Source organism: Hylobates moloch, unplaced genomic scaffold (assembly GCF_009828535.3).
Source record: "Hylobates moloch isolate HMO894 unplaced genomic scaffold, HMol_V3 SCAFFOLD_5, whole genome shotgun sequence".
In the NCBI taxonomy this organism is placed as follows: Eukaryota; Metazoa; Chordata; class Mammalia; order Primates; family Hylobatidae; genus Hylobates; species Hylobates moloch.
In genome coordinates this window covers 80296652-80576859 of record NW_026652280.1, presented here as the reverse complement: position 1 = coordinate 80576859, position 280208 = coordinate 80296652, and the positions used below count along the sequence as shown (strand labels likewise).

At 55.1% G+C, this 280208-nt stretch overlaps 4 protein-coding genes, 4 long non-coding RNA genes and 1 pseudogene across 31 annotated transcripts in view; 3 read left to right on the top strand and 6 right to left on the bottom strand.

The window, feature by feature from the left end:
* MYRF (myelin regulatory factor) overlaps nt 1–19453 on the bottom strand; it is a 35998-nt gene extending 16545 nt beyond the window's left edge. For 6 of the 9 annotated variants that reach the window (XM_032153046.2, XM_032153048.2, XM_032153049.2 and 3 more), the window contains exons 1-7: nt 19301–19446; nt 6245–6332; nt 5733–5996; nt 2636–2697; nt 1433–1712; nt 183–433; nt 1–104 (exon numbers count right to left, since the gene is read on the bottom strand). The exon at nt 1–104 is cut by the window's left edge and continues 20 nt beyond it. In XM_032153046.2, the coding sequence (XP_032008937.1) occupies nt 1–104; nt 183–433; nt 1433–1712; nt 2636–2697; nt 5733–5996; nt 6245–6332; nt 19301–19346 (1095 nt within the window). In that variant the 5' untranslated portion in view covers nt 19347–19446. Of the gene's footprint in view, nt 105–182; nt 434–1432; nt 1713–2635; nt 2698–5732; nt 5997–6244; nt 6333–19300 lie in introns of those variants that run through there. The other 3 variants (XM_032153047.2, XM_032153053.2, XM_058438785.1) reach the window with 3 other exon arrangements.
* LOC116468864 (uncharacterized) lies at nt 14322–18059 on the top strand. Its single transcript, XR_004248157.2, has 4 exons — nt 14322–14496; nt 14622–14889; nt 16392–16453; nt 17645–18059. It is a non-coding gene; the product is annotated as an uncharacterized LOC116468864 (long non-coding RNA).
* Nucleotides 19454–25061: 5608 nt separating the features above from the next.
* DAGLA (diacylglycerol lipase alpha) lies at nt 25062–91717 on the bottom strand. 2 transcript variants are annotated; one of them, XM_032153044.2, is made up of 20 exons: nt 91604–91717; nt 51796–51934; nt 51157–51368; nt 49086–49187; nt 48474–48612; nt 45956–46043; nt 43750–43884; nt 43029–43106; nt 40627–40751; nt 37063–37216; nt 36421–36504; nt 36249–36326; nt 35715–35795; nt 34741–34883; nt 34310–34378; nt 33857–33929; nt 32404–32600; nt 31470–31599; nt 30716–30903; nt 25062–28534 (listed from the first exon to the last, which is right to left on the bottom strand). In XM_032153044.2, exons 2-20 carry the CDS (start codon nt 51888–51890, stop codon nt 27574–27576), a joined length of 3132 nt encoding a protein of 1043 aa, XP_032008935.1. In that variant the 5' UTR covers nt 51891–51934; nt 91604–91717; the 3' UTR covers nt 25062–27573. The 2 variants fall into 2 exon arrangements, with proteins under 2 accessions (XP_032008935.1, XP_032008936.1); XM_032153045.2 differs by lacking the exon at nt 91604–91717 and adding an exon at nt 53055–53114.
* Nucleotides 91718–134712: 42995 nt separating this feature from the next.
* On the bottom strand, nt 134713–135729 carry LOC116468230 (large ribosomal subunit protein uL10-like; annotated as a pseudogene).
* A 28628-nt stretch (nt 135730–164357) lies between these two features.
* LOC116468229 (uncharacterized) lies at nt 164358–183184 on the bottom strand. The gene is made up of 4 exons (XR_004248011.1): nt 183063–183184; nt 174671–174757; nt 169100–169183; nt 164358–166420 (listed from the first exon to the last, which is right to left on the bottom strand). It is a non-coding gene; the product is annotated as an uncharacterized LOC116468229 (long non-coding RNA).
* Nucleotides 183185–186141: 2957 nt separating this feature from the next.
* LOC131383610 (uncharacterized) lies at nt 186142–187248 on the top strand. Its single transcript, XR_009213764.1, has 2 exons — nt 186142–186345; nt 186916–187248. It is a non-coding gene; the product is annotated as an uncharacterized LOC131383610 (long non-coding RNA).
* A 3399-nt stretch (nt 187249–190647) lies between these two features.
* Nucleotides 190648–257181, top strand: SYT7 (synaptotagmin 7). Of its 15 annotated transcripts, none has more exons than XM_032153035.2 (13): nt 190648–190816; nt 215237–215340; nt 219979–220058; nt 224093–224224; nt 225148–225372; nt 228818–229186; nt 233102–233224; nt 238256–238391; nt 243219–243489; nt 246914–247083; nt 247505–247619; nt 248172–248371; nt 252948–257181. In XM_032153035.2, exons 1-13 carry the CDS (start codon nt 190786–190788, stop codon nt 253050–253052), a joined length of 2061 nt encoding a protein of 686 aa, XP_032008926.1. In that variant the 5' UTR covers nt 190648–190785; the 3' UTR covers nt 253053–257181. The 15 variants fall into 15 exon arrangements, with proteins under 15 accessions (XP_032008926.1, XP_032008923.1, XP_032008927.1 ...); XM_032153032.2 differs by lacking the exon at nt 252948–257181 and adding an exon at nt 250436–251210; XM_032153036.2 differs by lacking the exon at nt 224093–224224 and having other exon boundaries at nt 252948–254062.
* A 3463-nt stretch (nt 257182–260644) lies between these two features.
* LRRC10B (leucine rich repeat containing 10B) lies at nt 260645–262903 on the bottom strand. The gene has a single exon (XM_032151835.2). The coding sequence runs from the start codon at nt 262661–262663 to the stop codon at nt 261785–261787; it is 879 nt and encodes a 292-aa protein (XP_032007726.1). The 5' UTR covers nt 262664–262903; the 3' UTR covers nt 260645–261784.
* A 1919-nt stretch (nt 262904–264822) lies between these two features.
* LOC131383609 (uncharacterized) lies at nt 264823–268747 on the bottom strand. The gene is made up of 3 exons (XR_009213763.1): nt 268627–268747; nt 266402–266479; nt 264823–265878 (listed from the first exon to the last, which is right to left on the bottom strand). It is a non-coding gene; the product is annotated as an uncharacterized LOC131383609 (long non-coding RNA).
* Between the last annotated feature and the right edge of the window lie 11461 nt (nt 268748–280208).

Below are 280208 nucleotides of genomic sequence, written 5' to 3'. Positions count from 1 at the left end.
GTACAGGGTCGCCCACTTGTTCTGCTGATGGGGCTGCCACTTGATGGACTGGTAGTTGGGGTCCAGGTAGGAGCCACTGAGGCTGTCACTGTCCTGCAGGAGGCCTGGAGGGAGGGAACGCCCATGTGGGCCCTGCACCTTGGGTCCCACACCCCATCTTGAAGAGTTAGCCAGCCATGTACCTGGGGAGGGGGCACCTGGCGGGTGCCAAGGCGGTGTCTGGACACGGGCAATGCTGAGAGGCAAGGAACCAGGGCCCGGGGAGAGTGGACCCTGGGGAGGCCAGGGTGGCGATGGGGCTCGAGTGGGGTGCAGAGGCAGGGCTGTCACGGTCCCGGGCTCCTGTTTGATCATTCCATTCAGCATCTGGGCATTAAGCGTGCTGGGGGGGGATTCAGAGTGCTTCCTCTTCTTGGAGGGATGTGTGGGGAGCCTGGGGAAACAGCAGTGTGCGCCGTGGGGGCTGGCTCTCCCTGGGCCCCTCCCACTGGATATCCACCTCTCTCCCCTCTCTAGCCTGTTTGGGCCATGATATGCCCCGCCCAGAGGACACCTCCTGCAGGAAGCCCTCAGGCTTTGCCTCCTCCTAATCCCCATTGCTTCATGCTGTCATTTTCTGCTTCCATCACTCTTCGCTTCCCCCAGACTGTGGACAGGAGCCACACCTGACTTGGTGTCTCCATCATGCCCAGCAACATGGCTGGCTCACAGAATCACAGCAATCGCTTGAGGAATGAATGAGTTTGTCCCTGCCTGCAGTGTCACACTCAAGGTCACCCTTTATAGTGGGGGCTCTATGGAGAGCAGGCCCTGTGATCAGAAACAAGCCACAGATGGCCTTGGCCACAAAAACCAGGGAAGGGGAGCTTCCTGGGGTGGTGAGTTTAAAGGGGACTGCACAGCACCCCTTCCCCTTCTGGTTTACAAAATGTTTTGACAGCAGAACCTTCCTGTGAACTAAACCTTTCGTGGAATCCCCACATGTAAAACAGATGAAAAGACAATCCTGCAGGTTGAGTCAGAGTGGGGGGCTTGGGTCTAGGAAGAAGACTCCTCAGAAACCTGAGGGTTCCATGAGACAGCTGCAAAATCACTGGGGTCTGGGTAAGAGCACAGCCCCGGGCCCCGTCCTGGCTCTGCCCCTGGCTCATGATCTGGGCGGGACATTTCCCCCATTAGAACCTCAGTTTACCTATACCTGTGCCCACCAGATAAGGTAGTTGTGAGCAATTAGCCATGGCTGTAAACCCCTCAAGGTATTGCTGGGTAAACATGTGTAAATATGTTGACCCCCATCTGCCCTGCAGAGCCTTCTGCCCTCCCTGGGTGCATCCCGGTCCCTACCTCCCTCTCTGGCCTGCCCGCTGCCCTGCCCACCCTGGTCCCTGCACCCCACCTTCCCACCCCAGGGAGCCAGCCACCCACGTCTTACTCAGCTCCGTGCTGCTGCAGGAGCTGGTGCAGCATCTGGGACTGCTGGGTGTGGTGGAGATCAGTGGGCACCAGCCCCTGCCCCATGGCAGCATAGGGGGGAATCGGGGGCTCGGCCTTCATGTACAGATCCCGCTGCAGGACAGGGTAGTGAGGTGGGGGTGGTGGGGGTGGCGGGGGACCTGGCAAGTGGGCTGGAGGTGGGGGCGGATGCTCCAGGCGGGAGGGCACTCCCACGTGGCACAGCGTCTCAGGGGTTATCGTGCGCAGGAGATGGGGCTCTGCAGGAGAGACGGGGGAGCGGGCATCTGAGACCAACCTCACTCAGGCTCCTGGGCACCGTCCTCCCCAAGCCAGAGTCTCCTGCTTCCACCCCGTCCTAAGCCAAGCCCGGGGGCTGCCCCCCACCTACCCTAGGTGGGAGGGCCGTTGGTCAGCCACCTACTAGAGGCCTGGGCAAAGAGGCACAAACCTGCCCAAGGAGGGGCAGCCTTTCACCTCATCCTAGCCACCTCCTGCCCCCAGGCTGGGCCAGGAGAATCCAAGCCAAATCTAAAGGTCCCCCTCCATCCCCATCTCCTCTGAGGCCTGCTCCTCCTCTGGGCCTCAGGAAGGCGTCTCCGGAGACCCCCAGCCCAGGCCTGCCCAGTGCTCCCCCCTCCAGCAGGCAGCCCCTCTTCTGGGCTCTCAGGGGCCAACCCCCCAGCCTGAGTGGGGAGGCCCCAGCTCCCTTTGTTCCCCAGGAGGCATTCCAGGGATGTTTTTGGTAAGATAAACAGAACTCTTGACCCCAATCCGGACTGCGGGGAGCCTGCTCCCGCGGTGGTTCTGCTCTTGGCCACCCGGGGGCCGGGGCACCCCTGAGCACCTCTAAGGTGAGGTGGGCCCGGCCTGGGAAGCCTGCGCCCAGGCTGCACCCACGGCCTTCCCCAGCCACCCACTTACCGCCGAAGGGTGCGTCCATGATGGCGCAGGCGGGCAGGCGGGTGGCATCACCACGGGGATACTTGCTCAGAGGCAGGGCCAGGCTCCCCACCCGCCCGTGGGGAAACAATAGCCAAGCGCCAGGGAGTATTTGACCAGCGATAATCTCGGCCCGTTGGGCAGCCGCTGGCCCCCTCCCTCCTCCCCTACCTCCCTGATAAGGCCGCCCCAACCACTTGCCCAAACCCTGGAGCAGGAGGGCGGTGCCCGCTGGACTCACCATTCACCTGCTGGGGGGAGTAGGCCTCGGAGCCCGAGTCTGGGGGAGAGTCCGGCAGTGTGCTGCGAGAGCCAAGGGAAGGGGCCGGGGGGTGAGCAGCTGAGCCTCTGCCTTCCAGCTGGGCAGCAACTCTGCATGGTAGGGTCCCACAGCCCCCCAGAAGCTGGGGACACTGAGGTTTCGTCACATCCACCCTTAGGGGCATTTCTCTGTACCACCCACATTGGGGTGCCTGGCAGGGCCTGGGGCCCAATTGTGGGTAGGGGGCCGCCCAGGATCCCCTCAGACCTACAGGGCACTTGGGGGACAGTTACTAGTGTCCTTGATGATGGCACAGGAACTCAAAGACTCCTGCCCCAGACCGAGGGCCAGGCCTTCTTCTCTCTTCCTGCACCCACTGAAGCCCCACAGCTTCCTGGAAATGCAGGGCCCTAGGGGGCTGGGCCTCAGGGCTTTCAGCAGGTCATGGGGGGCTGCCCTACCAGAGGCAGGTGTGGACTGGGAAGGGAGCCAGCACCACCGGGCCTGGGTTTATTTTTTTCTTGCAGGTTTCACTTTTATCAGTGTTCAGGAAAAAGAACAAACTCAACCCAAGAGGTCAACACGTCCTGCGTGAACCCTGTGCTCACCCAGCAAGTGGGAGGCTGTGGCCACATGGGATCCAGCTCTTTGGCCATCCCTGGTCCCCACATCTGGAGCAACTCCCCATTCCCGTGCCCAGGGAACTGCCAGAGAGGCCATGGCCCTGTTGTGGACACAGCCCCGGGGCTGGCTCCAGAGTCCCCCTGCATGCCTGTGCCAGCCGCCCACCCACCTTCGGGGCCTCATGTAGAGACCTACACAATGATTCAAGAACACAGACCCTGCAGGTTTTGTGTGAATGATACAAAAACGTGTATGGGGACTCAAACCCATACTCCTTGCCACAGCCTCAGGCCCCCTGGGCTGCCACTCCGTCCTGCACTTCCCTGACAATGGCCCGGCCTTCTGTAATGTGTTAAGGTCTTTCACACCCCGCAGTCCCTGCAGTCCCATGCCCCAAGTCCACAGCACCTTGTGTTCTCTCCTCTCAACTTCCTCTGGCATCTGATTATTCCTCTACTTGGAGATGTATTGGTGAATACCTCTCCCCAGTTAGGCTTCAGGAGCCACTGCAGAGCCGTGTGTCTGTTTTTGTTTTGTTTTTGTGTGTGTGTGTGTGAGACAGAGTCTCGCTCTGTCGCCCAGGCTGGAGTCCAGTGGCACAATCACCGCTCACTGTCACCTCCACCTCCCAGGTTCAAGCAATTCTTGTGCCTCAGCCCCTCAAGTAGCTGGGATTACAGGCATGCGCCACCACACCCGGCTAATTTTTGTATTTTTAGTACAGGTGGGGTTTCACCATATTGCCCAGGCTGGTCTCGAACTCCAGGTCTCAAGTGATCTGCTCGCCTCAGCCTGCCAAAGTGCTGGCATTACAGGCGTGAGCCACCGCGCCTGGCCTTTTTTTTTTTTTTTTTTTTTCGAGACAGGGTCTTATTCTGTCCCCAGCAGTGGCATGATCACAGCTCACTGTAGCCTCGACCTCCCTGGCTCAAACTATTCTCTCACCTCAGCCTCTTGAGTAGCTGGGACTATAGGCACACGCCACCACACCCAGCTAATTTTTGTATTTTCTGTAGAGACGGGGTTTCATCATGTTGCAAGCTGGTCTTGAACTCCTGGGCTCAAGCAATCTACCTACCTTGGCCTTCCAAAGTGCTGGGATTACAGGTGTGTGCCACCACGCCCAGCCTCATGTCTGTCTTGTTTATCACCTAGACCCAGGCCTGGCCCTGGGTCCCTCCCTGGAGTGGCCCTGGCCACAGAGTCCCTGTGTGGCTCTGGACAAGCCCCTTTCCCTCTCTGAGCCTCAGTGTGCCATTAAAATCCTGACGGGAGCAGCGGCCAGGGCTCCTTGTGGGGTCTCCCAGGAGCTGGATACCCGGGAAAGCTGATGAGCTCACACAATCATAGGCACGTGATACAGCAGCGGGCACCAGCAGGCGCTTACCAAATGTTAGTTCTCCTCCCTCTGCCCCCAGGGGCCTGTAGTTTAGGAACAGCCTCACAACCTCAAGCAAACAGTTTGCCTTCTGCAGCATAGGTTCACCCATGGCACCCCAAGCCTGGCTTCCACTCCCTTCTCCCCAGAAGCCAGGGAGCTCAGGAAGCATGGCTGGCCGTGTGTCCGTGGCCACCATGCACCCAGGGCTTCCTCTGTGCCCCTGCTTGCTTCCCACGATAATCTTAAGGGGTAAGCATTTGAGGGCTCACTTCACAGAAGAAACTGAGGCCATGGGTTACGGAGGCAGAGGGCTGATAAATGGGGAAGCTGAAGCTGGAGCCAGGCTGTCTGAACACAGAGTTCATGCACCTAGCATTTTAATGCTCTTCCACCCAGAGACAGGGGCCCCTACATTTGCCCTGAGCTCCCCTGCAGACCCACACTCCTAGCCTCCCTCTGTGAGCATGTGCCCCGGGGGCTGCCCTGCAGTCTGGCTGGCCGGGTGGCTGCTTGGAACCTTTGGTCAAAGCCAGGCCCAAAGTTCAGCCCTGGGTCAGGTCCCTGGTGTGGACTCCTCAGAAAGATGGGGGGAAGGGCCTGGGTTCTGGGCTCCATGAGGCTTGCTTGGGTAGTGGGGAACTGAGGTGCCACATCTGAGCCATGGGCCAACTCCTGTGGCCACAGTACACGTCAGCTGGATGCGTGAGTGGGTGGGCCCGGCGTGCGTGCACGGGTACGCAGGTGTTCCCATGAAGGTAAACAGTCACAGCCTCCAGTCCCGCCGCCTCCTGTCCACTCTCCACACAGCGTCAAGATTTTTCTAGCACTTACGTCAGCCCTCATCACTCCCCTGCTTAGAAGCTTCGTGGCTGCCCACTGCCTCAGAACAAAGCCCAGGAGTCCCCCCTTGGCCTGGACTCATCCTCCCTTCCCTCATCTGCCCACGCACAGCCAGTCACCCAGCCCATCCCATGCCAGGCCAGTGTCTAGCACCTTCCAGGTCACGGCCACAGCCCTGCTCCCTGCCTGCCCCTATGCCGCTGTATCCCCCTACTCCCTGCCCTCACTCACCCTGGGGCATAGGGAGCCTTGGGCTCGGCCTTGATGGGGGGCCCGGCGCCCACCGGGAAGGGCTTGGGGGCAGCGCCCATGCCGTTGTTGTTGTTGCAGTTCAGCGGGGTACCGTAGCTTGGGGGTGGGAGGGGACCATGGCGCCCCGGGGAGGGTCCACCCCCAGGGGGGCTCAGGTGGTGGACCCCGCTGGAGCCGGGCATCGCGGGCTGCCCATGGGAGTAGGAGGCCGAGCTGGCTGGAGCAGAGATGTCAGGGAAGCAGCTGCGGGGAAGGGGGCGCGGCTCAGCTCCAGCCAGGACCCCAGCCCCAGCAGGGAAGTAGCCGCCCCCCTCCCCGCAGGGAACTATGGAGATTTCGGAGGAGTCAGTGGCTGGGAAGGGACGAGGAGCAGCTTTCAGAGGTGGGACCACAGCAGATCCCAGGTCTGGCCCTCAGACCTCCCTGGTGACAGAAGGGAGGGGAAGGGCTACGGGCTGCGTGGGTGCAGGCCGGGCAAGAGGGCCACTCACAGGTCGGAGGCATCCTCCTTGCTGATGTACTCCTCCAGGATGCTGGTGTCTATGTTGGAGGGCTCCAGGGCACCGTTGATGTCGTGGCCTGCAGGGCAGGAGAGGTGGGCTAGGGAAGGGGCCCAGCTCCCTGCAGACCCTGGGCTTCCAGGCCCAGCCCTCCATCCCTGCCCAGGCTGGCCCTCCAAAACAGATGTCCCTGCTCCTTCCCACCCAGGTATCCATGTGGGGGCCGGCTCTCACCCTCCACTGCCTGGCACCCCTCCAGGAAGCACTGATAATGCCCCCGCCCCACCACAAGGCCACCTTGAATCTCAGAGGAGGAGAGGGGCCCAGGGCATGGATCTGGGTACAGAGAGGCCGATCTTGCCATGCCCCTTTCTAGCTGTGTGACAGGGAGCAAGTCCTTTCCGCTCATCTGTCAAATGGGGTCACTGTGCCTCTGTCTTATGGGGTGCCGTGAGGCACAAATGAGGTGCTTACTGAGTCGAGATCCCCGTGGGTGCCCACTGCCCTCGATGGGATGGCTTGGACCCAACAGGCACTGTCCTGCCCTGTCCTCCAGGGGTCAGTCCAGATGGCCCAGCTCCAGGCACACAGGGGCATGAGGCCTGGCTGAGTGGGACCATATATCCTGGGGGCCCACAGGGCTGTGGGAGCCTCCTGCACCCAGGCCTTGGCTGCGGGGGGGGGGGGGGGGGGGGGGGGAGTGGGGATCAGAATCAGGAGAGCTCCCTGCACCCTCATTGGATATGCCCATCACCCTCTGGGGCACAGGCTGGGGAACTTAGCCCCCTTTTTCCAGAGGAGGCAGAAGCTTAGAGAAGGAAGGTCTTGCCCCGGCCTCCCAGCAGGGGATGATGGCCGCCAGAGCTCCACTCCTCTGCCTGCCGCCCTCTCCTGGGCCCTCTGCGCTGGCCCCGGCCCCACCAAGGGGAGGGGCCCCTAGAGGAAAGGCAGCCAGGGCTCTTGGGCATCATGAGGGAGGACGGGGGAGGTGCCGGCCTTTCCCCTCCCAGGGTCACCTTGCAGGGGGAGCCAGAGGGCGGGGTGATAAGGGGGCTGACGTGGGAGATGCGTCAACCCTGATAATGGAGGACAGCCCCACCCACACGGCTGACCCAGGCTGGCCAGCCCCACTGAGGCAGGAGGGCCCCTCCCACAGGCCTCTGGAGCCTGAGTCTGGGGTCTGCCCTTTCCTGTTGAGCTCAGACAGGTCCAGGAACAAATCCTGGCTCAGCCACTCCCTGCTGAGTGACCCTGGGCAGGTGACATGCACTCTCTGCACCTCAGTCTCCTCATTCATGCAATGGGGACATGTACAGCTGTGGCTTCACGGGGCTGTTTTGAGTATGAAACGAGATGAGGTGTGTGAAGTGCCGGCCACTTAGTGGGTGCTCGGCGGTCGGAATAGCCGTCCTCACTTCCCAGCCCCAGAGCCCTGGGGTCCCCGGGAGCCCCCCGCCCAGGCCCCTCCCTGGCCTCACCCGGCATTTCAAGAATGCTGAGCCCCGCTTAGGTGATTAATGAGCGGCTAAGCCCTCCTAGGAGTCACGCGCTGCCTGCGACAGGCCAGGGCCCTCCTGCTGACCCCCACCCCCAGCTCGCCCAGCTAGGAACAAGGGACACCCACCACGCACCACCAATGGCCATCCAGGGCAGTGCGGCCAGGGCAAGAGCAGCTTCTCGAGCTGGGCGTGGCGAGTCTGCGTGCCTGGGTTCCAGGACCCTGCCTCTGCTCAGGCCCTACCCTGCCGTAACCATGGGTCCCATTTATTGAGTGCCTACTGTGTGCCAGGCACTGTGTGAGTCAAATACATTAATAATCACAGGAGTTTCTTTACTTTTTCTTTTTTTTTTTTGAGACGGACTCTTGCTGGGTCTCCCAGGCTGGAGTGCAGTGGTGCAATCTTGGTTCACTGCAACTGCCACCTCCCAGGTTCCAGCGATTCTCCCACCTCAGCCTCCCGAGTAGCTGGGATTACAGGCGCCCGCCACCACACACGGCTAATTTTTTGTATTTTTAGTAGAGATGGGGTTTCACCATGTTGGCCAGGCTGGTCTCGAACTCCTGACCTCAGGTGATCTGCCTGCCTCAGCCTCCCAAAGTGCTGGGATTACAGGCGTGAGCCACCGCACCCGGCCTAATCACAGGAGTTTCTTATGCGCGAGGCATCCTGCAGGCTCTTCACCTGCGGTGTGTTACTCAATCCTCCCAGCCCAGAATGGTGACCATGACAGAGACAGTGACTTGACAGTGGCTCATAGTGAGTATCTCCCAGTGCTTCTCAACTCATCATGGTGATGATGACAAAGACAGTGGCAGTGACAGTGACTGCAGCTCACACTGACTGCCTACCAGGCCCGGCACAATTCTAAGTGCTTTATGTATTTTCCCTCTCTAAACAGTGGGGATATTCAGACAGGTAACATGATCACCATCCCCACTGTTCAGAGAGGTCAAGTCTCTTACCCAAGGCAACACAGCAAGGAGGATTCCAGCCAGGTGCAGGGGCCTGACTCCAAGGGGGAGAGTGTGGCTGGCGGTTGCTGTGCCTTCCCCACCCCACCTGGAGAGTCGCCCCCACCCTGACCGCTGAAGCTGCAAGTTTTTGAGCCTGAACTTGGAATCTATAGTGAATGATGGGCTGATGCAGTCATGGTGTTGCTATTTATAACAGACCCAGCCCCCTCCTCTCCTGGCCAGGAGCACTCCTAATCACCCCTAATCCTCCTGCCCACCTCCCTCGGGATAGGGGGCCTCAGGCAGAGGCATCCTGGGAGACCCTAACGAGAACCAGATGTGCTTTGGGGGAGGAGGGACCCTCCCGTGCCAGGGTCCGGGCGGACGGAGGAAGGAGGTGGGAGGAGGAAGCTGATGGGGCAGCGTTGGGGGGAGGCCAGTGGGTGGGGAAGAAGTTTGAGGGTTGGGGGCTCGGAGGGCCTCCTGAGGAACGCTGACCCCACACCTTCTCCTGGAAGCCCTGGAGGCCGCGTCATCTCTTCCCCACGCCGCTCGGCCCCCAGCCTGCCCATGAACCACACTGGAGATTTCTAACAGACATTCCAGGTGGACAAGACGAGGGTGGGGGCTTACCAAAGCCCAGGGATTGCTGAGGCTGGGATAGAGCCCCCAAGAACCCAGGACGGGGGCAGGGTCCCATGGGCACACTCTTGGGAGCGCCCCTCCCCACTGCTCCCAACAGAGCCCCAGAACATCACTGGAGCCCAACCAGGGGTACCTGCCAGGCAGAAAGCAGAACATGGGCCATATGGCTCATTCTGATCCTCAAGACCTCTCTGAGAGAAGGGAAGTCGGGCCCGCCAGAGGCTGCCCGAGGCTGCCCAGGGCCCAATAACCTGAAAACAGCACCATGAGCTCACAAACCAGCATCTCTGTCCTTCCCTTCTCAAACCCTTCAACAACTTCCCACTGCTGGGGAGAAATCCGGAGCCCTCTGGCAGTCCAAGGCCTGACATGGTCCCCTGCCTGCCCCCGACAGCCTTTTCTCCTTCCCCAGGTCCCCTGCCTCCCCTCCTCTCCATGGTCAGCCCCTGCCTCCTTTCCATCTTCCATCCCACATCAGGCCTTCACACATGCCGTTCCATGCTGTTCCCTAAGCCTGAGAAAGCCGGGTCCTATTCAGGCTTTAGGTTTTGTCTTAAATGTAAATTCCCCCAAGAGGCCATCTCTGAGTCTCCCATTCTCTTTAGCAGGGGATGGGCAGGGGCGTTGTAATTCCTCATCAGCTCTTTACCTTCCCGCCTACACACACCTCGCTGGGCAGGATGAGTGTCTGTCCACCACCCGCCCACCACCCACAGCTCACTCACCCAGTGGCCACTCTGTGCCCAGCCCTGTGCCATGCACTTTACATGGTTCATCTTGAATTCTCATCCCAACCCTACAAGGTAGGTGATTTTCTTTTTCTTCATTTTACAGACGAGGAAACTGAGGCTCAGAAAGGATGGGCATGTGCCCATAGCTTACAGGGGCAGGCGCTGGGCTATGAGCGCTGCCCTGTTCTGTCTCTCTCGGATACAGTATCCCAGCACATAGCAGGCACCCAGGAAATGTTCACGGAGTGGATGAGCCAAGTGGCCAGCGAGGGACCTCGGCCAGGCCATGCTATGGCCAGGGCCGGGGCTACCTGGGGCCCCTCCAGGTCCTGCCCCTGCCCTGCTGAGCTGTGTGCCTCACCTGCTCCTCATTAATTAGGCCCTTTATTACCTGCCTGGAACAGGAACCAGACACTGCCCCTTCCCAGGAAGGCTGCGATCCAGACTATGGGAAGGCAGCCCCCTCCCCTCCCCTCCGCTCTTCTCTCCTCATCTCCTTAAGTCCACCCAGCTGGCCAGGAAAAGAACCGAGGGCACCCAAGCCAGGTGCAGGATGAGAGCAGGCAGGGGCCCAGGTGGTCCCTCCACCCAGGACCCCTCCCTTCCGCCCCTCCTTGTGCTCATGTGCCCCCCCACCCGCCCCCCACCAGCTGTGGCCGTTGGCTGAGTCTCGGCCATTGTCCCAGGGAACGGGGGAGGGTGGGGACACGGCACAGTGGGAGGCTTGTGCCCTGCCCACCCCCTCCCCTGCCCCGTCAATGGGGCACTTGTCAATTCATGCCCCAAACATGGCGGAAATCCCGTCAGCCACGTGGCTGTGGGTAGGGTGGGCCGGGGCCCGAGGATGCTGGCCAGGCTTGGTGGATCTGAACCTGGGGTGCAGAGGACACTAGGGCCCAGGCCTATTTCCGAGAACCCCAGTTGCTCTGAGTGTCCACTCGGGGCATCTGAACCTGAGGAGTGCCCTAGCTTCAGGCAGCAGCTGAGGGCCAGGGTGGTAGCAGTCAAGGGACAGCCCACCTGGGCATAACCACGATGCCCAGAGAGACCCCCAGAGTCAAAGAGGCCTGGTTTCTAACGTGGACTTCCCACTTCATGGCTGTGACCCTCAGCAAGTGACCTGAGCCCTGGCTTCCTTCTCCATCAGATGGAGCACGAATCCCTGCCATGGAGTGAGCCTTAAACGAGGTGACCCCCAGGAGGCCATTTCACAGTCAGGGTGAACCACCCTGTTTCCATCTCTCTTGGGACTCCCATCTCCTTTCCTGCCCTCACGCCCCTGCCCAGGCTGTCCCCTCTCTCCCAGGCCTCTCCGCCTTGCTGCAAACCTGCTCTAGAGACTCTGAGGGACCTCCTCGCCTTCTCCTAAGTCCCTCTGAGGCACGGTCAGCACTCTGCTGCTATTCTTACACATGCACAGCACAGTCCAGCCTCGGGGCCTTGGCCCCAGCCATCCCTTCCAGTGGGTCAGCCTTCTGTGACTGCCTCCCTGCCTGCCCTGGCAGCCCCTCCCCATCGCCCCAGTCACAGAGGGCCCCCAGTGCTGTGGCTCATCTCCCAACCAGTTTACTTGGGGGCAAGGCACAGTGGGCCTCACCTCCTTTGGTTTGGGCTTTCTGTCTTTATTAATATGATCTATAGCCAGGTGAGGTGGCTCACACCTGTAATCCCAGCACTTTGGGAGGCCAAGGTGGGCAGATCACTAGGTCAGGAGTCCGAGACCAGCTTGATCAACATGGTGAAACCCTGCCTCTACTAAAAATACAAAAATTAGCCAGGCATGGTGGCACGTGCCTGTAATCCCAGCTACTCAGGAGGCTGAGGCAGGAGAATCACTTGAACGCGGGAGGCGGAGGTTGCAGTGAGCCGAGATCGTGCCACTACACTCCAGCCTGGGCGACAGAGCGAGACTCTGTCTCAAAAAAAAGATCTATAACTGCTAGCTGTCCTGCTTCAGGCTTCAACTTGTGACCAGAGTCTTCTTAGTCAAAATGCCATCAGGTCAGATGTTTGCTTGTGCAAGCAACCCTTTGCCTCTCTGCATCAAATCTCAGTTAGCTTGGTCCCAGCAGCCACACCTGACAAAGATGGGGCTCTTGAGCCATTTTTCTGTCAGGTTCTTCAATCTGAGTCACAGTAGTCTTTGTTCTCTCCCAACTTCTTATCCAAAATGCAGAAGAACCCCCACAGGCTGCCTACAGATACCCCTCTCTTTTTTTACCTTTTTTTTTTTGAGACAAAGTTTCACTCTGCTGCCCAGGATGGAGTGCAGTGGCACAATCTTGGCTCACTGCAACTTCTGCCTCCTGAGTTCAAGTGATTCTCCCACCTCAGCCTCCCAAGGAGCTGGGATTACAGGTGCCTGCCGCCGCGCCTGGCTAATTGTTGTATTTTTTGTAGAGACAGGATTTCACTATGTTGGCCAGGCTGGTCTCGAACTCCTGACCTCAGGTGATCCACCTGCCTGGGCCTCCCAAAGTGCTGGGATTACAGGCATGAGCCACTGGCCCAGCCAGAGAACCCTCTTCTAGGAGACCCAGAATCTTTAGTCACCCTTAGGCTATGGCTATATCCACTCCAAGTCCCCACGAAGCTGCCATCCTGTCCTCAGGTCAACACAAGGCTAAACTCACAGCCCCAAGATGCTCCAAAGCCAGGTCCAATAGCACCGAGGCCAGCAGCTGCTACCTGTCCCTTCTCTCTCCCACAGGGACCAGGGCAGGCAGGCCACCAGGTGCCAGGTAGAGACCCTGCAGCTTGGGGTGGACACAGGTCTCCACCAGCGTCACCTGTACCCATCTGTGCCTACACACCGGTGTGGCCCCACGCAGGCACACTGCCAACACACACACATATACGTAAGGACACACCCCACAGTCAGGTATCCAACTGACATGCGCGTGATCACGTACCACATGCCCCCTACTCACGCATACACAGTACTGACACACACAGTGGCACGCCCCACACACATATCCACACACGTGCACACACCAGCGTTCATCTGTGTGCCTTCATTCATTCAGCAGTTATTTACTGAGCACCTGTTATGTGTCAGGCAAGCATAGTGCCCAGCTTTGGGGCTACAGCAGTGAGCAAGAGGGACAAAAGCCTTGCCCACATGGAGCTGACATTCTAGGGAGCAGAGTCAGATGAGGAGAGCAGCAAAATGCCTAGCATTCTAGAAGGTTCCAGATGGTGGGGACAGCCGGTGCAAAAGCCCTGAGGTACGAGCATGCCTGTGCATGTTCACACCTCAGCACACTTCACAGGTGTATATGCCAGGACACGCATGTACACAAATGCTCACTGACCCGACGGCGGGCCCAGGCCCACAGGCACAGCGTCACATGCGTGGGTTAGGTTAGTGGCCACCCAGGAAGAGCTCCCGCCTCCTCTTCCTCCCTCCAAGCCCCCTCCCCACCTGCTGTCAGACCCTCCCTAAGCAGCCCCACTGACTGAACTCAGTGTCCCAGGTGCAACTTCCCTCCCTAAAGGCAGCCCCCTGCCTCCAAGCTAGCAGGGCAGGGGATGGGGATCCCCTTGCCCCAGCCATGGAGGGAGAAGAGAGGGGAGTGAGGGAGGCCGGAGGGAGACAGGATCCTCAAACTCCACAAAGGAGAGACAGAGGCTGTGGTTGTGCACTCCGGGGACTGCAGGGACCTGGGTCAGCTGGAGGGAGAACTTCCCTCACTGATGTGACCTGGGGCACAGGGAGGACAGAATGTCCGGAGCCCCCTCCATAATCTAGGCCGGCAGGGGGCTCCGGACCCAACTGTACTCCCCACCCAGGGGCTTTGCCCGTCCCCCCTCACTCCAGGCCTTGGCACTCCTGGGGTCTAACTGCTCATGTCATGCAACCTTGACCATGTGAGTGAGGGCTCTGAGGTCTAGAGGTCAAGGAGGCTGCACGGACATCACCTGGCATGGTCACCTGTGCTGGAGCCACCCCTCAGCATGTCAGGAGGAGAGGCCCCTTCCCTGCCCACCCCAGGCTGGCACCCAGCTGAGACCCAGGCTCCAGTCCCAGCTCTGTTGTGGCCACCTTGAGGGAGCCTGACACATCATCGCCTTCCTCTCCTGCCTCACAGTCCCCCTCAGAAATGAGAGGCCATCACCCACGCTTCCACTGCATCCCAGGACTCCAGGAAGACAACGCGCAAAGAGCCTGGGTGCGGCAGATGAAGCCACAATACAGCCAAGCCCCTCCCCCTTGCTGGCAGCAAGAACAGAACCCAAATCTCAGAGGGGGAGGTGGGGAGGGCCCACTGGATGTGCCAGGGACCAAGACCAGGCCATGCTGGGCCAGAGCTGTCATGGTGCAGGCCCTGTGCACAGAACCACAGAACATGCTCAACAAGCCCCCTAAGCTTAGGGGCACTGACCTACCCTGGGGACCAGTAATCTTCAAGGTAGGGTGCAGAACACCTGCCATGGACCCATGGAGTGTTCACTAGGCCAGGCACTATCTTACCTAATCACCCCAGAAACCCTGGAACAGAGATCCTGCCATTACAACTGCATTCCCATGTTACAGATGAGAAAGCAGAGGCACAGCTGTGCCCTGATACAGTCAAGAGAAGGACTGTGGGTAAGCAGGAAAGCTAGGAACAGACCCCAGCTGCCCTCGCTGGCGAATGCACAGAACCATTACATCATCCCACCCTGAGACCCAACCAAGAGGTATCCACACCCGGTGGCAGCAGGGGTGGAGATAGGAGAGGAGGCCCCACATACTCCAGCACCCAAGGCAATGAGAGAAACTGAGGCCCAGGAAGGTGCTAGGTCCCCAGGAAGGTGGGAAGGTAAGGCAGGCTGCCTGGGTAGGGCGGGGCCACCCAGTTAATGATTCAGTTAATAATTTCTGCTCCCAGTTCCTTATCAGGAAGGGCAAAGTCCAAGGGTGGCAGCCAATCAGCAGCTCTGCTGGGCTGTTACCCAGCAGCCTCTGCTGCCAGGGCCCTCCAGTCTGTAACCCCTTGGGAGTTGGTAATTGGGGAGCCAGGCCCCCAGGGAAAAGGCCATTCTGCCCTCAAATGCCCTCCTTGGCTCTATTTAAGACCCCAAGGAGCACTCTGTCCAGCCTTCCAGTCTCAGGAGAGTCCCTGAGGCCAAAGGGTTGGTAACTGCCTGCTTCTCACCCCTGCACTGACCCCAGGCCCTCCAGAGAGGTGCTTTCTGGGGTGCGTCCCCCACCCCCGCTGCCTGTGTTCACATACCCATTGTTGTCTCCATTGACCCTGAGAACACTTCCTGCCCACCCCCACCCCTGCCCTGCACTGGGTGCTGGGGACATGGGGATGAGTCAGACCCCCCACTACCATTTCCTCCCCTGCCTGGGCTCAGGGCCTGGGGTGGGTCTGGCAATCAGCTCCATGCACTGGGGCTAGGACAGGAGTCCTCAGGGGGGCTCTGGATGGACCCAGGAGGCAGGTCCTCTTCCTGGGAGTCAGGGGTCAGGAAACCCTGTGCCTGGCCACCCTTCCCATCTACTTACTCCCTGGGTGCACCAGGGACAGACAGAGACACACAGGCTGACACGGCCACAGTGCCACCCCCATCACAAAGCCCAGCTCAGCCCCTGGATTCCTGTCCAGGTGGGGGTCCTCTCTTCCAAATCGTCAGGTAGTCTCTACCTGGGACCTCCTCCTGCCCTCTGGAGGCAGAGATGTTGGTCCCTGACAGGTAGCACCCCCACCCCAAGGCACTGGTGGCAGAGTAGGGAGCTAGGGGCTAGGTGTCCACTCTGGCTAACTCTGGCCAACTCCCTTCTCTCTGAGCCTCAGCCAGCGCCATTCCCCTCCCCTCACCCATCCCACAGCCGGGAAGGGTGGCTTTCAAACCAGTATCCTGGTGCTCGGGGGGCTGTGAGGAGCCCAGCCCCCATTATCAACTGTATCTGTCCTATCAGGAGACTATGAGTTTGTTTGATGGTTAAAAAATCACATTGGAAGCCCCTGCTCTGGTCCAACCCACTTACTTACCCTGGGAGGGGAATGAGGCCAGAGAAGGAAGTCACCAGTCCAGGCCACCCATCAGCTCCAGAAGGGGTGAAATCCCAGGCCTCCCTCCTCCAGCCCTGGTAGGGCTCCAGAGGCCGGGCAGAGGCCCACTAAACTCCAAGTGGTCTTTCCAGCACCTGCTGGAAGGCAACTTCCCTCCATCCTCCAAGGCTCCCTGCACACCCACCTGCTTTCTAGGGGGCACTGGCTGCTCACTCGAGCCTGATGTGCCCCTAGAATCTGGGGCCAGCAGGCACCCCTTCCAGGCTCAGCCATTCATACTCTAACATGTCTCTCCTCCCCAGGGCTGGGCAGTGAGCTTCTTCAGAGCTGAGGTTCTTCTCTGCCACCCCGTCCTGTCTTGCAGGTGAGGAAAAAGGATTTAAAGAGGGCAAGAGCTCTTTGGGGGTTCCCTGCCAGGCACAGACAGTCACCCCACTCTCAGTGGTCCAGCCTGCACCAGAACTCTGAAGTCCTGGCAGGATTCTCAGATGCTGCCCTGTCCTGTGCCTGCCCTGGCTCTGGAGTCCAAAGCCCCCTTACACTGTGGCCCGGTTACCTGCTGGAAGCCAGTGCATCCTGCCCGGTGGGTCCCCTTTCTGCAGGCCCTGTGCCCGCCGATCTGGGCTGCCTTGCCTCTCTCTAGGGGATTAGCCGGGCGGTCACGGGGGCCCGGCTGTACCAGCCTCGAGGGGGCCGCCCTGTCCCGGCCTCCCACCTGAGGTCCAAAGCGCCTTAGCCCCCAGCCCACCACCGGCACAGGGCAGGACCTAGCACCTATGCTTGGTGTGCCCAGGGAGGGGCACCACGTCAGGTGAGTGGGCGTGCTGTGATGCAGCCCCTTCAGTAAAACCCTTTCCCAGCCTCCCAGCCCAGAGCCAAGAGCACAGGGTCTGCTACCCACTGTCCAGAGGGATAACCAAGGCCAAGTGGGGACCAGGATGAGAGCTCAGGTGTCCCCAGCCCCAGCCCCAAGTGTGACAGCACTCAAGAGTGATGCAGCCACGGCTCAAAAGCACAGCTTCCCGCTCCCTCGCACTTCACACTCACACTCACAAGCACACCAGGCCCTGCTGCTCCCAGGCCTTCTCTCACACCTACAGTGGGTCCCCCACATGGGCCTTCCCCTCCCAAGTGGCCTGCAGACCCTAGCCCTCAGGGCCCACCCACACCTTCCCCCATTGCAGGGGCTGGGAGCTGTTTCCAGCCCAGCCCTCCTAGGCGGGCAGCCTCACACCCCTCCCCTGCTCCCCACAGACATTCTTGAGTCTCCTCTTATCTCTCTGGAGGGAGCAGCACAGCCTCCCCCCTCCAGGCTGCTGCATGGCTAAGCCGTGGCGTCAGCCCCCGCCCCCCAACCCATGGTCAGGAGGGAGCCAGGGAGTCCAGGCCAGCCAGACCCACCCCTCTGCTCTCTGTCCGGGCCCAGCGTCCTGGGGCAGGCAGTGTGGAGGTCAAGGGAGCCTGGCCTACGGGTCCTCTGGGTACCTAGCAGGCTCAAGGCACCCCAGACAGTAACCCAAGCAAGCACGAATGTTTGGTCCCCTCTTCCCCGAAGGTCTCAAACTGCGTCAGGCTCCTCGAGAGCTCCAATGGATCAAGTGTCTGGGGAGAGCCAGAGCCCTGGGAGAGATGCGGGGCTGCCTAAGACCCTCAGGTGGCCCAGCTGACGCAGAGTCAAGCATTCAATCTAGTCCAAGCCTGAATTCTTGGGGTCCGGGTCTGTGGGGTGTCCAGAATCCTGGACTGGGATGACTGAGGCTTGGGGGTGCCCCTGCCTGGGCTGCTCAGCCAGCAGGTGTGAACAAGGGTTCCTGCCTCCCAAGTCACAGAGGGAGAGAAACTGAGGCACCAGAAGACCTGCTTCTCTCCTCCACAGGACTCCACAGGAATCTGGGTCTTGAAACTTGGGCCTTGGTTCCCTGCCCTGTAGCCCTGATAGGTTCACACATGAAGGGAAGGTTCTCAATGCATGAAGGAGCAGGATGTGGCCTTAGGGACTAGAGGGAGCTCGGGGCAGGGGCTGGGCTCGCTACATTGGTAGACAGGGGCACAAAAGGGGGCCAAAGGGTCTGGCTAGATGTTCCAGGGAGGTTCTGAGAAGTGGAGTGGGCTGGGAGGCGTCAGCCTGAACTTCCCCTCCCCCTCCCACTGCCGTCCCATCCCTCCAGAACCCAGCACCAGGAGGAGTGGTGGCCCTGTCGCAGGGGCAGGGGCTGTCCAGGAAAAGACAGGGAGTTGGTTAGATGTAGGAACAGACCTCCAAAACCAATGTACAGGTGGGGGCAGAAGAAGACATTATGGGGTGTATGTCAATTCCACCCCTGAGGGCTCCTTTCAGGGTCAAGGGGGGGTGAGGTCACTCTTTCAGGGGGCGAGGTCAGAGAGGCACAGCTCCAGGGTTGGGGGGACATAGTGCTGAGGAGCCTCAGAGGGCTGGTGGGATGCAGTTCACAGCACTAGAAGGGTCCCAGAGAGCAGAGGTGACCGGTGGCAGGGATGTCAGCTTCAAGAAGGTTCCAGCCCTAGGAGAGCATGCTAGGGAGGGGGGTCCCAGCCCCAAACAGGAGAGGAGTCACTAGGGGCAGCATTGTGGAAAGCAGGTGGCAGTCTCCAAGGGGGTCCGGTCTCAAAAGTGGTCCTACCCTCATGGAAGCACAGTGGGGAGGTCCCAGCTCCTAGAAGTCAGGGGGGATGGCGCCAACCTGAAGGGCACACAGGGGGTCTTGGTCTCTAGGCGGGGGCCACAGATTCTGGGAAGCAGGCTGGGGTCCAGCCTCAAGAGGTATGGAAGGTCCTAGAAGGCACGCTGGGGGTCTGGGCCTTGAAGGGAGTTCTATCCCGCTTGGGATTCTGGGGAAGCACAGTAGAGGGTCCCCAGACTCGGGAAGTTTGCTGGGGGCGGGAGTGTCACAATTTAGGGAAAGTTCCGGGTCCTGGAAGGCTCAAAGGAGTCCGGACCTGGAAGGGGACACAGTCCCAAGGAAGCTGCGAGTTGAGGAGCGGGGAGGGGGAGCCCAACTTCAGCGGCGGTGGGTGGTAACCGTCAGAGGACTCCCAGCCCTGGGAGCCTGTCTCGGCGGGCTGGTGCCAGCCTGAAGGAGGGCCCCAGCCAGAGGAGGCGGAAACACAGCGGCGGTCCCCAGACTCCGGAGAGATCAGCCGGGGGTTCCCAGCGCCAGAGGGTCGCCGCCGCCAGCCCGCGGTCTCTCACCTTCGAAGAAGCGCTGCAGCGCCTCCGTCTCGTCCACCACCTCCATGTCCCGCCTGCCCGGCGCACACTCCGGCCGCGGCCCCGCTACAGCCCGGCCCGGGGGCGCGGCATCGCCGGCGCGGCCCGCGCGACAGTCCCGGCTGGGCTTCGGCTGCGGTCCCGCCCGGTCCGCCGCCGCGCTCGTCCCCCGCGCGGTCCTGGCCCGGCCCCTGCCCGCCCCACGCGCCCCGCCCGCCGCGCCCAGCGCCCCCTGCCGGCCCGCGCCGCGCCCAGCCCGGCCGCGGGCACCACGCCCCCGACTCCTGCAGGCGGCGCTCAGCGCTGGGCCGTCCTAGGCTTGCGGGGCGCGGGGCCTTCCCGGATCGGGGTGGCGCGGGGTAGTCCCAGGTTTGCGGGGCGCGGGGCCGTCTCGGGCCGGAGGAGCGGGACCATCCCAGGTTTGCGGGGCGTTGGGCCTTCCCGGGTCGGGGTAGGAGCGAAGGGCCGCCTGGCCTCTGTGGGGTCGGGACGGGAATGGTGTGCCCTCGCCGTCCTCGCCTTCGTCTTGCACAGGACAAGATGTCACGATTCCGCATCTAAACCTCAGAGGCAGCCCCCATCCCTCTCGTTAGCCACCCACCCAGCTCAGCAACAATAACAACCCGCATTTAGGGAACGTGTGTTATATGCCAGGCCACACAGGCGTTATCTCATGTCATCCTCACAGGCACCCTATCGAGGAGATGCTGTTACCTGCATTTTACAGATGGGGAAACTGAGGCTCAATACATTAAGGAATGCCAGGAAGCCCTGTCCTGTGGCTGTGATGATGGAAATGCTCCCTGTGTTGTCCCGTATGGTAGTCAAGTGAGCACTGGAAATGTGCCTATTGAGACTGAGGAACTGAGTTTTTCATTTTGTTTCATTGTAATTAAACAGTTACGTGTGGCTGTGGTATTAGACAATGCAGGTCTAAAAGCTCCTTTATTTTTGAGACGGAGTTCCACTCTGTTGCCCAGGCTGGAGTACAATGGTGCTATCTCAGCTCACTGCAACTTCCACTTCCTGGGTTCAAGCGATTCTCCTGCCTCAGCCTCCTGAGTAACTGGGATTACAGGCACCCGCCACCACACCGGGCTAACTTTTGTATTTTTAGTAGAGACGGGGTTTCCTCATGTTGGCCAGGCTGGTCTCGAACTCCTGACCTCAGGTGATCCGCCCACGTTGGCCTCCCAAACTGCTGGGATTACAGGCATGAGCCACCACTCCCGGCCCTGGCTAAGAGTTTCAAGGTCATTAAAGTTCAGAGCCAAATCCTGGCTGCCCCGGGAATCCGAGCTCTCCTTTGCCATGGCCCTGTCTGGTATAATGAAACCTGGAGGTTCTAACTCTAAGCCGTTGTCCTTGTGCCCCTGCCTTCACCCTTATGACTGACTGCCTCCGAATCTCTGTCCTGCCCAACTTGCACAGCCTCTCTTCTCACTGATTTCCCCTTCAGTTCTCCCAAATCACCCTTTCTGAAGCATACATCCGATCATGTCATTCCTTTGCAAAACTAAGTTTCCCTTTGCACTCAAAACAACATCTGAATGTCTTGCTCTGGTTTCTCAGGCCCCACCTCTACCACTGACCTCAGCTCTTCCCCTTTCTCCATTGCTCACTGAATAACAGCCACCAAGGCCTCCTTGCCATTGCTCAAACATGCGAGGCCTACACCTGCCACAGGGCCTTGGCACATGCTATTCCATCCGTTTACAATGCTTGTCTCTACATGGCTAGTTCTTTGTAGCAGTTGGTCTCAGCTCAAATGTCATGTCCCCAACCACCCTACCTAAAGCAGTTCTCCCTACCTAGGCCTTTCTTGCTCACCATGTAAAAGATTCCTATTTAGTTTCTGTTATTGTCCTTCTTGCTCTAGAATGGAAGCCCTACAAGGGCAAGATATTTTTCTGTATCGGTTACTGCTATAGCTTCAACACCAAGAACATGACCTGGCACACAGTAGGTGCTCAATAAATGTGTTGAATGAATGTATGGTGGCATCTTCAAACTACCGAATCCAGTCAGGCTCTAGTGGCTCACACCTGTAATCCCAGCACTTTAGGAGGTTGAGGCAGGAGGATCACTTGAGGCCAGGAGTTCGGGACAAGCCTGGGCAACATGGCAAGACCCTGTCTCTACAAAAAATTAAAAAATTAGCTAGGCATGGTGGCACATGCCTGTGATCCCAGCTACTGGGGAAGCTCAGGAAGGAGGATCGCTTGAGCCCAGGAGGTTGAGGCTGCAGTGAGCCATGTTTGCACCACTGCACTCCAGCCTGGGGGACAGAGCAAAACCCTGTCTCCAAACACAAACAAACAAACAAAAATCTACAGAATCCCAGACCTCTGAAACCTTGGGAGCAGATAATTCTGGAATCCCAGACCTAGAGAATCATCCCGCTTCAGAGTGGCTCAACTTGAAGGCAGCACATAAAAGCTGGAAAAACCTACCCCATCCAACCACTGTTTGACAAGCCAGAGGTGTGGGGGACTGCTGGCAGATCAAGATGCCAACGTAGCCAGCTTCGGACTCTCACCTCTGCCTTGCAGCATCCCTGGGGAGGGCGGGGCACAAGCCAGGCCACCCCGTGGGGATGGGGTGAGAGGCCTGGAAGCCGCTCCCACCCCAGCCTCCCTATCAGTTCTCAGTGGCCAGCCGTGGGGGAGGGGCAGCCAATGCTTGAGCCCCAGATGTGGCCCAGTCAGCAGGCCCGTGGTGGCCCGCCGAAGAGGGTCAATGCCACGACAGTTCTGGGGTTGGGGGAGGGGGTGCTGAGGCCGGCGGGTGCCTCACAATGAGGTTTTGTCCCTCTGGGGGCCGCTCTCGGAGCTGTTGCTCTTAGATATATAGAATGGGATTTTGCTGGAGGCCCCAGCTGTGTGTGCTGACCACAGCTCCCCCACCGCCCCCGCAGGGGCTGGGCTGAGAGGGGGGAGAGGGGCCACACTGAGACTCCTATTCTTTTCCAGCTAATACACCCCAGAGGTTTTTCTCCCTCCGCAGACTCCCTTAAGACAATTGTTATTCTCCACCCTGCCCCTCCTCCACCCGGGGTCAGGCCTGCCTGCGGACAAAGTAGACACCTGCCTACACCATGCGATTCTTAAAAATGGATTTACATTATGAGTTGCCTGGGACCAGCCACAGAACCAGCTTCTCTATAAGCCTCCACGTACCCATGGATCTTTCCTCCGTATCCCGCGTGCTGCATAACTGACCATCATCTAAGGTCTCACCACCATCCGTTGAGCTACACATTGTCCCTGTCCTGGTCAGCAAGGGCTGGAGGTAGAAGGGAAGACTCGTACTTTGTCCCTAACGCCCCAACTCCACTGCATTATAATCAATTAAAAGTATAGATTATTCAGTCTCTGGGGTAGCCTTGAAGTTGGAAGGGGTGGAATGGAGCCCCCTGTTAACCCTGTAGGAGCCGACCTGGCTAAGGGAGCTCAGGCCCTGCCATCTCCCCTGTTACACTAGGTCACTGAGCAAAGGAGCAACTGTCCCCAGGGATGTTCATCGCTGGACTGGAAGAAAGAGGTGGCTGAAATGTCCCAGACTCAAGGGCTCAGCCAAGAGTCGAGGCTCCCATCTGCCAACTCCATAATGAAGTTGGGTCCCAAGCAGCGCTGGGGCAGAGGCTGGGGCGGAAAGGTGACTGGACCGGTGAAAGTAGCCCAGGGGACTTGCATACCAGGACCTAGGGGGGCCCATCAATGGAGATGAGTCCTCATATGTGCCCCTGGCTTCTCCACCGAGCCACAATGAGTGAGGGGCTGAGATTTCAGCCCTAGCCCGGCAGACATGGCTGTCCCCTGTGGCCAGCTCCACTTGGTCCCCAAGGCCTGCCCTCTGTCCTCAGAGGCCTCATCTATAAAGCACACTCAGTATCCCTGCCTTACAGTGGAGGTAAAGTGCCAGGTCAGTGATCAGTAAATGGTGCCCTCTCCAGTTCCAATCAGCTCCCAGCACCCATCACTGGCCCTTGAGTGGGAGCAGGGCCAGGAGGAGGTGGCAGACAGAAGGCAGCACTGGGGAGAGGGATGCTGGCACCTGAGCGTTAATGGGTAATGGGCGTAGAGGCCAGCCCAGGAGAAGGTAGAGCCCTGTCCTCCCCACCCTGGGACTCTCCTGGCCTCCTGTGGACCCACACAGCACTGGCATCAAGCCATTTCGCAGAGGAAGAGGAGGGCTCAAAGTGGGGTGAGTGTCAATCCAGCAAGCCAGTGAGGCTGGTGGTCCAGCTTCCCTGGACTAGGGCCCAAGGGCGCACCTGAGTGTAGTGGCCTGCAGGGTAGACCTCCTTCCTGACTGCAGGGGCACCGGGACAGGAGAGGGCTGCTGCAGGTACTGAGTGGAGCTTCAGGCAGAGTGCCTCTCTAGCCCTTCCCAGCACTGCCCTCTCAAGACCCTCCCCAGTGCCACACCCTGGCTGCAGCCCTGGGCAAGCCACAGAGCCTCTCTGGCCTTCAGTTTCTTCTGCCTGTGCTGTGCTCACTGGACAGGATAATTTGCAGACCAATGAGACCACTGAGGGCAAAGAACCTCTGAAAGCCATCAGGTGTGGTGGAGGCCAGAGTCCTAGGCTGGAAGGCCCTGATTCTGGTCCCCAGTCTGTCCCCACCTCCCATGCGACCTTGGGCAGGTCTTCACCCTTGTTTGGCCCGTTTCTGCTTCTGTTCAGTGGCTGTGGGTGAAGACAGGCTCTAAGGCCGAGGGCATTCTTCTACCACCCTCCTCAGCCCCTCACCAAGTAGGGCCACTGGACACTGGGGGCCGAGATGGGGGCAGGGTGGGGGGAAGGGAAAGGTCCGGTCAGCTTGGCTGGTTCAGTGCCGAGGCCGGACTCTGCAGCCAAGGCGGGACTGGCTGGCTGAACAGCGCCACCTGCTGTGTGGAGGGGGCAGGCCCCACCACCTGGGCCTTCCAGCCACTCCTCAGGCCTCCCTGCCCCGAAGCTAGGCTGGCCTGGGGTTCCGGGGCTGCACTGGGCCTGGCCAGGTATTTTGCGCCCTCTTAGGAAAGCCCTCAGCAAAGACTTCTAGTGGCCCCTGCATTTCAATGCTGTCCCACTGGGATCTTCTACCCCTGCCTGCCCTAGCTGTCTGCATTGTTGGGGAGGGAGGTGGGCATGGTCAGACTAGCCTGGTCCCCCAATCGCTGGCTTGGCAGTCTTGGGCAGCTAATCCTCTCTGAGCCTCAGACCCCTCAGGGAGGAAGGGGTGGCCAGCAAGCTGTATCTTTCCAGGCTGTAGTATGAACGTGCACCCGCTGGTACATCTCTCACACAGGCAAGTGGCTGCCCTCATTCACAGGGGGCTTCGAGGGTCTTCTACTCCCTCCCTGCAACTCAAAGTGTGGCCCTGGGCCAGGGCACTAGCCGAGCAGGAGCAGGTAAGAAATCTATACCTGGGCCCCACCCCAGACCACTGAACCCACACCTGCATTTAGCAAGCGCCCCAGTGAGTCATGAGCACCGTGAACTTTGAGAAACAAAGTTCTAACCCAGTACAAAGGGCTGGACCTGAACCACCCAAACACACCTTGTGTCTTGGCGGTGAAACGGGCTCTGGTCCCAAGGAATCTGTTTCCCCCTTAGGCTTTCTGTTCCATTCAGGGAACAGTGGCAGAGGCCCCCATGGCCCCCTGCCCCATGCCGACCCCCTGCTCTGCTGCAACCTCGACATCAAGTTTCTACTACCCAGTCCCCACCTGATGCAAAGACATTCGAGGCAGCCAGCGTGCTTCTACATCCAGTTTATACACAGCTCTATACAATATACAGAAACCTTTATATACAGATATATTTATAGAATAAGCTATATTAATTTGTCTCTCCTTTTTACAGCAATATTAGTTTGGATCTTTCATACATTAAGTACAAAAAAAGTCTGGGGAGAATGGCACGTAGAGAGTGCGTGAGGGTCTGTGGGGCCCGGCTGCTCGCTACTGATTGCATATGGAGTCGCCCAGGCCCCTGGGAGGACAGGCCCACGCACTTGTGTTGCAGGTCTAGGGATGGAGTGGGGGTCGGTCTGAGCCGAACCGGGCTGAGGGGGGTGGCTCAGACCCCCCAGTGTGGTATGGGGTGGAGGAGGGAGACGTGCAGCAGGCCCATCCTTCAGGGGCGAGGTGGGTAGGAGCCAGGTTAGGGGTGGGCTGCCCCTGGGTGCCCAGGATTGAGCCCAAGCCTGCCCCAGCCCCAAGCCTGAAACATGGTGTGGCTGCAGCCTTGGGGATGGGGAGTCTGTCCCTGATGGCTCAGTCCCGGGGTGGACGACAAGCCCACATTAGAGGTCCCAGGACCCACCCTGGCAGAGGAGGAATTAAAAGGCCAGACATCAAGTCTCTCCCTGTGACTGGCTGGGGTGCTTGTCAGATCTTTCCTCTGAGAGTCTGTCTTGTTTTCTAAACTCTAAGGGCCACTGATTTTGTCTTGCTTCGGTGCTGGGCTGAAGCTATGTATGCCTCAGCCGGGCCAGGGTGTCCTTGAGTCTGGTGAAGGCGGGAGTTACAGAGGATGAGAGGAGGCCCAGCTCCCTCTGTCAGGGTGGGCAGGGGTTCCCAGGACAGCCATCCAGACCAATCCCAGCTGTGTGGGGAGCCGGGGGCCAGAATTCAGGCCCCCAGGTACCAGTGATCATGAGATGGGGGTCTCTTGGTCAGGGGAGCCTAGGCCACCCAAGGAGGCTGCGGGTGGGGCCAGAGTGGGAGGGACCATGCCACCGCAGAATGAAGGCACGAGCAGGCGGTCAGCCGTGCAGTCAGCGCCTCGGTACACACCAGTTTTCCAAAACGGGTCACAGCAGCAGGCGTGATGGGAACAGACGGTGTCTAAAGCTGAGCTTGTCCCTGCGACCCTGCCTCAAAGGCCCCATCATGCTCCCCTACCGTTTTCTTGGCAGGCTGGGAGGGGCAGCAGGCAGGCAGGGCAGGTAGGGTGGGCAGCCCCAGGGGCCCCTTCCTCAGGAATGGTGCACACTCATGCACATGCACACGTGCCAACACTAGCATGCACACCCTCCCACCCCGCTTCTGGGGAAACTCCGGGTCGCTATCTCCCTAACTGCTTCCCAAACCCAGCAGGGGAGGAAGCCCTATGGGGACCTCAGGCTAAACCCGGACTGCTCCCAGCCCCAGGCCCCTCCCTGGGCAGTGGACAGAGGTCTCCAGCCAAGGCCCACCATACCCCACTCTTGGCCCCACCTCCTACCAACAGGACATTGGGGGTGGGAGGGAGGAAGGCCTGCTCCCAGGAGGGTGCCCAGGCCAGCGAGGAGGGAAAGCTGAGGGCAACAGGGGTGTGTTGGTTCCAGATCCCAGGGCCCAGAGCTGCCTAGGCGTGGTGGGGGTGACACCAAGGGGTCAGGTGGGGCCCTCAGAGGAAGGGGGCTCTCAGTGCCTTCCTTCCACCCAGGGCACTGACTCTGCAGCTGGGGTGGTCACAGCAGTGCCCACCACCCTTTGGGTGGCGAGGATCCTTGGGGGTGGAAGGTAAGCCAGGAAGTAGCCAGCAGGCAGGGCAGGCCTGGGTGCCCAGGACCCATGGGCAGAGGAGGCAGCATGAGAGGCACAAGGCAAAGAAGGGGCGGCCCTGACCCCACCCTCCTCTGGCCCCTCCAGGCCCCTGGCTGCCTTGGGCCCTGCTTGGTGGACGGCTACTGAACACGATTGGGCGGGGGACTTGCAAGCCCAGAACACATCCTGAGCCAAGCCCAGCAGCTTCTGTAAACATGTACAGCACTGCAGGCCACCTCGGCAGGGGCACCCCAGGGGGCTGGCCAGCAGGCACCAGATCTGGGGGGTGGCCAGGGCAGATGCCGGCCTGGACCACAGATGAGAATACATGTGTTGGGGGGCACTGCTCTCCACCTGGCCCCTGGGAGAGCAGCCAGCAGGCAGTGATGGGAGGCAGCTTGCCCATGGCCTGTCCTGGAGCAGGGGGTGCCAGAATGCCCCATAGAGGGCAGTCAGGCTGAGTGTGGCCCACCCAGCAGGCTGCCCAGGCTCCTCCCCACTCCACACCCTTCCCCATCTTTCCCCATCTGTGGGGCCAGATCCCAGCCACCTTGGCTCTGGGGGTCCTAAGCTGAGGTAGGGATGCAGACCCCCAGCTCAGCAGCGATGCCTGTGCCTGAGGCTAAACTGCCCCTGGCAGTCTGTCCTCAAAACTGCCCGGCAGGGGGCAGGCACCAGGTGCCCACAGGGCCACCTGCTTCTGCCTGGGCCCGGCTGGCCACGCAACTGGGGTGCTAGCGTGCTGAGATGACCAGCTCATCTTGCTTGGCAGGGCTGGCTCCGCGGCCAGTGGGGGTAGAAGTCCGGATCTTGTCAGCCGCCAGGCATTCCTGGCTACTGAGGCCCATGGGCGTCAGGTCCATAAGCTCACCCGAGGAGCTGAGAGGGAAGGAGGGCGAGAGTGAGATGCCCGAGGACGGGTCGGCCGAGCCGGCAAAGAGCCGTGGGGGCTTGGGCACCAGGTTGGGCTCGAACTGGGCACGGAGCAGGATCTCTTGCTGGCTGGGGGACTTGGGGCCCTCGGCGTAGTCGCTGGTGGGGCTCTCGGGCACCACCATGCAGTAGAGGTCCTGGAAGGAGCTGCTCTTGCTGTCCAGGTTGAAGAGGCTGTCGATGAACTCGGCGAATTCCAGCACCTGAGGACTGGGTGAGTCCCCCAGGCGCCCATTGTGCAGCGCCAGCTCCCCATGGGAGGCTGGCCCGCCACCCCTACCGCCAACCTCTTCCTCCTCGTCATTGGCCGCGGCACTGGGGGGCCGCTCAGGAGTGACGCCGCCGCTGCCCAGGGCCGCCTCCAGGGGCTGCGTGTCCTGTGAGTGCTTGGACAGGCTGTCGGCCGCCAGCAGCTCAGTGCGCGAGCTCAGGGACGGGTTTTCCTCGGGGATGGCAGGGTCAATGTAGAAGAGGTGGCCTTCATCACGCTCCAGCACAGCGTGGAGGCTGGGGGAGCCCCGGATGCTGCGGAAGCCCGAGGAGCGGCGCGAGTCGAAGCTGTACAGGGACTCAGTGTCTGAGAGGCTCTCCATGGTGGCCAGTGGTGCCCGCCGGGCCTGCAGCTCTGCCGCCAGCCGCTCCTGGGTGGACAGCAGCAGCAGCTCCACCGGGTCCTGGCGGGCCGCCGCCGCTGCAACCACTGGCGACAGTAGCCGCCCCTCCGAGAAGCCCTCCAGGCTCATCTCAGACTGGGACTTGCTCCTGCAGAGGGAGGGGAGAGCAGGGGGTATGAGACTCAGAAGGGAGAGGGGACTGAACCCCAGCTCCCTGGCTAAAAGGAACTTGCGGGGAATAAAGGGTACGGTTCGTTTAGCAGTTGTTGATGGTTTGCGGCAGGGAATGCTTATTTTATTTATTTATTTTTTTTAAGACGGAGTCTCGCTCTGTTGCCCAGGCTGGAGTGCAGTGGCTCGATCTCGGCTCACTGCAAGCTCCGCCTCCCGGGTTCACACCATTCTCCTGCCTCAGCCTCCCGAGTAGCTGGGACTACAGGCGCCTGCCACCATGCCTGGCTAATTTTTTGTATTTTTAGTAGAGATGGGGTTTCACCATGTTAGCCAGGATGGTCTCGATCTCCTGACCTGGTGATCCGCCTGCCTCAGCCTCCCAAAGTGCTGGGATTACAGGCATGAGCCACTGCGCCCAGCCAGGAATGATTATTTTTTAAAAACAACTCACAAGAACCCAAAATAGAAGACAAAAGAGTTGATGCTGGGTTGAGCCGCGGTGGGGGGGGTCCCTGAGGGGCTAAGGCCCTGCTGGCAGCACTAGGACTTCAGGAGTGCTGCTGGGGTTCTCTGCACCAGAACCCCTGTCATTGTACCAATGCGAGAATGAGGCTCCGAGAGACGGGCTGCCCCAGATCACTCATGAGGCTGCCCCAGGTCACTCATGAGGCCACAGTAGAATGAGAGAGACAGAGGGAGGGAAAGAGGGAGGGAGGGAGGGAGGGACAGAGGGCAGCAGGGAGACAGGGAAGGGAGAGAGCCCTGCCCAGAGCTGCCCAACTGGTTCTACCCCAATCTCAGAGCCAGCAACCCTGGGTGCCACTCCCAGGGATCTCATCACTTCCTTCCTCATCCGGGTCTCCTCCTGTCTCTCCCATGGGCCACAGCCCTCTGCTGGGTGGGAAGCCTGGTGCCCCTGGCTCCGCAGACCAGCCTGCAGGGAGTGAGTGATGGGGCAGGGAGTGGGTGGCTTGCAGCAGTCACCGCAGCCGGAAATGGACACTGGCTTCTTCATCTGTTTGTGCAGCTGCCACAGGAAATGCACAAATGGCAGGGAGAGACGTCCAGGTGTCCCTACCAAGGGCCAGGAAGCAGCCTCTTGACCAGATCTGTGACCAAGCACACAGGGCCTGTGTGGGAAGGTCCTAGAATTCTAGGCAGGACAATCCTCCCCTGGAAGGACTACCACTTAAGAGCCTCGCACCCCTCAAAGAGTGTGTGAATAGCAAGGGCGCTGCGGCCCACATGTGCGTGCCTCTGTGAGCATGTGTGCACGCCCCTGTGAGCATGTGTGCACGCCTCTGTTCATGTGTATGAGTGTGTAGACCAGATGTCTGTGTATGTCAGCTGGCTTGTGTGTCTGGGTCTGCACACAGGTGTATTCATGCATTTCCATGAGCGGCTGCCTGTCCACATGTGTCCTTGTATATGTGTCTCCACCTTTGTCTTGGTGTGTGTCTTGTACATGTGCATGTCTGTAGGGGGTGACCTGTGTACTTATAACTGATAATTGTGTGCACATGTATGTGTAAGCTTCAATACAAATATGTAAGTAAATGGGTGTCCATCTGTTTGGGTCTAAGTGTGCAAGAAATGAATCTGTGCAGGCCGGGCACGGTGGTTCACCCCTATAATCTCAGCACTTTGGGAGGCTAAGGCGGGCAGATCCCCTGAGGTCAGGAGTTCAAGACCAGCCTGGCCAACATGGTGAAATCCCATCTCTACTAAAAATACAAAAATTAGCTGGGCATGGTGGCAGGTGCCTGTAACCCCAGCTACTTGGGAGGCTGAGGCAGGATAATTGCTTGAACCTGGGAGGCAGAGGTTGCAGTGAGCCAAGATCACGCCATTGCACTCCGGCCTGGGGGAAAAGAGTGAGACTTCGTCTCAAAAAAAAGAGTGAATCTGTGCTTTCGTGGCCCGGGGTTTGTGGGTCTGTATGCCTCCCCTGGCTCATGTGGGATTCAGGGACAGCAGTCTGGGGAACAGCTGGAGCACAGCAAGAGAGCCCTAGAGCACAGAGGGTGAGTTTGACCCCTCCTGTGCACGTGTGCAGAGCTGAGCCCAATGCATGCACTAAATGCACATGCACACAAGTTTATGTGCTCTGAACCACACTCACCCTGGGGTGGGGCTGGGAGTGGCCAAGGCTCACCTGACACTGCTATTGCGGTGGTCTGCAGTCGGCAGCTCCAGGGCAAGGCCAGTCGGCATGGGTGGCCCCGTGGGGAGTGGCTGCTGCTGGAAGATTAGCTCAGGAGTCAGGTCCACCTCAGTAGGGCTCACCATGACCTTGGCAGCAGAGAGCAGAGCGGTCTTCCCCTTGTTGTAGTTCTCCAGCACCTGAGGACAGACAGAGGAGGCTGGGGGTGGTGGAGGGACATCAGGCCCTATCCTGGGGCCGATATGTAGCCAGGGCCCAGGCCTCTCAGGCCAAGCAGAGCCTCATGGAGTCACTTGGGTCCACTCTCCTCCTCCTGAGGTCACCACTCCCTAAGGCCTGAGACTTGCCCATCTGGTCACAACTTACCCCACAGCCCAGCGAGCGCTCCTGCCCTGCCTGCCTTCAGCCTTTCCGCAGCCAGGGGATGGCTGTGGCTGTCGCTGCTTGCCCATGCATCTGTTAAGGGCCAGTGGCCTTCTAGGCCTCTGAGCTGGGCCTGCCTCAGGGACAGGCCCCTGGGAGTCTCCTTATCTCCTCCCCACCATGGGGCAACGTGGTGATGTGGATAGAGCCAGGGGTGTGAGGTTGAAGTATTTGAGTGGGGCTCTCTGGCCCAGCTACCTACTTCTCTGAGCCCCAGCACCCTTGTCTGTAAAATCGGGCAGTGATCTGATGGTGCTTACGGGGTTCTGATGGGGTGACAGTGCCTTGTTCCCTGGTGATACCCTGCTGGGAGCTGCCTCACCTTGTTGAGCCCCTCCATGACCACATAGGGCAGGTGCTCGTGCAGCATGGCTGGGGAGATGATCACCTCATTGAAGGCCTTGTTGTCACCCCAGATGGCAAAGTACGTGGGTTCCTCCTGCTCACAGCAGCTGAGAGGGACATGGACAGAGGGGAGTTAAGGGTGGGGCGATGGCCTGGCCCTCGGTGCCAGGGCCTCCTGGCTCTGTTCTCTGCCCTGCTCAGCACAGCTCGCATGGTTTGGAGGCCCCTGGCCTGCCTGGCAGCAGGGCTCTGTTCCCTGGCCTGGCTCCTGCCCTGCCCTCAGCCTGGGAAAGGCTGATCTTGAGCCTCAGCCATGGTCCCTCCACAGCCTTCGACCTGCTTTTGGCCTGGGCCACACCTGCTCCACCTGCTGCACGGCCCAGCTCACCAGCTTTGTGTCAGGGGAGGAAGCCGACCCTGGAGGGAGGAGCCAGGGCCCAGCTGTCTGAAGGAGCACAGTGGGAAAGGTCTACCCACTTGCCTGCTCCTGTTCTCTCTCTCTGGTGCAGCCCCCTCCTTGCTCACAGCTGTCTTCGAGGAATTCCCTTGGTGAAGCCAAGTGACAACTGAGGTGTGAGCTGGCCAGGGCCTGAGGGGGGAGCCCTCCAGGGCACCTACTTTTAAATGGACCACGAGTCGGGAGCGCTGCCCTGGGGGACACCAGGGAAGGGCTGACACTGGAGGCAAAGCCAAACTTTGGAGAGAGACGCCTGGAGTCCTGCTCAGGGCTGGCCTTTTGTTCCATTTCCGGAGCCCGACGCTGGGGAAACTCCTCCATGGAGGCCCTGGGCCATCTTCTCCCAGCCTCCACCCCCAGCCCTGAGGGGTGACTGAGCCAAGGCTGGCCCTGCTCTCCACTGCCCCTGCCCTGGCCACTACCCCCCGCAGCAGCAGACCCTGGCAGAACCTACCAGCACTGCTCTGCAGGGTGGTTGTGGACCACGTGGATGATGCGGCCGGGTGGGTAGAGTGGAGTGCTGGCTGAGAGGGCGATAGTTAGGTCGCTGGGGTGGGTCCAGAGCCGCGTGCTTGCCAGGGTGGTCACCTCTGCCTCCTCAGGCAGCTCCGACTTGGGGATGCATTTGGTGGCCCCCACGATGATCCGCCACTGTGTGGAGTGGAGTGGGACAGATGGAGACAGAGCTAAGTGGCACTGGCTGGGGGGCAGGGGCAGGGGGACTGAGAAGGAGGGCTCAGCAGGTGAGAGTGGGCGGTGAGATGGCAAAGGGGAAGGGGAAGGGCAGTGGCCGGAGTATTAAAGGTCGGTGCCCACCTGAAGAGGCAGTGGCTGAGGTGCATGGTGGCCAGATGGCCAATAAGGTGCCAAGGACAGATGACATGGAATTGTTGAATTTCAGGGCTGGCAAGGGGCTGGAAGCCCAGCCAACCCCTCATCTAGTAGATGGGGAGACAGGCCTAGTGAGGGGAAGGGACTTATTCTGGGTCACTCCACAAGTTCAAGGCCAAACACACCCTGGAGTTGAGTCCAGCTGGACCTGCCAGGCCTGGCCTGACAAAAGCCCAGGACTAATCTGGTGGGAGCAGTTCCACCTCCCCAGAACCAGGCTCCTCCAGGCAGGCACAGTCCCACAAAGCTTTGCTGCCCTGCTCACCGCCTGGCACCTGGTACCTGGCCCAGGGCCCTGCCTGCCACAGGGTCTAGGGCACCAAAGCTGGGAACGGTCCAGACGGGGCTGAGACGGTGAATGGGCTGAGGGCCCACCCAGAGCAGGGGGTGGGGGGCAGGGGGCGAGGAGGGGTGACCACACAGAGGACCCTCTCCTCCTGCGCGGGCCTGCCTCAGTGTGCCTGGCCACCACGTCCCCACCCCCACCGGGCCAACCCGCCCGCCAGTGTCCTCCAGAGACCTGATGCGGATTAGGAAGGGCTGACCCTCTCCTCTTGGTCACAGCAGAAAATCAGAACAAACTGTACCCAAATCCTCTCCACAGGTCATTCCCAGCCCTCCCTGAGCCTGGGGAATCTCAGAGGCTTCGGCAGAGGCCTTTCCTCACCGCTCAAAGTCTCCGGATCGCTTTCTCCTGACTGTGGGCAGCTCCCAGCTCTGTGTGATGGGAGCTTCTCGGTTCCTGTCCTGATTCTGTTCTAACTTGTTATGTGAGCAAATGCAATTCCCTCCCACTCTGGGTCTCGGTTTCCCCATCTGCACAATGACAGGGGTTGGATGGGTTGAGCTTGGGGATGCTGAGGGTCTGACTTCCTGAAGTTCCCACGACACCAGCCACACCCTGCCCTGGCCTCCCATGGCAGGGCCTCTTGTGCTTTGTCCCAAGAAACCGGTGGGGGTCAAGGGCAGGGACAGATGAGGCTGCACAGAGGCAGGGTGCCCAGGCCGGGGCTCACTTTGGGCTTGGTGCTTCGCTGCAGGACATCCAGGAGCTGTCTGCGGAAGCCTTCCAGCTGGGAGAGGCCGATCCTGGGGAGGGAATGAGACAGGGCCGTCAGCTAGGCCTGGTCAGGGGCTATGAGAGGTATGGGGCCAGGGGTGGAGGGGCAGGCACACGCCTAGCCCCTGGAACACGAAGACACGTCAGCCAGGGTCATGGGGTGGAGAGGCATCCACAGAGCAGCTCCCCAGAGCAGAGCCGAGGAGTGAGAGGACAGGCAGGGCGGGCGCCAGCACGTGCGTTCACCTGGGCTTCTCACCACTGGGCAACTAAGGGTGGGGAGGGGCATGGGGTCCCTTGAGAGACAGGAATCGGAGTGAGAGAGACGCGGGGGCTAGGGGGTGGGGAGAGGCCTGGAGGAGGGAGGAACAGCCTGGCAAGGGACCATGGAGCAGGGCCAAGGACTCACCTGGGGACGAGGTCTTTGCCCAGAACCACAGCAGTCACAAACTCCTTGGAATACTCCATCGCATCCTCACTGCAAGGGAAGCCAAAGCAGAAGCTAAGACCAAGGGGGAGGGGTGGTGGTGTTCCGGAATCGGGGGGCCCAGCTACAAGCAAGCCCTGCTCCTGCACTCCTGGGATGGCTCCCGGGGAGCTGGCTGGTGGCAGGCTGGGCTGCCAGCTCCCTGCTCTGTCTTTCCCGCTGGTAAGGCTTTGCTGGGTAGATCCTGGGGGGCGCATGGCATTTCAGAGCCCCCACGCTCCACCCTCCAGGCCACTCCCAGACCTCCACGTGACCAGAAGTCAGACTCCCAGTCCAGCCCCTAGCACCAGCCAACCCTCAGCCTCCACGGGTCCCAACTGCCCCAGCCAACTCTGAGGCCCCAGATGGCTCACCTCAGCAGGCCCCCTGGTGGGGAGTAGGCAAAGCACTTGAGGGTTGGATACTGTGGGCGCAGAAGGAAGGAGAGGATGGCAGCGGTGCCCGCGCCCAGGGAGTGGCCCACCACAATCAGGCCATAGTGTTTGGTTCCGCGGCCCTGGAGACCGAGAGAAGCCTGAGAGCCCTGCCCCACTGCCTGCCAAGCGACTGTCTTAGCCAACCCAAGGGAGGCAGAGGGTCTTCCCATCTTCCCAGAGTCCTGGGACCATGTCTGTGCTGTGTGAATGCTGGGGCACAGAGAACCAAGCTAGGTCCCCACAGAGTAACTGCTTAGGCAGACTGTTCTAATAAACTCTTATTTACGCTTCCAAACCTTGCTCAGAGGTTATGTCCTTGGGGAAGCCCTCCTGACTTTCCAGGAGTGGCTCACTCCCTCTAGTCATTGCATCTGTACCTGGGATGGAGCTTTTTATCACTATAAACATGTGGTTACCTGACCCCATCTCTCTACCCTCACCACTAGACTGAAGTCTCCTAAGGCCAGAGCCTGCTTTGCTTTGGAAAGGGCAGCTGGTGGCACCTCAGGAGCTACCTGCACAGACCGTGGCCAGTGGGCAGGACTCAGTTCCCCACTAGGCAGAACAGCACCCCTTCTCTCTGCTCTGTATTTTGAGCCTCTCCATGTTTCCTTCTGACAAACAGTTCTGCAACTATGAGGCTTAAAAGCCGCCTGCCCTGAATCATCTTTGTGCCTCTAGTGTCTGGCATGAATCAGGTGCCCAATGACTGTAGGTAGGGAGGAGCAGGACGCCCACAGGACCTGGCACAAAAGAGGAGGGGTTGGGAGCCAGGCTCGAAGGGGTTGCAGGAGCCTGGCTTGTGTGGGAGGTGCAAGGCTCCATCACCCATCCATCCTCTCCTCTCTCTGCTGCGTTGGAGGAGGGGGACCCAGGTGTGAAAGGGCTTGGTGCCATGGAAAATGCCTCACCAGGTCTCGCCCAAAGGCCTGGGACAGGACCATCTCCTGCTCCAGTTTCTTCTTGATGTACTCAGCCGAGAGGACCATTCCCTGGGTGGGCAGGAACAGAAGCAGGTGTTGGTGGGAGGCCTCCCAGTGACCAGCAAACCCACAGTGACCTGCAGCTCAGGAATCCTGCCCCATCCATTTTTCCCTTTGGGCCTCGTGACAACTCAGCTGCGGGGGCTGGCAGACACACTGATCATGTCACTTCCATTTCACAAGTGGGAACTGAGGCTCAGAGGGGCAGTGTGGCTAATGAAGCTGGTATGATCTCTCCCCAGCTGCCTCTCAGGTTCTTCCATGGTCAGGCTCTGGGCTGCGCAGGGCAGTGGGGTCGCAGCAGTGGGCTGCAATGGGCCTTCCAGACTAATCCATGCCTCTCTGACCAATCTCTTCCAGTGAGTCCAGCGAGCGGGGAGGAACCCCCAACCATACACGCCTCTGTACACTGGCAGGGCAGGAAAGAAGCCCAGGGGCCCTGGGGTCCATGACGTGGGTTACCTTGTGGCCCAGCCAGGTGCCGTGGTGCCCCTCCACGGGAAGGCGCTCAGCATCACCTGTCAGGTCAGTCAGGGCATCCTTGGGGAGAGAGGAGACAGGTGAGGGGTGGGCTAAAGAGGACAGGAAGAGGGAGGCAGGCACCCCCAGGGGCTGGGAGCCATGGGCAGCGTACCTTGGGGGACAGGGTCCCCCGGATACTGATCACCACTTTCTTCTTGTCATGGTCCACCGCCACGTAGAAGGGCGTTTCGTAGACCTAGGAGGCGGGCAGCTCGTGAGCCTGAGCGGCCCTTGTGGGGCCAGACTCAGGGAAAGTGACCTAGGCAGGTCTCCTTCCTGGCCAGGAACTCTGGCTCCACCAGCCACGGGGCCTCTGCCGCCAGAAAGGCTGACGGGCTCCCAGGGTCACTGGGGATCTCCTCCCGACCCCAGCCATAGGCCTTCCCTGCCCTCCCAGCTCCTTGCTGGCTCTGGCAGCCCTGAGTGCCACCACTTGCCCCTGAGTCCAGGTGATGGCTGTCCCTCCCTGCTTCTGCCCTCAATTCCTTTCCCCAAAGGGCTAGGGCTCAGCAACCCAAACACTGGGTGTGGGGTTGATGTCTGCTTTCCCAGCCCCAGAGGTGGTATAGGCAGGCCAGGGTCTGGGGAAGAGGAGGGGGCCACCTCTAGTCTGCCCAGCTAGGGATGCCTGGAAGCTGCAACCAGCCAGCGCCAGCCAAGCGAGGGCTCCTGCCAGCCCAGAAGGACAGCCTCGGCACCCTAGGCCCTCAGCTGCCTGCTCCTGACACCAGGCCCGAGCCCTGCCTGGCCTCACCGCATCGTGGCAGGAGGTATAGACGATGTCCACCGCGGTCATGTTCTCGTCCAGGAAGTGGCGCCGGATGGCAATGGCATTACAGCCACAGCAGTTGTCTTCCTCGATGGTGACTCCAGGGGCGAACCGCGGCCTCGCAGGACAGAGGCAACACCTGGGGTGTGGTGACAAGAGAGTTCAGGGCCAGGGAGTCCCCGAGGGAACAACTGTCTCCTGCCACCGTCCCTGGAACCAGTTTCAGTTGGGCATTCAGCCCCACTGCCTCTACCAAATCGCCCTTGCTAAGTCCTGGTGACCCCCACGTCATCAAATCCACTGGCCATTCTTAGGCTTCCTCTTAACTGAGCTCTTGGCAGCACCTGACCCTGTGGGCCCTTCCCTCTCCCCACCTGGCTGGGGCCCCCTCCTCTCTGGGATCTCCTCTCCGGGCAGGGCCTACTCAGCGATGCACCCAACACTGAGGCCCTGGGGTCCCTCTGGGGGCACTGGCTCCTCCATGCACTCATGTGGTCTTGTGTTTTAGACACCATCTGCACGCTCAGGAATCCACCCCAGGCCTGCCCCAATACCCAGATGCTTCCATCCAATGGCCTAGCCAGCACCACTCTTGGACACCTGACACCCTGCCAGCTCTCAAACCCCTTCCCTGCTTGTGTACCCCAACCCTCCTGAGGTCTTCCCAAGGCCCCTCGGTGGCTTGGCCTCTGGCTTGCAGCTGTCTGTGGCTCCTCGGCCCTCACCCCAACAGCCATGCCACTCAGTCAGTACACGTGCTCAGCTTCCCTTCAGACTCAGAGCTGGACTCCAGGCGCTCCCTCACCTCCCCTACCCCTGCCCTGGCAACTCTGCCTGGGACTGCCATGGTGGCCTTGACTGGCCTCCTTGCACTTGCCCCTACGCTCTCAGCTCAGCAACAGAGTGGCCCTTTTAAGATAAGTCAAGCCACATCATTTTCTTTTTAAGACCCTACGGCAACGCCCCGTCTACCCCACCTGGCTCTGGTCTCTCTGACCTGCTGCCGGCATGTTCAGCAGCACTTGAGACAGCGTGGCCTGGCCCTTGCTCCTCTGGGCCTCTGTTCAAATGTCCTGTCACAGTGAGGTCTCTCTTGCCACCTCATCTAACAGCCAGGGCTCCCCAGGCCCCCAGCACTCACCATCCCAGGCACCTGGCTTTATGTGGGTCCAAAGTGCCCATCCGCTCCACCATGTGCCCTATTTGCCTTGTCAATGTGCTGTCCGCCTCCTCGCTGGGCAGTGAGCACCGCAGAGAGGTCCACAGCTGTATCCCCAGCACCCAAACAGGGCCAGGCACACAGTAGCCTCCCCACAGAAATGAATGAGGCAGCGTGGGAGCTGGGCACCCAGCTAGGTGCAGCTGCACCTCAGGCCACCAGAGGGAGCCAGCATCCAACCGCTAGGGCACCAGGCGCTGGAGCCCACGTGACTGGGCCTGCCAGGTGTCACGGGATGACAGCTGAGATTTTATTAAGAAGCTTGGGTTCTGGTGATGCTGGGAGGTTTGTCTTCACTCGGAGCATCACCTGAGTGACTATTACACACTTTCCAATGGGGAGAGACTTTGCTGAGAAAGCCACGGTGCTTGCTGGGGGGACAATGCTAATGTACAATGGGAGAGCATGGTCCCCCACACTGCAGGTCAAGTGGTGACGGGCCAGGGTCTAGGGGCTGAGCTCCTGTGCTCGGCAGCTGTTCCCTCTCCAGCCTCAGCTGAGCATGAGGCTGTAACAGTGTGGCCTTTGGAGACTGGAGGCTTGAGTTTGAACCCTTGCTGTGTCACTTCCTGACCGTAAGGGCCTGGAGGTCACTCAGCCATTCTAAGCCTCAGTTTCCTCTTGTGTAAGAGCAGGTGGTGACAGCTACTTCACAAGGCTGGTGTGAGATCAAGGGTCCAAGATGCAGAAATGGTCTGGCCTATAATAGGTTCTTAATAACGAGTGGCTCCTCGCTTCTCTGGTGACAGGGCTGCCTCTGAGTCAGTGATCTGTGGGCCAGGGGGACCAGTCAGGGGAGCACCCTGGATGGGAGGGCCCTGGGGCTCATCCAGGGCAGGGCTGGGGCTAAGCCAGAAGAAGGCCTGGCTCGCTGTGCTCTGCATGGGCTGAGAACTGCTGCCGGGGGAGAGGCCTGGGCCTGAGGCAGATGGGCAGCCCTTCTCCCTCTGGCCAGGCTGTTATGGACAGGCTGGGGCACTGAGAAGGGCACTGGACTCTGGCCTCCCCCCGACATCCTGGACTGCAGGCCTGCCTCTCTCTGCCCCACAGGCACCTGGTTCTTCCAGGCAGGGGCCTGGCTGGGCCCTCAAGAGGTCTAGGGACTCTGCTCTCTCTGCAGCACTAAGGCACCTAATGCAAATGCCAGCACCCCTCCTGTCTGCAGAGCACCAAAGAGCCCTGCCTGCCAGTGACACCCTGGGTTCTGAAACACCCTATGGGCAGGCAGGACAGATACCACCTGTTACAATTGAGGAAACTAAGGCTCCAAGAGATGCCCCCACACTGCCAGTGAGTAATGGAGCCTAGTGCTCATTTTGAAAAGTTCTCTGCCATGGCTGGGACTCCCAGGGATGCAGGCAAGAATGCCAGGCACATGCAGCTGACAAAGATGGGAAGGGGGCATGAGGGGCTCTAGTCCTCTCTGATCAGTCGCTGGAGGGATGGTGAGAATAAGGCCCCGAGAGCCACCCAGCTTTCTGAGGACAGGGAGGGCGCTGCAGAGTGGGTGTGGCTGCTGTGGGTCCCAAGGGCAGGGGTGTCAAGGAAAGAAGCTGCTGCCCAGCATGCCAGCCTTTCCAGAACGGGAGCCCAGGGAGCTGTCCTCCTTCTGCCTGGCATGAGCTGAGGGCGGAGACACCTAGGACAGGGAGGGGTTCCTCCTGGAGCAGGCACCCTTCTCTGGCCCACTTAGGAGAGCAGAGTCCACCCAGCCCCCAAGCGGTGGGCTGAGCGCAGAGCCAGGCTGCAGGCCAGGTCTGGGGCTAAGGCCTTTCCTAGATCCCTACGAAGAAGGTTGGAGCCTTTAACTAACAGGCCTTCTTGGTGCCTTTTCAGAGACCTCTATGGATTGGGCCTCCCTACTAGGAAAGTCCTTTCTTCTAGAAAGGCAGAGCACATGAGGGGAGCCGAGAGAAGGGAAGATGTGGGCAGAAGGGAATGGCTGAGGGGGCAGAGAGAGAACACCAGAAGGGGAGGGGAGGCAGCAGTGTGGGTGTTATGCAATATCTCATCTAGCCCTCTCCAAAAAATTCCACGAGGTATGTATCAACATCTCCACTTCGCAGATAAAGAAACCGAGGCTCAGAGAGGTGGACCCACTTGCCCCAGGCTGCAAGTGACAACATCTGGATTCGAACCCATAACTGTGTGACTCCGAAGCCTACAACTTCACTGCCCAGGGATGACACAGATCTAGAAAGGTTGAGGCCCAGAGAAGGTGTAGAAAAGAAGCCATTCAGGGCAAAGCAGTGGGCGCAGCCCGGTAGCCCTTCCTCACACACCACCCGGGAGGAGAGGTGCGATCGCTGGGGGATGGGACGGGTACTCACGAGCAAGACCGAGCCAGTTGGCAGAGGCCGCAGGCGGGCTTCCGCATCAGGTACATGGGCCACCCGTAGGCAGCCAGGGCAAAGAGCATGTAGTAGCAGACCTCTTTGTAGCGGAGCATCTCTTGCTAGAAGAGAAGAGGCAGAGGGCGGTCACCTCCTGCCCTTCCTGCCTACAGCCTCAGGGCCCAGCAGTTCCCCAGGGTGGGAGCCTGTGGACCCACCCCCTGGCAGGGATGGGCTGCTGGTCCCCTGTTGAGGTGTGGGGCCCAGGCCTTGGAGGAAGGACACTCCTCCAGGTGATAATTGCATTTCCCTAATTATCTCCATGCAACCAGGACATGAATCCTCAGAGACCTGTCCTGTTGCTCCAGTCTCAGAATTAATGATTTGGGGACAGAAAATCACTTGGTCCATTTCCTTGCCTGTTTTCCAGAGAAGGGAAGAGTTGAGGGACATGAGTAGTAATCCCCCCACCTCAGCAATCAGCCCTGAGAAGGGCCCTTGATGCTGGGAAAATGTAGCCCTGAGAGGCCCCAGCCCTCCAGCTGGGCGGGGTGTGTGGGCCTTGGGCAACAGGGCAGCCACACTGGGCCAGGAGACCAGTCACCAAATCTCTGGCCCTTGGGTTCTTTGACTGCAAATATTGGGAGCCTTCAACTTGACTCAGCCAGCTGCAGGCTCCCAGGGCTCCAGGCAGGGGCTGCATTGGTGGGAGATTGGGATCTCTTGGGAGAAAGGTGCCAGTGTGAAAGCCAGTGTGTCTGAGGCCCAGTGGCCACTGTTGACGCTGAGGAGGTTATTGGCTGCTGGGGTAGAGGGAGGAAGAGGCAGGGGTGTCCCAGCAAAGTGTCTGCCAGCTTCCAGTCTTTCCCAAGTGCCCCAGGCACCGGGAGAGGGAATTAGTCACCTTGTAAAAGTTAAGGAGGGTGATTAGTCACCTTGTGAAGTGAAATAGGTGGCACCTTGATCAGGGCCCGGAGGGGTGGAAACATCCCTGGCCAGCTCGGCTGCTCTTCAGGAACGAGAGTGGAGAGGTAATTATCCTCTCCCTGTCAGGAGCTCCCTGCAGCCCCGGGGGCGGGGTGGGCCCTGGCAGCCCCTGCCAGGTGGCAGGTGTGACCCTGGCACCTTGATGGGAGTCACTTGATGGGAGTCACAGCTGTCTGCCCTCCCTGCTCCCTGTGAGGAGTGGGAGGGAGAGGGTGGTGAGAACAGCCAGGGCAGAGCCTGGCAAGCAGAAATAGGCTGGTTTGGGGCACTTACTATGGATGTGGCTATTTTCAGAGAGGATACAAATGCCTGCTTTAGTGGGGAGTAGGGACAGGCAGCAAGGACTGAGGCTTTTCTAGAGGACTGAGTGTTGGTTTTTTTTTTCTTCTTTTTAAGGGACAGTGCAGCTGGAGTGCAGTGGCAATCATAGCTCACTGCTGCCCTGATCTCCTGGGCTCAAGAAATCCTACCTCAGCCTCCCAAGTAGCTGGGGTCACAGGCATGTGCCACCATGCTTGGCTTTTTTTTTTTTTTTTTTTTTTTTGTAGAGACAGGGTCTCACTATGTTGCCCAGGCTGGTCTCAAACTCCTGGCCTCAAGCAATCCTCCCACCTCGGCCTCCCAAAGTGCTGGGATTGCAGGTACAAGACAGCACACGTGGCCTAAAGGACTGAGATTTCTAAGAGACGGAATCCTTTCCATCAGCATCCTGGCTGGCACTGAGGCTTCCTGGCACTGTGATGGGAATGGCTCGTGTCCTCTCAGCACAGCTGTGGTAGAAGGTGTGCCCAGTGTCATTTCACAGATTCAGGATCCGGCTCAGAGGGGATGAGGAGCCCGCTGGAGGTCGCAGTGACAGGCATCAGAGCAGATGCACGCTCCAGTCGTTTGCTTCCTGAGGCAGGGCCTGTTTCTCCCGGCTGCCAGCTTGGTTTCAGCCTGGACTATGCTGGGCCCTGGGCTGTGTTGGGCCCTGGGCTGGGGCTCTCCCACCATGGTACTGGCACCACTTTTCCCTATTACACACTGGATTTCTACGAAAGGCGATTGAGAAAAGGTTCCACTACTGAAAAAGCTTGGAAACCAAGTACTATGCCCGTTGCGTTTCATTAACAGCAGCAGCAGCAGCAAAAATGCTAGCAGCTCACCCTGGTGAAGCACTCTGTCATCTCAAGAGGCCAGGACCAGACACTTCTGAACTTGGTAAAGGAATTCAGGGGATTTGTTTGTAGAACCGGTGTGAAGTGGGTGGTTCTTGTGAGGGGCATGATCTGAGCAGAGAGGCTCTCCGGAGAGCGGGGGGAGACTGGGCAGGGGCAATGTGGCTGGCACTGGGAGGAGTTTGCTTAGGTCATTGTGGCAGAGTGGGAGGGATGGGGACGGGGTGGGGTGAGAGTTGATGTCTGACTCACCGAATTCTTGAGGTCGAGGTACTTGGTGTTTCTGGTCACCGGCATCCCAGACAGGAAGGCCAAGATGTCATTGTTTGCCTGTAAGACGGGCAGGTGAAGAGGGACAATCACTGGCCCAGGCCCAGTTGCATGACTGGGAAAGGGGGCCCAGGCCCTGGCGTCCGCCTGCTTCCCAAAGGCCGAGAAGCCCAAACGAGCATGCAGCTTCTAGTTCTTCCAAGATTCAGCCACTTTTCCAAAATCTGAGGTTTCCCCATATTTCCAGATGCTCCCCTTCTACCCAAAACATCAAGCCCCTGAGGACATTCCTGACCCACAGCAGGTGAAAGGTATTTTGTATGAGACACTGAGAAACCCTAACTGGGGTTGGTGTGCTAGTGGGGATGTGGGGTGGGCGGAGGGGCCATGCAGAAGACCGACTCGGGAGCTCGCCACATCCAATAAGCCTGCGGTTAGAAGTCCTTTGAGGGCCAGCCCCAGAGGTAGCCATGCATGGCCCAGAAAGTCCCTCGAGTAGTAGTCACGGAAAGCCTGGCCAAAGGACAAGCTCAGGAAGGCAGGGGGAGCCAGAGGTAAAGGTGACCTCCAGGGTCCAAGAGGGTGCGTGGTCACTGGGGAGCTGCGTGGGAGCCGAGCCCTCTGCTGCAGGGGCCACAGGGAAGGGGCCTGAAAGGAGGGTGGTGTAGAGAGGTGACCTGGAGAAGGGGCTGGCGGTGCTCACCTCGTCTAGCACGGCGTTGCGCTTGGCCCGCTGCCGCTGCCGGAGCAGCACCAGGCCAGCAATGATGTCGGACGGCACAATGTCAAGGTCCCGGAAGAACTCCGCGAAGAGGTAGGCGATTTCTGAGTAGGCATCCTATGAGGTCCAGGAAGGCAGGAGGCAGTGGCAGGGGAGCAGGAGAGAGGACGAGAGGCCAGGAGTAAATCCCCCAGGGCTGGGAGGCTGCAGAAGCAGGTGTCTGCTCGGGGTCCCCTGGGCAGGTTCTCCCCGGCATCTCCACTGCACCCGCTGAGCCTGACCCCATGCAGCCCTGTGACCCTGAGGGCCCTGCCCAGGGCTCTGGGCTCCTAGACCTGGCAGTAGCCACCCAGTCCTCTCCTCTCCTTGGAATTCACACGGTGCCCACTGTCTACCAAGAGCAGGCGCCAACTTGAGCCACTCCTTTCTGCTTTCCCAGACGCTAGGATCAAGGCCAAGTGGCTCTGGCTCATTTCTCCTCTAGCCATTCTCTCCAGCACAGAAACAAACTAAGCTCCTGGCTGCCTCCGCCCCACCAGCTGGGACCTTGGAAGTCCCTCCTAAGGCCTCTGTGGAGCCTGCCAGGTCTCAGGCACCATCACCCAGCTACCCACAGGCTGCTGGCTCAGTGACCCCCACAATGTGCCCTAGAAGGGGGTGTACTCTCTGGCCCAGTGGCCCCCCATGGCTTCTCTCCAGGCCCTTGGCCTGAGGACAGTGCATGTCTGGGCCTCAGGGCAGGAGGCGAGCCCTGCTGCTAGTGCACTCCTAGTCTTCCCTTCCTGGCCCCACGCTGCAGCCCAGAGCCTCTTCCCTGACCTGTCAGGAGACGCTGAGGTGGGAACAACCACATGGCAATGAAGTCTGTCTCACTGGGTCTCGCCCCAGAGTGTTTGGCACTCGTAAGTGAATAAATCAAGGGCCGCAAATTCAAATGCCGAATGGGGCCAAATGGAGCCAGCTACTGCTCGGCTCCAGCTGACCCGAGGCCCTCCAGGGCCCACTTCACCAGATTCGGAAATACAGAAGTTTATGGAAACACCCCTGATTTTTAAATGCTGGCATCCAATTAAAATGTGTAAGCAACACAACACACACTGATCAAAACGTGCTTGGGACCGGACCTGGCCCCTGAGGCCATCAGTGTCTAACGGGACCTTTGCCCTGGGGCTCCACTGTGATGTGCTATCTTTTCGCCAGACTCTGACAACAGCCCCAGCTCTGCCCGTGCACCTGGAGGGCGGGTGTGCCCTCCACACAGCAGCCCCAGCCTCCATCCGCCAGGGGCCGGCTCTCGGCCCTCTGCATGGCCTGCCTGCAGCCCAGACCCTCAGACCGCCCCAGAGAGACCCAAGGGGGTGCTCCCCGCCCACCAGGGAACCTCGGGGGCTTTCTTACACTTGATTACTCACTCTACGGCTCACCAGGGGATGCTGGTGGGCAGGAGCCACTCGAGGCTTCCCGGTGGCTTCCGTGGAAGGCACTTTGCTGTCTGCCTCAGGGAGGAGTGGTCTCCTGACCTCACTGGCTCTGCTACTAACTAGCTGTGGGACGCTGAGCAAGTCACTCCACCTCTCTGGGCCTCAGCTGCCTGATCTGTAAAATGAGGGGTGGGACTAGATGATCTCTAAGGTCCCTGCCCGCTGCGTGGCGCCCCTGGGTGATCCCGGGGCCTGCCTCCCTTCCCTCCCCTTGGGGGCCGCCCCCAGCTGGCCCTGTCTTCCTTCTGCAGTGCCCTGGCATTAAGTCCGGCCCTCTGGTCACTCTTCTGAGCTCCCAGGTGCTGAAGGCTATGTGTCCCCATCTAGGTCTGTGCTAAATGCCTATCGGCTTTGCCAGGCCTTCTTGATTAATTTGCTGCTGGTGAAACGCTACTTTTCTTTGTCTTCAGGTCACCCTGACTTTGCGTATTTCTTCTCCTAAACTAGAGTGTAAGTTCCAAGGGAGTCGATGCAGTCTTCACAGCTTTCTGTTCCCTTGACAAAGCAAGTGGACGTGGTCTTGCGTGCTGGAGCGAGTGGCTCAGTGAATATCAGGCCCTGTGTGAGCAGGCCGTACTTGCTCACGCTGGAAACCCAGCTCCTTCCCACCAGCCCTGCCCCATCCTGCTTTGCCAAAGGAGCAAACAGCCCCTTAATCACCTGACCACAGGATGTGAGCCAGAGGGGAGCGACCTCCCAGTACTTACTGACTGGGAGTCCTTCGTCCGCGTGCAGCAGAGGAACACTTTGAGCCGGCGCGACCAGCTGGTGGCTTGACCCTCCTCTAAGCGGTGCCTGCAAAACAGGAGAGGCGGTATGTGTGAGGTCAGAGGGCTGGACCAGAAGAGCTGGGACCCAGACGTTATGGAAACAGGGCAGCCTGTTCCCAGGACCCTACCAAAGGGTTCCCACAGTGGGTTCGGGGGGAGAACAGGGCCCAGGCCCTGCCAGAGCTGGTGGCCAGTGGCCTTGCTGCTGGCCAGCAGGGGCACTCCCTGACAGACTCCTGCTAGCCTAAGATGGTGTGTGCCGTTGGCCAAGGGTGGGTGGGTGGAAGAGGGACGTGGGGAGCGGTGGAGAGGCTCCCTGGCTTTTGGAAGACTGAACACAGGCAGGCTCTGGGGCTTCAGAGCTGGGAGCTCAATGTGGGGGCTACCCTGCAGCTCAGGTGTCCAAAGGCTCAAACCCTGGGAGAGGTCAGCAGGGTGTTGGGCCTCTCTGTCGTCTCGTTCTAAGGCCTGCAACAGACCTTCCAGAAAGACCTGCTTTTCCCCAGAAAGGATTTCAGACACTTACATACTTACATACTCTACTTACAGGAAATTTATGGGGCTGAATAAGGCTCTGCATTTCCCAATTCCTTGAATCTGATACCTAGGTAGGGAGAGGGCTCTACCCCTCGCCCACATGGTTGCCCTTGTCTATTCTCACCCCCCAACCCCACCCCCAGTGGGTCTGGCTGCTCGGATGGAGAATCAGGGTCTCTCCAGGAGTCTGTACCCAAAGGCAGAGCAATGGGCCAGTTATTCATAGAGGTTCCTCCTAGCCTGGATGTCTGCAGTGAGTGTGTTTTGAGCATAAAGATAACAGATCCAACATTAAAAGTGCAGACCTCCAAACCGAGCAAGAAGGGGCTAGCTTGCTTTTGTGCCATGTGCTGGCCCCTTAAAAGCCTGATGCTGGGTGGTCAGGAGAGGAAGGCAAGGGTGGCCCTCAGATGCATTCAAGGCACTTAACATCCATCTGGAGTGACAGGCCAGGCCCTTTTTGAGCCTCTTGGCTCCTCCGTGTGTCTAAGGACCACTTCCCGCTCTCGAACCTTGGCTTCATAAGGCAAATGGCCACGAGGAGAAGGAGGGCAACAGGGTCTTCCAGGGCTACAGGAGGCGGGTAGGGAAGGGTGCAGGGAATTGCTACTCTGGGGACCCGCTGGCTCTTAGGGACTTGGACAGCTGTACATCCTAAACCAATGTCCCACCTTCCAGGGGCATGAAGGGACAGTGTGCTGGCCAAGCAGGGTTCCCAGAGCACTGTGGGATGGGTGGTGGTGGCCAGCTGGGCTGGGAGGGAAAATGGGCTTTGGGGCCTTGGCTCCCAGACCTGACATTTTGGGCTGGGACGTGGCCAGAGCAGGCACGGGTGTGGCTCTGGCTGCAGTGCTGAGCTGACGTGGAAGGTCCACGGGGAGCCGAACACAGCAGCGCAGGAGGGTGGGATGGTGAGAATTACTGCTGGGCAGCGGGGGTCCAGACAGCCTGCTCCCCAGGTGAGGGTGCTTGAGCCAGCTGCTCTGGGCTGCAGGTGTGGTGTCAGTTCTGCACGACCCGGGGCAGGTGACCTGCCCTCTCAGGGACTTGGATTCCTCATCTGTAGAATGGATCTCACAACCATGCCGGGGTTCACAAAGGGATTAAATGGATGAATTGTGTAAAGGGCTCGGCATGAGGAGCTCCTTACATAATGCACTGTAGAAGCCCCATTAACAGGAGGTACTGGGACCTACCCTGGAAGCCTCTCTCTTTTTCTTTCAACAAACAGAAATTACTGTGACACTGCCTGGATGCCCTCCCTCATTTTGTCTGCCATGGCACACTTTACCCCATCTTTAAAACATCATGCAAAACTTATCCCCTCTAGGAAGCTTTCCTTGACTCGCCTCTCCCAATCTCTGAATCCTAGAGGCAGCCTAGCCTAATTTAATAGCTAGTTAACCAAGGACTCTAAGGCCAGACTGCCTGGGCTAGTTCCCAGCCTTACCATTTTCTAGCTGCGTAACCTCAGGCAAGTCCCATCATCTCTCTGTACCTCAGTTTCTCCACCCATATTACGGGGAAGATGACAGCTGCCTGGTGGACTTGTAACTTACTACACGCAATGCTTGGCTTCACTGTTATTACCATTGTTATTATCAGCAGTGGACAATGATGACAACAGCTACTATTAACCGAGCACTTACCCAGTATGAGCACTGTGTTAGTCACTCTGCAGGTATTATCTCAGTTAAATCTCACAACAACATCATGAGACAAGAATTGTTATTATTCCCACTTTATAGACAAGGAAACTGAGGCAGGGAGCAGTTAGGCCCTTTGACTAATGCCCACGGCTCACACGAGGTTGGCATGCAGTCTGGGAGGCCTGGGGTAGCCTCCTGGAGAATGGAGACCTCTGCCCACCAGACAGCAAAGCCCACCCTGGGACTGCCCACCCAGCCCACTGACTGACCGCAGGTTATAGGTCCGCAGATTACGCTGCCTCCTCTTGGTGGCTCTCAGCTTGACAAAGGTGCGGCCCGTGGGGTCGAAGACGCAGAGGACAGTGATGCACACACTGAGGATGACTACCCAGTTGCAGACAACCATTCCTGCGGGCAGCAGTGGGAGGTAATAGGTAGAGACGCTGGGGACACCTCTCTGGCTCATGTGCTCTGAAGAAAGGGGCATTGGAGCCTCCCTAACCCCAAATGCTTCTGGGGACAAAAGCCAGGCTCCAAAGACCCTGGTCCCAGTCTCTGGCCACATACGTGGCCACCCTCTTGCCCACCCACAACCCCAAGGGCCACTCTTGGCTCAGAGCAGGCAGCTCTGTGGGTTTCCAAGGAGGTACTGAGGAGCCTCGGCTTGACGTGAGCAGCTCTGTGCCTGCCGCAGCCCACCCCAGACCAGGTAGCTGGCAGGCCTCAAGGGTGAGGGAAGCAGCCTCGCCCAGCCAACCTGCTGGTGCCCTCACAGGAGGCACTGCCCTCTGGCAATGCCCAAGCTTCTTCCTCTCTAAACTGATCCCATCCCCTGTGCCCCTGGGGCTGCTGAGGCTCCAGCAGGCCTCACCCAGACGTACCGAGGGTGACATTCTTGGCAGTGAGGTCGTTGCAGGAGGTGTAGTACTGAGTGAGCCAGACGATGCCCACGATGGCGTAGATGAACTCGATCACCAGGATGGCTGCAAGGAGAGCAGGCCTGGCTGAAGGATGGCTGCCACTTGCCCACCAGGGAAGGGCCTAGAACCCCGGCCTGGCCTTTCCTATCGCTGGGCTTTCAGCCAGCTCAGTAGCAAAGGCAGAGGCAGCGGGCCAGCAGCAGACCCCCCACCCCCCCGCCTCCCAGGCTTCAAGCCTGTCCTGTCACCATTTGGTCCTGTTGGCCCCTGACTGACCGCTTGGATTGTGCCACCACCTCTCCTAGCTTCTGTGCTCTCAAGTCCCCAGGGCCTCCCTGATGGAGTTTTGCTCTTGTTGTCCAGGGTGGAGTGCAATGGTGCGATCTTGACTCACTGCAACCTCTGCCTCCTGGGTTCAAGCGATTCTCCTGCTTCAGCCCCTAGGGTAGATGGGGTTGCACATACCCACCACCAGGCTCAGCTAATATTTGTGTTTTCAGTAGAGATGGGGTTTCACCATGTTGGCCAGGCTGGTCTTGAACTCCGACCTCAAGTGATCCACCCACCTCAGCCTCCGAAAGTGCTGGGATTACAGGCGTGAGCCACTGCGCCTGGCCCGTTTCCTCATTCTATCAGGATTTCAGAATCATGTCTGAACTGTGGAATCAGACACATCTTAGGCAAGTTACCTAATCTCTCTGAGCCTCCATTTCCTCATCTGTAAAATGGGAGTGACAACATTTATGTCATAGGACTGTGCAAAAATTAGATGAGAGCATGTTCACTTCATGGAAACTATTTCCCAGCAAGAGGCCTCTGGAACCTGATGGAGGAGAGAGGAAGGGCCCAGCAGCTGGTCTGCATCCAGCTCAGGCCCCTCAGGGGCTGAGACTGGAGGGGAGGAGTATGGAGTGGTAGCTGAGAAGATCTGCTGGCCTCATGGGGGCAGCCTGGAAAGCCCCAGCTCCACGGGCAGTAGTGTGGCAGCTCAGAGACCAGACTTTGGAGCCAGACAGCGTGGGTTCAAATCCCAGCTCCGACATTTACATGCTTACTAGTTGTGTGAGGGCTAGGCCTGAGCCCCAGTTTCCTCATCTATAAACGGAGACCAATAACACCCACTCCCTGTGAGTTAACACAGGAAAAAGGGCTTAGCCCAGTGCACAGAAGCACAAGAGCAGTGATCACTAGAAATGACCAGAAGAAGGGGCTGCAACCTGAGCCCAAGAAGATGACACAGGCTGGTCCTCTGGGGAGCTGGCCCAGACTCCTGAGGGGGTTCCCAGGCAGCAGGGGGCCTGTTTTGAGAAGGATCACAAGGAAGATGTGCTTTGAAGAGATGCACATGGTTTAGGATAGGGGTCAGCATCTTTTTCTGTAAAGGGCCAGAGAGCAAATATCTTAGACTCTGGGAGTCCTACAGTCACTGTAGTAACTACTCAACTCGGCTATTGTAAGGGCAAAGCAGCTGGAGACAATACCTAACTGAATGGATATGTTCCAATAAAACCTTATTTTCTTTTTTTTTTGAGACGGAGACTTGCTCTGTCACCCAGGCTGGAGTACAGTGGCGCGATCTCGGCTCAATGCAACCTCCGCCTCCTGGGTTCAAGTGATTCTCCTGCATCAGCCTCCCAAGTAGCTGGGATTACAGGCGTGTGCCACCACACCTGGCTAATTTTTGTATTTTTAGTAGAGACGGGGTTTCCCCATGTTCACCGGGCTGGTCTCGAACTCCTGACCTTGTGATCCACCTGCCTCGGCCTCCCAAAGTGCTGGGATTACAGGCATGAGCCACCGCACCTAGCCTAAAACTTTATTTAATAACACATACAGCAGGTTGGATTTGGCCCTCAGGCTGCAGTTTGCTGGTCCCTAGTCTAGAATGTAAGCTATAGAAGGCCTTAGTTCACTGCTGTACCCCAGTGCTAAAACAGGGCCTGGCTCGCAACATGTGCCCAGTAAATAATGGCTGAGTGAATGGAGAGGTGGGAGTCGTCCGGGGCAGCACCCCAGGGTGGGTGGCCCTTACCCAGGCGCACGTAGAGCACGTACTGCATGGAGTCGCGGGGCTCCGTGTAGAGGATGCCCCCGCGCATGCTCAGCCAGATGATGGCCATCTCAGCGATCATGCAGCTCAGCAGGATGCCCAGGTAGCCGCGGCCGTGGTCCACCAGGTTCAGGGAGCAGGCCTCGTGCGGGTTATAGACCAGGCCGAAGAGCACCACGGACAGGATCACAAACCTGTCACAAGAATGCCCGTGTGAGCAAGGCCAGGCGGCCCCTGCACCTCGAGAAGCCACTAGCAGGCAGGCCCTTCCCCAGCCCAATTCAGTGCAAGGAGGGGTGGCAGCAGGCGCCTCCTCCATAAGACCATTGTCCACCTGGCATCAAATGCCTAGAAGGGCACGGGCGGCCAGTAAAAGACTCAGGGTCAGCCATGGGGAGACAGCGGCAGCAACTCCCCCCAGTGTTGGGGTCAGGTCCAGCAATGGTAGCAGGGGTCTCATTGCCCTAAGGGGCTAGATGTTTCAGGCACCTCCTCCGGGCAGCTGGGGGCATGACAGGGTCGGGACTTGGGCCCAAGCAGGGAGGAACAAATGGCCAAAAAGCTTCCTTCCAGGATTTTCTCTCCAAACCCAGGCCTGTGGCCCCGGGCCTGGGGACTCACCAGGTCGTATGCAGGAGAAAGAGGAAGATGGCTGGTAGGACGAGGTCATCACTGCCCACAGACCAGCGCCGCCGGAACACCACGATCCCGGGCATGGCTGGTGGCTCTGCAGAGGCTCAGCGGGCCTGGTGCTCACCTCCTGAAAGAAAGCAGAGGACCTTGTAGCTGCCTGAGGAGATGAAGGCACCCAGGGCCACTGCATTCCTTGGGCCACGGGACCAGTCCCTGGTGTGGCCAGAAGCACAGGCATTTTTGGAGCTGGCCACTGGAAGTGCTGACCCATCTCCGGGCAGGGGCCAGCACAAAGGACCTTAGCAGCAGGACACAGACTTCAGCCTTCCCCCTGGGGTCTCTCCTGTCCCCCGAGACTGGCACTGGCCACTAGGGATCGGCTTCTACCTGGGGTTACCCCAGCAGTCACTGTTCAGCTCTATTAAAGACCCCCTGTTTCTTCCTTCATGGGATCAGTGGGACCATCAGCCCAGCCCTCAAACCCTATAATCTTTAGACCTGGCCCAGTGCACACTGTCCTTGGAGTCAAGGGAGGGGCTTCCCAGACCAAGAACAAGCCCACCCAACAGCACAAAGCCCAGCAGGGCAGGAGGAAGGCTGAAGGCCTTGGGAAGGTGGGGGCAAGGGACCCTGTATGGTTGGCAGCTGGGACTGACAAACATGGAAGGTGAGGAGTGCCCGGCTTAGAGCAGGTGCTCAGTAAGTCTTGAATGAGGGCTTCAGTTTCCTGCTTTGCTGGAAGCCAAGAGCATGCTCTGTGACTTGGTTTTGAACCCATCAGACAGAAGTCCCCACCACAGCTATGCCTCCAGGGAGGGAAGGGCACGGTTGAGGTGCAGGGTCAGGAGTAGGACTTGGGACACCTTCCACCCCACACTGCTGGAAGGATGGGGTAAGCCCTGCAGGGTAACGCCCCTCCTGGCAACCATACCTCCCAAGCCTACCCTGAGCCATGCAGCTTTTACAGCTGGATTTTCAACTCTCTGAAGTAGCTGAATTCAAATCAGCCCCAAGCAAGCTCAGGAAAGAGTGCCCAGAAACTCAGGGCCCTCACTCCTCAGCACCCCAAAGAGAAAGGAAGCAGCATGGGTGAGAGGTGACCCCACAGGGAGTTAGGTCCCCAGAGATACCCATAAAGGGCTCCAGGGTAGCCCTGCACTAAACTGTGCAGAGGGAGCCCTGCCGCAGGGGATTGGGGACCAAGTTGGTGGGCAGCTGCCCCACCCCCGAGACCAGTAGAGGCTTACATGGCACCTGGTCCGGGGCAGGCGGCAGATCCTCCTCTCCCCAGTGGCGGCTCCAGGGAAAATGTGTGTCCGAGGAGCCCGGCATCATTCGGGGAGGAAGCAGCCAAGTCTCCCTTGGCCAGTGGGCATAGCCCTCAGGGTGGGCGAGAGGGCGTGGGGCCAGGTGGCCAGCCCGCATGTCCGCCCGGCCCGCCTCCCTACCCCCGGTGCAGCCACTTGGCGAGCTGTGGCCTGGCGGGCTGGCGGGCTAGCCTGCCGGGGTCGTGCCTACTCCTCCCCCCACCCTCAGGAAGTGACATCATCCCACTCTCTCTCCTAGGAGGAGTCGGAGCTCAGCTTCTGGGAAGCGGGGAGAAGGGTGGAGAGTGAGGGAGCGTGGTGGTGGGGTGGCTGGGCTTTGGGGGTGGGGGGTGGTCTGTGGACTGCAGGGGTCCGGGGCGTCAGCAGTGCCTGTGACATGTGGCTGACAGCACCAGCTTCAAATTAGGGTTGGACATGATAGGACAGGAGGGGGGCTGGGGCACCGCGGGTGGCAGTTGGGCTGGGGCAGAACAGAGCTGCCAACAGCTGGTATTGCCGCCCCCCTCCCTTCTCCAGGTGGCTCACAGAGGGTAAGGTGCAGCGCTGGGTCGGGCTCAGGGGGCTGTCAGGGCTGCCAGGAGCCCCTCACATGAATGGAACGGAATGAAATGGAATGAATCTAGAGGTTGGGGAGGGCAGCACGCCCCCACAGGTGCTGTAGAGCCGCATCCTGCTTTGATCTGGCCAGACCAGGGGAGGAGGGAGCAGTGCTGTCCCAGAGGGGCTGGCTGGAGGGCTAGGGTCTGGCCCTACCCAGCCTGCCCCCAGGCCTGCCTCTGCCAGCAGCCCAGAATATCTCCTTCTCAGGTCCACCCCATGGATGGCCCCTCTCGGTCACCCTGCGAGGTCCCTCCTCTCACTCCCACCCTTGGCCCCATGGAACCCAGGATAGCTAACACTCCTCGAGATCACACACCATCCACCCAACACACACACTCACTCTGCACTCCCCTCCTCTGCCCGAACAATGCCTGCTCACCCCAGCTCTCAGGCTGGAAGGAGTGAGCCGAACCTGGCACTGGGCCCTGCAAAGGTGGCTGCAGGACTGTCAAGACGCTGGAGGGATATGACCAGTGGTAACCACTGCCCCCACCTCAGGGTGACCAGCCTGAGGCCAATTGCCATGGTCAACGCCAGTACCTACCTAGAGCATGAGGTGGTGCTCCTGGGGGCCAACCCTGCTGGGTACCCAGTGACAGGCCTGCACCAGTGGCCGGCCCACCACCATAGAGTCCGAGGCACAGAGGCTGGGACGCAAGTGCCAGCTGGCTGGTTTTGAACCTGGGCTCTACCACATACCCACTGTGTGACTTATTAGTTGTGCCTCAGTTTCCTCAACTGTAAAATGTCAATTTGTAAAATGTCGATTATCCCTACCTCCTAAAGTCCTGGTGAGAATCACATGAGAGAAGGTCTGCAGAGGCCCTAGCTGTCTTAGCTGGGGCGGGCGAGGCAGAGGGAGTGCAGGGAACCCCTTGCTGGACCAGCCACCCCTGCCGCCTGGGCTGGTGGAATCTCCAGTTGGTCACCAAGTCAAGGTCTGGGGTGGGGGTGGCAGAGCCTGTGCTGCATGAGGGTTGGGGGTGGGCTGCACCACTCTCCAGGCCAATTCATACATCTCTTGGGGCTGCTATTTTTAAGGGCCTGAATGGTGCCCTTTCTCTAGAGACCCCGGCCCATCACAATAAGGGCCTGTTCCCCTGCTGGGGATGTGATTTCATCTGGAGGAAATGTCTCAGGAGCAGGGAGGGCAGAGGCTACTTCCTGGTCTGGGGCTGCCACAAAGCACCTCTTCTGGCTCTCCTCCCCTGGGGCACAGGGTCCTCCCCTCTAACAGTCACAGTGGGGCAGGGGTAGGCGCTGCCTGCCCTTCCTATCCCACACTAGTGGGGCTTCCAGGGCAGGCACGGCATACCTTCCAGCAGGGGCCACAGGGGCATTGCTGGGGGCTCCTCCTGAGGCAGGAGGAGCCCCCAGCACAGGCAAGTGTGAATGGGGTGCCAGGACCCCTCTCACATGGATGGAATGACTTAAGCAGCCCAAGGAAGCCTCCTTCTTCCCCCACCCACACAGCCCAATTTTCCTGCTGGTGATTCAGGCCCCTGGACTAAGTACTAACCATTCTGGGAGTTCCTCTTTCTAAAAATGCAAACTCTGTTTAAAAATGCACATGCTGCCCCCTACTTTAAAAACCTTCCTGGCTTCCCATGGCCTGCAGGACAAAGTCCAAGCCCCTCGGGCGACAGCTGAAGGCTTCTGTTACCCTTGCACTGACAGGCGGTGCAAGCTCAGGCATATGCCTTGCCCTCTCTGAATCCATGCATTCCCTTATCCCCTGAGCAGAAAGGGATCCCGGTGCAGACAGACTCCAGCACAGAGCCTACCCTCAGCTGACAAATCCTTCTGGCTGGGGAGGCTCTCCAGCACCTTCTTACACTGCCACATCCTTCTTTCTCGACACCCCCCAAACATGCTGCTCCCCAGAAACACATCACTGGAAGGGTCCATGCTTTGCTTACTCCAGTTCTGATGGATGAAATCCAACTCATCTCTCTAGGTCAGCTAAAAGTCACCTCCTCTTTGAAGCCCTCCCTGACAGTCCTCATGCACCCCACTCTGCTCCTGGGAAACAGGCCGCTCCCTTATGGGAACCCTAGACCCCTTCCCCCAGCGTGGCCCTGGTCACAATGTGTTACAGTTAACCTGCTGACTCCTTGCTGCCCATCCCCACCCCAGCTCAATAGACAGTCCCCGGGGCCAGGGTCTCACAGTACCCATCGCCACACCTCCGGGTGCCAGCTGCAGTGCGTGGCTCCAGCTCCTCAGTCCCACCCCATGGCCTCTTCAGCACAGCTCCCCTCCCAGTCACAAGGGCTGAGACAGTGGCTCCTTCCCCCTCTGAGCTCACACCCTTCCCTTCTGGGGAAACGTCCCTCCCTTCCTGACTGCCAGGCTGGGCTCCCACCCCAGTGCCTTCCCTGACAGCTCAGGGAGAACCCTCTCCCCCTCCTCTGGCTAGACGAACTGTTCTGGGACCTCAGTTTCTTCTCTTGTAAAATGAGGCTAACAACATCCCTCTCAAGGCCGTGGTCAGAACAGACTGCGGTGACATCACTACGGACACTGCACAGGCCCTGCACGCCCCAAGGATCTGCTGATGGCTACTGTTGCATTAGCAGACACCTGAGGGGCTTTGTGGGGACCTCCTGTGATGTGACCTGTGACTGGGTGCTGGGGTCTGGAAGGTGCTGCTGGTGCCCAGCTGGTCGGAAAGGGCTGGAGTGAGCAAACAGAAGCCCTGACCGAGGAGCCTGCCCTGACTGAGGAGCCTGCCCCCACCGTGAGTGCTCTGGTGCTGCTGGTAAAAGCACCCCAGGCTGGGATTCGCCCCCTCGTCCTAAGGTACCCTGTGGGCTTGGCCCTGGGAGCAGATTTTAGGGAGCAGAGTCCTTGGCAGCAAGACTCCCAGCAGATGGGGCTCCAAGAGCTCCCAGGGGGATGCGGGGGAAGAAGGTACCGGTTTAGCCCCCTGGAGTGTCCACAGGAAACTGGACAATGAGCTTGGGAACCCCCTCGAGTGCCACCTCCAGCCCATGAGATTTCCCATCTGGCCAGAGATGGCTTTGGTCATTGGCCTGGGGATGTGATAGACGTTGTGCCTGAAGGAGGGGATGACAGCCGGGTCCAGCCATAGGGATCCATCTGACATTAGCTGAGCACCTTCTGTGGCCCAAGTCCTAGACTAACCGCCTTCTGTCCTCACAGCAGTAACACAGGGTCGCAGTGTCGCTCTCATTCCACATTGTGTGCAAGGGGTGGTTAAGACCCTGCACTCTAAAACAGGCTGCATCTGAGTCTTGGCTCTGCCACTTACTGGCTGTGTGACCTTGGACAAGGTACTTAAACTCTCTGTGCTTCAGTCTCCTCACTTCTAAACCAGGGATAAGAAGAGTACCTACCTCTGAATTATCAGGAGGGTTAAATCAGTCAACACTTCAAACAGCGCCTGTCATCTGGTAACTGCTCAGCAAATGCTGCCACTGCCATTACTATTACTATTGAAGAATGAGACTGAGATGCAGAGACTGCCTGACACTATCTGAGGATCAAGAGGCCAGGCAGGCAGGAGGTGCAGGTCATTCCTGCTGCCATCCAAAGCCCACACCTAACAAAGGTCAGAGTTAAAAGGAGTCTCAGAACAGTCCCACTGTCCCCTTTTATGGGCGAGGAACCTGAGGTTCAGAAAGAACACAGAGGCCCTAGCTCTTCCCATGATATCCATCCCTGCAGCGTCACTGCTGGGTGCTGGACACACAACCTGAGCCCCCAAGCCAGCCTGCTCCCTTCTACCTCACTACATACCCCACTCAAACTCCCCAGTGACAACAACATTAACAGCATGTCACCACAGGGAGCCTGGGCTGAGATCCTCTCTTTCACGCTCTTGGAGATGCCTAACCCTCCTAGAAGCCAGCAAAATCCGCAGAAGCTCCCTCACAGGAGATAAATCTGCAGGGAGGCATCAACCATGTGCCTACTTCAGTCACCTGCGGCTGGCTCTCCTGCCTCCAGTGGTGGAGTCCCTGTTGCTCTGCAGCAGCTGTGGTGACAGAGAGGAGACTCTCAGACAGATCCAGAGAGCCACCTTCCCTGGGCCCCCATTTTACTCCTGTCTCCTGGGGCTGGTGATGGGGACCAGGTCCAGCCACATCCTAGAGTTGCCTAGTGCTGAACGAAGAGCAGTGTCCCCAGGACAGAAAGTCCCGACCCCTCTAGGCCCCAGTAAATCAAAATAGAGGGCCGGGAGGATGAGTCCATTGCAACATGTGAGACATAAGGGCCCCCACGGTTGCTATACGTAAAACTAGCACTGGACGCCACACTTCCTGGTGGCCAAAGTAAATGTGGAAACTGGCAAGTCTGTAAGGGCTCTTTTTTGCTCTGCGGGGTTTTTTGACCCTTGGTGTCCTGAAGGGAGAGCCCAGGACTCCCATTTCCATGATGAATGGGATTCCTGTGTGAAAGGGCTTTGAAATTGGAAGGTGGTCCAGAATAGTTGAGAGGAACTGATGCCTGCTGCCTGCTATGCTCTCATGGTCCATCCGATTCTGAATGTGCCTTGTTGGGCACTGGAGCTTATCTGGTCTGGGGGTGGGCATCTGATCTGGGGGACTCAGCACAGTGAGGCTGGGACCCCGGTTGCCCCCCGCAGGACACTGGTGGCCCGCCTCCCAGCAGAGGCGTTGTGTTCAGAGGCTCCACCCTAGCTAGGGGGTGCTCACCAGCAGGTCGCTGTCTGGCTTCGCTGGGCTGGCAGACAGGTCCTGCTCTCTTTAGCACAGGCTTTGGTCATGGTGAGATTCCAGCTGTTCACTGCAGCTGCAGGACTGTGGTAGTGAGTTAACCTCTCTGCACTGGTGAAACTGCAGGCTCCAGGATCCTGGGTGGTGACAGGGACAGAATGATCTCAGCCACCTATAAGTCGGGGACTGGGCTGCTTCGGTTCTCCTAACATTTATGAATTCCCTACAAGGTCTCGGCGCACATCTATGCCCTTTACAAACATGAACTCACCTAGTCCTCATAACAGCTCTGTGAGGTAGGTACTACTACCCTTCCCCTTATTTGACAGATGAGCTGAAGTGACTTGCCCACAGCCACACAGCCTAGGCCCAGAACCCAGGTCTTTACGTCTGCATGCTGCTTCCGAGAAGCAGGATTCAGCTAAATGCCTGTTTCCGAACTCAAAAGCTGGCTCTAAACCTCTTCTTACAGACTGAGGAGCTCTCTGGGTCTTCATCTAGCTTCAGACTCACAATCATGTGGGATAGCACGGGACCCACTCTGCAGATGAGGAAAACTGAGCCCAGGGGAATTCCACGGAGCAGGCTGTGGAGTCGGGAGAGGGCACGGCACTAGAAACACTATGTGTCATCCAACTCCAGCCTCATCAGGCCACAGGGTATTACCCAAGCTTTGCAGATGAAGAAACCAAGGCTCAGAGAGGCAAAATGGTTTGTCCGAAGATCCCTCCACGAGGACGTCACAGAGCTGGGATTTCAAGTAGCCTCCTTGAATTACTTGCAAGAAAAAAATACCCTCTCTGCCTGTCAGTCTGACTCATTTTCACAAACACAGAGACAGTAGGACCCACAGGTCCTACCCCGGGGCTACAGTACCTTCCCCTTCTTCCCAGTGGCCGAGAGGCTGGCCTCTGAAAGCACAGGAGGGGGAAGGTGACAAGGGAGACGATGGAGAGAAAGCACGTGTGGGCTGGGGGCCGCGTGCACCACCAGCCTGTACCCGGCTGTGTGCAACCCAAGTTAGGGGCCTGAAAGCTGTTGCTTTTCACACGTCAGCTGTGCTAGAGCAGAAGGCAGAGTGGAGCCTGCCCAGGGCTGGGGCCAGATTTCAGCATGAGATAGGTCGTCACACGCCCAGGCCTAGGGATGAAAACAGTGTGCCTGGTGCAGCCGGGGGCAGGAGTGGGAGGCCACTGACATTTGTCCCCTCCTACCCGCCGCCCAGGGTCTTAGGCTAACAGACGCCTTTCCCACTCTTCCCCAGGATGGCCTGGAAGGACCAGAAGAGGCACCTCCTCCACCCCTCGCCATGTGCCAGCCACATAACCATCCTCACTACAACCCCAGTGGTGGGTCTAGCTGTTCACATGCCGTGGATCGGGAAACTGAGGCTCCAAGAATTTAAAGAAGCTAGCAAGTGAGTGGCCAAGTCAGGCTCTGAAGCCAGGTCTACCTGCTGTGTTCTCTCTGTGCCCTCCTCGTGCTTCTTGGCCAGAGACCCCTCCCTATAAAACAGCAGTCAGGGAGCTGGGCACAGAGTTCAGGGAGGAGGACGGAAAGAGAAGCTCCAATGACTTGGGGGCAATGCCATCCTGGGCCAGACCCAGAAATAGTTCCAACAGTTATTCGATCGTGTTTATTTAAAAACAAACTCTTATATAGCATTTACTACGTGCTGGTTACTTTAACAAGCAGTTCACAAAAATTACCTCCTTTAATGTAATCCTTTTAACAACCTCTTATGCCCTGTATTATGGATGAAGAAATGGAGGCCCAGAGAGGCTAAATAAGTTGCCCAAGGCCACTCAGCTCTTCAGCAGCACAGCCAGGCCTGAGGTTGCAGAGCCTGTGCTCCAGGCCTCTCCCCAGAAGGCTTCACCAGGGCTCCATTTATTACCAAGGCTCCAGCTACTTGTTCTCACGCTAATTATTTTCTACTCGTCTACAATGAGCAGAATTTGCCATCTGCCACCAGCCCTGCTACTGACACCAGCCAACTCCCTGGGAATCAATTGGGGCCTTTCGTTTCCTGCTGGTTGTTTTGGAAGGATGGCTGGCTGCTGGAGAGCGGGGAGTGAAGGCCAGGAGGGCAGCAGGACCCTTCCCTGGCAGCCAGGCTGGGCCCTCCTCCTGCCCCCAGCCTTCCTCTGACCTCTCCTCCCAGGGGAATTCACACCAGAGCCCACTCAGTCCTGTGCTCCGACGATGTTTTCCAATAGTGGAAGGAGTCCCCCAGGCTCTGGCCAGGCCAGGTCTGACTTCTGGATTCTTCCTTGGAGATTATTCATTTTTCTGAAACTCGGAACAAGCCCACGTCCCACACGTCCACATCCCCTCTGGAGAGGCCCAGACAGGCGGGCTCTGCTGGCCTCTGTGATGGGTGCAGCCAGGCAGCCTGGATCTCCAAGCCCTCACGCAAAGGCCGACACCGCCCCACACTGGGTAGCACCAGGCTGTTTTCTCCTGCCTGTCTGTGGGGAAGGGTGTCTGTGGTTTGCATCCTTTCTACCTGCCCCTGTGGTCTTCTCAGTCAGTCCCCTCATGCCCTAACACATCTTCACCCCACTCTCCCAGGAACGCGACTCTCTCAAAGGCATTGACTTGGAGGGGGTGGCCATCCAATGAGCTGACCGAGGCCTGCCTTCTGGCCCCGGAGCGGGGCAGCCCTGAATTTGAATCTTAGTTCCACCACTTCTAGTTGTCTATGACTGTCACTTCTCTGAGCGTCAGTCTCCATGATCATCTGTAAGATGGAATAATGAAGGTACTCACTTCATAGGGAGTGAGTCATGAGGAGTTAACGAAATAACGCACATGAAGTGCTCAGCTCTTAGAAAACAGGAGCTGCCATCATTGTGATTTAGTAACCATCTCTCCCCAGTGTGCGCAGAACCTTTTCCTCACCTTGCATGGTGGGGGCAATAACTCTCCGCAATCTAAGTCAACCCTCCCAGACAGGTGAGCAGGCTGACCTGCACCTGCCCTCACCCTTCCAGCCTGCGTAATCCTCTGACCTGCCTTCTTGGAAAGGGAGGGCTCCAACTCCTAGGAGCCCAGCACAGCCACACTGGCACTGCCTCCTTTAATCCACAACCACCCAGGGAGAGGAGACCCAACACCCCGGGACAGCTTGAACCACAGAGCTCTCGCCGAAGGCCACAAGACTCTAGAACACTCCAAAGCCTGAGATCCTGCCAGGATGCCCCGCATCTATCTGCTTGCATGTCTGAGTTTCAGCGTGTCTCATTGCAGGCCCCTTCCCAGCTCAAACGCAGGGTGCCCTGAGAGGTAGCAGTCCCCCCTCCCTTTAAGCCCTTCTGCCCTTCTAGCTTTCCACTGGCCCCACCCTCTGCTCCTTCCCCCAGAGTCACCCCCTCTCCTAGGAGCCACTTCCTGGGAGCTCACTCCCCAGATGGCCCCCCTGCCAGGCAGTTCATCAGCTCCCAGCACGAATCCCAGTGCTCTGGCTTCTCAGAACTTCCTCAAGAGGAGACTCCGTCTGGGTGCTGGCAATGCCTCAGTGAAGAATTGGCACCTTCCACTTCATTAGGGGCGCCCTAATGAAGCTGTTAATGATATGCTAAATGGGCACACCTAGCCTGACACCTCCCCTCTTGGGGCCCCCGCCCCCTTGCCCAGCCTACCCCGAGCCCTGGTCCTGCCGCCTCCTCTCCTCAGGCTGTGGGTTGGCCCTCGGGGTCTGGCTGGCGTGGGTGCATGCTGCTCGAAGGTGGGGAGGCTTCATGGGACCTCCCTAAGCTGCATGGCCATCTAGGGCACAGGCTGGCCGCTTGGGCTATTGGGTTTCCCTTCGACTGTACCCCAGGCATCTCGGAAGCAAGCAGGGATCAAGTGACTTTGTAACAGGAGCTCTTTCCCCAGGGGAAGAGGTCTGCAGAGCTCTAGTATGTGACAGGAAGGGCCAACATCCCCTGACCCCATGGAGACTGGAGAGGGAGGTGGCACCTGCCACCACCAATGGCACACAGGCTGCGGCCCTGTCCCCTCCCTCTGTCACCCTCCTCTCCTTCTGTGCTCAATGAGGGGGATCTCAGTGCTCTTCAGTGGGTTTCCGGAAGTCCTTAAGGACCCCAGGTGAGGGGAGGTGGCCATAGTGGGCAGGCTTCAGCGGGCTTGCAGGCAGCTGAAAGCTGCTCTGGATCACCTGAGGTCAGGAGTTCGAGACCAGCCTAGCCAGCATGGTGAAACCCCGTCTCTACAAAAAATTAGCCGGGCGTGGTGGCGCACGCCTGTAATCCCAGCTACTTGGGAGGCTGTGGCAGGAGAATTGCTTGAACCCAGGAGGCGGAGGTTGCAGTGAGCGAAGATCGCGCCATTGCACTCCAGCCAGCCTCGGCCTCCCAAAGTAGCTCTGGGCAACAGAACTAGACTCTGTCTCAAAAAACAAACAAATAAAAAAAAAAGTTTGAAAGCCACTAAACAGGATGTGCTCTCAGGTCCATTCTAGTCTTGACTTTTAGAGTTTTACTTGCAGAATGGCCAAGGAGAGAGCCTGGGGGCTCCATACAGGTGCCTGAGCTCACACAATGATCACAGCATTTCCTCCCCTGGCCTGAGCCAGGAGGGCAAAAGGGGCCACAGAAAAAAGTCACTGACCCAGCTTAGAGACCTGGGCCTATAGCTGACTATTCTGTCCTTCAGACCTCCTTATTCCCTCCTATCACCCTAGGCAGGGCAAAGCCGGACCCAAGCACAAGGCCTCCATGAAGCGGCGGGGGCTCAGAAGGCCCCCTGCTGCTGGGTGGAGGACAGGACTGGACCCGGCTTTGGTCTCAGTGCCTTGATTTACTCAAATGGCCACAGAGTTGTGACCTTCGATATACAATGCAGTCCTCTCCTCGTCTATAAAATAGGATGAGGATGATGACAGTGCCTCCCTCTTGGGGTGGCTGACAGGACAAAGCGAGTTAAAAGTTGTAAAGTGTTAGGCCGGGCGTGGTGGCTCACGCCTGTAATCCCAGCACTTTGGGAGGCTGAGGCAGGTGGATCATGAGGTCAGGAGACAAGACCATCCTGGCTAAATTGGTGAAACCCCGTATCTACTAAAAAATACAAAAAAAAATTAGCCGGGCGTGGTGGCGGGCGCCTGTAGTCCCAGCTACTCGAGAGGCTGAGGCAGGAGAATGGCGTGAACCCGGCAGGCGGAGCTTGCAGTGAGCCGAGATCACGCCACTGCACTCAAGCCTGGGCAACAGAGTGAGACTCGTCTCAAATAAAAAAAAAAAAAAGTTGTAAAGTGTTGAAAGCAGGCTATCGCTCAGAGGAGGCAATTGGTGACATAGAGCTTTAATTAAATCAACCCCCAAGCCGGGCACGGTGGCTCATGCCTGTAATCCCAACACTTTGGGAGGCCTAAGCGGGCAGATGACTTGAGGCCAGGAGATCAAGACCAGCCTGGCCAACATGGCGAAACTCCATCTCTACTAAAAATACAAAAATTAGCCAGGCGTGGTGGGGGGCACCTGTAGTCCTAGCTACTTGGGAGGCTAAAGCAGGAGAATCGCTTGAACCAGGGAGGCAGAGGTTGCAGTGAGCCGAGACTGCGTGACTGCACTCCAGTCTGGGCAACAGAGCAAGACTCAGTCTCAAAATGGTAAAAAAATAAAATAAATACATAAATTCCCTTCTCAAGAGCGTATTATGACTCCTAAATGCCCTTTAAATAAAATTAAAACTCCCAACCATTAGCTATAAAGCTCTCCACCAACTGCACCCCTACCCCGCCCTGCCCAGCCCTGCCACAAGCACCCATACCCTCCACCTTGTCTGACTCTGTCCCTGCCAGCCGGGCACGCCCACTCCCAGCTCCTATCTTTCCACCTGCTCAGCCACTGAGTGCGCCCCATTCCCGGGCATTTCCTCCTCTCCAGATGGCCCCGCTTGCTTTGGGCACTCCGCCCCGACATGGCCTCCATAGCCTGTGAGGCCTGCTTGGTGCCTGTCCCAGCTGGCCTTCAGCCTCAGCCCTGGCAAACCAGCCCACAAATGACCAGGTAAGCCCGTGACCCACTTTCCTGCATGCTTCTGGTGTGTCTGCCTCGCCTCCTCCATCACACTGTAGGTCCCAAGAAGACCCTGGCCTCCATCTGCCTTTCTCCCAGCCTGTGGGGGAATAGGCCAGAAGGCTCTGGGCAACATAGAGACTGGAAAGGAGAGGGGAGAACAGGCCTCCACGATGAGGGGAACCCCATCAGGCCCCTGACAAGTGCCAGCCCCTGCCTGCCCATGCCTGAGCAGGGCCATTGACCAACTCTGTTCTGGGTAGGTAAGGGTCCATCTGCTCGACCTCTGACCCCAGAGTTTGGCATCACTTTCCTTCCCAAGAGACTCGCCTAGCCTGGTCATGCTGTCACTACTGTGGCCTCTGCTTCCCGACCTGCTTAGGGTGTGGTGGGAGTTGGAGCTGGGGCCACATGCTCGGCACAGCCCCTCTGGCCCCAGTGGCACTCCACTCCCACTTCATGAGGACATGGCAGGGAGGTGGCAGGAGTTTGGCAGGGCTTCATCCCTGTCAACCAGGGGCTGGTTCCCTCGGCCCCCTTAACTATCTGCAGTGGGGAGGAAGCAGGCTCCCACTAACCCCTGCTGGCCCAGAGGAGGTCAGTGAAGCTGCTGTAACTCCAAGGGATGAACCTTTCCATGAAGGAGCTGACGGCAACGTCTGAGAGAGACCAGCAGTGCTAATGGGATGCCCAGCTGGGGCTGTCAAGCCAGACAAGGTCCTGGTGAGACCGGCAGAGGCCAAGGCTCCTGCCAGGCAGAAAGTGGCACCTCGTCTCCTCCAGGGTTTAGGGAGGCAATCTGACAATGCCTGCTTCCTCAGCAGGCTCAGGCCTAGGAAGACTCTGGGGTGGGGGTGGCGGTAAGGGAGTCAGCAAGAGCTAGGGGACCTCGACGGGGTCAGCCCGCATCACAGCTCATGCTGACTCCTCCACCTTCAGTGGCCGCCGGCTGCTATAAATACCACTCCTATCTCTGGATGTTGTAGGAGGTGACCTAGAATCACGGGCTCTGAGGCCTCCTGGGTGCACCCCCCGCCTGTTTTAGAGCCTGCCTGACCAGAAAATCCTCGCAGGTTAGAGCCCACCCCCAACCACGAGCAGGGCCCTTGGCCAGGAGATAAAACCCCAACGCTGAGGAAGATGGCTTCCAAACCTAGAGCTTCCTCCAACTTGCACCTCGACATGTTCATGGGCAGGGTGCAGATACCAGGTCCCTGCGAGCAGAGCCCTGGCCAGCCTAAGACCCGAAAGAGACATGGCACCCAGGGCCACTGGCTCAGCCTGAGACCTGCTGCCATTCATTCTCCTCCATACCCACCCTCCTCTGGAGCCCAGCTCAAGGGTGAAGGCTCCAAAGCCATTTGATCCTGAGTCCCTTCCCCGCCCCCAACTTCTCAGTCCTACGGTTGTCCTCGATTCTTGATTCAGCCTGGTTTCCGAACTTGTCACCACCCTGGAAGCCTCCCTGGGGTGTACTCTACTTCGAAAAGGGCCCTGTTAGACTGTTCTGCAGTTGCTCAGATGAGTCCTTGACAATTTCATTCTTCCATTTGGTAGCACGCTTCTGAGTGAGCCCTTCCCTCCTCCAGAGATCCCAGACAGGCCCAGGCCTCAAACCCCAGGCTGGGCTGGCCCAGGAGCAAGGACAGGAGGTGGTCCTGGCTCCGGCAGGTGTGAAGACACCAACACCCACAGATGGCCAGGGCTTGGTTCCAGGCTCCCTGGTTTAGGGCAGGGGCAGGCTCTCAGAGTAGAAAAGGCTGGAAACAGCTCTGGGGGTGGGCCCTGGGTGGTGTGAACACAGGTGAAATCTGGTTAAAGTCAAGTTAGTGCATGCAGCCATTCTCCATCCATCCACAAATCACCAGAGTGCCCACTATGTGCCAGGGATTGGGTGGATGGTGACAAATAAAAGCCGACATGGTGCCAGCCCTTATGGAGCCTGCAGACCAGAAGGAAAGAGACTTCAAGTGAACCTTCACATACAACAAAGAAAAATCCTCTGACACGTGCTCAGACGGGGAGGCTGCCTACAGAACTAAGAGCTGGAGCTGTTTCTGAAAGACTAGCAGAGGGAAGCGACCACAGGAGAGAGCGGCGGGGAACAAGCACTGGAGGATACCCTCGGCAGCAGGGCCCGGATGTGAGGACAGTGGAGGCCTGGAGGATGGAGCCAAGGCCAGGGCCAGGCCAGCAGAGAGGAGGCCAAAGCAGGCAGACTGGCAGGGCCAGGCCCTGGGCTCTGAGCCTGGGAACAACAAGCCAAGGTGGGTGCGAGGGTGAAGAGAAGTGGGTGGCCCAGATGGAAATTCAGCAGACAAAATGGGGACAGACAGGGAGGGTATTAAGGATGTTTACTGCTCGCTATAACACTGGCGCTGTCAAAGACGACCCCAGCTGTCTGGCCCGTGCAATTGGGTGGGCAAAGGGGGCACCGGATCCCAGAGGAACGCCTTGAGAACGGAGGCCTGGGGCTGCCCACCCCACCCTCAGAGCAACAGCTCCGGGAGTCAGCCCTGGGCTCTGTGAACACAGGTGAAGTCTGTGTCCTCCCCCTCCCCCGAGTCTCAGCTCAGCCCAGTCCCGAGCTCAGGCGAGCCCGGGCACAGCAGGTCAGGACATCAGTCCAGGAGTCCCACTCAGGAGCAGTCAGTGGGCTCTGCTCCCACAGCCAAGGGTTCCCAATCATGTGCTTGCGGGGGTTTGAGGCATTTCTCCTGAACATTCAGCTCCCCACTCTTCCTGCCATCCGGCCCCGACCACAAATAGGACTACACAGAGGAGCTCTCAGTGCTAATTCAACCTACTACAGGAGGGGAATGGAAAGAGGGTCTCTGTATGCCAGTCACCCACTCTCCCAACCATGTGTTGGGGCTCAGAAAATGGTACCCCAAAGTGAAGGCCTCACAAACAGCCTCAGAAGCAAAGCTTTTCTCTGACCTTCTCCTGCTTTCCCATCTCTATCCCTCACTCTCCCGACACAAACCACAGAAACTAGAATTCTCTTCCCCGCCCCTCACTCTCCCCAGAGGCAAGCCATAGAAACTAGAATTCCTCTTTCCCAAGGCAGGTCATAGAAACCAGAACTCCTTTCCCCTAAAGCCACCCATAAAACCTAAAAGTATTAGCCTTCTCCTGCCTTTCTGTGTAAGAGCTGGCCATAAAGAAATCCTCTGGTTGGGCAGGGCACAGTGGCTCACGCCTGTAATCCCAGCACTTTGGGAGGCCGAGGCAGGCAGATCACTTGAGGTCAGGAGTTCGAGACCAGCCTGGCTAACATGGTGAAACCCCCTATCAAAAATATAAAAAATTAGTTGGGCATGGTGGCATGCGCCTGTAATCCCAGCTACTTGGGAGGCTGAGGGAGAAGAATCTGTTGAACCCGGGAGGCAGAGGTGCCGTGAGCCGAGATTGCGCCATTGCACTCCAGCTTGGGTGACAGAGTGAGACTCCACCTCAAAAAAAAAAAAAAAGAAAAGAAAAAAAGAAATTCTCTGACTTACTTTGTTTGATAGTAGATTATAAGACCCCCACTCAGAATCCTGCCCCATACCCTGAAGGAAGGAATGCAGCACAGAGAGGCCAAGAAGGATCTGAGAGCAGGCCTTGCTGGGTTTCCCCACTCAGTCTGCTCCCACGGGGTCTTACTCTTTGTGTCCAATCACAGCTCTTCATGGTTGTCCATTCCTCCTCAAACTTAAGCATAAAAATGGAGTTTTCCCTGCATCTTTGGATCTTCATTCTGAAGGCTCCCATGTCACGCAAAACTTTGATTAAATACATTTGTTATGCTTTCCTCTTGTTAACCTGTCTTTTGTTACAGGAGTGTTGGCTATGACCCTCATGATGGGGAGAAAAGGGATCACCCCATAGCTGCACCTACAATCCATTCATCCATCCATCCATCCATCCATCCATCCATCCATCCATTCCTCCATCCATCCATCCATCCATCCATCCATCCATCCATCCATCCATTCCTCCATCCACCCACTCACCATTTCCAGTCATTCTACACTGCTCATCACACTTAGCCCTCTCCCTCTCACGCTGGCCTGCCAGCCCTGTGGCCTGGCCTCTGCCTGCCCTCACCCGTCTCCCAGGCACCCTGGCCTTCTCTCTGTTCTTGCAACAGGGCAGGTGTGCCGAACACCTTTGTCCTCACTCCTCCTCTAGCCTGGAGAGAACCCCAACCCTACTCCCACCCCCAGAGCTTTGCGTGACTGGCTCCCTCCTGTCATTCAGCTCCTAGCTCAAACATCCCCTACTGGGACCTGCCTGCCAAATCTCAGGTACCCCAAGTGCCCCCATCATAGGACTCTGTTTTCCTATCAGCACTTCTCACCAGCTAAAGTTCTGGTTAATGTGTTTACCGTCTGGCTCCCTCCACCAGGGTGTGGCTTCTCAGGGGAGGGGTCTCGCCTGTTTTCTTCCTTGCCAGGTTCCCTGAACTGAGTAAAGGTTTGGCAGGTTTGGGGAGCTCACCACGTCCCTGCCGCCTGAAAGAGAAACCATTTCGGAGCATGGCCTGAGAAGGACAGAAACAGGAGACTGTAGGAGCTACGGCAGAGCTGCACCCAGAACCCAGGGCTCCTGACTCCCAGCCCTGGCCTCTTTCCACACCATCTGCTGGCCATGCCTGGGATCCAAAGCCCTATCCTGAACTGCCCACATGTGCGACTTCACTGGCTACCAACGACCACGCTGTGGGCGAGGCAGGGAGGAAATGTAGCATCTTCATTTTACTGATGAGGCAACTGTGGCAGGAAGGGGCTGTGGGGTGATCTGCCTGTGGTAATGCAGTGAGTGGTCCTGCTACTGGAGGGCTCCCTAGCATTGACAAGCCTGGCTCCCCTCCACCTCCCTGTGCATCTGGGTGAGTGTGACTTGCGTCCACCTCTGTACAGCATCCTGTGGGAGGGAGGGCGCACCTCCAGGAAAGAGCACAGAAAGCTACGTTCTCAGGATGCAGCCAGGAGACTCAAGCCCTCTCCCAACTGGGGGCCCGGAGGGCGCCTCAGCCATGGCCTGGCTGCAAATGAGAAGGGGAAGGACCTGGAGAAATGACTTCTCAGAGACTCAGTGTCTTCATCTGGAAGATGAGGGGGTTGACCAGATGATCTCTAATTTCCCTAGGATCCACTTTTCCCCCCACCCCCCAGTGCTCAGTTTATAAGGGTCTGCAGCCTCTGGCTCAGGAATATAATCCCACGGAAGACTCGGAGCGTTAAGGTGCTATCATCTTTCTCACCCACTTTCTTCTGGGCCCCAACATTGTCCTGGAGGTAGAAAGGCCAGGAATTTCCACACCATGGCCCAGTGCTTCAATGATCCCCACTTTTGAAATCTGTCAGAACTAAGTTCGAAACCTAACATGTTCAGCTTGTAATTATCAGAGTTAAAGAGAGAGAGAGAGAGAGAGAGAGAAAACCTAACATGGGCTAGGTGTGGGGGCTCACACCTGTAATCCCAATGCTTTGGGAGGCCAAGGCTGGTGGATCACTGAGGCCAGGAGTTCGAAACCAGCCTGGGTAACTAGTAAGAACCCATTTCTACAAAAAAAAAAATTTTTAATTTAGCCAGATGTGGTGGTGCATGCTTATAGTCCCAGCTACTCAGGAGGCTTACTTGAGGCCAGGAGTTTGAGACTAGTTTGGGCAACATACGGGGAATCTGTCTTTATTAAAAAAAAAAATTATCTGGGCATGGTGGCACGTGCCTGTAGTCCTAGCTACTCAGGAGGCTGAGGCAGGAGGATCACTTGAGCTGGGGAGTTCCAGGCTGCTGTGAGCTGTGATTGCACAACTACTGAAGCCTGGGTGACACAGCAAAACCCTGTCTCTAACAAAACAAGAAAACCTAACCCCCCACTGACTGCCACTGTGCGACCTCAGCAGGCTCGGGGGTGAGACTCGGTAAAGGGCAGGTTCTCGGGGTCCTCATCCACCCCCTTCCTTGTGACACAGAACTGCCCTTTGCCAGCTTCCCTCGAATGTGAGAACAAACAAGATATACTGAGGGTTCCTTAGAGGAAGGCACTAGAACAAGCCTCAGCAATACTCCTTCCCTTTAAGCAGAGCCTTGGGCTCCTGCGCGCACACATCCCCACCACATGGGGGCTCATCGAATCCCGGCTGCTTTCCTCCTCCGGGTTCGTGCAATCCAGGAGACCAGACGAAGACAGCAGGTGCCTGAGACGTGCCCGAGCCTCGGCAGCTTCCCTACCCAGAGCAGAGGGAGAGGCGGGCAGCGGGCATGTGGTAGGGCTGGGCCTGGCAGCGGAGAGGCTGGCTCCTAGTCCCCGTGGCCCCTCGGAGTCCAGCCTCCTCTCTGCTCTTCTGGGGCCTTGGCAGGACACATGAGATCATGTCTGGGCGGTGCTCAGGGCGTCTGAGAGAGAAAAGTCCTGAGGGATGGAGGTGGGATTAATTATGTATTAACATTCTTCTTTATTAGCACTTCTGTTTACTGCAGGGCACAGTGGAAAACACATGGGGCTTGGTGTCAGAGAATCCAGGTTGGACATGTGGCCCAGCCATTCAAGACGTGTGGGCAAGTCACAACCTCTTTGAGCCCCAATTCCTGGAAAAAGGGGATGAACAACATCTGAGCGATGTTGGAGAAAGCGTGACACAAATCAGATTTCCTCACCTGTCAGTAGGATTGCAAGAACACCAGCCTCCCAGCATTGCTCACTGTGAGGTGGCCAAGTGCCTGGCTCGAGGCCACATGTGAGTGACATGCAGGGAGTCTCGTTATTGCTGCTGGAGGAGCAGGGAGGTGCAGGGTGAAAGGCCTGAGGATTGGGCTATTGGCAGTGCCATTCAGGCTGCCATTCTCTAGGTGTGTCCCAGGTGGGTATGCTGGGCAAGCTCTCCTTAGGCAGATCCCCACAGCAGCAAGAGAAGGAAGGGGCTGTATGGGACTGCAGGGAGGGAGGCACCCGGCTCCTTGCCTGGCTAATGCAAGCCCCTCTTTGGGGTCCCAGCTGTGGGAGAGAAAGGGCTCCCTTTTCCCTAGGATGCCAGATCCATCAGCAGCTAATTATCTAATCTGTTCCCCTTGGCCTAAGGACCATGATCACAGGCTCAAGGAGTCACTGGCCATGAGCTGAGTCTGACAGAAAAGGACGCTTGGAGGCCACACCCTCAGGAGGACAGGTGTTGGGGAGGCAGGTCCAGGGCTTCTGCCTCCAGGGCCAGTCCAGACGCTGGAGAAGTCCAAGTTCAAGTTCCTGGGGCTGACTCATCAGAAAGAGGGTGAAGAGAAGGTCAGGGCAGGGACTGGTTGAATCAAGACAGGCTCTCCTTGCAGGAGGGCCTGCAGACAGGCTGCTGCAGAAAAGAAAGGCGCAGATGTGTCCATAAATACTCCTAGATTCAATCATGTGCTCCTCTGCCTTCTGCCATACAAAAGTCTCATTGATGCATCCCCTCACCCCCACAAACCAGGACCAGTGACCCAACAGGAGGGCTCTGGGGCCTCTCCAGCTCCTTACTGACAGTCCAGCTGCTGCTGCCGCTGCGCTGGCACGCCAGGCATGCCAGGCCCAGGCACTGCCAAGTCACATGCTCTGCGCAGGCGAGGCCAGGCACTGCTGGGGCAGCCTTGGGGATGCAGGGTGGTGTGGCATTTGCAGGCAGTGTGGGTCTGCAGAAAAACTGGGTGCCCAGAGGCAGCCGGCCACCTGCCTGCCACCCTCCCCAGCCCCACCCTCCTTCCAGGGGAGAAATCTTTGGGCAAACAGTCAGCCAGGTGTGAGCAGCACAGCTAATGCAAGGCTGAGAAAAGCAAACACGGAAGGCCCCCATGCTGCGGGCCCGCTGCCCTATGGGGTGGCATTCGGATGGCCCTGCCCACAGCTGCCACTGGTGTCCCCAGCACTCTGCCCACAGTATTTGGAGGGTCTTCCAGGATGAATGTTTTGGCCTTCCCTCCACTGTACTCCCCAGAGGGGCCCGACTGTGAGGTGACAGAGGCAGCGCAGGGAAGAACAGGCAAGGCACGAGTCTGCAGAGGGTGAGGCGGACCTAGGCCTGGAGTCTCTGCTGGGCCACGCCTTGGCTGGGTGACTTGCAGCAAGTCAAAGGACCTCAGGGCCAGGGATGCCCACCGTACATGGCCTTTATGAAGGTTAAATGGGATGAGGCCTGTGTGGGACCACTGAGAAAGGATTTGGCACAGAAGAGGGTCTGGATACGTGGGTGCTCAGCTTAGTGCCACCTGTGGGTGGGCGGTGGAGCCAGGGTGGGTCGCAGCAGGAGAGGCAGTGCCATGGCGGTCTGGCCCACACACTCTCCCAGGGCATGCTCACCTGGCTGATCTGTGACCCCCTGGCCTTAGCTCCAGGGCAGTAAGGCCAACACCAGACTTCTGGACTGTGGCTGCAGGGCCAGCCGGGAGGGAAGGATGGTCCAGTTCTATTCTACCAGCAGGGCTGCTGCGTCTACTGGCCCCAAACTCAGGGCAGAATTCCCCCCAGCTGAGAAAGGCCTGTTCCCCCAGTGGCTCCCATCCAGGGCTTCAGCTTCAGGCTGGCCCCCACCCATACGCAGCCAGAGGAGGCCCTGTCTTTCTGAGGGTGCGTAGCATGTCCTGCTTTCTCTGCTCTGCTGCGCACCACAGTTGAGTGTGCTCTGCAGGCGGTCTGCATGCCTCTGTGCCCTTGCACAGTCTGTTCTCTTTGCCCAAAAGGCCTTTTCCAATCTTGCTCCCCTGGGAACTCCTCAGTGTTCCAAAGCTCAACCTAATCACAACCTCCTCTGTGAAGCTGCCAGGGCCCGCCAACCCCCAAGGGCAGACCTAATCAGTGCCCCCTCCATTCCGGGCTCCCCACTGGGCTGGGAGCTCCAGGAGGGCAGGGCTACACTCTGCATCTCTGTGTCCTTGGCACCCAGCACCACGCCTGGTGCCTAGCAGCTGCTCAAGAAATGTCAGACAAGGCCCCCGGCCCAGCTCCCTTGCTCCTCTCAGATCACGCTGCCAGCACATTTGGCCAAAGAGACTCAGAGATGGCATGTGGGAAGCAGGGCAAGAGTGAGCTTCCCCAGGGAAGCAGGTGGGGTACAAGGTTTCTTTTCCTTTGGAAACTGTCCGTGCTACGTGCACCAAGCTTCACCCACTATCAGAAGTGGCTCTGGAGGCTTGCAGGCTGCCTCCCCATCTCCAAAAGCAGAAACCAAAGTTAGCAGGGGGGTGAGCAAAGGAAAGGGAAGTGCACCGGAACTGCAGAGAGAAAGGCAGTTGTGGCTGCCATCTGCTGTGAGCAAGATGTTTGCAGAACATGCGCTCCTCATTCTGAGGTCTCCCAGCCAACTTGCAGAGAGCTGGGCCGCCCCTCTGCAGATGGGAGCCTGCAGCTCAGCCAAGCTGCAGAGGCCCCACAGGAGAGATGTCAGGGACCCTGCCTGCCTGCCCTGACCCTCTGGCTGGCCCAGTCTGACCTTCTGATTCTTGAGCAGACTGGGGGCCAGGATGCCAGCCCAGGACACGAGTCACACTGCCTTTTCCAGGGAGCCCCCAACAGGCTCTGAGAAGGCAACTCCACAATAAGGCTGATGATAATATAAACATAAGGGTGATAAGGGCAGTAGTACCAGCCATTGCTCACTGAGAGCCCAACTAGCTGCCAGAAGACCTGGTACTGGGAAGTTCCAGTCATTATCTCACTTCGCCCCATGACTCCCAGGGGAGGAGGAAATGGAGGGTCCAAGAAAGGGCCCTCACTGCTCCTCACTGCAGAGACACCTGGCTACCAGGGCCATCACAGGAGGAAATTAGCTGGGCATGGCAGGGCATGCCTATAGTCCCAGCTGCTTGGGAGGCTGAGATGGGAGGATCACTTGAACCCAGTAATTCGAGGCTGCAGTGAGTGCAGTGAGCTATGATTGCACCATGGCACTCCAGGCTGGGTGACAGAGCAAGACCCTAAAAAAAAAAAAAAAAAAAAAACAGGAGAATATCTGAGTGGGAAGGAACCTCTGAGCCACTGAGTCACAAATGCTTATTTGAGGGAGGAAGGTGAGGAAGGATGTAGACAGCTGCCCCAGGCCACACCAAGGTCAGCAGCAGGCTGGGAGGAGAACCTGGAACCCTGCTCCACAGCCCAGGCTCCTGGGGCCTTGGTGCGCTCCTGCGCAGGAATGGCTGCTGTCCTCCTGTCCTTGGCACCACCTAGGGGCTCAGCCACGTGGGGCCATTCCCCCAAGCAGAGCGACGCATTTCCAAGGACTGAGGTAATGCTGGCCTTGCCTGGAGGGCCCGTCTCAGTTTAGGCCAGGCCTTCCCTCGCCCTGGCCCGGCTTCTATGCTCCTGACCACAGCAGCAGGCTAAGCTCAGGAGGCTGGGTAGGGCTGGGCCTACCAACCACATTCCTTTCCAGTGCCACCCTACCGTGGGGCTACCCACAGAGGAATTAGCACAGCCAACAGCCTCATCAGAGTCACTGGAGCTGTCCATGGCACTGGGGCACAGAAACCGCTTCATTTCTCACTGGCCAGGCGAGCAGGTAGGGGGCTGAGAAGTCTGCCTGCCAAGACCGAAGCATGCCAGGATCCTGAATGTCACCCTGTGCCCTCAGCCCTGGCAGACAAGTCTCCAGAGGCTACCATCCCCTGCTATGCCATCCCAGGGAAGTCAGGGGTGACCTCCCTCCCCTTGGCGATAGGAAGGTGAGGATCTTGGGGCGAACCACCCAGATATGCACCTCCCATCCCACCCCACGTGGCTCTGCTGCCACTGCCCCCACAGGCCAGCTCACAAGCCGCACACTCTACATTTCTGTCTGCTCAGTCCTCCCCCAGCCCCCTACACACCGTAATTGCAACACCTCCACCCCACTGACAGCGCCTGCCGTTGCCTGCTCGCTGCCAAGGGGGCTGGGATGGCCCAAAGATGTGCTTCATGCAAACCTTACTAGGGGAAGGGACTACAGTTTTCCCCTTTTCTCCAAGGGGTCTTTGGATCCGGGTGCTGACCCCACTTCCTGCCTCTCTCACAGCTCCCCACCCCACCCCACCCCCAACCCTGGGTCGCCCAGTCTGTGAAATGCCTCTTACTCTGGGAGGGATGGAGGGAATCAATGGCTTCCCTATTCTCCTGCCTCTCCCACAGGGGAAGGGGAGGGGAGGCATGTGGCCCCTGGGGGGATCTTTCAGGGAGCGCCCCGGCCCCACTGCTCCTCCCCACTGGGAAGTCGGGGTAGTGTGCTTGACGGACAGGACAGCTGGGCGTCAGGTCCACCCGGAGTGGAAGGCAGGCAGCCAGGGTGGTGGGCACCTCCACCTCCACTCTCCCGCTCCCAGGACTCCATGGGAATCGCTGTCACTATCCAGACACCTTCACAAAGAACTCATGCCTAGGCTGAGGCACAGCCAGGCCGAGGGTGAGTCAGCCAGGGAAATCCCGGCATTGGCGCCCACCGCTGGTGACGGTTCCGCCGACACCTACGGAACGGGGTGCCCAGCCCCTCCCGCAGAGGGTGAGAGGAACACCCGGGCTCCCCCACTCCCATTTCCTGCTCCCTGAGAGCGAGCCTGGTGGTGGGGGCAGGGAGGAGTCTCAGTGGGGGCGGAGTCCTGGAGCGAGGCCTCCGCAGGCTGCTGCCGTCTTGTCTTTGGGCCTCTGGTCCCTCATCCTTGAACATCAGCCGGGGAGGAGCTGGGAGAACAGTCACCACAGCCCCTGGGCTCTGGCCTGGAGCCTGTCACCCACACTCTGGGTATCTGGCTTTCCAGGGTCTCACCGGGGCACGCAGGGATACACACCCTACCTCATTCCTGAAGGGCCCTGCCCCTGCCCTCCTTCCAGGCAAGGCGACTGTTCTGCCTGAGCCCAGCACCTCCACTATATGCTGTCCTGGACCCCAAAAAGGCAGGATGGAGAGCAGAGTTAAGCCAGAAGTCAGTACCCTCCCTGGGATGAGACAGAGAGAGGAGGAGCAAAGAGGAGCCAAGAAGAACAGAAAGCCAGGCACAAAGCCTCCTTACAGCAGGACATCCTGTCCCTGGAGAAGCGCCTGTGGCCAGGTCCCCACAAACTCGCCAGACCGGTTGGCTGGAGGCGGGTGGGAGGCTCAGACCGTGGCCTGAGAGCAGACCTAGGACCTGGAAGCTCCCAGACAAGAAGCTCCGACTGCTCCTCCCCACTGGGAAGTGGGGGTGGGTTGGACTCAGCAGGCCCTTAGGCAGGAGCTTCTGGGGACATGAACTCGAGGATGCCAAGCCCTATCCTCAAGTAGCTCACAGTGCAGAATAACAAGGAAACTGGGGCGGATCAGTGAGCACAGAGCTCCGACACTGATGCCCGGACCACTGCTCAGCCCCAGGCAGACAGAGAAAGCTTCCTAGAGGTGCCTGATGGTTGAACAGAAAGAGCAGGGAAAGCAAAGCTAGTTACTCTCCTCTTCCCCCTCCTCCCACCCAGTTCCCCAGAGCCTGTGGGCAGATTCACCTTGTGCAGGGCCAGATTCCAGCCAGCAGAGAGGCTGGGCACCACTTTAGCTCCCAACCCTGCCTCTCAGTTGCTGGCAAAGGTAGTTTCTGCAGGCTCCTTGGGCTAGGAAAAACATGCTTGCGAGTACACAGAGAGGGCCCATGGGGCTGCTTCCTGGCATCACCAGAACACAGGTGCTTGGTGCTCCCCAGGCAGAGCCCCTCCACTGGCGGGGAGACGTGCACATGTTCGGGTTTTGCCAGGCCCCCAGCTTTTAACTTCCAGGCTTCCCCTCTCCACGGTTCTTCCTGAAGACCAGGCCTCTTGCTCTTCCCAGGCAGGGAAGTAGGTAATGCGAGCGATCCAGAAACCCAACTATTACTTTGAAAGAAGACGGAAAACATGTGACCGCATGAATCCCATGGGTTTACTTCAATGTCTTTAAAACAAATGACTTGAATGGATTTCTCCCACCCTTCCTCCCCACGGAGCCACTCAATGGAAAACAGCAGCCCAAAGGGCCACAGACTCAGGGCTGCCGGAAATGGGGTATCGGACACAAAGCCTGGCAGGGGGCACTTGAATAAAGGCAGCTTTGGCCAGGAGAGGATGAAAGGCAGATACCTGACAACCGACAGGCAGCCAGCGCAGAGGCACAAAGGGTGCACGCGAGGCCGATGTCAGGTCCAAACACACCCAGGCACCCCGACCCTCTGCTATGGGTGGTGGATCGCTCTCATGTCCCAGCATTGGTCTCCCTTCCTCCTGCCACAGCATGGAAGCCTGGCTGTGGGGACAGCAGTGGCCTTGCTCAGGCCCTTGCCTGGAGAGCCCTGCCCTGAGCAGCCATTTACGCGCAAACTCACTGGACTGGAACACGCAGGTGAGGTCTTCTTGGGCAGCAAAAATTGCTTAGAAAAAAACAGGCAAGGAAGTAAGACTGAAGACATGTGACAGCCCCCAGAAGTTCAGAGCTGGAGAGGCCTGGGGAACTCAGATGCCATGCTTCCCTGATTCCCCAAATCCTACAGATGAGTACCCTAAGCTCATAGAGGAATGCTGACATGCCAAGGTCACACAGCTTTGGGCCTCTGCCCCATCCTTGGCTGCCTTCCCAGCCTCATTCATGCAGCCATTACTCTCTGAGCATATCCTATGTGCCTAGACTCTGGAATTTAGATTTAGTCGCCTAGGTGATGCCAAACTAAACTTGGCCTCAGAGGTTTGCAAGCTGGGGGCTTCCCACCTCTCAGCTGTCCCCTCCCCACCCTCTCCTCTTATGTAAAATGGGAGGAGTGCTGGGCATCATCAGGGAAGACTCAAAGCAGAGAGGAAGTCAGAAAGCAGGATAAGCACTGTGAAGCCCTGGGGATCATCGGCCATACCCTGGAGGTGAGGGAGGCCATGGTGAAAGTCACCCCAGTGGGGGAGTCTGGGCTGCCCCTGGCTGCAGGAGGCCTCACCTCAGGCAGGGCAGGTGCACTGTGACCGGGGACCCCAGACCAGACATGCTGACTTATGCATAAGAAAAAGACTTATCTTTGGCCGGGCATGGTGGCTCATGCCTGTAATCCCAGCACTTTGGGAGGCCGAGGCAGGTGGACCACAAGGTCAGGAGATCGAGACCAGCCTGGCCAATATGGTAAAACCCGGTCTCCACTAAAAATATAAAAATTAGCCGGGCGTGGTGGCGGGTGCCTGTAGTCCCAGCTACTCTGGAGGCTGAGGCAGGAGAATCGCTTAAACCCAGGAGGCAGAGGTTGCAGTGAGCCGAGATTGCGCCACTGTACTCTGGCTTGGGCGACAAAGTGAGACTCCATCTCAAAAAAAAAAAAAGACTTATCTTTTTCTTATTAAAAAATACATGTTCTCTATAGAAAATAGAAACTAGCTGGGCGCAGTGGCTCACACCTGTAATCCCAGTACTTTGGGAGGCTGGATCACCTGAGGTCCAGGAGTTCGAGACCAGCCTGGCCAACATGGTGAAACCCCATCTCTACTAAAAATACAAAAATTAGCCAGATGTGGTGGCGGGCATCTATAGTCCCAGATACTTGGGAGGCTAAGGCAGGAGAATGGCTTGAACTGAGAAGGCAGACCACACCACTGCACTCCAGTCTGGGCAACAGAGTGAGACCCAATCTCAAAAAAAAAAAAAAAAAAAAAAAGAAGAAACCAAAAAGAAGAAAATATAAATCACCCATGATCCCTCTAGGAAAACGATCAACTATTAACATCCTTCTAGTCTTTTTTTTCCTCTATCTAATTGTGGGACCATTCGGCACCTACCACTTTTTTTACTGAACTAAAAGGTGAGTACTTCTCCTCAAACATTTTTCTACCACCATCTTCCTCATTATTGTGGAGTAGTCCACATACAAGATGTACGGAAGTTCATTCAACCAGCTCTCTACTGCGGGATGTTAGGTTGTTTCCCTCTTCTCGGTGTGAGAAAACCCCACAGCTGGGCCCCAGGCAGAGTGGCTCTGGGGTCCTGGGCTTTGGTGACAGGATCCTGCAGGAACCCGGAACTCCTGATCCCAGCCTGGTGTTCCTTCTCCCCCCTGGCAGAGGCAAAGGTTTATGCATAAAGGGTGGGAGTGGGGAGTGGGGATTCTGCCCTTCTTCTCATCTCTCAGGCAGTGAGTGGTCCCCAGTGACTCTCAAACTTATGCAGACTCCCAGGCCCCACCCAGCAATTCTGAATCAGTAAGCCCAAGGCAGGGCTCAGGAACCTATATTTTTAGGTTCCAAGTTCTACCATGGCCAACCCCAGGAGACTCGGAGGCTGGAGTTAACCCATCTGCACTCAGAAATCCTGCTCTGAAGGATGAGTCCTGGCCAGGACTGCTCAAGTGTGCATAAGTAGAACTTCCAGAGCTGGCTGCAGGCTCCCCTCCCAGCGATTCTGATGTGGAGGAGGGTGATGGTGAAGGGATGCTGAGATGCTGCATTTCTAACCTGGTCCCAGGTGATGCTGAAGCTGCCGGCTCATGGGCCACATGGGCACCTGTGCAGGCCCTGGGTTCTGCCTGGACGTATGTTCACAGCAGGCTCTAACACACTGACTATGGGTCAAACACTCTGCCCTCCAGACTCAAAGTGAGGTGTGCTCCAGGGCCTGCAGCAGCAGCATTATTAGGAGTTGTTAGAAATGCACATCTGGGCCCAGCCAGCCTAAACTGGAATCTGCGTTAGCAAGCTCCCCAGTGATCTTGTGCCCATCAAAGAAGCACGATGTTGAGTCTGTCACGAGCCAGCATCATCTCATGTCACCTCCTAACACTCCTCAGAGGCCAATTATTCCCTGATTTTACAGGTGGAAACTGCAGCTGAGAGGTGAAAGGACCTGGTTAAGGACTCAAGACTACCCCAGCAGGAGCTGCAACAGGAAGCCAGACCGTCTGGCCTGAGCTCTCAACCCTACATCCCAACACCCCCTGCGGTTTCCCATTCAATCACCACCAGCACTCCAAGGTGGGTTCACTCCACTTTGTGGAGACTCGAGGAGGTCAAATCAACTGCTCCAAAGCACTCCCTGGAGCATGGTGGAGCCTGCCCCTGTGGCTGTGTTTGTCCCCTCTCAGCCCACTCTGTCTGCGGGCACAGAGCCAGAGCACAGGGCCAGGTTGGAGCGGGGGGTCCCACCTCCAAAGGCTGCAGGCTCTGCAGACACAGTTGGAGGCAGGAAGTGGGAACCGGGGCGGAAGAACCAGGAGCTCGATTTGGGCTGAGGACATTCTTTCTTCACAGCCAGACTCAGTTTTGTGTGCCTTTTGAAAGGAGACAGAGAATAGCTGTGCTTGGCCCAAAGAGGCCAGCCACTTTCAACCTTCTTGTTGCTGCCATTTCCAATTACAATTTCAGAGGGTTCCTATAATTTATACATCCCAGGATGCACTGCTCCAGCTGCTTTATGATGGGAGTTCATTACACCATTAAGGTTAAACTTTTATAAAGTACGGAGCAGCTGGTGGGCTGGGCGCCCAGCTTCTTTATTGCTGCCGGAAGCCTGCTGAATAGGGTTCACCTGGGGAAGGGAGGGGTTAAAGGGGCGAAGAAATGGAGAAGGCAGCTGCTCCGGTGCCCCGAGCCCTCCATTAGGCTGTGTTCTAAACTGCATGGTGTAGCAGGCAGGCAGCAAAGAGAACAATCTGGAGTGGCACTGGCAGGGGCGTGTGGGGTGAGAGGAGCCATGCTGTGCGAGCCTGAAAGCCGCCTGCCACGGCCGGTGAGGTACAGGGTAGTTGAAGGTCAGTTTGACAGTGGGAGTAACAAGGTGGTGCAAGCCACAGACGGGTCTACACATGGGGGCTTCCTGGGAGCGGGGCCTGGCCTTCGCAGCAAGAGGATAGCCAAAGGGGGCCTTCCTTTTGTGGGAGGCTGTTCCTCCCATGGCTCACAGGATCCCCAAACCCCATGCCAGGTGAGGGGAATGAGAACACCCTGAAAGCAGGGGCCAGACAGACGGGACCTAAGTCCCAGCTACAAACACGCAGCCTCTAACAGATTCCCTCAATTCCCCAAGGAAGCTGACGTCCTAGACCTGGACCCCTGCTATGAAATGAGTGCTTCCTCCATGGGTGCCATGGGACTGTCCTGAGCACAGAGCCTAGAGGGGTGAGTGTCTAGAAAATGGAAGCCGTCACTGTTCATTGCATTAAATGTGTCCCTACACATAAAGCACTGTGTAGCAGAGAGGACTCACCACATAGCGCTTGCCATTGTGGCTGCTGGTAGAGTGGTAGTGTCCGCTTATGCCAACCCAGGAACTCCCTCAGGACGAAGTGATACCATTATTCCCAGCTCCGGGCACAAGGCTTAGCAAGTAGGTGCTCAATAAATGTCCTTGAATAAATGGGGAGATGGGAGACTACACATGGCAAAACTATTCTCTGCTCCACGGTCTGGCCCCAGTCCCAGCGAAGGTGTCAGAGGAGAACCAAGTTCTTTTCAAAGGTATGAAACTGAAACAACTCTTAAGAAAAATTCCTTAAGTTCCTAGGGGGAAAGAGACTTGGATACGGCTGGTGTTCTGGCCCTGGGGGTGCACTGGGGCTGACTCTGGCCTTGCAGCCCAGGAGAGTTTGCAGTGCCTGGAAGCTCAGGCCTCAGCTGGGGCTCTGCAGACCCGGTGGGCTGGGCTCCCATTGCCCTGGAGAGGCTGCCCAGACCAGAGAGGATGGCATGGAATTCTGTGAGGCCAAGTCATGACCCCCCAACTCTTAGGAGGGCAGCTGAAGGAGCTGAGGGGCTTTGTGCGCAGAGACTCAGAGAGTCTGAGGAAGAAACTGGCTTCCCCCAAAGGCCTCAGAGAGGAAAAGTTAGACAAAGAAAAGGCAGTGGATAGAAGCGGTACCAAAAGAGGCTGGGCACAGTGGCTCACGCCTGTAATCCCAGCACTTTGGGAGGCCAAGGTGGATGGATCACGAGGTCAGGAGATCGAGACCATCCTGGCTAACACGGTGAAACCCTGTCTCTACTAAAAATACAAAAAATTAGCCGGGCGTGGTGGCAGGCGCCTGTAGTCCCAGCTACTTGGGAGTCTGAGGCAGGAGAATGGCGTGAACCCAGGAGGTGGAGCTTGCAGTGAGCCCAGATCGCACCACTGCACTCCAGCCTGGGCGACAGAGCGAGACTCCGTCTCAAAAAAAAAAAAAAAAAAGAGAGAGATGAGGAAACAGGCTCAAACAGGTCAAGTGACTTGCACAAGTAATAGTGGTCTCAAATAAAGCTCTGTCTTTATGCTAAAGCCCGTGTCTGAAGGCCTATGCTATGCTGAATTTAAAGAGGGAGAGAGAATGAATCAGAAGTGAATAATCTTGGAGACCAGGCAGACTCGAGTGGGTGAAGTGGGCAGGTGCTAACTGGGAGGCAGGGCACTGGGAGTTCCCAGCCCCTGCAGCTGAGGCTGAAAAGGCCAGGACAGTCCCCTTAGCCACTGGGCCTAGGGCTGCCCAGTGATTCTGCGGCCTGCGCCAAAACTGCAGCGGGGCAGCTGTCTCAGGGCAGTGGAGGAGCTTGGATGAAGTGGGAGTTGGCTAAAGGGCGTGCCAGGGGAGCTTGATGTAATCCCGGCCCGCAGAAGGCGGAAACTTAGGAAGCGAAACAAAACATCCCCTAACGGTAGCCTGGCCACAATTTCCAATGAGCGATGGCAGGCATGCCTTACCCCCACCCACAAGTCTAAGGGCTCTGCCCTTTTCTTCAGGGCCTGGCAGCACGTGTCATCTTCCCCAGCCCCAGCCCAGCACTGAAATGCGCTCTGAGTAAAGCTGATGAGAAAGCAGAGGATTCCCAGCCAGCGCCCCGGGAGCCTTGCCACTGTGAGGCTGGTGGCCCCACCGCTTTCCGGAACAAACACAGGGCTCACCTCCTCACAAGGCTTTCCGCATGTGTTGAGGGGTGATGGGAGGTCTGGGCGGCTGCCTGGCGAGCTATCCTCCTTCCTCCCCACACCCAGCCTGAACTGACCTAGTTAGGCTGCATGTGGGAGATGGGAGAGGAAGCAGGGCCCAGAACCCCCCGCAGGCCCCCTGCACTTCCACAAAATCCAGGCGCCCAGAGTGGGAGGGACCGCCTCCAAGGACCCAGGCACTGCTCATCCAGCCAGGACAGCAGACCAGGGCCTGGCAGCCACTCTAAGGATCTCCTGCCCCTCTCCTGGCCACACAGGTTCCTCAAGCAAGTTCTTGGCAGCTGGCAAGCTGCAGAATTCATCTGCCAGGCTGGGGTGGCTTGGAGGGTGGGTGCAGATGCCTTGGCTTGGGTTTATGTGCCCAGCCTTAAGTATTCCCAGCCTTCATGCCGGCTCTTAAATCTCATATACGAGCAATCCTAATCCTTTTTTTTTTTTTTTTTTTTTTCCTGAGATGGAGTCTTGCTCTGTCGCCCAGGCTGGAGTGCAGTGGCGCCATCTCGGCTCACTGCAAGCTCTGCCTCCCGGATTCACGCCATTCTCCTGCCTCGGCCTCCCGAGTAGCTGGGACTATAGGCACCCACCACCATGCCCGGCTAATTTTTTGTATTTTTAGTGAGACGGGGTTTCACCACGTTAGCCAGGATGGTCTCGATCTCCTGACCTCGTGATCCGCCCGCCTCGGCCTCCCAAAGTGCTGGGACTACAGGCGTGAGCCACCGCACCCGGCCATCCCTAATCCTTTGTTAGCACAGTGTCTTTCCCAAAGGCCTTTCCCATCCAGTGTCACCTTTGAACAGTGAGGGAGACAGGACAAATATCATTGCTGCTATTATACAGACAGGGCAACTGAGGCTAACAAAAGAAAAGTGACTTGTTCACAGCTGCCCAGCAAAGCCAGAACACTCCAGGCCCAGCAGTCCCATGCTCCTTGTTATGGTCATGAGGATTAAATGAGAGAAGATACAAAAAGTGCTGAGCTTGGTGCCTGGCACCTGTGCTCTCTAAATGTTATTTTGCCATGATTGTTATGCTTCAATGAGGACACAGATCAGTGAGGGGAACACACATGCTCTCTCTGAGGGGCGCCAGCGCTATTCAGATAAGAGAGTGCTAGAAGATGCCTTTGTTTGGCCAGGCGCGGTGGCTCATGCCTGTAAGCCCAACACTTTGGGAGGCCGAGTGAGGCAGGTGGATCACCTGAGGTCAGGAGTTTCAGACCAGCCTGGCCAACATGGTGAAACCCCGTCTGTACTAAAATAAAAATTAGCTGGACGTGGTGGCAGGTGCCTGTAATCCTAGCTACTGGGGAGGCTGAGGCACGAGAATTGCTTGAACCAGGAGGCGGAGTTTGCAGTGAGCTGGGATCACACCACTGCACTCCAGCCTGAGTGACAGGGCAAGACTCCTTCTCAAAAAAAAAAAAAAAAAAAAAAAAAGAGTGCTAGAGTCAGTGGAGCATGGAGAAAGGCCTCACGGAGGAGGTGGGCTTGTGTGGGACCTGAGGGAGAGGTGGGGTATGGACAGGGACACCAAAAAGAACCCATCCTGGGTTCAAACCCTGGCTCCCTGCCTCGCTGAGTGTCCCTGAGCAGGTGATGCAAGCTCCCTAAGCTGCCTGTAAGACGGAGGTTGGAGGCACGGGAGTGTGCAGGGAGTTGCTGTTGCAAGGAGTAAATGACATCCTCTATACACTCTCCTGGGTTCAGTTCATCCACATTCAGAAAATGGAAGTTATTGTTATTACTATTATTTTGTGGCTGAGCAAAGCCTCCTAAAGACATGCCCTGGTGCCCTCCCTGAACCCAAACCTGAAAGGCTTCGAGAAAGCTAAGTGCAGGGCCCTGTCCCCAGGAGACAGAGGTGCAGCCCCAGGGAGCCCACTCCACTGTGTGGCCTGCCCATCAGGAGCAGCCAGGGGCTGGGAGGTGCAGGGAATGTTATATTAACGAAGGGACATCAATAATAGATTAACCTCAAGGAAGTCCAGGAACATTAATCATCAATTAATTAAATGGCTCCAGGAGAGACAATGACGAGGGGCCCATTAGGGATGAATTCGAGGCAGCATCCTGTCTCACCTTACACAGTGGAGGGCCACCGTCCCGACCTCCCCCCCAGAGCCGCAGGCTCCCTGGCCAGGACCGTCTCCAGGTGTAGGACTGGTTAGCAGGAGCAGCCCACAAACACAGGTGAGGGCAAGCCCTGTTCTCCTCCATCCTCCTCCAGGCTCAGAGAACTCCCAAACACTGAAAGGGTTTTGATGAAACTTCCCAGAATAGTAACCTCCTGGGCTGAACTCAGGCAGGCGAAATTTCAAGGGGTAATTTGGTGAGCAAATGATCAAATGCCTGGAAATAAGTGCTGTGAACACTGGAACCCCCTCAGTGGATCCTCGGGGATGGGAACGGCCTCAAGGGCAGCCCTGAAAGCCTGTCGTTCGCGCTCCCCCCCCAGCACTGACGGGAGTCAGACCCGCTGAAAGTCAAGTGAAGGCAACACATTCCAGGCAGTGATTCTGAGGCCCAGCTCAGCTTCCCGGCCCCACTTCCCACCCCTTCCCCTCCTAGTGACCACACTGACCAATCTCATGGCTTCTGTCTCCCTTCCATAATCAACCAGGCTTTGTCTCTCCCCTTTCCCCTGCAGAGTGGCCACTGCCCTGGTTCAAGCCCTCTGTACCTGGGCACCCCCTACTCCTGTCCCTCAGTACCCTGGCACCTGCTGCCACACCACTCTTCCTGGTGAGTGGCACCAGCCCCCAAACTCTTGCTCAGAACATTTCAGTGAATGCCCATGCGTTCACAGATTGGAGACTAAACCTTCAGCCCTGCCGTCGTGGCTCCCAGGGACCCAGCTCCAGCTCATTTTTCCAACCTTAGCTTTCACCACTTCTGTTGTATGCGCCCTACAGCATATAACAGACGGGCAGCAGTTTCCCCTCCCAGCCACCAGTCACCCCCCCAACCCGCCCCTGTTGCTGCCAGTTCCTCTACAACCACCTTCCTTTGTTCACTCCCACCGGTCCCCATGGCCCACATAAAAAGGCCGTGGCCACCCAAGTCTCCCTGACCTCCCTGGCTCGAGTCACTCTCCCTCCTTTGACCTCTGGCGTCACTCATTTCTAGAAATTAATTATATCTTCTCAACAGATTTTAAGCAACTTGAGGTCAGAATCCACACCTTACAGGCTCTGGTATGCCCACCTCATCTGCATGCCCTCACTAACCCCCAACTCACAGCAGGTGCTCAAGAAATAACTATCGACTATGTCCAAGTGGAAACATTCCTCAAGGCTAAGATATACTCTTGCTGATGACACTGTTAACAGATATGCAAGATTCTGTCTATCCCAAGGATGTGGGGAGCTAACTTCTTATCAAGTAATGAGACCCATTACATCTTCCCTGCTGCTAATATATGCAGATCACGACATAACCAGTTCTCTATGGAAAGGATTCCAGCCACAAGAGCAAAAACATTTTTTCAGTGCGTGTTTTCATCATCATCTCTCTACGCACCAGGCATTACCTGGGAGAATTCTTGCCATTCGGCCCTCGGAGGTTTTACTGTCCCCATCTTACAGATTAGGAAACTGAGGTGTGCCAGCATCCAATCTGGGTCCGTGAGGTTCCAGAGTCTGAAGTCTTTACCACCCATGGGCTACAATGCTATCTTCTGTCATGGGGGGGAGGGGACTGTCCCCAGCTGACTTCTAGGTGGCTTAAGGAGGAGCATGGAAGCAGGCGTGTGAGACGCCCCCAGGTAGCGCACAGAAGGGTGTGTGAGAGCCCCGCCTGCAGCCCAGCTTCCTTCTAAGGACTACTGAGAAAGCACTTGGCTCCTCAAGTTAAGAGTCATAACATGAGGTATGAAACCCACCCTCTGCCCTCCCACAGCCTGAAGGCAGCCTCCTCCAACTCCCACTGTTCCCTCCTGCTGTGAAGAGCCCGGCAACCCCCGGCCCCGCACACCCACCAACACCAGGCCAGCCAGACACGGGAGCCTGCGCGCTCCCACACCACCAGGCGCTCCACACCCCCTCCGCCCTCACTTCCCACAGAAACACTTACGGGCACAAGCGACTTTACACACGTGCACTCCCCGGGCAGCCCCGCGGTGGTAACAGCCCCATCCCCATCTAGAGGACTTGGGCGTTCCTGCCAAACGCCCCATGAAAACAACACCCTTACCCCTGGTCACACCGATCCCCTCCACGGCATCTCCCTGGACTCCTTCCTCAGCAGCAAAGAGGTCCTCACAGATAAGGCAGTTTCCTGGGTCTTTCCTGCCCACACACACAACCCACGTCCACACCCACACTCATGCTTCCCATCCAACCCAGAAAGACCACGCCCAGCCCAAGTCAGTATCAGAAACAAAAAAAGAAAATCAAAATAAACCATTTTCAGCCCTGCCCGCTGGGGAGGTAACCGCATCCTGCAATGTCCTGGGCTCCGCGGTTCTAAAAGATTTATCTTCCTCTGACCACATGCTCATTGATATTTCCCCCAGAGCTACTTGCCCAGTCCACTGGAGTGTAATGTAAAGCTATTCTGGTGAGAAATTGAAGTCACGGAGTGATGGGCCAACAGGTGATTAAACACTGAGGTTCCCCTCTGGTCTTGAGGAGAGGGACTGGGGGAGGAGTGGCTTCCAGCGACAAGCTGTGCCTTCAGCTGCAGCCTTCTGGCCTGCTGCTGTCAGCTCTGGTCCAGCATCCTCTGGCCACAGATGCCTGGCTCCCCGGCACCCCTAAAGCACAGCAGCCAGGCACTGTGATTTATGGGGCAGCTGAGGAATTGCCAGGAGCTGAGTAAAGCAACTTTTAGAGAAACACGGACAAGGAAAATGGGAATATGACTGGGGACCAGAGCTGAAATACTGCAGCTCCAGGGAGCTGCTTGCCCTCGAGGTCCACTCCTAAGTGACTGGCCCCCTGCCTCGGCTGGAACTTACTCGAAATCAGCATCAGCATCTGTGCACAATGACAAGGGTGCTAACCTGGCTGGGCTCCCTGTTGCCCCAAAACCCCAGGACTGGGAAGAAAGCTCAGCTCTCCTTTTGGGAAACAGAGGCCAACTCCTCCTCTTAGTGTCTTCAGATCTGCCCTGCCTGCCACCCAGCTCTGCTGTGCAGTCCCGGCATCCCAAGCAGAAGGCAAAGGGTGGCTGAAAAGGGCTCCTGGAGCCACAAACCATAAGGCTGAGCCACAAATCAGAACAAACAGGAGGAGGTGTGGAGGGTGAGCTGAGGAGACTTGAATACTGAATATTCACAACAGGGAGGCTGGAGGCTTCCTCCTTAATGGACTCTGCACTTAAGAGAGCTTTCCAGAGCCGAAGTGCCCAGCAACTCCTCAGGGGAGGTATGAAGGCACTGCAGGGAGCAGGTGAGACGGGCCATGGACACCCCTCAGACCAACATGGGAATGACCAGGGAAGCACCTGCAATGCTGGACAGTGACTGGGTGGCAGCTACGGGGACAGGGCAAGTCCATAGCATGGAAAAGTCAGCTCACAACCCTGGGTCTGGGAGGGCCGTGTCCTCCTTCCACCCACGTGGCTTGACATTGCAGCCTGGGCACAGGGCAAAAACCTTCCTCAGGGAGCAAGGATGTGAAACAGGTTGCCGGCTAAGGCAGACACGTGCATGGAATGCCGGAGAAATGGCCTGGGTGAGAGAAAAACAGGACTTCCAGTGCCATGGGGCAGGGTCTGCAACTCAGGCTCTGCAGCTTGTTGTCGGGAATTAGGCTCCTGGTGGCAGAGAGCAAAGCACTGTGCAGCCACCCTCATCCTCCCCACCTGGGAAGGCACTTCAGCCAGAAGTGGGGCCACATTGGGAGAGGTGCCACACCTGTCTGCCCTCAGAGGTGCCTGTAGCCCCCTTTCCTTTCCCCCATGTGTCTGAGGACATCCTCCACACCCCCCGGTCCCCCTGCCATCGAGCCTCAACCTCCCGCAGAACCATCCAGACCTGAGCCACATCAATCTCTGGATGGTCTGACCCACTTCATTTCCTTCAGGCCACAGCCCAAAAGACGCTGATGTGACTGCTCCCCACCCCCGTTCTCAGAACCCAGAGCCAAAGGAAATTCTCAAGAGAAAACACACACACTTCCCAAGTCTTCCTCCCACACAGGTACCCTAGATCTGTCAGCCACAGACACCTCCCAGACCTGCCCTGGCAATGAGGCACATCTGCCACCCAAAGTGCTTCCTCCTGCTTGGGCCACTCCTGCAGGACTTCACAGCTGCCGGGGCCATGCTCAGGACCGTCCTCGTCCTCGGGAGACTGGGGGCCTGGTTCCAGCTCAGCAGCTGACTCACAGTGTCAACAGATCCCACTTGCTCCCACTGGGAGCATGTGCGCTCAGGGCCTCTAATTCCCTATGACAGGCCCTCAACCTTCCAGCTCCCTTCCTCCCAATCACATCCCGCGCCACCATTTCCTATGGCTCCTGCCTCCAGCCCTGGTCTCTTTACTTGATGAGACTCTCTGACCTTTGTACAGTCTTTCGCTGTTTGCAAAGTGTTTCCACGTGCACCATTTCCTTTCATTCTTTACTACCAGACCACCATGTGACATGCCTTGATTGGTGAAGTCACCTGCTGAAGGTCACACAGCCAACACTGGAATTAAAGTGATATGGCTCCAAAGGCATTGGACAGTACTCCGGTTATAGGGAACTCAGCATCTCCAAGCACCCACCTTGGCAATTTGGCGACCACCTGCCACCCTAGTCTCCAATATCCTCAACATCATCTTTTTGGACTCACAAGTGCCTTCCCCAGCACAAGCTCAACCCTGTGATTCTTCTACCACTGATCCCACTCCCCCAAGAGATCCACAAAGAACTGAAGATTTCCCCTACACTGTAAGACTTCTCTAGGAGAAGCTGGAAATTGCTCCTCTGTAAAGTAAGGCACTAGGTGATGCTGAGTGAGACCTTCACCCAAAGCTTCCCAAAGGACTGGTGAGAGCAAACACAATCTCAGCGCAGATGGAGGGGTTTTTAACATAGGAGCTAAGCAGAGAAGACAGACAGAGCCCTAGGAAAGGAATTTAAGCCTAGGGGTGGGAGTCCCGGTGGCCCCAGCAGATTCCCAGTGGCTGCAGAATCATCTTTCAAGCATACCCCAATCGATCCAATCCTCTGGACCCAAAGGTTCCCAAGCATCAAAGAAGAGAGGCAACTCCCAGATACCCTGGAGTGAACCCATCAACCCAGGGAAAAGGCAGGACCCCGTGACTACAGATAGACGGTGTGCCATACCACTCCCTCACCCGCTGACCCGGGTTACCTCTCGGTCCTGCTTGCTTCTCAGGACATATTCTGGGACACTGATCACCACTGAAAATCATCCACCCCTCCCTTCGTTCCCAAAGCTAGATGAAAAGCTAGATGAATGGTTCTCTCTACCTTAGCCCAGGACAACGGTAGTGCCTGGAAGGTCTCTATCTGGGTTACCATCAGGGCCCTTGTGGTAGAAGCTTCTCCTGGCATCTCTTGTTTATGCCCATTATAAAGGACACCAACCTTCTCCCAGCCTTCTGCCCTCCTCAGTCCAGTGTACACAACAGGCATTAAAACTGGACCTCCATGACAGAGGCAGTGTCCCCTTCATCGCCCGTGAGGAAGGATGGGCATTTGCCCTTCCCATTCATCAGGATGCGAAGGCCACGGACTCCCCCCGCGGCAGTGCCGGGTAGCCCCCCGCACCACACCGTGCCAAGGCCCTTTCTCACAGTCACGCCAGGAACTCTTGCCATGCTGAGGACACCAGTTCTTCAAGCCCCCAGTGCTATCACTCCAGACCATGTCAAGCCCAAGGCCAGAACCATCCCAACACCCAAGCAATGGCAGCACTTCCTCACACCCATGCCAGCGGCACCACCATGCCGGCATGAGCTGGCCACCTACCCAAGAACCAGTCCAAAGGCCGTGCCCATCACCTACCTGGGCAGACAGCTGCACCACCTCACACCTGGGCAGCCACCACCGCACCAAGGTGGAGGCGAGTCTTCTGAGACTCGTGCCAGGAAAACCACGCTGCCTGTGCCGGACCCACGATGCCCACGCCCATGCCACGCGTGTCACCATCCCCACGCCGGTGCCAGGGGCTCCACAGACCTCACACCTGCCACGGGCGCGCGTGGCAGCTGCAACTCCGCCCTCCGACCCGTCGGGCCAGCCACCGCGCACCCTGGACACTGCCCAGCCCGCCGCGCCGCTCGCACCGCGCCCGCGACCAGGACCGGCCCGCCGCGCCGGAGGCCCCCCTTACCTCCCGCCCGCCGCAGGGCTCGGCCCGTCGCCGCGACCGCCACCTCCATCCTGGGCTCCCCAAGGCCCCAATTCACTAACGCCGCTTCCGCAGGGCGCCGGCGCCGGCGCGAAGGCCGCCTCCGCCCTCCGGGGGACGCTGCGTCCTTTACGTAAACCCCTCTCCGCCGCCAGCGGTGACCATGGCGACGGTCGTGGGGCGGCAGCGCCCCCTGGCGCCAGGGAGGGGAGCGGCGTCTAGGCCCGAGCGAGCCGAGTCTTCCGCGGGCACCGGCCCTGCGCGTGGGGGCGGTGGGCGCGTGGGGGCGGTGGGCGCCCGGCTCAGGCCGCGGCGGGGGCCCCGTGGGCGGCCTGGAGGGGCTGGACTGGCCGCGCTGCATGCGGGGAAGGGAGCCGCCTGGGTGCCTGCCCCTCCTTTAGGTCCCTCGTGACCAGTTAGCGTGGGAGAGGGAAAAAAGGAAGTAGGATCACTGGAGAACTGGTTCATTTGTGGGGAGGAGAGAGACGGGTCCCACCTCCTCGGGGTGACTGAACTGTGCTTGAGAAGTCGGAGCATGGCTAGAGTTCCTGGCGTGACTGTGAAAAAGAGCCTTGGCATGGTGTGGTGCAGGGGGCTACCTGGCACTGCCGTGGGGGGAGTCCGTGGCCCTCCAATCCTGATGAATGGGAAGGGTAAATGCCCATCCTTCCCCATGGGCGACAGAGCCCGTGGGTACCCTGGGTACCCCCTCCTCCCTACCACCCCCCCACCCCCCACCCGCACCCCCGTTCCCAGTGCCCAGCATCGTGCCTGGCCTCCAAAGGGGGTTGCTTGGTCAATTTTGAACTTCTGGTAAATGAAGAAAACCGCCCCTCCAGTTCCCCTTCACGCCCATTCATTCACCGTAAGTCGCTTACACCTCCCTGGGAGCGCTGTGCTGAACTGGGGGAGTGGAGGACAGAGAGGAGCAGAAGGCGGGCCCTGACTTCAAGGAGCTCATTCTGCTGGGGAGGAGACGCAGATGGAGGGGGTTTTAACATAGGAGCTAAGCAGAGAGGACAGACAGAGCCCTTGGAAAGGAATTTAAGCCTGGGGGTGGGAGTCCGGTCTGCAGGTCGGGATGACTCAGCTGGGTCCCAAAGATCCAGTAAAGATTCATCAGAGACAAAAAGGGGAAGAACGTTTTCTTTCAGGCAAGAGAAGTGCCTCTAAAATGTTTCCTAGGCCCTGTTGCCATCCCCAAAATCACAGTGATCGCGCAGTTCAGTACAAGTGGGAGCCATAGGTGAACAAGGAGGTGTGGGTAGTGGGGTGCCCGGCTTGAGCAGAAGTCTCGGTCGGAAAATTACCTGGACATTTGGGTTGGAAATGAGGCTGTGAGTCCAGGACTGCCTTTTATTGAAGCAGATGGAGCCACTTCTGGAAGGAGTTCTGTGTTACCTGTGATTATTTAGAAAGCAAACTCACGTAGGTAACAAGGAAAATGAGGAGTGGACACATATACCCAGTGGGGCACCTCAGGGGATTCAAGGAGGAGTTGAATTCCTCAAGGCTCAGGAAGGACAGAGATCAGGGGAGGTTTTAAGGGCGAACTGTAGCAGTATCAGTTTAGGGATCTTCTTTCTAGATCATTGCCATTAATCAGAATCAAAACTGCCAGACTGAATATCTCTTGGTTCAAAGTTCCAGATTCCCAGAAAAAAAGGAATCTTATTAGTCCAGATCAGGCCACGGTCAATCAGCTATGGCCAGGGCAGAAAGTGCTTTGTGATACAAACATGTCAGTCCACTTTTCCCTGTTGAGAGACATTCCCAGAGGAGGAGAATCATGACCTGAACAGCCAGTCCAAAGACTGTCGGCCAGGGGCGGTGGCTCATGCCTGTAATCCCAGCACTTTGGGAGGCAGAGGCAGGCGGATCACCTGAGGTCAGGAGTTCGAGACCAGTCTGACCAACATGGTGAAATCCCATCTCTACCAAAGTACAAAAATTAGCCTGGCATGATGGTGGGTGCCTGCAATCCCAGCTACTCGGGAGGCTGACGCAGAAGAATCACTTGAACCGGGGGGGCAGAGGTTGCAGTGAGCCGAGATCATGCCATTGCACTCTAGCCTGGGCAAGAGAGCGAGACTCCATCTCAAAAAAAAAAAAAAAAAAAAAAAAAAGACTGTCTACTACAATCCACCCCTTAGCTGCCCCATGTACACAAACTCACATGTGTCCATGTGCACACATGTGTCCCCACACACGCCAGTCCTTCCCATTCCTCCAAAGTTGTCTTCACCAGACAAGTTCCAACAGTCACCTTCACACTTGATGTCATGAGGCTACTATTATTTCAAGATCTTCAAGGTGATTGATCCCATCTGGTCATTTAACTGAATTAAAGGGTAACTTTTACCATCACCAAATCCTTTGAACTCTTGCTACTCAGAGTGAGACATTGGCACCACCCAGAAGCTTAATGGGAATGCATAATCTCAGGCCCAAGAATCTCAGCTTGGCAACAAGATTCCCAGGTGATTTGAATGCACATGAAAGGCCGAGAAACACTACTATTATAAATGTTAGGCAACCGGGTGCGGTGGCTGGCACCTGTAATCCCAGCACTTTGGGAGGCTGAGGCGGGAGGATCACCTGAGGTCAGGAGTTCAAGACCAGCCCGACCAACATGGTGAAACCCCATCTCTACTAAAAATACAAAAATCAGCTGGGCATGGTGATGGGCACCTGTAATCCCAGCTATTCGGGAGACTAAGGCAGGAGAATCGCTTGAATCCAGGAGGCGGAGGTTGCAGTGAGCCGAGATCCCACTACTGCACTCCAGCCTGGGCAACAGAGTGAGACTCCGTTTCAAAAAAAATAAAAATAAAAATAGGCCAGGCGTGGGGCTCACGCCTGTAATCCCAGCACTTTGGGAGCCCGAGGCGAGCAGATCACAAGGTCAGGAGTTCGAGGCCAGCCTGATCAACATGGTGAAACCCCGTCTCTACTAAAAATATAAAAATTAGCCGGGTATGGGGTCACGTGCCTATAATCCAAGCTACTCAGGAGGCTGAGGCAGGAGAATTGCTTGAACCTGGGAGGCGGAGGTTGCAGTGAGCCGAGATCATGCCACTGCACTCCAGCGACAGAGCAAGACTCCCTCTCAAAAAAATACATACATACATACATACATACAAAAATGTTAGGTGAAAGGAAAAGGAAAGATAAGAAAAACATGTTCAAATTGTGATTCATATTTTCTTGAAGGGGGAAATGGTTAACTGTTAAATCTTCAACAACTCTAGTAACCAGCAAGGAAAGACAGGGAGGGACTGCAGTCTTTATTTTTGCAATTGGTCACAAACTCCTAGAAGGTACTAGCGAATTCCATCCTCTAATGCCTTGTTTCTGTGTTCTGCAGGTCTCCTGCCCGCATCTTATTCGGTCAGGATTCTTTGCCTGACAGACTGAGCCGTGGCTGTAAGGCATCTCAGCAGGCTTCCAGCGACAATGACCACTGGGCACAATGATGTGAGAGGTCCTTCACGGGGTTGTGGGTTCTACCCATGGTGTGTGTGTGTGTGTGTCTGTGTATGTCAAAGATCCCCAAATGGCCAGTCCCAATTTCCAGTGGAACCACAATGATGCCTCCTGATGGATTTGTTCCTCCCTTCCATTCTAAAACCACCAAACACAATCAAAACCCAGAGCCGCCTGCACAGGAAACAGGCATTTTGATGAGAGAGAGAGGCACCCTCATCACTTCTATTTCCAGTTCCAAGACGCTTTGGAAGAAACATATCAGAAAGGGTGGCTGTTCCAGAGCACACACTCCCCACAGGCCTGACCTGATCCAGCTACTGGAGCTGCATCCTCTCCACGCCAAAGCCATGCCTGGCCTTCTCTCTGAGCACCTTCAGGCCCAGTTCTGACAGCATTTGGCCAGGTGTCTTTGGAGATAGTCACCAGCACTGTGAGCAGACAGGAGCTGGGGCAGAGGACAAGAGCGAGGGCACCAGAACAGACAAGTCATAGACTGGTCCCAGTCCAGCTGTCAGGCTGTGCTCCCTCCACTCTGTGCCAAGTTCCCACTCTGGCCTCAGTTTCCCTCTGAGTCCCAGTGGGGATAATAACATGACTCTTCCTCCCAGGGGGGCTGTGCAGATTAACTAATTAATGAGTGTGACAGCGTCTGCATCCACAAAGGGGCTGATTAAATGCTGAGTGTTGTTATTAGTAGCTGTGGCAGTTGTGTGAGAGGCAGTTGGCTGCAGACAGATCTGCCCCCTGCCTTCTCCCCATGGAAGACCCAGATGGAAGGGTCCTCCATCTGCCCCATGCTCCGCAAGTCGAACATCTTGCAAGACAAAGCCAGGATGACTTTTAGCACCCCAAAGACAGCATAGAACTTTTGCGCATTTCCCCTGTGCTGGAATGTGAGTCACAGCCGAGCTTCATAGGGTAATCTATCTCTGACAGCTGGCACAGCTGTACCCTGCCCCGACTCAGCTTCCAGCAGCTGCAGGATGGGATGGCTTGGTCAGTAACTGCAGTAGGGTAGAGCTGCCTGCAGAAAGACAGCTGCGGAATTCCTAAGCTAAGCACCACCCCCTGACTGCATTGCCCTATGGAGGCAGGGATTGAGTGACCACCTTTCCTTACTGCCTGAGATAGGGGGAGCCAATATGACACCTTGGCTAAGCAGTCAGGGGAATTCAAAGTATGCAGGATTTTAAAGTATAAAGTATCTGCTCATGGCCGAGGGAGATACAGTGACTATATTTTAGCTTGGATGCAGGGTATAGGATAACTGGATGAAATCACAGCTCTGGGGCATGATAGCTTCAGCCTAGCTTATTCCCAGACGTAGAAAGTCCAGAGAGACCTTCGAGCTAAACAGTGAATGTGACTTTGCAATACACAGCCCTAGATCCTGTAGGCTGTGTGAGGTCTGTCGCCCACCCCTCCAATGCTGGGTCTTCCACCCTTGAATGTGATGAGTGCTGGTTCCCACCCTGAGTCCTGATGCGTCTGACGAGGTGGGTAGGAAGGAACTGCTGCTACCAGGTAAATAAGTCTGTCTCTGACAACCACAGGGAATGTTGTCTACCCAAATAGCACAAACTCAGCCTGTCTGGGGAGGCCAGAGAAAAGCTCTGGAGGCTGGGCTGCAGACTCCCACAGAGGGAGAAATTAGCCAGTTGCAAAGTCTAGGAAATCTATGTGAAATGGACCTCGGGACACCTGGAGCCAGCTCTGGATCACTAGGGTTTCTCCTGGTAGGATTTCAGAACTTCTTGCTTCTGAAAGCAGCAACTATCCCTGCACTGCCAGAACTTTTCTCACCCTGACTTCCTTGTCCCTCCTGCTATAAGGTAACATGAATGGATCACAGGACCAAACAGGCTGGAAGTGGGAGCTGGACCACATGGCTTTGCTGGTAGCCCAGGGGTTAAAATGTTACCCACCACCAAGAGATAAATTGTTCTCTCTTGCCAGAGGGGTGCCTACGAGCCCCTATCTTTTACCTGGTAAACACAATTTGCAGTCAGAATCTCAAAAATCTGTGTGGTAGTGGTTATAATGGGGGTGGTGACAGAGGAGATGCTGGAGGTGGTGACAATGATAGCAGTTTGGTGGTCATGACAAGAGGGAAGAAAACAAGGACTGATGGCTTCCTAGGGGAAGTTCTGGGAGTTTTTTCCACCTCTGCCTAATCCCCATTAGCTTGGGTATCACCAGCACTTCCCCTGAAATGCCCAGAGGATTGGGGGATCCTTGCATCTCATTAAACCAGCCTATTTGTGTCTGCTCGCTGATGGGTATGGTAGCAAATAGTTTTTCTCCTTGGGGCACTGGGGAGCTATGGGAGAGTAAACACAGATGTCTCAAAGGAAAACAGGGGTATTTACTGACTAGTGTGATTCATCTGCACTTTCTGGACACCAACAACCAGCGGAGAGAGTCTGTTCTCTTGAAGGTGTTCCATCCCACATACTCATTCTCCCCCCTACCTTTTCACTCACCTACCCATCTACACACCTGCACACCCACTCACCCATCTGCCCAACCAACCATCCACTCACCTATTCATCCACCCAGTCTGTTCATTCACCCATGCACCTACGCATCCACTCATTCACCCATCCATCCGTCCATCCATTCATTCACCTATCCATCCATCCATCCATTCACTTATCCATCCATCCACTCATCCATCCATCCATCCATCCACTCGCCTATCCATCCATCCACTCACCTATCCATCCATCCATTTATCCATCCATCCATCCATCCATCATCCCCTATCCATCCATCCATCCATCCATCCATCCATCCATCCATCCACCTCTCACCTGTCCATCCATCCATCCATTTATCCACCCATCCATCCATCCTTCCATCCATCCATCCATCCATCCATTAACCTATCCATCCATCCATCCATTCACCTATCCATCCATCCATCCATCCATCCATCCACGCATCCATCCGTCCATTCACCTATCCATCCGTCCATCCATCCATCTGTCCACCTCTCAACCTGTCCATCCATCTATTCAACTACTGTATCTCCTAAATCATGTCCTATTGACTCTTCCTCCTAAATATACTTGAAACCACCAACTTCTGTCCATTTCCCTCAGTACCTCCTAAGCCTAGGGCACCTTTGTCTTCAGGGCAACAGCAGCTGCTCTCACTTCTCATCTGTTTTCTACCCAACAGAGAGAGTGACCTCTTTTTTTTTTTTTTTTTTGAGATGGAGTCTCACTCTGTCACCAAGGCTGGAGTGCAGTGGTGCGATCTCGGCTCACTGCAAGCTCCACCTCCCGGGTTCACGCCATTCTCCTGCCTCAGCCTCTCCGAGTAGCTGGGACTACAGGCGCCCGCCACCACGCCCGGCTAATTTTTTGTATTTTTTTTAGTAGAGACAGGGTTTCACCGTGGTCTCGATCTCCTGACCTCGTGATCCACCCGCCTCGGCCTCCCAAAGTGCTGGGATTACAAGTGTGAGCCACCGTGCCCGGCCGAGAGTGGCCTTTTATAAGTGAACACCAGATTATGTCACGTCACTGCTTGAAACCCTGCTGTGATCTCCCATTGTTTTGAAATACAGACTTCAACCGGGCGCAGTGGCTCACGCCTGTAATCCCAACACTTTGGGAGGCTGAGGTGGGCAGATCATGAGATCAGGAGATCAAGACCATCCTGGCCAACATGGTGAAACCCCATCTCTACTAAAAAAAGAAATACAGACTTCAATTTTTCTTAGTTATAACTCACTGACAGTAAAGCATGCAGCATGACAAACTTTTATATATGTGCATACCTGTGACCACACCCAAATGAAGATGCAGATCATTTCCAGCCCTTTGTGCCCTTCAGAGTCAGTTTCCACCCCCAAGTAGTAACCACTATTTGGATTTCTGTGCTATGCATTGGCTTTGCTGTTCCTGAACTTCCTATAAATGGCATCGTCTAGTACGCAGTCTTTTGTGTCTAGCTTCTATAGCTCAACATTATGTATGTGAGATTCATCCATGTTATTGTGTGTATCAGTAGTACATTCTTTTTATTGCTGTATAATATTTCATGAGATGAATACACCATAATTTGATAATCTATTCTGCTGTTGGTGGATTTCGGAGCTTTTTCCAATTTGGGGCTCTTATGAATAAAGCTTTGCTATGGTTTGAATGTATGTGTCCCTCCAAAGTTTGTACATTGGAACTTAACCCCCAAAGTGATAGTATTAAGAGATGAGGCCCTTGGGAGGTAATTGGGCCATAAGGGCAGGTGGCATTAGTACCCTTATAAAAGGGTACAAGGGAACTTCTGTCCCTTCTGCCATGTGAGGACACAAGAGACACCATCTCGAAAACAGCAAACTAGCCTTCCCCAGACACCAGTCCTGCCAGCGCCTTGATCTTGTACTTCCCAGGCTCCAGCACTGTAAGAAATAAATTTCTATTACTTGTGAATTACCCAGTCTAAGGTATTTAGTTATAGCAGCAGGAACAGACTAAGACAGCCTGCTATGGACATTCTTGTACAAGTCTTTTGGTAGATATTATACTTATTTCTCTTGAGTTAGTGTGGTAGGCAGAATAATGGTTCCCCAAAGATGACTGTGTCCTAACTGCCAGAAGCCATGAATGTGTTAGGTTACATGGCATCGGGAATTTTTTTAATTAATTAATTAATTTCTTAGACAGAGTCTCGCTGTATTGCCCAGGCTGGAGTGCAGTGGCACAATCTCAACTCACTGCAACTTCTGTCTCCCGGTTTCAAGCAATTCTCGTGCCTCAGCCTCCCAAGTAGCTGGCATTAAAGGTGCATGCCACTACACCTGGCTAATTTTGGGGGTGTTTTTTTGTTTTGTTGTTTTTGTTTTTGATATGGAGTCTCCCTCTGTTGCCCAGGCCAGACTGCCATGGCACAATCTCGGCTCACTGCAACCTCCACCTTCCGGGTTCAAGTGATTTTCCCTGACTCAGCCTCCTGAGTAGCTGGGATTACAGGTGCCCACCACCACGCCTGGCTAATTTTTGTATTTTTAGTAGAGATAGGGTTTCACCATGTTGGCCAGGCTGGTCTCAAACTCCTGACCTCTGGTAATCTACCTGCCTCGGCCTCCCAAAGTGCTGGGATTGCAGGCATGAGCTGCCACGCCTGGTCGGCATAGGGAAATTAAGGTTGCAGATGGAATTAGAGCTGCTAATAGGCTGACCTCGAGATGATGTATTATCCTGGATTATCTGGATGGGCCCCATGTAATCATGGGATCTCTATAAGTGGAAGAGGGCAGCAGAGTGAGAGGACCAGAGAGATGGCAGCGTGAGAAAGACTCAGCCGGCCATTGCTGGCTTTGAGGATAAGCCAGGGAGCACAGGCAGCCTCAGGGAGCTGGCAGAGGCAAGGAAACAGGTCCTCCCCCTAGAGCCTCCAGAGGGAGCAGTCCTGCTGCCACCATGATGACAGCCCAGTGACACCCAGTTTCCGACTTCTGACCTTCGAAACCGTAGGATAGTAGATTTGTTTTATGCCACGAAGTTTGCAGCAATTTGTTATGACAGCGATAGGAAACTGAAACAGGAAGAAGCCTAGGAGTAGGATTGCTGGGTCCTGGGAGGGGCTAAAGACTCCTTTTTTTTTTTTTTTTTTTTTTTGAGATGGAGTCTCACTCTGTTGCCCAGGCTGGAGTACAATGGCATGATCTCTGCTTATTGCAACCTCTGCCTCCCGGGTTCAAGCAATTCTCTTGCCTCAGCTTCCTGAGTAGCTGGGACTACAGGCATGTGCCACCACGCCCAGCTAATTTTTGTCTTTTTAGTAGAGACGGGGTTTCACCATGTTGGCCAGGATGGTCTTGATCTCCTGATCTCGTGATCTGCCTGCCTCGGCCTCCCAAAGTACCGGGATTACAGGCGTGAGCCACAGCATCTGGCCAAAATTCTAATTCTTTCCATGGTCTCCACCACCCAGCACGGCCAGCCCTGCCAACATGTCCACCCTATCTCCTGCCACTCTCTGCCCCACCCTCCGCACTCCCACCATGCCAGCCTTCTCGCCATTCCTCAAAGGTCTCCTTTGCATGTGAGTGCCATCTGCTGAGTGCCTTTTCCCCTTCCTGCCCTTCAATTATCAGTTCAAAGGATATTCCCTCAAGGGATCAAGGCCAGGTTCTCTGTTTTGGCCAGGTTCTCTGTTTTGTACTCTCTCAGTGCTCTGTTCTTTTCCTTCAGGGCACTTGCCAAGGTTTGCCATGCCATCTTCACTTCAGTGATTATTTAAATTTATCCCCTCACACTCCACCCTCAGACTAGAAGCTTCATGTGGGTAGGGACTGAGCCACCATGGTATCCTCAGCACTTAGTAGGCTGTGTGCCTGGCACATAGTAGGCCCACCACAGCCACTTGCTCGATGTAAGGTGAACTCTTTCTGTTTGGTAGGGAGGGGGAGTTGTCAACTGGATGCATGAGGATGTCAGAGAGCGTGAGAATAGGAGAGAGGAAAAGGAAGGAAGGGGAGAGGAGAAGGGAGAAAGAGAGAGAAACTTACACCCTGGAGGCCAGGCGCGGTGGCTCATGCCTGTAATCCCAGCACTTTGGGAGGCCGAGGCGGGCGGATCACGAGGTCATGAGATTGAGACCATCCTGGCTAACACGGTGAAACCCCATCTCTACTAAAAATACAAAAAATTAGCCCGGTGTGGTGGCGGGCACCTGTAGTCCCAGCTACTCAGGAGGCTGAGGCAGGAGAATAGTGTGAACCTGGGAGGCGGAGCTTGCAGTGAGCCGAGATCGCGCCACTGCACTCCAACCTGGGCGACAGAGTGAGACATTGTCTCAAAAAAAAAAAAAGAAACTTACACCCTGGAGATCACCTCTGCCCTCAGCTTTAGTCTCAGGTCAGCATCCCCAGGACAAGAAGATTCTTGAAAACCATTCAAGAATCTTGAGTGGGTGGGTGGATGGATGGATGGATGGATGGATGGACAGATGGGATCAAACCACAGAAGGAAAATGCTGATTTCTTAGTGAGAAAGGCCCCGTATTCCTTTATAGACAACTCGATGCCTTTCCAGGGATCTTGTGATCCATGCTTACTGCCCTTCGGAACAGCTGGCCCTGTCCCTGAGGCAGGAGGGACATCATAAGTAGGTGAGGTGACCAAGACTCAGAGAGGGGCAGTGAGTTGCCCAAGGTCACCAACATGTTAGAATCAGAGGGCTGGGACCCGCAACTGGGACTCTTGACTCCCCGCTCAGGGAGGGGGTGAGGTAGGGTTGCCAGATTCAGCAAATCAAAAAACAGGACACACAATTAAATTTGAATTTCAGATAAACAACAAATAATTGTTTAATATAAGTACCCCTAAAGATCGCAAGGGACATACTTATACTAAAAATTTACCTGTCCATCCAATATTCAAATTTCCCTGGGCATTCTGTATTTTATCTGGGGTTGGGGTAGGGCTTCAGGGTGGTGGTGGGGATAATCCTTGCTACACTACCAAGCAGTCCTTTCTAGGGACCCTGCCCATGCTACCCACAACACAGCCTGTTTGTTCCCTGGACTGAGCTGGCCATCCTCTGACCTGTTTGGCCTCCTTCCTTCTTGGCCTCTGAGGACACTCCAGCCTTCATGCAGGCCACTGTTCCCAACTTAACACATTAGAATGCCCTGCCCCGGCTGCACCCCAGGCCAATTACCTCAGAAACTCTGGGGGTTAGATATCAGGAGTTTTAAAACTCTTGATTCCAGCATCCAGCTGAGGTTGAAAACCACTGTGCTGGAAGTGTTACCAGAAAGGAGTCCCAATCCAGGCCCCAAGAGAGGGTTCTTGGATCTCGTGCAAGAAAGAATTCAGAATGAGGCCACAGTGCAAAGTGAAATCAAGTTTATTAAGAAAGTAAAGGCCAGGCATGGTGGCTCACGCCTGTAACCCCAGCACTTTGGGAGGCCAAGGCGGGCAGATCGCCTGAGGTCAAGAGTTCAAGACCAGCCTGGCCAACTTGGTGAAATCCTATCTCTACTAAAAATCCAAAAATCAGCCAGGCGTGGTGGTGGGCACCTGTAATCCCAGCTACTGGGGAGGCTGAGGTAGGAGAATTTGCTTTAACCCAGGAGGCAGAGGTTGCAGTGAGCCGAGATCATGCCCCTGCACTCCAGCCTGGGCTACAGAGCGAGACTCCGCTCAAAAAAAAAAGAAAGAAAGAAAGAAAGTAAAGTGGTGAAAGAACAGCTACTCCATTGACAGAATAGGGAGTTCCCGAAAGTAAGAAGAGGAATGTGTCCACCCTAGGTATAATACTCATTTACATATAGGATTAAAAAAAGATCATGGGGAGATATGCTCTGCTACAAGGGTTTGTGATAAAGGATTACTTTTCTTAATTACTGTATTTTGCAAGAATCGATATTATTATCTTCAAAGCAAAATTAGGAATGCTTCTGTTCTCAAGGCATCAGGATATCAGGACACTCCTCTAAGTCTGGGTCTGTTTAGTAAACGTTATCAATCTGTTTCCTTAACCGTAACATCTAGAGGCTAGGAATAGCTAACTTTCTGGGAATGCAGCCCAGCAAATCCCAGCCTCATTTTCCTAGCCCTCAATCAAGATGGAGTCGCTCTGGTTCGAACGCCTCTGACAGAAGACTTGCTTTTCTGCTGTTAATGTGGAATGGGCTCTGCCTTCGCCTGTTGGAGGAGCCTCAGGAAGCTCTGCAGTCTGTCCCAGCTCTCCCATTTGCAAACCTCCATGGGATGGACCCTTCTGCCTTTGACCTTCTCACCCCTTTCTGGTTGATTTGAGGAGTTTCCGGTTCCGAGGATGACAGTTTATGTCTACCTTCAGACTCATCGGGAAAGCAGGGGTGGGAGCCGCCCACTCAGGATCTGAGCCCCTGATGTACTGACCCCAGGTAGTGGGGATCTGGAGCATTGGGGAACAAAGAGCTATGTGGGGCTCCAAGGCAAAGCCCAGGCAAAAGCTGAGTTGTTCTTTGAGCTGCTGCTTTGTTCTAAGCCTAAGGCTGGGTTGGATCTGTCAGCTGTGGGCCCCTGCAGTGCCCTAGACTTCTCTCCAGAGTGCAGTGCCTTTGTGATTGCTTGTCAGTATCTGTCTTCCCTACTAGAATCAACTTCTGGAGCAAGGGACAGGTCAGTCTTGCTCCCAACTGTATCCCCAGAGCTTGGCTGCTGGCTGAAGTAGGGGCTTAATCAATATTTATGTAACCAGTACATGAACACTTAGCAACCATGAACTCCAATCCTACCGTTGTACAGATAAGAAAACAGAGACACTGAGAAGGAACAGGACCTGTCTCAGGTTGCACAGCATAGTGGGGGTTGAGTTAGGAATAAAAGCCACTCCAGGGCTCTTTCCACTCAAGAGCACTAGGAGTGCCCTGGCTCCTATGCCCACCCTCCCCACCCCTCTCACCCAGTCCTGAGCCATCAACTTCTCCAATCCAGATAGCTCCCCAGAGGCCAGGCATGGTGGATCACTCCTGTAGTCCCAGCACTTTGGGAGGTCAAGGCGGTAGATTGCTTGAAGTCAGGAGTTCGAGACCAGCCTGGCCAACATGGTGAAACCCCGTCTCCACTAAAAATACAAAAACTAGCCGGGTGTGATGGTAGGTGCCTGTAATCCCAGCTACTAGGGAGGCTGAGGCAGGAGAACCGCTTGAGCCAGAGAGGCAGAGGTTGCAGTGAGCTGAGATCACACCACTGCACTACAGCCTGGATGACAGAGCAAGACTTCATCTTAAAAAAAAAAAAGATAAAAAAGATATGCTCACCACCCCAACACACATACATTCTCTCTTCCCAAGGCTTCCCTTTCTGTAAAGGCTCAGGGTGACCCTGGCTGTTGGCAAGGAGGTAGGCAAAAAGGAGAGGAGAACTGTATTCTGTGGGAGACACAGAAGTCCCTCTAGCCAGAAGCCTCCTCTAACTGAAAGATTCCTGGGTGAAGAGACCCTGCCAGAAATGCAGGGAGCCAGGGCTTCTATTTTGATAGGCCTCGCAGAGGGGGCCGAGAGTGGACTTTGCCCTCTCTCTACTGCCTCTTATCTCTGAGAAAGGGCTGCTGTTGCCTCTAAGCTCAGAGAGCCTGCTGCACCCCGCAAGGCCAGCCATGAGTCTGGAAGGTCCCTAACTGGGATTTAGAGCTGGCTCTAAAGTGTGAATCCTTCATTTTCTGGTTGTGGGACTCTTTATGAGGCTCAGGTTCCTAATTAGGGAAATGGGTTCAATAATGTCCTCCTTGGGTGCTCCTAAGGATTCTAGGTGTGGTGCTTGGTGCACAGTAGGTGCTCAGTCGAGGTGCTTTCCCTGAGCTTTTGCCCTGGGGTACTGGCAACATTCAAGGCTGAGCTTGAGCAGTTAGCAGAAACTCAAGGCTGATCCCTTGATTGGGCAAACTGATGTCATCCCATCCTCTCCTGAGGTGTCAGCCAGTAGGTGGCCTTTTTGGTAAATTCATGAATAATGGTGGCTTCCTAATGGGCCCCCAAAGGGGCCAAAGCACCTTTCAGATACTTTTCTGCCTTGGGAAGTTGATGTCAAGAAGGATCCGCAAGCCCTTGAACTCCAGGGCACTGAAGGCAGGTTTGTGATGGGGTCTCAAAGAACAGGAAGGGCTAGAGGAGGAGGGAGAAATCCAGGAAATCTCAGGGCAGCGTCGGCTGTCAGAATCTTTTTCTTAGTAGCTTTAAAAAAGAAATTGAGGCCAGGCATGATGGCTCACACCTGTAATCCCAGCACTTTGGGAGGCCGAGGCAGGTGGATCACCTGAGGTCAGAAGCTCGAGACCAGCCTGGCCAACATGGTGAAACCCTGTCTCTACTAAAAATACAAAAAATTAGCCGGGTGTGGTGGCGGGTGCCTGTAATCCCAGCTACTCATGAGGTTGAGGCAGGAGAATCGCTTGAACCCAGGAGGTGGAGGTTGCAGTGAGCTGAGATCGCACCATTGCACTCCAGTCTGTGCAACCGGGGGAGACTCCATCTTGAAAAAAAAAAAAAAGAAAAAAAAATTGATCATGCTAAAATATACATAACATTAAATTTGCCATTTTAACCTTTTTAAAAAAAAAAAAAAATTGACAGGGTGTCCCTGTGTAGCCCAGGCTGGAGTGCAGTGATGTCATCATAGCTCACTGCAGCCTTGAAATCCTGGGCTCAAGGGATCTTCCTGCCTCAGCCTTCAGAGTAGCTGGGACTACAGAGTGTGCCACCATACCTTGGCTACATTTTTATTTTTGTACAGATATGGTCTTGCCATGTTCCCCAGGCTGGCCTCAAACTCCTGGCCTCAAGTAATTCTCCTGCCTTGGCCCCACAAAGTGCTGGGATTACAGGTGTGAGCCATCGCACCTGGCCCATTTAAACGTTTTTAAGTGTAGAGTTCGGGCTGGGTGCAGTGGCTCATGCCTGTAATCCCAGTATTTTAGGAAGCTGAGGTGGGAGGGTCCCTTGAGCCCAGGAGTTTGATACCAGCCTGGGCAACATGGTGGGACACTGTATCTACAAAAAAAAATACAAAAATTGTCCAGGCATGGTGATGCACACCTGTAGTCCCAGCTACTTGGGAGGCCGAGGTGGGAAGACAGCTTGATCCCAGGAGGTTGAGGCTACAGTGACCCAAGATCACACCACTGCACTCCAGCCTGAGTGACAGAGCAAGACCCTGTCTCAAAAACACATTGTTGTGCTATCATTACCACCATACACGACCAGAATTTTCCAACTTCACAGACTGAAACTCTGTTCCCATTAAACACTAACTCCCATTCCTCTCTCCCCGCAGCCTCAGCCACTAGGATTCTACTTTCTGTGTCCATGAATTTGACTATTCTAGATATTCCACAGAAGTGGAATCATATTATTTTTATATATATATATAATATATATATATATTTTTTGAGACAGAGTTTCTCTTTGTCACTCAGGCTGATGTGATCTTGGCTCACTGCAAACTCCACCTCTTGGGTTCAACTGAATCTCCTGCCTCAGCCTCCCGAGTAGCTGGGATTACAGGTGCCTGCCACCATGCCCAGCAAATTTTTGTATTTTTAGTAGAGACGGGGTTTCATCATGTTGGCCAGGCTGGTCTCGAACTCCTAACCTCAGGCAATCCACCTGCCTCGGCCTCCCAAAGAGCTGGAATTACAGGCATGAGCCACCGCGCCCGGCCTGGAATCATATAATATTTATCCTTTGTGACTGGTTTATTTCACTTAGCATAATGTCTTCAAGATTCATCCATGTAATAGCATGTATCAGAATTTCATTCCTTTTTAAGTCTGAATAACATTCCATTGTATGTATCATATTTTCTTTTTTTTTCTTTTTTCTTTTGTTTTTTGGGATGCAGTCTTGCTGTGTTGCCCAGGCTGGAGTGCAATGGCGCAATCTCGGCTCACTGTAAACTCCGCCTTCTGGGTTCAAGTGATTCTCCCACCTCCGCCTCCCTGAGTAGCTGGGATTACAGGCACCCACCATCATGCCTGGCTAAGTTTTGTATTTTTGTAGAGATGCGGTTTCACCATGTTGGCCAGGGTGGTCTTGAACTCCTGACCTCAGGTGATCTGCTCGCCTTGGCCTCCCAAAATGCTGGGATTATAGGCGTGAGCCACTGCCCCCAGCCGTATGTATCGTATTTTCATCCATGTCTGAAAGCCACATTTCATTCACTGATGGACGTTTAGGTTGTTTCCACCCTTTGGCTATTGCGATTAATGCTACTATAAACATACGTGTACAAATGCCTGTTCAAGTCCCTGCTTTCAATTCTTTTGGATATATACTCAGAAGTGGAATTGCTGTATCTTATGATAATTCTATGTTTAATTTTCTAAGGAATATCTCTACCATTTTCCACAGAGGCTACGTCATTTTATATTCCCACTGACGGGTACAAAGTTTCCAATTTCTCCATATTGTTAGGTAACTAGAGCACCCTAATGGCGCTGGTTCCGGGTTCTTCTTCCTCAATGCAAGCCCACCAAAGGAAAAACCAATCAGAGAGAGGTGTTTTTCCCACCTCGCTCTAAGCCCCGCCCCAACCAATCACAAACATCCACACAGCCCTCCTGGGCATAAAAGAAGCAAACCCCCCACCGCTCTCTCTCTCTCTCTCTCCTGCCCAGCCCAGCCTGCTGCCTCCAATAAAGATCTCTTGGCCGAGCCGGTGTGCCGTGGTCTTAAGTCTGAGCGTCACTCTTTCACATATCCTTGCCAACATTTGTTATTTCCTGTTTTTTGTTTTGTTTTGCTTTGTTTTCTTTTTTTTAAATTTTATTTATTTATTTATTTATTTTTTGAAACAGAGTCTTGCTCTGTCTCCCAGGCTGAAGTGCAGTGGCTCGATCTCGGCTCACTGCAAGCTCCACCTCCCGGGTTCACGCCATTCTCCTGCCTCAGCCTCCCGAGTAGCTGGGACTACAGGCGACCACCACCACGCCCAGCTAATTTTTTTTGTATTTTTGGTAGAGACGAGGTTTCACCGTGTTAGCCAGGATGGTCTCGATCTCCTCACCTCATGATCTGCCCACCCCTGTCTCCCAAAGTGCTGGGATTACAGGCGTGAGCCACCGTGCCCGGCCTTAATTATGTTTAGTTATTTATTTATTTTTTGAGACGGAGTCTCGCTCTGTCGCCCAGGCTGCAGTGCAGTGGTGCCATCTCAGCTCACTGCAACCTTTGCCTCCCAGGCTCAAGCGATTCCCCTGCCTTAGCCTCCTGAGTAGCTGGGATTACAGGCACCCGCCACTACGCCAGCTAATTTTTGTATTTTTAGTAGAGATGGGGTTTCACCATGTTGCCCAGGCTGGTCTCAAACTCCTGACCTCAGGTGATCCACCCACCTTGGCGACCCAAAGTGCTCGGATTACAGGCGTGAGCTACCACGAAGGCCTGCTTTGTTTTCTAATAGACATCCTGATGGGTATGAAGTGGTGTCTCATTGTGGTTTTGATTTGCATTTCTCTAATGATTAATGATGTTGAACATTTTTCCTGTACTTATTGGCCACTTGTAAGAAAGATTTTTTCTTAGGCCGGGCGCGGTGGCCCACGCTTGTAATCCCAGCACTTTGGGAGGCTGAGGCGGGCGGATCACGAGGTCAGGAGATCGAGACCACGGTGAAACCCCGTCTCTACTAAAAAAAAAAAATTAGCTGGGCGTGGTGGTGGGCGCCTGTAGTCCTAGCTACTTGGAGAGGCTGAGGCAGGAGAACGGCGTGAACCCGGGAGGTACAGCTTGCAGTGAGCCGAGATTGCACCACTGCACTCCAGCCTGGGTGACAGAGCGAGACTCCGTCTCAAAAAAAAAAAAAAAGATTTTTTCTTTTTTTATTAAAGTTACATACTAATCCTAAGTGAAAGGCTTGATTAATTAATTTTATTTTATTTTATTTATTTATTTTGAGATGGAGTCTTGCTCTGTTGCCCAGGCTGGAGTGCAGTGGCATGATCTTGACTCACTGCAACCTCCGCCTCCCAGGTTCAAGTGATTCTTCTGCCTCAGCCTCCCAAGTAGCTAGAACTACAGGCGCACACCACCACACCCAGCTAATTTTTTTTGTAGTTTTAGTAGAGACGGGGTTTCACCATGTTGGACAGGCTGGTCTCAAACTCCTGACCTCACGTGATCGGTCTGCCTTGGCTTCCCAAAGTGCTGGGATTACAGGCGTGAGCCACCGCGCCTGGCCAGTGAATTTATTTCACATATGTATACACCCAGATATTCAGATCTTTCCCTCCTTCCTTCTTTCTTTCTCTCTCTCTCTTTCTTTCTTTCTCTCTCTCTCTCTTTCTTTCTCTCTCTCTCTTTCTTTCTTTCTCTCTCTCTCTTTCTTTCTTTCCTTTTTTCTTTCTTTTCTGAGACAGAGTCTCGCTCTGTCACCCAGGCTGGAGTGCAGTGGCGCAATCTGGGCTCACTGCAACCTTTGCCGCCCAGGTTCAACTGATTCTTCTGCCTCAGCCTCCCAAGTAGCTGGGATTACAGGTGCCCACCACCACACCCGGCTAATTTTTGTATTTTTAGTAGAGATGGGGTTTCACCATGTTGGCCAGGCTGATCTCAAACTCTTGACCTTGTGATCTGCCCACTTTGGCCTCCCAAAAGTGCTGGGATTACAGGCGTAAACCACCATGCCCGGCCACACCAGATATTTCTCAGGAAACACACACACAAGTGTTTTTCTGCCTTCTCCCTCAACACAACCACAATCAACACCACAGAATATTTCTGTGACCAAATGCGTGTTTTTTTCCCCCACACACCAAGCAGCAGACACCGGCTGGGTGTCCTCTCATTCAGTTCAATTCTGATGCTGTTTACCTGGAGATAGCATCACATCCCACAAGGTTAGAACTCAGTCCCATCAGACTGTCCCCACTTCAGACACCTGCAAGTCCAAGCCTCCAGAACTTCTGACCGACTGGTTTCAAGTTGGGGTTCCCCAACCTCCTCGATTAATTTGCTAGAGCGGCTCGCAGAACTCAGGGAAACTTATGTTAACCAGTTTATTATAGAGGATTACAAAGGACGCAGATAAAGGGATGCATTGGGCGAGGTATGGGCTCTGAGTTTCCACGCTTTCCCCTAGGCGCCACTCTACAGGAACATGCAGGTGTTCAACTGTCCGAAATCCTGTCCTTTTGGCCTTTTGTAGGAGCCATGGAAAAAGTTCCCCTTCACCCACTGAAGGTTTGCTGAAAAATCACCTGACAAAAGGGTGATTAATAAGAGAAAAGGCAGCCAGGTGGAGTGGCTCACGACTGTAATCCCAGCACTCTGGGAGGCCAAGGCGTGTGGATCACCCGAGGTCATGAGTTTGAGACCAGCCTGGCCAACATAGTGAAACCCCCATCTCTACTAAAAATACAAAAATTAGCCCGGTGTGGTGGCACACACCCGTAATCCCAGCTACTCCAGAGACTGAGGCAGGAGAATCGCTTGAACCCAGGAGGTAGAGGTTGCAGTGAGCCAAGATCACGGCCACTACACTCCAGCATGGGCAACAGAGCCAGACTACTCCATCTCAAAAAAAAAAAAAAAGGAATGTAATCCCCAATGTTGGAGGTGGGGTCTGGTGGGACATGCTTGGGTGGATCCCTCATGGCTTGCTTCTGTCCTCTCGATAGTGAGTGAGTTCCCCCAAAATCTGTTTTTTTGTTTTCTTTTGTCTTGTTTTTTTTAGGGGGACAGAGTCTTGCTCTCTTGCCCAGTCTGGAGTGCAGTGGCACTATCTCAGCTCACTGCAACCCCCACCTCCTGGGTTCAAGAGAGTCTCCTGGCTCAGCCTCCCAAGTAGCTGGAACTACAGGCACCTGCCACCACGCCTGGCTAATTTTTGTATTTTTGTAGAGATGGGGTTTCACTATGTTGCCCAGGCTGGCTTCGAACTCCTCACCTCAAGTGATTTACCTGCCTTGGTCTCCCAAAGTGCTGGGATTATAGGCGTGGGCCACTGCACTTGGCCTCTGTTCTTTCATAATGTGTGGCAACTCCTTTCCCACATGCTCCCCTTCTGGCCATGTGATGTGCCTGCTCCCACTTCACCTTCCACCATGAGAAAACCTCCCTGAAGCCTCATGAGAAGCTGAGCGGGTGCCAGCACCATGCTTCCTGTAAAGTCTGCAGAACCACAAGCCAATTAAACCTCTTTTCTTTATCAACTATGCAGCATCAGGTATTTCTTTACAGCAATGCAATAACGGCCTAACACACTCCCCAACCATGTGTGAGGGTTTCAGTTGCTGTACGTCCTTGCCAACAGTTGGTATTGTCATTCCTTTCAATTTTGCCAATTTTCCAGCCACTCTTTGAAGACTGTAGCCCCAACCTGATCCTTTTGTTACCGGAAAGGGGCCCAGGTCCAGACCCCAAGGCAGGGTTCTTGGATTTTGTGCAAGAAAAAATCTGAGGCGAATCCATAGAGTAAAGTGAAGGCAAGTTGATTAGAAAAATAACAGAACAAAAAGGCTGCCGGTTAACCATTTTTATGGCTCTTTTTCTTTTTCTTTTTTTTTTTTGAGACAGAGTCTTGCTCTGTCGCCCAAGCTGGAGTGCAGTGGTGCGATCTCGGCTCACTGCAAGCTCTGCCTCCTGGGTTCACACCATTCTCCTGCCTCAGCCTCCCGAATAGCTGGGACTACAGGCGCCCGTCACCACGCCCGGCTAATGTTTTGTATTTCTTTAGTAGACTTGGGGTTTCACCATGTTAGCCAGGATGGTCTCGATCTCCTGAGCTCGTGATCCTCCTGCCTCGGCCACCCAAAGTCCTGGGATTACAGGCGTGAGCCACCGCGCCCAGCCTCTTTATTTTTTTTGAGATGGAGTTTCGCTCTTGTTGCCCAGGCTGGAGTGCAATGCTGCAATCTCACTCACCGTAACCTCTGCCTCCCGGGTGCAGGAGATTCTCCTGCCTCAGCTTCCAGAGTAGCTGGGATAACAGGCACCCGCCACCACACAAGGCTAATTTTTTGTATTTTTAGGAGAGACAGCGTTTCGCCATGTTGGCCAGGCTGGTCTCGAACTTCTGACCTCAGGTGATCCATCCACCTCAGCCTTCCAAAGTGCTGGGATTAGAGGAGTGAGCCACCATGCCCAACCGGTTATTTCTTGAAGATATGCTAAATAAGGGGTGGATTATTCATGCCTCCCCTTTTTAGACCATATAGGGTAACTTCCTGACATTGCCATGGCATTTGTAAACTGTTTACCAGTGAGGGCCACCAGAGGTCAGCCTCATTGCCATCTTGGTTTTAGTGGGTTTTAGCGGGCTTCTTTACTGCAGACCGTGTTATCAGCAAGGTCTTTATGACCTGCATCTTGTGTCAACCTATCTCATCCTATAACTTAGAATGCCTAACCATCTGGGAATGCAGCCCAGTAGATCTCAGCCTCATTTTATCCAGCCCCTATTCAAGATGGAGTTGCTGTGGTTCAAACGCCTCGACACTTCATCCATCCCTTGCAACGGCCCCACCGGGCACAGGTGATTGCCCTGGACTGACCTCCAATCTGTCCAGCGCCTCCATTTGGGCTGGACAGGAGGTCAGCTAGCCCCTTGGTGGGGGCTGGCCTAAGCTGTGCCCCATAGAGTTGCTCCATAATGAGTGGCACTAGGACGGCCCCATCAAAGCCTTTTCTCGGCACATATACCAGCAGGGAGCAGGTGACATGGATCAGGACTGTAGTAGTGACCCTGAGCCACCCCAGGGGGTTGATCTGGGGCCTGGGGAATTGTGGCACTGGTGCATCAGTCACTTCTTTCTTGCCTTTTCCTAGTTCCCGCCTATGCCTTTTACTCAGCATCGGCCGTAAGTGGCCCAAGCACTGTCGCTGGAAAGCATTTGGCTTCTACAGATGTAATGTTTTTCAAATGAATGTGGATGCCACTGTGATTAATAACATTCAAATTCACTGAAAGTATTTCTGAATTCAAAGTAGTCTTTTGTGCTGTATTTTCTCAGCCAATGAATACATTAAAATACAGCTATTAACAAATGGAATGGAAATAGGTGAAGCTGTTGAAATTTAAGAGTTCAGAAACAAACAGAGTTCAGATGGGCCCTGGATGTAAACCAACATGGCCATTTTGGGGTTTCCACTGGGACACAATGCTTCCGATCTTCCACCTCCCTGGAGTCACCCTTCCTTGTAAGATCCAGTGAAAATGGCTGTCTCTGTCCTTCATACCAGGGAAGGCTAGCATCCTTCTCAATGTTTTTGAGAATCTCCAGTGAATGCCTATGATCTCCTGTTACCTCTTAGCCCAGATTTCTTCAACCCCGCCCCAGCTCCCTGCATACTGCTGCGATTTCCCTTCGCAGTGCTTCACTAGAGCACAGGCCTGGCCCTTGCTAGTGGGGTGATCAAACAGGGGCCACAGGAGCCAGACTGCCTGGGTTCAAAGCCTTGCTCTGCAACTGATGAGCTGATTGGCCTTCGGCAATGGTCTCCATCTCTCTGGGCTTTGGTTTTCTCAATATAAACTGGGGGTAAGTGTGGCCCCTACCTCTTAGGCCTTGCTGCAGGTCACATGAGTTAGTGTGAGTAAAGCATCAGCAGTTAGTTAGAGAATATGAGCCATCATTTTTATTGATCCCCCTCCAAGCACTATAGTGTGTAACTGACTTTTTTTTTTTGAGACCGAATCTGGCTCTGTCACCCAGGCTGTAGTGCAGTGGTGCAATCTCGGATCACTGCAACCTCTGTCTACCAGGTTCAAGCAATTCTCCTGTTTCGCTAATTTTTGTATTTTTAGTAGAGACAGGGTTTCACCATATTGGTCAGGCTGGTCTTGAACTCCTGACCTCAGGTGATCCATCCGTGTCGGCCTCTCAAAGCAGTGGGGTTACAGGCATTAGCCAACGCACCCAGCCTGTGTAACTGACTTTTATGGATGAATTGGGAACAGCAGAGGGGGATTACAGATTTACAGTTTAGCACCTCTTGTCTGTCCCCACCCCAGGAAGCATCTCAGCAGCCTGCCATCTCCTCTGGCCTTGGCCTGTTGCCATTTCTTGGGGGCTGCTCAGTTCCCACCTCTCTGGACCCTTCTCCCAACTGTTCTCTAAGTTCCACAGCCTCCCGCCTGCCTCTCAGCCACCAGAAGAAGATGCAAATTGGTTTTACAGGGCATCTGCATTCTGGTCTCAGCTGCTGTAATTACAGAAAAGGCTCTAAGACAATGACACCCAATGAGGCCAAGACGGCCTCTCAGAGTCTGGGAAATCTGTGAGGGCATTTTTCTTTGTCAAAATGGGAGACAGAGACCTGTTTTTATATAAACACAAAATAAATAATTTTTGCATGCTTTCAACATACACAGAATTTTCTAGGAACATGACTATTGTGTACACAAAGAGAAGATTGTCCTTTGTTTTGCTTGGAATTTGGCCAAGACTCATTGCCCATTTCATGTCACTGGCAACAGCACCGCCTGTGGGGTCTGAATCACCATCACAACTACCTGTGTCTATCTGCCTTGTGGCCACCATGGTCTCTGTGGCCCCACCTCTAGGAGCAAGTGTGGGGCCACCTCATCTCCGGCTGTAGTCAGCCTGCAGATTTTCTTTCTTCTTCTTTTTTTTTTTTTTTTTTTTTTTTTGAGATGGCGTCTCACTCTGTTGCCCAGGCTGGAGTGCAGTAGCACAATCTTGGCTCACTGCAACCTCCACCTCCCAGGTTCCAGTGATTCTCCTGCCTCAGCCTCCCAGGTAGCTGGAATTACAGGCGCCCACCACCACGCCCAGCTAATTTTTGTAGTTTTAGTAGAGACAGGGTTTCACCATGTTGGCCAGGCTGGTCTCGAATTCCTGACCTCAGGTGATCCGCCCACCTCAGACTTCCAAAGTGCTAGGATTACAGGCATGAGCCACCACGCCCAGCCTGCCTGCAGATTTTCATCCTGAAATTTACATTATTTTATTAGAAATTACCCTTTTATTTCTCCTTCATATTATAGTTAGGATATCATTGATTTTTTTTTAAAGCATGTGTGAGGGTAGGTTAGTTTATTTATGAATTTCATTTCAGCTTGGTGAAGGGAACATTACAAAATATTTGTAATTGGGGGGTGGGGGTTGGGTCTGACTTCTCTACCTTTGCATAATTCAAGAAATCCATTTCTGAGCTCTCGGCAACCGGGAGTGATTTGCTTCTGAGATGAAGTGCCCAGAGGTGCAGGCCGCTGCTGCCCTTTAGTCTTTGGAGTCTCTTTTTCCTCTTCCCTGTAAGTGTTCTGGGTTCACGACCTCATTGCTAATCTCTTGCTCCCAGGCCTCTCCCCTGGACCTGTCCTCCACAGAGTGGCCCCAGGAGATGCTCCCAGCATATCAACACTTCTCAGCTTGAAACACTCATGTGGCCCCACGTCCCCCATGATTTATGTTTGTCCCTTGAGCTATGTGCAGGGCACAGCCTCAGCTCAGCTCACTCCTCCCCTCTCATTTTGCATCCAGCCTCCGCTCCTTTGCCCATGCTGTTCCCTCTGAATGGAATGCTGCCTCACCACCCTGCACCCCTGCACCCTCATCTCCCTGCACCCCCTGCACCTTCGCCACCCTGCACCCCCTGCACCCTCACCACCCCGCATCCCCCTCACTCCCTGCACCCTCACCACCCCGCACCCCCTGCACCCTCACCACCCCGCACCCCCTGCACCCTCACCACCCCGCACCCCCTGCATTCTCACCATCCCTCACTCCCTGCACCCTCACCACCCCATGCCCCTGCACCCTCACCACCCCGCACCCCCTGCACCCTCACCACCCCGCACCCCCTGCATTCTCACCATCCCTCACTCCCTGCACCCTCACCACCCCATCTCCCTGCACCCTCACCACCCCACAACCCTGCACCCTCACCTCCCTGCATCCCCTGCACCCTCACCACCCCGCACCCCTGCACCCTCACCACCCCACACCCCCTGCACCTTCATCTCCATTTCTGACTGTCCCTAAGGACTTCCTATTCTTCTCTTCATTAGAAACTCAGTCCTGAAGTTCCTGGGTCTTGAAGATGCCTCTAGAAAATCAGCTTCTAGACCAGGCGCGGTGGCTCATACCTGTAATCCCAGCACTTTGGGAGGCCGAGATGGGCAGATCACCTGAAGTCAGGAGTTCAAAACCAGCCTGGCCAACATGGTGAAACCCCGTCTCTACAAAAATACAAAAATTAGCCTGGCGTGGTAGTGTGCGCCTGTAATCCCAGCTACTCGGGAGGCTGAGGTGGAAGAATCGCTTGAACCTGGGAGGCGGATGTTGCAGTGAGCTGACCAAGATCATGCCACTGCACTCCAGCCTGGGCAAGAGAGTGAGACTCTGTCTCAAATAAAAAGAGAGTGGAGTTGAACAGGGGAGAAGGGGCCACTGGGGCAGGGAAGAGACAGATGTTGGATTTTAGAGGATCCAGTAAAGGACGCTCCCTCTTCTCCATCCAAGTTTGAAAGCGACTGAGAGAGACACATAACAGTCAGACAGAGAGAGATCAAAATATTTTCCTGTGACTTAACAGCAATGGCCAAGTTGGCTTCCTGCTATCCTACCCTTGAACTTGACATTCACCCATAGAAAATGCCCAGTCCCTGGCACAGTGGGGATACCAGAGGCTGCTAACTGCCAGGCAGCAACAGACCAATAAAGGCTTCCAAAAGAGATGGCGCACTGGGCTGGGCATGCCCAGGAGCTCCTCCCAAGCTTGGCCATCAGGTAAGTCACTTCTTTGCAGGGGAGAAGGAGGGAGTGAACACACGGCATTGCTATAATTCAATGGACACTTCCCCATGGAAGCACCATGATGTCGGGGAGGGAGGGGAGGAAGGAAGGGCGGTGCTCAGAGGGGAGGAAAGCTGTGACCCGAGATGCCATTGCCTGGTTAACGTTCTTGGCAAGTCCTGGATGGGGCAGGAGCTGGAAGAGGAAGCTGAGGCCACAGGAAACCGTCAGAGCCCGGGGCTATGCCAAGAACTTCTCTACTTTAAAGTAACTTTTGGCTGGGTGTGATAGCTCATGCGTATAACCCCAACACTTTGGGAGGCTGAGGCAGGCAGATTGCTTAAGGTCAGGAGTTTGAGACCAGCCTGACTGACATGGTGAAACTCTGTCTCTACTAAAAATGCAAAAATTAGCCGGGCATGGTGGCACGCACATGTAGTCCCAGCTACTCGGGAGGCTGAGGCACGAGAATGGCTTGAACCCAGGAGGTGGTGGTTGCAGTGAGCCGAGACTGCACCACTGAACTCCAGCCTGGGTGACAGAGAGAGAATCCATCTCGAAAAATAGTAAAATAAAATAACTTTTATTATTAGCAAAGCTGTGTAGGGGTGGAAAAGTGTGCTAACTTTCTTTCCTCATTCATCATGAAGGTCATGGCTGACACTCCTATAACAAAAGACTACATAACAAGAGGAAAGTATAATAAATTTATTTTAATCAAAGTTTTACAAGACACAGGAGCCTTCAGAATGAAGACCCAAGGATTCAGGGAAACCTGTCTATTTTTATGCTTAGATTCTATGCAAAGCAGACAGCCGCGTAGAAAGGTGATTGGACAAAAGAGCATGACTCATGGGAATAGACTGAGCGATGACACCCAGCAAGCCCTGTCTATTGAGATGCTTCTTGGCCTCTCTGTACAGCACTCCTTCCTGCAGGTATGGGGCAGGACCCTTTCTGGAATAGGGGTCTTCAGGGGAGAAGGGAGAGAGTGACCCTTTCTAGGTTTTATGGCTTGCTTTAGGGGAGAGGGGTTCTAGTTTCTATGACTGGGGAAAAAGAATTCTGGTGTCTATGGATTCCTCTGGGGGTGAAAGCGGGGCAGGAGACAGGAGGATGGGAGAATGTCAGAGAGAGACTTGGCTTTTGAGACCTTCCGATTTCCTTTAGTTTAAAGTACTCAGCCTGCCATAGTGCCATACTTTGGAGTACTGTTTTCTGAGCCCCAACTGCTGTGCACATACATTGGGGAAAGTTGGAAGTTGCAGATGAGCAAAACAAGAAAACAAAACCACTGTATTCCTACCATCTAGGGAGTATCCTCATTTCTATCCTCTCATCTCTCTTCTTAAGATTTTTTTTTTTTTTTTTTTTTTTTTGTGAGACAGAGTCTTCTCTGTCACCCAGGCTGGAGTACAGTGGCGTGATCCTGGCTCACTGAAACCTCCACCTCCTAGGTTCAAGCAATTCTCCTGCCTCAGCCTCCCAAGTCGTTGGGATTACAGGCGCATGCCACCACGCCCAGCTAATTTTTGTATTTTTTTAATAGAGACGGGGTTTCACCATGTTGGGCAGGCTGGTCTCCAACTCTTGACTTCAAGTGATCTGCCCACCTCAGCCTCCCAAAGTGCTGGGGATTAGAGGCATGAGCCACCACACCCGGCCCCGAATCTCTTTTTATGCCTATGTAATTTTTTATTATTCTTTTTTAGAGGCAGGATCTCACTATGTTGCCCAGGCTGGTCTCAAACTCCTGGGCTCAAGTGATCTACTTGCCTCAGCTTCCCAAACTGTTGGAATTACAGGCATGAGCCTCGGCGCCCAGCCCTGCGCCTCGGCGCCCAGCCCTGCATATGTAAATTTTTTGTGTTTTGTTTGTTTTTCTGAGGCAGAGTCTCGCTCTGTTGCCCAGGCTAGAGTGCAGTGGCTCCATCTTGGCTCAGTGAAACCTCCACTTCCCAGGTTCCAGTGATTCTCCTGCCTCAGCCTCCCTAGTAGCTGGGACTACAGGCCTTTGCCACGATGCCCGGCTAATTTTTGTATTTTAGCAGAGACGGGGTTTTACCGTGTTGGCCAGGCTGGTCTTGAACTCCTGACCTCAAGAGATCCACTTGCCTCAGCCTCCCAGAGTGCTGGGATTACAGACATGGGCCACTGTGCCTAGCCATATGTAATTTTTAAAATAAAAATGAGATCATGCTGTCCTTGTCAGTTATCTCAGCCTCTCCCTGTCAATACATCTCCATCTTTCTAATGCTCAGCCCACATTCAAATTCTCTCATTGCTCCTAAAATGTCCTTTATGCTGGCACCTGAAAACGGGAGTGCAGTCAAGGACCCTGCAAAGCCTGTGGTTGGATGCCCTTAAGTCTCTTTTAGTCTGGCAAGTCCTTTTTTATGACAATGACATGTCATAAAACTGGACTTGTTTGCAAAATGTCCCACCTTCAGGGTTTATTGTGTTGTTTTTCTCTTGTTTCATTTCTTCGTTAGTCTCCTGTATTTCTGGTAAACTGGAAATTATTGGACCCAAGTTAGGCATTTTGGGCAAAAAGACATCATGGGTGATGGTGGTATGCCATGCAGCATGACAGCAGAAGCACCTTCACATCATGAGTGATACTGCGCTAGGGGGATGGTTTCCTAAAGGACTGGATTGGAGGCCTTCCTGGCTAGAAGGCCCCTGCAAGCTCCTTGCTCTTATTTTACAGACATGGAAACGGAGGCCCGAGAGCAGCCTCCTGGAGCACAAGCCTTTGCAGTTTATAGAGGGTCTTCTTGAACCTGCAGGGGCTTCTCCACAGGCCCAAGATGCAGTTGTGATTTCTTTTTTCCTTTCTTTTCTTTTTTTTGTTTTGAGATGGAGTTTCGCTCTTGTTGCCCAGGCTGGAGTGCAATGGTGCGATCTCGGCTCACTGCAACCTCCGCCTCCCAGGTTCAAGCGATTCTCCTGCATCAGCCTCCCAAGAAGCTGGGATTATAAGCATATACCACCACACCCGACTAATTTTGTGTTTTTAGTAGAGACAGGGTTTCTCCGTGTTGGTCAGGCTGGTCTCGAACACCCAACCTCACGCCCACCTCAGCCTCCCAAAGTGTTGGGATTATAGGCGTGAGCCACTGCGCCTGGCCGAGGAGTTTTGATTTCTATGTTAAGGAAACTGACACTCCAAGGGGTGAAGTTACCAGAGCTGGGACATGTTTTCTGTTTCCCCGGGGCTCTGCCTGACCTTCTGCATCAGGAGAGGCCTAGTGTATCTGGCTCTTGGGTTATCAGGGCGTGCTCTGGCTCCAAGGAAGCCCAGCACCTGTCCTTGCCTTTCAGAGGGATGGGTCTTCGCTCTGCGCTGGGGGGCGGGGAGGGGACACAGCTGTCTGGGCCCCCAAATCTGCTGACTCAGCCGGTCTCAGGTTTCCTTCTGAGAGGGAGGCGGCCTTTTTGCAGGCAGCAGAGGACACAGTGGGAGGCTCTGGGGCTCGGCAGGTGGCCCCGGCTTTGTCTGTCCTGCTGCTTCCTGGTTCTGCTCCCTGACTCGGGAGTAAACTGAGTCTCAGAAAGCCTGGAAAGCAACTGGCCCTGGACACACAGCCAGATATGGCAGAGCTGGTTGTGCCCAAGTCATATGGCTTGACTTCACATCGCAACCCAGGGCAGCTTCCATTGTGCCCCTGCCCCACAAACCAACCTGGGGGAGGTCCCCTCTGGCCAACCAGTCCCCAGCCCAGTAAGAAGCCAGGTGAAGTAGGAGGGGGTGCGGTGGCTCACGCCTGTAATTCCAGCACTTTGGGAGGTGGAGGCGGGCAGGGGAGTTCGAGACCAGCCTGACCAACATGGAGAAACCCCGTCTCTACTAAAAATACAAAAAAAAAAAATTAGCCGGGCATTGTGGGGCAGCTTGTAATCTCAGCTACTTGGGAGACTGAAGCAGGAGAATCGCTTGAATCCAGGAGGCGTAGGTTGCGGTGAGCCAAGATTGCGCCATTGCATTCCAGCCTGAGCAACAAGAGTGAAACTCAGTCTCAAAAATAAAAAATAAAAATAAAAAAAAGAAGCCAGGTGAAGTAAAGAGGGCAACTGGTGAACTCCAAGCACAACCCAGCCTGCGTTCCACCTAGCCAGGCCTGTTCACGCAGGTATTCATTGACATTCATTGCTGCCCAATGTGGGCCAAGCTCCCACTAAACGTGCAGGATATACAGATAACTAAATGTGGGGGATATACAGCCAGGCGCAGTGGCTCACGTCTAATCCCAGGACTTTGGGAGGCTGAGGCGGGTGGATCACAAGGTCAGGAGTTGGAGATCAACCTGACCAACATGGTGAAACCCCGTCTCTACTAAAGATACAAAAAATTAGCCAGGCGTGGTGGTGTGCGCCTGTAATCCCAGCTACTCGGGAGGCTGAGGCAGGAGAATTGCTTGAACCCGGCCGGCGGAGGTTGCGGTGAGTTGAGATCACGCCACTGCACTCCAGCCTGGGCAACAGAGTGAAACTTTGTCTCAAAAAAATAACAAATAAAAATAAAAATAAAAAGATTTAGAATCAGAATTGTTTTCATACTTGGCTCAGTGACTCACGTATTGTGTGACCTTGGACAAGTCATTTGACCTCTCTTAATCTCAGTTCTATTATCCAAAAATAGTGATTAAACTTGCTGGTTGGTTTGTTGAGAGAGGTAAATACATGTAGAATACTTAATAACAGAAGCTCTTGGTTATATGATGCTTACTATGTGCCAGGCACTGTTCTATGCATTACACAAAGATTTATTTAATCTGTACAACAGAGGTAGGTACAATTATCATCATTCTCATTTTACAGATTAGGATCCTGAGGCCCGGAGAAGTTAAGCAACCTGTCCAAGTTCACACAGCATATAAGTGGTGGAGCTGGGCTTCAAATTCAGCAGGCAGTCTGGTTTCAAAAGAAAGTAATGTTTGTGGGCCCAGGCATGGTGGCTCATGCATGTAATCCCAGTGTTTTGGGAGGCTGAGGCAGGAGGATCACTTGAGGGCTGAAATTTGAGACCAGCTTGGGCAACACAGCAACACCTTGTCTCTACAAAATATTTAAAAATTAGCTAGGCTCGGTGGCACACACCTGTAATCCCAGCTAATCAGGGGGCTGAGGTGGGAGGATCCCTTGAGCCCAGGAGCCCAAGGCTGCAATGAGCTATGATCACACCCCTGCCCTCCAGCCTGGGAGACAGAGTGATAAGACCCTGTCTCAATTTTTTTTTTTTTTTTTTTTTTAAAAGAACAATGCTTGTACGTCCAGGCACGGAGGCTCACGCTTGTAATCCCAGCACTTTGGGAGGCCGAGGCAGGTGGATTACTTGAAGTCAGGAGTTTGAGACCAGCCTGTCTAACATGGCAAAACCCCATCTCTATTAAAAATACAAAAATTAGCCAGGGCCGTGTGCGGTGGCTCACGCCTGTAATTCTAGCACTTTGGGAGGTCAAGGCAGGTGGATCACCTGAGGTCAGGAGTTCAAGACCAGCCTGGCCAACATGGTGAAACTTTGTCTCCACTAAAAATACAAAAATTAGCCAAGCGTAGTGGCAGGTGCCTGTAATCCCAGCTACTTGGGAGGCTGAGGCAGGAGAATCGCTTGAACCCGGGAGGCGGAGATTGCAGTGAGCCGAGATTGTGCCACTGCACTCCAGCCTGGGTGACACAGTGAGACTCTGTCTCAAAAAAAAAAAGAAAAAAGAAAAATGCTTGTAATCACTGTGCTTAGACTATGGCCTGGCCATAACCCTTATAAAGGCTAGATGCTAACATCGGGTTCCAAAAGGGAAACGTTCCCTGTCCACTCATTCTCCTCCATTGTGCTAGGCCCCTTAAGTTCTCTGAGGTCAAAGGGCTGATATATCTGTGCACAGCACAGTTTGAGAAGGTATATTAGGTAACTAATGCTGTGATAATGCTGTACAGCACCCCAAAGCTCAGTGGCTTAGATCAGCAATCATCTATTCGCAGGCCCACAGGCCTGCAACTTGGTCGGACTTGGCTGTGTGGCTCTGCTGCAGATGGTAGGTCCAGCTCAGCCCAGCTGCGTGTCTCACCCTGGGGCCCGATAATAGTCAAGGATCTCCAGAGAAACAGAACCGATAGTGTGCATGTGTATACAGATGAGGAGATTTATTATGAAAATTGGCTCACATGATGATAGAGGCCAAGAAGTCTCACGATCTGCCGTCTGCAAGCTGAGAACCAGGAAAGCTCGTCATATATATAAGTCAGTCTGAATCTGAAGGCCCAAGAATCAGGAGCACATGGATGTCCCAGCTCAAGAAGAGAGAGAGAGACTTCTCCCTTCCTCTGCCTTTCTGTTGTATTCAGGCATTTAATGGGACTGGGTGCTGCCACGCCTTTTGGCGAGAACAACCTTCTTTTATTTATTTATTTATTTATTTGAAATGGAATCTCGCTCTGTCACCCAGGCTGGAGTGCAGTGGCGCGATCTTGGCTCACTGCAATCTTTGCCTCCCAGGTTCAAGCGATTCTCCTTCATCAGCCCCCCAGGTAGCTAGGATTACAGGCATGCACCACCACGCCCTGCTAATCTTTGTATTTTTAGTAGAGATGGGGTTTTGCCATACTGGCCAGGCTAGTCTCCAACTCCTGACCTCAAGTGATCCACCTGCCACAGCCTTCCAAAGTGCTGGGATCACAGATGTGAGCCACCACGCCTGGCCTAAGAGCAACCTTCTTTACTCAGTCCATTGATTAAAATGCTATTCTTTTCCAGAAACACTCTCACAGACACGCCCAGAAATAATACCAGCTATCTGGATACCCTTAGCCCAGTTAAGCTGGTCCATAAAATTAACCATCACAGGCCTGGACTGAAGGGGCAGCATCAGCCATCTGGGAGGTATTTATTCTTCCAGTGGCTACAGCAAAAGCACAAGGAACCAGGAAAGCTAGTTCCAGCTTCTGTTCATGTCCGAACAGCAAGTCCTGGCAAGCCACATGATCAAGCTCAAAGTCTAGAAGAAGAGAGTACACTCCACCCACAAGGAGGCCATGGTTGATGGGTAAAATGCTAAACACCGCTACAGGGTAATGAAGAATTGGGATCAAGAACTCAAACTTTCACAGAAGGGAAGGGCCCAGGGCTGGGCAACCAGCCTGTGGCCAGATATCAGGGTGGGAACTCTCTAGAAGCCAAGAGTGGTCCCGAGCTCCTTCCAGTTTTGGAAACTCCTGGGTTTTTTTTTTTTTTTTTTTTTTGGAGTCTCACTCTGTTGCCCAGGTTGGAGTGCAATGGCGTGACCTCTGCTCACCGCAACCTCCTCCTCCGAGGTTCAAGGGATTCTCCTGCCTCACCTTCCCGAGTAGCTGGGACTACAGGCACGCACCACCACACCCGGCTAATTTTTGTATTTTTAGTAGAGACGGGGTTTCACCATGTTGGCCAGGATGGTCTCGATCTCCTGACATCGTGATCTGCCCACCTCGGCCTCCCAAAGTGCTGGGACTACAGGCGTGAGTCACCGTGCCCCACCGCTCCTGGTTTTTTAAAAAAATCAAGACATGCTAATATGGCTTACGATGATTGTGGCATATTTTAGATGTTTACATTTAACAAATTAATGCTTTTAGCACACACACAAATTGCCAAGCAATATAATTATGCTATTCACAAGAAAATTATAGGATTTATTAGAATTATTAATTGCCGGTACACTTCGGGCAGTGGGCCGCAGGTGTGAAGCTTCCTAATGAATGTTGTCATCAGTCGGGCCAGGTTCCCTGTCACTGAGCAGATGACCTCTTTTGTAGACAATGCCCAAGGTCTAACCCTGAGGCACTCACTGAGCATTAGAAATACCTGGGAAGGGCCAGGCGCGGTGGTTTGGCCCATAATCCCAGCACTTTGGGGGACCGAGACAGGCAGATCACCTGAGGTCAGGAGTTTGAGACCAGCCTGGCTAACATGGTGAAACCCCGTCTCTACTAAAAATACAAAAATTAGCCGGGCATGGTGGCAGGCGCCTGTAATTCCAGCTACTCGGGAGGCTGAGACATGAGAATCGCTTGAACCAAGGAGAGGTGGAGGTTGCAGTGGACTGAGATCATGCCACTGCACTCCAACCTGGGCGATAGAGCAAGACTCTGTCTCAAAAAAAAAAAAAGAAGAAAAGAAATACCTGGGAAGTTTTTAAAAATGTTGAGGCCTGGGCTTCACCCACAAAGTTTCTGATTTGATAGGGCCAGGGTGGTGGTGCCTAGGCATCAATATTTTTTCGAAAACTTCCTTTGAATTCTGACGAGTAGTCAGGGTTAAGAATTACTGGAGTCTGGGCGCGGTGGCTCATGCCTGTAATCCCAGCACTTTGGGAGGCCCAGGCAGGCGGATCACAAGGTCAGGAGATCGAGACCATCCTGAGTAACACGGTGAAACCTTGTCTGTACTAAAAACACAAAGAATTACCCAGGCGTGGCATGTGCCGGTAGTCTCAGCTACTCGGGAGGCTGAGGCAGGAGAGTCGCTTGAACCCACGAGGCAGAGGTTGAAGTGAGCCGAGATCACACCACTGCACTCCAGCCTGGGTGACAGAGCGAGACTCCGTCTAAAATTTAAAAAAAAGAATTACTGGATTATGGGATGGGCAGATCTAAGCCAATTTGGGCTAACCAGATGAGATGTAAAGGGAGGCTTACTTTCAGCTTTTGGGAAGGCATCTTCCTCATTCTGGAAAGCAAGCCCTGGGAAGCTCAGTCTCTCTCCTGCTGGACAGGAATAGGAAGCATTCTGTCCGGCTGCTCCTGGCTGCCATCTCGCAGCCATGAGGGAAGCCTGTGTGAAAAAGAAAGTCAGAGAAACAGTCAGAGCTTTGATCCTACCATACCTGAGGCTTACTAACCTGCGGTTGTGTGACCCAATAGAATCTCCTCTTGCTTAAGCCAGTTTGGGTCTTGTTTCTGTTGCTTGCACCTGCACATGTCTAATCACGAAAGCACTTGTGAAGATTGAGTGAGACATTGTGTATGGAGTGCTCGGCACAGGGCCTGGCACTTGTGAGTGCTCCGCAAATGTTAGCTGCCACTTGTCACCCCCACAGAGGGAATGCACAGAGCAAAGGGAGTGCCCTGGCACAGGTAGTCCGAGGCATGCTGCGTTGCAGAGCCTAGACCCACGGCTTAGGTTCTTGATACATTTATTTTTTAGCGGGTACTTGATAAATTTCTGCCCAATGGGACGGATGCTTCGTGCTTTGATTTCCCTTTGCTCAGTGCACTGATCTCTGCCAGATGCAAAGAGGAAGTAATCTGATGATCTGATTATGATAATATGGTCCCTTGTACCAGCAACTCTGAGGCTTAAGCCACAGGGGCAGATTTGTGTAAGAGGCTTACCACCCGAAGGGTGAAACAACCAGGCAGGTGGGGGAGCAGTTAATTAAACAAAGGCTTACTAAGTGCCTACTATGTGCTGGACATTGTACTAAGGCAGCTGAGGAAGCTCCAGGGTCTTTGCCCCCAATAGAAAGCTTGAGGAGTCTTTGAGGAGGGAAGAAGCACCCTGTCCCTTACCCTGTGTCATCTTCTATATACCTCGGCTAATATAATGGAGGTCAACGCCCCCAGAGACGGTCTGAGGCTTCACCCCTGAGCTGGAGTACCGGACAGATAGATTGACAGACGTAGCCGAAGTGTTGCAGGAACACACAGACCTCACTGCCGTCCACCAAACTTTCTCCTCTTCCAAGGCCTCCCCGTGCCGCTGTGATGTGGGGAACAGGGAAGGAAAGCTACTCTTCCATGTGCAGTGCTTTTTAAAAGAATGATGATTTTTGCACCAGGCAATACAGTCACATGGTCCAAACATCAAAACAGGATAAAAAAGCAGGGACTGGGCCAGGCGTGGTGTCTCACGCCTGTAATCCCAGCACTTTGGGAGGCCAAGGCGGGTGGGTCACGCGGTCAGGAGATTGAGACCATCCTGGCTAACATGGTGAAACCCTGTAACTACTAAAATACAAAAAAAAAAAATTAGCAAGGCATTGTGGCACATGCCTGTAGTCCTAGCTACTCTGGAAGCTGAGGCAGGGGAATTGCTTAAACCCAGGAGGCAGAGGTTGCAGTGAGCTGAGGCCGAGATCACGCCAGTACACTCCAGCCTGGTGACAGAGCGAGACTCCGTCTAAAAAAACAATGCAGGGACTGAGAAGTCTTGCTTCCATCCCATCCTGTTCGCTTGTCTCCCGTCTCTGAGATGACCCCTTTTTCCGTTCCTTGGAAGTGCCTCTCTCAGAGCTGCTGCTGCTGCGGTCTGCTCTCCATTGGTTGTTAAATATTTTGATTATCACCCTGCCTTCCCGCGTCTCTGAGACAAAGAACAAGGAGATGCAAAAATAGATTTTTTCCTTGCCTCCTACCATGGGCTAGATGTTTGTGTCTCCTCTGTCCCCCACATGTCTATGTTCCTAACCCCCCAAATTCCTATGGTGTAATCTCCACCCTCAATGTGATGGTATCGGGAGGAGGGGACTCTGGGAGGTAAGTGGGTCATGAGAGTGTAGCCCTCATGAATGGGATCAGCATCCTTATAAAAGAGACCCCAGAGAGCTCTCTGGTCCTCTTCCTGCCATGTGAGGACACAGTGGCAAGTTGGCAGTCTGCAACCTAGAAGGGGCCCTCACCAGACCCAACCATGCTGGCACCTGGTCTTGAACTTCCAGCTTCCAGAACTTTGAGAAATACATTTCTATAGTTTCCAAGCCACCCAGTTGATAGTATTCTGTTATAACATCTCAGACTGACTAAGATAACGCCCTTCTTTCTCACACAGAAGTAACATTATAAACACTCTGTTCTGTATCTGGCCTTTTTAATTAAACTATCCTGGGGTCCTTCCTCTCAGTATAAGGAGCTCCTTTGTTCTTTTTTGATATTGTTGAATAGTATTCTTTCCATACTTTGTTTATTCAGACCCTGGTAAAATGCACACTTATATTGTCTCCAATCTTTTTTTTTCTTTTTTTTTGAGACAAGTTCTCGCTCTGACACCCACGCAGGCTAAAGCAGTGGCACAATCATGGCTTGTTGCAACCTCGACCTCCCAGGCTCAAGCAACCCTCCCACCTCAGCCTCCGGAGTAGCTGGGACAACAGGCATGCGCCACCATACCTGGCTAATTTCTTTTTGTTTTTCATAGAGACGGGGGGGGGGTCTCACTATGTTTCCCAGGTTGGTCTCGAACTCCTGAGCTCAAGCAATCATTCTGCCTCAGCCTCCCAAAGTGCCTGCACCTGACTCCAATCTTTTCTTTTTTTTTTTTTTTTTGAGATGGAGTTTCACTCTTGTTGCCCAGGCTGCAGTGCAGTGGCACGATCAAGGCTCACTGCAACCTCCGCCTCCCAGGTTCAAGTGATTCTCCTGCCTCAGCCTCCCAAGTAGCTGGGATTACAGGCGCACACCACCAGGCCCAGTTAATTTTTGTATATTTAGTAGAGACGGGGTTTCGCCATGTTGGCCAGGCTGGTCTTGAACTCCTCACTTCAGGTGACCCACCTGCCTTGACCTCCCAAAGTGCTGGGATTACAGGTGTGAGCCACCGCGCCCGGCCTCCAATTTTTTGTTATTAGAAGCCATGCTGCCATGAATAACCTGGTACATTATTCTTGCTCGGCTCTACCTATAAGAATAAAATGTAGACTGAGGACTGCTGACTCAGAGGGCAAACACATTTACAACTTTGATAAATATTGCAGAATTGCCCTCCGTAGGGAATATAACACGTTGAATCCCCACTGGCAACATACGAAGGTTTATTTTTTTTAAGGGAATCAAATAAAATACTTTTCTTATTGAAAACAAAAACACAGTCCTCATGGAGGATGGGGAAATACAATCACAGAGCAGAAAGTAAAAATTACTCAGAATCAGAATGTGCGGAGACCTCCCGGATTTGCAATCTGGCGTATTTCCCTCAAGTCTTGATTCATACCCTGCATACTGTTCCAGAACCCGATTTATTCACTCCACCAATATTTTGTGAACAGCGTTGTCTCATGTCAGTAAATATTTTTTTATTATACCTTCAGAGACAGGACGGAACAGAGATATTAATTAAGCAAATGGACCCTGGTTCAAATCTCGGCTCTATTGCTGTCTATCTGTGCAATGTTGGGCAAATTATATAAGTATTCCCAGCTTTGATTTCCTCTTTGTGAAATGAGGATCATAAAAGCACTTACCCGTAGAATTATTGTGAGAGTTGAGTGCATCAGAATACATGAAATGCGCAAACAGGACTTGGCACAATAAACACTATAAATAATCCCAGCACTTTGGGAGGCCCAGGCAGATGGATCACCTGCGGTCAGGGGTTTGAGATCAGCCTGGCCAACATGGTGAAACCCCATCTCTACTAAAAATACAAAAATTCGCCAGGTGTGGTGGTGGGAGCCTGTAATCTCATCTACTCTGGAGGCTGAGCCAGGAAAATCGCTTGAACCCGGGAGGCAGAGGTTGCAGTGAGCCAAGATCGCGCCACTGCACTCCAGCCTTGGCAACAAGAACAAAACTCCATCTAAACACACACACACACACACACACACACACGCACACACACACACACACACACACACACGACAAATGTTAGCCGATTCTGCATCATTTTTGACTGCCTGGTAGTCCCATGGATGGACACACCATAGTTTGTTAGATAAATTCCTTGTTGTTAGACATTTAGGTTATTTCTGTGTTTTCGGCGATACTTCGATGATGCAGCTTGGTGGATATAGCCTTATCCAGATCCCTGGTTTACCTTTGCTGAGGGAGGTAAGGGGGCAATTGTGGCCCGTCCCTCATGGCTGCTCAGGGTCTACCTTGATGTGTTCCTTTGGAACTCCCTGGAGTAGGTTTCCACATCCCTTCTCCTCTGGATTTTCCTTCCTGCAGGGTCGAGAGGCAGGATCTGGGCTTTCTGATGCCTCTCTCAGCCCTACCACCTGTGTTAACTCAGTCACTTCTCTTGTCTAAGAAAATGCCAGAGTCTTAAAGCCATCTATCTACCTATGAATAGATTTTAAACATGTGGTCCAGCCATACAATGCAATATTATTCAGCAGTAAACAGGAATGAAGTCCTAATGCATACTATGACATGGATGAAGTGTGACAATATTATGCCAAATGGAAGAATACAAAAGAGCAAAAATGAAACACAAAAAGGCCAGATATTGTATGATTCCATTTATATGAAATGCCCACAATAGGCGAATCCAGAGAGATAGAAAGTAGGTTAGGGTTGCCAAGGGCTTGGGGGAGGGGAAATGGGAAGTGACTGCTTATCACTACAGGGTTGCTTTTTTTTTTTTTCTTTTTCTTTTTTCTTCTTCTTCTTTTTTTTTTTTTTTGTTTTGTTTGAGACGGAATCTCCCTCTGTCACCCAGGCTGGAATGCAGTGATGCGATCTCGGCTCACTGCAACCTCCACCTCCCAGGTTCAAGAGATTCTCCTGCCTCAGCCTCCTGAGTAGCTGGGATTTCAGGTGTGTGCCACCATGACCGGCTAATTTTTTTGTATTTTTAGTAGAGATGGGGTTTCTCCATCTTAGCCAAGATGGTCTCAATCTCCTGACCTCATGATCCACCAGCCTCGGTCTCCCAAAGTGCTGGGATTACAGGCGTGAGCCACTGTGCCCGGCCGCTACAGGGTTTCTTCATAGGGGGATGGAATGTTCTGGAATCTGATGGTAATGGTTGTACAACCTTGTGAATATACTAACCCCCCCACTGAATTATTTACTTCCAAGGGGTCAATTTTATCTAATAAATAAATAGCAAAGGGCAACTGAGTAGACCTAGGGCTGGGTGGACATGAGAAGCCACCACTGCAGAATAAAGTTTCATCTCTGTACCATGGCCTGCGAGGCCCTTTGCAAATCTTGCTGCTCATTAGAACCACCTGGGAAGCTTAAGAAACTCCCAGTGTCCAGGATACACTCAGACCAAGTAAACTTAATGAATCCAATGGGCATCCAGGGCTGGGAACTAGCCCCCACACGGTCTTAAAACAACAACAACAAAACAAATAAAACTAAACTAAATATCTGACCTGAATGGGGAGGACCCCAAGGCCCAGAGAGGTGAGTGCATTTGCTTAGTAAGTCATGGGCTACCCCATTGTTACTGGAAAGGGGTCCTGATCCAGACCCCAAGAGAGGCTTTTTGGGGCTCACGTAAGAAAGGATTCGGGGTGAGTCCATACAGTAAAGTAAAGGCAAGTTTATTAAGAAAGTAAATGAATAAAGAATGGTTACTCCACAGGCAGAGGAGTCCTGAAGGCTGCTGGTTGGCTATTTTTTTGGTTATTTCTTGCTTATATGCTAAACAAGGGGTGGGTTATTCATGAGTTTTCCCAGAAAGGGGTGGGCAGTTCCTGGAACTGAGGGTTTCTCGCACTTTTAGACCATATAGGGTAACTTCCTAATGTTGCCATGGCATTTGTAAACTGTGATGGCGCTGGTGGGAGCGTCTTTTCGTATGCTAATGCATTATAATTAGCATATAGTGAGCAGTGAGGAGGACCAGAGGTCACTTTCGTAGCCATCTTGGTTTTGGTGGGGTTTGGCTGGCTTCTTTACTGCCTCTTGTTTTATCAGCAAGGTCTTTGTGATCTGTACCATGTGCCGACCTAGCTCATCCTGTGACTAAGAATGCCTCACCTCCTGGGAATGCAGCCCAGTGGGTCTCAGCCTCATTTTACCCAGCCCCTACTCAAGATGGAGTTGCTCTGGCTCAAACACTTCTGACACTGCTAGGCAGACTCACTGCTTTGTGCACCAAAGCTTGGGCTCTGAAGCCACGTGGGCCTGGGTTCAAATTCCGAATCTACCACTTTAGCCTAATCGCCTAAACCTCTCTGGGCATCAGCTTCCTCATCCAGGCTAATAGTACCTGCTCCTCAGGGATCAGATGAGGTACTACATGCAAAGGGCTTCTCCTAGTGTCTGGCACATCATGAGCCTTGTTTTAAGCATTTTATTAGCAATTTCTTTTTTTTTTTTTTTTCTTGAGATGCAGTCTCGCTCTGTCGCCCAGGCTGGAGTGCGGTGGCGCAATCTCAGCTCACTGCAAGCTCCGCCTCCCGGGTTCACGCCATTCTCCTGCCTCAGCCTCTCCGAGTAGCTGGGACTACAGGCGCCCGCCACCACGCCCAGCTAATTTTTTTGTATTTTTAGTAGAGATGGGGTTTCACCGTGGTCTTGATCTCCTGACCTCGTGATCCGCCCGCCTCGGCCTCCCAAAGTGCTGGGATTACAAGCGTGAGCCACCGCGCCCGGCCTTCATTAGCAATTTCTACTGCTTGGAGGGGAGCAAGGGAGCATGAGTCTGACCCAATTTACCTGCCCCCACCGGTCTCACTCTGTCACCCAGGCTGGAGTTCAGTGACGGGATCCTAGCTCACTGTAGCCTCAGAACTCCTGGGCTCAGGCAATTCTCCCGCCTCAGCCTCCTACAGGTGGGTGCCACCACACCCAGTTAATTTTTTAATTTTAATTTTTTGTAGAGATGGGGTCTCATTATGTTGCCCAGGCTGGTCTTGAACTCCTGGGATCAATCCATCCTCCTACTTTGGCCTCCCAAAGTGCTGGGATTGCAGGTATAAGCCACTGCACTTGGCTTCAATTTACCTGTCCTTTTATACCTTTAATAATCATAAAAATTTTTGAGTTCTGGACTATTCCAGGTACTTTACAGGGTACCACTCCCATAAGGCCAATATGGGGAGCAAGGCATGGGAAAATGGGTGTCTTGCTCTAGGTCCCCTGATAGAACCCTGAGTTCTCTTCTATATGGATGTATACAGGGGTGGGAGGTAGGAATAGGGCGGCCCAGCCTCTGTAACTCTCCCAGTGGTAGATTCTCTAGGATGGGAATCACCTCCTTTCTTTGTCCATAACACCAAGCATAAACCCTGGCACCTTAAAAGGAGCTCAAGTAGCCGGGTGCAGTGGCTCACGCCTGTAATCCCAGCACTTTGGGAGGCCGAGGTGGGTGGATCACTTGAGGTCAGGAGTTTGAGACCAGCCTGGCCAACATGGCAAAAACCCGTGTCTACTAAAAATACAAAACTTAGCCGGGTGTCGTGGCGCACATCTGTAATCCCAGCTACTCAGGAGGCTGAGGCAGGAGAATTGCTTGAACTCTGGAGGCGGAGGTTGCAGTGAGCTGAGATTGTGCCACTGCACTCCAGCCTGGGAGAGAGTGAGATCCTGTCTCAAAAAATGAAAATAAAATAAAAAAGAGCTCAAGCAATGTTTGCAGAGCTCTCCCAGGGCTGTAGAGCAGCCCCACTGCTGGCGAGAGGTCACACGCTGAGAGCTGCAGTCCTCCCTGTGGCCACGAGGGGTCTCCACGCTCCACCGAATGGCTAGAGGGTCTCTCCTAAGGCTACGCGCCAGGCCACGGCTAACTCGGAGGCCCTGGACACTAGGCACGAGGGTGACAGGGTGGGACGCCAGGCCCTGGCCTCCCAGGGTGCCATCCTTCCTCCCTCCTGTCCTCCCCTGGGGTCAGGTTAGAGATCACCATGAGGTCCTGCCTCAGGCTGTCATGGCCTGAGGCTGGGGGCCTGCTTCATGAGGGCTGAATGCCTACTGTGTGCTCCTTCTTCCTGCTCTGAGGCTGTCGTAACCTGTCAGGGGCTGGGGGCTTCACGCTGGCTGAACACCCACTGTGTGCTCCTTCTTCCTGCTCTGAGGCTGTCGTAACCTGTCAGGGGCTGGGAGTTTCATGCTGGCTGAACACCTACTGTGTGCTCCTTCTGCCTGCTCTGAGGCTGTTGTGGCCTCTAAGAGGCTGGGGGTGTGCTTCACACTGGTTGAACACCTACTGTGTGCTCTTTCTGCCTGCTCCTTTTCTTTTCTTTCTTTTTTTTTTTTTTTTTTTTTTGAGACAGAGTCTGGCTCAGTCACCCAGACTGGAGTGCAGTGGCGCGATCTCGACTCACTGCAAGCTCCGCCTCCTGGGTTCATGCCATTCTCCCGCCTCAGCCTCCCGAGCAGCTGGGACTACAGGCACCCGCCACCCCCCGGCTAATTTTTTGTATTTTTAGTAGAGACAGGGTTTCACGATGCTAGCCAGGATGGTCTCGATCTCCTGACCTCGTGTTCCGCCCGCCTCGGCCTCCCAAAGTGCTGGGATTACAAGCAGGAGCCACCACGCCCGGCGCCTGCTCGTTTTCTTTAAACCCCACTGTCACAACCGTGGGAGCAGGTGTTGTTTTATTTTCTTTTTTCTTTTTTCTTTCTTTCTTTCTCTTTCTTTCTTTCTTCCTTTCTTTCTTTCTTTCTTTCTCTTTCTTTCTTTCTTTCTTTCTTCCTTCTTTCTTTCTTTTCTTTCTCTTTCTTTCTTTATCTTTTTTCTCTTTTTAAAGAAGTAAGCCTTTATTTCCTTGTTTTGCAAATAAAGCTGGCTAAGTTGGTTGCTTTTTGGTGATTAGTCAAAGAGACCAAATCCCATATCCTCGTCTGACTCCTCCCTCCAACTCTTCCTTGACTTCAACCTGAGCTGGGGCTGCTGCAGCAGCAGCAGGAGCAGCTGTGGTAGCAGCAGCCACAAGGGCTGCAGCCACAAAGTCAGATGGATCAGCCAAGAGGGCCTTGACCTTTTCAGCAAGCAGGAAGGTGTCATCAGTCTCCACAGACAGGGCCAGGACTCGTTTGTACCCGTTGATGATAGAATGGGGCACTGATGCAACAGTTGGGTAGTGGATCTGCAGACAGACACTGGAAACATTGCAGACACCCTCCAGGAAGCGAGGATGCAGGTTCCTCTGTGATGTCAAGCACTTCAGGGTTGTAGATGCTGCCACTGTCGAACACGTGCTGGATGACCAGCCCAGAGGAGAAGGGGGAGATGTTGAGCATGGTCAGCAGCGTGGCTTCGCTGGCTCCCACTTTGACTCCTGTCTTGATCAGCTGCACATCACTCAGGATTTCAATGGTGCCCCTGGAGATTTTAGTGGTGATACCTAAAGCCTGGAAAAAGGAGGTCTTCTCGGGCCCCAGACCAGTGTTCTGGGCTGGCATAGAGACTTCACATGGGGTAATGGCACCAGCACAGGTGGCAGCTGGCACCTTATTGGCCAGCAGCATGTCCCTGATCTCAGTGAGGTCCTCCTTGGTGAACACAAAGCCCACATTCCCCCAGATACGAGGCAGCAGTTTCTCCAGAGCTGGGCTGTTTTCCTGGTGCCCTCGGATGGCCTTGCGCATCATGGCATTCTTGCCCATCAGCACCACGGCCTTCCCGCAGAGGGACATGCGGATCTGCTGCATCTGCTTGGAGCCCACAATGTCTGCTCCCACGATGAAACATTTCAGATAATCATCCAATAGTTGGATGATCTTAAGGAAGTAGTTGGGTTTCCAGGTCACCCTGTCTTCCCTGGGCATCACGGCGGTGCATCAGGGATTGCCACACAGGTTTTTTTTTTTTTTTTTTTTGAGACGGAGTCTCGCTCTGTCGCCCAGGCTGGAGTGCAGTGGCGCAATCTTGGCTCACTGCAAGCTCCGCCTCCCGAGTTCACGCCATTCTCCTGCCTCAGCCTCTCCGAGTAGCTGGGACTACAGGCGCCCGCCACCACGCCCGGCTAATTTTTTGTATTTTTAGTAGAGACGGGGTTTCACCGTGGTCTCGATCTCCTGACCTCGTGATCCGCCCGCCTCGGCCTCCCAAAGTGCTGGGATTACAAGCGTGAGCCACCGCGCCCGGCCTCCACACAGGTTTAAAGACGATGTCACTTCCACCAGGACGCCTGGCAAGAGGCAGGCATTGTTTTCTATGCTGCCTGGGGAGTGAAGAGAGGTGGAGTTAGTGGGGTTAGGACTCCAACTCAATTCTGCCTCATTTCAAAGCCTGTGTTCCTTTGGCATCTCTCTACCTCTCCTGGCACCCCCAGGGCATCTCAGGCCCGGCTTCTGGACAAGCCGACTGGGCCTGAACCTCACACACCCAGTTGCTCACACAATCGCACCCACGCACACTGACACACACGGGCCCCACACCCCATCCAAATCTGGAACCTCAGAGCTCAGCAGGGATTTGATACTCAGTCCTTCAAACCAGCTTCTCATCAAGGGGGTGGGCGGGGAGGAGTTACAAGAGCAATTGCTGTAATCCAATCGTCTCTTCTTTTCTTGTTTTCTTCTCTCTGAATACATTTTGCATTAAGGGCTTGTCTTCTTGGTTCCCATGAGAACGCTGTGCTTTTTCTTAAATGAAGGTTCGTTGATCGTTTTTTCCTGTTATTACAAAAGCAATTTGTGCCACTGCAAAAAAACACAGAGAAGCCAAGAGAACAAAAACTCCTCCCTCCCCTCCTCCAGGGACAGCTCAGGCTGACAGGTGTGGCACTGTCCTCCCCAGCACACCCTCCTGCTGCCATGGATCCCTGGCGTCCTCATCAGGCCTAAGCTGCTTCTTCCAGATGGGGCTCCCAGGCTGGGAGTCAGAGGCTGGGTCTTTGTCCTGCCCTGTCATTGGGTCCCACATGTCCTTGGCAGGTCCTCACCATTTTGGGGTGGGAAGGGGATGATCTCAAAGGGTCTTCTGCCCTCACACTCAAGGATCCTGTTCTCTTATTCCAGACAGATGAATCTGGGGCTGGGCCAAGCAGCAGCTATTAGGAGTTCCTAGGTAACAAGGGGTTCTCCTAGAATAATCTGGAGACCAGGGGAGGCATGGAACCCAAAGCCTCACTCATCGCCAGCATTGAGCAGACAGGCAACCCTCCCAAGGACAGACAGCTGAGCCCATTATAAAGATTCTGGTGTCCTGTGTCCCAGTCCCAGCCAGCTTCATGGTTGTGCAGCCTTTGCAACTGCAGAGGGCCCTACATTCCAAAGGGCTAGAGCTTGATTTAATGCTCTGCTGTCGACACCTTGAAATTCTTCATGATGTGTGAGCAAGGGCACCACATGTTCATTTTGCACTGGGCTCTGCAAAGTATGTAGCTGTCCCTGTTCCTAAAAATAATAACACCTGTTACTGACATACAGCTTGCTGTATAGCCGGCACTGAATATTTTTCCTGTATACTGTATAATTCACCTGTCCCTCACAGGAGCCAGGTGTAAATTGCCTCTCTCAGATTTGGCCAGCCCATGTGATAATGTGAACTGGGTGCTAGGCACTTTAGATATGTGACGCTCTGAAAGCTCTCAGCACTACCCGGAGCCATTGTAAGCCAGGCACCGTGGCTCACACCTGTGATCGCAGCACTTTGGGAGGCTGAGGCAGGTGGATCACCTGAGGTCAGGAATTCGAGACCAGCCCTGGCCAACATGGGGAAACCCTGTCTCTACTAAAAATACAAAAATTAGCTGGGCGTGGTGGCGGGTACCCGTAATCCCAGCTACTAGGGAGGCTGAGGCAGGAGAATTGCTTGAACCCAGGAGGCAGAGGTTGCGGTGAGCCAAGATTGTGCCACTGCACTACAGCCTGAGCAACAGAGCAAGCCTCCGTCTCAAAAAAAAAAAATTATAGATGAGGCATATTATAGATGACGCATGAAGTCTGGGGAGGTTAAGTAACTCGCCTGCAGTTGCAGAGCTAGTGAGGAGCCCACAGACCCTCCCATCCCTGCCCGGCTGGCCAAGGGCCACCCCAGGAGCTCTGCAGCCCTCATCCTGCCCTAGCCACCATCCCAGCTGTGGTGGGCACCTGGCAGTGCCTAGGGGGGTGAGAAGCTCCACCCACACTATCAGTTCCCATTTCCACCACCTCCTGATCCGCCAGCAGTTGCTGCACTTCGCCACCTCCTGTGCCCAGGTGTGCAGTCGGCTTCCTACATGGGGCACGGAGCTGTGGGGCCAAGAGGTGTCAGTCTCCATTTCTCCGCACTGTGCTGAGCAACCAAGCATTCTTTTTTTTTTTTTTTTTTTTGAGATGGAGTCTCGCTCTGTCACCCAGGCCGGAGTGTGGTGGCGCAATCTTCGGCTCACTGCCACCTCTGCTTCCTGGGTTCAAGTGATTCTCCTGCCTCAGCCTCCCGAGTAGCTGGGACTACAGGCACGTGACACCACGCCTGGCTAATTTTTCTATTTTTAGTACAGACGGGGTTTCACTATATTGGCCAGGCGGGTCTCGAACTCCTAACCTCGTGATCTGCCTGCCTCAGCCTCTTAAAGTGTTGGGATTACAGGCGTGAGCCACCGTGCCTGGCCTGCTCCTGAGCATTCCATGCTACAGGTGTGGCTCCAGGAACTCTGGTTCATCAAAGCTGGTTTCATTTATTTATTTATTGAGACAGGGTCTCACTCTGTCACCCAGTGCAGTAGCACCATCACGGCTCACTGCAGCCTCAACCGCCCAGACTCAGGCCATCCTCCCACCTCAGCCTCCCAAGTAGCTGGGACCACAGGTACACATCACTACGCCTGGCTAATTTTTGTATTTTTTGTAGAGACGAGGTCTTGCTATGTTGCCCAGACTGGTCTTGAACTCCTAGACTCAAAGGATCCTCCTGCCTCAGCCTCCCACAGGGCAGGGATTACTCAGCCCCCAGTGCCGGTTATTGCTGAGGTAGCCCAGACAGAGAGGGGTGATGCCAGAGTGAGCCCAGGCCGCCGGAATTGGAGTGAACAGAACAGCACTAGGAGACTCTCACACACCCAGGTTGACTTGCACAGCATCTCTGTCTCAGCTCCCACATCTGTAACGGGGGGTAAAGCAAGGGTCCCCAAACTTTTTGGTATCAGGGACCTATATAAGGAGTGCAGAAGGCCAGGAGCGGTGGCTCATGCCTGTAATCCCAGCACTTTGGGAGGCCGAGGTGGGTGGATCACCTGAGGTCAGGAGTTTGAGACCAGCTTGGCCAACATAGAGAAACCCTGTCTCTACTAAAAAAAATACAAAATTAGCCAGACATGGTGGCAAGCGCCTGTAATCCCAGCTTCTCGGGAGGCTGAGGCAGGAGAATTGCTTGAACCCAGGAAGCGGAGGTTGTGGTGAGCCAAGAACGCGTCATTGCACTCCAGCCTGGGCAACAAGAGCGAAATTCTGTCTCAAAAAAAAAAAAGAGTGCATAATCTAGATCCCTCATATGTGCAGTTCACAATAGGGTTCGTGCCCCTATGAGAATCTAACGCTGCTTCTGATCTAACAGCAGGCGGCACTCAGGCAGTAATGAGAGTGATGGGGAGTGGCTGTAAATACAGATGAAGCTTCTCTCACTTGCCCTCTGCTCACCCCATGCTGTGTGGCCCAGTGCCTAACAGGCCACAGACCAGTCCCAGTCCACAACCTAGAAGCTAGAGACCCCTGGGATAAAGAAACCAGCCAAGCAGTTAAGAATTTGAGGTTTGGGAATACAACATCCTGAGTTCAAGTCCCAGGCTCAGCACTTAACAGCCATATGACCTTGGGCAGGTTGCAAAACTGAACTTCAGTGTTCTCCATAAAAACACAGCAAAAATGGAGGCATTCTAGTTAAGAACTCAGGCCCAGCAGACCGACAAGAGCTCAAATCTCACCTTGAGCACTTATTAATTATGGTAGCTTGTACAAGTTATTTCACTTTTCTGAGCCTTGGTTTCCTTGTCTGCCAAATGCAGATAATCCCTGCAGCATCCTCATGGGCTTTTGTGAGGACCAAATGGCCTGGTGCCTGCGGAGCCCTTTTCTCAGCCCCTGGCACTTAGTAAGTGCCTAGTAAGCCGTTACGACAGGTGCAAACAGATGGGATTGCTGGGACGTCACGAGAGCAGGTGCCCTGCCGGAAGGTCTGTGTCAGGCCAAGCCGTGGAATAAGAAAGCCAAGCACAGGGCCATCTTCTCATAGCCAGGCGGCCCTGGGAATTGGTGGCTGAGGCCTGGGAGGGCTGCTTGTTGAGTGAGGTCCAGGGACTAAGCCACCAGGAGGCTGTTGACAGGTCTGTGGGGACAGCTTCTTTTAATGGGAACTGTGGCAGTGGGATGAGAGAGACAAAACCAGGCTCACATCTGCCTGGGCCGCCTCCCAGCCTCTCAGCTACCTCTCCTGCCAGGCTCTGGGGGTCAGGCCTCCCTCCCCCAACTCCCGCCAGATGCCACTCTGTAAACCCTGAAGCTGTGCTCCCACGCTGCACTGCACCGCGCACATGAATTCCCCGAGGAACTTCTTAACGCGCTGATTCGGATTCAACCGTGGGGGTGGCCCGAGACCCTGCATTTCTAATCAGCTCCAAGGAATGCGAGACCACGCTTTGAGTAGCAGCATCTAAAACACGATATAAACGTAGGTCATGAAAATTAACAATAATGTAGGGTGTGGAGTTACTACCAGATCTGACTAGCAGACTTTGGGAGAGAGCCTGTCTAGGAGAAAATTCTCCCCAGAGGTCAAAAGGAACCCCCACCCCAGGTTCTGGGGGTGCTAGAATCTGATTTTGCTCCTAATAGCAAAGAGACAGTTAGAGGGTACCTTTCAGCTTGAGCCACACAGACAGCGGTTCCCAAACTGCAGACCACACACCAGCTGCATCAGAAGTACTTGGGGATTCGTTTTTTTGTTTGTTTTGTTTTGTTTTTTGTTTGTTTTTTGAGATGGAGTCTCGGTCTGTCGCGCAGGCTGGAGTGCAGTGGCACGATCTTGGCTCACTGGAACCCCTGCACCCTGCTAATTTTTGTATTTTTAGTAGAGCCAGGGTTTAACCATGTTGGCCAGGCTGGTCTTGAACTCCCAACCTCAAGTGATCCGCCTGCCTCGGCCTCCCAAAGTGCTGGGATTACAGGCATGAGCCACTGTGACAACTGAATTTTTTAAAAATACAGATTCTGAGTCATGAAAAGACAGATCCTGTATGACTCCCTTATATGAAGTATCTAAAGCAGTCAAATCCGTAGAAACAGAAGTAGAATGCTGGTTGCCAGGGGCTGGCTGGGAGGGAGAATGGAAAATTGTTGTTTAATGGGCATAGAGTTTCAGATTTGCAAGATGAAAAAGTTCTGGAGGTCTGCTTTACAATGGCGTGAATATACTTAACAATACTGAACTGTCCACTTAAAGATGGCTAAGATGATAAATTTTATGTTATATGTTCTTTTTTTTACCATAATGATAGACAGAGTCTTGCTCTGTCACCCAGGCTGGAGCCCAGTGACCCAGTGGCTCTCGACTCACTGCAGCCTCCGCCTCCCAGGTCCAAGCCTCAGCCTCCTGAGTAGCTGGTATTACAGGTGTGTGCCACCACACCCGGCTAATTTTTGTATTTGTAGTAGAGATAGGGTTTCACCATTTTGGCTAGGCTGGTTTTGAACTCCAGGCCTCAGGTGATCCACCTGCCTCAGCCTCCCAAAGTGCCGGATTATAGGCGTGAGCCACCACGCCCCGCCTCATAATGATAATTTAAAAAAAAAAAAACAGGTTCTGGGCCAGGCTCAGTGGCTCTTGCCTGTGATCCCAGCACTTTGGGAGTCCGAGGCAGGTGAATCACCAGGTCAGGAGTTTGAGACCAACCTGGCCAACATGGCGAAATCCCATCTCTACAAAAAATACAAAAAATTAGCTGGGCGTAGTGGCAGATAACTGTAATCCCAGCTACTCAGGAGGCTGAGGCAGGAGAATCACTTGAACCCAGGAGACGGAGGTTGCAGTGAGCTAAGATCACGCCACTGCACTCCAGCCTGGGAGACAAAGTGAGACTCCATCTAAAACAAAACAAAACAAAACAAAAAAACAGATTCTGGCTCTAGCCCCTGAGATCCCGTTTAAGTGCATCTTGAGTAGAGCCCAGAAACCTATTTTTTTTAAATCTGCCCAGGGAATTTGGGTGCACAGCCAGGCTTGGGGACCACTGGCCAGGGGGAAGCTTTCCCCCAGATATCTCTGGAATCTTTCCACCTCTCCCACCTCCACCTCCATCTCCACGGCTGAGACTCCATTCTGGACAATGACAGAAGCCTCCTGCGCCCTCCTCTCCCTGCCTCCATCCTCTCCCTGCCTCCGTCTGCCACGCGGCTGCCCCGGTGATCTTTCAAAGCACAAATTCGATCCTGTTGCGCAGCTCCTTTAAAACTGTTCCATGGCCTCCCGTTGCCCTCCGTACAAAATAGAAAAAAGCACAACCTTCTCAGCAGAGTCGAGTCAGGGATTCAGCTGTGCGCACAGAGTATTACAGCAGGAAGCCTTTGGAGCCACAGAGGTCTGTGCAAGGGCCCCGGGAGCACCGGGGGACACAGATGAATTATGCCAGGAGGAGAGAGGTGGTGGGAAGCCTCCCCAGAGAAAGAGGCATTGAGTTGAGCTGGGCCTTGCAAGTGAGCTGGTGTTTGTCAGGAGAGTGGGGTGAAGGCAAAAGGCGGTGGCGGCAGGGGGATTCCAGGCAAGGAGGATAGCATCTGCAAAGCCAAGGATGTGTTGGGGGCTATGTCCCCCTCAGTGCAGGCAGGGGCTAGGTGAGCTGGGAGAAGAGGGAAAGGTGAGGGTGGGAAGAGGCGGTGAGGGAAGAGCAGAGAGACTGTGAAAGTCCAGTTCAGCTGGGAAGCAGGGAGGGGGTGAGCGTCTCCATCGCCTCCCAGAGCTATCCCGCCCAGGGCAGGTTACCAACTTCAGGCCCTTGTCCTCACTCCCCACCCCCCGCCCCGCCCCCCACTGCTTGGTGGGGGCCTTGGGCAAGGCCATCTGGTCGGGATGGGGGACATGCTCCTTCTCTGCTCCCCCAGGGGCCCTATGGCTCCCACTAATTGTTCACAGTTCATACCCTTGGCTCTCTGCCCCGCTCCCCCAGGGCCTGCCTGGGCGCTTCTCCTTTCCCCTCACCCGTGTGTGTGTGTGTGTGTGTGTGTGTGTGTGTGTGTGTGTGTGTGTGGTGTGTGTGTGTGTGTGTGTGTGTGTGTGTGTGTGTGTGTGTGTGTGTTGTTGTTGTTGTTGTTGTTGTGTAAATCCGGAAGGTCATGTGGTCACCCAGTCTCCGTCTTTGTCTGTCTAAAAGCTGGTATGACACAGCGTGTATGTGTTTATGAACACGTCCCTCCTGCCCGAGGGTTCCTAGCCTCAGGGTCAAGTCCCCCTGGGCCCATCAAGGCTGTAAGAGGTGATTCTAGGGGCTACGGCAATAGAGACCCAGCCAGAGGGAGCAGGAGAGCTCCAGCCCACAATTCCAGGGGCCCCACGGCCAGCCGCCTCCAGAGGAACACACGGCCTACGTGAAAACAGAGAGCCCACAGCACAGCCACAGCACCTGGCGTGGCTGAATTCCCCTCCTGCCCCGCTCAATGCCCAGCACCAGCCTGACGCTGCTGTAGAGGAACTTGGGAGCTGCATGTATTTCAGAAAGGGCCCCTTCACCACAGTTAGAGAGCAAATAAATGGGTCCTCTGGGGCTGGGGTTGGGGCTGGGATTCCCTTTGTAGCCCCCTTCCCCACTGTGGAGGCCCCTTTCCTCCACACACCCTCACCCCTGCAATTCCTCCCCTGGAGCAGAAACAAGGTTCTACCCATGCCATGGGGCCTGGCCATGCAGGTCAGCCCTGGGTCCTGGTGGAGGACCCAAAGTCTCCCTGCTGAGGACCAATGTCCAGTGGCCCAGCTGGGGTGACATCACACAAGGGGCTCACACAAGGCTTCTGTCTTCCAGGAGGGAGATGGGAACAGAGATCTCCCTGCAAAGGCTGGAAAAGAAATCACGTCCCAGAATTGTTGGCAGAAGGTTAATTGGATGCATTTGTAAGCTCGTTCCTGGGACAGGCGTGTTAATAGCACTAAAACATCTGAAAACTTGCAGAGCCACACGGAGGAGTTAATAGACCTGGAGAGTCCAAGGTCACATTGAGGCACCTCCCAGGAGTGGAAAGAGCAGTGGACCAGGAGCCTGACAGCCTGAACCCCTGGCTCCTCACCACTGCTCGCTGTGGTCCCCAGGCAAGCCCTGGCCTCTCTAGACCTGGAAAACAGTGTGGAAGGCGGGTCGCCTGGATCGCCCAAAGGAAGCCTCACTGTGGTCTTGTGTGGTGATGTTATCATTATTTCTGTTTTGTGGAAGAGGAAACTGAGATTCCTCAAATGAAGTGGAATTTGCCACTGCTGTTTGCTGGGGTCAGTACTGGAGCCTGACTGCAGGCCAAGGGCTGAAATCACAGGGCTGGACCAGGGGCCAGCCAGAGCAGACGTTCCCTTAGTGTCCACTGGGAGGCGCCCTAGACTGCTTCTCCTAGTTGGCACCAGCACCTGCATCCCTCAGCCAGAGTGGTCTCCCCTGGGTGATCACTGGACAAGGTGGGACTGGGGGCTGCCAGCTCCTGGGGCAAGGTCAGGAGGCTTCCTTGTCCTCCCTCCCCATCCTAGCCACACCCATGAAAGAGCCTCCTGCCCTCACCTTCCAAGGGCAAGGGAGGGAAGAGTGAGGTTTCAAACCTTCCCTCCTCAGGCCCCTGAAGAGCCCATGTATCAGATTGGAGTCAGCTACAAATGTCAGAGGCTCAGAGAGGGTTAGTCACTTGCCCCAGGTCACATAGTCAGGTCCGTCTGATTCTGAACACCTAAACTTGGTCCTGATTCAGGCGAGGCTCACAGCAGATGTGGTGGGATTCCACAGGTCACACGGCCCACAGCAGACAAGAAGGTGCTGGTCAGCTGGGCCTGCGAGTCTCACTGGTGGCAAAAGGGCTGAGTCTCATAGAGAGGGTTCCTACAGTCACGTGAGGGTCCAGGGCTGGGTGCAGGTAGTCAGGGCGGGGTGTGGGAGCTCGTGAAAGGGCAGGAGGAGGCATTCAGCCAGCAGATGTCCTTGGTGTCAGGGTCGGTGTCTGTATCTGAAAGTGGGCGTGTAAGTGGGGGATGGGGTGGAGGCAGAGGGCTGCAGCTCAGGCCCAAGACCCCAGGTCATGCTTACTCAGAATTCAAGTTTGTCAGCTTGTTAGAAGAATGAGGATGCTGACAGCCGGGGATCTGGGGAGGAGAGAGGCCTTTGGAGATGGGAGTTGGGGGGGCTGTGATTGGGGGATGTTGAGCAATGGCTTGAGGAGGTCGAAGGATCCAGCTTCCCGAGTATTCCGAGTTGGTCTGGAGCTGACGGGGAGTGGCTGGGCTGGGTGAGGGGAGGTGACAGTGACATTGAGTATGGGGACACAGGGCTCTTCTCTCCCTGCTGGGCTTTCTGGAGGGTGGAGGACAATAGGAGGGAAGCCGAGCATCCCAGGACAGAGCTTTGCAAAGTTACAGCCAGTTCCTGCCCTCTATACCCAACTCTTGCAACTGTGATTCTCTCCTAGAGCAAGCCTGACCCTACCAACATAGAGTCCACCTAACCCAATCCGTTACTCAGGTCACCTCACCACAGCAGAGGCAGGAGCAGGCCCAGGGCTGGAGAGAAGCCCATCCCCGGGCCCGAGGGCTCACAGCAAAGCCAAGGAGACAAGCAGCCACCAGGTGCCCCGGATTAAGACTGTCCAGGTAGGGGGCTCCATCTCCCCCTAGACAGAGGTAGCCAAGGGGACTATAGGGCTAGAGGAGGCATCCTGGAAAATCCCAGCCCTTCCCCAGCAGGTCACAGAACCGGCTCTCCCAGCTGAGGCCCTTCCCTCCCAGCAACATGTCCAGGGGCACCTGACTTGAACTATAAATAGAGGATGACGGAAGGCTCCGGAAGCCCAAGGGAGGGCAGGAGAAAGGGATTCTGATTCTCCCCCAGCAAGGCACTGCAAGGCTGCACTGACAGAGCAACGCCTTAGCACTGGGTCTTCGAGGTTGGATAGGAGTGCCCCTGGCATCGGAGGTCCGGTAGGGCCATGCAGGCAGAGGGAACAGTCTGGGGAGGCAAGGAATGGAGCAGGCAGGTGGCTCCGAGAGGCTGGACACAGGCTGCCAGGGGCTGTGGCAGTTCCTGAGACCCAGTGGCAAAGGGCCCTGAATGTCAGGCTAAGGGCTTTGTTCTGGAGGCCTGAGTCTTGCTCTCAGGGCAGTTCTGGTTTTGTGGTGAGGAGTTAAGAGTAACACACAAGGTTGGGTGCGGTGGCTCACGCCTATAATCCCAGCACTTTGGGAGGCTGAGGCAGGTGGTCACTTGAGGTCAGGAGTTCGAGACCAGCCTGGCTAACATGGTGAAACGCTGTCTCTACTAAAAATACAAAAATTAGCTGGGCGTGGTGGTGCACGCCTCTAACCCCAGCTACTTGGGAGGCTGAGGCAAAAGAATCTCTTGAACCTGGGAGGCGGAAGTTGCAGTGAGCTGAGATGGCGCCACTGAACTCCAGCCTGGGCAACAAAGCAAGATCCCATCTCAAAAAAAAAAAAAAGTAACACACAAGAACATGTAACATACAAGAACAAGGTCACCTGGAACAGAGTACCAGAAAGTACATGGCCATCATTCCCCATGGAATGGAGGAAACCATGGTGTGCCAGAGACTGCTAACTATTCCCCAACATCTGTTCTGTCTTCTTTGCCATGGAACCCCTGATTTTTGCTGGGCAACAACACCCTGAAATACAAGCTACATTTCCCAGCCTCCCTTACAGCCGGGTATGGCCATGTGTATAAGTTGTAAGAAGAAGTGCCATTCAGAGGCAGGAGGTTGCACCCTGTTACCTCTTCTCCTTTTCTGCTGGAAAGGAATATGCATGTGATTGCTCGAGCAGGAGCAGCTATCCTGGATCATGAGGTAGAAGCCCCATGTTAAGGATGACCAAGCCACAAGAAGGAAGTGATCTGGGTTTCTGATGTTTGTGGAGCTGCCACACCAGCCCTGGACCAGAACCTCCAAATATTGTTTACTCAAGAGAAAAATAAACTTCTATATTACAGTTTACCACACAGTTGCTTAAGTTTTCCTTCAGATGAACATAACCTAAGCACACACAGGAAAGGAATTAACCTCAAAAGAAGAACCCCAGGAGCATTTTATACACCTTTTTTTTTTTTTTTTTTGAGATGGAGTCTTGCTCTGTTCCCTGGGCTGGAGTACAGTGGCATGATCTCGGCTCATTCCAACCTCTGCCTCCTGGGTTCAACTGATTCTCCTGCCTCAGCCTCCCGAGTAGCTGGGACTACAGGCACCCGTCACCACACCCGGCTAATTTTTTGTATTTTTAGTAGAGACGGGGTTTCACCATATTAGCCAGGCTGGTCTCAATTTCCTGACCTCGTGATCTGCCCGCCTCGGCCTCCCAAAGTGCTGGGATTACAGGCGTAAGCCACCGCACCTGGCCTTACCTCTTAAGTAGTAAGAGGTATGCTCTGATTACATTCCATATATCATCTCTCATGAACTCTCTGCAGAACCCTCCTTCCAGGTGTAGGGGTGGAAAAGGCGTGATACGTCTTCTCACCCATCATAAGGGTCACGGCTGACACTCCTATACCAAAAGACAGAGAGAAGTTAACAAGAGAAGAGCATAACAAACGTATTTAATGAAAGTTTTACATGACACGGGGGCCTTTGGAAATGAAGAGCCAGGCTGGGCGTGGTGGCTCATGCCTATAATCCCAACGCTTTGCGAGGCCGAGGTGGATGGATCACTTGAGGTCAGGAGTTCAAGATCAGTCTGGCCAACATGGTGAAACTCTGTCTCTACTAAAAATACAAAAAATTACCCGGACATGGTGGTGCGCACCTGTAGTTCCAGCTACTCAAGAGGCTTGAGACATTAGAATTGCTTGAACACAGGAGGTGGAGGTTGCAATGAGCTGAGATCATGCCACTGCACTTCAGCCTGGGCAACAGAGCAAGACTGTCTCAAAACAAACAAACCAAAAAAAAAGAAAAAAGAAAAAGGAAAAGAGATGAATATCCAGATTGTACAATACCTTTTTATGCAAATGTTCGATGAAGAATGGGCAGTCATGTAGGAATGTGATTGGACCAGCTGGGCACGGTGGCGCACACCTGTAATCACTTTGGGAGGCCAAGGTGGGCGGATTACTTGAGATCAGGAGTTCGAGACCAGCCTGGCCAACATGGTCAAACCCCGTCTCTACTAAAAATACAAAAATTATCTGTACTTGGTGGCGGGCACCTGTAATCCTAGCTATTTGAGAGGCTGAGGCACAAAAATCGCTTGAACCCAGGAGTTGGAGGTTGCAATGAGCTGAGATCTCACCACTGCACTCCAGCCTGGGCAACAGAGTGAAACTTCATCTTAAAAAAAAAGTGATTGGAGGCCGGGCACGGTGGCTCATGTTTGTAATCCCAGCACTTTGGGAGGCCGAGGCGGGCGGATCACCAGGTCAGGAGATCGAGACCACGGTGAAACCCCATCTCTACTAAAAATACAAAAAATTAGCCGGGCGTGGTGGCAGGCACCTGTAGTCCCAGCTACTCAGAGAGGCTGAGGCAGGAGAATGGTGTGAACCCGGGAGGTGGAGCTTGCAGTGAGCCGAGATTGCGCCACTGCACTCCAGGCTGGGCGACAGTTGAGCGAGACTCCATCTCAAAAAAAAAAAAAGAAAAAAACAGTGATTGGAACAAAAGAGTATGACCTAAAGATAACAGGCCAAGGGAAGGAACCCAGCGAGGCCTGTGTGTGCACATTCTTCTTGGCCTGTCTGCCATATTCCTTATTTCTGGGTATGGGGCAGGACCCCACTGGAGCGAGGGTCTTACAGCCTACTATCAGACCAAGTGGGGTCGAGAATTTCCTTATTGCCAGCTCCTACACAGAAAGGCAGGGGAAGGTAAGAGTAATAGTTCTATTTTCTTTTCTTCTTCTTTTTTTTTTCTTGAAACGGAATCTCTCTCTGTCACCCAGTCTGGAGTGAAATGGCACAATCTCGGCTCACTGCAAACTCCACCTCCTGGGTTCAAGCGATTCTCCTGCCTCGGCCTCCCAAGTAGCTGGGACTGCAGGCGTGCGCCACCCTGCCTGGCTAATTTTTGTATTTTTACTAGAGATGGAGCTTCACCATGTCGGCCAGGCTGGTCTCAAACTCCTGACCTCACGTCATCTACCCGCCTTGGCTTCCCAAAATACTGGGATTACAGGCATAAGCCACCACACCCAGCTCCCAATATTTCTACTTTCTATGACCTACCTTAGGGAAGAGGAATTCTCATTTCTATAGCTGCCTTGGGGGAGAAAAGAGGGACAGGTCAAAGAGAGAGAGATACTGCTTCTGAGGCTGCTTCTGAGACCTTCCAGTCTCCTTTAGCTCAAAGTACTCAGCATGCCACAGCACCATACTTTGGAATATCATTATCTCAGCCCCAATACGGGAAGATGCTTGAAAATGCACTGTCTTTGTTGCAGATGCCATGCAACATCCTATGAGAATGTGATTCCCACGCCAGGCCCCCCATCCAGACAGGCCTGGTTTTCTGGACCCCATGACTCAGGGCCCCGAGAGCCACGGGCTCACGGAGGCCCCAGAAACTTTATTTGACCCCTTTGGCATTCCTGGTCGCTTCTTTGTCTCCTTTCCCAAAACACGTGGTTGTGTGGTCTTATCTTGGCCACCATAACTACATAAGAACAAGAAGCTGCCGTTCACTGAAGACGCTACCATGTGCTCCTACAAGATCAGCACCCTAGGGGCGGACTGAACATGTGCCCTCTCCCCTTGGCTGAGACAGAAAGAGAGGAGATGTGGCTCTTGGCTAAGGATTTAATGGAGCCCTTTCAGGGAACAGCCTTCTTGTGGGGAACTGAGGGAGCAGTTGTTAGGCCCAGGCACCACTCTGCATGGTCATGCCACTTACTGGATCCAGGGCCAGCAGTGTCGAGAACAGGAGGTGGCCGTTTCCCTCCTCTTCCCTCCACCTTATGGCTCAGGCTCCTCTGTTCTGTCTCTGAGTCTTCTGTTTGCCTTCAGGAGCAGCTTGTGGTGTTCCCAGGGTATGGGAGTCCTGCCTGTGCAGGGAGATCTGCAGGTGAGCTAGGAGGGGCCGCCTGGATCCCTGACACTGCAAAGGCCAAGCCCACACCCTACCCTGCCATGCTGGGGCTGGAATGCCTTGGTCATTCCTCCTTACCCTGGTTGCTGGTAAGGTCCCTCCTGGTCCTGCCCCATACCTGGTGTGATGCACTTTCCAACCCTGGGGGGAGGGGACATTCACATGGGTAAGGCAGGAAGAGGTGGCAAGTTTGAGGTTAAGAGAGTGTGGGACAAATGAATGACTAGACCCAGAACCGCCTGGGTTTGACCTTGACTCCACCACCAGCTCTGGGAGCTGCCCAATGACTTGACCTCTCTGAGCCTTAGTTTCCTCATCTGGATAACAAGAAAATTCATAATACCTTTCTCCTAGGGCTGTTATGAGTATTAAACGAATTAATACATGTCAAAGTTTAGGATGGTGCGTGGCACATAAAACCTGCGCAAAGAAGAGTAGCTGTTAGTATTAGTATCAGTGTTAATATTATTGTTAAAGTATTTCTTTTTTTTTTTTTTTTTTTTTTGAGATGGAGTCCTGCTCTGTTGCCCAGGCTGGAGTGCAGTGGCACAATCTCAGCTCACTGCAGCCTCTGCCTCCTGGGTAGCTGGGATTATAGGTGCCCACCACCACACCTGGTTAATTTTTTTGTATTTTTAGTAGAAACAGGGTTTCACCATGTTGGCCAGGCTGGTCTTGAACTCCTAACCTCAGGTGATCCACCTGCTTCGGCCTGCCAAAGTGCAGGGATTACAGGCATGAGCCACTGCGCCTGGATTGTTACAGTATTTCAAGAGATAAATTCAAACTCAGTGAGCCCCCTCAGGGAAGAGAACTAGTGAGGAATTAACTTCTGAAATGCCACCCCAGACATGCTGTCTCTAGCACACACCTTGAAGTATTACTCCGAACCACTGTAAAGTTATCTAATCACTCCAGCCCATCGGGAAGAGGGTCTCATCCTGTTTAGGGAGGCGGAGGAGCGTAGTGGTTTTGAGTGCAGACTTTGGGGCCCGACTGCCTGAGTCTGAATCTGAGCTCTGCACTGCTGGAAGGTTCCTTAACCCTCTGTTTCTTGGTTTCCTCACTTGTGGCATGGGAAGACGCAAGATCAGTGATTTTTCATGCCTATAGACTCTGTCATGGAACCTCAGAGACTCACAAGCCCTCCCTTCTAGAACTTGTCCAGGAGCTGGGAGGAGGTTATGGTTTGGAGTAGACATTCTGCAGCCCGGGAGGTTGGAGAGATCTGCCCTGGAGACAGCCAGGAGGGCTTCCTGGAGGTGGTGGACCTTGAGACAGGTTTGGAAGAGGTGGGGCCTTTTGGCCAAAACAATTCATGAAAGGCAACAAATGCCTGCAGACCTGGGATCAGATCTCAGCCTTGCTGCCACTTAGTTGGGTAACCTTGGTCCTGGTAATTAACCTGTCTTTGCCTCAATGTCCCCATCTGGAACAGAGGCATCGAGTCATTGATGAAGGAGTGTGACTTCATAGCATGTGCACTACAGTGTGAGTCCAGAGGCCTGGGTCCCCACTGCACTGCGAACAGGTCAAACAACTTTTTTTTTTTTTTTTTTTCGTGACAGAGTCTCTCTCTGTTGCCCAGGCTGGAGTGCAGTGGCGCTATCTCGGCTCACTGCAAGCTCTGCCTCCTGGGTTCACGCCATTCTCCTGCCTCAGCCTCCCAAGTACTGGGACAACAGGCGCCCACCATGGCGCCCGGCTAATTTTTTGTATTTTTAGCAGAGACAGGGTTTCACGGTGTTAGCCAGGATGGTCTCGATCTCCTGACCTCGTGATCCGCCTGCCTCGGCCTCCCAAAGTGCTGGGATTACAGGCGTGAGCCACCCCGCCCGGCTCAGGTCAAGCAACTTTGATAATGGTAGTGGCTGAGCTGATTGGTGCTTGCTTGGTGCTGCATGCTTTACATGTATTATCTCATTTAAATGTCACAGTCACCTTACTTGGGAGGTCTCCATTTTTCAGATGAGGAAGCATGTCCAGAGAAGTCTGGTGTGATATCCCCAAGGTCACACAGTTGGCATGTGTCAGAGAGGGTGTCTGTCAGATTCTCGAGCTCGTGCCCCTAACATTCTGGACACTTTGACCGACCCTCCCTCTCAGGCTTCCCCATCATTAAAAAGGGCAGGGGGCGGGCAGGTGACATTCTGCTCCATCACAACTCGCAGCCCAGTTGCCTGCTGCAGCAGGAAGGGTCCCTGCTGGAGCCCAGTGCCCTCACCGGGCCTTTCAGCAACTTCCCTGAGGCCTCCACCCCCAGGATGGTGAGAAGTCGTGCCTGGGGGCTCTTTTCCTGCCTTTGAGAGGGTGGGACCTTAGGGAGGGAGGAGCTGGGTCCCCAGTGCCCAGGTCTGCTGGCTAAATTTAGGTGCTGGGGCATAGAAGGAACAAGGGTAATTAAGGGGTGTGGTGTCACTTTCCAGCCGCCTCTCACATCCCCTGAGAAGTCACACGCCATTTGGGAAGGAGCAAGGAGGCGTGGGTGATAGAGGGGAGGAGAGGGGAGGAATGATGGACAGTTGGAGCCGGAGGTGGGGGAAACCTACAGCTCCTCCACAGACCTGATGGCTGCCTGTATCACAGTGAGACAATTTTCAGCCAAACACCCCAAGGGCTTCCTTCAATTCACACCATTCATAAATGGAAAGTCTGCCCTGAAAGTAGTGACCCCTGCCGTTGGAAATGCTCTGCCCAAAAGGAAATCTAGCAAGCATTGATCAGGCACAAGATGCAACAGGATTTACGCGTATGTTCTCAGCAAGCCCTTGCAACAACGCTGAAAGGAAGGTGTTATCATTCCCATTTTACAGAGGAGGAAACTGAAGAGTTAGCCTCCCAGGTTGCACAGCTGAGGCTTGGGGGAGCCAGGATCTGAACCAGACAGGCTGACTCCGGAGCCCGTGTGCTTAGCTGCAGGGTACAGCTAACTCTGGCCCACTGCAACATGGTCCGCGATCACTCTGCGATCAGAGAAGGATCATAAAGGAGGTTTAAAGAAGGCTTTGCCGAAGAGATGAGAAGAGAAATCATTGTAGGTGGCAGACACTGCTTCTGTAAAGACTAAAAGGTAATTCTGCCCACCCCAAAGTGCACAGTCTGATGTCAAAGCAAGCACAAGGCTACTGTGTTGGAACCTTCACAATTGTTGCTTTATCCCTCTATCAAAACGAGACCTGAAGCCTGAGCATGGTGGCTTATGCCTGTAATCCCAGCACTTTGGGAGGCTGGGGCGGGTGGATCACTTGAGGTCAGGAGTTTGAGACCAGTCCACATGGTAAAACCCAATCTCTACTAAAAATACAAAAACTAAGGCAAGGCACAATGGCCCACGCCTGTAATCCCAACACTTTCGGAGGCTGAGGTGGGTGAATCACCGAGGTCAGGAGTTCGAGACCAGCCTGGCCAACATGGTGAAACCTATCTCTACTAAAAATACAAAAATTAGCCGGGCATGATGGTGTGTACCTGTAGTCCCAGCTACTTGGGAGGCTGAGGCAGGAGAATCGTTTGAATTCCGGAGGCGGAAGTTGCAGTGAGTCGAGATGGCGCCACTGCACTCCAGCCTGGGTGACAGAACAAGACTCCATCTCCAAAAACAAACAAACAAAAAACAAAAATTATCAGGTCATGGTGGCAGGCATCTCTGATACTAGCTACACAGGAGGCTGAGGTAGGAGAATTACTTGAACCCTGGAGGTGGAGGTTGCAGTGAGTCAAGATTGTGCCACTGCACTCCAGCCTGGCCAACAGATACCCTGTCTCAAAAAAAAAAAAAAACAACACCCAGACCTGAATCACCCCATTAAAAATGAGCAAAAGATTTGAACAGGCATTTCTCCAAAGCAGATATACAAATGGCCCATAAGCACAGAAGAGATGCTCAGCATCATTAGTCATGGGGGAAATGCAAATCAACACCACAGTGAGATACCCCTTCCCACCACTAGGATGGGCTACAATAAAAAAGAAAGACAATAACAAGTGCTGAAAAGGATGTGAAGAAATTGGAACTCTTGTGCATTGTGCTGGGAACGCACAGTAGTGCAGTAGAAAACAATTTGGCAGTTCCTCAAAAAGTTAAACATGGGCCAGGTGCAGTGGTTCACGCCTGTAATCCCAGCACTTTGGGAGGCCAAGGCAGGCAGATCACGAGGTCAGGAGATCGAGACCATCCTGGCTAACACAGGGAAACCCCGTCTGTACTAAAAATACAAAAAATTAGTCCGGGCGCAGTGGCTCACGCTTGTAATCCCAGCACTTTGGGAGGCCGAGGCGGGTGGATCACGAGGTCAGGAGATCGAGACCACGGTGAAACCCCGTCTCTACTAAAAATACAAAAAAAAAAAATTAGCCGGGCGTGGTGGCGGGCGCCTGTAGTCCCAGCTACTTGGGAGACTGAGGCAGGAGAATGGCATGAACCCAGGAGGCGGAGCTTGCAGTGAGCCGAGATCGCGCCACTGCACTCCAGCCTGGGCGACAGAGCAAGACTCCGTCGCAAAAAAAAAAAAAAAGGTTAAACATGAATTACCATATGATCCAGCAATTCCACTCTTACGTATATACCTAAGATATCTGAAAACATAAGCCCACAAAAAATAGTGCTCCTATGAATCTGAATGTTCATAGGCTGGATCTCGGCTCACTGCAATCTCTGCCTCCTGGGTTCAAGAGATTCTCCTGCTTCAGCCTCCTGAGTAGCTGGGACTATAGGTGTGTGCCACCACACCTGGCTAGTTTTTGTATTTTTAGTAGACACGGGTTTCACCATGTTGGTCAGGCTGGTCTCCAACTCCTGACCTCAGGTGATCCACCCGCCTCGGCCTCCCAAAGTGCTGGGATTACAAGCATGAGCCACTGCCCCCGGCAAAATGGAAACAAGTTAAATGTCCATCAACTGATGGATATATCCATACAGTGCAATATTATTTGGCAATAAAAAGGAATGAAGTACTGATAAAAGCTACAAGATGAACGAACCTTAAAAGCCTTATTCTAAGTGAAAGAAGCCAGACACATTTGATATAATTCCATTGATATGAAATGTCCAGAATCAACAAATTCATAGGAACAGAAAGGAAATGAGTAATTTTCAGGGCTTGGGTGTGGGAGGGAATGGGGAGTGACTGCTATCGGGTGCAGGGTTTCTTTTGGGGGTGATGTAAATGTTCTGAAATAGATACTAGTGATGAATGCACGACTTTGTGAATATGTTAAAAACCACTGAAGCATATACTTCAGAAGGGGGAGCTAAGACTCCCATAAATTACATGTGAATTATATATACATATATGTCAATAAAGCTGTTATTAAAAAAACTCCCAGACCTGTCTCTAATATTTGCAAGAGCACAAATGAAGACCCACATACCATATGCCTAAATATTTCAAAAGCAAGCGAACAAGCTGTTAAATAAAATATGTTCTCTTCTCTTACCTTGACAAATATACATTCATAGTGGCACAATTGAAAAGCATGTGTAAAGCTCTGGTTTTTATATGCTTGAAAGCTGGTGTGTTTGGGTATTCTGTTGAAGGGCCGGCTGTGTTTAGACAAGTGATCAAATAAAGACATACATAATTCACAAATTCTTATCATTTTAGTCCATAAAAATGTTCAGGCCTTTATTTCACCAAAATTGCTAATTTGTGTTTTAGTGACAATACCCATCCAAAAAGATTAAAGAAATAAAATACAGTTTTTGTCCAAAAGGAAAATTATAGTAAAGGTAAAATTTTAAATGATTTTTAAAAAGGTACTTTTTCTAAAATATCCAAAATTATTTATTGAAATTAAAAGGTAAAATACAAATTATAATGAGTGTAACTGTTTTTTGACAGAGAGTCTTGCTCTGTCACCGAGGCTGGAGTGCAATGGTGTGATCTTCACTCACTGCAACCTCCACCTCCCAGGCTCAAGCAATTCTCATGCCTCAGCCTCCCAAGTAGCTGGGATTACAGGCGCGTGCCACCACGCCCAGATAATTTTTGTAGTTTTTGCAAAGACAGGATTTCACCATGTTAGCCAGGCTGGTCTTGAACTCCTGGCCTCAAGTTATTTGCCCACCTCGGCCTCCCAAAGTGCTGGGATTACAGGTGTGAGCCACTGCAGCCAGCCTAGTGTAACATTTTAAATTAAATCTGGGGCTGGGCATGGTGGCTCACACCTATAATCCCAGTGCTTTGGGAGGCCAAGGTGGGAGGTTGGCTTGAGGTCAGGAGTTCCAGACTGCTTGGGCTACATAGCAAGACCTTATCTCCACAAAAAATTTAAAAATTAGTCAGACATGGTGTCGCACACCTGTGATCCCAGCTACTCAGGAGGCTGAGGTGGGAGAATCACTTATGCCCAAGAATTCAAGGCTGCAGTGACCCATGATCACGCCACTACAGTCTAGCCTGGGCTACAGAGTGAGACCTTGTCTCTAAAAAAAAAAGAATAATTTAGAAAATATGTTAAATCTGAATTTTTATTAATCTTTTGAAATTGTAATAACATTTTATTAAACATTTTTAGAAAAATGACAAATTAGCAATTCCAGTGTTTAACACTATATTAGTTCGTTTTCACACTGCCAATAAAGACATACCCAAGATTGGGCAATTTACAAAAGAAAGAGGTTTATTGGACTTACAGTTCCATGTGGCTGGAGAGGCCTCACAATCATGGCAGAAGGTGAAAGACACGTCTCACGTGGCAGTAGACAAGAGAAGAGAGAGAGACTGAGAGCAAGTGAAATGGGTTTCCCCTTATGAAACCATCAGATCTCGTGAGACTTACTCGTTACCACGAGAACAGTATGGGAGAAACCATCCACATGATTCAATTCTCTCCCACCGGGTTCCTCCCACAACACGTGGGAATTATGGGAGTACAATTCAAGATGAGATTTGGGTAGGAACACAGCCAAACCACATCAAACACCCATCTAGTTGGTACTGTAAATAATCAGTATCACACTTCATGCATGTTATATCTAAATTTATATATACAAATATAAGAGTAAATGAACGGTTTAAACATTGCAAAAGGTTCCTCAGTTGCTATATGCATCATTGTGGATATTGCATTAATCCACAAGAACCTCTGGAACCAAGAATTGGTACATGAAGAAAAGCAAGAAAATGGACAGCTGACCCTGCTGAGAAAACGCTTTGGTTTGCAATAATCTACGGCATTCATGCTCTCTGAGAGTGAAGATTTAACAAGTTCATCTCAGGCTTTTCTCACACATAAGCACTGCTGCCTCTCAAGTCTACCCTGTCTTCAGAAGCAGAATCTGTCTCTCAGGTCAGCAGCTGCACAACCCCTAAACCTTCATACATTCCAGACTTAGATCACCTTTTGTATCCAGGACCTAGAGCAAGAGAAGAGGAGAAGCAGTCCCCCAGGACCTGGGTGGTGCCAGTCACAGGAGTGGGTGTTTAGGACTGTCCTTGCAGGGGGGCCAGTGCTGAGCTGAGGGCAAGGGTGCCTCTTCCCCTGGTGTGCCAGTGGGACTGAAGGAAAGTACAGCCCTTCCATGGGTCACACGTCCCAATGGATGAATGCTCATGAGAACTGCCTCTTTGGGCCCCTGACCCTACTGTCTTCTCTCACTTGTCTACCTGCCTACCAGCTGGCCCCAACACCCCCTTCCTCACTGGCTGTCCTGCCACCCCCTATCTGCCAAGCATCAGCCTCAGCAGGGGGTAGAGAGGGGCCGCCCCCTCTCCCCAGCTGACGGTCAGATTATATAGCTGTCTCTCCCAGAAGAGGGGGTGACAAGGGTAATTACCCACCCACCAGCTAGCCACCCAGAGGAGCGGGCTCTGCCCCAGGAGTTTATGACAACAGGGGAAGGCTTCCTTCACCTCCCGTTATGGCCAATGCCTCCCCGCCTCCTGAAGGCTTCGGGGTGCTGGAGCTTTGAAGATGCCCAGCCCCCTAGTCCTCTAAAGGGGGCTTGTCAACCAAGCAGCCATATCACATTGTGGGGCTGTAGAAACAGCTCTGGCTGCAGCCTTAGGAGGCCTGGGTTCCAGCCCTGCCCCTGCGTTGCTGTGTGACCCTGGGCAAGTCATTTCCCCTCTCTATACTCTGGTGCCCTGATATATAAATGGGCCTGGCTGGGGGATGACCAGCTCCAAGCCCCCTCCATTGTGTAACAGTGCAGACCCTGTTGGCTGCCCACCGAATTCCTTTTCCCTCCCTCCCTGCTTCCTGACAAGATTCCAATTTTGTACAGGGTTGCCACATTCCCCCACCTCACATCTGTATAAACAGATGTTGACTGTGTGGGGTTTCAGGAGAGTTTTCACTTTTAAAAATAAGGGGCGGACTGAGTTCGTAGGGTTTCTTTTGGTCCTAACTTCCATTTTTCTTGCCAGGAATCTGAACATGAAATCTGGAGGTACGGTAGCCATTGTGGCACCATACTGTTGAAAGTCAACATCTAAAGCTGTGGGAGCAGGAAGCTGGCGTCCTGAAGTCAGCACACTGGTTCTGGGCAGCTTGCCTCCAGAGTCCTTGTAATGTGAGAAGAGAAAGCCCTGAAGTGTTTAAGCCACAGTTTTTGGGTTTCCTTTGTCTTGGGACCAAATGTGTTCCTCATAGACACAGATTAGAATCTGTCTGTGGGGTGGGCTGGTGTGGTGGCTCACGCCTGTAATCCCAGCACTTTGGGAGGCCGAGGCAGGTGGATCACTTGAGGTCAGGAGTTCAAGACCACCAGCCTGGCCAACATGGGGAAACCTGGTCTCTACTAAAGTACAAAAATTAGCCGGGCGTGGTGATGCACGCCTGTAATCCCAGCTACTCGGAAGGCTGAGGGAGGAGAATCACTTGAACCCAGCGGGTGGAGGTTACAGTGCTTACAGTGAGCCGAGAGCGTGCCATTGCACTCCAGCCTGGGCAACAGAGTGAGGCTTGGTCTCAAAAAAAAAAAAAAAGGAATCTGTCTGTGGGGTGACTCCATTGCTGTAGGCCACTTTAGGATGTTTGGACCTGTGCCTGGATGGTATTATTATTATTATTATTATTATTTTGAGATGGAGTCTCGCTCTGTCACCCAGGCTGGAGTGCAGTGGCGTGATCTCAGCTCACTGCAAACTCAGTCCCAGAGTAGCTGGGACTATAGGCACATGTCACCTCGCCTGGCTAATTTTTGTATTTTTAGTAGAGACAGGGTTTCACCGTGTTGGTCAGGCTGGTCTTGAACTCCTGACTTCAGGTGATCTGCCCACCTCAGCCACCCAAAGTGCTAGGATTACAGGTGTGAGCCACTGTACTCGGCCATAAGCATTTGTTAACCTGTTTGCACATCTCCATCTCCCCCTTGCTCCCTTGTAAGCCCCTGCAGGTCTAGAACGGTGTCACTCACTATCTCAGTGTCCCAGGGCTGCCATCACAACATACCACAAACTGAGTGCCTGGAAACAACAAAGCTTGATTGTTGCCCAGTCCTGGAGGTCACACATCTGAAATCAGGCATCAGCAGGGCTGTGTTTCCACCAAAACCTGCAGGGGAGAACCCTCCTTTGCTTTTCCCTACGTTCTAGTAGTTGGCTAGGTGTTCCTCGGCTTGTGGATGCATCACTCTCATCTCAGCCTCTGTCACCACTTGGCATTCTCCTGGTGTGTCTGTGCCTTCACAAGGCTGTCTTCCTTCTTTTCAGAAGGACACCAGTCATATTGGATTAAGGGCCACCCTACTTCAGCAGAACCTCGCCTTAATTTGATTACATCTGCAATGACCCTATTTCCAAACAAGGTCATATTCTATGGTGCTGGGAGTAAGGACTTCAGCATTTCCTTTGGGGGGATATAATTCAACCTATAACTATCCGCAAGGCATCCTCAGCACCTGGTGCAAGAGATATCGGCGGGATGAACAACAAATACAAATAAATAGATCCTTCTGTCTGTGAGCCCCCACAGGCAGGGCTCAGCACCCCATCTCTGTGTCCTGGGGCCTAGGTCAGAGCCTGCTCTCCTGAGGGCAGGTAGATGGATTTTCATTTAGATGTATCACAGGGAATCTGCCCAGCCAGCTGGCTGACCAAGCCACCCCTGACGAGAGTCCTCTGGCCGGGGGTGGGGGTGGCCCAGGGAGGGGTTTTCACCCCTCAGAGGTGCAGGCCTGACTGCTGAGCCCAGAAAAACTGACAGCCTGCTCAGTACCGCTGCCACTCAGCACAGACGGGGCAATCCCTAGGGAGATGTCACAGGCAGCCGGGGGCGACTGATGTCTTGGTGACACTGCTAATCCGGGGCCCAAGCTGCCCTGTGTGTGTGCGTCAGGCTGACTTGCAGTGGGGGTAGAAGGGTTCCTGGCTGGGAGGGGGCAGCAGATGCTGAATCAGGGAAGAGTGGGCTCCTCCTGCCTCGGGTGGGGAGAGGAGGGCAAGCTGGGCTCTGCAGGGCCTACCTTCCCGTCCCCCGTGCCAAACAGCCCCTGGCCACCACCACCTGCCCCCTCTTGCCCTTCAAGGCTCCAGTATCCGGTGGCCAGCCTGGCTGCCCTCAGAAGGCTGGAAGGGGAGGAAGGACCAAGGCAGCAGCCGTAAAGGTCAGCAGCCCTTGGGGCTGGGAACATCCATGATGCAAATGTGGAATTTACACTCCTGGAGTGCCTGTTGGCCAGCCTCCCGCCTGTTTCTATGCCAGCCAGCAGCCTGGGCAGCACGGGCACAGCAGATGTTCTGGGCCCTGGCTGGAACGGACAGCTCTGGGACTCCCCACTGCTTTGCGCACCTCCCCAGAAGAGCCCTGATGTGCCTGGGGGCAGGCCTCGGTGGGACTGGGCAGGTCTGCTCCGGCTGGATGATTGCAGCCCATCCTACTGGTTGCGGGCTGTCTGCCTGGGATCTCCAACCTCAACTCTCCTGGTTCCACGGCTGAAAGGGCCAGATGTGGGGAGAACAACTAGACACTAACTGTGCCCTTTGCCATTCATCCTGCTCTAGCCAGCTTCTTTCCAAGACCAGTTCCATTCAATGACTTTCCTGACCGTCAGAGGGACTTGGAATGAGGGGCAGAAGAGGCAGGACCATGGAGCGCTCCTCTGTGCCAGGGGCTTTCCTTTAAACCTCCCAACAGCCCTGCTCTTATCATCCTACTATTCCAGGAGAGGAAACTGAGGTTCAGAGAAGAATGCCTCCCAACAAGATCACACAGCCAAAGAATGGCAGAGCCGGGACTCAAATCCGTGTCTCCATCATTTCCTATGGCTCAAGGAGCTGACTCTAATCTTTACTCAGTACCCACCGTTCCTAGCCACCGTTCTGCAAACTGCTTAGCCTAGCAGACCCGAAACCATGTCCTCCAAACCTCACACCAGGCACTGAGAGTCACATGCCTTTGCTGTGTGTGTGTGTGTCTGTGTACGCACGTGCCCCATGCATTTGTGCAGTGCCGTGGTACTGTGTGGTGAGTGTGAGGCCAGGAGTCCCAGGCCCAACACCTCGTCAGCCTCACCTAGCCTCTCTGGACTGCAGGCTCCTCCCATGTCCTCTGTAAGTCTGGAATCCCCAAGGCAGAGTCGACCTCCCTCTCTCTCTGCTCTTCGAGCTCCCGCCTGCCCCCCCGCCCCCGGCAACTACAGCAGAGCCTCACACGCCGTGGGTGCTTGAGACATCTTGTCCTTGCCTGACTGACAAAGCTGCCATTCTGAGTCCCTGGGGATGCCGTCCATGGCTTCCTCAAAAGGCTTCCCAGGGCAGAACCCTTCTCGGTGCTCAATCTTAATTTTCCTCTCATTTACAAACTTGCTTGTCCCCTCCCCCATCCCACTGCACTGTCACACTCGCACTCCCTGGCATGCGCACAGGCACTCTGTCAATCTCTCTCTCTCTCAATCTCTCTCTCTCTCTGTCTCTCTCTCTTTCCTTCAATCTATCTCTCTGGTTTCTTTTGCTCTATCTCTCTGGTCGTATCTGGGATTCTGTCTCTCTCAGTCTTTCTTTTTTTCCTAAACTTTCTCCTTTCTTGGTCTCTCATGCCTTCCTTTCTCTCCTTCTATCATCTGTCTCTGGCTTTTCTCTCTTTCTCTGTCTCTGTCACTTGTCTCTGTCTCTCTCATCTTTGCTACTATGTATTTGCCTCCCTTCTCTCTCTCTCTCTCTCTCTCTCTCTCTCACACACACACACACACACACACACAGGACCCCACCCCCCGGGAGCCCTTCCATGCATCTGTCATGATGTGTCACGTCACATTTTTCTCCTGGACCATCAGAGCCTTTAATCCTATTGACATTCAGTTAACGAGTTTCTCTCGCTGTTGACAGAACCTCCTGCCCCACCCGTGCTGGGCTGACCGGGATCAGAGTTCAGAGTTGTTGCTGGGCAATTTAGGGCCTGCGGGGAAGGGAGTGGGGAAAATGGCCTCGGTTGTGAGGGGCTCGTAGTCTCCTGCAGCGGCCTGAGGGGTGCCATGGGGAACAGCCCCTCGAGTAGTGGGAGTCGCCTCCTCCTTCCTTGGGATGAGGCCGGCACTGGGGGAGCTGGCACATCGGGGAGGTGCTTCGTGGCATGCAGGAGGCCGTGGACACAGTGAGGCCCCAGGAGGCAGAGGGACCTGCCCAGGGCCATGCAGTGAGGTGCACTCATGGCTCAGGGCCCTTCTTCCTCCATCTCTGGGCTCGCCAGCCAGTTGTTGGTTGTGCCAAAGAGATCTGGTGGCATGGAGCCAGAGAGGAGTGGGGCCAAGCCCAAGGGATCAGGGATCCAACGCTAAATGTGCACAGGCTGCTGGGGCTGTGGGTTGCCTGGAGAAGGACAGGGGTGGGCTCAGGAAGGGGACAGAGGCCTGGGGGAACAGCCTTCAGAAGTTGCTGCTGAGAAACGAACCATTGGGGGTGCCAAGGGAGGTGTTGTCAGCATTGCCCTCTGGGGATGCCAACCTGCCCAGAGCTTAGGACCAGTGGAGCCCACCTCCCATGGAACCGCACCCTGGGAGAGCAGAGCTGGGCTCTGGAGGTCCTTCTCAGGGAGGGCCTCTACCCCCATGCAGGGCTGTGGGGGTCCAACCCTCTGTTCATCACCCAACTCCAGAGAAGCAATAGCCCTGGGAAGGTCCAGAGCCTCAGTGGGCCAGGTGGGGTGGCTCCTGGCCTAGGGTGTCCTCAGCAGCCTGTCACTGAAAGGCAGCCTGGAATAAGGAAGGAGCATTGGCCCGAGTCAGACAAACTGGGTTCGAACCCCCACGCTGCTCCCAGGGCTGTACGGACGGTAGGAAAGTGCCTAACCTCTCTGGGCCTCAGTTTCCTCCTGTATAAAATGGAGCAACTGCTCTCTGCCTCCAGTGGCTCCCCACGAGAAATGAGCAGTATGTCATATGTAAACGTGCCTGGCATGGCGTACTCCTGCTCGGTAAACAGCCACCAATATAATTGCTGTTTTAAAATGTCTAACCACACTGACATACCATTATTCAAATATCAGATTGGCAAAGCTCACAGAGTTTGATAACACTGTGCTGGCAAAGCTATGGGGATCAGACAGATGCAGACAAGGCCAGTGGAAGTGTAGCCTGGTGTAATCTCCAAGGAGGGCCATCCGACCTCTCCATTCCTTCACAACTGTGCATAGCCACGTCTAACCCGGCGGTTCCACTCCTGGGAATTTCCCACAGGTCCGCTAGCACACGTTTGAAGTGGCATGTGTACAAAGTTATTTATTGCAACGTTTCATGTAACTACCAAACACTGGAAACAAGCTAAATGTGCATCAATAAGGGATCAGCCGGGCACGGTAGCTCATGCCTGTAATCCCAGCACTTTGAGAGGCCAAGGTGGGTGGACCATGAGGTCAGGAGTTCAAGACCAGCCTGGCCAGCATGGTGAAACCCTGTCTCTACGAAAAATACAAAAATTAGCTGGGCGCGGTGGTGCGTGCCTGTAATCCCAGCTACTCAGGAGGCTGAGGCAGGAGAATAACTTGAACCCGGGAGGCGGAAGTTGCAGTGAGCTGAGACTGCGCCATTGCACTCCAGCCTGGGTGACAGAGCGAGACTCTATTTCAAAAACCAAAAAACGAAAAACAAAAAATAGGGGATCAGTTGAATAATGTGCAGTCCTTCCATACAATGAAGTCATCTGCAGTCACAAAATAAGAATGAGGAACCTGTTTTGCAAGTGACATAGAACAATAATCAAGACGTGTTTTTAAGGGAAGAAAGCCAGGTGCAGAGCAGGATGTGTGTGCATTTTAAAAGGATAACAAATGAGAATCCCTAGGAGGGTGATGGTTTATACATAGACGATCTCTGGAAGAACACACAAGAACTGGCAACAAGGTTCCCTCTGCAGAGGGAAACTGGGTGGTGGGGACCAAAGGAGGAGCGACTTTGCACTGTCGGTCCTTTAGGAATTTTGAATTTTGAATCATGTGAGTGCATTAGCCATTCAAAATATAAATCATGTCTTCAAAAATAAATTCTTATTTCTGTACACTTAAAAAATATCCATTTTATGATTAGCCTCTCCTGGTCCAGACTGAGCTTCAAATGAGCTTTTGGCTCTATGTAAAGTTTCTAGGGGTAGAAATGGCTTCTAGGAATACTCAGAAGCTGGGCCCTGGTGTCTTCAGTGAGTTAGGACCCCCCAGGGGCCCCAAGCCCACCCCAAAAGCAAGGGAAGGGGGACACTGAGGGGCTGCGTTAGCACCTGCCCATCCATGGCCTTGGAACAGCTGTGAAGTCCTTGTGGACAGGTAAGTCCTCATCACGTTCTGCTCCACATCCAACTGAGGCTAGCAGAGAGGTGGGAGTGGGTGGGTATGAATGGGCAGAGGAGGGTCCTGGGGTTGAGGTCACCACTTCCTCTCATGGAGGGGGGAAGGTTGAACATGCTATATCCTCCAGACAGCTGTTGTCAAATGCCTGTCTCCTCCCCTGGGAATTCTGACTCTGCTGGTACCCAAAGTGTTCCGAATTCCACCAAGGAAAGATTCTCCCCATCACTAAGCATCTACTGTATACCTGTGCCAGGTGCTTTCCCTCTCAATGGCACAGGACCCTGGGGCAGCCAGGACCTCAATCTTACCTGCCGCACTCCTTGAGGGGTGCACCATGCTGGCACCTGCCCCTGGGAGAGCAGGCACTCAGGCTGGTCCTGTCTCCAGTGCCCCTGGCTGGAGTCCCCTTCCCACTCCCAAGATCTAGTCAGCCCTGATGCTGGAGCGCCTGCAGCCCCCAGTGGGCACGGCAGCGTCACAGACACCCATGGCGGGCAGCAGGAGCTCCGCTGCCAGGAGACTGTCTCCCTGGATTCTGACTCTCTGAGGTGGCAACAATGTGGAGGAAGGAGGGTGCTACCCACCCCCTCCCAGAGCTGGGGATGGGTGGTGCTGGGCTACTGGAAGTGGGATAAAGGCCCTCTGCCAGGACTGGTCACTAGGGACCAACTGGTATACAGTGACCCCTTCCTGGTCCTGTTGTTCAGAGAGACACTGAAGGTAGGGTTCTCCCTAGGGACAAGGGGCTCAGGGGACAGGTTTTCCTGCACTGCCAACACCAGGGGGTCTTCATTTGACTTCACAAGTGGGGAACTTGTCACAACGGGTAGTTATGGATTCATCGTGTGCCAGAACCTCACAGATTACCATTATAAACCTCGGGAGAAGCTGGGATGGATATCTTCATTTTGCAGAAACTGGGGCTCAGGGAGATGGGGACTTGCCCTGAAGCCACATAACTGACCCTAAAGCCCCAAACCTCTTCACTGACTCCCCACACTGACACACATACCACTGCCTCCTTCCCCCAGGCCTCTGTAGGTGCTTGTATGTCATGGTTCAGCTCAGGCATAGGGCATTGGAGCTCAGGCATAGGGTATTGGAGCCCAGGCAGACATAGGGGAAAGAGCACTCTGGGAAGTGTGCACAGCTTAAGGAAAAGCACAGAGGTGGGACCGTTCAGAAGGGAAGTGTGGAACTGAAGCGTGAGAGTGAGAGGTGAGCTGAGGCTCCAAAGTGTGGAGGGCCACCTTGGGGAATGGGAGGTTAGTCAGGAAGGATGCTGTTTGAATGCCAGGAGGGATGCCTATTCAGGGAGCCCTAGGGCAGCACCAGAGGCTTCTGGCTTGAGGACTGGCAAGATGAGAGGCATCTTCCCAGAAGATGATGAGCACGGCGGCAGCGAGGCACTGGCTCAGGCGAAGAAGCCCCGGGGCAGGTGCAGAAGGTGGTAGTTCAAAGAGGCTTCTGGAGTCAGGATGGTTGGATTGAAGCCCAGCTGCTTACCAGCACTGTGACCTTGGGCCAGTTACTTAACCCATCTGGGACTAAGTAATCTCATCTATAAAATGGATATGACAATGATGATGACAATACAGGTTGAATATCTCTTATCAGAAATACTTGGAGCCGGGCATCATGGCTCACACTTGTCATCCCAACACTTTGAGAGGCTGAGGTGGGAGCCCACTTCTACAAAAATTTAAAAATTAGCTGGGTGTGGTGGTGCACAACTGTAGTCCCAGCTACTCAGGAGGCTGAGGCAGGAGGATCACTTGAGCCCAGAAGGCTGAGGCTGCAGTGAGTTATGATTGCACCACTGCACTCCAGCCTGGGTGACAAAGCGATACCCTGTCTCAAAAAATAAAAATAAAAATAAAAATAAAAAAGAAAAGAAAAGAAAACAGGCTGGGCGCGGTAGCTCACGCCTGTAATCCCAGCACTTTGGGAGGCCAAGGTGGGTGGATCACCTGAGGTCAGGAGTTTGAGACCGGCTTGGCCAACATGGTGAAACCCTGTCTCTACTAAAAATACAAAAATTAACCAGCCGTGGTTACAGGCGCCTGTAATCCCAGCTCCTTGGGAGGCTGAGGCAGGAGAATCGCTTGAACTCGGGAGGCAGAGGTTGCAGTGAGCCCACTCCAGCCAGGGCAACAAAGCCAGTCTCCATCTCAAAAAACAAACAGGCCGGGCGTGATGGGTCATGCCTATAATCCCAGCACTTTGGGAGCCTGAGGCAGGCAGATCACAAGGTCAGGAGATCTAGACCATCCTAGCTAACACAGTGAAAGCCCGTCTCTACTAAAAATACAAAAAATTAGCCGGGCGTGGTGGCAGCCGCCTGTACTACCAGCTACTCGGGAGGCTGAGGCAGGAGTATGGCGTGAACCCAGGAGGTGGAGCTTGCAGTGAGCTGGAGCTGCACTCCAGCCTGGGCGACAGAGCGAGACTCCATCTCAAAACAAAATAAAACAAAACAAAAAAATGGGCCAGGTACAGTGGCTCATGCCTATAATCCCAGCACTTTGGGAGGACAAGGCAGGTGGATCACCTGAGGTCGGGAGTTCTAAAAACAAAAACCGAAAACAAGTTTTGGGTTTCAGATTTTTTGGGGAATATTTATGTTATTCTTATCTGTTGAGCATCCCAAATCTGAAATCCGAAAGTCTCCAGTGAGCATTTCCTTTTAGTGTCAGTCATGTGGGTACTCGAAGTTTTGAATTTTGGAGCATTTTGGATTTCAGATTTGGGGGTTCAGGATGCTCAATCTGTTCACGCATGGGGCTGTTGTAAAGACAAAGTGGATAGACACATGTCCAGCACTCAGTGCCTGTTAGGACATAGTAAGCGTCCATCCGTCTCTGCGATTTGGTACTCCGTATCATTACTACCCCGACACTCAGCCCCGCCTCCCAGCCCTGGGCTGCTGGGACAGAGTGTTTCTGTTTCCTGCTCTGAGATAGAACAGAGGGGACAACATGGGCCCAGTGGGGAAGGAGGAGCCGCCCTCCCTGGAGATTGACGTGTCCCTAGCCCAGACCTAGAGGGACCTCACTGGTTTTAGACCCCTGGTAGGTGACCAGACAGAAAAGGACCAGCCCTGGAGGCTGGATCCCTGCCACATCTGTCCTTGCCCCAATTCTAGGTGAGTGGGGAACTATACACCTGTTTCCCTAGTCAGGGATCACTGTGCCCAGTTATCGAGGCCCCAGGCCAGACTCCTGTGTCCCCCCTGACACACCTGGGAAGAGGAGCGGGTGGGGTGATGTCTGGGCCATGGGCTGGTGGGCATGCCCCGGCAGCTCTAATGAGGCGTGTGAAGGCCACAGAGGCTGCCTTGTTAGCGGCACGGTCAATGAGAGGGCAGGGGAGAGGCGGGCCTGGCGTGACGGCCGTGGCAGTCGTGGGCGATCAGCCCTTCGCCGACGGTTGCTCGGGTGAGCAAGTGCGCTCCGAGCCATTCGGCTGTAATAACCCTAATCTGCTCATTACCACTCCCGGAGCTGACGGGTGACTCAGGCATGAGCTGCCAAGGGTTCCTGCCTGCGTAACCCCCATTCCACCCTCCCCCCTCACATCTGTGCAACAGCTGGGCTCCAGGACAGCCAGTTCCCAGCAGACTCTGGCACCATCTGCTTCTCCTGTGGGAGTCAGGCTCCGCAGAGGGTGTGCTCAGGGAGCCTCCTAGAAGAGCAGAGCTAAGGGACACCTGGTCTAGTGTTAGGGAGCTCTGTGTCTCACTCTGTTCCCCAGAGGAGGTGCAGGGGTCCAGGCTGGGGGCTCAGGAGGCTTGGATCCTGATGGATGTTAAATGACTTGTTTCCCCAACGCCTGAGACTCTAGGTCTCTCCATCTGCATGATGGAAGGACTGTCTGGCTCCCTCCCCACTTCTCCAGCCAACCAGACCTAGTGCCAGACAGTGTTTTTCCCATCTGAGGCCTGGGGCTCCTGTGTGTTGTGTGTTGGGGTGTGGGGTGCATTAGAGGACACTTAAACTGCTGACTTCTATGGAGTGTGGACGGGGTGCAGTGGAAGGGGAAAGGGCAGAGGCACCACTTCCCAGTACCTTTTGCCCCACCCAGCCCCAGCCTGCCTATCAATTTGGGGGTTCTCAATCCTCCTCTCCTGCTCCTGCTGGCTTTTGAGACTTGCTCTGCACAGCTGCCGCTTCCTAGGACTGGGAGGACCATCAGGATCCTTGGTAGTCATGATAGCAGCTAAGGCTTGCTGAGCACCCACCTTGAACCCTTAGAAGGCATTGTGCTGGCAGTCACAGCAATCCAGCTAGGTTGGCGCTATCATCCCACTTCCCAGATGAGAGACCTGAGGCACAAAGCAGTTACAGAAGGTCACACCACTAGCAAATGAATCCGGGGTATGAATCACAGTGCGTGTGACTCTGGGTCTCCTCACAGAACCGCAGAGCCACACGCGGCCCCAGTGTACAGTTGGAGATGGAAGACCCCCCTTCTAAAGAAGGAATACACTGAGATTGGAAAACCTGGCTGCCCTACATGACTCTGTGCCCACCTGGCATGCAGTAGACACTCAGCAATTGCTCAGGGCTTACAGGGCTCATCAGGCAAACTGCTTAAATTGGAACTGCTCTGGTGGAAGCAAAGATGGGGTCCCATTGGCAAATTGCTCATAAACCTCTCTCCCAGCCTCTCATTTTCAGGTAATGAAATTGAAGTTGAGAGGGGGAAGGGACTCCCAGGGTCACTCATCAAGTTGGTGGCAGAGTCAAGACTAGAACTCATGTGGTGGGGTGTCCCCAGGGGAGCAAGCCCAGAGAGGTCAGGAGCAGGTGGGAGGCTCTCAGAGTGGGATGGGTCACGCCCCTGCCCCTTTCCTCAAGCTGAGCCAGAGAGACAGGGGAAGAGGCCTGGAGAGAGACGCGGCCTGGGCTGAGCCATCTGAGCACCCAATGAGCAAGTGCACTGGGCTCCACGGGCTCCCACCAGCCAGTGCCCTACATGGCCCTCTTGATGGCCTAGTCCAGGGACAGCCCTTGTGTGTGTAGTGCAGAGCCACCTCATTCCCCACTGTTGACATACTAGACTCCCTTATTCCATCAGCAAACACTGGGCCTGGAGAGACAGTCCAATTGGCTGGCAGTGTCTTCCTCCCAGCTCCCCTCCTTGCCTAAACAGACAGCTCTGTTTGTCCTCCCTGCCCAGCCACCAGGACTTCACTGTCACCCAGATCCCTGCCCTGTCAGCAACTCGCCTCCTCTCACTCCCACAGAATCCCATGTCAGAGCTGGAGAGGCCCATGGGAAACTTTTAGGGCAACATCTAACCCCCTACCCAAGCAACACCACCTCCACTTTTTTTTTTTTTTTTTTTTTTTTTTGAGACAGAGTCTCGCTCTGTTGCCCAGGTTAGAGTCCAGTGGAGTGATCTTGGCTCACTGCAACCTCCACCTCCTGGGTTCAAGCGATTCTCCTGCCTCAGCCTCCCAAGTAGCTGGGATTACAGGGGCATGCCACCACTCCCGGCTAATTTTTGTATTTTTAGTAGAGACGGGGTTTCACCATGTTGGCCAGGCTGGTCTCCATCTCCTTACCTCAGGTGATCCACCTGCCTCGGCCTCCCAAAGTGCTGGGATTACTGGCATAAGCCACCGCGCCTGGCTACCACCTCCACTTTTACAGATAAAAAAAAACAGAGGGGTGGCCAGAGCCATGTAGAACAGGAAGGCAGGCCTCACATCCAACCACTCACTGCTGGGCGTGGCCTCTGTGTCCTGACATGTGCTGTTTCTTCTGCTAGGACAGCCCTTCCTCGATGAAGCCTCAGCCCACTGAATGAATGACAACCTTGGCTGCACCTGCACGTCACCTGTGGCTGTGTCTATTGTGGTTCATGATGCCCGGCCCCCTTTCCATCATCCTGCAAGCTTCTGAAGCCCGAAACCTGGGTTGGTTCATTGCAGGGCCCCCAGCTCTCAGCCCAAGGTGGCCAGAGTGAGATGCTGACAAAGGCTTGGACATGAATGAATCAGTAGGCTTGAGCCAGAACAAATTCTCTCAATCCTGGCCCAACTTGGACCCCCAAATCCCAATCCAGGCCAAAGCTATTCTGAGAGGTCTTTCAGGCCCCTATTTCCAGATCCCAGTGGGCTTTGAAGACTTGGTCTCCCTTGCTTCCCCTGGGCCTGGGCCCCGCCTGGGCAGAGCCTTCTCTCAGTTGTTGTGGGTGAATCACTGGCAGGCTGTAAACAGCTCTATGGAGCACTGGCTGTACCACCAAGGCCCTGGCACTCATCCTAGCCGCGCCAGGGGGATCTAAAAGAAGACACGGCTCCCACGCACCCACGATGGAAAGGAGAAGGTGGAATAGAAACAGGGGGGAGGCTTCCAGATTTGCATACCAACACGTGCACAGGAGTCTGTAACGCAGCCCAGCCTAGGAGGTGACAAAACAGAACCTGGAGGACGAGAAGGGGAGGAATCAGAAAGCCTTCCAAGGGGAAGGGACCTGCAGCGAGGAGGTGGGCTGGCTTCTGGGAGTTTAAAAACCACCAGTATTTACTGAGCACCTACTATGCAACAGGCACTGCTCCAGGGCTGCAGGTACTGCCATGAACAAAACAAAGACCCCATGCCGCGCAGGAAAAAAAAGCAGAGCAGGGCCAGGGAGGGTGTGGGCAGTTGCCTTATGCATCATTTGCAAGATTCTGTAGAAGGACAAGAGCTTGGAGACCTTTCCAGCCACTTAACAGATGGGAAAACTGAGGCCCAGAGAGGGCTGAGGAGTTGCCTGGAGTTGCACAGGAAGACAGGGCAGAGGCAGACCCCCAGGCCCTGTGTTGCGCTCAGAGGTGAGGATGACTCTTTGGACTTCAGAAAGGAGAGGCTTTGACCTTCAGTAAAGCCCTGAGCTCAGTCCCTCCCCATGTGGCCCAGGTGGGGACTCATTTCCATGGTAGGTAGTTGGGGGCTGGCTCAGGGCGGGACTCCTCCCCTCCTGCCCCTCAGAGGAGGGATCCCAGGGCACTCAGAGAAACAGCAGAGGCTCCTGAGGAAAGCGAAACAAGTCACTCAGCGGTGGGTTCCCCAGGGCTGCGCCTCCTCCGCTCCCCGTCTGTAGATGGGCAGCTCTGACTCCGGGCTTTTGGCCTTTCCAAGACCAAAAATGTAGCTTCCTTTCCTCCCCCAGGAGCAGCCAGCTGGGGCGGCCAGCATGGTCTGGCGTCTGGAAACTCAGACTTCTTCCAGCCCCACACCCCACCTACACCAGCCCCAGCGCAGAGCTTGATGTCTGCTGAGTGACTCGCTTTCTGTGGCTTCAACAGCCTCGGCCGAAGCAGGGTCAGAGCACGGGCACTGACTTTTCAGGCTCTCACTCTGCTGAGTGAACATTAGACCCACATTACATAGCCGCTGAAATTTGTGGCTGCCTCCTACAAGCCATTGGATAAGCTCTTATTGTCACCTCCCCCTGGTTTGTGTGCATCCCCAGGGACTGGGGCAGCTTGTTCACTCAGAGCCAGGGTGCTGCCAGCGGGCAGGAGTGGGGCATGGGTGGCACAGAGCCCTGGCTGGGAGCTGTGGCCCACTTGTGTTGCCTTGAGCATGACGCTTGCCCTTTCTGGTTTCACCTGGAAATGGCTCTCCAGAACGTGACTCAGCTTCCCTGTTCAGCCGACCCCCTCACTGGTCCATTCCTAGGCACAGTCCTGGGCTCTGGACAAAGCAGCCTCTTCTGAGGTCACTAAACCAGCCCCCAGCCCTAAACCTGCCCCAAACAATTTGTCATCCCAAGACTCTTGGACCTCTTCTCACAGCTTCCCAGTATCCCTACTCCAAAGCTATCTTCCCCTTCTCTGAGCTCACCTCGCCTTGTCCAGGCTCTGTCCAGACAGCGTCCTGGGCCATTGCACAGGTGGGTACTCGATAGGGGTGGGGCCTCCTTTACATTGGACCCCCCTGCACAGGCCTGACACATAGTTGATCTCTATAGATGCCCATTCAGTCACTCACCAATTCAACAAACAGCTCTTTGGGCCAGCTTTGTACTCAGCTCCACACTGGGTCCTGGGATATTAGAGGCTAATAAGGCACTGCCTTACCCTCAAAGAGCTCCCTGTCTGAGGAAGAGAAATACAACGACAAAGCAGGTGATTCATGCCCCAATGGGGGAAGCCCTGGGAGCAGCGGGAGCACACAGCAGTGCTACCTAACCCTGGGGAAATGAGGGAAGGCTTCCTGGAAGAGGCAACATCTAAACTGAGACTTGAAGAATGAGTAAGCGCCAAATAGGGGAAGCAGTTCCAGAAAGTGGGAGCGCCCAGGCAGAGTTCTGGAGTCTAGAGACAGCACATGGATTCTGGGAACTCTCAGGAGTCAGGCTGGCCTCTTTGCTTCTTCTATTGACTGGCTATTCCCCACCCCACTAAGAAAGGAGGGGAGATAGTTCTCTCCCACTGGGTGGGCTTCCCAGACCCCTATTCCTGCCAGAAGAGGCCCGATAACTCCCAGGTGGCTGGTCACTTACCACATGCACCTAACCTGCCCGTCACTTCTCTGCTCTGAGCCTCAGCCTCATCTGTCAAATGGGGTGGGGCACTTATGCTCCTATGTCATTCTTACGAGAGACCTGGAGGAGAGAAGAGAAGGCCCAGCCCTTCCCCTGTCTAGCTAGGGGTGCAGCCCGGATTGGGCCTGGGTCTGCAGGGGGCAGTGGGGTGGGGGAGACCCTGAATGCTATTGCCCACCAATCTGAGCCCAGGCCGGCCGAAGACCCCTGGCTTCTCTCCCATCTCAGGAGACTTTCTCCCTCAGCCCCCTCACTCCCAGCCACGTTGGATGATGATAAAAAAAGAAAAGAAAGAAATGGTCCTCCCACTACCTGGCAGGCATGCCCACGATGAGAAATGCCTTTCCAGGGGAGCGTGGTCTCTGCAGAGCCCTTGCCAACCCCCAGCCCTACCTGTCGTGATCCTCTGGCTGCTCCCCTATGTTTTCTCCCCCTACTCCCACCTCCAACTCACTGGCTGGAGGGGAGCGGGGAGAGAAAACAGCCTTCATGGTGGGGCTGAGGACTCAGAGACTAGGCATGGGGGAATGGGGGGCAGAGGGTGGGAGGGGAACCCCAGCACCAGCTTGAAGCAAGTAATTCTTCCCTTCCTGGTTTATAGGGAGGAGGAGGTGAGGGGTGGGAGTGGAGTACCTGACCATCAGACACTCTAGGTCAAATTCAATGCCCAGAAAGGGCTGGGCCCCAGTGAAGGGCTCAACAAGCTTATGGGATTAGATCAGAGAGCCAGAGGGACATCAGGAGTGGTCTTATCCAGCAAATGTGCAAACTGAGGTCCAGAGAGGGGCCAAGACTTCCCCAATCACACAGCAAGTTAGAGGAGGCTGAGGCAGGACTAGAACGTGGGCCTTCTGTATCCAGCCCCAGTGGTGGGAACGGAATGCAGGATAACTTAGAGGACTGTGACAAAGCCAGGCCAGGCTGCCACGGAGGCTGGGGTCCAAACCTGACCATGGCTTTTATTCCTTCTACACGCTGGGCTCCTGTCCCACCAACTTCGATGCCATCACAGGGAGAAGAGAAATTCTTGCCTGGATCTTCAGGGGAGCCAGATTTCCAGGTCTTTCAATGTTCCAGAATTGCAGAAATGCTGGAAGGAACCTCCTGGATCACCTACTCATGAGAGAACTCAGGCCAGGGAGAAGAAGGCCATGCCAAAGGCCAAGCCCCAGTGAGTGACCCATGCATGTCTCAGGCTCCCAGACCAGGGCTCTTTCTGGTGTATCACAGTGGTTAGGAGGCCAAGCTATGGATGGGTCTGACACACCAGGGTTTGAATCCCTGCTCTGCCATTCACTGGCTATGGGACATCACTTTACTTTGTAGTCATTTATCTGAGCCTCAGTTTCTCCACCTGTAAAATGGAGATGGCAGCACTTACCACATAGGGTGTTACAAGAATTTAATGCAACAACATTAGCTCCACGGGGACAGACTCTGTCTCATTCACCACTGTCTTCTTAGCATCTAGAACACTGCTCAGCACATAGTAGGTCCTCAACAAAATGGAACAGTCATTATCACACTATACTATGCTGCTCTGGCTTGACATCAGTAGCAGGGGCAGAAAGGGGATGACCTCTTTTATTCCACTGGCCCCTGAAGAGAAGCCAGAGTCTGCTTGTTGCAGAGGGAGGCCATCAGCCATGCTAGAAAGAATGGCTGTGCAGCCTTAGACATGTCCCCTCCCCTTTCTGTTTGGTTTCCCCCACAGCACAAGGAGGGCATTGTTAAGTGATGACGTAAGTCTCCCAGCTTGAGGACTGCTCCTGGACCCTGTGCCATGGCCCTATCTGAGATACTTAAATTTTCTCCTCTGGGATGCCCAGAGAGAAGGGCTGAGGGGCAGGGCTGGGCATCCCAGATGAGAAAAGGGGTGGGGACGGGGCAGTGGCCAGGCTCTGCCAGGATCCTGGGATCCTGTGCTCTATTAGGTGGTCGGCTTATAGGACACAGGAGTGATCAGGGCAGCCAGGCGTCAGTGCAGGCACCAGCCTCCACTGGGGCCTGAGAACGAAGCTTCTGGTGGATGCTGGCTGGTTCATTAAGGGGATGAAGGGCAAGGCTGGAGACTTGCTGAGCACTTCATCTGCCCCCACCCCCAGCCCAGCCTCACACTACCTGGCAATTAGTGGTTCCCTCCCCAGCAGGCACCGGCGAATGGTGAGGAACTCTGAAGCTCTCATAACAGTCTCCAGTGCCTGCTCTGCCCATTAACTCCTGTTCCTTGTGGCTCTTTATTGTGAGGGAGGCTTTATTGCTACCTCTGGGTTGTAGGCTGGAGGGTGAAGTTTTAGGAGCAAGAGGCCCTGGCTGGGCATGACAGAGCAGGTTCCCTGCAGGACTGTGAGCCCCCTCCCAGGGCTGCCAGCTCCCAGCCTGTGGTCTTGCCATGGTTTGTTGCCAGTCAAGCCACATTTGTCCCCATGAATCCTCTTGTCCCCTACACACACACACTGACCACACCCTCAGCAGAGCCCCACCCCACTCCTGGCATCAGGGCCTCTGGGGAGGGGCTAGACAGCCAGGCTATTTTCCAGGGGGTTTCAAAGGCCCAGATCCGGAGGTTCATGAGTCCAGAAAGCTCTGGGCTCAGGAGAAAACAAAGCAACACCCTTCCCTGACTCCTTAGAGGAAACGGCCTCCAGGGGCCAGGGAGGAAAAACAGGAAGGTCCAGGCTGGGGAGGATGTCCTGAGGGTGGGGATGGGGAAGAGGGCCAACCTATCCCTATCTTCCTCCCTACACTAGTGGGCCCTGTGGAGGGAGCGGCCGGTGTGGTCCCGGCCTTGGGCTGCGCTAGGGACGGTCCTGGGCTGCACTCGGAGGTCTGTCCTCAGCTGGTGGCCGCCCACCTGAGAGCTTCCTCAGGGATCCCAGTTCCTGTGATGGGAGCTGAGCCCTGGGGTTAGAGAGTCGGAGTCGTCCGTGCACAGGGGCAGAGCTGTGACACCTGCCCTCCTCTCCCCACTCCTTGGCATGTGGGGGCCCAGAGCAAACTCCCCTCCCCTCATTCACCCTTCACTCTGCATTTACGGAGCCCTCCTCAGCACAAAATAGCAACAACAGAGTAGAGGATAGCAATAACACAGAGTGCTTCCTCCTACCTCTGCCCCTACTTCACAGATGAGAAGACTGAGGCATGCGGACAATTAACGAAAACAAACAAAAACTTTGCCCAGGTTACACAGCCAGTGAGCAATGGAGGAGAATTCAAATGCTGGCTGCCTGACTGCACGGGGCTTGTTGGTAACCCTTTCCTGGAGCAGTAAGGGCTTAAACCTCAGTGGGGTCAGGGAGCCCCGGGAGCCCGGAGGTGGGCAGCTGACCCCAGCCCGAGTGGGGCGGGAAGGCTCACGCTGGCGATTCTTCACACTTACCGCTGAGTCCGTTCACCCTCCCTTGCGCGTGGGCGACTCATGCTTTCTCACGATCTCCTCTCCTCAAGCCCCACCCCACCCTCCCCCGTCCTCACTCTCAGCTGTTGACCTTGTTTCTCACTCCCCGAAGACAATCCAGTCTCTCAGAAGTACTTCCAGATTTGCAGGGGCACATCCGCCCCCACCAGCCTCTGCACCCACACATTGCCTCCCCGAGTCCTAGGAGAGATGACTGCCCACGCCTGCCCTCACCCACCACCCCAGGCAGGCACCAGAGCCCAGTCCCTCTGATCAGCAAGTCATCCCGTCCCTCTTCACCAGACCATTCCTGTCAGTGGCTGTTTTTCCTCCCATCTTACACATACCTGCTCTCGATCCTGCTTCCCCTGCGGCTGCCGCCTAATTCCTTGTTCCCCTCTGCAACAAAACTCCTCTCAGAGGTGTCTCTATCCACTATCATCAGTTCTTCTCCTCCTGTTCTCTCTTAAACCCACTCCAATCTGGCTTTCATCCCCACCACTCTATCAAAAATACTCCTATGGGCCAGGCATGTTGGCTGATACCTGTAAGCCCAACGATTTGGGAGGCCGAGGCAGGAGGATTGGAAGCCTGGAGTCCGAGACTAGCCTGGGCAACACAGCAAGACCCTGTCTCTACAAAAAAAATTGTTAAGGCCAGGCACGGTGGCTCACGCCTGTAATCCCAGCACTTTGGGAGGCCGAGGCGGGCGGATCACAAGGTCAGGAGATCAAGACCATCCTGGCTAACACTGTGAAATCCCATCTCTACTAAAAATACAAAAAATTAGCCGGGCATGGTGGCACACACCTGTAGTCCCAGTTACTCGGGAGGCTGAGGCAGGAGAATTGCTTGAACCTGGGAGGCAGAGGTTGCAGTGAGCCCAGATCACGCCATTGTACTCCAGCCTGGGTGACAGAGCGAGACTCCATCTCGGAAAAAAAAAAAAAAAAAACTTAAAAATTAGCCAGGCTTGGTGGTGCACATCTTTAATCCCAGCTACTCAGGAGGCTAAGGCGGGAGGTGGGAGGCTAGCTCAAGCCCAGGACGTTAAGACTGCAGTGAGCTAGGACCATACCACTGCCCTCCAGCCTGGGTGACAGAGTGAGACCCCATCTCAAAAATAAATAACTAAATAAAATGCTCCTATCAAGATCTCCAGGGGCCTCCCCATGGCTAAACTCAGCTGTCGGTTCTCAGTCTTTCTGCCACTTGCCCCCGACCCCATGACATTTGGCAGTGTAGCCCTCCCTCTTCCCTGAAACACTCTTTCCACTGGGCTTCTAGGCCACCTGCTATACTCACTTGGTTTTCTGTTACCTCTCTCACCTTTCCCTCTCCATCTCCTTTGCTGTTTTTTTCTCTTCTTCCAGACAGCCCAACATGGGGTGCCCCAAGCCCAGACTTTGGTTCTGATCTCACACTTGATCTTAGCCAAAAGGCCGAGAAGCGATTGGTTCTGATCTCATTCCTCATTCCTCTGGTGAGCTCACCCAGTCTTATGGCAACAGCATATATACACCAATGACTTTCACATCCATACCTCTAGCCTGGACCTCACATGTTCCACTGTCCACTCAGCGTCCCCTCCCTGCACTAGATAGCTCAGGTCCAACGTGTGCCAAGCTGAGCGCCTGTTCTCCCTTACAAAACTCGCTCCAACACATGCCTTCTCCACAGGGATGCCACCTTCCCCAGTGGGCAAAAATTGGTTCTCGGGGGGACAGAAAAATATTGATATTATAATGGTTTGTAATTTTCCAAAGGGCCAAAGTATAGGAACATGTATACATTATAGCTGTAGTGGTAAAATTCCATTGTGGGCCAGGCGCGGTGGCTCATACCTGTAATCCCAGCACTTTGGGAGGCTGAGGTGAGTGGATCACCTGAAGTCAGGAGTTCAAAACCAGCCTGGGCCACACAATGAAACCCCGTCTCTACTAAAAATACAAAAATTAGCCGGGCATGATGGTGCGCACCTGTAATCCCAGTTACTTGGGAGGCTGAGGCAGGAGAATCGCTTGAAACCAGGAGGCAGAGATTGCAGTGAGCCCATAGCCCATATCATGCCACCACACTCCAGCCTGGGCTACAGAGCAAGACTCCATCAAAAAAAAAAAAAAAAATCCGCTGTGGGGGGAAGTGGTTAGAGAAAAACGTCTTAAAAGGCTCCTGAGGGTGGGTGATAGTGAAAAACTGATTGAGAAAGGGCGCTGCTCCAACACAAACCCCATTTCAGCCGATGGCAATCCAAGCCTTCCATGGCTCAGGCCAAAGCCTTGGAGGCGATGATCTCGGCTCCTCCCTTTTTGAAACAACCCACGCCCAATCCATCAAGAAATCCAGTTGGTTCTGCCTTCAAAATAGATCCAGAATCCAAGCCCTCCCAACCACCCCCACAGCATCTACCCTGATTCGAACCACCATCATGTCTTGCCGGGATTAGTGCAGCAGTCCCCTGACTGGTCTCCCTGCAGCTGCCCCCACTTCCCCCCCGCCCCCACACACACACACACCCAGAGTGATCTTTTAACAACATAAACCAGCTCATGTCCTTCCTCTTACAAAAAACACTCCAGTTGCTTCCCATTTCCCTAAGTTCTCACAGTGACCTGTCCTCCCCTCTCCCCCCACACTCTCCTGACCACCTCCTTCCTCCCTCTGCTCCAGCCCCACAAGCCCCCTTGCTTTCCTCCAATAAACCAGGCATTATCCCACCCTACAGCCTTTGCACTGGCTGTTCCCTCTCCCTGGTACACTGTTACCCAGATAACTGCAAGGCTAAATCCCTCTCCTCCCTCAAGTCTTTGCTCAGATGCCACCTTCTCAATGAAGCCTGTCCTCACCACCCTGTCTCAACATTGCAATCCACCCCCAGATAACCCTCACTTCTCTCCACCTTTTCTTTTTCCACAACACTCATCACCTTCTAACACACTATAACATTTCCTTCTTTTGCTCATTGCTGATTACTGCCTTCCTCTGCTAAATGCCAGCTCCTGAGGGCAGGGATGTTTGTTTTGGTCACTGCTGCATCTTCAGCATGAGAACAGAGCCTGGAACACACTAGGTGTGCCTGGTACACCCTGGACACTCACTCCAGCCTCCTGCCATATCTGCTTTCTGATTTTTCCCACCCCAGGTTCCATCATATCTCCCCACCTTTGAAATCACATTTCCCTGTCCCTGAAATGCTCCCCACGCCCCCATCCCTTAGTGAGCTTTTTCTCAGCCTCAGAACTCTCTCAAAGATGACTTTGCCTCTCTGGTTAGGTCAAGAAGGGCCCTGCCTGCCAGACAGGGAATCTGAGCTTTTTCCTAAGAGCAATTAGGGATCCATGGAAAGGCTTTGAGCTGAAGAGCAACCTGGTCACACTTGTGCTTTGCTGCCCTTAGGATAGTGGACCGGAAGGGAGCCAGGCTGGAGGCAGAAGAGGAGACCCAGGGAGGAAGTCGATGCAAGATGGGAAGACTGGGGCTAGGGCCATGAATGAGGGGCAGGGGAGGCTGGGAAGGACTGGAGCCAGGAAGGAAAAAGACCAGGACTCACCACCAACGAAATGTGCCAAGTAAGGAAAAGAGGGAAAGTAGGGACATGGCCAAGGTCTCTGCTTTTGTAGGGTCAGGGTCGTGATGGTGCCTTAGCTAAGGACAGGTCATAGGGGAGCATGCATCAGAGTCCTGTGCAAGAAGCTTCTCTTCTCTCTCACTACAGCTTCCATCACCTTTCACTGAAGCATCTTGCACCCCAACACTTCTGGCCATAAAGGGAGAGGTCAATGGGGATTTGGAGAGGGATGGGCCTTCCCCAGGGGAAACCAGAGCTCAGACCTGGAGTGAAGGGAAGGGGCTCACACAGAGGTCTTTTTCAGAAAACAGACCTTAAGGCTGTTCCCCAGAAATTAGAGAGGAACTTCCGGCCGAGAAGTCCACACTTGCCTCATGTTCTGCATGGCCTTGTTTGACCAGAAAGACAAACAGGACAGGGAGTGACCTTTGTGACATTATGAGGACTCCCCAACTCAGCCCAGGGTGTGGCAGTCAAGAGAGGACCGAAGGCATCCCCTAGTCAGACACAGCTGTCCCTGGAGCATCTCCCTGGAGGAGCTGGAGACCCTCAGAGTCATCTCATGGTATGTCCTCATGTTGCAGATGGGGAAACTGAGGCCCCGAGAGAGAAGCAAATTGTCACAGGGCACAGCTGATATTACCATGAGGGAACTGAGGCCACAAGGAGAGGACTTATCTGGTCTGATGGGGATAGACTGATAATAGCCCCGATATTTGTATAGTTATTTTCTTCCCAGGCGTTCAGAGCACTGCACGTCCATGATCTCATTTGTCCACAAGACATCCCTCAGGGATGGGTGACCAGGCGACTTCATGCAGATGTGAAAATGCTCTGTCATCCCCCGCCGCCTGGCCCCAATAACCTTAATTTTCTTTTTCAGTCTCTATTATGTCCCCTTTCTTCCTGTAACCAATTTAATTCAGCAAAGATTTACGAGGCTACTGCTTGGTGCAAGGTGCTGGGCATTTGGGAAGCTTCAGGATTTCCCCAGGGCCAAGGTCATTGCTCTGCTTTCTGTGGTCCCAAAGCACTGTGTTCAGACCTGCATTTGTACACATCCTATTGTTTTTATACAGCTACCATCCTGGAGGGCAGGGCTTGGTCTTGTTCAAGCTTGCACACCCCCATGGTGCTCAGGCCAGGGCCTGGCATTCGGGAGCCTGGAGAAATCCTTGCCCAGGGCCATGTTTCCCTGAATCTACCTGTTAATGCACTTGTCGCACTGTATGACAATTACCCAGAGAAGGAGCAGGATTCTGTATATGCAGTGCCTAGCACGTAGCAGCTACGTCATTAATGTTTGCTGAATGGATCAATAAAAAATGTGAAAGGAGGAAGATGAAGGTGGATAGTAATGGGTGATCCTTGCCCTGAAAGAGCTCCCAGTCCATTGCAGGGGTGGAGGAAGTGGACAGAAAGCAGGATTGAAGAGCTGTATAAATGCTATCAATGTAGACAATTCCATCACCGAAATGCTGAGAAGTGCCATGGGGCTACAGAAGAGGAGAGTTCAAACTCACCTGAGAGAATCAGGGATGGCTCCCTGGACAAAGTGACAGTGAAGATGGGCTTTGAAAGATGGAAACCCATAGGGAGAAACTCAGTTTTTAGCTGAAGGCAGGGCACTGGGCAAGACGAGGAAGTCAAAAGTCATCCTGGGGCAGACTCCATCTCAGGCTAACCTGCTCCTTTCCACAGGCATGGGGAGCCACCGAAGGCCCGGGGGCTGAGAAGCCAGCAGCACAATTGGATCTTGTGTCTCAGAAAACCACAGGGAGGCGGGCACGGTGGCTCATGCCTGTAATCCCAACACTTTGGGAGGCCCAAGGTGGGCGGATCATTTGAGGCCAGGAGTTCAAGACCAGCCTGGCCAAGATGGCGAAACCCTATATCTTTTAAAAACACAAAAATTAGCTAGGCATGATGGCAGGCGCCTGTAATCACAGCTACTCAGGAGGCTGAGGCACGAGAATGTCTTGAGCCTGGGAGGTGGAGGTTGCAGTGAGCCGAGATCCTGCCACTGCACTCAAGCCTGAATGACAGAGCAAGACTGTCTCAAAAAAAAAAAAAAAAAGAAAAGAAAAGAAAGAAAAGAAAAAAGAAAACCACACGGGGAGGGAGGACACTGGATGGAAAAGACTGGGGGAGGCAAGCGACTGGGCAGGAGCCAGGTGAGGCGGAGGCTGAGCGGCTTGAGTGTCTGACTTAGGGAGGTGGCTCAGGAGTCTGTGAACAGGGTGTGAGAGGCTGGGCAGAGAAAAGGGTCTGACGGATATGGACAGTAATTAGGTGCGGGGGAAGAGCAGCGGGAGGATTTGGGGAACCCACGTGGGGCTTGAGAGAGTGATGGGGACTTAGCAGCTGTGGGGTGACCCCAGGGAGGTGATGAGTTTCCTCCACCTGGTGGAGAGGCTTCACTAAGTACACAGCTGCGGAGCTTGGGAGGGAGGTCAGGGCCCCAGAGACAGTGCTGGGAATGGGGATGAAGCAAAAGCTGAGGCCGTGGGCGTGGATGAGGTCACAAAGAGAGTGGGTGAGAAAGAAGAGGGAAGACAGAGGACGGAGCCTTGGGGGACGCCCACCGTTGGGAGGGGTGGGAGCAGGAAGAGAGCAGGAAATGAAGCAGCCACGGAGCTGGAGGTCCCCCATTCTTCCTCCTTTCCAGGGCGCCCGGCCTCTGCGCCCCCTCACCTCCCACGGGCCACATCCAGCTGAGGAGCAGGCTCTGTTGCCTGCTCAGCCTCCAGGAGAGCTCCGAGGACTCGAAGACAGGAAAGCTCAGGGGTTGAAGGTTTGGGCTGTAGACCTGGTTGGAGCTGGTGTGACTCCCACCTGCCCCTCCACCCCGCCGGCTGCCCGACCTCAGGCAGGCCACGCCCCATGCAGGCCACGCCCCTCGCAAGCCACGCCCTCGCAAGCCACGCCCCTCGCCTCCTCAGCCCCCTCACCTTCCTAAGGGGATCACAACCGGACTTCTGTGACTATTAAGTGGGATAATGCGTGTTATGCACTTGGCACCCGGGCCTGGCAGTCCCTCAGAGCTCAATAAGTGCTGCCGGCTGCTCTGATGATTATAATAGAGCAGGATTGGATTCTGGCGCTCAGGCTGGCAGGGCCAAGGAGCCCAGCAGCTCCCCCAGAGGCCTTGGTGAGGGACAGGGCCTGGCCACCTGAACTTGCCCAGCCCTCGGAGTGCTGGGGCCCTTCCTGTCATCCTCCTGAGCCCAGAGCCAGGGATCGCGGAACTGGGACAGTCACAGCTCTCCCGGGGCAGATCACCCTTCCACCTGCGAGGGATAGGCCCACACCCCCACTGCAGTCTTCAACTCCAGCTAGGGTGGGGCCTCAATCCTGGGGTTGGGGATCCCTCAGAGAGTCGTCTCCCCCGCCCACCATCTGTGTACCGTCCCCCTCCTCCCTCCGGGCCGGCGCGGACGCGTCCTCTCAGGTCCGCGGTAATTTGTCTGCTCACGCGGGCTCCGCGGCACCCCCTCCGCGCACGCGCATCCCCGCCCCGGGCCGGATACTGGGGCGCTCTGGGTGGGTCCGTCCAAGTTGCAGAGAAAGACTTCTATGCTGGGGGCGCTCGTCCCTGGAGGGGCCGGCCTCGAGCCCAGGCCGGGCGTTTGCGGGCGCTCAGCTATTAAGAGCGGAGACGCCTCGTCCCCCGCCCCCCAAGAATTCTGCAGCTGGGACTCAGCCCAGGCGCGCCTTCTGCGCGGCCCTGGAGGACCAGGAGCGTGGGCGGCGGGTGGTGCTGGCTGGGGTGGGGCTGCTGGAGCAGGTCTTGGGTTGGTGGATTCTGGCCCCTGCCCCCTCACACACCAAGGCCTGAACCCTGGACTTCTCAGAGCCTCAGTTTCCCCTTCTCAGCCTCAGCCTCAGACCTGGAAATAGGTCAGTTGCTATCATCGTGGGCCTGCATGCCTGTCTGTGCAGCCTCAGCTGGGCGGGAAGAAGAGTCATGGACCGCTGAAGGCTGGGGAACAGGTCCCCCACCCCACACTACCAGACCTGGCCTGGGCTCCCTGAGAGGAGCGGGGCTTGACCCCTCTACCAGCTGGGCTCGGGTCTCGGGGTCCAACTCAGGCCAGAGTCGTTCAGCTCTGGGAGGCCCCCATTAACTAGGCCACCCCTGGGTATGGGCGGTGGAGGCTGGAGCTGACTGGCCTGGGTCCCCGGGGGAGGTGGCTGCAAGGCCCACGGCTTTGAACAAACCACAGAAGGTTTCTGCAATATCAAAAGAGCTCTTAGAGACTAATCATGTAGGGGGAGGGGGGACAGTTGGCGAAAGAGCTTCTGCTTGGTTCCCATCAGCGGAGGATCAAAAAGCGTTTGGTCAAAGAACCTTTAAATACCTTGAAAGGCAGGTGAAGCCAGTTCAGTGGGTTCCAAGAGAGATTGAAATGCTGATCTGAGCTGCAGACAAGCTGGCACCAGCCACAGGAAATGCTGGGGGAGGGGCCCACTGAGGCAGGAGGGAGAAAAGGTGTGGATAGGCCAGCAGCCCACCTCCCTAACTCTCCCCTCTTCCCCCACACCCAAAAGTCACTGTGGAGAGGATGGGGAGGGCAGAGAACTGGGTTCAGACTGACGGAGCTGGAGGCAGTCTTGCAGGCTTCTGGGCCAGGGGTTTTCATCTGGAACCCGAAGGACCCGCACCCCAACACACACCAATTATGGGCAAAATGTTGTGTCTGTGTTTGTGTATGCACTTTTCTAGGGAGGAGAGGTCCACTGACTTCATTAGATTTTCACAGGGGTCCAAGACCCAGTCAAGATTAAAAAACAACATCCTATGGTACAGAGTGGTAAAATGAGGCTCAGAAGGACTGAGGGGCTAACCCCGGGTCACTCATCTAGTAATCAGCAAACTGAGGTGCTTCCACAGTGCATCCCAGGGAGGGGGTCTCACTAGCCCCCGTGGCCCTCAGTCAGTCTCAGGGGTCCCAGAGCTGCCCAAGGGGTAGGGAATGTCTCAGAGCAGAGGCCCAAGGCCAAACTTCTGACCAAGGCTGGGGCTGTCCCAAGCCAGAAGAAGCAATACCAACTTTAATCTTTTAAGGGTGGTGAGGGATTTAAGGGGCTGAGCCAAGCACTTGGGGAGTGTCAGGGTGACCATGGAGAAGAGAGAGACTGAGAGCCAGAACCTGGATGAAGAGGTTACAGGGCGAAGGGGTGTGGGAGGACAGATGGGGTGAGGGTGGGGTGGGAATAGGGTTTCTGCCCTGTAACATGGCCTGAGAGACTCTTGGGGGCCTATAGCTATGGAAGGTCAGCTTGCAGCAGGGTCTTTGGTGCCTGGGGTTACCCCTAGGGAACCAGGAAAGACACCCAGCCCTTGCCATCTCCCCAGGGAATTCTCACATCTTTGTGTGAAGCAATTCTTAGCCTTATTTTACAGATGAGAAAGCTGAGGCCCAGAGATGTCAAGTAACCAGCCAAAGCCAAACAGAGAAACAGACAGAGGCAGGACCCAAGTTCGAGTCTCAGATTCTTCCCTTGATGCTGCGGTCCAAACCCTGCCTTTTAGCACCAGGCCCCCAGAGCATAGCCCGACAGCAATGTGACAAGCATAGACTCTGGGTGGGCCTCTGAGATCTGGTAGTTACTGGATCTGGCTAGAGGAGGCAATAGATCAGCAAGTATTGATGGTGATGAGGTGGGTAGAGAGATGGCTGCAGCTGCCTCCTAGTAGTTTGCTGTCATGTCGTTTCTGGGATGGAGATATCTGTTAACTTTATACTTTTATCTTCTCCAGACTCTTGTCCTCTGCAGAAGAGGATGGGGAAGAGTAGCGGGTAGGAGCAGGGACAGGATGACAGAACAAGTCCTCACTCCTGGCCTGTCACCACCAGTGGGCTTTGCTGTTGCCCTGCACAGACACCTTCCAGCTGGTCTCAGCCTGTCCCTCCTGAATCAGGCGAATGCTCAGCCTGGGTCTCTTGCCACATGGATGATGGCAAGGAGAGAGGTGTGTTTGTTCTGTCACGTGAGCTGCACAAACATCTTCCTCAGCATTTTTATTAATAATTCAGCCCATAGCCAATGGGGTGGGGGTAGGGGGAAAGGACTGTGGGGAGACAGCAACAATGAAGGCCATGCCAGGTAGAGGCCAGAGGGGAACTCAGGAGCTCTGCCTCCTAGCCGTGGCCTAGCAACAGAGCCAGGCAGCCTCAGGGGCCCTGTTTGGGAGAGCGCAGGCCCAGCATCTGCGCCTGAGGGACAGAATGTCCCTCCCTGAAGCCGACCCAGGACTCTTGGCCCTGAGAATGGTGCCAGATCGGAAACAGGCCTGAAGGGTCTGCAGCACACAGCAGGGCAGTCCTTGGGGAACAGGTGCTGCCCGCATTTCCTGCCACGTCATGGAACCCGGGACAGGGGACCAGCAACGAAACAGAATGAGAGGGCCTCTTTGGGCCCTCCTCCTATCGGGGCTGGAAGGGGAGAAGCTGAACGCCCAGAGGCTCAGGCCCTCCCCTATGAGAGACAAGACCCAAGGGCAGGGCAGGGGTGATTCACAGCCTCTGATCTTTTTCCTCAGAGGACCTGCTCACTCCTGCAGGCTCCATTTACTGCTTCTACCCAGTTCTTCATGAGTGCTCAGAAGACAGAATTGGGATTGGATTCTGGCTCAGGCTGGGAGGGTCAAGGAGCCCAGCAGCTCCTAGAAGCTCACAGTTGGCTCGGCTCTCATCGATATTCCAGCAGGAGAGAGTAGCCTTCTAATGCAGCAGAATGGTTCATGGTTAGACATCTGGAAGAACTTTCCTGACAGGCAACACATGGGAATGGGGAGTATGTGTTGTCTCTGTTAAGGGTAAACAAATAGCAACAACAATAATAATAAAGGCATTCAAAAAGTATAAAGAATAAATTATATGTTCCAAGTATCTTTTTTTTCTTTTTTTTTTTTTTTTTGAGATGGAGTCTCATTCTGTCACCCAGGCTGGAGTGCAGTGGCGCAATCTCAGCTCACTGCAACCTCCGCCTCCCAGGTTCAAGCAATTCTCCTGCCTCAGCCTCCTCAGCAGCTGGGATTACAGGCGCATGCCACCACGCCCGGCTAATTTTTTTATTTTTATTTTTTTTAGTAGAGACGGAGTTTCACCATGTTGGTCAGGCTGGTCTCGAACTCCTGGCCTTGTGAACTGCCCGCCTCGGCCTCCCAAAGTACTGAGATTACAGGCGTGAGCCACCGCGCCCGGTCCCCCAAGTATCATTTTAAGTTATTTGATTTTTTCACCATGCTTAAACTTAACAATAGTCAAAGGAAATAGGTGTTATTATTCCCATTGTAGAGACGAGGAAACTGAGGCCCAGAGGTGTCTGCCCAGGGTAAACACAGCAATGATGGCAGCGCCACATAAATCTGTATTCTTTCCTCTTTCCCATGACTCTGCGTCCCCTAAACAAAGTGACTGAGGCCTAGAGAAGGGGTGTCTTCAAAGCTTTTTCTGTGTCAATGCTGCAAGCAGGAATTTAAAAACCACCCAAGATTCCCAATGCCCCAGAGCCGCAGTTTGCACAACTATGTCTCATGGCGTTTCTCTTGTGTGTCTGAGGAGCTGTCCAGCTCTGACATCCTGGAACAAGGACTGTCTAATGCCTGTGAGGAGAGGATAAGACTTGGCTTCACATTCTTGTAAGAAACAGGCTATAAGCCCTCAGATGGGAGCAAGCACTGAGTCTCCTCATGAATCCCACAGTGGTTAGCAAAGGGCTGGGAGTCTCAACCAGAGTGTTTCTTACTCTGGGTTCTGTCACCAGCTCCCCGGGGTGCTGGCTCCAGGGCCTTTAGCTCCCTGGGTCAGTTCCTTCTCTTCTAGAGGCCTTGCCTTTACCACCTGACACTTGCAAGGGGCAGCCTGGGGAATCTCTCAGATGTCCTCTCTGTCAACTCTGAAAAACTTTAGATGCTTTGTAAAGACCTGTCGAGTGGTGGAATGAGGAATTCTGCTCTCCCTCTCTGGACTTTCAGATTGATGGGTGGAGGGATCTGGAGTGGGGAGATTCCTCAGCAGGGAACCTGTCTGTGTGCCCACCTGTTGTGGGGGGTTGAGGGTGCCCTATTTGCTCTTTTTTTTTTGAGACTGGGCTCACTCTGTTGCCCAGGTTGGAGTGCAGTGGTACAATCATGGCTCACTGCAGCCTCAAACTACTGGGTTTAAGCCATCCTCCCGTCTCAGCCTCCCGAGTAGCTGGGACCCCAGGGGCGCACCACTACACTGGGCTAATTTTTTTTTTCTTTGTAGATATGAGGTCTCACCATGTTGCTCAGGCTGGCCTCAACTCCTGGGCTCAAGTGATCCTCCTACCCCGGCATCCCAAAGTGCTGGGCTTACAGGTGTGAGCTACCATACCCAGCCCCTGTTTACTCTTTACTAGGGCAATGAGAGAGGCAGCTGGGGTGGGTGGGGGAATGAGCCAAGGTTGCAGACCCTGCAGTCCCAGCCTGTTGGCTTAGCTTTCTGGGGTTTGCCAGGCCCTAAAGCAGAGTGTAGATAACTCCTGGGTTCTTGGCTGCACGTGGGTGAGTGAGGGAAGACAGCTGTGAGATGTATGGAATAGGACGGCCGTTCCCCACAGGGTGAGGGCTGAGATTTCTGGCCACTGAGGAATTGTGGCCTTAACCTACGATGCCTTTTTTCCTTCCATTTTTATTTAGAACATTCATTCCCAGGAAATCTGCTCTGCGCTGGAACAGTCTTCATGGAGGTTTGCTGGGGGAACTTCCTTATCTTTTTCTCAACCGGAAAAGCTGTAGGTGGAGGTGAATGTGTGTGTGTGTGTGTGTGTGTGTGTGTGTGTGTGGTGGTGGTGGTGGTGGTGGTTGGGGATAGACTCCATGTGATTTCAAGGGGATGGGGTCTGTTTGTGTGTGTGTCAGGGGAGACTTGAGAATAGAGGGTTGTTCCTGGCTGCCTTCTGCACTATGGGCAGGTGGAGATGTGGCTGGGCGTGAGTAGTGCAGTATAAAGCCAGCAAAAGTGGATTTCTCAGGGTGAAAATAAGAATCCTTGACTCTGGGAAGCCTGGCTTACCTGCAAACTGCATTCTTAGCACAGGGGAGAGCAGGATGCTGCCACAGACCCAGGGATTTTGCCCTCTTACCTGACCCATCAGTGAAGGGTAGGGGCAGCACCTGTACGTGGGGAGCGTCAGTGTATGTGTCTCTTTGTGTGGGCAGCATGTCTGTGTGGGTGTGTGTGGGGGGGGCAGCATGTCTCTGTGTGTGTGTGTGTATGTAGGTGATTAGGTAGGTAGGTGTGTGCAGAGAGGTCTCTGCCTACCATACCACTAATGGTTCAGTTCCGGATTTTTCATATCCTTGGGAGACAGGTCTCTTCTCCTCCCTGCCCCAGAATCAAATCGTCCCAGTTCTGTAGAGAAATGAGTGTTCACCTGATTTAGACTGTGCTAAGCCGGCAGAGAGGCAGAGAGGACCAAGAGAGGTCCAGGGTTGGAAGGAGAAGGAGGGATTTCCTTCCTACCCTCCCAAGTGCTAGGGTCAAGGAATAGAGAGGAGGATCAGATGAGGAGCTGCTGCTGAAGAGGGATAACCAGAGGCTGAAAAGTCTATTTTCTTCTTTCGTGGGGCTGGTTTAGGTGAGGAAGGCCACTAGGCCTAACCTCCCACCGAGGGCAGGGATCTTAGCCCTTTCGGCTCCACCTGTGTGCGAGCTTGGAGAAAGATCGGACTGGCGGACCCAGGCTCAGCGCTGCCAAAAATTCCACTCCTGGTTTTTGCACACACCAGCCCGTCTGCCCTGGACCGCCGCGGTGTTGAGTCCGGAGCTGACGCCCTCGAGCCGCCAGCAAGCGGAAAACCCGGAGTGGATCTCCACGCCTTTTGGATCGGAGCCATAGGGCACCTCGGAGGAGGTGGCCGGCTCTGCGGCCCTGCCCGGTGCCAGGCCGCGGCCATCGGGGGAGCACGGGCTGGGGGTGGGTCGCGCAGCGGAGCCAGACCCCTTGGCCGGACAAGCCCGGCCGTGGGGCTCGGCGGCCCTCCCCCCGGGGTCTGCGGGCGGGCGGGCGGGGCGCGGGGTGGCTTCGGGGGGCGGCGGTGCGGTCATTGGCGGCCCCCAGGGGCAGGCGGGTGGGCTGGCCGGGGTTCGGCGGGTGGCAGGCGGCCGGGTACCAGGCCTCACACACCACCAAACACATACACAGGCCCCGCACACACCAAACTCGGACACCGGCCAGGCCGAAAGAAGGCTCGGCCGGTTTCGGGGGCGGCAGGTGTCGGGGGGGGAAGGTGGCGGGGGGCCCACTGCAGCCCGCTCGGCCCCCGCCCTCGGACCCGCCCCCGGGGGTCGCCCGGCCCCATGCCCAGCGGCGGCGGCGGCGGAGCAGCGCGCGGCCGCGGGCGGCTCTGAGGAGCCCGGAGGGAACCGGCGACGAGGGGACCATGTACCGGGACCCGGAGGCGGCCAGCCCAGGTAAGCGCGGCCCCGGCGGGCTGGGGCGCCCCGCACCGGCGGGCAGGACGGCGGCAGCGCCGGACGCCGTCTCGGAGCCCCAGCCTGGGGCTGCTGTCCGCCCGGAGCCGCACGGGCTCCCCCAGGGGTCATCCCAGCCCCGGGGGCGCGGGCTCGAGCGGCAGCGGCTCGGACCCCGATCCCCCGCAGTCTGGACACTGCCAGGCTGGATGTCCGGGACCGGCTTCGCAGTGTCCCCACAAGGACCTCTCCCCTACCCCCCAGCAGCCCAAGGACAACGTGTGTGGCGGAGCGAGGAGCCGCTGCCCCTGTGGGAGCCGGGCAGTGCCCTCAGAGGCACCCGCGTCTCCCCAGCACCGGTGCCCCGGGGGTGCCAGGGCTGGCGGACCCCAGGGCGAGGATCCCGGCAGCTCTTGGCCAAGGTTGTGGGCACAGGGGAGCGGAGTGGCATCGCAGTGCCAACTGTGAATTGAGAGGGTGCCAGGGGGCAAGTGGGAATCTGGTGCGGCAGCTGGGCAGGGAGGCTCTGGGGGGTGGGGAACCGCAGGGGCCTTGATGAGTGAAACGGGGGTGCCTGAAGGGAAAGAGAGCAGGGGCTCATGAGAATGGGGGTGCCAAGAGAATGTTCTCCTAGGCTTGGGGAGGGGGAAGCAAACAACCCCAAACTCTCTCCTGTCCTGGCGGGGGAGGGCCGAACTCCTTTGCCTTCTGCTTCGCCCGCCAGGGGAGTGGCCTGGGAGCCCACTGTCTGCTTGGTATCCTCTAAGCCAAAGCCGAAGAATCTTCCCGTCTTCCTTGGAAATTGCTCTGCCATTTCCTCCTTGGCTCCTGATGCCTCCTCACCCAGTGCCCACCTGTAGGCAGGTCCCCTGCAGCTCCTGCCCAGGCTCCATCCCCGCTTCCACCTGGGGTGCTCCACCCAGTCCCAGCACCCACAGTCTGCCAGTTCTGGCATCAGGGACTGTTTCTGGGCTTCTCTCTGATGCTAAAAGCACGACTCCCCAGCCCAGGATGTGCTCCCAAACGAAGAGCCTCCAGGCTCCCTGCTGCCAGCCTCCTGGGGGCGGCGGTGCTGTGGGGAAGGAACGGCTCTAAGACCCTGCACAGAAGGAGCCTGCAGCCCTGAGGTTCCTGAAGGCAGTCCAGTGGGTGCTGGCTTTGCCCACTGTTGCCCCAGCCCCACATTTGCTCTTTCCCCTCTAGGGGCAGCCTCAGCCTGTCCCTGCCTCCTAAGGAATCGGCTCCCACCCCCCATCAATTCTTTTCAGCCCAGTCGATATTAAGGACGACCTACTGGGCGCCAGACATTGCCCTCACTCAGCACTTGGATATGAGGGTGAGAGATTCAGTCTCCTTCTCTGGAACCTTGCACCCTTCTCTGAATGTCCTCTAGGTGAGGGCTGAAGGGGCATTGCCTGTGGAGAGCCCTCCCCTCATCTGTCTGGACCTAGGTCACCTACCCTGGCATCTTCGTCAAAGAGGCCGCCGGCTTCCAGCACATGGCCCATGGCAGGAGTATTCTCTTGCTCTGCTCACCTTCTTAGAAGCCAGTAGCTTAGTTCAGAAGCCAGCTCTGGGGTATGAGGATGGAAGGTAGGGAAGCAGTAAGGACACTCTCCGTACCCTCGCCCACCAGGCTGACAGCCTCCCCTCTGTCCTGTTAGGCCACTGGCCTGGGGCCATGCCCTCATCCCCTCTCCCTCCCTCCTCTTCTCTCCCATGCCTGGGCACCATGACATCACCACTCCTCCAAGCACCTCTGCCCTCACCACGGAGGCCAGCTTGACGTGCTTGGCATCTTCTAGGCAAAGGGTCTGGAGTCCAGTGCCATCCCTGGTGTGCTGGCAGCCCCCAACTCTTCCCTCACTCCCTCCTTGAATGGGCCTCTCTGGCTGCAGTTGGGACCTGTCTTGCCCACCCCAGTTGTAGCTGCAGGACCCACCAGTGTCTGTGGTAGGGCAGCTGTGACTGGGAAAGGGGCTAGCCTGAGGCTAACTCCTCTCTGGTGTGGGCGTTGGGCTGGGTGGGGTCAGACATAGGCTGGAGAGGGCACAGTCTGCCTTTGAGTCTAGTCGTCTGGGGTCCTTGAAGAGTCAGAGATCTCATTCTGGCATCTGCCCTCTGGCATCCCTGCCCACCTTTGTAGGCCCTATAGTTCCAGGTCAGATTTCCCTTCCCCCAAGCTCCCCCAAGGCTCCCCAGACTCAGCTCCCCCAGCCAGGGCTCTGTGTCCCCCATTTCTGCTCCCCCCTCTCCCCTTGGCTGGTACCAGTTGGGACTGAGATATGCAAATTGATTTCTCTGTAACTCAGGCCACTCCTCCCCTCCCCTCTGGTCTCCCAGGAGCCAGTGCCTTTTATATCCTGATCCTCTCATCCCACTCTCAGGAACACCTGCGGCCCAATCCTTAAAAAAAAAAAAATCTGTCCTCTCCTGCTCCCCTTTGCCTCATGCTGGTTCCAGAAGATCCCTGTGGTACTCCCTCCCTCATCCCACTTACTGTGCAGGTCCCCAAGGGCTCAGCTACTGCTAGGACCTTACCTGACAGGTGCAGTTCTCTCCCTACTTGGGCCCCTGGCCCCCAGGCCCTTGGTTCCCTGATCTATTGTGAATGAAGAAAGGGACTGTGGGAAATAATTGGAGTCCAATGAAGAACCCAGACCAGCCCCCTCCCATGCACACCCAGCTTCCAGCTCCACACTCTGCCCAGCCTCCCTAGGCCATACCTGCAGCCTCCCTTCTGCCTACTCTGAGACTTCAGGGCCTCTCCCTGCCCTCGGCCTTCACCATCTGGTTCATCCTGAAGTCCCTGTTTCTCTCGGACTGCTTGTCCCCAGGCCAGGCAGGCCCTAGCAGGCCTGCAGGGGTCAGCGTTGCAGTGGGCAGGCAGGACAGCGGCAGGAAAAGAGAGAGGGAGGGAGAGGTGACCTTGCAGTGAGCTGGTAAGCAAGGCCAGAGAGGGAACCACTGGGACAGAGGTTAGGTCCTGAAGGCTGCCTGCCCTGCCCCCAACCCTCTGTGAGCTTGTCCCTGGGGGTAGTAGTGCCTGAAGCCTTCTTTTGTCCCACCTGTTAGTGGGCTCTGTTCCCTACAGACGCTCCACCAGGCAGGTCATGCCTTGGGGGCATGCAGGGCAGGGGGCCTTGGCACAGCTGGCCTCTTCTCTCAAGGCGAAGGATCCACTAGATTGTCCAGGCCAACCCTCCACTCACTGGGCACAAGTTAGGGGCAGAGGCTGATGGTGGGTGAGGGAGGTGCAGAAGTTAGGGGTATGGCTGAAAGGGCAGATCAAGGGTGTGCCCTGAGGAACACCTGGGTTAGAGGCCAGGGCTGGAGCGTGGGAAGGTCCAAGGAGGCCTGACTGTGTCCACCCATTTCACCAACAACCTCTCTCCTCCCACCTACCACCCCAAAGCCTGCCCCATCGGCACATGCCCGGGCCTCCCTGGCCTGCATCCTGGGCTTGAGTCAGAGTCCGGACTGAAGATCTCATGATCTCCCCACAGGCCAGGACACAGTGGAGGACCTGAGGCTGGGCAAGTCTAAAACCCAGAGGGGGCGAGGATGGTTTCAATGGGGCATGGGCCAGGGTAGCCAGTGCCCCCAAGCTGTTGTGTTACCATGGAGATAGGCCCCCTCCATGGCCCTGGTTCACACTGTTCTGTGGCCTTGCAGGGAAGCTTGATCAACAAGCTGCCTGCTTGAGGGCTGGGGGATAGTGGGGAGGGAGATAGCCCCAAAGCCCCTCCTCATACTGGGGAGGGGATTAGAGCAGGCCGGATTGAGGTGGGAACATACAGGCCAGTAGGTGACAGGTAAGGGGACAGCTGGAAGGCAGGTCAATAGGTGGGTGCCAGGTGAGCAAAGACAGGCCCTGGGCAGCTGGGTTCTGCTCCTGGCTGACCCAAGCTCAGGCATAAGGGGCATTGAGGGCAACATGGAGTGCCAATGGGGGCTGTCTGCTTGTTACACCCTCTAGCACGGCCATTGCAGGATGTTGTGTGGGACAGGCAGAGGAGCCGTATATGGTTCCCTCCCCCTCCTGCCCCTCCTGAGTCCCCCAATCCCACTCCCCACCCACCCCCCTATTCTCTCAGGGACTTTGAATCCTTACTGAATCTGATGGACCGTTTTCGTTTTCAATAACTGGTTCCCCCAGGGGAGTGAGGCCAAGAACAGCAGGGAGAAGAGCTGGGAGGGGTCACGTGGGGGCGGGAGGCCCAGTTCTGAGCTGATGACCCCCAGCTGGAGAATGAGTTGGCTTGATGGCTCCTCAGAGCACTGTGGCATCCCAGGTGGGCATGGGCAGCCCTTTATAGAGCTGGTCCTTTGCTCCACGGACAGTGCCCGGCAGGTGGCATATGTGGCCAAGAGGTCAACTTTCTCTTGTCGGGGCACTCACTGGTCTGGCCAGGTGCCGACACCAGCCTGTGCCAGGCCCAGCCTGGGTGCCTGCCTGCCTGCCTTGCCAGGGAACCCCAGCTGGTGATGCCAGGTGAATTCTGCCAGTTCCATGGGCATGGAGGTCCCTGACCTTCCAGGCAGCAGGGGCAGCCTTGCTGGGCCCTGTCCAACTAGTGTCTACAGGGCAGGGCTTTGGTCTCACCCAGCAGAATTCCCCAAGGGCTGCAACAGAGTTGGCAGACAGCATGGGACCTGTGGAAGGGGCTGGACTGTGCCCAGAGCTTGCGCCTGGAATTCCAGGTCCAGTTGGTTGGAAGGTGGGCAGGTGCATCCGGCCTGCTCTGGGGGGTCTCTGCAGCCTCCACCTGGAAGGACCCCTTGGGATAGAATGGACCAGAAGCTGAGGTATTGTGAGCTAGAACCCCTGCAAAGCTGCATGTCTGGGAAATTGGTATCTTCATGTGATTAAGTCCACGGGTGGAAGGGGAGGGCGGAGTCGGGGGGAGAGGCACTGTCTGTGTGTGTACCTAGTGCATGTGCGGGTGGCAGCTGGATGGCCATAATATCTGCGCTCATCCAAGTGCCAGGACCGCTGTAAACAGCAGCTAATGAGTGTATTTGTAGCGAGGTGCGTTGAGGTGCGTGGGGAGCTATGACGGAAAGCTTTAGGGGAGGGCCCCTCCCCCGGCCCTGTACCTGGCCAGGCAGGGCCTGTGTGCCAGGGACCCTGCCTACCCCCTGCCACACCCTCCCACCTGCTGGCATGGCCATGAAGGCCTCGTCTGCTGGGAGCAGGGCCTTACCTGGCTGTATGGCATACATGGGTGTGGACGGGGGTGATCATGGGAGCTTTCACGTGTACAGATACAAGTATTTCCATGACAGTGTAGGGCTGTTAGTATGTGTGTATGTGTCTGGGTCAAACTGAGCTCGCCTGTGTGTTTGTGACTAGGTCTGGTCTGTGCGTGTGTGTATGCACTGCTTCCCCAGGCCCTAAGAGGAGGGCTGCCCATCGTCTCTATAGTGACCCTGATAGTGGCAAACCCTGATAGTGACAAAACCAAAGATGCTGGTAAAACAGGCATATGCTGCTGGCCCTGCTCCTTCAGTGTCCTTCCTGGAATGCAGAAGGCTGGTGGCTTCCATGGCTGACCAAAGGAGAAAGGGGGGTGACTGCTGTGCCCACTAGAGGAGACAGGAGGGAGAGGTCTGAGCTCTAGCCCCAGTAGGCTCCCATAGTTGCTGCTTGCATCAGAGACTGGGGAGAACCTGGGACCTAGAGAGCCCTCTGGTTCTAGAGCCCCCAGGAGCCCCAGGAATGAGAGAGGAACGGTGCCTACCTATTAGTCCTAGCTGGTTGGTGGAGCATGCACCCTGCCACCAGCCAGGGTAGGGTGGCATGAGGGGTGGGAGGCAGAAGGGGCGCCTGCATGAGGCTCTGCACAAGGGGAGTGGAGGAGAGAGCGTGCGGCTAATGTGTCCAATTAAATTACTTCAAACCCTGCCGCGGCAGCTGCTCCCGGCGGGGCCCTGGGTACAAACTGGATCCGTCTCATTACCATGGGGTTGTGTCAGCGGGGCCAGAGAGCGGCGGCCAGCATGCCCGGCACATAGCAGGCTCTCTCCCGCTCTGCTGGGCCTGGGCCCGGGAGGGCCCCCTCAAGCATTTGCTTGCTGCAGCACCCCTCACAGGAAGTGCCCTGGGTCCAGATACTGGGGCTCCCTGCACAACTCCTTGCCATCCTTGACCCCCATCCGAGGATGGGGGTCGGGGATGGCAGCCAAGGGACCCTTGGAAACACTTTCTCCAGGAATGGGGGTTTTATGCTTTGCAGAGGGACCAGCTTAAGGAATCCCATCTCAGGTCACCAAACACATCCTGTGTCCTCCCCTGATAATAACAATAGCATGATAGTAGCAAGCCTTGTGGAGCACTCAGTATGTGCTGAGCACTTTACATATGTGCCTCCAGGGACAGCTTGCTTGAGCTAGGGTTCTAGGGTCAAACAGCTATTGATTTGAATCCTGGCAGAGACACTTGCTGCTGTGTCTCTGGAGCAGGTCAGCCCACCTCTCTGGCCTTGGGTTTCTTCTTCTGTTCAATGGGTATGATGATGGTTCCTACCTCCCAGGTGGTTGGAAGATGAGGTGAGATAAGGCAGAAAAAGTATTTAGCAGAGAGCCAGTCCATAGTAAACACTCAGCCAGCGGCAGCTGTTCTCAACATTGTCCTGTACCAAGCAATTGATGTGTGGGATGAGGGTTCTGGATCCTCCAAGAACATGCCTGCTACCGCCATGGTGGAGGAGTTGGGGAGGGCTTCATGGAGGCAGTGTCAGTTAAGTTACCATCAGAATAGCAGAGACATGTTGTGAGCTCACTATGTGCCAGATGCTGTTCTAAGCACATAACATGCATTAGCCCCTCCATCCTCAGAACCACCTTGGGAAGTGCGAACTTGCAGTTAGAAGTAGGTCTGGGATTCCAGCCACGCTGCCAGACCTAAGGGTGTGAACTTCAGATACAGGGCCTTGAGTCCTGAAGGAAGAATAAGAGCTTTGCCATGTGAGCGAGCAGAGGTGAGGCGATTGGTGAGGTGGGGACAGCACATGCAATGGCTCAGAGGGTTCGAGGGATCTTGGCCAGTTGAGGCAGCAGTGAGTGCTTCAGCATGGCCAGAAGGGAGAACTTTGGGGCACAGTAGCAGGAAGTGAGGCTTGGGAAGGTAGGTTGGGCCAGATTATGAAGGAGTTGGCATTTTGAAATAGGAAAACTGAAATTCTTTTAAAAAGTAAGGCATGGAGTGCCATGGATGGCTTTTGAGCAGATCTCTATAAAGAACTTTGACAGCACGGTAGTGTGGAGGGTGGGAAGTCGGGAGGCAGGCAGGTAGATGGAGCTAGAATCTCAGCCATTAACATATCTGTCCCTACCTCTGCCAAGAGATCTGCAGTGTCCAGCCAGCCTGGGCCCCTGCCCCTGGAAAGCTTGCAGCAGATTATAGGCAGTAAGGGGGTAGCCGGGTGCAGGTGGGCATGAATGAACACCCTGAGGGGGCTTCCCAGGTGCCTGGGGTATCAGAGAAAGCCTCCCAGCGAGGGATATAGAGCCAAGATGGGCAGGCCCAGGGCCCTGTGGACACAGTTAGTCCTCTTGAGGATTTGTTCTGTACCCACATAACCCCCGCAGGCATCAGGGCCAGGCCCGGGAGGGGCCACACAGCTCCTGCTCCAGCTGCCAGGCCTGAGCTCCAGAGCCCCACCAAAGCCAACCTGTCTCCATGGCAACTAGGCGGGCCACCCCCCTCTCCATGCCCACGGCCCCTGGCACAGGGACCCATTCACAGTGGGGCCTGGGTATGTCTTCCCACTTCCCTTGGGGGTCTTCCCACTTCCCTTGGGGGTCTTCCCACTTCCCTTGGGGGTCGTCCCAAGGCAAACGCCCTCACACTGAGGTGCTGGCAGTACACATGCATGTTGGCATTTGGGTACATGTGCACACATGATGTGTATGTGTCTGTGTCCTGCAGCAGGAAGCAGGGAGGTGGGGACCATCTGTGTTGACTACCCACCTTAGTTGGAAATTTGTTCCCCCTGAGTGGGGGTCAGATAGGTGCCAAGGGCCCTGACGCCAGGATGAACTGTGGACTCCTGTCTTGGAGATTGCAGTGAGAAAGCCAGCCCAGAGAAGGGGCAGCTAGGAGAAATGGAAGATCAGGGAAAGCTGCAAGGGAGAGGCTCCCAGTGGTGCCTGGTGGGTCCACAGACCACCTTGTTCTTTCCATTCATCATGTTATGTCATCTTCACAGCAGTCTTGCAAGGGAGATATCCAATTCACTGCAGTGCAAATGAGGAAACGGAGACTCAGAGAGGTTCAGTGTCTTGCCCGGGTCACTCAGTAGAGCAGGAATAAGATTGCAAGTCGGCCTCACTCCAAAGCCTGGGTCTTAACCACTGGGCTACGTTGCCTGGTGCCTCCTTATCCTACTAGGCTCTAAGCCAGCCCGTCTCTCAGCTCGTCTCTCAGAAGGGAGCACTACGAGTTGGTAGTGGCTGCAGAGCTGGACTCAAAGGGTGTCCCAGTGCCTCTTCTAATGCTAGGGTATCCCCTAAAGCCTTTGTTCTTCCTGGAGTGGAGGGGAGTCTCCTTCCCACCCTGTCTCCGTTCTCGCTACTGGCAAGGTGGAGGGATCCTCTCACTCATGGGGGAGGCTCTCAGGAGAAGGGGAGGAACCCCTCTCTCCCTCCTTGGCACCTGCCAGCCCTGGAGGAGCCTGATGAATTGTCTGCGTGCCCCCCCCAACCTCATTCCTCCCTCTCCAGCCCCCGCCTGGTTGGGGAGGTGCGAAGGGAGTGATTTCACAGCCTGTCAGCTGAGGCCTAAAAATACCCAGAACTCTAAGATGCTTGGGCAGGGGGAGGAGAGAGCAGGGACCGGGGATAGGGTGGTGAAGGGTGCAATGGTAACTTGGTCAGAGGAGCCCAGGTGGCACCACAGTCCTGCTCAGGAATGATGGGAGACCCTCTGTCCCCAGGGTCCCCATCTGACCCCATATCTGGCAATGACAGAGAGGGCCAGTGTCTCGAGGGTCTTGAGAGCTCAGCTCTGGCACTCAGACCTAAAGGAGGGCTTAGTCTCAGATAGGAGCCGTTGTGGACCCCAGGCCCCCTGGAGCCTCCAGTTGATGCCTCTCTCTCCCTCTCCACCCCCAGGTTGGCTGGCATCTTTGGGCCGTGGGAGCCAGGCTGTGCCTGAGTCTGCTTCCTTCCTGGAGAAGGTGCCCGCTTCTGCTAGGGGAGAGGCGTGAGGAAGGCAGTGTGGATGGGGGTGCCGGCAGGTGCGGGATGTGACGTGCCAGCCACCCAGGCACTAGAAGGAAGCAGAGGAGAAGGGGTGTGGTGGCCCACGTCACTGCCACATGGCTGTGTGCTGCAGCATGGCACATGGCCCCCACAAGTCAACCAGTGCTCAGAGACGGGAACACGTGTATATGTGTGTGTGTGCATGGACCTGCTAGAGTCGGCTTGTTCTGGTGCTGGGATGCTTGTGGACATATGTGACCCAGCCTGGCTACTTCAGGTAGAAATTGGGTGGAGGCACAGGAGTGGGTGTGGGAGCATGAGCTAACACACCGCACTTCATGCAGATGCATGACTCTGTGTGTGCTTCCCATGTGGAAACACGATGGTAGGTGTGTCTGTGCAGAGGCACATGGGCACACGTCGCTGGAGCACCAAGCAGGGACTGAGAGGGTCCTTAGGGAAAGAATGCAGAGTGGTGGCCAGGGCACAGGGGCTCTGGATCAAAAATAATGAGGCTCAAATCCTAGATGTGCCATGTGCTGACTTGCTTTGTGGCCTTGGGCAACTGACTTAACCTTTCAGTGCTTCATTTCCCACCTGTAAAATGGAGGGAATAATAGCACCATCATGGGGCTGTTGGGGAAATTCGGTGAGTTAATATCTGTAAACCACCTAGAACTGTGCCTGTCACAGAGTTAGCACCATGTACGTAGTAGTTATTATTATTATCTAGTCCTACCCTTTGATGGTACAGGTGGGAACATGAAGGCCCAGAGAGGGACAGTGACCTGTCCAAAGTTACACAGTAAGTTAGTGGCTGAACCAAGACTAAAAACCAGACTCTAACGCCTTAAGACAGGGCTTGTTCAAGTCTTAGACCTCATGGATTGCAGTCCTACTGGAGTTTGGGGCTTAGATTGTGCCAGGGCTGTTCTGGGACCTTGGGAACTCAGGGACCTGCACATCTTCAGATAATGTTGAGGGGTCTTCAGGGCAGTGGCCCCAAAATGACCAGCTGCATGAGTCAGAACCATGCCACTGGCTAGCTGTGTGGACTTGGCCAGGTCACCCAACCCTCCTGAGTCTCAGTTTTTTTCCTATAATGGAATAATAGTGATACATACTTTATAGGGTTGTTGGGCTCAAATGAGATCCTGCATGTAATGTCTTAAGTGGCTGGCACACTGTACCTAGTAAGTGTTCAGTAATGTTTGTTACAATTATAACCCTTGCAGAACCCTCTCACCCTGTGCTCCATAAACGTGAGTTCCTTTGGTTCCCTTCCAGCCCCTGGCCACCCTCACTCCCTTCTGCCTGCCACCCCACACTCCAGAGGGCTTTGATCAGGACTGACTTGCTGGCAGCCATGACTTGTCTTTGTCTCCTGTTGTTGCCCATTGCCCAGAAGAGAACAGGACCCACCAGCAGGACTTAGCCCCTGAGCCCTCTGAGTCTGGCCTCATCACTCACTTGACCTTGGACAGGCACTGTTTCCTCTCTGTGCCTTGATCCTCCCTCTGAAAAGTGGAGAGGCTGAACACAGCCCCAGAAGCTCCTGGTCGTGTTGCTGTATGGCCCAGGAGGGACCCTGGCTCAGCCTACTCGAGGGGGTGGCAGGTTGGCAGGGAGGGAGGTCAGCTGGCTGCCCCGGGTGACTGGAGCATCTGGGGCCTGAGCCGGCTGGTGGCCTGCCATCATGCCCGCCCGCACCTGTGGCTGCGTAGGAGGGTGTGCAGTCCCAGCTGGCTGGGCACTGACATTGGGGGAAGCTCAAGGACAATGACGTAGAGAAAGCCCTTCTTGGGGCTCTGGGAGCTGCCACTCCAAGCCGTCCTCCCCCGCTCTCCTCCCCCTTCTCCCTGGGGTTTTCCTTCAGCAATTCCTCCTTCCTCCCTGTCCTTCCTCTCCCCTTCCCTTTCCTGGAGTCTTCCAGTATCTCTCTCTCTCCCTCTGCCCCTTCTGTAATCTTGACCGTTTTCTGGGGCACCTTCTCACTTCCTCTCTCTCCATAGAGGGGAGATTCCTACCCCTTCCTGTCTCTCTGGTTCCTGAGATTCCTCCTTTCTTCCTTTGATGTGTCCCCGTTTTTCTGGCTCCTCCTGGCTCCCTCTGCTGCCCCAGAGTCCAGGTCTCTCTCACTTACTCTGCATGGGCATGTTCAGGCTCCTTCCAGCTTTTTGTCCCGTTGCTCTCTCCCACTTCAGAGTCCCTCCCTCCCCAGCATCCCTGCCTCCCTTCTTCCAGTTCTGTGGAGCTCTTTGCTCCTCCATCAGCATCCCCTGCCCTGACAGAACCCTGACCCAGGCAGTTTCTGTGGCTGGAGCTGCTACCCAGTACCTCCACAACCCCCCTGCCCTCTGTGGGTTGAGAAAAGGGTCAGTCCAGGGCCCAGGGACTGGCAGCCCTGCCTCCTAATTAGCAGGAGGTAATTGCCTGGAAAAAAAAAAATTCATTTAGAATGAGACTCCGAGACTCCAAGTTAAAGCTGAGCCAACCAATGGACCCCGGGGAGGAGGAGTGGGGAAGCAGCCCAGGTCATGGCCTCAGGAAGCCCCTCAGGAGATGAAAGCCCCTAGGACTCCCTGCCTGGCTTGTCCCCAGCACCCCAGCCTTAGGGAAGTGGGAAGAGTACACTGGACTGGGTGTCCTACCGTCTTTGCCTGAGTTCTGGTTCCACAGCTCACGGTGTGACTTGGGGCAAGCCATTTATTCCTTGGAGCCATACTTTTCTCTCCTACAAAGTCAGAACAGGGCCATCCCTGCCCATTTCACCCCTCAAGATCATGAGGGTCAATTCAGACAGACAGTGGCTCTGAAAGCACTTGGCAGGCTGTAAAGTGCTATAGAGTGCAAGGTGTTACTCTCTTCCTCCACGTGGCTCTCAGCCAAGAGGTGAGGATGGTGGGGGGCTGGAGTGGTCTTGGAGAAACCTGAAGGATAGTGTGGCCTCCAGAACATGGAAGGATGGTGAGGTAGATTCAGCTGAATGGCAAGAGTAAGGGCAGATGGATGCACTCTCCCATGCCCGTCTCAGCACTCGCTGGCTGCACCAGCCTGAGTGGTCACCTCCCTTTCTGATCCTGACTTTCCTCATCTGTAGGAGGCTGAGCATGATGCTCCCTCCTGGGGAGGCAGGGTGGCTGGAAGGCTAAATGAGATCATGTTTGCACAGCTGTTAGCACAGTGCTTGGCATACAGTAAGTGCTCAATAAATGATACATACCAGCTATGTCTACTGTAATTGAAGGCTATTATCTTGACTCCCTTGACTCCAGAGAAGCTGTGGTTTTGGGTGCTGTCTTTTCAGGTAGTATTATTTGTTTTGCTTTTTGTTTTTGGAAGAGGGAGAATCTCTACAACCCAGTCAGGTTCATATCAAGCAGTCCCTAGAAACACCAAGCAGATCTGCCTTTCAAAGAGCCCCCACGTGTAGGGTGGGGGAACAGGAGTGGACTGCAGTTATGGCATTCTCCCTCAACCCCTCACTTTTTTCTGGGGCGGGTGTGGGCAAAGTTCTTGTTTGGATGGGGGAGAGGTGTGGAGCGTTTGCCCTGGAGGAGGCCTTTGTGTTCATCTTGGCGGGACTAGCCCTGCCGCAGAGGAAAGGTTGGTGTTTGTTGAAACAAGCCTTCCCCACCCACCTTGGAGGAGGGAGCAGGAAGTTTTGCCTGCCCCAGGTCTGGCCAGCTGGGTTGAGCCTGCACTGTGACCCAGGCAGCCCCAAAGCGGCCAGGACGCAGTCAGACAGGCTGGAGTGTGCGGGTGTCGGGCAACGCCGTAAGCTCTGAACGCCAGATTGCCCCGGGAGCGGTGAGGGGGCGGCGGGGGCCGGAGGACCGTCTGCCGCTGCTTCCCCGCCGGCCCAGGCCGCCACTGGGGACCGTCTGTGCGCCCGCCGGGGTGCAGTGCCCGCGCCAGCCACCAGGAGGCAGTGCGGCGGGCCCCCGGGAGGGAATGGGGCGTGGTATTTACCACGTTCGCGGGGCGGCCCTTTTTGTCCTGAGTCAGGACTGGAGTCTTCAGCATCCGAGGACCTAACTCGAGGAAAGGGGGCTCTTGAGGTCGCTGGTTGCTGCCATAGCTTCAGCTGAAGGTTGATCAGGGAGGCATTGGCAGAGGAAGGCGGAATCACTATGCACAGTCTCTCGGATCCTGCTCGCTGGGAGCTGCGCAAAGGGCGACCTGGAAGAGGGCGCAGCCCCGGAACTGAGTTCTGTTTCAGCACCAAGGACAAGGAGCCGCGTGGCCGACAGCTGTTTCAGCACCTTGGACAGCTCTGGGGGGGTGCTCAATGGCGCCATCCTACTATTTGCCGTGTAAATGATACCCCTGAATATGATAGAACGGCATCTCGTAGAGGGAATCTTAGACCCTGCGTTCCAGCCAGGAGGCTTAGGACCAGAGAGTTGAGTGAGTAGCCTAAGGTCACACAACTGGCAAGTGACAGAACAGGATTCAGATCCGCAGTGGTCTCTCTATCCATTTCTCCCGCCCCTGGATTCCCACTAGTTATCTCTGTCCTGAAACCTCTCTGGGAGCTTCACATTATGTTGCATCCCCAGGAGGCTTTGAGCTTGCAAAGATTAAATGCACTCCTCTCCCCAGCCATAAGCCCTGGCCATGGATTTGAATCCCAGGATGGAAGATTTCTACCCTGGTGGCCTTCACGGCTCCAAGCCTCAGGTGGAAGGGCATTCGGGCAGGTGGCCCGTGAGGAAGCCTATGACTTGGAGAGATAAAGTTGAGTCATCAGCATCAGGAGCTTTTAAGTGCTCTGAGATACTCAAATGAAACATAGCATACAGTTCCAAACCCAGCTTCTTTGCAGCGTGTATTATTAATAACAATAAGATGCTGATTTAGGCCAAGGCACAACAATGCATTATTCATAGGAGTAACTAGTGGTCAAGGCCCACACTTAATCATCACACGTCCCTGATCCTGCCTCTGCTCCGCATTCCCGGCGAAGAGCCCCCTCCCCATTCTGAGCCCCTCCTTTCTTGGGCTCCTGCTGCTCTGACAGACGTGATCATTTTCACAGCTGCTCAGGTGGCTCATCAGCTTTGGGATCAAGGTGGGTGGGGAGGGTGTCAGGTTCCGAGCTAACTCCTGGCTATCCACTCTTCAGCCTGGGCTCCCAGCTCAGAGCTGGCACCTGGCCCTTTCCATCCTGAATGGCTTTGGCCCTGATGACTTCTGGGCTTAGCAGCTCTCTGGGGTCTACAGATGGCCAGTCTCCCCTTCCTCCTCTTTTGAGGCTGAATACTGAAGCCAGATGCACCAGGCCTTCCCAGGCCAGGAATTGTGGGAGGTAGGGGTGGCTGTGGTGAGGTGAGGTGAGGGGGTCACTGAGCAGAAGATACCGTCACCTCCATTAAATTCAATAATGCATGTGAAACTCTCGGTAAACTGTGGAACACTTTATAAACTGCTCTGCACTGTACAGATGTGAGCCATTATTACCAAGGCCATGTCTTGACTGGAAGAGACAGCAGAGGTAGGGAAGGCGTGGACAAGGTCCTCATAGCTCACCAGGCCTCGCTCTCTGATGAGGAGTAGGAGTGCTTGTGGATCCCCACATGTCCCCGTCCAATTTCTTGCTGGAACAGCTGCTGGCCCATCCAGATAATCCTTCATTTGCTGTTTACTCAGTTGGCATCTCCTCTGAATTCTAAACTGTCTGCATCCAGCCGGCCTCTGCGGCCCCAGCCAGCGCACTCTCCCTAGCTCACTCACACATTATCTGTTTTTATTACAGTCAAGGTTGAGGAAGCTTGCTCGTGCCGAGCCCCTATTTTCAGCTACTTGTAACTTTCCAAAACAATTCCCCTTGGGCTTCCTCTTTTGCTAGCCTAGTTCCTGCCCTGGGTGAAGCCCAAGGGGTTGTGGGCACCTCCACAGCTTTCCAAAGGACACTCAGAGAATGTCCGGAGGGCATGGGGTGGGGGTAGGTCCAAGGCCTAGCTTTTCTGGAAAATAAGTGCTGGGTGTTCTCCTTTCCTTCTTCTTTTTTCCTTCTCGCCTATCTCAATTTGTTTTTCCTCTTTTAAGAGAAGAGCTGGCCCTGTTCCCTGGGTGGGTGGCCTGGAAGGGAGAGTTTTACAGTGGAAAGAGGTCAGGAAATTCTGCAAGATGGCAAGACCTGGAGCTTTGCCTGGTTGTCTGGGGTGCAGGGTTTAGCTGACTGGCTTTCTGTTCCTTTCTCCCCAACTCTGCCTCTTTCTGGCTTTCTTGTGTGTGTTAGGTTGAGGGGAGGGAGGGAAGCAGGATAGGCACCAAAAATGTCCCCCTTTCCATGCCCAGATCACCCTGGAGCTGGTAAGCTCTGCCCACTTGTAAATGCCTGCCATCTTCCCCCATTTCCATCTGCTCAGCATGCGCATGGAGGGTGCTTCCTATGGAAACCTGTGACTCCAGCTTTCACTGTTTCCCACCTTGAACGTCATCGGGAGCCACCAAAAGATGGGGGTGGGGAAGTGCTGGGGCTTGACGTGTATTGCAGAATCAGGTGGGAGGAGGCAAGCTCAGGATGGCAGATGTAGCCCCAACCACCCCCAGCAGCACTCTGCTTTATCTCCGGAGTAGTGGTTGCACCCTGATCAGTACCAGAGACAGAGCCCTGGGCAACTCCCTGGGACACCCCATTGTCCTCCTCTTCCCACTCCTAGACTGTCCAGTGCCAGATACCCAACCCCCAACCTGTCCTGGGACCCTGAGGCCAGCTGAGACTCTATCTATTGAGGGTGCTTCTCTGAGGCCAATGCGTGGGCCAGTGGATGGGGGAAGGAGCCCCAGAAAAGGTGTGTGTGTCAGAGGAGTCTCTGAAGTACCTGGGGTAATTTGGGCATGGCTCTAACTGGTAAAATTCTTGGGAGAGTGGGAGCCCTTTCCCTGACTGCTGTTTGTGTCCACTCAGGTTCTTTCTTCTTTTCTGTCTATTCTCAGAGTGTCTTATTTCAAGGCATGGCTCCCCTAGGGTGGAACAAGAGTAAGAGCCACAGGGTTTGAGGTCTTACAGACCTCCAGTCTAATCCTGGTTTTACCTCTCTTCTGCTGTGTGTTCCTGGGCAAGCATTTAACCCTCCTGAGCCTCAGTTTCCTTCTTTGTAAAATGGGCATAAGCGTTATTTACCCTCAGAGGGGTGCTGAAGTCTGCAGACATGATTCAATGCCAAGCATACATTCGTTACTGTGATGAAAGACACTTGGGAAGAAGAGCAGTGGCCTGGGACCTGTGAATGCCTGTAAGAGCCTCCAGGAGCAGAAGCAGTCTAGGTTGGGAGGGCTTGCAGGTGTTGGAACAACTCTGGAAGGGCTGGGTGTGGGGAGTGTGCATGTCACCATCTGAGAGTGTGAGCATACATGAATTCTGGAGGAAAAAGCCTATAGGCACAGATTCCCAGCATGTCCAGCAGCTTCTCTGTACCTTGACCTAGGCTACAGGCTGTGGGAGACCCTGAGCAATTGGGAGACAGGATATTATCCTGTTGCCCCTGCTTGTGGGGGTCAGGTCTATCCCCAAGAAAAGGGGGTTGACAAATGGATCCATTAATTCAAGTTTGGAGAAGGAAGAGACTGCTATGAGTGCCTGTCATTGGGGAGGGCTTCTTGGGGGAGGTGGGCTTATCTGAGACCTTGAGTGATTTCATGAATTTGTTTAGCAATTAGTTCTCCAACCTCTCCTGTGTACCAGACTTTGGTCTTCAAAGCTGAGTGAGCTGGGGGTCTCAATCCTCTAGGTGCTCCCAGTTGGGGAAGGACACAGAAAGAGCTAATTATTAACCCCAAATAGTTAATTGTCATAGTTACTAGGGAGGCAGAAAGGATTGTAGGAGGGGAGACCATCTTTGTCTAGTTGCCTTGAAGACAGAGAAGGAAAGGCATTCCAGGAAGAAGGAACAGCCTAGGCAAAGCATCATAGGTGTGACAAGGGTTGGCCTGCTTGTGGGAAGAGGAAAGTGTGGCTAGGTTGTACAGTCTAGCACATTATAGAATGCCATCACATTCGTCAGCTCAAAGGGAGGCCACTGTGACCAGGCAGGAAAGGATGGGCTCAAGCACCTATTATTCCCCATGCCTTAGTTTCTTCCCCTGTGAAATGGAGATAATAATGGTCCGAGGTTGTGGAGATGGTGCATGTAAACTTCGTGGCACAGTATCTGCCACATTGCGTGCACTCAACTAATGTTAGCTATTATTTGGTGGTGACCTCCCCAGCAGGGGAGGTCAGGGGTCATGATCATCATTTGAAGGTAAAGTGTTCAAGCCCAGCATGGGCCTTGCCCTGGGTAACGTAGTTGGCCAGGGGCAGGGGTGGGGCGTAAACCCAGGTCATCTGCCTCCAAGTCTACAATATATCCCACTGCTCTGCATCAGAAGGACAGACAGAATCTGAGTAGACAAGTGACGGCAAATTCATGGGGAGAGAATTCCAGGCTAGAGGAAGTGCGTGAACGCCTAGAGCTCGTGAATGGCGGAGCTGGCTGGGCATCTGCTTGTGGCCACGGCCATGGGTGTGTGTGCATGTGTGCATGGGTGTCTGTGCCAGGGTGAGTCTCTGTGGCTTGTGTCTGTGGCCTGTGTGCATGTGCCCACTGCTCCTGCGGCCCCCCTCCCATTCCCCTCTGGGCAGCTGGTGAGCTTGCCCTCAGAAAGCCATTCCCTCTCCTGCAGCTCCCCAGGGCATCCCAGCAGCCAGCAGCCCTGTTTGATTCTGTTCATCCATAAATCATGGCTTGCTGAGGAGATGAGAAGGAGTTGGGAGTCGGGGCTGAGCCCTGGTAAGGGACCAGGTTGGGTCTGCAGTTCACACCTGAGGCCCAGCCTGGCTTCCAGCTGTCACCCCTGATCCCATGTCCCCATACCTTAGCCCTCCCTCTTCCATACCGTAGGTGCTCACTGATGCTTGCTTTGGTCAAGCCCTGCAGGTCCTGGGAGGGGTCAGGGGTGCACAAAATTGAGTAAGATGTGACCTCTGACCTCTGCATCCTGTGGAGAAAACTAGAGTGTATCCAGTCCAGTATTTCATTCAACACCATTGAGTGCCAACTCCGTGCCCCAGATATCTCTAATCCAGGGCACGATGTGATAATGCTATGATAATAGCTAGCATTTAGTGCCTACTTATTCTGTGTCAGGCACTGTGCTGAGTGCATTGTACATGCTAATTCCTTTAAACCTCACCATAGTCCTATGAGACTATACTATTATCAGCCCTCGTTTACAGATGGGGAAACCAAGGCACACAGCGATTAGGTTACATGGCTTGGAAGAATCAGAGCCAGAATTTGAGCCTGAGCAATCTGACTTCAGAGGGCTGGCACTAATCACTATTCTCTAAAAGAAGGATGTAGGCTCAGTATGCTGGGAACTCAGAGGCAGGAGAAATTAATTCCCACTGGGCAGACTAAGGGAGGCTTCCTGGAGGAGGTCTTTTTATCTGGGCCTAAAAAAATCAGGAGTTTGTCAGGCAAAGTTGAGCATGGGGAAAGAACAGAAGGGGTCCTAGTGTGTGTGTGTGTGTGCGTGCAAGTGTGCATGCACGTGTGTGCGTATGTGTGTGCGTGCGTGTGTGTGTGTGCACACACACATGCTTGTAAAAGAGAGCTCTCAACTCATCACTGCAGCCTCTCCCATCTCTTCTCTTCCATCTTATTTGGGTGACAAATGAGTTAACATATACAAGCATTGAACATTCAACAAATATTTGCTGAGCATCCCCTGTGTGTCAGACACTGAACTCGTCATAAAGGATACTGGAGTGAGCGAAGCAGATACAGCCCCTTTCTTTGTGGACCCTGTAGTATGGCATATAGTAGGTGCTTAATAAATAGTAGCACCTATTATTATCTTTGTTCCTGGAGGCCTGGGATTCTTCCTCCTTCATTCGTTCAATAAACATTTATTGAGCACCTATTATATGCTCCACCGTTGGTGCTGGGAATACAGTGGTGAACAAGAGACCAAGCCCTGCCCAGATGCTAGAAGGGAAGGTTGTGCATGGGCATCTTGTCCACCCTCAGAGGCAGGCCGCTTCCTGGGGTACACAGACCTTACCCTGAGATCTCCTTGGGGGGTGGCATGGCCAGGAGCATAGGCTGTGCCCACAGGACCCAGCAAAGCACACAGGACTCAGTTAGACCCTACATCCTGAGCTCTAGTCAGCTGATATGCCTACCACAGGCCTGGGCAGAGGGGCAGCAGCCTGCTCCAGCTCATACCTCACTCCCAAGACATCCCGGCATTGGACCTAGGAGGTCTGGTTCTGCCTAGCTCCTGGTTCACCCTGCCTCCCAGGTTTCCTGTCTGCCCTTGTCTATGCTGTGCCTTACCCACCGGGACCCAGGATGTCTCCTCTGCCTCAGGATAGGTTGTGGCACTCAGCCCTGTCAAAAGGCTGACTAGGGCTCCAATATTTTCTTTCCCCCAGTGTTAATATGCTGACAGTAAGGGGACTTGAAACCATGCATGTCATCTGAGGAGGGGTTAGAGGGCTGGGGCGGCTTTGCCTGGAGAAGACTTGAAGGGGACATTAGAACTGTCGGCAAGGATTTGGAGGCCTGTCATGTGGTAGAGGCAGCCAGCTCGTTCCTGGCAGCTCTGGAGGGCAGGCTCAGGACCAGCAGGGAAAGTTCTAGGGAGACAGATTCGGCTCTGCGAGAGGCACAGCAGCCCTCCCTAACAATGCCCGTCCAGGAAGGACCTGCTTCCTGCTTTCTGCTCCCTGCAGAAGCTCCCTGTTACCAACAGGGCTGCCCATGGGCTTTGTGCATCCCTGGGGCCTGACTTCATGACTTTCAAGGTTCCTTCCAGCTGGAGACACAGTGACTCCATACGCAGGGAATGGTTCACTCTGACTGGTAGGCAAAAACATGCTTGCACCCCTCGATGGTGACATCTCCCTTAGGATCTCCTTAGGATGTCCGCATGCTGGCCGAGGACATCATGTCACTATTATTCACAGCATCAATGCAATCTGCAGTGGCAAGTGTTTGTTTCACCCTGCCTTTGAGGGCCATCCAAGGGAGGCTGAAGGGTCTGGGGAATCTGTGGGGGCCGTACCAGCTGCCTGGAAGATAACAGCAGCCATCCACACTGTAGGGGACCCTGGAGTCACTCATCCAGAAGAGTTCAACTTTTCTTAGCAACACAACCCCTTCTCCAAATGGAATTTTCTGCAAAAGCTCAAGAACACAGAAGGAAACAGTGCTACTGTGGCCGAAGAGGGCTTGAGGGATCACAGCCTTATCTGCTCAGCCTCCACTCCCCAGAGCCCCAGAGAGACTCCAGGCAACCCTAGGGTTTCCAAAGACTACCTCTTGAAAACTAACCACGTACCTCTAGTTGGTGTGATATCAAAGCAAAGAGTATAGAATCTGAGCCGGATTGCCTGAGTTCAAACCCTGGTTTTGAACTTGGACATGGTATTTGACCCCTCTGTTCCTCAGTTTCCCCATCTGTAAAATGGGGACAACTCATAATGCTTATCTCTGTTGTCATTGTGACTGCATGTGGAGCACCTGGAATACCTGGCTTGTCCTCTGAGTGGGGAAGGGTCAGGGTCAGCTCTTCCACAGATGAAGGCACTGATAATCCAAGAGTTGAGTGTCTTGCCTGCCACATGACTGGTTAGCAGCTGGACTAGGGTCTTAGCCTAATTCTCCTAGACCCCAAACCTAGGGCTCATTCTGCTGTGCCCACAGAATGCTAATTGCTTAAGATGGGTTTTCTGTTGGGTTTCTGGGGACCTTTCAGAGTGTGCCCACTGGACTCTGGGATCAACAGGCTTCTGACCTAGGGACTCTCTGACCTGCAGCAGGGGTTGAGGATTGGTTTTTGAGAAGGATCTTGTTTGACAAAAAAGGAGGGAGCTCCAGGAAGGTGACCTCTTGGAGAATTCCTAATGGCAAAGAGGTATATGGGGGAGGGGGGAGTGTGGAGAGGGCACCAGAGCAGAGGAGCCTACCTGGAGTGTGGCCGTGACCTCCAGCTGCTTCCTACTGTAGCTACCAGATCATGAGCTTGTGAAACACCCGTCTGATCCCATCCTTCTCTTGCTCAAAAGCCTACCATGGCTCCCATGGTCTACAGAACAAAACAAGCCCCTCAGCTGGATAGACAAGCCCTTTCCCCATCAGGCCCTCCTTTCCTTCCAGGCTGGTCTCCCTGAATTCACTCCCCATACCCTAAGTCTGGCTCCTCACACAATGTGCCTGACACTTTTCCCACCTCCATGCCTTTCCCTCTGCCTGGAATATCCTACTTTCGCCTCACTTCCATCTTCAGACTACACCAAACACTACCTCCTCAGGGTGGCCTTCCCAGATAGCTCCCTAGTCCCGCAAGATTGATAAAGTCCTCATTTGTGCTCCCAAGGTCCTTTGTTTATGCCTGAGATAAAACAAACACCAACAACCATACTAATAGTACCCATCTATTGAGTGCTGACAGCAACCCTGTGGGAGACACTGAGTGGTTAAGACACTTGTCCAAAGTCACACAGCTATTAAGAAGCAGAGGTGGGGCTGGGCACAGTGGCTTATGCCTGTAATCCTAGCACTTTGGGAGGCCGAGGTGGGTGGATCACCTGAGGTCAGGAGTTCAAGACCAGCCTGGCCAATGTGGTGAAATCCCATATCTACTAAAAATACAAAAAATTACCCGGGTGTGGTGGTGGGTGCCTGTTATCCCAGCTATTCGGGAGGCTGAGGCAGGAGAATCACTTGAACCATGGAGGTGGAGGTTGCAGTGAGCCGAGATCATGCCACTGCACTCCAGCCTGGGTGAAAAGAGCAGAACTCCGTCTCAACAAAAAAGAGGCAGAGGTGGTACTCACACTTGGGTCTTTTTTCTCAGGTCTTTTGGAGTCTGGGGCCCCCTGGCTGGGTGTCCTGCTCTTTGATGGTTCTGGGGCACCTAGCATGCTAGGAGATAACTTAATTCTAACCTGTCTTCCCCACTGGAGTGGTAGTTCTTTGTGGGCAGGGCCTGTTCCCCCACAAACACACACCCTCATAATTTTTATATATGTATATATGTGTGTGTATGTGTGTATGTGTGCGTACATATGTGTGTGTATGTATATATATATATATATATATATTTCTCAATACTGGACTGCAGGCACACATCACCATCCCACTAATTTTGTATTTTAAGAGATGGGGTTTCACCATGTTACCTTGAATCGCCTCTGGCTCCAAAAATGCTAGGATTACAGGCGTGAGCCACCATGCCCACTCATAATATATTCTTAATAGATAGTTGCCGAGGAAAGCTCAGCGTAAGAATGGAGTTTACTTTATTTCAAAGTGAGTTAAACAAAGGAAAGTGTGGGCTCATCTGCTTTCAGCCCACACAGCTCCCCTAGCCCTTCCAGTGGGGCTGGGCAGGTTCCATGGGGAGAGCTGGGAAACAGATCTCGTATCCAGAAGGCACCTTTGCCCATCCCTTCCTTGGAGGCCTGGCCATGGGCCGTGGAGCTGTGGTGGAGTGTCCTGCCCCTATTCTCCGTTGGAAGCTTGGAGATCAAAGTCCTAGTTCTCCCATTTGGCCTGAGAACTTTGACAAATGTGGCCCCTCCAGCCTTGCAGAGCTGTGCTCCTCAGCCCAGGAGAGGGAAGGGCAGGACCTTGGTGATTGCAGGTTGTCCAGGTCAGAGTTCATGGTGCTGTGGGCCCTGAGGTTGAAAGTGAACTGGGTGCAGGGGCTTCCGGGGGGTTGAGGCTGCAGACTTGGTACAGGAGGAGGCTGAATTTGCCTGGCAGGTGGACAGGTGGGAGCCTCACAAGTGTGGTCTTTCCCCACAACTAGGAGGCTCAGGAAGTCAGGAAGGGAGAGGTGGGGCCCAAAGAGGGTTCTAGTAGAGCAGGTAGAGAAAGGGCTGCTCAGGGTGCTGGAGTGGAGGAGGGAGGGGGCCTAGAGGCCCCTGAGAGCTGATGAGAGTCATCCCTGAGGGTGACTGCTGGGCCCTCCTCCACCAGGCTCCATGGCCAAGCAAGAGAGACCGGGAGAGGAAGAAAGACAGAAGCTAAAACCACAGGAACCAGAACCAGACAGATACCATCAACTCTTAATTACCATGATCACTGGCACCAAAAAGCCCACACAGGCTCCTCTGTAAATAAACAGCATCTCCTTGGCTTAGGATGCATCCCAGCACACACAACAGATTTATGGCGCATGTGTGATCTATGCGGGTCTCCACCCACTGCCCCACATGAGAATTTGTCCTCAAAGTTTTTGCCTTCCTTACGTTTGGTTTGGGCTAATGTTTACAATCACCCATGAGGAGGGCGGGGGAGGAGGTCTGATCTGCACTTACAGAGGAAGAAACCAAGTGCTTCTGTGACTGGTGGAAGCCACACAGCCTGGGAAGGGGTGAGATTCAGACAGAGGCCTGAGATTTTCCTCCCAGGACAGGTCTCATCTTTGCCGAGGGTGCCAAGGTTTCCACTTCCGAAGTTTATGGCACCTCGGCACTTGGGACGAGAGCATTTAGGAATTACAGATGGGCTGCAGCCATGGTGTGGTGGGGGTGAGCTTGGGGGATAGGGATGTGCAGAGGCCAGTGGGTGGGCTTCCAGACCAATGAAAGCTGGGCTAAAGGGGACAACAGCTGGCCAGAGGGTTCCAGAGATTCCTTTGACTACACATATGGCTGGTGAGTCTTGGGAAACAAGACAACTGGCTAGTGCCACGAGGCAGATATCCTCAGAGGGGCTGTCAGAGCTAATAAGGACCCTTTGGACAAATTTCACTGGAGTTGCAACTCAGAGTGTGTGTGTCGTCAGGGCAGCAGGTGGAAGAGTGCTGTGTGAAAAGGCCATCCAGGAGCAGTGGCCTGTGGAGGGATTTGATGGACGAGTGAAGTCTGGCTGAGCTGAGGGGCACATTTGGCCTCTCCCTTTGACGGTCTCAAGTTTGGAGGACGGCACAGATCCCATGGACTCACACAGGGTCCATGCAGGGAGAGACAGAGAAAGATGCCAACTGGCACAGTTTCCCCATTTTACAGATGAGGAAACTGAGGCACACAGAGAGAAACTACCCAAGTTCATCCAGCAAGGCAGAACTGGGAGTAGAACCTGGGTTCAGAGTTCCCAGTGAAGGGGCCAGATGGAAGTGTAGGGTGGTGGTTCTGGAGGGCTCTGGGCTGAGGGAGGGTGGCAGGCCCTGGCCAATGAGGGTGTGACCTGTACCTGTCCTCCCCAGGGGCGCCCTCTCGCGACGTCCTGCTGGTCTCTGCCATCATCACCGTCAGCCTTAGCGTCACTGTCGTCCTCTGCGGCCTCTGCCACTGGTGTCAGCGCAAACTGGTGAGGCTCCTGAGGGCCCCTTGGAGGGCGGTGCCTGGCCCTGCACACTGCCCCCCCCCCCCCGCAAAATTACAGGCTCGGGAATTTTCCCAAGGGTGCACACAGGTGACCCACCTGTCCACATAGTCAGGGGCACTTCCATAGAAATTCAGACCACGTGCATACGCATGCATGCATGCACACCCTGCCTTTACCCGGGTCTCGGCCCTATACTTCTGTGTATATATCCAAAGCCATGCATCTAGGGATACATTCGGGGACAGACTTAGGACTCACAGGCATTCGCACGCGAGCAGCTACACACACACACACACACACACACACACACACACACACACACGCCCTGCCTCCCGCATAAAGCACCGCAGGCACACACACGCAGACTGAGAATCGAGCCCCTACTCTAAGCACCGCGCCCCCTCCCCTCTGCCCGCTCCCCTCCATGGGCGTGGCCGAGCCGGTGGCCAATGCGGAGGCTCCGCCCGCCCCACCCCCGCACATCCATCCTGGCTGTTGGGTTTGTACAAGCACAAACGGCTCCTTTTCATTTTTAACGAGGGCTGGGGAATTAACGAGCAGGATTAGTCCATCAATAAGTAAGGAGACCGTCAGGAGGGACATTCATCCCCCGAGGGCGCCGGTAGGGGGAGCGGGGCTGAGCCGCCCGCCCCGCATCGCGCCGCCCCACCCAGCCCTCAGCCCGCAGCTCCCCGAGTCGCTGCTCCGCAAGACCTCCACTCCCGTCCCCATTCCTGCCGCCTGGCCCAGAAATGTAGTGGGACTTTGGGGGCAGCAGGGGGCGGGGAGGCGACGGTTGGCCCGGGGGTGTCCGAGGTGCGACGCCTTTGGCGGAGTCAGGTGAAGGACGGTCACTGGCAAGCATCCCCCATCTCCCTGGGCCGAGAATGGTGGGAGTAGGAGCAGGGCACCACCTCTGGGAACCCCATTCTCTTCCTGCGCAACCACAGGGGGGCCTTAAGGACAAGGGGGGAGCAGTGTGGCTGTGGGCACTGGGTGGGTAGAGGCTTCATGCCCCACTCCTCTGGAGGAAGAAAAGGGGCAGATACCCCTGGGAAGGGGTTTTGGGGTCTTGTGAGAGACCTGCGGGAAAGACCAGAGAGTCCCAGAACTCAGCATGCCTCCTTCAAGAAAGGCAAACTCAGGACTTGGGAGTATGCAGCTCCATCCTGGGTGTTGAACTTCAGGCAGCTCCGACCCCTGGGGAGGAGCCACAGTGGAGGCAGCTCTGCTCCCTCTGCGAGTGTGTGTGCATGTGTGCGAGTGTGTGCGTGACCCCATCCCCCTCTGCCTGCAGGTGTGTGGAAACGGGCTGGCTGCCCTGCTTTGTTCCTGGGTCCCCTGTGTCTGCATCTGTCTCAGAATTTCAGGAAAGGTGGTGGAGGAGGCTGGGCCATGTGCCTCTGTGTGTGAGTGTCCTCGGAGGTTGGGGGAGTGGCTGAGTATAGCTGCAGCCCTGAGCATCTTGTTGCAGGGCCCCTTAGGCTGTCTTGCTGTCTGTCTGGATTTGAAGGCCAGGGAAGAAGGCTGCATGAGCAGGCGCTGCTGGCGACCTTGTGTGTGTGTTCTGTGTGGGGTCTGTGCTGAGTGTGTTGACTTTGAGGGTATTGGTGCACTGTGTGTGTGTGTGTGTGTGTGTCTGTGTGTGTGTGTCTGTCTGTCTGTGTATGTCTGTTCACCCCTCAGTGGTAGGATGTGCATCAACTCATCAGAACCCTGTGTGAGCCAATGCTGGGGTCTGCCCCACCCTCCTGGCCTCCCCTGCATATGTGCTGCAGTGTGTGGGTGTGTGGGTGTGGGTGTGGGTGTGTGTGATGAGAGATGACTTCCAGGACCCAGGTACAACTGAAACTGGTTTCTACCCCACCCCCATGCACCTCCAGTCAGGGGCAGGGCCTGGGGACAGGAGTTCAAAGACAACAGCTTTTGCAGCAGATGGGGGGCTGTCAGCACAGGAAGGACCTTGGGAGCTGAGAGATGCAGAAGCAACCTCTTCCCTGGTCCCAGCCCCTCCCCGCAATCCCCAGCCAGGAATCCTCCCAGGGTCCAGACCACAGGCTGTCCCTCTTGACCTGCTGTGGATAGAATGCTACTCTCCCCAGTCCCCCAAGCCCTGCCACCCCCTCCTCTCTGCCTCAGGGGTTCCAGAAGCCAGGGAGCTCGTTGATCAGGCTGTCTCCTTGCTCCATGGAAGGGACTTTAAAACGCTGTCCCATCCCCCAGCACACACAGTTGTTGGGCTCTCCTTGCCTGCCTGTCCCCTCAGCAGCAGTGACGTGATACCCTGACAGCCCAGATCCCATTTCCAAACATTAATAACTTCCTTAATCTCCAGCTGGCTTTTTCCGGATCAGCCTGGCCACCCCTCCCTGAGAAGCGGGCTGGTGGTGTTGGGCTGCTTTGGAGCTGCCTAATGTCACCTGGACCCTGCCTGGTTTCCTGTTAACTTGGGTTGTCCCCCTGCTCTCCAAATCAAGTCCTGGCCTGGTTCCTGTCCCCCATAGCGCCTCGGCTTCTGCTGCAGAGCAATAGTCGAAGCCAGAGGGGAAGGTTCTCGGAGTTGGGGAAGGAAGAGGGGCAGACAGAGGCTCCCAGAATGTCTGTGGGGGTGCGGCTCGGAAAGGGCTGACCCTGCTCTTCCTGGCCTCGGGGAAGGGGCAGCGGACCAGCCTTACGAGAGGGTGCTGGCCGGGGCAAGCTCTCCTGCCAAGCCAGAAAGAAGGAAGAGAAGGGCGAGGGGTGGCATGGGATGCCCTCAGCAGCCCCGCTCTTGACCGGCACTGCCTGTGTGCTGGAGAATAGTGGGGCGGGGCTCCTGCCTGAGGGTCTTGCCAAAGGGGTCCTGAGGTCACTGTGGCACAGCCTCGTAGGATCTTCCAACTTCCAGTTGGAACTGTGAATTATTTGAGATTTGGACCTCTGGGTAGTGATGGGAGGGATCGGAGATGGAGCTATGAGTGGCAGCTTTTGTGAACCCAGGGTGTCCGGCATCTCTATATTTCAACTCTTAAAGTTCTGACTTAGAGGTAGCTGCTGGGGGCCCAGACTCCAGGGTGGGTGGGGCCATAGAAGGGATACTTCCAGATGAGGATTTCTGAGAACTGCCCAGTACCAGGTTCCACATTAGGTACCAGAAACCCACAGCCTTGCCTCTGTGGGAGCACATGCCGGGAGATAGGAGCTGAAGTAAGTAAACAGAAATACTCATATCTGTAATGAGAGCCTGGAGGGATGAGGAGTCTTCCTTCTAGGGGTTCATATGGTGACACCATTTCAGAAAGGAGGAAAGAGGCCAGAGAAGGGAAGAGACTTGGCTAGGATGACGGGGGAACATGTGGCATTGCTGGAGCCAAGCCCCAGGCAACGCTGAGGTGTAGGGCACTGCTGGTGGGATGAGGGAGCTTTGCTGCCAGTCTCCCTAGATAGGTGGCTCCCGTGCCTGGGAAGGGGCTGCCCCTGGTAGGAGCGTCAGGGAGCATGGCTGTGACAGGAATCATGGCAGTGACAGCTCTTACTCTGCTTTAGAGAGGATGGAATAATTGACTGTTGTGGCTGTGGTGCTGGTGCACATGACGGGGTGTTGGGAAGCATTTGTGTGCGCATGTGTGCGTGTGTGTGTGTGTTTGCAGCCGGGGAGGGGCAGGCCAGTGCCCAGTGGGAGAATGGGCTGGGAGAGGCAGCCCCAACCCCCGCACAGCCCCTGTCCCCCGACTGCCCATATCAGCCCTGGACCTGGCCCAGGTCTGTGGCCCATGGGTGCGTGTGAGGACGCTTGGTGGCAGCCAGGAATGTTAATGGGGCTAGGCTCTGCATGAGCTAAATTTAGAAACCCAAACTGAGAAGGTGAATGGTGCTCACCTTCCCGGCAGCAGGCCCAGTTGCCGCTGTGCCCACGGCCCTTCCTTTAGCTGGAGGACCTGGGGTACCCACCCGCTGCCCTGCCCCCTCCCTCCCCCTGCTAGTGTGAGGGACTCTGGGGGGCAGAGTCTCAGGCTGCCTCCCCGCAACTGCCTCTGAGTCAGCGGGCAGTCTCTCTTCCTAAGACTGCCTTCCTAAAACAGCCTTGCTCCTGCCTCACAGCCCCAGGGCACAAGGACCCCCCAGAGAACCCCCAGACAATGGTGGACACAGCCCCAAGCAGGACTGGGGACATGGCCTTCTCCCCGCCCCCACTGCTCACATCACTGGCCACTGCCAACCTTGCCCTGCAGGATGCCACCCCCACCATCTGGGGGCGGTGACGTGGACAGTGTGACGTGGCCAGGCGCCTGAGAGCCGTCTGTCCGTGGCAGAGGGAACTGTGTTTCTGGGAGCTAGGCCAGAGCCCCAGGAGATAGGCAGACAGGCGGGGCTGATCCCTGGGAGTCAGGGATGAAGTTCAGGTTGAGGTGGGTGGGGCAGGTCCTAGAGCCCGATGGGGCCCAGGAGCTGCCAACCAGGGAGCAGGCATCCAGGGGATTGGCCCCCACCGCGGTGACAGCCTCACACGCTGGTCCTGGCCTTGTTGCCATGGCCCGACTCCAGTCTATCTTCTTCCCCCCACCCCCGGGTCCCTGTTCTGGGGAGGTGGGGAGGGTACAGTCTTGTTCCCCAGGAGTGACCCCAGTGCTATCTCCACAGGGCAAACGCTACAAGAATTCCTTGGAGACGGTGGGCACGCCAGACTCAGGGCGTGGGCGCAGTGAGAAGAAGGCTATCAAGTAGGTGCCAGGCTGCCAGTTTGGGATGGGGCCACATAAGCAGCCCAGGTGGGAGGATCCCCTTCTCTCCCCCAGCCCCACAGACCTGACCACACACTTTCACTTCCCCCACACCCTGATGCCATGCTCTCTACACCCTCCACACACCCCCAACAACTCAGGGGCCCCGTCTTTTCTGCCTGTGCCCAAGCCCCTCGCAGTGCTCCGGAGTCCCTGGCCTCCGTTTCCGCTGCTCGCACCGTCTGCGCCCACCTCAACCCTGGTTGCCGCTTTCTCATCCCACCCTCCTGTCACACACACTGTGCCCACCACCCGCAGGCTTCCCTGGACCTCCAGGCCCCTCTCATGGGGCCCCTGCTGCTAGGCTGGGGAAGCCCCTCCCTAGTGGGCCCCAGGTTCTTGTCTCAGATCCTGCCAGTGTTTGAGGATGACTTGGAAGTGGGGAGGCAGACACACCTGTGTCTGGGCCACTTGGGGAGCAGAGCGCTGGGGAGCAGTCCCTCCCTCCCCGTCACCCCCACTGGCTGCTGCGTGTCTGGCTGTCTCTGCCTCACCCAGGTCTCCTTGTTCTGCCGTAGAGCCCTCTTCAAGGGGTCTGCCCTCCCACTGCAGACCACCTTGGCCAGCCCTCTGCTGAGGTCACTGGGAGACACCAAGAGAAGTCCCCCACCCACCTGGCTGGGGACTCAGGCCACCTGGGCTCTGGAAATGGAGGCTTTTGCTGAGGGGGAGGCCTCTGTGCCCACTGGCCAGTGGCCCCAGCCCCTTCCTCTCTGCTGAGCCCAGAGGTCAAGGTAGGGGTGGTAGCCCCACATCTCAGCCTGGCCTGGACCAAGCCCTGCCGGGCAAAGGGCTCTGCCTAGAAGCCGAGCGCCCCCAGCCCTCCCTACCTCCACTCTTCCTCCCTCTGAAGGCCTAGCCACCCTCCCCCTGCCCTCTGGCCCCTGCCCACTGCTGGTCTCCCCTTCCTTCCCCTGTGTGTCTTTCCCCTTCCCTTCCCTTCCCTTTCCTATTTCTCCACGTTCTGTTCTCTTCTCCACTCCTCCCCAACCCTCCACCCCACTCCTGAGGGCTCCCTCCCAGGTCCTCCTCTGCCCCATTTTGTTCATCTCTTGCACTGATCCTGTTTGGGGCCTTGGTAGGAGCTGTGTGCATGTGTCTGGGGTGGGGCAAGAGGAGGGATGAGCCAAGCTGAGGCTAGGGGAGGGCGGGAGGCTCAGGAGGAGGCTGTGGGAGCCTTTGAAGCTAGGTTGGTTGCGCAGGCTCCAGTCTTCAAAGCCAAGTGCTGGCAGGGCTCAGGGGCTCTTGCAGAGTGCAGGCCCGGGCTTTCTGAAGGCGAGGGAGCACCTGTGCCTCCTCCAGGACAGGCCGTTTACAGCTATAGGCCAGGGCTGGGGGCCTGCCTCTGCCAGGTGATCATAACCTTCCTGGATAGGGGTGCGTGTGGCAGGGCCCGGAGTCCTGGAAAGGGCCCACGAGAGGAGACAAGTATTCCCAACCAGGGGGAGGGCGGGCAGCAGGCTGTGCCAGGCTGGGACCAGTGCCCATGAGGGCTCTCTAAGACAAAGTGAGGCAGCAGTGGCCGTCCAGCCTACCTCTGTGTGGTCCTTCAGCCCCCACACTCACAATCCTAGCCTGCCCCCGATGCTGCTGAGTGGAGAGGCCCTCTGCCCTGAGGGACGGAAGCCACCATGTGTGTCTGCATGCACCTAGGCCTTTGCTTCTTTCCAGAGAACAGAAAGGTCCCAAGTCAGTGGAGTCACAGGAGGCAGAGCCTCCTTCCTGCACAGCCCTCCATGGGCTTAGGACCCCCCACAAAGGATCGTCTTATCAAGGATTCTGGGAAACTGTGTTCTTTAGCAGTGCTTTCCAAACTGCGTTCCTCAGGGCCCTTGTGCCCCACAGATGAGTCATAGCTATTCCACGAACCAAGGGTCTCATGTCCAACTAAGTTTGGGGAACACTGCACACTCTATCTCCCTCTTGCCAATAGTGATATTCATGGGCACATTAAAGGCTCTGAGAAGTCCTGCGGTAAAGGAATCAGTGTCTCCCAAATTTCTTTAATCAAAGATCCTTTTTTCCAGTACCGCAGTGGAAAAACCTGAGGGACCCTGGAGCTCTTCAGAACACAGGGTGGGAGACAAGTCTGGCAGTGGTGACTCTGGGTGGATTTTTTTTCTGGGACCTCGGGTTGGATGGCCCTAGATACTGGAGATCTGGAGGGAGCGGGAAAGGGGGGCTCCTACCTGTTCCATCTTTGTTACACCTGACACAGGGAGGCCCCATCCATACCCTTGTGTGAGGCTCTGCTGGGAAGGGACATCTGTGGTGGGAAGGGGGTTTTTTTGTCAAGGGATTAGGTTCCCCTGGGGCCTGTCCTGCCTCCTCCATACCCACCACTTACTGCCCCTGTGAGCTGGCTCTACGCTTTGGCTTTGAACCCTGCACACAGAGTCCCCTGTGAGACATTTCCAAGGTGTACTCTGGACAGAGAAATCTGTCTACAGCAGGGATGCCCAATGCCACCATCTCATCTGGGCCTATGGTGGCAGCTCAGTCTCTCTTCATCTTTCTCACTTTTGTGCCTGAGTCTGAGGTTGAGAACCAAGGTCAAGGTCAAATTCTAAATGGAGGAAAAAGCAGGTCCCACAAGAACATGTTTGCTTGATCCTGGGGGGTGGGGTGTGCCCCCGCCGGTACCCTTCCCCACACTGCCCCACCTTGGCTTGGGGAGCGGCACAGCCTCAGTCCTCCCCAGGCCCACCCCAGCGCTTTTCCCGGGGCCCCTTCCCTAGAGGCATTCCCGTGCCTGAAACATGGCTGCCTTCCAGAATAGTCACTGTCTCTATTCCCCCTGTACTCCCAGTCCTGCTTCTTGGGGTCCCAGTAGCCTGATGAGCTGGTGGCACCCCTTGTCCTTGGCTCCCAGGGTTTCTAAGCCATGCCCTCCACCGGCCAAGGCTTCTGCCACCCACCCCACCTGCAAGTCCCCACGTTCTCAGGAGAAGGTGGAGAGTGTGGGGTGAGGGTCCCTTCCAGACCCAGCAGCTCCACCTTAGAAAGGGACAGGGACCCAGGGAGGGGCTGCCCCAGCAGGCAGGCCAGGGACACACCGAGAGAAGGACAGGTTCCCGCTACAAAGGACAGAAGGGCCCCCTGGTTACCTTAGTGACATCCTCAGCAAGGTCAGAGGCCCAGGAAAGCTCCCCTTTCAGGGGAGTGGGGTGACCCAGCTGCCACATTTGCAAGGAGTAGAGATGGTCTCCAGCTCAGCTGAGATCCCCCAGTCTTAGGTTAAGGCTGCAGCCCAGCCTCACGGAGTAGAAGAGAGAGCAGAGGAAGCCAGGGAGCCCCTCAGGCCAGTGGGAGGAGGAGGAGAAAGATGGGCAAGGGGCTGGGCCTGCCCCAGGAGGGCCTCAGTGGAGAGAAGGTGGAAGAGGAGAGAACCTTGAGTTCTCCAGTACTAGAGCTTTTATTCTGCAGTGAGAGAGTTGATAGTATAGCAGTTACAGCCAGTCTTCTCCTTTGACAGGCAGGGAAACTGAGGCCAGGAGAGGTAGGGCCCAGCAAGTTGGCACCTGGGCCTGATCTGCCTTTCAGGTCCGTCTAGCCAGAAACCAGCACTCTCCTTCTCCCACTCCCCCTGCTCACCCCAGGCCTCGTCCCCAACCCTTCTCCCCTCTGTCCCCCTCCGCTCATCATTTTCTCTCTCCCACCAGTTTCCCAGGTGCGAGGCTCCGGTCTGCCGCCTGCCGCTTGCCTCCTTTCTGTGTGGCTTCCTGGCCCTCGAGTGCGTGCACGTGTGCATGGGTATGCTTGCACATGTGTGCGTGTGCGTGTATGCGTGTGTGTGCCAGGCACAGACTGCGGTGCCCACCTGCCTTTCTTCCTCCCGCAGGAGCTGACCCATGAAGCCCTGCCCACTGTGTGCCCGGCCCCGGGGCCCTGGTCCCTTCTGCCCCCGCAGGACTTGCAGTTCTTGTTTCTTCTTGTATCTCCCTGTTTTCTCCCCTCTCTCTCTGCCCCTCCAGTGATCTAGACAGAGACTTTTGGAATAACAATGAGAGCACAGTGCAGCAGAAATGGAGCTCCTACCCTCCCAAGGAGTTTATTCTAAACATTTCACCCTACGCCCCTTATGGCGACCCACGACTGTCCCTCAAGTGAGTGACTTTACCTGGTTTGATCATATGTACCGAGTATCCGCGCACGCCCTCCTTCCCTCCTCCCACCCCCACCCACCCCTGGCCCCGCTCACTCCCTCTCTCCTCTCGCTCCTGTCCCCCAACTTCCCCACCCATCCACCCCATGGGCAGGCCGACCATGGAGACGAGCAACCCCACCTGCCCCCGCCCACCTGCCTGCCCGCTCCCGTCCCCTCCCCCAGGGCCAGCCTTACAAGAGAGCCTCCTCGGCAGCCATACCTGGCCCCCCCAGCTGGTCCCGGGGCCCACCCCACCTTCTGTGCAGTCAGGATGGGGTTGCCCGTTTGGGTCCCGCCCCCTCGGTTGTGGTCGCTTCTTCCTCCCCGCTGTGTGCTGCCGTGGCTGCTCGGTGGTCGGTGGTCGGTGGTCGGTGGTTCGTGGCGGTGGTGGCGGTGATGGTGGTGGTGGTGGTGATGAACTCTGACTAACACGGCTTTCTCTTTCTCCCTGCCTTGGGGCCTCCTGGCCTGGACAGCCCGCTCTTCCTCCGTCGTTAACCCTTCGTTGTCCTGTGGGATAGAGTTGGAGGTGGCTGCCCTCCCCCAACCCCCGCCGCCCCTGCCCCAGGCGGTGGGGAGGGGCCCCCCCTCCGTTGTCGTGGTGCGTTGTTCTCCGACCCCCAGCCCACCCGGTCCCCCTCTCTCCTCTCTGCAGGCTCCGCTGTTAACCCATTTGCAGTGCTGATGTCTCTCTCTCTCTCTCTGTCTGTCTCTTGTCCGTCTGTCTCTCTCCTCCTCCTCTCTCACTGTCTCTTTCTTCCTTTTATCTGTTATTGTTTTTCTTCCTCTTCCACCCCCCGACCCCCACGTATGGCCTGCCCTCTCTCCCCCACCGCCACCCCCGGTGCCCCTCTGGCCTGGCTGCCTCATGCATGCCTCCAGTGGCACCCTCCTGTCCGGCGCCAAAGTGGCTGCCGCGGCGGGGCTGGCGATGGAGCGGGAAGGCCGGCTGGGGGAGAAGCCGGCGCCGGTGCCGCCACCTGGAGAGGACGCCTTGAGAAGCGGCGGGGCTGCCCCCAGCGAGCCGGGCAGCGGTGGCAAGGCGGGGAGAGGCCGCTGGCGGACGGTGCAGAGCCACCTGGCCGCAGGGAAGCTCAACTTGTCCAAGTGAGTGATGGCGCCCCATGGCTGCTGGAGCCGTGAGCTCAGGCCTGCCCTGCCAGGGTGGACAGCGGGACCCCTGGCATGCCCGCTGCTGCCCCCAGAGGTGCCGTCCTCGGCCCCTGGCTCATTCCATCCCTTCATGAGACTCTCCCATCATCCTTGCCATCTGGCACAATGAACTCAGCCATACAGTGATGCATTTCAGCCTCTGGCTGATGCCCTATCAGTCCCTTCCTTTGCCAGTGACCAGGTCATTCCATTTTCTGCCCCCAGGGCAGCTTCATTTCAGTCCCCGGGTCATCCCATCCTCTTTGATTGGCCGCCCCATCTCAGCCACCAGGTCATCCCTCCATGGGCAGCAGGCCTGTGGTTGTTCCATCTCATCCTGGGTATCTGGCCCACTCTCAACCTGACAATCACCCATCAGCTCCCAGGCTTTCCCTCTTACTGCCAGCAGATGGCTCTAGACCCAGAAGTTGAGCCATTCCATTTTTGACCATTGGGTGACTCCATTGGCTGTCCCAGTCTTGCTTGAACCATACATCATCTGTTGTGGAAGCCACTCACGAGCAGCCGCAGGCTGCCCCATCGGTTCATCCTCATCTCAGCCATCCCCGTTGGCTGTCCCAGTCTTGGTCACCAAGCTATCCCACCACTGGCTGTTGGGACCATGTATTCCTGGAGGTTGGGTTGTCAAACCCCAGCTAGCTTCACTCGCCAGATATCATGGGGTGTTCTAGACATCAGGCAGAAGGAGCCGTCCCCTCTGTAATAGCTGTCTGAGCTTGTCAAACCGTCAGGCCCACTCTTGGCTGATGGACGAAGGATTGGCCCCTGTTTTCCACAGACAGTATATCCCCTCTCATGAGGCAGCTTTATTCTCATCTTGGCCTTTGGAAACTTCTGATTGCCCTCATCAGAGCCCTTCTAGGTCCTGAGTCCTTTGAGCTGTGACCAGTCTCCCTTGGGGTATGAATTCCATTTTCAGAAGTTGGAACTCCCAGTTAATGGAGCAGCCTCCCACTTAACAGGCCAACAGCCCTGCCCCTTCCTAGCTGTTGGGCCATCCTGTTGCCTCAACTGAGGGCCCTCCTGATTCTCTTCAGAAGACCTGTGGTTCCTGCCATTGGGAGCACTGAAGGCCACCGTACCGAGATCTCTTCCACTAGTTGGCTTGAGTGCACACAAGCCAATTTCTCCCAACATCTGGCCTCAGGAAGGTCCCACAGGGAAGCCACACACCCCTTCAGAGAGCCCGGCCCAGTGCCCCACCCTCCCAGCCTGCCCCGGCCAGTCTCCAGGCCGGTTAGGCCTCCATGCCATCCGCTGCCTCCAGGCCTGGAGGAACCAATTTTAGTTTCCTGTGACTGAGAGGTTGTAAATTGGACTAATTTTGGATGTGATAGGAAACCAAAATGAGGTCACCAAGGAGGGGGAGGAGGCAGCTGCCAATATGCCGCCCTCCCTCTGCCTTGACCTGCCCCCAGGAAGCTGTGGGCCTACCTGGCCAGCCAGGCCTGGGCCTGCCCCTGGAGGTAGCCCGGATTTCAGGCCTGAGTCAGGCAAGGCTGCCACCCCTCCAAGACCCCAGCTAAAGCCACGTTTTCTTTCTTCTCTCTTTCTTTCGCTCTCTCTTTACTATACTCTTTCTCTCCCTCTTTCACTCTCTCTTCTTCTTTCTCTCAGCCCACAGGGGTAGCCTAACTGTTGTCTTTTGGTTCCCAGGGTAGGCTCAGAGGGTGAGCAAAGCTGAGGTCTGGTTGCAGTGGTGAAGGTGGCTCCCAAGGGCTCTGGGGCCTCCTCCCTTGGGCAGCCCAGGGGATACTTGGCTGCCCCACGGCCCTAGACCAGAGGTCAGCAAACTTACTCAGTAAAAGGCCACTTGGGAAATATTTAGGCTTTGTAAGCCATATAGTCTTGCACAATGACTCAACCCTGCCATTGTGGAATGAAAGCAGCCAGAGACACTATGTAAACTAATGCCAATGGCTTGGTTCCAATAAAACTTTATTTACAGAGACAAGCAGCAGGCCAGATGTGGCCCACAGGCAGTGGCTTCCCAACCCCTCCCCAAGACCACTGGATTGAGAGGTGGAGGGAAGGGACAGAGGAGGAGAAGATTGGAACCCCTGAAGTTCCAAGATGAGAAATGATTCACCCAAAGCTGCTCATTCAGCCCAGTCTCTGGCTCCGCTCTGGTGCCTGGGGGCAGCCTGGCTCTAGCCCTGCCTGTGGGATATGGTGAAATCTCCAGCCAGCGCATGAAGCAGACAGATTCTCCAGGGGTGGCCAGGGACTTCTGACTCCAACCACTGGCATGGGGAGCTTTTACCAATACAGCATTTTCAACACAGCCCAACCTCATTAGATCCTCATGGCAATTCTGTGACAGAGGAAGCTTGGGGATTATTTTATTACTCCCATTTCGTAGATGAAGAAACTGAGGCCCAGAGAGGTGGAGTCACTTTTCCAGAGTCCCATATTTAGTAAGTGGCAGAGGTGGGGTTTGAACCCAGTTCTCTCTGAGGCTATACTGCATCTGACCAGCCATGTCCTAGTTCCTCTCTGTCCTTGCCCCACTTCCCAGTGCATTTCAGAGATGCTGATGGGCCTGTGGGAGAGCATCCCCTTGCAGATACATCAAAGACAGTCACCCTGTTCTCTGTTAGAACTGCGGTGAAGTGTCGGATGAGGGGATACTGGGTTCCACCCTGTCTGCACTCTTTCTTGGTCCAGTCCTCTGACTGGGAGATATTTCCAAGGTCCCAGGAGAGGATGCTGGACCTCGGAAACAAAGAACCCTGGAAAGAGGGCAAAGATCCACGCTAGAGCCTGAATCCTAAGGCTGCGCTGGCCACAGGGTAGAGGTCTGCCGCTTCCTTGCCTCTGTGGACAAAGTATAAGAACTAATGGCTTCCCCGGCCTCCCCAGGATTACTAGGCCAGCTCTGCACTGGCCTGGATTTCTTCCTGTCTCCAAAGGATGGCAGTACTTAGAACACAGAGGCAGACTTTCCTGGTGTCCCCCAGTGAGATAGTGGGAGGGGCCACAGCAGCTCCCTCCACCCCTCCCACTCCAACATGACAGGCAGCCGCAGGGCCCAGGGGACCTGCCTTCACCACGCAGCCTCGGCAGCACTCGCAGCCCACTCAGACCAGCAGGGAGGTCGGCCTAGCCAGGAGGTATTCTGGCACTAGCTGAGCCAGGGCCAGAAGGTGGGTGGGCAGAGCCGACCTGGGGCCTCAGGGTGGGCGCGAGGGCTTTGCAGCCTCCTGGGCGAGGCAGTGGCGGCGACGGCGGTGGCGACAGCTCCGATGGAGGCCTGGCGAGGTCCGGCAGCGCGCACCCTGCACTGGGGCCTCCTAGTCCTGGCCCTCGGCTTCTTTCTCTTCCACTGTGATCCCTTCATCTGCTTCTCCTTTCTCTCCTCTCCTCCACCTGCCCCAAGTTTCGAGGACTCCACCCTGTCCACGGCCACTACCCTTGAGTCTATCCCCAGCTCCACGGGAGAGCCGAAATGCCAGCGACCCCGCACCCTGATGCGGCAGCAGAGCCTGCAACAGCCGCTGAGCCAGCACCAGCGGGGCCGGCAGCCCAGCCAGCCCACCACCAGCCAGAGCCTGGGCCAGCTACAGGCCCACATGGCCTCAGCGCCAGGCCCCAACCCCCGGGCCTATGGCCGGGGCCAGGCTCGGCAGGGCACCTCGGCCGGCTCCAAGTACCGGGCGGCGGGGGGCCGCAGCCGCTCCAACCCGGGCAGCTGGGACCACGTGGTGGGGCAGATTCGAAACCGAGGCTTGGACATGAAATCCTTCCTGTAAGTCCTCCCCTTGAGCGGGCCGGCCCCCACCTCCCTGACCCAGCCTCCTGCCCCCCAGATCTCCTTGGGAGCAGCTGGTTGTGTGTACCTCCCGGCCCTCCATCCCCTTGGCAGGGTGCCAAGCAGACTCGGCAGCCCCTTCCTTAGCCTCTTGTGGCTCATGCCTGAAGGCCACCACGGAAGGATTCTCAGCCACCTCCCTATGAGGACCCCTGCCCCCCTCAGTGCTCTAGGGCTCAGGGAAGTTCCCCCCTAAAAGTTAGGTGGAGACACTGGACAATGCCCTGAGATACATCTCTTCTCCCCAGCTAGTCCCAGGCTGCTCTTGGCCTCCTGGCCAGTCTTCCTTCTCTCCTGTGACCTCTCTCCTCCCCCTTCTGCTCCCAAACCCATCCCTTTTACTCATCTCCAGCCCTGCCTCCTCCCCTGCAATTTACTTCTGCCCTGTAACCCGACTCTGCTAGCCTTCCTGGCCCACACCCCTCCCTCCCTCTCACTTCCTCTATCCCTGTCCCTACCACCAGCCCTCCCCCATCTCTCTGACCTTCTATAGCCACCTGTCCTCCAGCTCCCGTCCTGACTTCCCAAGTCTCCTTCCTCCAGTAATGACCCATCCCCTGAGGACAAATCTGAGATGTTGCCCCAAAGCTTTAGAAAAGGTTGTTTCTAAATTGGAGCTTTCTTTCAAGTATACAGGTCTAAGAAGTAACAACACACCATCAGTGTCTAACATTAACCATTCCCTCCAGCCATTCGCCTACCCCCTGCTCTCCCTGGAGGGGCCCCACCCAGGAAGCCCCCTCCCCAGCATCTCTCTGGACATCTGCCCTCCACTCTCAGAGCCTAAGACAGGTCTGGGCTGCCATCCCCAATATCAGCCCCCTCCTTTGCCCTAACATGAGCTTCCTTCTAGGCCCTGGGGATTGTTCCCATCGCCCAGGTCTTCCCTGGGAGCACTTTTCACGGAGCAGGAGACCAGCACACTAAGCCTGGGCGAGGAGAAAGGGAGGAGGAAAGGGAAGCATTGGCAAGATATAGGGATTCTGAAGGCAAGCAAGTTCCTCGGAGCATCCTGTCTCTCCTCTGAGACCTCAGCCAGGCCTTCCCGGGCAGATGGGAGCGCTGCCCTGGGAGAGGCACCCCACCCGAAGAGGCCCTGCCGTGCCAGCTTCCCATACCCGTGCGAGTGGCCCATGGCCAGCAAGACATGCTGCCTGTGACTCTTTGGCAAATCAGGACACCATATTCTCTGGGGCTCTACCCCACTCGAGGACCTGCAGGAATCTAACTGGACGCCTGCACAAGATGAGATGCCCAGAAGAGCCTCCTGTCTTCCAGGTGGCGGTTTGTTTTGGGACAGAGGCCGTGATCCAGGCGTGGATCTTGGAGAGTCGAGGGAATTGGTTCTGCGTGGCTTGAACAGGACTGAGAGCCTGCTGGGCCCCTGCACGTCCCTGCTCCTCCCCACCTCAGACTGTCTTATCACAGCTATCACCCTACTTCCTGTTCCAGCAGCCATCAGACTGGGCCAGGGGCCTGCCAGGATCCTGGGTACCATCTCTTTCCTGCCTGCTGCCTTCTCAGCTAACCAGGATTGGTCCAGCATCACGCATGCAACAGCATCCTCTGTCCCTGCTCTGTGCCTCAGGACAAGTCTCATGTCCCCCTAGTTGCTGGCAACCTCCAGAGCTCACCTCAAGGGTCAGCCAACTTTTCCTAGAAAGGTCCAGATAATAATTTAGGCTTTGCAAGATGCATGTGATCTCCATCACATATTCTTTTTTTCTTTAAAACAACCCTCTAAAAATGTAAAAACCACTCTTAGCTCGTGGGCTGTAATTTGCCCCTTGATTTACAATTTAGCTGCCCTGTTTCTGAGGCTCTTTTCTTGCCCAAACGCTGGTGGATCCAGTAGAGAGGCAGGTGGCGAGGGTTGTCCCGACCCCCCATGATCCCACCCACCCCTTGCAGGGAGGGCAGCAGCCCTCTGCTTGATGGTCATGACTCCCCTAACATTGCCAGCTTCTCCCTCCACTCTCCAGCCCCTGCCCCTCATCCTAACCCTCGCGGCCTGCAGAGCTGGAGAGAGTGACGAATCGGGAATTTATGCAGAGGAGCTGTTCTGGTTTCAAGAAGAGAAAAAGGAGTATCTAAAAAATGCATTAACTGGGGAAAAAACATGTTGTTTTCACTGAGTTTGCCTTCCCCCAGCACAACTAGCTCCCGAGCAGCCAAATGGAATTTTACCAACTCTGAAACAGTACTGGTGGGCAGAAAACAAAGAAAAGGAGGATTTGTCCTGAGGGAGGGGACAGAGTTTTTTCCCGAAAGTTAGATCCCAGCACAAGGGTCAGCCTGGAGTAACTGTGCCCAGGACCAAAGATGCAAAGACAGGGAGGTCACAGCAGCCACTTAGCTCCCTCCGTTCACTGGGACCCCAGAGGTAATGTCCCATTTTCCAAGACCCTCGTGCCCTCGCCCCTCACATCAGAGGCTATTTCTCGCCTGTTTGTTCCCTGTTTGACAACTGCTCTGAGAAGTTAGAGCAAGCTCTTCCTCTGTAAACCTCGCCTCCCTTCACAGTGGTTGAAGTGGTAGGCTTCCTGACCCAGCATCCTCTCCCTTCCAGAATATTCCGTCAGCCCTACTGTCTTCCCTTTGGCCCTTCTTGAGACATGCTTTCCTGCCTGGCCTGTCCGAGAACCCCTCCCTCTCCTTTTGTTCTGATGAGAGGCCCAGCGCTGGAGGAGCTCCACAAAACACCCAGAAAACACTCACGGACTCTGATGGTCTTCGGGGACAGCAGGGTCGCCAATGATGCTCCCTTCTCCCCCGCCCGGCAAATGCGGGTAACCTCGCAAAGACCCTGGCAAGTTGCCCGATGGTTCTCTGAGAATGCCCCCTCTAAAGGTGTCACACTTGGCCTCATCCGGCTGCCCACATGTCCACTCCAAGAGAGTCTCGCCTTCTTGCCTACCCCCTCCCCGTTCAGCCTTGACCATGCTCCCTCAAAGCACGATCTCTCACTGCAGGCACAGGCTCCCTGCAGTCCTGCCAAAACTTCTCCAGACCTTGCCAAGTTCCTGCACTTTCTCGCCACTTTGGCTTGTGGTGCCTTCTGGACCTCTTCTCCAATGAGAGGCCCTTGACCTGGACTCAGCAGTGGTGCTCATTCCCTGGATCTCCAGCAAGGAGGACACAGGAGACAGCCACTATGGCCGAGTTGCCATATACCACAAAGGACTTTCATTCTCCTCTGATGGCCTTGTATATCCAGGAGCCTAGGGGAGGTAGCTCCTTAGACCCTACCTGGCTTCAAGGACATCTGGTTCACCATGACACAGCGTTGTCTATGAAGGGCTTCCATAAGGACAGGGTGCAGTGCCCATTGGATTTCAAAACTTTCTAAGCCTGCGCAGTGCCGGTGCAGGATAGTGACGGAGCCCCTCCCTCTTCTCCCAGTGGCCCAGATGGTCAGAGCGAGTCCAGCTGGGCATGCATTAGCCTTTGGAAATCTGTGGGGTCCCAAGGCCTATGCTCATTCCCCCCACCCTAACCCCCGTGTTCCCTTGGGACTGTCCCAGCCACAGGCCACCTCTGCAGGCCTCTGCCCAGCCCCTTGCAGTTTAGCTCTGGAGAATCTTGCTCTTGGCTTGGACCAGTGGAGTCTCAGGCCGTAGTCACCTCCCCTCCCTCCCTGCCTCCACTCTCCCCACTCTATCCTGCAACTGTTGACGTTTGCTTTCTTTCCTGCAGGGCCAGTTTCTTACACTTTTTTCTTCTCTCTCTTTGTCTCTGTCTCTCTCTCTCTCTCTCTTTCTCTCTCTCTCTCTCTCTCTCTCCTTCCCCCCTGCCCCCGCCCACGGGGCCTCCTCGTTTCACCCTGGCCTGTGGGCTGCCCACCCTGGGCAGGGAAGGCCGGATGGTGGTGCTATCCTTGGTCTTAGGGCTTTCGGAACAGGATGACTTTGCCAATATCCCTGACCTGCAAAACCCAGGAACCCAGCAGAACCAGAACGCTCAGGGGGACAAGAGGTACGAGCACAGGCGAGGGCCTGCGGCGGCGGCGGCAGAGAAGGAGGCGCGGAGAGGCCGCCTGCCTCGACCGGCCCCAGCTGCTGGACGAGGTGGTGGTGCCTTCAGCGGATGCTGGAGCGGGAGGACAAGCCCTCTCCCCAGCCGGTGCCCTCACGCACGGCCACCTCGGTGGTGTTCCTGGGGTCTGAGGCCACTTGCGGCCATCCTGGGACCATTCTGGATCAGGCCTGCTCTCCGGCATGCTTGCCCCGGCCCGGAGCAAGCGCAGCCTTTTCTGCCCCATCTTCCTGCTTGGCTCCTCTCTGCTGCCCCTCCATCTTTCATCTCTGTCCCCACCCCAACCGGAAATCCCTGTTTCTCTGGTGGTTGGTGGGCGGGGGGGATGTCAGGGAAGGGGCGCCAGCCTGTTCTCCCTCATCCCCACCCCCTCAACCTCCCTCTTGCCTGGAGGTCCTGTTGGGCTGCTTGGCTGATGGAAGAGGAGCCCATGGTGGGAGGGTCTGGGGCATGGGAGAGGCCTGGTGACCAGAAATAACCAGAAGGCTCTCCCCTGAGCCAGGGCACCAGGACGGAGCTGGGGAGGGCCCGGAGAGGTGCAGGCAGCCGTCCTGAGCAAGGGTGAGGCCTGGCTTTGTTGGGCTCCCTGTCACTGCAGCTGGCCTCGGGACCCTGTGGAGACCGGGCATAGCCTGTGTGGCCACAGCACAGGCCAAGCAGAAGGCTGGTCACTTAAACTGCCACAGCCTCAGCTATCAGGAATTCAGGGAAGCATCTCCTACTGTCTCCATCTCAGGGAGGGGGTGGGGCGCTGCTTATGGGCAAGGGGTAGGGTGGGAGGTCCCAGGGTTCAGGCGGCATCCCACAGCTGGGGCCAGTGGATGCGTGACCTTAGGTTGGGTTGACCACACCTGTGGTTTCCAGGATGAATTAGCCTTTGGGAATCATGGGAGGAGGGCTTGTCACCTTGATCGGGTCTGCTTCCCATCAGACCAAAGGCCTGCAAGAGAGCATGTGGCCTGGCAGCCAAAACATCTGCCTTGCCGCTCTGGTTCTGCCAGAGCCTCGTTCTGCAGCCTTGGGCAAGTCACAGCCCCTCTCTGAGTTCTCTGCTCACTTATCTGTCCAGCGAAGGATTGGACAGGCTAACCTCTAAGGAATGGCCCCTCAGGCTCAGATATGCTAAGCTTTTCATGAGGGAAACAGGCCTTTGGGCTGGGGCATGTGTCCTGTGAACTGGGCAGGGACTGTTTGGACAGGCCATCCTGAGGCTCTTGAGAGGCCCCTAGGGGCCAGAAGGGACTGTCCCAGGCTGCTGCCCTGGGCTTGTGGGCTAGGGAGGGTGGATAGGCTGAAAGGCAAGATGGCCGGCTTGCCTGTCCCTCTGGTGGCTCCTGGAGACCACCCCTCCCAGTTTCTTCCCATCCTGAATCCACAGTTGCATGGTCTGTGGTGGGCAAGGCTGAAAGTCCCCAGAGAGTGGGGACTTTCACTGAGTGGCACAAATGGTGTCAGGCACTGAGCCCATGTGCAGGGGTACTGGAGGAGTGGAGTCTGCCACCCCTGACCCACCTGGGCACTACAGGAGCTGTGACTTCCTGAGCCAGGGTCTCAAAGCTGGGCTGCAGGGCAGTCAGAGGGCCACTGGGAGGGCCAGGGGCCAGGGGCGAGAAGGCACACAGGGGGTGGCTGAAGTCCTCTGAACGCCCACTAAGAAGCTGAGACTGGTGCTGGGAAAGGTGTGAAGCGTGAGGGAGCAGAAGCAGGCTGGAAACGAGATTTCACATCACCCATGTGTTAATGAACCGGCTCCATTGTCACCCACAGTCTATTTTTACCTCCTTGCCACTTAGGTCTCACTCCATATTTAACACACCCATCCCTTCTGATCATCACATCAGCTTGTCCCCTGCCTTCCTGGGAAAGGTGGGTGTGGGGGTGGAGGCCGTGTGCCCTCGCCACCACCCAGCCTGACTTTCCGAGTGGATCGTGCCATTCCCGCCTCGTCATGCCCACCCCGCCTCGTCATGCCCACCCATCCTGGAAACTCATTTCTCATGGCCACTGGGGTGCTTCTCGGGTGGTGGACTGCCACAGGGGTCCAGAATCCAAAGTTTCCTTCCCAGCAGACTCTCCCCTTCCCAAAGCTTGGCACCAACACCACCCACTGGGCACCAGGCAGCTTAGGGCCCCACCCCTCTGAGCTCCTAGACCCTCAGACCTTGGGGTGGTGGCCTTGGGGCGGCTGTCCCTCCCTCTTCAGCCTTTCCTTCTAGACCCAGAGTCTGCCCTTCTGCCCCCAGCCCCACCTTTCCCTCCCCAGCTGACCCCTTGACCAGATGTCTCTGGAGGAAGGAGTGGTGGCCCTTGGCTGTCACCGGGGAGGACACTCAGCCCCCTTGGTCTGTGAGCAGCAGGCTCATGGGAGACAGCGCCCCGGGAGGAGGAGTGGCCATTCCAGGTTCCAAGCAGCGTGGGAGTGTGTCCAACAAGCAGCGGGAGATGGGAGGGCCAGTCACTGCCTCTGTCCCCACGATTCTTGGTGTCCCTGAAGTCCCCCATCTGGGATCCTTCAGCTTCTGGGCCTCGGCACCACACTTCAGACTGCGCTCCCAGGAGGGAGGGAGGGAGGCCCTGGCTCCACGCCCTGCTGCGCCCATTCCGCCCTCAACCACTCTGCTCGTGTCCCCCCGCCATGCTGTCTGCCATCGTTTCACCACTGCTTCTTGGGATCCAAATGGTTTCCACCGCGACCCACCCCCACCCCAACTGGGGGACAGGGCAAGGCGGGGACCAGGCCACCCCCATTGCTCTCCCTACTCTGAAGCCACCATGTTCCTCTGTCACGGTGTGTGTCCCCCGCCTCCTCTCTGCCTCTCCTGTTGGCCGCACGCTCCTCCCTGTCCCCTCGTCCACCCGGCAGCCTTCACACGTCTCTGACTAACTTTCTTGGCCTCTCTCTCCCTCTGTCTCCTTTCTCCCATCTGCTCCTCACAGGGCTGCCCTGGGCCGGTGATGGGCCCCTCGGCCTCTCCCTCTGCCTCTCTCTGTGCCTCTCGCCTCTGTCTCTCTGTTCTGTGACCTCCGACAGCTTCAGTGGTGCTGACCATCTTTCCCAGGCTGCTTGGCAGCTGTGCCGACGCTGCGGCGTGGCCAAATAACTCTAACGTTCTCATATCTTCAGCAGTCAATCTCGCACTCTCCCTGCTCTCCCACTCTGTTTCTAACCTGACTTTACCTCTCCAGCTGTTTCGGGCTCCTCTCCTACCCCCTGCCTGCCCGTGTGAGCACGTGTCCTCTCGTATGTGTGTGTGTGTGTGTATGTGGTGCGTGTGTCCACATGTCCATGTGTGCCATGGCCCTCTGGGAGGGGCGCCCGCGTGTCGCTGGGTGGAGTGGGCGTTTCCGTGTTGCAGAGGCAGGGCCAGGTTTTCACAGCAGGTGTATCGTGCTTCTAATAATCAGGATGTTGGGCCCTGAAACCACTCCCTGCCCTTTCCGTTTCAGTTTGTCCCCTTTCATGTGCACACGTGGCATGCCTGGGTCTCCCCAATGCATCTCCTCTTGGGATCCCTGCGTGCCATCGCTGTATGTGTGTTGTCACTGCTGCTGTGGTTGGCCTGCCTGTGGCCTCTGCCATCCCCTCCCTGCCCCTCTAGATGTCTGTGGGGCTCATGTGCATGTGTGTGTGTACATATGCACGTGCATGTGCGTGTGTGTATGCGCATATGTGTGTATGTGCGTGCATTGCGTGTGTGTGTATGTGTGTACGTGCGTGTGTGTGTGTGCGCACGTGCACCCTGCTTTGGGATCCTGATGTCTCCCCTCCAGGGCCTGGCATATTCCGTGCATGTCTGTCTGTGCCTGTCGTGGTCACCTATGTGCTGGAGGCTCTCTACCAGAGGGCCATGGCTCATGTCCACCCTCAGCGTGTGGCTCCCAGTTTGTGGCTGTGTGCTCTCAAAGCTGTTCTATTTTAGCCTGTCCTGAGCCTCATGCTACTGGTCCCCCATCTCCTCCTCCCTACCTACCCCTACCTCTCTTCCTCCTCATGGGACATTCCAGCCTGGTCCCTGGGCAGGCTTTTAGTGCCCCCTTCCTGACCCCCAGCTGAACGGAGCCTGGGCTTACCACCCAGCCATTGGGTCAAAGAGCCCAGCATCTTGGGAACGGCATGGAGTCAGTTGCAGGCAGGGCTTCTCGGTGGTGCCCGTCTTTCTGTGACCCTGGGTGAGAGCCTTACCAAATGCACAGTCTTCAGCAAGTGGGAGAAGGATGCGAACTGGGGAGCAAGGGGGTGTAGGCTCACCCTATCCAATATGGGGCCATTAAACCTAAATGAGCTTACATTCAACAAAATTAAAATTTCAGCTCTCAGCCACACTGGCCACATTGCAAATGCTCAAATGCACACGTGTGACATGTGGCTGCTCCACTGGACAGCACAAATGCAGGACACTCTGTCACGGTGGAGAGTTGTCCTGACCTCACCTGGTCAGTCTCGTGTCTGGAGGGTGGGAAGAGGATTCTTGATGAGCCCAAGCAAACACAGGCGGGGCGTCTGGGAAACAGACATTCTGGGCGTGTTTGCAGAGGGTAATGACGCGGAGAGGCACCTGGACACACCACGCCACGGTGGAGCCTCCCCCTTCCAGGCTGGGGGCGGATGGGATAGAACAAGCCTCTGGGGAGTGGGGGCGGTGGCCAGCTCAGAGACCGACTATGCAAGCCAATGACTGGAGGGTGGGGGGTTTCTGGGGAATAGGAAGAATGGGGACACCCCCCAAAATATCCACTATAGGAGTAGTTAAGCCACAGTCACCTGGGGTAGAGGCTGCAAGGAGAATGGGCCCCGGGCATGGGTCTCCAGGGAAAACCAGGTGTCCACGTGGACTGGAGTACTGCTCCTGCCGGCCCACCGGGGATGGCAGCTGCTGGGGTCTTCAGAGAAGGTCCTGCCACCCCCCAGGCCGGGGTGCCCAACCCAGCTCACTTCCCAGCCCAATCTCATTTGGACTCCCCTGCCCCCAGGTTGCCTGCAGGAGGGAAGGCGGTGAACACAGCCCCGGTGCCGGGCCAGACACCCCACGATGAGTCCGACCGCCGGACCGAGACACGCTCCTCCGTCTCAGACCTTGTCAACTCCCTCACCAGCGAGATGCTCATGGTGAGAATGAGGGAGCCTGCGCTGCTCCGAGGAACTGGGCTGGGAGGCCGGGGGCAGGAAGAAGAGGGACGTGTGTGGGAATGGGCAGCGGCATGGGAGTGGCCAGGCAGGGGAACGGGGTCAGAAGCAGCCTGGAGAGCCAGGCCCAGCATGGTGGCCACTGGGCGCTTGGTGACTGAGCGTACAAGGCCTGGGTTTGCTTCCCAGCTCTTTCACCAAAATATCTTCTCCATGTCTCAGTTTCTTACTTTGACAAGTGAAAATAAGAATTCCCATCCTGCTTTGATCCCTTTGTGGATTGAGAAGGGGCCAAAGAAAACCCACTCGCGCAAGATACTTTCAGGATCTTAGAGGGAAAGGCTGGTGGGCAGAGGACTCAGGGCAGAAGGTGTACCCTCCTGAGAGTGATGTCCCCTTAAGTGGAGGTCTGGGGTGGAAGGCCTAGCCCAGCGACCTGCCCCATTCCCATGGCTGACGGCCCCTGAGAACAGGAGAGCAGGAATCCACTGGTCCAGGCTCCTCTGAGGGGACAGCTGTGATGGGGTGCTCCTGTCCACACCCACGCCCCACCAGAGGCCGCCAACCCTGTGGGATCCTAGTTCTAGGTTGTTTGGCCCAGACAGAGGTTGTGGTTCCCATGGTGCCCCCAGGGGGGCAGCAGTGAGTCACAGCCACTTGCCCTACCTGTACTTTCCAGAGAGTCCCTGGAGGGAGAAAACTGGGGAGACTGGCAGGCAGGGATTGGCTCAGAAGTCCCAGTAAGGCTTGAAGAGGCGATGAGGCTGGGAACCCAGCACCTGCTGTGTTCCTACTGGACTTGACCTGGGACACTTCATCTCTTTGGATTGAACCCCTCCCTTCTGTAGAGAGAAGGAAGTAGGCTTGGGAGCTCCCAGCCCTCCCCCACTGCCCTGGCACCAGAGCCCCCACCCTTCTGCCAGGTAGGGTTCCAGCCAGCTCTAATCATCCATCCCCACTGCACCTTCTAGCCTGGCGTTTCTCAAATTGCTACGTGCACAGGAATCACCCAGGAACCTTGTTAAAATGCAGATTCCTGGTCAGTGGGCCTTAGCTGGGGCCTAAGAGCCTGCTTTTTTTTTTTTTTTTTTTAGACAGAATCTCACTGTGTCTCCCAGGCTGGAGTGCAGTGGCACAATCTCAACTCACTGCAACATCTGCCTCCCGAGCTCAAGTGATTCTCCTCCCTCAGCCTCCCGAGCAGCTAAGATTACAGTAGCACACCACCACGCCCGGCTAATTTTTCTATTTTTAGTAGAGACGGGGTTTCACCATGTTGGCCAGGCCAGTCTCAAACTCTTAGCCTCGAGTGATCCACCTGCCTCGGCTTCCCAAAGTGCTGTGATTACAGGCATGAGCCACTGCGCCCGGCCTATCCTGTGGTTTTCTTGAATCCACATTAGAGCATCAGATTTTCCACATCCTAGATCTGGTCACCTTGGGCCTCCCCACCTCTCCCCTTCTCCCCGCCCGCCAGGCCCCTGTGTGTCTGGCCCTCCACTGCCCTCCTTCCATCTTCCCCCACCCAGGCAGACTGGCCCCGGCTGTCCTCTCTTCTGGATGGGCCATTGCCACAGCCCACCCTGCCTCCCTGCACAGCCCCTTAATTGGTTACAGCTTCCCGGCAGCCAGGTTCCCAGAAGGGACAGCCCCTTCCCAGCCAGCTTGCCTACCCCTTGCTGCCCCCAGAGAGGGGCTGACAGCTGCAGCCAGCGGAAGGAAGGGCAGGCCTCATCTCCCTCTCCTGTGCTGGGAGGATGCTCAGAGGTGGGAGGGCAGAGTCTAATTGCACAGCTCTTTTCCAGTGCTAGGTCGTTGACGTTAACAGCCATGATAAGATAAGCAGGGCAGAATCAGCCCACTGTGACCTCAGCCTGTCCTGGTCTCTGGACCCTGGGCTGTGGAATCTGGGGGTCAAGAGACAAGAGACAAGAGTTAAGCACTCAGAGCTGGCCAAAGAAGGAGCTGAGGGGCAGAGGTGTCTGAGAAGAGGCGAGGCCACACCTGCTTCTGGGTACCTCCTGCCCTGGTACAGGGGTGGCTTGCTGCTTTTCGAGGCTGACTTCTGCTGGTGCAAGGGCTCAGGAAGCACCTTCGCTGACTGTGATGGGGTGGCCAACCTGGTTGCCATAGAGATGGCTCTGCCCCAGCTGAGTAATTAGGGCTCAGGGTTGTGGCTTAAGAAGGCTGGGATGGGCATAGAGCTGCCACCTCTTTCCCAGGTGAAACCTACCTGGCCAGCCCAGGCCTTCCCAAGACCACACCGTTTGGCAGCCAGGAGCCAAGGGACCAGAGGGACCTCAGGTGGGGCTGGGGCCAGCTGGGCTCCAGTCATCAGCAACTCCACCCCAACTTCAGAAGCAAGGGGGAGGGCGAGTGATCTTTGCTGGCACTGTCTACCCATGCTATGTCCCAGGTGCTCGGTCCATCTGCCAGTGGGTCAGGCCACGGGGCAGAACTTTAGAAGGAACCCCTTCTAGCTCTCCCAGGACCCCTCAAAGTAGGTCTCATGGTCCCCACTCTGCAGATGTAAAAGCAGGGTCAAAGGGTGTGGGGCTGGCATGAGCAGGGAAAAGTGTGTCAGGAAAAAGCAGGCTGTGGGCAGGGAAGCCACATTCTCAATGGGCCTGCGGTGGGGCTTGCAGGTTTATCTGGATCGGCCAAGGGGTGGGGGCGGGAGGGAACATCTGCTGAAAGGCAGCTCGGTGCCCCCAACTAGGCAGGACTGGGGTAGAGCCTCAGACTCTAGATCTGAGGGCAAAAGCAAGGCGCAGGTGGAAGGGCACTCAGGATTCCTGGCCGTTAAACTGGGTTCCATTCCCCCTGGCCATTCAATCGCAGGTGACTTGAGGCAAGTGACCTAACCTCTCTTTGCTCGCAGCCACAGTTGGAACACCGGGAAACTGTTCCAGCTGTGTTCCAGTGGGAATGCCTGCCTCGTTGGGATGTTGTAAGAGGTCAGTGAGGACAAGGCACAGGGCACAGGGCACAGGGCAGGGTCTGGTGAGGTGGGCGGCCAGCCAGTCCATGGTAGTTACTATTGTGAGTGTGAGGCTGGGTGCGTGGCTCATGCCTGTAATCCCAGCACTTTGGGAAGCTGAGGTGGGCATATCACTTGTGGCCAGGAATTAGAGACTAGCCTGACCAACATGGCGAAACCCTGCCTCTACTAAAAATACAAAAATCAGCCAGGCGTAGTGGCACACGCCTGTGGTCCCAGCTACTCAGGAGGCTGAGGCATGAAAATCGCTTGACCTTGGGAGGTGGCGGTAGCAGTGAGCCGGGATTGCACCACTGCACTCCAGCCTTGGCAACAGAGCGAGACCCTGTCTCAAAAAAACAAAAGCAAAAAACTATCGTGAGGGTGATTCCGACGCTTTTCACCTTGGCACGGTGAGTCTATGGGTCTTTGCTGGCTTGAGGGGAAACTTCAGTGTTGCCCTGGGGTGTGGGCCTGCTTTAGTGGAAAGAGCAGGATTTTGAGTCAGAGAGGGTTCATACTGCTGTGCAGTCTTGGCCATGTGACTTAACCTCTCTGAACCAGTCTCCTCAGCTAGAGGGTGGTGACACCTGCCTCGCCTGGCTATTGTCAGGATTCAGTAAGGAGACGGCGATGCGAGAGTCTCTGGTCGTGGTAAGAGCGCACTGGATGCATTATTATTATCTGTATTATTGAGTCTTTCAGAGCCTAGGGCTGCCTCTCCAGGATGAAGGAGAGGGCACAAAGCAGGTTTCTACAGGGGAAGTGGGGGAGAGAACAGATGCCTGCAGTTTTTCTGAACTGTGGTACCCAGGGTCCTACTTCTGTCCCTCATCCAGTCATCGTGGGAGATTTTAAAGCCAGGGGTGCCTGAGCCATACAGCCCCCTAACTGGGTCTGTTGTGGTCAGTGGTCTGGGGCTGCGCTCAAGCGGCTGGGGGATGGGTAGGGTTCTAAAACCTCCTAGGTACTACCAGTGTGCTCACAGGTTCAGACACGTGGCTGGGAGACCCTCCTCCCAGCTGCTTCCTGTGGTTCGATGTCAGGATGGGATGAGATGCCCACCCTGCCTCTGTGTGACTGTTTATTGGTGGGTCAGCCCATGTGCCCTCCCTCCCAGCAGTCCTCAGCCCCCATGGACGGTACAGTCATCTGAGCTGCCTTTTACACAGCACTGATGCCCAGGCCCACACCAGCCCCATCGTCAAACTGCTTGGGGGCGGGGCCTGGGGAGTCTGCAATTTTCTTGTCCCTAGTGATTCTGCCTTACACAAACAGACGTTGCTCCTGAAAACTTGCCTTTCTCATTTTGTAAATCACATCGTTCTCCGCACCCTAGAGAGTCACTTTCCAAAGAATTGTTGCGGTAAACTCTTTTGTGATGTGAATAGCCTCCCTCATCTGCTGTGTAGCCCAGGTTTGTGTCGGTGCATCCCACAGTTGGCCCTACCATGCCACGAGAGGGCAGGGAGGTCTGGAGGGCTCAGGAACCCCAGCACGCGCCAGGGCAGCTGCAACCAGGAAGGCTAGGCAGCTGAGCTGGAGCTTGGGGCAGGCAGCAGACCCAGGGCTGCGAGGAGAGCCTGGGAAGTGAGTGTCATGCATACCGCTCTGAGGTTCAGGAGACAGGGCTGTCTCGGCTCTGCCCTCCCCCTCCCCTCCTGGGAGACCCTGGTCAAGGCACCTGCCCTCTGAGCCTGAGCAGCATCCATAGGATGTGAGTGTGGGCTGGGCCACCGCCTCTGGCCTCTCTACCATGCTAGCCAGCAGTGGGGACATGGGGGAAGCAGAATCCTCCCCAACCCTGCCGGCCTCTCCCCCACCCCCAGCTCTCCCCAGGCTCCGAGGAGGATGAGGCCCACGAGGGTTGCAGCCGAGAGAACCTGGGCCGGATCCAGTTCAGCGTCGGCTACAACTTCCAGGAGTCCACGCTCACCGTGAAGATCATGAAGGCCCAGGAGCTGCCGGCCAAGGACTTCAGCGGCACCAGCGACCCCTTCGTCAAGATCTACCTGCTGCCCGACAAGAAGCACAAGCTGGAGACCAAGGTGAAGCGGAAGAACCTGAACCCCCACTGGAACGAGACCTTCCTCTTTGAAGGTGAGTCTAGTGCCACCTTCCCCCACCATGGTCACCTCTTGCCGTCCACCATCCCCCCTACCCAACCACACATGTGGCCACATGCACAGACACATATGTGTACACACACCTGCAGGCCCACAAATGCACAAAGACACATGCAAGCAGATACACTTATGTGCACACCTGCATGCGTGCACAGGCACAGATCCACACACATGTGCTCTCGCACACGCCCACACAGGCAATGTCCTGGTCTGGTTAACCTGATGCATTTTGTGTCTAGTTGGGATCAGGTCACAGGAGCCAAGTGGAGCCAGCATCACAGCCAGAGGCCGAGGAGGGAAGCTGGGCCACCGCCTGGTGTTTCAGCCCAGAAACAGAGCTCATCCTGAGGAGGGCAGGGAGGGAGGGAGGCACTCGTAGGACTCAGAGCTGGAGTACCCTGGAGCCACCAGATCATAGTGGTTCAGTGCACAGGCTGTGGCCCAGGCTGCCTGGGTTTGAATCCCAGCTCTTGCCACTTACTCGCTGCGTGACCTTGGGCAAGTTCTTGAGCCTCCCTGTGACTTGGTTTCCTCATCTACAAAATAGAGATAATAATAGTGAGGGTTCAACAAATGAGTAAATTGTAAAAGCACTTAGAGCAGTGCTTGACACCCAGCAAATGCTTAATACCAGGTTGTTAAACACACTCCATCTGTTGCCATTCTCTGACCCCCTCCCCCGCATGGGACAGGAACAACAGCTCTGAACCATGCCTGGAGGCCGCTGAGACAAATGTCCTTTCTCTCTCCTGCAAGCCCTCTCTGAAGGCCGCTCTTTATCTCTTATCTCTGAGGATTCAAGGTAACCAGGAAGCTGGGCGTGTGATTAAGGAGTGATTTCTATCCCAGGGCCTTTGGGTGCCAGGACCCCGCTTAGACAAGCCGTAACTCTTTGCCAATGGCCCCTGGTTCAACCAGGGAGAGTAAATCCCTACTCCAGCTGCCCCAAGCCCTAGCCTTCCAGAATCTTCACCGTGTACCCCAGGGACCTTTCCCCACCTGCCGTCCCAGCCACTTAGCACCCCACCTCTTCTGCAAGATGACAGCCAGGTCACCCACTAAATGGCACTGAGGGTGAGCAGTGAGTGTCTGTGTGTTTCTGGACACCCTCCTTTGCAGGCACCATGAGAGCCAGTTTAGAGATGGCTCAACCAGCAAGAGGTTCAGCTGTCTGGATGTATATGTAGGCAGCTGGCAGGGCGAAGTTTTTGAGCAGAACTCCAATCCTCCGGTCTCTTCCACGAGCATGTACCCAGCAACAGCCATGAACTGGGCACTCTTCTAGGTACTGGGGGTGTAGAAAAGAATGAGGCACCATTATGGCCCTCAAGGCATTTCTGGCCTAATGGAGACACAGATGTGTAGATAACTCAGCCACACACAGCATGACAGGAGCTGCAGGAAGCCAGTATGAGCTCCCTTTGGTGGTGCTGAAGAAAATTTCCCAGAAGAGGGACCATTCAAAATGGGTTCTGATGGATGAGTAGGAGTTTGCCAGCTAGGAGCCTGCTTCCTCTGGTGTTGATGAGAGCTGACTGGGGTGCAGCGACCTCTTGGAGCTTCCAATATTCCCAGAACACTTGTCCTCGTGCATTTTACCTGAACTGATGCCAAGGGTCCTCTGGGCAAGGTCCCTGGGAGGCTCTGAAATAAGCAAGACACGTCTTCCTGCAATATGAGGAAAGGGACCCTGAACAAATTCAGAGTCTCCTCTTCCAGCTCACCTGCTCCTGTCAGAGCTCCTCGGTGCTTCCAGAGTCTCTGGGGGAAGGTGCTGGAATCCTCTGGAGCTCCTCCTTCCCTTATCTTCTGCACCAGCCAGGCTGAGGTTCCAGGCGTCCTCCTTCCTGCTCATACCTGGTTTCAGAATCTCCTCACCTCAGGCCTCCGGGCTGGCCTGTGCCCCTGGCACCTCCTGGGCCAGTCCCACCTCTGACTAAGCCTCCAAAGAGCTCATGACTCCTGGCTTCAGACCTTCACCTGGCCCCCTCTTCCCTTCTGCATCCCATCCAAGCCCCTTCTGCTCCTCTCCCTCTGACCTTAGTGGCCGCCTCACCTCAGCACAGTCCTGCTGCTCCATCAGGCCATCTCATCAGCATTGATTCATCTGTTCAATTATGCACAGTTATGCAAGAATGCACAATTATACAATTATGCATTCACTTAACAAATATGTATCGAGTGCCTACTATGTGCCAGAAGCGGTGTTAGACACTGAGATCCAGTGGTTGGTAACAGAGAGGCCTTTCTGGGAATCCTTGCCTTCCGGGAGAGCCAGACAAAAATCAGGGAAAGAGACAGAGAAATCTATTACCGCGTGTGATATGTTTTTGCGGAAAAAAAGTTGCTAGAGCGGATAATGGGATCCGACACTGTCTGGGGTGCCAGGAAAGAATGCTGAGACCTGAAGGATGAGAGTAGCCAGGAGGGGGGTCATGATGGGGCCAGTGTGCGCCCGGCCCTGAGGCGGGAGGAGTCGGGGTGTTGAAGGGCCAGGAAGGAGGCCGATGTGGCTGGAGCCCAGTCATTGAGTGAAGAGTGGTCACAAGCCAAGCAGGGAGAGGACAGCCGGGCCAAATTGTGGAAGGACTTGAAGCCAAGGTAGGGTGCCCGGCTTTTATTCTAAGTGCACTGGGAGCCATTGAAAGGCTTTAAGCAGCAGCACATCATGATGGAATTTCTATTTTTAAAAGATCTCTCTGGCTGCCGCGTTGAGAATGGACGGTAGGAGAAAGCGTGGACGCGGGGAGGGCGGTTTGGAGATGCTTGCAGCTGCCTAGGCAAGAGGTGCCAGCGGCTTGGATGAGGGAGGTGGCAGTAGAGAAGGGGATGCTGCGGTAGGAAGGATGGAAGGCACAGGCAGGAGGAGAGGGGTGTGGAGTCACAGGACACTTGTCACCTCCTGCTTCTGTGACTTTGCCTTTTCCCTCCCACCGATGCTTCCCCATGTCCCTCTGCCCTGAGTCCTCCTGGGGCCTGCGTACTGGCAGCTGTGGCCACCTAAACAGAGCCACTTGCCCAGACCTGCCCCGGGACGATTGGCAGAGGCTGCTCAGCCACTGAGATGGACACAAGGTGCATGGGTGAATGGATGATTGCAGTTCTACTCTTTACTAGCTGGGACTCTGGGCAAGTACTTTAAGCCATCTGAGCCTCATCTGTAAGATGGACGAGATGCCATTCACCTTGGAGAATTGTTAAGGGAATCCCATGAGACGGTGACAGTTCTTGCTGGCACTTCAGTAAGGTCTAATTGCAATCCGGTGTGCCTGCTGGCCCGGTGGGGTGGCAGCGGGAGGGCACAGGGCCTGCCTCCTCTTCCCAGGGCCTTCCTTGCCTCCCGGGCCCTGTGCAGCCCCTCTGTCCCCCTCTTCACTCACACTCATCTATACCCCCAGGTTTTCCCTATGAGAAGGTGGTGCAGCGGATCCTCTACCTCCAAGTCCTGGACTATGACCGCTTCAGCCGCAACGACCCCATCGGGGAGGTGTCCATCCCCCTTAACAAGGTGGACCTGACCCAGATGCAGACCTTCTGGAAGGATCTGAAGCCATGCAGCGATGGGAGTGTAAGGCCCCATGGGTGGGCCTTAGCTGGACAGGCAGCAGGGCAGGGCTGGGAGATCTGGTCCCAGACCCTTGTCAACCTTAGGAAGGCCAGGAGGGCTGTGGGAGAGGGTGCAGATGGGTGGACCCGATGGAGCTCAGCCCTCACTAGCAGTCAGAGCATTGGTGTTTGGCACTTGGGGGGACTCACCCGATCTGTAAGAAGGAACCTAGGGCTATGTTCAGGGAACAGAGAGGCGATGGTGGCCCTGGGAGGAGCAGTACACCCACCTGCCAGATGGGGGGAGACAGAGTGAGACAGAGGTGACAGACAGGGGCATGGGTAAGCGCCAAGGTCAGGGTAGAGGGGGCTTGGGGGTAGCTGGGCCAATCAGAGAGCTCTGCTAGCCTAGTTCCCCACACCCCTCCTGTTGTGCCTCCCAGGGGAGCCGAGGGGAGCTGCTCTTGTCTCTCTGCTACAACCCCTCTGCCAACTCCATCATCGTGAACATCATCAAAGCCCGGAACCTCAAAGCCATGGACATCGGGGGCACATCAGGTACGGGGCTTCTCCAGCAGAGGATGGGCGGGCCGGGGAGGTGCTGGTGACACAACGGTTACACCGGATGTGGAGAGCAGGGTCTGCAGTGGTCCTCACCCCAACCCGCCACATCCCCACCTCCAGTCCTCACTCCTTACCCCAGAGACCCTGGGGCCCCCCTTTGAATCACCCTCATCTTGGACTCTGTTCAAGAGTCAAGACGTCAGCATCATCCTGGACTATGTTCTTCCCAGAATCAGAAAGAAAGGGAACATTGTGGGAAGACTTGGGTTCTATGCCCAGTTCTGATGCTACTTGTCTGAGATTTGGGGCAAGACCTGGCCTCTCGGGCTCAGTTTCCTCGTTGGTAGTAACGGGAAGGCCCCAGGTGATCGCTAAGGTCCATCTGCTGATTCTCCCAGGTCCCTCTTGTTCTTGCCTGGGTCTCTCCTTGCCTCTGAGGAAAGCACACGGCCCTCCTGCCTCAGCTTCCATTCCTGGAAGGGGAAAAGGATCCTAGGAAGTCCCTCCCCCATGGTCCCTCTAACCCTTCCCCACTCCCTCCCCCAGACCCCTACGTGAAGGTGTGGCTGATGTACAAAGACAAGCGGGTGGAGAAGAAGAAGACGGTGACGATGAAGAGGAACCTGAACCCCATCTTCAATGAGTCCTTCGCCTTCGATATCCCCACGGAGAAGCTGAGGGAGACGACCATCATCATCACCGTCATGGACAAGGACAAGCTCAGCCGCAATGATGTCATCGGCAAGGTAGGGGCGAGGCAGGTGGTGTGGTGCACCTGCTGGCACCAGTGAGGCTCCATTCCTTAAAAGAAGCAGGGAGGGTAGTGGACGGGCACAGGCTGGACACCAGGAGAGATTGGGATCAGTCTCCTCTCTTCTCAGGCCTCTGTTTCTTCATCTGAAAATAAGGGGATGAGATGACCCCCTCCCTAGGGTTCCTCTCTCAGTGTCCTCCTATGGGTAGGTCAGCTCAGGACAGACCACCAGCTGGGCAGGGAAAGAAGGAGTGCAAGAGAGGAATGGCCTGGATCTCAAAAGGAAGGTTTACTGGACAGGATGATGACGTTGGAGCAGTATTGCCCGGGGTCCCGTCTGCACAGGGTGAGCTGCACAGGGTAAGCTTCGCAGGGCAGCGTTGGGAGCTGCAGTCAGACTCCAAAGACCTCGTTTCAGTTCCCACTCCATCTGCCGATAAACAACCATATAACCTTGGGCAAGTGGCTTGGCCTCGCCAAGCTTTAGCGTTCTCATCTGTAAAATGGAGCAACTAATATTGTCCCTGTAGAACTTTACAGGGTGGTGTAAGAATTGCTTGAGGTATGTGGATGTTCTTGTAGAAATTTGGCCGGACACAGTGGCTCACGCCTGTAATCCCAGTACTTTGGGAGGCCAAGGCGGGTGGATCACCTGTGGTGGGGAGTTTGAGACCAGCCTGGCCAACATGGTGAAACCCCGTCTCTACTAAAAATAGAAAAATTAGGCCGGGCGCAGTGGCTCACGCCTGTAATCCCAGCACTTTGGGAGGCCAAGGCAGGCAGATCACGAGGTCAGGAGATCGAGACCATCCTGGCTAACACGGTGAAACCCCGTCTCTACTACAAATACAAAAAATTAGCCGGGCATGGTGGTGGGCGCCTGTAGTCCCAGCTACTCGGGAGGCTGAGGCAGGAGAATGGCGTGACCCTGGGAGGCAGAGCTTGCTGTGAGCCGAGATAGCACCACTGCACTCCAGCCTGGGCGAAAGAGCAAGACTCTGTCTCAAAAAAAAAAAAAAAAAAAAGAAAAATTAGCCAGGCATGGTAGTGGGTACCTGTAATCCCAGCTACTCAGGAGGCTGTGACAGGAGAATCCCTTGTACCTGGGAGGCAGAGGTTGTAGTGAGCCAAGATTGCAAGACTGCATTCCAGCCTGGGCAACAGAGCGAAACTCTGCCTGAAAAAAAAAAAAGTGATCTCTTCATATCACGTAACCAAAAAATTCATACCTGATCTTGAGTTTTCCCAGGACAGGATTCTGTGACATAAACCCTTCTGTGTTTCTACCTTAAAATGTCTATTCCTGTGTTTATTTATGGTTTCGTGTTGAGAGCCTGGGCTCGGGAGTCAGATTGCCTGGGTCCAAATCCTAGCCTTATTTTTTAACACTGTAACCTCTCTGAGCCTCATTTTCTCATCTCAAAATGAGAGTAGGATGGTCCTACCCTCACAATGCGCTGGGAAGATTAAGTAAGATCACACAGGTGAGCTGTTTAGCATAGGACTTGAATACATGTTAGCTAGTATGATAATAAAGGGGCATGTATATCCATTCAGGCAGGACAATTTGACCAGGAGTATGTGAGGAACCAGTGCTCAGGGCAGTCATGGAGGAAGGGGAGATGCCAGGAGTGAGAGAGGGGCACATACCTGGGCATTGCCCTGTGTGGGGGAAAGGGAAAGGGGGACTGGATACCCACAGGGAAGGGAGCTGAGTTGAAGGCAACCCTCAGACAGATGGGAATGGAGAACTCACCGGCTGGGGTGAGGGAAGCAGCCTGGCCTAAAAGAGGAGAGCTAGCCCTGCTTGCCATCAGGTATGGCATGGGGAGTATGACTGGCCAATCTGTGGTCACAGGTGAGACAGCTCCCCAGGACATCGCCACTCATACTCCAGAGAGAGTATGCGCCCCTGCCTGGCCAGGTCCTGCTGAGTGCCCCCTTGACCAGCTCAGCCCAAAAGCCAAGTGACCATATCTACTTTGACGTTCTTTTGAAGCTTAGCCTTTTGGCGTTGGGTGTTCTTAGATACCAATTAGAGCTTCTTTTGAAACAGTCCTACCTTCTGTTGGCTGAACCAAAGCAAACGTGGATTTGTTCTCACTTTGGCCTGGTAACTTACCGAGCCCAAGGATCTCTGAATCATTCTGACTCCCGGCTCCTGCTCGGCCCCTGGAATCCAAGAGTCTGCCCTTTGTGTGCCTGGCATCATCCAAGGCTGTCGGTATCATGCTGGGCTGAGGTTGCAATGGGGGCAATCCCAGAGCAGGGCAGGCCCATAGTGCCCCAGAGCTCCGTGACCTCCGAATAGTCAACCAGCTCCAGCAGGATGGAGCCGCTGGCTGAGAGAACTCACTACACAGAGGCATGCCACTGTTCCCAGCTGAGCACATGACATGCACCATCCCAGCTATCTGTGAGGCAGGTACAGTCATCAGCCCACTTTACAGAGGAAGGTCTGGGGCTAAAAGAAGTTCCACAATATGTTGCAGAGCTGGGGCTTGCTCCCCATCCTTTTTGTTTTGTTTTGTTTTGTTTTTTGAGATAGTCTCACCCTGTCGCCCAGGCTGGAGTGCAGTGGCACAATCTTGGCTCACTGCAACCTCTGCCTCCCGGGTTCAAGCGATTCTCCTGCCTCAGCCTCCCAAGTAGCTGGGATTACAGGCATCTGCCACCATGCTGGGATAATTTTTGTGTTTTTAGTAGAGACGGGGTTTCACCATGTTGGCCAGGCTGGTTGAACTCCTGACCTCAAGCAATCCGCCTGCCTCGGCCTCCCAAAATGCTGGGATTATAGGCATGAGCCCCCGTGCCTGACCTCCCTATCTTTTTTTTTTTTTTTTTTTTTTTTTTGAGATGGAGTCTCACCGTAGTCCAGGCTGGAGTGCAGTGGCACAATCACGGCTGACTGCAGCCTCGACCTCCCCAGGCTCATGTGATCCTCCCACCTCAGTCCCCCAAGTAGCTGGGACTCCAGGCATGTACCACCATGCCCAGCTAATTTTTTTGTATTTTTTGTAAAGATGAGGTTTCACCATATTACCCAATCTGGTCTCAAACTCCTGGGCTCAAGTGATTCTCCCACTTTGGCCTCCTAAAGTGCTAGGATTACCGGCGTCAGCCACTGTACTCATCCACTGAGGCCACAACCATCCTTTAAAAAAAAAAAAAAATACACTGTTTATTGGCTGGGCGTGTGGCTCACACCTTTAATCCCAGCACTTTGGAGGCTGAGGCGGGCGGATCATGAGGTCAGGAGTTCGAGACCAGTTTGGCCAACATAGTGAAACCTGTCTCTACTAAAAATACAAAAATTAGCCGGGCATGGTGGCGGGCACCTGTAATCCCAGCTACTCGGGAGGCTGAGGCAGGAGAATCACATGAACCCAGGAGGCGGAGGTTGCAGTGAGCCGAGATCGTGCCACTACACTCTAGCCTGGGCGACAAGAGTGAGACTCGGTCTCAGAAACAAACCAAACAAACAAAAAACACTATTTCTGAATAATTTTAGACTTACAGAAAAGTGGCAAAGATAGTAGAGAGAGTTCCCATCTACCCCTTACCCAGCCTCCCCAGTTGTTAGCATCTCACGTTTGATGGGACATACGTCACAGCTTGAGGAACCAACATGGGCAGTGCATTGCTGTGAACTAGACTCCAGCCGTTATTTGTATTTCACCAGTCTTTCCGTTAATGTCCTCCTTCTGTCCCAGCATCCAATCCAGGACACCACACTGCATTTAATAGTCATGTCTCCCCCATTCCCTCTGGCCTATGACAGTTTCTCAGTCTTTCCCATTCTCTATGATCTTAACGGTCTTAAGGAATATTGGCCAGGTGTCCTACAGAAGCCCCCATGTACCTGTTTTTTCTCCAGTGCTCATACTCTTAATCACCCCCAAGTCCCAAAGCTGAGGTCAGCTGGGCCAATCCTGGGGGTTCCAGGGGAATTCATGCATGCAGCCCCGTGAGGCTGCGAAGCAGGATTAGGCTGGTAGCATAGAGCTCCAAAGACCTGGATTTCAATCCCTCTGTGCCACTTATAAACCCTGTGACTGTGGGTAAGTCTCTTAACTCTTTGTACCTTAGTTTCCCCATCTGAAAAATGGAGATAATCATATAATCCTACCTCACAGTTGTAGGATTTGATGATCTATGTGTATGAAGTCCCTAGCTCAGTACTCACATGTAGCAAGTGTCCAGGAGTTGGGAACGATTATAATTAAGGGGGGCTGGATAGCACCCAACAGATAGGGCAGGGAAGGCCATGGAGACAAGCTGCCTCCAACCCCACCTTCCAGACCCCACTGCAAAATAGGTTGGCAGTCTAATTCCGAGAGGCCTGGCATGCCCAGGCTTGGGGGTGTGGGGCTGGACAACCAGGAAAATAGATCAGGCTGACCAGGGGAGAGAGGAGGGCGCCTCTGTGGGGTAGGTTGTCACAGCATGTGGAGGCTGGGGGGCCACAGGCTAGGGTATCATGGTGGAGTTGGGGTGTCACCCCTGTGGGGGAAAGGGCCAGTGCCCTGGAGCCTGTGCCAATGCCATCCTCTCCCCTTTCTCCCCAGATCTACCTGTCCTGGAAGAGCGGGCCAGGGGAGGTGAAGCACTGGAAGGACATGATTGCCCGTCCCCGGCAGCCTGTGGCCCAGTGGCACCAGCTGAAGGCCTGAGTGGGGCCAAGGGAGGCCCAGGGGGCCGAGGGCCTGGGTCCCCATCATGCCCTCACCACTTTATGCACAATGCCCGGCCTGAGCCCCCTGCCATAGGGAGGGGAAGACCCTGAGGGCTCAGCCAGGGAGGGGTCCCAGGACTCAACTGGGCCCCGTTTCTAGGAAGTACCAGCCCCATCCCCCACAGTCCAGCTCTGGGGAAGAGGCTCTGGGAGGCATTTTCCTGCTTTGCCCCTTTTCTTCCTGACTTACTAATACTAAAGAAGTTGGGGAGCTCAAGAGCCAGATGGCCAGACAGGCAGACCCCTCCAGAGGCCCGCCAGGTGGGCATGGTCCCCCGTTTTCTTTAAGGCAGCACCTGGAGTGGAGAGAGGCCACTCCCTCTCCAGCCCCCACGTGGACCCGGGGAGGGGAGGCTGAGGCGTTTGGCCCCGGTCTGGCCAGGAGAGGCCCATCCCCAGGGCAGTTTCAGGTGCCAGCTGGGCCCTGAATGCCAAGAATAGTATATAGCCCGCTCCTGGGTCCTGGAGCTGTGGCCCTTTGTAGTTGTGTTGTGTCCATTGTGTGTGTGCATGGGGACAGAGGCCTGGAAGTGCGGAGGACTATACAGAGAAGGCAGGTTTCATGAAGGCCAGGCAGGGTTGGAGGCCGGGGTGTGAGAGGAGAGGCCTGTAGGGCTGAGCGGGGTAGGGTGAGGCAGAGGTCGGAAACAGAAGAGCTGCAGTTGCTGAAACTGGGCTGAGAACTGAGCTGCCTCCTGCCATCCCCCCATCTCCTCCCCTTCTCCCCTTGGTGCCCACCTCTGCTCAGAATCTGAAGTAGTTCCCTCCTCAGCAATTTCATCTCTTGAACACTGGCTCACACCTTTTAGGCACCTACTGTGTGCATAGCATTCCACCAGGACTCATCTCCCTTCCTTCTCAAGGGGTCCCGACCCCCAACTAGCTTTGCCCTAACTCCTTCATCAAAAGACCCCCCGCCAGCTTCCCACACCTCATACGCAGCCACATCTGCCCTATTCTCCATGCTTTCCAGCTTCCCTGCCCTTCCTCATCTCTCCCTGCCTGTGCAGACCCCCACCCTTCTTTCCTCCACCCCTCCATCCCCCGATGCTTGTAGACCTTCCATTCATTCTGTCTCATCCTGCGTGGTCTCTGATCTTCCATCACCTGACCTTCTCCAGGACTGTCTTCTCACCCTTCCCCACTCCCTGGTCCCCGGGAGCAGCTCCTTCTGCCTGACTCACTCACAGTGCAGGGAAAGGAGACAGGGAAAAGACCAGGATTCTGTGAGTTCTGAGGTTGCCACACACAAAGAAGCTATGGTTTCTCTGCCTCAGCCACTGATGAGACTAAAACTGGCTTCCCCTTGGAGACGGCAGATTTCAGGCTGATCGCTGCTTAAGCCCTCTCATCCCCACGCTGGTCCTGGTATTGATACAAGACCCAGCTGGTGACAAAGCCTCCAATCCTGGGGGTCCACGAGCCTGGGCCTGACATTCCCAGAACCACCGCCAGGTGGCGCCAGGCCCCCACAGTCTGTGGCCCTGGTCTTAGCCCACAGTTCCACTCTGGATGGACCTATGACACCCCAAAGAGAAAAAGGGGACTTTGGATAGGGTCCCCACATCCAGGGCGTGGGGAGACCATAGGCATTTGGGAACCATTTTCCTTCGATCGGCTTCCCCTTGAGCTGAGCATTCTGCTTGCTGCAGTAGATGGGTCGCCTTTTGCCCATACCGAAATTTTCTTAAATTGAATCGCTCACCCCCACCATTTCCTCTCCCTGGGATCTGGAGGAGCATCATACATAGTAGGTGAATCGTTTTGTAGAGTGAAGAATGCTAATGTAAAGCAAATAGTCACCCACGTTCCTTGTAAATCCAAATGTTTCTATATTGTAGCTTTGCTTAAAATGGGGTCGGCCCCAACTGCATCCTCCTCTTTGGCGGGTTGGGGAGCGGCCCCCAGCCGCGACGAGAGGGCAGCGACCCCGAGGCCTCGTGGACGTGGGAGAGGGTGTGGTGGGAAGTCTTGAGCGGAGGAGGGGATCTGCCCTTCTCCACTCATCCCTTGGATCCGCCTCGGTTTCCTGTCCCCCCACCACCCGCCTGCCCCGCAGAAGACCGCCCAGTGAGCCAGCCCCCGCCTCCCAGGCCCCCTCGCCTGCTAAGGAGTCCCCTGGGGATCCAACAAACTTGTATCGAGTGGGCGGGGCAACGGCTCCCCCTTTTCCCGAGCCCCGCCCACAGAGCTCTTAGCCAATCCTATGCAGAGAGCATCCCCTGGCAGGGGTCTCTTCCCAACCAGACCCCACCCAGGCACATTGGCGACCAGGCTTGGGCTTCCCCAGCGCCCCACCACCACCACATGCAGGTGGAGCTCTGGGATGCTATGTTGGGGCGGCAAGCGGTGGGCCGAGGGCCGGGTAGGCCAGCACGGGAGGCAAGGGTGGTATGGGATGGGGCGGGGGCGGTCTAGAGCAATAGGAGAGCAGAGAATGGGGGAACTTGAGGGTGGGGGGAGGGCACTGGAGCCCTGCCACCATCCCAGGACTTTGGGCAAGTCACCCGCACTCCCTGGGCCTCAGTTTCCCCATCTGTAAAATGATGGTAATAATACTTCACCTACCTCATAGGGGAGGTTGTGAGGCCACCATCACCTGACCTGGGGGTCAAGGCAGGAGGACTCCGAAGGTGCTACCCGTGAGCAAAGTGTAATTACCGAAGCCTGACTGCAAGGCCCACCTGCCCCTCCCCCACAGAGCCTCCAGAGCTAGCTGAGGCCAACGCAGGCCCGTCCGTCTCTTCACTGTGTCGCAGGCCCTTTCATGGGCCTCGTCTGCCATCTTTGTGGGTGCCCTAGACTTAGTCCTTATCTTGTCCTGGTTTCCTTTCTTGTGACCATCTCCCCATGAAACTGCTGTACAAATTCCACCTGCCCCAGGACCCCCGTGCCTGCCCTCTGGCACCAGATGCCAGGGAGGGGACAGAGGAAAACAGCCACAAACAAGCCAGGGGGGCTCCCCTGAGTCCCCCAGGGGTGGGGATTGGTGGCCACTGTTTGTATGTCCTTGAGTGCAAGTGTTTTATAAAAAATAAAACAAAAACCCACCATCACAAAAAAAAAAAAAAATTTTGCAGCGAAGAGAAATGAAGAAAAACTGAAGAAAAAAAAAAAAAACAGGAAAAAAGAACCATACAAAATTTTTCCACCACACATACCCTCTAAGCCAGCAAGATTTCCTCTTTGCAAAATCATATTTTTGTGGGAATGGGCCCTGCTTTTTGTGGCAAGGCCTGTTCTGATTAATAAAGGATCGTGAAAAAGTAGGGCCTTGGCTGTTTCCTCCGTGGGTCCCAGCCCTCCCTCACCTCCCTGGGGGCAGAGGCAGTGGGGTGAAGGGGATGGGGGCCCCAGGGCTGAGCCTCCCCTCAGTGTGTCACCTTTGGGATTTGACTTCACTGGTGACCAGGCCCTTCCCGAGCGTCCAGCCATCCTCAGATCTCTATACAATATGATCCCACTGGCTTCCCAGAAAGCAGAGAGGCAGCGACATCTCCCAGATCAGGCCTGACACAAGGCTTTTTGGGAGTAGAGTCCTCTCTAGGCCTCAGGGGTGCCCTCCAGGGTCACCCAGCCTGACATCCCCTCCCTCAGTTCCCAGAGGACCCTTGCCACCCTCCAAGGCAGCTCAGACAAACCAAAGGGGGACGCTCCAGCTTTCCCACCACCACCCACGGGGCCACTGTAGTTTCAGACCAGCGCCTCCTTCCTGGCCCTTGAGGTGGGAAAAGGAAAGACAAGGAGCTCTATGTCTGCTGGCTGGACCTGTGGCTTCTCTCAGCCCTCTTCTAGTTTCATTCTTTAAGATTAAAAAAGTCTCTTCCACTCAGTAGAACATGTTCCAGCCTGAGGTGTGGGAAGCTGGGTTGTAATCCCTTCTGCAGCCTCTGTGGCCCTGGGCAAGCTCTTTCCTTCCACCTGTTTCTTCTGGCCACAACAAAGCAATAATCATTCCCATCCCCTGCCCTTTCTTCCCCACCCAGCCCAGGGGAAGCTGAGCCTCTGCAGCTCTCAGGGTACTTCAGAAGGAAGGTGCTACATCTGTTTCAGACACAGGCACAAAAGGAACGAGCACCTCCCCGTTGTCATGTGTCCACCTGCTGGCCCCTGCCCCCGCCAGGAGTGAAGCGGGCCATCCCATCCGCACCCTGCTCCCAGCACCTGGGGCCAGCAGCTGCCTCCCGAAACTGCACTAAGTACCCCATCCAAAGCTGTCTGTCCCTCGTTTCCCACAACCTGGTTTAGATATCCCTTCTGATCTCTGTTCCAGAGATCAGAGGAAGCCCCAGGGTCAGGTAAGTAGCCTCAGGGGCGCCCTTGGCCAGAGCTTCTGTTCAGGCGCTCTCCGTGAAAGCAGCCCCGGAAAACTGAGCCTGAAGTCAGAGACGGCTGAGGCCCAGCACAGGGCGCAGTCCCTTGCCACTGGCTCGGGCCCTTCCCTGGACTTTTTGCCTTCCTCCGTTTTTATTTCTCTGGGTCTGTCTTCATCCATGCCTGCTCTGAGATGCTCCCCCACCCCTCCCTGTACCTGGGACCACCGCCCTCTGGTGTTTTCTTTCTCTTGTGAGTCCCCCCTGGATACTGCTGCTTTCTGGAAGGCTGTCCTGGGTTACATCCTGCGCTCCTCTCCCTCCCACGCAAAGACAACCAGAAGGACAAGCCTTGAGCACGTTGATGCCCCAGCTCGTGGCTCCCCAGACCATCTGTTTCCCGCGAAGATGCCCCGCTCCCCATGTCTGTGTCCTGCGTGTATGTGTCGTGTCTTGTTTAGATTGTGAGCCCCCTGGGCAGGGATCCCTGTCTGCATACGTGTTCCATGTGGCACGCCCGGGTGTGCTAATAAACGTTCATCTTCGGAACAAGATCGCCAGGTGTCTCGAGGAAGCTTTGGGACAGATGGCTGAGTAAGCCAGTGTGGTGGCATTGGAGGCAGGGAGGGACTTCCGGGTAGGGCCCCCAGCTCCAAGAACCTGTTCTCCCCCTTTCCCGAGTCCCATGAGGGTGGGTGGGAAGGGGGTGAGGAATGGCATTCACAAGGCTCCAGCCCTGGGTCTCCGCTGCCACACTGGCCAGCAGGGCTGCTTGCCTGGAGGCTGGTGGGGGCGGGGGCCTCAAGAACAGGCGCAGTTCTCAGCCATTCCACTCACAGACCTGACTGCCAGCCAGGGACCAAGCAGCTCTTCTGTGACGCAGTGAGCACTGGGTTGGGAGTCCTCACACCTCACACTTAGGGGTGAGTCACTCGCCCTCCCCACCCTGTTTCTTGCCCTGCCGCCTCCTCTGCCTTTCTCTCCACTTGGTTCCCACAGCAGGAAGGAAGCTTCTTGCTCTGACTGCCAGCTCCCTTGGCCTCTGCCCCTGAATCCCTGGTACAAACATGACTCTTGCGGAATTTCCCTGCCCTATTCCCCCATGGCCTGCCCACCTCTGACCGCCCCAGGACGAAGTGGGGAAGCGCAGAGGCAGCCCATCCATCCCATCCCATTGTTACAAGTGTCCCTTCCAGTCTCCCCTGCCCCCTGCTCCCCAGAGGCCAAGTGAGAATCACAGGAAGTTGTGGGTGGGGGAATGCTAGGACTTCTAATACAGTGCTATCTCCACCACCGAGGGGAGCCGTGACACCCAGTTGTCCCTGGCAGTAGCTCCCTCCCTACTCACATGGAGACAGAGACCCTCAATCGTGCTCTGTAGCATCAGCACCCAATTTAACCACACTCAAACTTTCCAGAAGGGACTGGCTTCTGAGGGTGGAGAGCAAGTGAGTAGCAGGGCCAGGGACAGAGCCCATTCCCATTCCCCGGGGGAGCGCCTGCTCAGCTGGCAAGCAGTCATGGCTGCAGGTGCCACGTTTGACAAAGCAAAAGGGTAAGGTCCTGAGAGCCTCAGGATGGCCCAGGGGACTCATTGCCAGGACTTTGCCCCAACCTAGAGTCCTCAGGTGAGAGCAGCAGGGGAGGAGGTAGAGGAAACAGACCAGACAGAGGGAGGAGACCTGAGCTCACTAATGACAGCAGTTATTGCAGGTGACCATGGCTGCCTCTGCATCCTGCTGCTCCTGTGTCTAAGATTTGCGTGAAAGGAAGGTAGACAAACCCCTTTCAAGAAGTATTGAGCTGCAGCATCAGATCTAAATAAACCCAATTCCTTGGGCCGGGCACGGTGGCTCACGCCTGTAATTCCAGCACTTTGGGAGGCCGAGGCAGGCAGATCACCTGAGGTCAGGAGTTCGAGACCAGCCTGGCCAACATGGTGAAACCGGTCTCTCCTAAAAATACAAAAATCAGCCGGGCGTGGTGGTGCGCACCTGTAATCCTAGCTACTCAGGAGACTGAGGCAGGAGAACCGCTTGAACCTGGGAAACAGAGGTTGCAGTGAGCCAAGATCATGCCACTGCATTCCAGCCTGGGCAAGAGAGACAGACTCCATCTTGGAAAAAAATAAAAGTAAATAAATAAACAAACCCAACTCCTCGTGTACAGATGAAGAAGCTAAGGCCCAGAGGGGTCGTGACTTGCCCAAGATCACTTGGTCAATCGCAGAAGTAGGCCTGGAACCCCTGCCTTCTGATTCTAGGCCCAGGGGTGTTTTCCCTATGCTGTGATACAAGTGGCAGGTCAAGAGGAGAGTCCCCAGTCAGCTGCAGCTCCTACCCCACCTGAGTGATCATCTCTCAAATTACTTTCTCCAAGTTTCTAGACTCCTGGAAGGCCCACTGGCCCTGATGGAACCCCAACAGGGGGAACTCTGGGAGGGACAAGGTCTGCAGCAGCCAGGCCCCAGACCCTCTTCCTCCTTGGGAAGGTGGCAGTCTCCAATCTTCCCCACCCACCACCTCTTTCTGTCCGTTCAAGGCCTTCACTCTCATTTGCAAGCTGACAGCCCCAGACCCATGCCCAGCCTCCTCCTTAGCCAGGGCCCAGCCCCGTGTGCCAGCAGAGCTGCTGGGCAGGGCCTGACCTTTTGGCCCGGTATGCCACTGTTGCCATGGGGATGAAGACCTGGCAGGATTTTCTCCGGGGAGATGGGCCTCCAGGCTTGAGGTTTTACAACTTTCTTCCTTTCTTTAAATCGTTATTTATTATTTTCCTGAACAACAAGGGGAGAAAGAAATGCCAAAACTGAGCAAAAAGAGACTAAGAAGGAGAGAGACAGAAAGAGGAAAATAGAGCCAGAGAGATGGAGGGAGGCAAGTCTAGAGTCATGGAGGGGGTGGAAGGGCAGTGCCAGTGAAAGAGTAGGGAACAATCGGCCCAGCTTGAGGGTGACTCAAAAACATACAAAATCTTCTGCAGAATTAAGCTGCAGGATTCTGCAAGACAGGAAAGCAGCCTCCAGGGGCAAAAGCCACTCCTGATGACAGCACTTGTTCCCTAGACAGACAGCACACAACAGTTGGCAGGGTTGGTCTGACATGGAGCGGGGGGCACGTGGGGCAGGGGCAGTGCCAGAGGGAGTCCAGGGTCCCCACAGCAGTGGGTTCCAGTGCTCCCAGGGATTATAAATAAACAGGCACATGGGAAATGCACATTCTTTCTCCAAGAAATATAATTTATGTTTACGCCAGTTGTTTTTTCTTCTCCCTAAAGAAAACATTACCATGTGGGGCCCCTGCCCCAACAGTGTCCCTGAGTGTCCTTGGCCCTGGCTCCCTCGTCCTGTTATTGCTTGGATGAGGAAGATCTGGCTCTGGGAATCGCAGAGCAAGGCCCCTCTCCTCACCCCCTCGGGGCTGTCCCTGGTGACGGAGTGGAGGTACAGAGTGCCAGTCCCGTGCCAGCCACCCTGGCTGTGCCCATTTAAGGGAAAGGAGAGTGCAGGCCATGGGAGAGGCGCTGAGCAGCCTCCCAGAGCAGAGAGCCCCTCTCTGCGGTGCAGGAGGCCCTGGAGGCACGGTGGCTTCTTTTCAAACTTGACAGCTGGAAGGCTCAGGCTATGGGGTGGGGAGTGGAGGGGGAGCTCTCTCTTCCCAGCAAGATTCCAGGCACATGCTGGGAGGCTGGGAGAAGAGAACAGAATAGGGTGGGGGTGACCCCCTGCCTTCTGTGCCCCATACCAATCTCAGGGGGCCAAGGAGGGAGGTATGTATGATCAGCCCTGGTGGAGGGGTGAGGGCACCTTCGGTGTTGGGGCCCCCATCTATTTCCCACTTCTGTCCTGGGCACCAGCCCCGCTCCAAGCCCCTGCTCCTGGGCCAGGCCCTCCTCGCAAGGGCAGTTGGGACCCACACAGGCACGCAGTCCACCCCAGAGGTAGCGGCTCCTGCCCTAGAAAGGGTGGGCCTAGGAGACTCAAACCCCAGAAAGAGGGAGTGTGTTGGGCGCCCTGCATCCAGACTCAGGGAGACGTGACAATTCTGTGGCCCTCAGTTACCCTGGTTCCAGGAGGAAACTGGTGCCTCTGTTACCAGTGGCTCCATCGGGGACTGGACCCAGCCCAGACTTCTTGGTCTGACAATTGCCCACAGATCAGCCAGGGTATAGTCAGTCCTCTTACTACCTAGGAGTGTCTGAAGATGAGCCCCAGCCCTGCCTGTGCCCCGCAACTCGCCAAAAGTGGCCGCTCCATTGACCTAAGTAGGGGCCCGCCGGTCCCGCAGGCCTAACCAGCCAAAGCTTCCTAGAGCCCCTCCTCTCAGAGTGGCTGAAGCCCATTAGCCAGAACGTAGGCTCAGGTGCCCAGTCCTGGAGCGGCTTCCAGGGCGCGGAGGCTGCCCCCGGGGGCGCCCAGAGCCCGGGAACCAGCGCCGCCTATGAGCAGGTCTTCCTCCTCCTCATCCTCAAAGGCCCGCGCTGGGCGCCGGGGCGGAGGCCGGGGCGTGGGGTCGTCGCGCTCCGCCATGCGCTCGACGGCGCCCTCGCCCACGAGGAACACGGTGTCCGCGACGCGCGGGGGCCCGGTGACGGGGTTGTGGTCGTAGGAGAAGACGCGCAGCGCGCGCAGCGGGTGCAGGTCGGGGAAGCCGCCCAGGCGGTTGCGGTCGAGGTCGAGGATGTGCAGGCGGCCCATGCGCAGCAGCGCGGGCGGGAACTCCTCGAAGCGATTGCCGTAGAGCCAGAGGCCGCGCAAGCCCGTCATGCGCGGCAGCTCGGCCGGCAGCGCGCGCAGCCGGTTGTCGCCCATCTGGAGCGACTGCAGCGCCACCAGGCGCAGCAGCGGCCGCGGGAAGCGCCGCAAGAAGTTGCCCTCGATCCAGAGGCAGCGCAGGCTCTGCAACTGCGCGAAGTCGGCGGGCAGCGCCAGCAGCCGGTTGCCGCCCAGGTAGAGGCGCGTGAGGCGCGGCAGGCGGCACAGGCCGTCAGGCAGGCGCTCGAGCTTGTTGAAGTCCAGCGCCAGGATGCGCAGCTCGCGCAGCTCCTCGATCTCCTCCGGCAGCTCGCGCAGCCCGGTGCCGCTCACATACAGCTTCTGCAGGCGGCTCAGCGCGCACACTGCGCTGGGCAGCCGCCGCAACCGCCGCCCGCTCAGCTCCAGCTGCTGGTCGCCGCTGCGCAGCTGCTCCTCTGCGTCCGACGGCAGCTCATCCGGCGTGGACTCGGCGATGCCCATGGTCACGGGCCCCGGCCGGGGCCGCCGCCACTGCCACCGCCCGGCATCGCCCCGCCCCGGCCGCCCCCCAGCCGCCCCGACGGTGCCGGAGCCGCGCCGGCCCCCGGGCCCCCCGCCCCGGCCTGCCCCCGCGCCGGGAGGGGGGCCGTGCGGGGCCGGGAGGAGGCACCCAGTTGGGACACCGCCGCGCTCCACCGCCCGCCCTCGGGCCTCCCCCGTTGCCTCCGCCGGAGGCCGACTGGCTAGGGTTCGCGCTGACTCGCAGCTTAGCGACCCGTCGCCCTGGCAACCCCGACGCGCGTGCGGCTGCCAATGAGGCGGAGGGAGGGCGGGGCGGGGCGGGGCCAAGGCGCCACCCTAGTGGGGTCCCAGCGCCGGAGCCCGCCCCCTACCTGCCCATCCAGCCCACCGCGGAGCAAGCGCAAGCCGAGAGATTACCCGCCCCCCGGCCAAGCCTGGCACTGAGACCCGACGCCCGACGCCTTTTGGTGTGCGGTTGTGTGCGCCCCAGAGCCGCGGGTTCAAGAAGAAGGCGAAGGAAACGCCTGCGGTGGATCAAAGACTCTGGACTAGAGACTCACAAGGAGGGGCTGAGGGGCGCGGTCACTGCCGGCCATTCACGTCCAGCGGCGTGCGGCCTGCCTACCTGCTGGGATCACTTCAGTATAGTAACTCGAAACAGTGTTACTGTCCGGCCCTTTTCACATCTGCTGGTTTTACCCGGACCCAGGGCTTGGCTCCGCCCCGCTAATTGCCCTACAGCTTCCTCTTTGCTACACTCACACCCCTCTCTCCTGCCAGGATCCCTCCACCGACGCTCAAAGTCTGTGTATGGCTGCAGTGGACAGAGGTCTGGGACACGTGAACGCCTTTTAGCCACCAATCATGGCCACTCTCATTCCATGACTCTTCGTTCGCCTGCTACCACCAGCAGCAGTTCCCCGCTGCCTTCTCCCCCCACCTCCCATCCGGAGCCCTCCTGCCGGAGCTCCTGGCAGAAAAGCACTGGCTGTCACTGGCTTCGAGCCCACGTGTGCCCAGCACTATGCTGAAAGCATTGCATTGGGTCCTTGGCACTGCCTATGAGGTAGACACCCTCATCACCCCGATTTTAAAGATGGAGAAACTGAGGCTCAACGAGGCATGACTTGAGCTGGGTCAGTCTGAGCTGGGTGAAGTGCCCAAGGTCACCCAGCTGATGAGCAGCTGGATTCGAAGCCAGGTAGTGTGACTCGAGAGCCTGTGTTCCTAGCCATAAACCATACCGATAGATGGAAACAAGGGTCACTCCACCTCCAGCAATGAATTTTCTCACAATAGAGCCTCTGATTGTCGGGACAAAGCTACAAAGACAGCGTTATAATCCCACATGAAGATGACAGAAGTGGCCTCACGGGGATTAGGCACTCTGCTTACGGTCACACAATGCATAGAGGTTGCAGCCCGGGAGCCAAATTTTCAGGCTCCAAGCCTCCTGCCTCCTGCCTTCTCTTGAACCTGGCTGGTGTAACCCATGTAACTGGCTGAATGGATTGACTTCAGGACAGCACGCTGCCTTTGGCCTACCCTCATTGCCATCCCCACTGCAGGGGAAGGGGGATGGAAGACAGCCCAAGGGCAGAGAGCAGTTGCCAATGCAACGGGAGGATGGGAACCATCCCCACTGGAATGTAAGCTGCCCAGCCAGGGAGGTTTGGGCATCTCCTTCCCTGCTGGCACAGGCTCTAGAGAATACAGTAGACATTCAGTGCAAATTTTTATTTATTTATTTATTTATTTATTTTGAGACAGAGTTTTCTCTTGTTGCCTAGGTTGGAGTGCAATGGCGCGATCTTGGCTCACTGCAACCTCTGCCTCGCCTCTTGGGTTCAAGCGATTCTCTTGCCTCAGCCTCCCAAGTAGCTGAGATTACAGGTGCCCACCACCACGCCCAGCTAATTTTTGTATTTTAGTAGAGACAGGGGTTGACCATGTTGGTCAGGCTGGTCTCGAACTCCTGATCTCAGGTGATCCACCTGCCTCAGCCTCCCAAAGTGCTGGAATTACAGGTATGAGCCACTGCGCCTTGCTGAAAAAATTTTAACATTAAAAAAAGTGGAGGCAAACATTGCATACAGTGAAATGCATAGATCATAAGTGTCTTCTTGGATGCATTTTGACAAACGTACACACCCCGTCCCATTTCCATCAACCCAAGAGTTCTCTCAAGCCTCTTGCGGTCAATCCCCACCTTGCGAGGCAACTATGATTCTGACCTCTATCCTCATGGATCAGTTTTCCCTGTTCTTGAATTTCACACAAACGAAATTATTCAGCACATACTTTTTTTCAGATAATATATATTTGTTGGATAAATGAATGAAAGGACAGAGCAATAGCAATTCTAATATGGCAAGAGGTGTTAGGGGGTGGACAGATGATGGGGGGACACAGAGGCAGATGTTGCTCTGAGCCAGGAACCAGCCATGCACCCCCATCCTGGGAGAGACTGGCAAAACAAAAGCAGGAATCCAGGCCAAGGTAGAGGACCCAGGTGGAACCCAGACACCAGACCTAGGGTATAGGAGTCTCAGCCCCAACCGGAGGGGCTTCAGGCTCCTCCCAGATGTCACTTAAGTTCCAATCCAGCTCTCTCCCTTCTACTCATTCGGGAGGACTTCTTGGAAGAGGTAAGGCTCTCAGAGACCAGAAAGGTAGGGAATACCCAGCCAGGCTAATGGGATGAGGATGAGTCCCTCCCCCCTGCCCCCAAGCAGTTTCACTTGGGGAACATTGGCTGTGGAGGAGGAGGCTCAGCAGCCCAGCCTCGCCACATGCTCAGGCTGGCACCCAGCGCCAGGCTGCCCTCTTGGGCTCCATCAGCACGGGCAGCACCACATGAGCCCACATGAGCCTCTCCACCCCAGCACCAGCCTGGCAGAGCTTCCTGGGGCTGAGAGCATGGAGGACCAGCCCTCTTCTTTCTCAGAGTCTTTTTCTTGCTCTCGGCAGATCCTGTACCTTCACCTCCCACCAGGCCCTTCTCAGTGGGTAAAGGTAAAATGTGCTGGCGTTCCAGGCCCACGCAGGCTGGCAGTGGGGCAATCATCATGATGAATCACGCTGGCACTGCAGGCACCCGGTCCTTGTTGAGGCGTAACTAATGAATTAGCTTCGCCCCCAGCACGGGGCCTCTCAGCCTTTCCCTACTTCCCAGGAAGGCAGGAAACTGAGACCTGGGAGGGGGAAGCAGGGGAGGAGGGAGGACTCTGTCAGCTCCACGCATGGGTCCCAGACCCTGGCCAGCCCCTCTGCCCCCACACACACTGCAAAAACACCCAAAGTGCAGGTCCCCCAGGGCCCCAGAAACTGCCTCTCTGTTACTAATCATGAGCTATAACTATTAGTGCCCACCCCCAACTCTATTTTTTAAAGGATTTCTTAAAATATAGGAAAAGTGTGGCGCTGTGATAAACACCCCCATGCCCAGTACCCAGCATTGGCAATTGTTCACATTTCATCAAACTTGCTTTAAACCTGTTTTCTTTTAAATAAAAGGAAGAAAACGGCACACGTAATATACAAGTCTCCTTTGTCTCCCCTCCAATGGCCCCATAGGCACTACCGCCCCCTCCACACTGACCCTGCCAAAGTCCCCTCTGGATTCCCGTCCTTGCCTTGGGGCCAGGACCCCCCTGGCTGCTGAATAAGATGATGGGATCTTAGCATCCTAGGTTCTTAGAAAACAAGGATTCAAACCTGTTAGAGCCAACTACATGATGTCAGAGCTGGAAGGGTGCTTAGCTCCTCTGGGAGGTCACAGGCTCTGTTCAATGTCTGCAAGAAGGTAGGGACACTTGTTCCAGAAAAATGCATGGAGGCAGAGACTCACCCAATGATGTGCGCAATTCCCAGGGGTTCATGGTCTCTTGGGTGTCTAGGCCAACCCCTTCATTTGGCAAAAAAGGAAAGCGATGATGTCCTCACCTCATGGCCCACTCCCCTTACCTGCACCAGCCAGAACTTCATTTCCTGCCATCTTTCAGGTATTCATTCAACAAACCTTAAGCACCTACTTCTATGCCTAGGCACTGGGGATTACTATGAATGTAAACATAATAGACAAACCTCCTGCCTTTGTGGAACTTATATTCATGTGAGTGGAGATCATCAACAAAACACGTGTCAGGTCATGATCAGGCTACGAAGAAATAAAGCAGGGAAAAGAAAGGAGGAGGACTGGCTGGGCATGTTGGCTCACACCTGTAATTTCAGTACTCTGGGAGGCCAAGGTGGGCGGATCACTTGAAGCAAGGAGTTCAGGACTAACCTGGCCAACATGGTGAAAGTCCATCTCTATTAATAAAAAATTTAAATTTTAAAAAAAGAGAGAGGAGGACTGAGAAATGTGTGGGGGGTAGGGAGGGGCTGTCATTTAAAACTGAGTGGCTAAGGCCAGGCGCGATGGCTCATGCCTGTAATCCTAGCACTTTGAGAGGCCAAGGCGGGCAGATCACCTGAGGTCAGGGGTTCGAGGCCAGCCTGACCAACATGGTGAAACCCTGTCTCTACTAAAAGTACAAAAATTAGCCAGGGTGGTGGTGGGTGCCTGTAATCCCAGCTACTTGGGAGGCTGAGGCAGGAGAATTGCTTGAACCCAGCAGGCAGAGGTTGCAGTGAGCTGAGATTGCCCATTGCACTCCAGCCTGGGCAACAGAGCTGGACTCTGTCTGAAAAAAAAAACAAAACAAAAAAAACACCTGAGTGGCCAGAGGAGGCCTCATTGAGACCATGGCATTGAGCAAAGATGGCAGGGTACACTCCTGGCAGTGAAGATGGCAGTGCCAAGCCCCTGGGGCAAGAGCATGCCTGGGAGTTTGGGAGCAGCAAGGGGCCCAGCCCAGGAAGCAAGGGGAAGCATGGTGGTCGAGGAGATCAGAGAGAGAAAGTAAGGACTGTGCAGGCCGAGGAGGACCCCTGTCCTTCACGAGGACTTTGGCTTTGACTCTAGGTGAGAGGTCATGGGGGAATGTTGCACACGTTTTAATAGGATCCCTTTGGCTACAGCTGCAGGATATGGGTGTGCGTGTGTGTGTGTGTGTGTGCATGTGTGTACGTGTGTGTGTGCATGCGTGCACGCATGTGTATGTGTGTGTGTTGGGGAAAGGATTTTGTGCAACTTTAACCTCTCTCTTCTTGGTTCTCTCCTACAGGATAATGCTAGCTGTCGTTTACTCAGCACCTACAGGTTGTCAAATTTATTCTTCACAACTGCTCTGCCGAGCGGGTACTATATTCCCCACCCCCTCGGGCTCTACAGATGAAGAAACAGATTAGATTCAGAGAGGTTAAGTAGTTTGAGTTTCAATGTGGTTAAACAGCCACTGCCAAGCTACAAGGTCACACAGCCGGTAAGGGGCGGAACCAGGATTCAAACCCAGTCCATCTTATTGCAAAGCCTGGGCTTTGTCGACTATGTCTCATTGACTCTGTGGGCTGGGAGAAATTAGAGAAACCACCTAGGGGCTCAAACACTCACCCCCATCCTGCAAACAGCAAAAATATTTCTAGGGGTGCCCTACTTGGAGATGTTGATGTTGTCAGAGTGGACAAGAGTGGCTACGAGCCACACCACTTCCCCTTTCCCATCCCAGGCCCCAGGGCTCATATGTTTGCCTAACTAGGGGGTATCCTGAAATCCACAGGGCAAGCCTAGGAACCCCAAATCAGGTCCCATAAGGCAGAACAAAGAGGTCCCCAGGTCCTAGGTCGTCCTAGGCCTGTGATCTGGGCTCAGGGCTTATCTGATACCAAATTCCAGGCAGTCTCTGGCCCACCGTTGGCCTAGAGCCCATCAGTGATAGCCAAACTCACCAGGCTGGCTCAGCCACTGCCAACCTACTCCTCCCATCCTGCCTAAGAAACCAGAGCCCAGGCATGGCCTGGGGATCATATTTACCTGGAACCCTAGCTCTGTGAGTTACCTGCCTGATCTGTTGAAAGCTGAGAGTCCTCCCAGGTCCCCCTCAGAGACGCCAGAGCTGAAGCAACAGAGGCCACGGGAGTGTGAGGAGGGGGAGAAGCTGACTGGTGCCCAAGGCCACATTCCAGAATGTTGTGGATGGAACTCTGACCACTCCAGTGGGTTCTGTTAGGCTATCAAGCTGCAAAGTGGACTTGATGACTCCTTCCTCCTGGGAGGAATGCTGGGGTCATGGCTGGCAGCCGCTCTTTATGTTAATACCTTCTTGAATCCGTGGCCAAATGCAAATCAGATCATCTGCTCCAAGAATACAGATCCAGGTCCCAACCAACACTACCAAGGACTTGTCTGGCCTGGTCCCCCTGGGGCAGAGGCTACTGAGAGTGACCAACTTCTGTTTTTCCCCCCTTCTTCCTGAGCCCTCAGTAAAACTACTTTTCCTAGCCGAGAGGGTAAGACCCTGGGATGACTGCTGGGCTAACAGATGTGGGCAGAAGTGAAACATACCACATCAATGCACAATCCTCCACGCTCTGGTTTTTTTTTTTTTTTTTTTTTGAGACGGAGTCTCGCTCTGTCACCCAGGCTAGAGTGCAGTGGCGCAATCTCGGCTCACTGCAAGCTCCGCCTCCCGGGTTCACGCCATTCTCCTGCCTCAGCCTCTCCGAGTAGCTGGGACTACAGGCGCCCGCCACCACGCCCGGCTAATTTTTTTGTATTTTTAGTAGAGACGGGGTTTCACCGTGGTCTCGATCTCCTGACCTCGTGATCCGCCCGCCTCAGCCTCCCAAAGTGCTGGGATTACAAGAGTGAGCCACCGCGCCCGGCCACGCTCTGTTTATGTACTGTGATGTTAAAGATGGAAAGGATCCTGGATCCCAGAGTCACCACTTGGAGATGAGCTAAGCGTGTTGTACCTGAGCGAGTTAGAGAAAACGCCACACTTTGAGACGAATTAAGAGTCCGTTTATTTAGCCGGCGGCCAAGAGACGGCTAACGCTCAAAATTCTCTCGGCCCCGAAGAAGGGACTAGATTTTCTTTTATACTTTGGTTTAGAAAGGGGAGGGGGGTCTAGTTAAAACAATTTTACAAAAATAAAGTAGGCAAAAAGTTAAAAGGATAAATGGTTACAGGAAAGTAAACAGTTCCAGGTGCAGGGGTTTTAAGACTATTACAAGATGATAGACTCGGGTTTTGGGTGTTATCAATCAGACGAATTCCTGGGAATTGCGGATATTGCTCGCCACAGTATTTTATCAGTTAATTGCATTATTGGATGTGCTGGGAGTCAGCTTGCACAAGTTAAGTCCTTGAGGAAGGGGCTGCCAGTGAAAGAGCCAAGATGGAGTCTGTCTGGCTCTCTTAGCTAAGGGAGAGTCAATTCAGGTGGAACCAAGGCTAGGTGATTAAAGGAAAAGGGAGAGTCTAAAAACAGGGTTGGTAAAAACAAGGTTGGGCATTACAACCTGACGAGCTTCTTTCCACCCCCAGGACCTTTGGACGTGCCAGTCCCTCTGCTTGGAATTCTCTTCTTCCCACTCCGCTTGGTTCACACTACTCATCCTTAAGGTCTCAGCTGAAACCTCCTGATAAGGTTTGGATGTTTGTCCCCTTCAAATCTCATGTTGAAATGTAATCCCTGGCTGGGAGCGGTGGTTCACACCTGTAATTCCAGCACTATGGGAGGCCAAGGCAGGCGGATCACCTGAAGTCAGGAGTTCGAGACCAGCCAGGCCAACATGGTGAAACCCCGTCTCTACTAAAAATACAAAAATTAGCCAGGCGTGATGGTGCACACTTGTAATCCCAGCTACTCGGGAGGCTGAGGCAGGAGAATTGCTTGAACCCAGGAGGTGGAGGTTGCAGTGAGCCAAGATCACCTCATTGCACTCCATCCAGCCTGGGCAACAAGAGCAAACCTCCATCTCAAAAAAAAAAAAAAAAAAAAAAGAAAAAAAAAAAAAAAAAAAAAAAAAGGAAAGAAAAAAGAAAAAGAAATGTAATGGCCAGTGTGGGTCATGGAGCCTAGTGGAGGTATTGGGGTCATGGAGGCAGATCCCTCATGAATGGCTTAGCACTATCCACTTGGCGATGAGTGAATTCTTGCTCAGTTCACTCAAGATCTGGTTGTTTAGGAGTCTGGGACCTTCCCTCCTATCTCTTGCTCCCTCTCTCGCCAAGTGATAACGCTACTCCCTTTTACCTTCTGCCATGACTGTAAACTCCCTGAAGCCCTCATCAGATGCAGATATGGCACCATGCTTCCTGTGCAGCCTATAGAACCGTGAGTCAAAATAAACATCTTTTCTTTTCTTTTTCTTTTTCTTTTTCTTTTTCTTTTTTTGAGACAGAGTTTCTCTCTTGTTGCCCAGGCTAGAGTACAATGGAGCAGTCTCGGCTCACTGCAACCTCTGCCTCCTGGGTTCAAGCAATTCTCCTGCCTCAGCCGCATGAGTAGCTGGGACTGAAGGTGTGTGCCACCATGCCCAGCTAATTTTTGCATTTTTAGTAGAGATGGGGTTTCACCATGTTGACCAGGCTGGTCTCAAACTCCTGACCTCAGGTGATCCACCCTTCTCGGCCTCCCAGAGTGCTGGGATTACAGGAGTGAGCCAACATGCCCATCTTGTCTTTTCTTTATAAACCACCCAGCCTCAGGTATTTCTTTATAGCAACGCAAGAACAGACTAACACACTTCCCTTCCAGGATCTTTCAGAGCACGTCAAGCTCTTGTTATAGATTCTTGAGCTCCCACAGTTCTCCTTCAAAGTAATTATTCCAATCATACTAAATAAATAATAACTGTGAATTATTTGCTTGAAATCTGTTTCCGATGGACTAGGATGTGAGCTCCATAAAGACCAAATCACAGGGCCAGGCGCAGTGGCTCTCGCCTGTAATCCCAGCACTTTGGGAGGCCAAGGCGGGTGGATCACAAGGTCAGGAGTTCGAGACCAGCCTGGCCAGCATGGTGAAACCCCATCTCTACTAAAAATACAAAAATTAGTCAGCCTTGGTGGTGTGCATCTGTAATCCCAGCTACTCGGGAGGCTGAGTCAGGAGAATCGCTTGAACCCAGGAGGCGGAGGTTGCAGTGAGCTGAGATCGCGCCATTGCACTCCAGCCTGGGTGACAGAGTGAGACTCTGTCTCAAAAAAAAAACAAAAAACAAAAAAAACAAAACACCAGATCAGTGCCAATGCTGTGTGGAGCCATTATAGGAACCTTCAGGCAAAGGAAAAATCAGTAACACGAATCTCATCTTCATTTAAAATGTTGATATTTTGTTCATCATGGATTTTTGGCAATGATTTTTACTTTTGCAATGATTGCATCAAACTATTACTTAATTATGGAGGTGGGGTTTTTTTTGGCACTTCTTTAAATATGGTGTCTGGAGCAAGTGCCTTGCTCCCCTCACCCTAGTTTCAGCTCTGGATCGGGCAAAATCACCCTTTCTCAAAGGATTATCACAAAGCATCAGTGACAGCGTATGGGAGCTGAGTGCTGTCATTTTGAGATACTAACTTATTCCATTGTAGACAATTTCCTTATATCCATTGACTCGCATTCATATGCTAAGTTGGTTTCCTATATTCCCTGCTCTCCAGGGAAACTCAGAACAAAGAGTCAAATCCTTGGCTTTGAGTTGCAAAAGAGGCTTTGAAATCCAGAGCTGAGACTATACCCTTACAACAGCCAGTTTTGAAAGAGAAATCTTTTGTGTAGGTCCAAAAAAGCTTGGCTTTGAACTTCGAGAGCAGAGAGCTGATGCCATAAGCCCTGGAGAGGGGAAGGATGCGTCATCCCAGAAGATACCACCCAAAAGGAGATTAAGGTTCAACCGGCAGGTGGGAGAGAAGGGGCAAGCAGCTCCCGGAAACACGGATGCCGGCACAAAAACCAGTCGTCAGCCCCATCTGGGCAGAGCCTGGGGGTGGCATGAGAAAAAGTATATGCCCCCAGGTATCCTGAGGGGGGCACCAGGGCAGGTGGGGCCCACCTGCGCTTCCCTTACCAGGTGTGGCCTGAGGATGTAACAGGCCTCCCACCAGTCACTCTACCTGTATGGAGAGGCCTCAGTAGACATAGAGGTGTACTCACAAGGGCGGGCATCCAGAAGTTTCCACACCTGCAAGATAGACATGGGTGTAGCCGAGAGATTAGGCTGGGGGAGTCCACATCTTTGCTAAATCCAGTTGTTAGTGATAGACTAAGATACACTTTTTTTTTTTTTTTGTCACCCAGGCTAGAGTGCAATGGCGCAATTTCGGCTCACTGCAACCTCTGCCTCCCGGCTTCAAGTATTCTCCTGCCTTGGCCTCCCAAGTAGCTGGGATTACAGGTGTGTGCCACCATGTCTGGCTAATTTTTGTATTTTTAGTAGAGACAGGGTTTGGCCATGTTGGCCAGGTTGGTCTCAAACTCCTGACCTCAGGTGATCCACCCACCTCGGCCGTCTGAAGTGCTGGGATTACAGGTGTGAGCCAACGTGCCTGGCCCCAAGATACACTTTTGAGGTCTTGAGTATGGCTTATGAAGTCCATACTCACATATACCTGCCCTGTCTGGCTATACCAGTCATGCCATGTACAATGGAGCCATAGCTAACGATTCCTTTTGACACCAGGATCCTACACGGGAGGTTAAGTATCTCGAGGAACAGCACCTTTGATCCATGTCCCATAAAGGGTCTTCGCACACCAACAGCAAACTCCCTAGGTGTGTAAAAGCACCGACAGCACCCCGCTTACAGAAAGGACCCCACAAATGCCCTTCTTAGTGATGGTAACTCACGTGGGAAGGACATTTGAAGTCTTTGGGCCTCCCAGCATCTGAAGCCCCTGGCTATATTGGAGAATCCACCTGCCTTACAAAACAGAGCCCACTCTCCTCCCAAGGCAGCTGAAAACGCTGGGAGCTTACTTTCCCGGCATCCCTTGCAAGTGAGGTGGAAGCCTGTGACCCAGAAGTCGCCTCCAGATACACCCACGTCAGATTCTGAATGGCAAATGAGAACTGCTGAGCAGAAGGGATCACTCAGATCAGCAGGGGCTGTGTCCGAGGAGCAGCGGTGGGGAGGCCTGGGGTCTTTGTGGTCCCAGGGCCATGGGGCGATTTTCTTTGTGCTTCCTGGCTGGGTGGGCTCTAAGTTTTGTGGGGTTTTTTTCTTTTTTGAGATGGAGTTTGCTCTTGTTGCCCAGGCTGGAGTGCAATGGCGCCATCTCGGCTCACCTCAACCTCCACCTCCTGGCTTCAAGCGATTCTCCTGCCTCAGTCTCCTGAGTAGCTGAGCTAACAGGCGCCTGCTACCATGGACCCGGCTAATTTTTGTATTTTTAGTAGAGGCGGGGTTCCTCCATGTTGGTCAGGCTGGCTCGGAGTCCTGACCTCAGGTGATCCGCCCGCCTCGGCCTCCCAAAGTGCTGGGAGTACAGGCGTGAGCCACCACGACCGGCCGGGCTCTAAGTTTTATTCTCAGGTCCACCTGAAGATTCTGTGAGTGACCAAGTCCTTTTAAGAAATTCCTTTTCTGCTTAAATTAGCCAGCTGTGGTTTTTGTTGCTTGTGATGAACTCTGACTGATAGCCTCCATCTTCAGACCTCATCAGCCTGTGACCACTCAGGGAGTCGCGTGATCATTCTCCCACTGCCCCTGCTTCCACTCCTCCCGGGAGCCCCACACTGTCAAATGCTGATCTGTGCTCAGGAGAAGCTTTGCCCGTGTTCTTCAATGCCAGCCCCCCGCCCCCAGTGCCAGAGCCCACCAGGAGAGCATGGCTCTGCGCCAAAGCCATCTGACCATAGGGACCACACCTTGTCATCAGGCCCCATAGGAGGCTGCTTGGCCCAGGGGCTCTTATAGCCTTTTCTGAGCACAGCGCCTTCAGCATCTCACCCAAGCTTAGGCCAGGTGAGCGACACACACACCTTCCTGCTCTGGCCCTTTAACTGGGGACTCTAAAGACACACACACACACGCTCTCCCACCTGACTCACATTCTCACACTCATATACTCACATATACTCACACACGCATTCTCACACACACTCATACATACACACATACACTCATACACCCACACACACACATACACTCATAAATACACACACACTCATATTCACACCCATACACACGCATACACTCACACTCTAACACACGTATACTCACACCCACAGACATTCACACATGTACACTCTCACACACTCATAATCACACACATACACTCATATACCCACACACTAACACACACCCACACTGCACTTACACACACATACACACACACTCATATACCCACACTAACACACACCCACTCATGCAGACGTACACAAATACACAATCATCTTCACACACACTCATACACTCCCACTCCCACACATACACTCACTCTCACATATATACACTCACACGCACTCATATTCACACACACTCATATACACACACTCTCACACACCCACACAAACTCATACACTCACACACATACATGCACATACCTTCAGTCACATATATACACTCACACATACACTCTCTCACACACTCATATTCACTCATACACACTTATATACTCACTCTAACACACGTATACTCACACCCACAGACACATTCACAAAATACACACACTCACACACACTCATAATCACACACTCATACACTCATATCCCACACACCACATACCCACACATATACACTTACACACAGACACACGCATACACACAGTCATATACCAACACACTAACACACCGCACACAGACACAAATACACACAAATCATCTTCACACACACTCATACACTTTCACATATACACACTCCAACACACACCCACACATACACATACACATATACACTTACACACCACACTTACATATATACTCTTATACATACAATTCTCACACTCACATTCACACACACTCATATACACACACTCTCAAGCACATACACTCACAGTTCCAAACTGACACTCGTGCACTTACACTAATGCTCTCACACACACACTCATATTCACACACTCTAGCACTTGCTCAAACACACACACTCACACTCTCACACAAGTGCACTCACCTCTTTAGCAAAAGAAATCAAAGCCCATCCCTATCACTGCCTGGCTCTCCCAGGAAGTTCCCAGGTCCCGTTCCTGCCCTTCCGAGACCCCCGGGGAAGCGATGGGGTGGGGAGAGGCTTGGATTCGGAAGAGAGTACGAGCGCGCTCACAGGGCCGGCGCCCCGTGGCTTTGGGCAGGTCACCTCACCTCTGGTCAGGTTGACCTGCCCATCACAAAGGTCCCGGGCAGAGCCTGTCTGCAGCAGTGTGGGGAGGAAGCGAGGCGTGGCGGGATGTCCCACAGGCCCTGCCAGACCCCTCTGATCTTCAACAGGGGCCTTCAGTGGGACCTGCTGGGTCTGGTTCATCCTCTGCCCTTGCATACTTGCTTGTTCGGGGAACAGTTCCTCAGGAATGGGTGGCCCTCCAGATGGTCAGAGAGGAGACTGGGGAACCAATTCAGAGCCTCACACACTCCATCTGTCTGGGTGTACCATATTCCCCATCCTCAGCCTCCCCACGCAGAGCCTCCTACCACCCCCAGGCCTCCAGTTCCCAAAGACAGATGCTTCTAACCGCCCCCACTCCCAGAAGCCCTGTGTTCCCAGCTGGACAGCTGTCAAGCCCATGAGCCGGTGGTGCTGCCTGCCACCACGTGACTCAGGCCAGATGGCACCTATCAACATCAGCTGCCACCAGGCCATGACGAACAAACAGCAGCCTCACACGTGTCCACACTCATCACAAGCCGTGTCTGGTCTCACGTCGCCCAGCACCCGCCCCACCTGCTGTCCCGTCAGCCCTCTAGGCTCCACACCCCCACACCAAAGCCGTCAGCACCGCACCCACCTGCGACCCTAAACTTCCCCCAGAGGGAGGACCCTCTGTGTTCTTGCTGGAAAGGTGAAGGCCCACGAATATTCTCAGCACCCGCAGGCTGTGGGGGCTTAATAAAGGTTAATCATCATCCCTGTACACCTCAGCAAGTTTTTAAAAATATTCGTTGAGGAGGGGGCAGGAAACTTCTGGCAGCAACTGCAATGTCACCCGCCGGAAGGACTGACTCTGTGAACACCCAAAGCCTGGTTACCAGGTGAAGGGAGAAGCAGGCAGCTGCCAGGAGGGCCTGGCAGAAGTTGGCCTTAGGGACGGGGGGTTAATTGGGGGTAAACCCCTGGAAGGGCAGCCAAGGCCTTCCAGGTCAGGCTGTGCAGGTGATCACCCACCCTTGATAGAGAGGAGGCCTGCTCTCAGGGAAGGGTTTTGTTTTGTTGAGACAGTCTCAGTATGTCACCCAGGCTGGAGTGCAGTGGTGTGAACATGGCTCACTACAGCCTCAACTTCCTGGCCTCAAGCTCTCTTCCCACTTCAGCCTCCCGAGTAGCTGGGACTACAGGCACATGCCAACACGCTCAGCTAATTCTTTAATTTTGTGTAAAGATGGTCTCACTTTGTTTCCCAGGCTGGTCTCGAACTCCTGAGCTCAAGTGATCCTCCAGCCTCGGCCTCCCAAAGTGCTGGGATTATAGGCGTGAGCCACCTCGCTCGGCCTCAAGCAAGGGTCTTGAGGAGGCCCACCCAGGGCCAAGCAGGAGACAGAGGCCAGACCCTGTGACAATCTGCAGTGTGGACTTTTTTTGGGGCGGTGGCGGGCAGGGAGCATAGGAGTTTCACTCTGTCGCCCAGGCTGGAGTGCAGTAGCGCGATCTTGGCTCACTGCAACCTCTGCCTCCCAGGTGCAAGCAATTCTCTGCCTCAGCCTCCCAAGTAGCTGGGACTACAGGCGCCCGCCACCATGCCCAGCTAATTTTTGTATTTTTAGTAGAGACAGGGTTTCACCATGTTGACCAGGCTGGTCTTGAACTCCTGACCTCGTAATCCACCCACCTCGGCTTCCCAAAGTGCTGGGATTACAGGCATGAGCCACTGCGCCCGGCCTGCCGTGTGGCCTTGACCAAGTCTCCACCTCTGTCTTGGCCTCTGTTTCCTCTGCTCCAGCATCAGGGCAGCTTCTATTTGTGTGCACTCTGTGCATGTTGGATTTTATCCAAAAGGCAGCTGCTGCTATTAGCTGAAGCTCAGAGTGGTTAAGTGACAACTGGAGGTCACAGAAGGGTTAGGTGACCGACTGATGGCAGGGAGCTGCCTTGGGTTGTGGAGAGCTGGAATCTGAACCCAGGCAACAGTCGGATTCCAGGGCTCAGGCCTGTGACAGGTACACTCCGCCGACTGCCTGGGCCTGGAGGGGAAAGAGCTCTGGGCTGATGCTGTCTGGGAGCAAGGGGATGAGGCCACTGAAAATGAAGCCATGTGGTCAGTGCCCCTGGCCTGCTCCTCTGGGCCATCCCCTAGGGGCTAATGCCTCACATGTCTTCCAAACTCTCATGCTGAGAGACTGGAACTCTCCCACTGTCCCCTGACATCACAGAGCAGGAGAGGGAAGCCACACAGCAAGATGTCCCTTCAACAGGGACTGGCATCCTGAGGAGCCACCAGATAGAAAGTGTCCCCTCCTCCTGTCTTGGGGACACAGAGAATTTCCCAGCACTGACTCTACCCTGATCTTGGCGCCTACCAGGGGCCAAGGCTGGAATGTAGAGGCCCTTAGGCCACTGCAGTAGAGCTTAATGAGGCTGGTCAGAGGCTGGGCTCCATGCAAGGGGAGACCAGGGGGCACACTCAGAGAGGAAAGGTGCATCCTGGGGGCAAAGCAGTGGTCCCTAAGGGCCACAGCCATGGCAGCTGGGCAAGTGGGGGTAGCAAAGTGGGAGCCAACTGCATGGACTCAGGGAGGCTAGGCGACTGACATCCTGGTAAGGTGGGTGATGCCCAGAAGCCCACATCTGCCATATTCATTCATTCATTCATTCATCTGATATTTACTGAGCACCTCCATATGTGCCAGGCACTGTCCTGGGCTTTGGACTCTCAGTGTGAACAAGGCATATATGGTCCGTGCCCTTGCTGAGGCTCATAATTGAGAAGGGCTCCTTAGCATGGCCTTCGAGGCTCCCCCAAATCTGACCAACCTGCCTTCTCCGGTGCAGTGCCTCATGAATTCTCCCCCTGCCCTGGCCAAACTGCTGCCTGGTGCAGGACAAGGGAGGTGGAGACGATGGAGAGGGTGTAATCAGGCTCCAGTGTCTCTGGCACCATAACTCCTCCACCCCACAGATAGAGGAAGGATGGTCAGGAAACATGAGCTGTAAAAGGACACTCGGAGGAGAAGAAATGAAGACGCGAAATAGAGATGAGGGAGGTGCTGTGTGTGTGTGTGTGTGTGTGTGTGTGTCTGTTCTGTAAGTCTCTGTACATCTGTTTTTGTGTCTGTGTGTCCAGCATGGTGGCCCATATCTTTAATCTCAGCACCTCGGGAAGCCAAGGTGGGAGGATCGCTTGAGCCTAGGAGTCTGAGACCAGCCTTGGCAACACAGCAAGACCCCATCTCTACAGCAAATACCAAAAGTTAGTTGGGTGTGATGGTGTGAGCCTGTAGTACCAGATACTCAGGAGGCTGAGATGAGAGGGTCACTTGGGCCCGGGAGGCTGAGGCTGCAGACAGCCATGGTTGCACCACCGCGCTCCAACCTGAGCGACAGAGGGAGACCCTGTCTCAAAAACAACCAACCAACCAACCCTGAGACTTGGTAATTTCTAAGAAAAAAGGTTTAATTGGCTCACAGCTCTGCATATATAGGAAGTATAGCACCAGCATCTGCTTCTGGGAAGGCCTCAGGAAGCTTCCACTCATGGTGGAAGGTGAAGGAGGAACAGGAATTTCTTTTTTTTTTTTTAGATGGAGTCTTACTCTGTTGCTGAGGCTGGAGTGCAGTGGTGTGATCTCGGCTCCCTGCAACCTGCAATCTCTGTCTCCCAGGTTCAAGCCATTCTCGTGCCTCAGCCTCCTGAGTAGCTGGGATTACAGGCGCGCACCACCACGCCCAAGCTAATATTTTGTATTTTCTTTCTTTCTTTTTTTTTTTTTTTTTTTGAGACAGAGTCTCGCTCTGTCGCCCAGGCTGGAGTGCAGTGGTGCTATCTCGGCCCACTGCAAGCTCCGCCTCCCAGGTTCACGCCATTCTCCTGCCTCAGCCTCCCGAGTAGCTGGGACTACAGGCGCCCACCACCACGCCTGGCTAATTTTTTTGTATTTTTAGTAGAGATGGGGTTTCACCATGTTGGCCAGGCTGATCTCAAACTCCTGATCTCAAGTGATCTGCCTGCCTCAGCCTCTCAAAGTGCTGGAATTACAAGCGTGAGCCACTGCACCCAGCCGGGAGCAGGCATTTCACACACAGGAGCAGGAGCCAGGGGTGGGGGGTGCCACACACTTTTTAACAACCAAATCTCAGGAGAATTCACTATAGTGAGGACAGCACCAAGCCATGAGGGATCCATTCCCATGACCCAATCACCTCCCACCAGGCCCCTCCTCCAGCACTGAGGATTCCAATGCAACATGCGATTTGGATGGGGACAAATACTCAAACTATATCAGTGGTATAGGCTGGCCGTGTGTGTGTCTGCGTGTCTAAGAGTCT

What these genes read in the sequence shown, in the direction of transcription:
- SYT7 (XM_032153032.2), top strand. Translation starts at nt 190,786, where the DNA reads ATGTACCGGGACCCGGAGGCGGCCAGCCCAG. An exon ending in GGGAAGCTCAACTTGTCCAA is followed by an intron (nt 225,373 to 228,817) that starts GTGAGTGATGGC and finishes ACCTGCCCCAAG; the next exon opens with TTTCGAGGACTCCACCCTGT. An exon ending in AGCCATGCAGCGATGGGAGT is followed by an intron (nt 247,084 to 247,504) that starts GTAAGGCCCCAT and finishes TGTGCCTCCCAG; the next exon opens with GGGAGCCGAGGGGAGCTGCT.
- LRRC10B (XM_032151835.2), bottom strand. Translation starts at nt 262,663, where the DNA reads ATGGGCATCGCCGAGTCCACGCCGGATGAGCTGCCGTCGGACGCAGAG.
- DAGLA (XM_032153044.2), bottom strand. Translation starts at nt 51,890, where the DNA reads ATGCCCGGGATCGTGGTGTTCCGGCGGCGCTGGTCTGTGGGCAGTGAT. An exon ending in GCACCTGGCTGGGCCACAAG is followed by an intron (nt 35,796 to 36,248) that starts GTAACCCACGTC and finishes CTGCCCACCCAG; the next exon opens with GGAATGGTCCTCTCGGCTGA. An exon ending in CACCGCAATAGCAGTGTCAG is followed by an intron (nt 28,535 to 30,715) that starts GTGAGCCTTGGC and finishes CTCCCTCTGCAG; the next exon opens with GAGCAAGTCCCAGTCTGAGA.